The following is a 288,358-nucleotide window of genomic DNA, read 5'->3' on the forward strand; positions in this document are numbered from 1 at the left end:
AATGGAGACTGAATAGTATTTTAAAGTTTTCAGACAATAAGAGCTTTTCCTCATAAAAAATATTTTAAATCTTTTTTGCATCGTTCTGAATCCTGACAAGTAATCCTTTATATGGTTAAAAAAAGATTAAACTCTGAGATACATAGCTATGTCTAGTTTTCATGCTGGATAGTAGTACTTCTGGTGTTGAAGAAATCCTTCTATTAAAAGAACTACAGATTACTTAATAAGAAAGGATCCTTTACTGCTATACAGGTAGAAATTCAGTTGATCTCAAGAAAGTATTAGATATGCAGCAAATCTTAAATGTAATATGTAACAAACCCATTTTCTTCTTCTAAGTTAGTTTAGTGGTAATAATTTCCAAGAAAATAAAACAATCGTATTTGTACAGATGGACAGACTGAAAAACTTCTTGCATGTTTCAGAAGCTCACAATCTAAATACGCTAAATATAGATACATTAGGAAAAAGAAGGCGGTCCTTGAGCATCAGAATATAAGTGTAGGAATAAATTCTACTTTCTTAGTCCTGATGCTTGATAGTTCAAGCCTTCCCCTGCTGTTTGTTTGGAGACGATGGAGCAGGGGCTGAGCTCAAGCTGTATTTACTGATCATCTAGGATGTTTGTGTTTACTGGCTGGTTGCTGCTGTTTCACACAAAAGAGGCTGAATTCCACTCTTCTTTCCCATGGAAGCAATTTGAATATCTCCTTCTCCCTTCCCTTTACCCAGTTTACAATTTCTCAAATGTGTGAATTCTTCTTATCTTTAGGCTCCAACCTCGCCCTCTAACCTTGATTGAATGCTAAGAAGTTATTAGAGGAAGATTTAAAAGACTAAAACAAAACCAAACCAAAACAGACCTCCACCACCCAGGCCCACAGCATGGCAGATAGTTATTCAAAGCACATGGAACAGAGTCCAAGAGTAGCCTCCTTCCGGAGACGCCTAGCACAGGGATAGAGGAGATTATTTCTTGATATGTAGCCTGAAAAATGATGCTAAGTAATCAAAAATATGAGATACAACAGAGCAAGGATACAACAAGTATATTAGCTACTGCAGCCTAAACATACTGAAGAAGAAGCACGCAGGGAGAGGCAGAGGTGGTTGATAGACATACCTGTCAGGATAAATTTAAGAAGATTGTGAAGATATATCTAGATTTTCTCTGCCTGTGTACTTGAGTCTTGGACAGGGAACTTGGGGAAGAAATCCAGGATATAAAACCCTATATGAGTGGAACCAGGGAGACATAGAGCGTCACAAGGGATGTGACCATCATCACTCCTCACTTAAATAAATCAAGACTGAAAGACTGAGAGTGCATGCCAACTACAATAGCCCCCTGAACCTCTTTTCACCACATGATTCATGCTTTACTCACTTCTGAGCCTGCAGGAATTTAAAGGCCAGCTCAGAACATTTACTCTGCTATTTATAGTAAGTACAGAGGTACCTCTGCACTGTGGTCAGAAAAAAACCCCTCAATATAACCTGGATAACAAGTATTTAAAGGAGAAATAAAAAGCATTGAGAAGAGAACTGCAAAACAGACATACAAAGAGAAGCAGAGCTAGCAAAGGCACAAAACCACATGGAAACTGTAAACCAGTCAAGACTTCCAGAAAAGCGAGATCAGTAAAAAAATTGAGTTAAATGATGGAAAAATCTATAAATAAATATTCTGAATAAACAAAAGTTTAAACAATATTCAGGAAGAACATTTTAAGAGGTGAAAACATCCAGAAAGCATACGATGAAGACAATATATATGAAGACTGAATTACATAAGAATTTAATCAAGTTGATGATACATGCAGTAAATAAGATTGTGAGTAAACTAAAAGTAAGAGCTGGAAGCACAGAAGGAACTTTTTGTGCTAATCTCTGCCATCCGTAGAGATACAAACACCCCATGATAGTTGAATGAGGCAGCTTGAAAGACAGACTAGCTATTGGCATCATCACATTTACCCTTTTATTAGCACTTGCAGTTATGCAAGTAGAGAAGAACTGGGCTCTGACAGACTAGCATCAGGCACTCTGCTAGTTAGTATAACAAAAGTGGGAGTAGAAACTGCAATGATATATATTTAATGCAAATAAGGCTTTTAGTTCTTTTGTTAATTAAGTAGGAGAACATTCGAGGTGTGCTGAATTGGACTGGGTTTGTATGGGATGGTGGGGACAGTTTGACAGCTGACCATATGGAGGTTGTTGTAAAACATTTGTGAGGTAGGCTGTTGTAACATAAACGGTTCTCTTGAAAAAAATACTTAAAAAATCAGACCCTACTGGTAATGTTACTCTGGAAGTAATGAAAATACACACAGGAAAAAAAGTAACCAAAATACTATTGTGAGACATTTTACCATCTATTGGCCTCAATAACTGCATCCGTAAGAAACTTTCGGTTATGAAATTTGGGGAGTTTTCCCCTAAGGTGATAACTTTCCACTCGTTTGTCCATTTTCCTTTCCTAAGAAAATTATTGTTGTGTAAAAGGGCTGACAAACCCCTTATAAGGTTTTGCATTTCAGGATTTATTTGAGTCTAGTAATATAGATGTTAATTTTGCTTCTTAATTTCTGCTGAAGCAATTTTATGACTTTTTGCAATGCTGTTAGTGTAAATAGTCAACTGAAATAAAAAAAACAGGGTAGGTCTTCACATAATTGCAGACAATCCGAGGATCACTATTCAGCATTAAAGAGAAAAAAAAACAGTAGTAAAACAAAAAAGAAGGAAAATGGCAGATGTTGACCTAACTGCTGACCTGTTAAAATATCAGCAGGACATGGTTCAAGTAGAAGGAGTGGTGATGGACAACAAACCGCATACCATGGTTTGAAAAGTGTGGTACTGCTTATGTGCCAAACCCTATGCATGAATTGATATCAAATTAAAATTAAAGGCATTGCTGGTTTCTGTGGAGTGCTCCTCAGCACTGTCACCTTTCCCCTGCTCTGGTTCAGGCTGGGTACAGCACTCAGAGCAAACGTGCAAACTCTTATCTTACTCCTTGCCCTGCCCTGGATGGTGTCAGTAAGATCTCTTGGGTATTAACACTGGTCAAAGGCAAAACTCTGCTTTCTTCTAACTCTAGGTGGATTTTGGCAGATGCATTGCTACCTCCATGCAACTCGTGTAGCAGCCAGATGGAGAAGGGGAGAAACTGTGCAGAGTTTCTGCACAGAGATGATTTGAAAAAAAGTTGTTTTGGGTTAAAGTTCCTTTTAGATATATATATATAAATTGATATAAAATTGCTTTGGTTAAACATTTGGTTAAACATTTATATTTATAAATATATAAAAAGATATTGAGTGCAGCCCAAAACTGTAAAAAACCAGTCCTTTTCTGCCAGTGCAACAATGTGACTTCCCTGCTTCCTTATCTTATCTTACAGGATGTCTGTTCTTTGTAAAATGGGTCTTCTTTTAGCTACACATCTACTTTAGCTCAAAGCACATATAAGATACACAAGCTTAGACAATTGCCATTTATCAAATGCACTAGTCCCTGTCATCCGGCTTAATTAAATACAGTCATTTTCTTTCCCATTCTTTCTAATTGCAGCCTTATTAAAATTTCTTATTTAAGTATCCAGGTACAGGCAGGCTAAAAGTTATTATTCAAGTTAATTTTATATTTTGGTTCTAAAAATCACAAAACCTATACATAATATTCAAATATATTATAGGTCAGCAACTTATAACAATGCATTTCTTCTTTCAGTTACAGCACATCAAATAGGAATGGCTGATATGAATGGTTGGACATGGTAATTCAAGAGGTCTTTTCCAACCTAGTGATTCTATGATTCTACGAAACACTGTCAAAAAAAAAGACCATTCAAAAGGGCCCATTCTATCACAGAATCATAGAACAGTTTGGGTTGGAAGAGACCTTAAAGATCATCCAGTTCCAACCCCCCTGCCATGGGCAGTGACACCTGCCACTGGATCAGGCTGCCAAAGGTCCATCCAACCTGGCCTTGAACATCTCCAGCGATGGGGCAGCCACAGCTTCCCCATCTTCACCCAACTCTCTCAGCCTGTCCTCGTATGAAAGGTGCTCCAGCACTCCCATCATCTTTGTAGCCCTCCTCTGGACCCATTCCAACAGCTCCATCTCCAGGGATGGGGCAGCCATAACTTCCCTGGGCAACCTGTGCCAGTGCCTCACCACTCTCATGGTGAAGAAATTCTTCCTTATGTCTGATCTAAATTTTCCTCCCTCCAATTTATAGCCATTGCCCCTAGTCCTATCAGTCTGTGCCTTTGTAAGAAGTCCCTACCCAACTTTATTGTAGCCCCTTCAGGTACTGGAAGGCTGCTATAAATTTTCCTCGGAGCCTTTTCTTCTCCAGGCTGGACAACCCCAACTCTCTCAGCCTGTCCTCATATGGAAGGTGCTCCAGCCCTCTGATCATCCTTGTAGCCCTCCTCTGAACCTGTTCCAACAGTTCCATCTCTTTCTTACATTGAGGATTGCAGAACTGGACACAATACTCCGGATGACGTCTCCCAAGAGAGGAACAGAGGGGCAGAATCCCCTCCCTCGCCCTGCTGGCCACGCTGCTTTGGATGCAGCCCAGGACACGGTTGGCCTTCTCGGCTGTGAACGCACATTGCCGGCTCATGTCGAACTTCTCATCCCCCAGCACCCCAAGTCCTTCTCTGCAGGGGTTATCTCAGTCACATCATCCCTCATCCTGTACTGAAAACGGGGTTGTCCCGACCCAGGTGTAGGATATTGCACTTGGCCTCGTTGAACCTCAAGAGATTCCCACAACCCCACTCCTCCAGCCTGTCTGGGAATCTGAGTAGGGCGGGTCGGGCACCACAGAGCTCTCAGGGGGCTAGAGTGGCCGCCGCACACGCACGTCCGAAGCCTGCGCCGCCATGTTGGCTGTGGGCACCAGCCCCCGCCGGGGTGGGAGCGAGGGGAGGCGGGGCGCAGCGGCGGGAGAGGGGCAGGGCGGAAGTGAGCGTGGCGCGGCGGAAGTGGGTGGGGCGGGCCGAGCGCGGGAAACTGGGGCGCTCTGGCCGTGCGCGGCTGCAGGTGGGGGATCTCCGGGAGGGGAGGGCGATGGGAAGCAAGAGGGAGCGGTTCTTCGGGAATGGGAAGTGATGGGAGCCTGGGGGGGGGCTTCCCTGATAGTTGTGGGGCGATGAGAACGAGAGGGGGTTTCTCTGGGTTGGGGAGGGCTGGATACTGAAAATGCTACCGAATAAACTCTCGTTTAAGACTCCTTTTGGGGTATTAGAAAGCAAGCACTTTTTATTAGGCCTGGGCAACACCAGGCAGTGATCTCTGTCAATCACGGGTAATGAAACAAATGCTGTTACAGAATGTATTTCTCACTTACATGCATATGGATAAATTTTTCCGGAAATCATATGCATATTCTGTTACTTGCCAAGGCTTAGTTTTAATAAACGTAATTCTGAACTTCACAACAGTCAAACCTCTTGCTAATTTGGAGCTTTGGAGCCAGCTCTCTATCTGAGCTCTCCCACTGGATCAGGCTGCCCAAGGCTCCATCCAATCTGGCCTTGAACACCTCCAGGGATGGGGCAGCCACAGCTTCCCTGGGCAACCTGTGCCAGTGCCTCACCACTCTCAAGGCGAAGAAATTCTTCCTGATGTCTAGTATAAATCTGCCCCTCTCCAATTTATGCCCATCATCCCTTGTCCTATCACCACAAGCCTTTGTAAACGTTCCCTCCCCAGCTTTCCTATAGGCCTCCTTCAGGTACTGGAAGGTCGCTGTAAGGTCTCCTGGGAGCCTTCTCTTCTTCATGCATACAGGTGATTACAGAATAAGATACATCTGTTCAGCTCAGATCATACTGGACAAAAAGCATTAGCATTTCCAAAATGATGAACGGTGTCTGGAGAAACACTGTTTGAAAGAAAACACTGGCACAGGTTGCCGAGGAAAGTTGTGGCTGCCCCATCCCTGGAGGTGCCCAAGGCTGGGTTGGATGGGGCCTCAGGCAGCCTGATCTAGTGAGAGGTGTCCCTGCCCGTGGCAGGGGGTTGGAACTAGATGATCTGTAAGGTCCCTTCCAAGCCAAACCATTCTATAATTCTATGAAAACATGCTATCAGTGGGACATTCTGTCTAACTTCCAAAAAAATACAATTACTCAGATGAAACTTAACTCCAGCTTAAGTAAAAGTTATTCCACTTCTTGTGCAGTAACTACTTCTTGTCTCGGTGTGGGGAGGGCTGCTATGGGAGCGAGGGGGATGGATCTCTCTGGGAGGAGAGGGGCTTCATCTGTGGCCACTGCCAGCTTTTCTCCCTCATGCTGCCTGTGTTGTGGCTGAGCACCTGTGTCATCCTCAGGCCCATCACTGGTGGAGATGGAGTTCTCCAGTAGCCGAGCAAGGCTGAAGCATTCCTGGCTGGCGGGAGACCGGCGGCATCAGTATCCTCACAGCCTGCAGTTCTACGTGGACCCCCCCACGGAAAACATCTCACTGGTGGAGTTTGAGAGCTTTGCCATCGACCGCCTGAGGCGTGAGTAGTGTTCTCTGTCCCCCCATCCATGTCCCCTCCTCCCCTCCTTTCCAAGGTTTTGATTCTTCCTGTCATGGATGTGTGTAATTTGGGCAGGCTTTGATGCTCTTCTGTCTGTTATTAAGGTGAACTGTCTGCCTGTTCTTGCTGAAATGAGCCCCCTTTAAAGAAAAGCTTTAGCTATTTGAGAGAGCTGTGAGTGGTGCACAGCAGCCAGGACTGTATAGTTTGGTTTACACTGGTGTTTTTTCTGAGCACGTTTCATTTTCTAGGTGTTGTGACATATTTAATGTCTCTCAGTAAAGCAGTTTGGACCCCTGTGGTGGGAGAAAAGGATCCCTGAACTCCTGAAAAACAGTGAATCCAAGGTTTCTGTCCTTACAGGGGAAATCGGTGTTTGGAGACTGATCCATCAGTTAGCCGTTCCATTTCCCTGTTGACTGTATGGATCCTGGAGCTGGGCAAACTGTTCAGGACTTGTGGGCCACACCTTATCCCCCAGATTTCCTACCTTTTTTCTCCTCAGACCACTAAAAGCAATTCCCTTGGCCATGCCACAGTTTGTACATGTCTCTCAGCACGTTTGTGCTATGTGTGGTCTCTAACACAGACTTATTCTTTTTTTTTTCCCTAGTGCTCAAAGTAGTTGAAAGCCTTGGTGTGACCTATGCAAGAGGGAACGATTCATACAAAGCTAAGCTGGAGGCTGAGCTCCGGAAACTCAAATTTCCCTACAAAGTAAGTAAAAAAGAAAAAAAGAGAAATCTCTTGTGCTTTTATTTTCTTTGCAATTTTCTAGAATTCTGAATAAAAGTAGAGGTGAGGAAATACTATTCCTAAAACTTAAATTCTGTCATTTTGTCAGAGATGTAGTTCTTCTTTGAGAGTATATAAGTCTTTCTCTTTAGGACCATCCCCTTCTTTAGTAGTCTTGCATTTATTGTTTTAAAGATGACTATTGATGCACTGTGGAACAGCAATGATAAATTGAATGTGGATTTTTAATCTGGAAGAGATTATTTCTCTGGAATAATTTTAATAATATGTTCTGCAGGCTTTGGCAGAGGACGATTATGAGGCAAGACGAAAAGACCATATCTCTCATTTCATATTACGCCTTGCTTACTGTCAGACGTAAGTACTTTTTGGATTATGCTCTACTCTTGTTATTAATTTTAAATGTATACAGATACTACATTGCTTTATTATAGACATTACAGCTATTTTAGAGTTGCATGTCTAGTAAGTAGGTAGGCTCAGACAGAGATTTTTTTTGCTAGGAACCTGACTTCAACCTGAACTGTCGGGCATGCTACGTGATTGATAGTTTAACTTAAACTGTTGACTACTTGTCAAGGACCTGACTATGTAAATAGGCTTCGTATTGTTGTCTAAAGAGAGAGCCTTGTTTCTGGCAAACTAAAAATGCCATCTGAGTTTGAGGTTTCCTCTAGCGATTCTGCTTTTCGTCCAAATTCATTGCCTTGGATGGTTCACTGCAATTTTTTTGTCATGTGAAATCTGAAGTACAAAGTTTGTCTTGTCAAAGGTATTCTTTTTGCTTCAGCAGTAGTTTTTGGATAAAATTATAGAGGTTGTCAGTGCTTTGTTATTCATCAGTGTGAACTCCTGACTCTTTGCCATTGCAGTCTTTTTTTAGAATTAAAACTGGCAAATATGAAGTGTGTTCTGATTTGAATTGTTAATTAACTTGCCCTTTAAGTTGAAGTTTTGTTTGCTTAAGTGAGGTGAGTGTGGTAGAGTACATATTATGATACTGTGATACCTGACATGACTGAAGTGCTGCTGTGGATGGGTGGGTACAGATTCATAAGCAAGAACAAACTGGGAAAGTGAATGGGAGGGATTGTGCTCTAGGCAAAGATAGGCAGCTGGAAGGGATGGGGCTTTTCCTTGGAACAGGTCAGGAGGCTGCTGAGAGTTTAGGGCAAGTGTTGGAGAAGAGACCAAAGTGTGGCTAACAACATGGTAAGTGCCTACTACTGACCATCTGATAAGATAGGAAGTAGCAGAGGCCTCAAGGTCTCCACGTGGAGGAAATCTCACTGTGACAGGCTCTGGGTGACTTAAACCACTCTGATATCTTCTGGATTATTCCCATCTGATCATGTTGCCCTTACAAAAGACATCTGGGCTGTAATGAAGACAGTTTGTTGATGTATGTAATCGATGAGCCAGCTGGATCTGTGATGTATGTACAATGAGGAACAGGTTGTGGGTGTCGAGGTCAATAGCAGCCTTCACTGCAGTGACTCTGATAGTATAGTTTAGAGCCCTAAAAGAAGGGAGTGAGTTGAACAACAGAATGACAATTGAAATCCCTGCTGCCCTTCTCTATTCTACGTGTACTATTTGTGACTATGAATAACAAACGTAATATTCAGTTCTTTCTAAAGCTTATGTTGTATATGTTGTTGTAAACTCCGTTAGTCATACTGGTCCTGCTGATTTTTACAAGAAAACATCTTGCATTACCTGTATTACTAGTTTCTACCAGAATGCCCTAAAATGCAGTACCCTTAAATATCCTGGTACTAAAAAGCCCCTGAAAACTTAGTGTTTCTTATTATGCAGCTAGTGGCATTTTGAATAGTCAGTTTGGTTTCCCTTGCTGTTTGCATGAGGGCGTATTTGACTGCAGTGCTTGCTTAGGAAATAAATGAGAGATATGTCTCAAACCCTGTGTTTCAGGGCAATATCATAAGAGTTAGGCTGTAGGCAAGGCAGAGGTGGGCAGCTTGTTGAAGGTGAGCCACTGTGCAGAAATTAATACAATCTGTTCCAGGCCACAGAATCAGCAATAAAGAGCCTGTCTTTGTTAGGGGCAAAGACCCCTTAATAGGGAGGAAGGTCCTTGGATAGAGCTCCAGGGCACTCTTTAAACTACTTACAAATGTATTTTTGTGTTCCCATTTATATACAGACAGTTTGATGCAGCATGTCAACCAAGCAGCTTGATAATCAGTTTCCACTTAAACTAGCTTTTGTGTTTCTTTGAAAAGATGGACTTAATGCTTACTCGTAAAATGGAAAATAGCATTTTAAGCACTGTCCCCAGCATTTTTCATTCTATCTTGAAAAGAAGCTATTTCAGGGATGAGATATTTCTGTGCTCTAAAACAGGCACCTTCCTCAAAACACCACCTTCTTACATTTTCAGTTGACCAACAGTGCCACCCAGGGGTACAAGTTTACATCAGCTTTTTTGTGTAGTCTACATCTGTCCTCACTTATAGATTGGATTGTTTTGCTTTGGTTTTTGCATGCTCTGAAATGCCCAGCTCCACCATGCTTGTCAGTTAAATTTGTAAAGTAATCTCATCTCTTGGCTGTCCTTCTGCCTTCTGAAATCCAAGACTTTAAAGCTTATTCCCATCTACTGTTCTAAGATATGGCATGTACAGTCTTGAGGGAACAGTCTCATCCATACTCTTCTTTCAGACCTCTTGTCGGAACCAGGAAATAGTATAATCTTGTTTAATTCACTTTCATGGCAAACACAGCTTTAAAGAGAATTTTACTTGCCTGTTGGCCACGACAATGCATTTCTACTTCTCTTTTGCATCTCTCTTCACGTTTTCAGATTAGCCATGAAGAATCTTGGAAGTCACAGGAGCATAATCTTCACTTTTCTTATAGATAAGATAGAAGAAGATAATTCTTGCCTCTCCTCTGAATGTGAAACTCCCCGTTCTGTTCAGGAAACTTTGAAACATACTTTTGTGCCCTTTTTTTGTTTGTCATCTGTGTCGCGAAACAGAGACCCACATTCTTTATCAAACTTAGCAAGGCCTTTTCTCTACTTCTGCAGGTTATTTTATGTGATAAATTAGATTTGTGTGCTGAAATTGCTGCCTCTTACATTGCCTGGCGTTTACTCCTGTGTGCTTTCTGTAGTCATGTTCTCCATGCTGGCTACCTATAAACTCTGAGGAATTAACGTAATCTCTAAGGAATCTTCTCATGTTGGTTGTCAAGTAAAAGAGAGCTCTGGCCCACACTCAGGCTTTTCGCAAGTTAATGTTAAGTTGTTGGTAACTGAACTTTAATTGTCTTATATTCCAGAGTGAGGAGCCTTTTCACGTCTTTTTAAAGTACTTCTGTCTTGATGCGTCATAAGAAATATGCTGGTTCAGTTTAGAAATGATGTAAAATTTTCTGAAGCCATAAGGAAAAAGTGAACATAAATAATGCCGTAATGGTGACGTTCCTAGGGAAGTCAGTTTTAAAGTATGTGCTGGACACATACGGTAACATAAGCCAGTTTATCAGCTGGTTTGTCAGCTGGAGGAAGAATCCAGGTAGGTATGTGTATTTTATGAGAGATAACAGAAATACTTTCTGTTTTGGTAAGCTAAACGTGAAGACGAGATTACAGTCGTAGATCCTGAAGGAACCAAAGAACAAGAGGCTGGCTGGCCGCCAAAGTAACTATTTTTTTTTTGGCTTAGGAAACAAATGCAGTGTAAAGCTGGTGAATTAGGAAAAGAGTAAAATTGTCACATTCTAGGATTTTGTTACTATCCAAGACAATCACAGAACTGCAGAAGATCAATTGTAAAGGCATTAACTTCCCTTTAAAGTTCCACAGATTATTAATACATCCCAAGCACCGAAACTGTCTGCAGGGTTATACTTGACAAAGCACCTTAACAGAGCCCTTCCGTCTGGAATTATAATTGGAATAATAATTACTTTTCTCCAAGCCGTATTTCAAGCAGAGGTTTTGTCAACAAAATCACTAAAACTCTGTTTTAATTTGCTGGTCTCCTATGGGAGAACATGTTTAAATATTGCAGGAAGAACACGTAAGACTGCAGTATTTCTGTGCTCTGTGAATTGTCATGGCAGTAGCCCAGAGTGTAGCTTTTGGAACAGTTTGAAAGAATGCTCAGTGATAGCGAGATACGGTGTCATCTGCATTCTGTGCTTGTAGGTACAGGGTGGCTTTTGTTACTAGTATTTAGCTACCTACTTGTTATAGCTTTGAGTAATGTACTGATGCCTGGAAATCTAAGTGTTGAGGAAAAAGTGATATGAGTACTTAGAGACTGGCTTCAGTGTTGTTTTTCTTTTGTGCTGTCTATTGACTCCTGTCCCTGTGTTCTTATTTATTCTCCTACTTGCTCACCTGCAGTTGCTAAACCCCTTTTGCGCTTTTGTCTAAGTGCTAAATGTTCTATTTGTGTTCCTCACTCAAGTTCATTTTCTCTTATATTCCTTTTGCCTGCTTCCAGGCTATTTGCTGCCTAGCATAGAGCGCTGTTGTTATAGTATCTGAGATGTACATGTGTTCCTTCAGCTGGAAATGGCCCAAAAGTGAGAATTAGAAGAAGCAGGCTTCATTATGTATTTGCCTCATCAGATTAATTGTGACTTTACTTGCTCAGTGAAGAAATATTGTGCCATGCTGCAGACAAAATGCTGTCCTTTAAAAGGTAAATGTTATCTGGACTTGGTTATTTTTATCTAAGCCAAGTAAGAAATGGTGAGTACTGTTTAAAAGATGCCAACAGTTTTCATACCCACAGCACAATTTTTAATGTTGAGATTTACCTCTGTTCTTTCAGAACACCTCCAGTCATGCCTTTTTGTGTATTGCCTCTTCCTAAGTCTTTTCTGATTGAGTGCTCCTTCCTGAAGGTTTCCTAACTTCTCTTCCAAGCTCCTCAGTTTGTGGGTCGCACACCAAATGGTGTTACGTTAAATGCTGTATTCACTAGGTTCGACATCTAGTTTATTGAAAAAGAGAGAATGCATAATTAGAAAACGTGGGGTTTTTTTTTTTTTTTTGATTATTTCTTTGCAGCGAGGATCTCAGGCGTTGGTTTCTTCAACAAGAAATGGATCTCTTGCGATATCGCTTCAATCAACTAACTGACTCTTTAAGACAGAAATTTCTGGAACATGTTAACTTATCCTTTGAAGCTGTAAGTATGTGACTTTCTGTATTTGTGCTATGTTGCATGTGCCTATTTTTTTAACAGCCTCATTGAGATAGTTTTAGTAATTCTGTTTAAAAAATAAAAATGCAGTTCTGAACTTTGGGAATAGTGTCCACGCCACAGTAATGAGGATTAAGTGATGTAATTTTGTGCTGCAACAAGAGAAGCTCAGTCTGCTTCAGTTAACCAACACTTAACTGAAAAAAGGTGTGATTACAAAGGTAAGTTAACGGTTTATGGAATCTGATAGGAGGTGTTTTTTAATCAAGATTCTGGATGGGTTAGATCTAGTCTATGTTTGTCAGATACAGCATTTCTATGTCTCATTGGTTCATCAGGGCAAGTAACACTCAGGTCAGAATTGCCTTGTGTTCTTTTACATGTAAGTGATGAATTATGTGATAAATCACCTTAAAGGTTTCAGTGTTAAGAAAGCAATGGCTGTGTTTGATTCTAACATGAAGTGCGCGTGCAATCCATTCACACCAGATGACTGGAAAATAGTTCTGGCCAACATATGTCTTTATTTGTGCACTTTGCTCTAAAACCTTTGCAATCTACTAACTGCTTTTAAGATCCTGGCTTCTTGCTAGAGTAGAATCATAGAATAATTTGGGTTGGAAGGGAGACACTGATGAGGAATATTTGATATTTTGCTGTTGATACTTAGGAGTTTGAAAAATCTCAATGGGCTTAGCTTCTGAGAGGATGTATTCAACATCTCTGACAATAATCTGCTTCAGCTTTTAATTTTTGCCCAGAATTTGACACAGCAGTGAAACTATTTTCTTTCAGTTAAATCATTCTGTGTAGTGTAATGAGTGTTGGGCTCTTAATTGGAACACCAAACCTCAACTTTTTTTGGGGGGGCAGTCGGAAGGAAAGGTGAGTTAATGAAGTTCTGTTTTGCCTGGAAATAGTACAAAAATAATACAACCTGGTGTGCTTTATATTATCTGAGACCAGTAGTCTTGACTACTTAATTTCTATAATTTATTTTCTGATTTATTTTCTGAACTTCTTTAAAGCTGTTGGTATGGCATTAGAAAAGAAATGATTTAAAATTTGTGATGTTCAGACACTTAAATATTTTAGATATCTTTTTAAAAATTAAAATACATTCAATTTTGAAGGTGATTTCTATCTTAACAGTCATTCATATACATTTCAGGAATAACGTCCCCCTCAAAATTACTATATTGTAAACTTAAACAATTCAGAGTTTAGCCTGTGTTTTCTCTGAAAGAAGTTGAGGTTGAGCCATGGTGTCAAAGGTGACACTTACAATACGGCCTCCTTTCCAGTGCATAGAAAGGCATTGAAGAAAGTGAACTTTTTGTGTTTTCCTGGGAGTGGTGAGGCTTGCCCTGGGAGGTGTTAGGCTTGGCTGTGAGCAGCGTTTGTTATGTGATGCTTCTACAGTAATAACTACTAGGAAATAATATTTTGACAGAATATTATTGTAGGTTTTTACTAGCTCATTTAAAACATAATTTTCTTAGAGCAGTGTCGTCTAATTGCTGGCAAGTTGTGGGGCATTTCTCTTGCTGTTACCTGTTCCCTGGGAAAATGGCAATTTGAATAGCGTTTGCTTCATGTTGCTGTAGTTAAAATCCTGCTGTCTTGCAAAAAAACCCATGTAGTTGTTCAGTTTAGTGCATTGAACTTAAGGGAACATTTCTGTTCTGTAATTCTGTAGTTCTCTTGTTCAGTAGACTTTATTTTTATCTATATTTGACACTTCAATTTCTGGACTTCATTCTGTAATCTTTATGTAATGTTTTATGTTATATTTTTATGTGATGCTTCATAGGTGGCTTCCTGTATGTATCCACCAAATTTGGGGGAACTACTTCAGGGAGAAGAGGCTGAAAGATTGGTTAATAGTCTTCCCTCAAAACTAAGGTTGCTCTTTTTTTAAAGAAGAAAACCACCACACGGGGATCCATGACTCACTTCTTTTTCACCTGGTCGTATATGTTTATGTTAATTTAGCCTTCTGTTTTTTTGTCAGCCTTTGAATACGTTCAGATGTGAGTTTCCTGCTTTGATGTTTCCTTGTCCTGGAAGGAGAGAAGTGCTACATTGCCTTTCTTGACACTTTAGCATCCACACGTGTGATGGAGATTTTGCTGTATAATTGTTTCTCCTTTATCACGGAACAAGAAATACTAATCTGCTCCCTGTTTTGATAGCTTACTTATTATTAATCTATACTTTAAGAGTATTTTCCCATTATATGTTGAATGGTTTTCTATCACAGTGAATCATGGAATGGTTCTGAAGTTACTTCAGAATGTTATTAGTCTATTCTATACTTTATATACTTAAAAAATTAAAAGGAAAGAAAAAAGGTTTTTAAGGGGCAATGCTGTCATCATCCAGAGAAATACTGAAGCTTTTTATGGATGGCATGTAATTTTCAGCTCTCAAGGCACATTAAGTAGTCTGTGTGCAATGTCAGTCACATAGAGAGCACAGGAAGTCCTTAAGCAGCACTTGAGAGAAGTAAATGCTGACATTTAAGGTGACAGAGCCCATCAAAGAGAATATGCAAACACAGGTGTGCAGTTGAGATTTACATTAATTTAGCAGATTAAAGCATTAAAATCTTGCTATAAATGAGTAATTACAGCAATGATGCCTGACAGTTTCTGGCAGTAAAAGCCACTAATATAGATTTTAAAGATATTTAAAGGGAAATACAGTGAATATTTTAAATATTATAGTCATTGAAGAAAATATTTTAATCTCAAATTAGGTTCTTCAGTATAGTAAGGAATTATATAAAGTAAATGGTTTTACAGTTAAGTGACACTTGGGTTTTAATGAGAGAGTCATTTTTCTTGCCACAAGCTGTGGGCATCTGGAATTTTCCTTTACTTAAGTTGGGAGTGCCTGAGTTTACTTCTGCTGGATTGCAATAACAAGACCTGTTTCGAGTCAGTTGACAGTATGCCCAAGCCCCTACTTGTCATATATCGGTGAGGCTGGTTGTCTATGGTTTTCCACATGCCCTGCTACCTATGCACTCCTCATTTGTCCCTGTTCCTACTCCAAGCTTTTAACTTGTCCTTCTCCCTTTTTTCTTGTAGCTGGTTATGCGTGCCCGTATCAGAAGCCCTTAAGAAACGACCGTACTTACGTTTTTTTGTTTTAATCGTACTTTTAGACCTTCATAGTGTGAGATAAATCCTCGTTTATCGATTAGACACTCTGATAACCTTTTTGATGTAAACAGAATATTTATGCTACCTACCACAAGGTGTTACTGAAAAGCTTTGAATGCATCCATGGGTTTGAGGAAAACTGCAAGGCATCTGGGTCATTACCATTCCTAGAAATTCCTGAATTAAAGTGTTGAGCTTCTATTGTTCATGTATTTGGTCTTATAGGACCTAACACTGGGGAAGTAAGCTGATAATCTGAAGCCATAAAAATTGAATAAATTTATTCTTTGCTCTGCATGCTGCTTATCTTTTCCTTGTCCTTCATGGCTGTGTCTGTACGTGTCATATGGCACAGTAAATCCTAGATCTTAGGTTGGATTTTTGCATGCTTCCGAGATATAAATTGGCACATCTCATATATTCTGCTTCTTTTAGCAGTTGTTTTAAAATATTTTGGAAAAGTGATGAGAGCATTCTCTTTAGAGCTTTATTTACACATTTTTTCCTCCTAATAGCTGCCAACTTGTGCCTTGTAGCATTAAAGGAAAAATTAGGTCAAAAGTTACCTCGTCATACTGGTATCTTAGCTTTGCTCAGTAGTTAGAAGTGAAGTCCCCTGGATTGGCAACTGACATGCCAGTTACTGTTAATTAGTATTTGGAGTAATTAAAAGGAAACTCTACTAGGTGAAGTCTAAATTATCTTTCTTTTCATTCCTTGCGATTAACTCAATTGTTAATTTCTCTAATTATTAACACATTTCTTTCCATGAATTTGACTTTTTCCCTACCTTTTTCTGAATCTTCTGTTCCCTTAAATGACAGTGAACAGAACTTGCCTCTTCACTGTCTTTTCATAAAACTTTTCATCTAGGAACTGTCACTTATCTAATTAATTTCTGGGCAAATGCCACATATTCTGAGGCCTTTAGCTTCTAGTTCCTGGAATAGGTCTGCCGTATTCTATCAGATGAGGAGAAGGCTGAGGTACTTAACAACTTTTTTGCCTCATTCTTCACCGATAACAGCTCTCCTCACCCCTCCTGGGTCATGGGACAGCAAGATGGTGACCAGGGGGGTAAACCCCCTCCCACCAGAGAGGAGGATCAGGTTCGTGACCACCTGAGGAACCTGAACATATGTAAGTCTATGGGACCTGATGAGATGCATCTCAGAGTACTGAGGGAATTGGCAGATGTGGTTGCCAAGCCACTCTCCATGATATTTGAAAAGTCATGGCAGCCAGAAGAAGTCGCTGGTGACTGGAAGAAGAGTAACGTTGTGTCCATTTTTAAAAAGGGTAGAAAAGACGATCCTGAGAACTACCAACCTGTCAGCCTCACCTCTTGTGCCTGGGAAGATCACGGAACAGATCATCCTAGAAGCTATTGCAAAGCACCTGGAGGATAGGGAAGTGATTAATTGTTGGGGTTGTTCAGCCCGGAGAAGAGATGTCGCAGAGGAGATCTTATAGCGACCTTTCAGTACATGAAGAGGGCCTACAGGAAAGCTGGAGAGTGGCTATTCATAAAAGCTTGTGGGGACAGAACGAATTGGAATGCGTATAAATTGGAGAGGGGCAGATTTAGACTGGACATTAGGAAGAATTTCTTCACCATGAGAGTGGTGAGACACTGGCACAGGTTGCCCAGGGAAGTTGTGGCTGCCCCATCTCTGGAGGTGTTCAAGGCCAGGTTGGATGGGGCCTTGGGCAGCCTGGTCTAGTGGGATGTCCCTTTCCATGGCAGGGGGGTTGGAACTGGATGATCTTTAAGGTCCCTTCCAACCCTAGCTATTCTATGATTCTACGATACTCATTTTGCTATTGTCTCTGGTTTCTCAAATCAGTCTAGCCCTCCTTCTCCCATCATAAAGTAACCCTCTGACTTATTCATCTCAGCATCTTGGTTCCTGCTTCCTGTGTACAAATCTCAGCAGAAACAATGTCCGATTTTGCTTTTAAATTCTGTGAGATTCTTCCATGCTGTAGTCTGCTTCAGTGAAATTGATAATGCGCTTAAGCTGTTCATAATCTTTCCACGGGATTTAAATTTTGAAGAAATTTTAACAACTCACTCTCTGTCTTGAAGTAATGAGCTCTCCTGCCAATATTGTGTTCAGTCTTCATCATTAAATTAACTCTACATACCAGTTAAAATGCTTACTTTTCCTTTGTCCTGACTTCAGCTCCAGGTCCTTCTGGTGTTTCTCAGATACAGCTTTTTCTTCCTCTACTGAAACTACTTTCTAGTCTACTCAGTTATGCTTCTCTTTTCTTGTGGCTGTGGATGATTTGATTATTTTCTTTTAACTTAGCTGTTCTCTTTCTGTGATGAGGGCAATAGGATTCGGTTCTTCAAATTTTGTTCTTTTTGTGTGTGTGTGGTGTCACTGCACCTGTGGTCTCAACCCTTACCTGATAGTTAAAAATACTTTTTTGCTACTAGCTCTTTGTTTTCAATGTTTTGCCTTTCCCACTTTCTCTTTTAGATGTTCTCCTGGTAGCAAAGATGTACTTTTCCTTAGAACACCATTTACTCCTTGACACTGTCAGAAGTATTGTATCTCTTTTGAAGTCTTCAGTCTGAGTTTGTCTTTTGTTTGCTTTACCTTGCCTGATTTTAACTGTCCAAGACCCAGCACTTGTTCTTAGACAACATGTGAAAGATCGGGCCTTTCATCAGGTGCAGCTGAAGGTCTCTGTAGGTCAATGATAACATTTTGTGTTGATTTGGAAGAGACAGTGAACTTCCAGTTCCTTTCCACTTAGTCCTTGTGAAAGCTTGCCACAAAACTTGGTCATCTTAGCCAGTCAGACTTTGTCTCTCTCTGAGGGCTGTTTTAAGGGTCTCTGTTCTATTCCTGTGGACCAGGATGTTCTGTGATTGCTTTCAAAGTGCAATGTATTTCTTTTTTTGCCTTTGACTCTTTCAGTAGCACTTTGGAGATGACAGTTGTCTTATTTGCCTTGTGCATAGAAACTTTGCAGCTTTGCTTGCGCAATCCCCAGCACCTGTACATTCATGTCGCACAGTGGCAGTCATCATTCTGCTGCTTTTCTTTCCTTTTAACACTTTTTTCTGCAATGTCAAACGTAATTATGCCTTCCAGGAACGTGAGTCTGTTTCTTCTTGTTCTATCCACTAATTGAGAAAGCTGTGGGGTTTTTGTTTTCTTTTTCTATTTGCCTTCTACATATAAGATTAGTCCAATTTTGCTTTCTTATTTTTAGCCTTTCTTTGCATGTGGTGGTTTGTCATTTCTGTGTGTGTGTTTTACCATTTTTTTAATGGGGCAACATCTGTTTTTTAAGTGCAGTGTCAGCTAGTGAAAATATTCCAGCTGAACCATTACCAGTTCTAAGATGACATGCATATTAAATTCATGTATTCTTGCATTTCCCCTGCTGCCCCCAGGGGCACAATGTAGTGACTCTCAGAATGGAGATGAGGAGGTCTCACAACTGCTTTTATCAGTGCTGTTAGTCAGCTCTTCCTCTGTTGGCTCACAGGTAGAACCTTGCAGTGTCTCTGCTGAAATACAGCTTCAGTTTTAGATCCGATGCTCTTCTCTGATCCCTTTCTCTGGAGCCCTGGCAGTCTTCTCAGCCTTATGGTGTTTTAAACATGGAATCTGTTCCTGTTTTAATGGATGAGCTACTAATCAAGTTATACTATTTTAGTTTAAAATTAAATTATTGTGGGACTTGGCTTAATAAATCCTTCTGGTTTTAAGTTAAATTCTTCCATGCATGACTTTTCCAATTGTTCTTGCACCTCGGTAATAGGAGGTTCAGTGGAACTGTTTGGTCATTTGCTTGTGAAAGCGCCTTATGAGAGTGACTTTAAGGGCTTTTGGCACAATATGACACCTGCCTTTTTTCCCCATCCCTGAGGTCTGTTGCGCTGTCATAAAGGCAGGGAGATCGGATTAGTGTAGTTTGGTCTTTGACAGATCCAGATGGGCTGTTACTGGTCTCTTGTGTTTTTTCCAAAGTGCTATCAGATTCTTGGATATGTTGCTATACCTTCCAGGAATTTAACTCTGTATGCGGGTATGTGGAGTGGAATAGAATGGAAAGTTTTGTCCTAAATTTATTTTTCAGTGATGTTTGGTCATATTCTCAACTGTTCTGATTTCCTGTGATCCTTCCTTCATCTTACCTTCAGACTGTTCATTCCTTAAGGTAGACATATTTCCTCTTTGCTACTTCCACAACAAATGAAAATTAGTAGTTATTATCATATCTTTATCTGTGGTATAAGGATGATGTATAATTTAATTTAGATTCCCTGCAATGCCTCTGATCTGTGTTATCTTTCTGCACTGTGCAGAAGAAATAAACTTCAAAGTGTATTATATTTCTTGAATACATTTTTCAGTGTTGCTATTTCCTCTCCGCAGAGCATAAAAGATCCTGTTTAAATTATCTTAGAACTTCTTCACCTCTAAGAAGCCTCTTGGAATTTAAAAGACATGATGACTTTTATGACTTCTAGGTTAGATGCCTTATTTTTAGGTAACTGCCAATTGTTGCAAAATTAAACACCTTAATTTCTTTTTAATGCTGTTATAAAGAACATTATTGCAATAAAATGTTTTGGATCATAAATAAGGAAGGAACAGCAGATGGAAAAAGCCAGTTGGGGGAGCTAACGCTCTGTAGTGCGTCTGCCAGCATTTGAGAGGAAAGAATAAGAACTGCAAAATAAAAGGAAAAGGCAAAATACGTTAGTGGAGTTATTTTTTTTTTTCAATTGTACCTCTTTGATGTTGCGGTTGAAGTACTTTTTTAGCAGCTTTAAGCAATAGAAATTAAACTTCTTTTATTTCCATTTTTATGATCAGAGCACTCCTATGAGAGACTTTCTGATATCACTATTATGCTTTCTTCAAAAGCATTTATCTTGGTAGTGGGGCAGTTGTATAAATATTTGTAGGTTAGCTTCTTGAAAACTTGTTTTATGACTGCCTTTATTAGGTACAGAAGATCTAAAAGTCAGATTTGGATTAATGAGAATGGGACTAGTTTTTGTCCTTAATAAAGACAGTTACAGGTGAAAGAATATACTCAACATAGTGTCTGTCTATTAAAAGGCCATGACTATAATTATCCATTTTGATACCAGTTGTGTAAATAAATAAGTTCTTCTAACTGAGTTTGTGGCACTTCAGGAGCATGAAATATTTCTTCCTTTCCCAAGCAGGATGGGGAGAAATGCTTAGAGGTAGAAACTGTGTAGACCGTAATTTTACTGTGTGGAAACTTACGCCAAGCTAAACCCATAACTATGTCCAAGAAAGGTACAGTTTGCACTTGTGAAGGAGATGGTTCTTAATTTTATCTTAGTTTCCTGCTGCTTGAATCTTACATTCGTCCCTTTGCTTGGAAACCAATGATGCTTATCTTATAGGTGCCAGCAAAGGTCAGAAGTGATGCATATCTAAGTGGGAAGTAATATGTATTCTGCCACTTAGTTGCATGCTTGAAATCGTAATAAAAACAAAATTGCATGTGGAAAGGCTTAGGAGTAAATTTTTTGAAAATGCTACAGTCTGTTAAATAAGATGGTGAAACAGGTATATAATAAATAGCAGGTTACTCTTAACATAAAGTACTTAATCTCAAAGGAAGAAATTAATTTCTCAGTTTAATCATTTAAGTTTCAGAAGATGGGTTTAAGTGAAACCAAGTGGCAGCTTTGTCACAGAATTTGCCTGATCCTTTTTTAAAATTGTTTTCTGTTCTAGGTGAAGAAAAAACCAAACCGGTTGATGCCTGGGTTTATGGTTATCTCTTGTAAGAAAATCTTAGGGAGACCTCTTTCCTTAGAAGCATTAGCAGCACAGGAATCCAGTTCAACCACTACGTAGTACTCTTGAGGCCATGGTACTGCAGCCTGAGGATTTGGTAGTCCAGCTGGTAGGTCAGTTTGCAAACTAGTGTCTTTTGCACAGCAGTCTTACTAATTGGCTGCAATCCAAATTAATGGGGTTGTTTGCAAAGCAGCTTGAGTATTCTAGTGAACTAATATTGTGAAGCATCATAGAATGGTTTGAGCTGGAAGGGACTCTAAATATCATGTAGTTCCAACCCCCCTGCCATGGGCAGGGACACCTCCCACCAGACCAGGCTGCTGAAGGCCCCATCCAAAATGGCCTTGAACACCTCCAGGGATGGGGCAGCCATAACTTCCCTGGGCAACCTGTGCCAGAGCCTCACCACTCTCATGGTGAAGAAATTCCTCCTTGTGTCTAGTCTAAATCTTCCTCCCTCCAATTTATAGCCATTGCCCCTAGTCCTATCAGTCTGTGCCTTTGTAAGAAGTCCCTACCCAACTTTATTGTAGCCCCTTCAGGCTGCTATAAATTCTCCTCGGAGCCTTTTCTTCTCCAGGCTGGACAACCCCAACTCTCTCAGCCTGTCCTCATATGGAAGGTGCTCCAGCCCTCTGATCATCCTTGTAGCCCTCCTCTGAACCTGTTCCAACAGTTCCATCTCTTTCTTACATTGAGGATTCCAGAACTGGACACGGTACTCCAGATGAGGTCTCCCAAGAGAGGAATAGAGGGGCAGGATCCCTTCCCTCGCCCTGCTGGCCACGCTTCTTTGATGCAACCCAGGATACGGTTGGCGTTATGGGCTGCGAGCACACATTGCCGGCTCATGTTGAGCTTCTCATCAATGAGCACCCCCAAGTCCTTCTCTGCACGGCTGCTCTCAATCACATCATACCCCATCCCCTATTGAAACTCGCAGTTCGCATCTGCAGAGTGGCAAATTTCCTTGCAGGAGGGAGATGGGTAGATGGAGTGAGGTATGATTAATACATTTAGGATTTAATGTTTAAGGCTAGAAGCTATGCACGTGGAGGACAGATCGGTGATTAATGGCAGCCAGCATGGCTTCACCAGGGGCAAGTCCTGTCTGACCAACTTGGTGGCTTTCTATGATGGGGTAACTGCAGCAGTGGACAAGGGTAAACCAACAGATGTGATCTATCAGTGATTCTGCCCCTCTCTTCCTCTCTTGTGAGACCTCATCTGGAATACTGTGTCCAGTTCTGGAATCCTCAACGTAAGAAGGATATGGAGCTGTTGCAACAGGTCCAGAGGAGGGCTACAAAGATGATCAGAGGGCTGGAGCACCTTTCATACGAGGACAGGCTAAGAGAGTTGGGGTTGTTCAGCCTGGAGAAGAGAAGTCTCAGAGGAGACCTTATAGTGACCTTCCAGCACCTGAAGGGGCTACAGGAAAGCTGGAGAGGGGCTATTCATTAAGGCTTGTGGGGATAGGCCAGAGGGAATGGGTATAAACTGGAGAGGGGTAGATTTAGATTGGACATTAGGAGGAATTTCTTCACCATGACAGTGATGAGACACTAGCACATGTTGCCAAGGGAAGTTGTGGCTGCCCCATCCCTGGAGGTGTTCAAGGCCAGGTTGGATGGGGCCTTGGGCAGCCTGATCCAGTGGAATGTCCCTGCCCATGTCAGGGGGTTGGAACTGGATGATCTTTAAGGTCCCTTCCAACCCTAACTATTCTATGATTCGAAAATGAATTGTAGTATTCTCTTAAAGACTTTTAAATTAAGCTTGATTCACAGGAGAATAGACATGTATGTTAGAGGGAGAAGTGTTGGCTGGAAGGAAGGAGAACATGCACTTACCATTTTTCTATGCACTGGCAGGATGGATGCAAAGGGGTCTTTATTTGCCCTTCTCTGATGGTTTCTTGAACTATAAGCATGACTTTGCTATTAGTCGTGGTGAAAACTAGCATTTTGCTGCAGTAATTCTAGTTGCATGTATTTATTTGCACATATGGTGTTGGTGATGTTCTATAAAATTGTGGAATTAAGTAATAAAAGTGATCAAGAATATATAACTACTGGGGATGTCCCTTTTCACCTTCATAAACTTAATGAACAACAGTTTGTAAATGTTGTAAATGATGCAAAATGCTAATTAGAAGTCTTAATTTGGTAATCATCTCAGTTTGATTAGAAACAGATGCTGATTATCTGCAGAAATCTAAATTGACCCTTAGAAGATCGCTTGTATTTCTTAAAATCGACTTGTGTAACTGAAGTCAAACTAAACTACAAGCTGTACAGGTATTTATGTCCCCTTTAGTGCACTAGAGCGCTATGTTTATTACTAAACAGCTTTGTGTGGTTCACTGTTTGAGTTAACTAAGACCTTTTGAGTCCATGGTAAGGTTGAATCCTTCTTTACTGGGTACTATACTTGCTCTTTCTGGTTTCAAGTGCGCTGTCTTCCGGTTTTGAAAAAGTTATGTGATTTTAAATAGATATTGCAAAAAGCGCTGCAGTAAAAATGAGACAAAGAGTAAAAACATTCTTCCCCCTAATCTAGCTGAAACCAACCAGACACCATTTGGAATACAGCCTGAATCCTGAGGCAGATGTTCTGCTCTAACGATGGATTTCTAAAGTAATATGAAATGGCAGCTGTACCAGAAACGCAGCGGAGAATAGGTATCTTCTGCACCACGTTCTTCCCTTAATGACAGAAGAGGTGGGAAGGGTACCGACACTGCTTGTGTGATAATGTACTCTAGTGCTCAGTCGCCGACCAGATCACACTTGACTGCTGCTTATCTAATGGCTTGGAAATGATGAAAGAGTAGCGAGTTCTAACCTGATCCTTGTAGATCTTCAGTTCTTAGCAATCGGTAATTTTGGGTTCCTGGAAGATACTTAGTATAAACAAGGAGAATGTCATCATTAAGTGTCCTGTCTTCTTCTATAAATATTTTAAACATTCTTTTGGGGCGTAAAGGAAGAGGAAAATCGGGAAATCAGTAGTGTATTTTCAAAAATGATATCCATGTTTTATTAAAGAAGGAAATAAATTCTTGGATAATAAAGGTGTTAAGTTGTTTTGTAGTGGGTGAGGTTAAGGATGTTTCCAAAATGAATTAATCCTCATATAACAGTGAATACAGGAACTTTGAAAATGTTTATATTGTTTGTTAGTGCAGCAGCAGAAGGGCTGATAGGATGGGCAGGATGTAATTACACTGCAAATAGAATTTACTAATTGCTGGTTTGGATGTAAGCTTCATAAAATGGTGTGCAAACATTGAAATACTCTTCCCTACTCATCCTGTGACTGAATCTAGAAAAATGTTTGTTAACGAGTTTCTGTAAAATATTCTGAAATGAGCACCCTGATTTGTAAATGGAAGAAAACTTGTTGCCATATTTCTCGAGGATCTTCTTTTGGCTCCGTCATGTGTGGCAATTGAGAAGATTGACTACGAAATGATTGTTATGTCTGTTTTGTACTCTAAAATTGCAGTATAGCACGGTATTGAGAGACTGACACCATCTCTTTTGAGGAGTGTGTTGTGCTCTTTGGGTTCACTTTCTAAGTACATTAGTGACACATGCTCGTAAGTATCTGAAACTGAGTCTTGGAAAAGGAAAGGCCTTATGCGTTGAGTTCTTGTTCCTTGCTGGGACGCTTAGAAATAGCAAAATTCAGTAATTGTACCTGTATAGTACTATAATGTGTGCATGCATCTTTATTTCTTCATTAAAACAGAATAAGAATATAAAATTTATTTTGAAGTTTTTGGACTGCCTCACTGCCAGTGTTTGTTTAACCAAGACTTACATATTAAATTATTCATATTTTAATCTAAATTTATGTGTCTTTGTGTTTCCAGGACAATTCTGTGATTAAAAATCAATGAATAAACTGCACGTAGAAAGCAAGAAAACTAGAAATAACTCAACTTGTCCCAAACCCTTGCTTCCTTCCTTTCCTCTCATGCCTTCCCTTTATATGTCTTGATTTTTCGATTTTTTCTAAGTCTCAAAAACTTACGATGAAGTGTTGTATTGTTTCAAACTATAATATGTGACTCGCTGTCACTGAAAAGGGAAGATCCTTTTCCCGTTGTTATTATTCTTTGCTTGTGCAAAGCAAAGACCGGTGTGGTGCTAAGCAATTCCTGTTTATTAAATGGGCAACGAACTAAGGAGGCAAAACTAGTGAATTGTCTTTTGTGGGAAAAGCTGAATCAGTTCAGTGTGGAGGCCCAGATGAGAACCAGATGACGCCCCTAGAAGAGTTTTCTTGGTTAGTTAGCTTTTTTTCCTTTAAATCTTTTGAACCTCACAGTATTTTATCTAGTGAACATCATTGAACTCTGTCAAAAGTTGAAGAGGCTGTTTATCTTTCCCATCTTGATTAGAATCCTAAAAGCTCTACTTAATTGTGTGTAATTTTTAAATGATTACCGGAATATTTTCTTGTGGGTGTTCTTCTTTCTTCTCATTTTAGAGATGAAATTATTAAATGTACGAACTGTAAACAACTTACTAAAATAAAAAAAGAAAAGCAAAACCAAGAAAGCTTTTACAGCTTCCATGACCAAAGAAAAAGGAGGATGCATGTTTCATGATCCTTGGTATGCAGAGGTACAGGCATGACCTAACTGGAAGCCTCAGTCTAAGTTTAGATTACAAGTTTATTTTCATTGCATTGTGTCCTCAGTCAATTTTACACAATTTTATATGCAAATGGTGAAATCCTTAATGCCATTACAAGGAAATTTTTAATGTTTGGGGAAGGAAGTTTTACATGTGTTCTGGAGTCATCTCCCAGCTTTAATTAGGGTTGAAGGTTATCCTTCTTGCCTCTTTCTCTCTCCTTTAGCTGAAATGTGAAGATAATGGGAGTTTGGTGAAAAGGCGAGGAGCAAATTGTTTGTAGGACTGCTGAAGGTTTGCCTAACCTCTAAGATACTTGAGGCTCTAAGAAGTAAATTATTTAACAGATTTATAAGTATTATTTATTTAGATATTATATTTATTTATAAGTATTAATAACATTTGTGTTTGTTTAAAAATACATTTTCTGATGAAACTGCATTTATGGTAACACTGTCCACAATTTCATCCAAATATTTAGTCCTGTCCCATTAACCTATTGTTCTGGAGGTTTCACCAGGATCACTTTTACTGCAACAGCATTAATTTTTTTGCTATTGAGATACAAGAAGATCTAAAATCACGGTGACTTTACATCCTTACAGGATTGATATGGTCAAATTACTAATAAAGAAGGAACTACACAGCTTGTGAAGTTTGGAGTCAGTCTAATTATTTTATGTGTATATTAAAAGATAAAAACCCCTTGAAATTAAACATTATACTGAATAAAATGTTTTTGTTGATGAAAGAAGTGAGGAATCCTTGCCTTTCCCTCTTCTCGCTCTCCCCTCCTAATAATCCAAGCCTCTCTGTAAAACAGTCACTGGACTGTTTCATTGGCTCTTTGTAAAAAAAACCCTGTCCTTGGTTTGGTTTCACCTTTTTTTAGTGAGATATCCTAGAAGAAATAATGCAATTGTAACCACTATAGCTCTACAGTGTGTTGTCCTGTTTTTATTCCAAGGCTGTTTCACCGCGGGCTTGGAATGACATGATAGGCTGGGCTCTCTTAAGCAGTTTTGACTAAGAAAGCATAAAATTGTTACATTTGAAAAATGGAAGTCACTATTCTGGAATTAAAATTAAAACTTTGGTTTCTACTCGGTGATAGGCGAGCTTGCAGGCTGATGTGGTGACTTAGATTTATGGTTCTTTAAATAGTAAATCCATCACCTGGAAGGAGGAGCAGGGGTTGGTACCATGGTGTGGAATTTGTCTGTAGTTCCAGGTTGTCATGTTTGAAAAGTGAGGATCTTTCAAAAACTAACAAGAATAAGATTGTTAATGAGAGTATTTTATAGAAAGCGTTTTCTCATATAATTTACCCAAACACATCTAATTGTTTCGATACAGCTACTTTGTTAGTTTTCCATATAGGCTGTTTGTCCCTCAGCATTAGATTTTCACATATAGAAATATAATGCTACCGTGTATTTCCTCTGTCTTTAAAGTTACATTCTTCTGCCTGTCTGGCAGCTTTATTATTATTGTTTAAAGCTGTTTTTCCTGAGAGAGCGCTACAGATTACATCAAGATGCAGACAGGGTGACCATAAGCCTTCTTTGCTGCCTCGGCCATTTCGTATGCATCTGTCAAATCCCTTTCATAAAGGGGATTTGCTGAGCTACTCCTCAAAGTTTGAAATTAAAAGGTCCTTCCTATGACTTCCAAGGAAGGTTTGTTTTGTTTCGTTTTCTCCGTTTCTCAACAGAAGAAGGAAAACAGTTTTGTTTAAATGCCCATTTAACTGCACAGAGGTGTTAGTCAACCGAGAAGAAACTGAATTGCTTACGGGCATCCCTCTTCATGGAGAGGAAGGGTGAAGGGACATTGAATGCCTCCTGTCTTACATTTGGAGTCTGGGTATCAGTTGCGTGTGATAGCCTCAGCTTGAGGCCTGAAAAGTCCTGAAAAGTCTCTAAAAGCTACCTTGACTTCAGCCTCACGTCACCTCCTCAGAGGTACTGCTGGAAATCACCTCCTGTTTATGTAGAGCAGCGTCACACAATGTGTTATACCTGGGTAACATCAGTGTCCATCTATGTTTTGGGAAGATATTCCCTGTTCCTTAACATTTAATCCCTTCCAGTCAGGGACTACTTTTGTTATACTTTATCAAGAACATGTTGTGCAAATATTTAAGACTGTTGTTGCATGTAGTTAAGTTACTAGGTATAATTGCTGGATTATCAGAAACTATGATGTGTTATATCGGAGTGAATTATTTATGATTTTTTTTTTATTTATTAATTTTTTTCAGGTTTCAAAGCCCAAGCTTAACCATGATTTAAAACAGAACAATTTGATTTCAAATTTTGTTTTTAATTGTTCCCTGTTGAAAAAAAAAAAAGCCCATAATTATTTATTGAGTAGTAAAATAATTAAAATGCGTAACTTTAAGCCTGGCTTTCCTGCTGTATTTGGTGCGTTATTAAATAGTAAAAAAGTGTAATGTATATATTTATGTGTATGCAGTACTTAAGTTTTTATATTAGGAATTGTGCTGTTGTCCATGATTTTTTCAAGCTACAAATTTTGGCTTAAATACTATTAAGTTGTTAAATTAGAGCATTGCTACTTAACTTACCTGTTGCACGAACTGGAAAAGCAATAAAATTTACAGAATGGGAAGTATGCCATTTTTCTCCCTCCTCAAAGAAAAAGAGAGAGAAAAATCCATGAAATATAAGAATAAGTCTTTTGTTTTTTTTTTTTCTTCAAGAAAAGAAGTCTGGATCTAAAACTGAAGCTTTTGTTAAAAATTTAACGAAGTTGTTTTAAGTCCTTACCAGTTGCCACTGAGTAATCATGCTTTGTTTTAATGCATACAGGAAATCTAAATATGAGCAGGGCTTGTCACATACTTTATTTTGAAAATTGTTATATTTAAAAAGCAAGGTTTATAGTTCTTCTGTTAACAATTATATTTTAAATTCTGCACTACTGCTTTGGAAGGAAGATTATTCAACAGTATTGACCAATAGTGTTTTCCTGTTTCTGCCCAATTAGGTCACTTGCTGAATATGTAATTCCTTTTCCTTTGTCAACTAAAGTGATGATATAGTTATAGATTAAGTAATCTTTTAGCTCATGTTAATTTTTAAAAAGCACCTTATTCTAAAGTATTTAAGCATTTTTAAAACAAGCTTTTAATTTTAGGTTAGTGAAGACCTGAAAAATGAGTTGGCGCATGAGCTGCTTACATCAACCCCTGGACTCAGTATGATTAAAGTAAAAGAACAAATGTTCTATAAGGTAAGCAGAAATTAGTTAAAGTTCCACAGATCTGCATTCCTTCTATTTCAGTTATAAGATAATAATTTTAAGTTTACATCATACTATTGCTAACGGTTAATCAAAGTATCTAAATTAACTGTGTCTGATGAGGATTCCTCTTCTGCGTGTCAGTATTAAGGGCAGAGGGAGGTACTGGCAGAATGAAGGGAGTTTTAAACCACCGTTAATGTCTTCTGTCCTCTTCTGCCAACCCTTGTCTTTCGCCAGAAAAACAGTCTGAAGTTTTAACGTTCTCAGACAAATGACTTGTCTGTCTGACAGACCGTTCAGGATGGAGATGTTCTCAGACATCTGTTGCTGAAACTAAGTTTGGTCTGATTGTGTTAGTCTGAAATTCTTCTTGCAAGAGAGCAAAGGGAGAAGGAAGAAGTATCTAATGGAGCCCACTGAGTCTTTGGTGTAAAGTTCCAGATCTGTTTCCAAGATCTTTTATATGTGGCTTATGTGAATCAAATATTGCAAGATTTCTGAAATGGGGCCAACAAAAATTTGTTTTCAAATGTCCAATCAGTAAGAGATGCAAAGCTACATAATTGGGCTAATAATCATAGATAAAAACTTCACAGTAGCTCATTTTGCTCAGTTGTACATCTTTTTTTAAGTAAACAATATTTTTTCATCAAAATAATGGTAAGCTATTCCAAAGTCAACATTTACCTTGAAAATCTTTGCGTTTTGCCTGGATAGAGCTTTGTTAAAAGACAGAGAATGACTTAAAGTTTTGCTGGTCTAGATTGCATCCTGGGGTTGTAAACGTTAACTGTATTATTTTGCTGTTTCACAGTGTGGGTTTTTCTTCTTTCTCAGGTCGGACTTGTAGATGCTGTGGATCTGTTTAGAGCCAGAAAAGTGTTTATTAAAGATGGCTTTGCATATGTGCCACTTAAGGACATTGATGCAATTGTTTTGAATAACTATAGAACAAAGTTATCGAAAGCACTCGCGGTAAGAAAGTCTGATTTTTACAACTTCTGTTGCATTGTTTAGTGGCTACTCCTGGATTTTTAGATTTATCTGCTTTCATCTGGGCAATACCAGAAACAATTTAGAATTTTTTTGTTTAGAAATGTTAACACTCTAATGAGCTTGGAAAACTATCATTTATAGAATTGCTGTCTTTTAAGTTATTGCAGTATTTCAGGTTTGCCTTACGTTTTAGTTTAAATGTATACCTCTTGTTTACTGAAGTTCACTATATTTTCAGAGTAAGGAATAACAGAAGGTTAGTGATTTCTGTCCTATTCTGAAGCTCCTGATTGAAGTCGTAGGGTTTTGGTTACTAGTTTGATTTGCAAAACCACATTTATTAAGTTGTTTCAGCTAATTTTAGCCAGCGCAGTGCAGTAATGAGAGATGCTAGGAATATAATTAATTTGAGGCTTTTGGAAATAAAGGCCAAAAATCCAGCACGTTCTGCAGAGGTCGGTTATTCTGTCACAGCCAACAGAGGTGTAACGGAAGTGTGACACTTGGTAGCTGGATAATTCGTGTAATTTTTGCTGTGACAAAACTATAATCATCAATTTAATTTCAGTGAAACTCTAAGAATACATTTTTAAATAAAGGATTGTACATAAGGAATCTTTTTAAAATCTAGAGATAGTAATGGTTGCTGTTCCACAACCTACAAATTAGCAGGATAATCCTTAGTGATTTTCCACGGCCTTAACTGGAGCAAAGAATCTCATTTCAGAAGAAGCTATGTCACAGTAGCACACTTCCAGTATTGTTTGTGAAAAGTAATTGCTGAAATAGTATTTGATCTAGGTCTAAGTTCTGCAAGTGCATTTGGTTTAGTAGTGCTTGATAATGCTTTTGTAGCACAGGGGTGTTCGTATGTGTCTGCCTCAAAGGAGAAATCAATTGAGAAATGTGCTGAATTTCAGGCACTGTGGCAGCATAGAGGTCTTCATGACTTTGCACAGAAGTTGTGCATTGTGGCCAGACTTAATTAAGAAGTAATAGAGCCTTAAACAGCATCACTGATTTGTTGTTTAATTTGTCTCTTAATGAATGTATTTGATAACATTAGTACTTCAGTAAGAATTACTTGGGTGTGCTTTTGGGAGTATGTTTTAGTGGTTTTTTTCAGCAACTGGCCTGGCTATTTATGCTTTATTTTCAGCACTTTGTAATAGACAGTCTTTGTTTTATTAGAATTTGAGTCTTAATGGTGTGATAATGCAAATTAGGCTTGGATGCTACTTCTAAAAAAAGCAGTTTGTACCTTCACATGGTCACAAAATTAGGCTAAATACATGTATCTTGTATGGAGTAGTTTGCCTTTGGCCAGTACTTCTGATTTTGACAGTCTGTCAGAAGCTTCTAACGGACAAAATACCCTGAATGTAGACAGTGGAAAGATGATCTTTCAGTTGTGTGGTTATGAGGAATCTTTCTTATGACTCTTGTTAGTGGTTTAATTCTTTAAAGTTAAAGCAGCATAAATTTGCAAGCATGGGTTGTCAGTGTGGTGTCATTGATTATCTATAATGTGATACATGTTTTACCTCTCCAAGGTTGTTTGGTAATACTCCAAGCAGTCGCATGCACAGGTTTTTGGAAGGAGCTACCCCTACACAGGAATGATTTCATGGTGAAGTCCTGCCCTGTCTTTCTCAGGGTGTTCCGAAGCTGTTACATTTTATGGGAGAGCGCTTTCCTCTCTCTGCTCTTTCTAGGAGTCCAAAGCATTGAACTGTTTGGGTGGTCGCCTGGCCTTGTTGCATTGTTCACTACATTGCCGGCTCGTGTTGCCACCATCCTTCATGCTACAGGGTGATTCTAGCCGGGATTGTAAAGGAGGAATAGAAGGAGAGTGAATTGATGTGTTGATACTGAGCTTTGAGAGAACAGTAAATTATTCATAGCACCGACTTTAAAAAAAGTTTTGTGTTGACACTGGCGCAAATTCAGTTTAGTCAGAGTTGTGATTTAATCACTTGCTAGTCAAGCCCTTGGAGCAGTTGTGTTTTGTTTCATCCTTGAAAAATAAATTTGACATATTGACTGTTAGGTTGGACATCTCGACTGTGTGGCTATTTCTTGAGGCTCAATAATAGGGGGAGTTAGTATTTTTCAAGCCTTCTTGACAACTGCAAATGAAACTGAAGAAGTTAATTTTATATGCAAAATCAGGGCTGCAAGGATCTTCTTTCTGTATTCTCTGACCCACTGGACAGCAAATAATTTCCTTTGTGCTATTAATGAAAGTTAAACTATAGAAAGCCTAAACATTTTCTGTAGTTCATTTAAATTATAATATTAGCTCTACAATTGTTATATAACTTAAAGCAAGCTTTTATTAATTCAAATTGCATTATATTTTATTCATGAGGGTTTACGCTAATACACAAACATGCAATGGGAGAAGGGGTGGACGATGTCTCCCAGCTGCTGAAAGTGTTGCAGTGTTCCCTGTGAGCTTCCCCCTAATGCCTGATCCCCAGAAATTATGTAATTTCTGTACACGTTTGGGTTTTCTTGAACTGCTTTTCTCTAAGTAGTACTTGGTGTCCGATACCAATGCAGTATCAGTCACAAAATCTTTATATAGAGATTATGGTTTTAGGTCGAGTACATAAAATGCTCTTTTTAGTATTAAAAACAACACTCATAGTCTTGACCAAACCTGTGCGTACAGGATGCGGGTGCCCAGTGCTGGCAGCAGGGTGACGTCTGTTAGGAGAGGCTGAGGCTGCCCCGTGCCGGACACTGCCAGCTCCTGCAGCTTGAACCAACCCCAGGGCATGGCTGAGCATCTTGGAGAAAGTGTATTTAAGAAAGGGCAAAACACTCAACAGTGACAGGAGGTGGGGACCAAAAGCAGTGAGAGTTGCAGGGGGAGCAACAAGACCAGAGGAGCAGCTCCATGATGCTGGAGCGCATCCATGGCACTCATGAAGACCCCGTGTTGGAGCAGGTGGAGAGTTCCTAAAGGAACCGTAGCCTGTGGGGAGCCCACACTGAAGCAATTTGTCTTTTTTTCCCTGAAGGATTGCAGCCCATGGGTGAGAGATCATGCCAGAGCAGAGGAAATACGTGAGCAGGCAAGAGCTGCAGAGAGACGCTGTTAAGGACTGACCATACCTGGCTCTGCCCTCAGCCCCTGTGCTGCTAGGGGTTGGGAGGTGGAAAAGTCTAGTGTGAAGGAGTAACCTCAGCTTGGGAGAGAGCGGAGGAAAGGCAATGTTTGTACTTGTTTCTTACTATCTGAGTCTATTTTAATTGACGGGTAATTACATTATTTTTCATGGAATCATAGAATAGTTTGGGTTGGGAGTGACCTTAAAGCCCATCCAGTTCCAGCCCCCCTGATATGGGCAGGGACAACTTCCAATGGAATGGGTTGCTCAAAGCCCCATCCAACCTGGCCTTGAACACCTCCTCGACCACTTGAAGTTTCCTCAAGTCGAGTCTGTTTTGCCTGTAGTGGGAATTAGTAAGCAATGTCCCTGTCTTTATCACAACCTGTGAGCTTTCTCATCCTGTTCCCCCACTGAGGAGGGGGAGCAAGCGAGCAGCTGGGTGAGAGTTTGGCCCTCGGATTGTGGTGGGTTGGTTGACCTTGGCTGTTCTTTTAATTTCAGTCCAGGCTTGTAGATATGCTGAGGTTTGATACTGGAGAAAAGGAGGCTCAGCACTGGTTCCAGATCACGCAGTCATGTTAGCTTCTGTGTTTCCTGCGCTCCTCCTCTGAAACAACTCTTGGATAAATTCCAGAGATGGGAATAATAGATACTGAAAAACCTGACTCTGACTGAGATGCCTCTGTGAGTCTCAGGTGTTTGCATCAACTAGATTGAATCATGATGTCATTCTTATCTTAATGAACATTACAGTTCAGAAAAGGTTCTGTCTTAAAAGTTTTAGAGCTTGTTGAAGATTACATTTTAAAGCTATAAAAAGCTTGAGAATGTGTGAACATTCCTGTTTAGTGTGAGTGCTTTTACTGTGGGTTGAAGAGTTTGTTTTACAAAGACTTGTAATTGTCAGTGATAGCATAACTGACCTTTCCATTCATAGTATGATGGTGTTTTTTCAGTAGATTTGTCATACTTGTTTTTAAATCCAGCCCCATTTTCCCCCATCTTGACTCTAGCCGGTGAAGAAATAATTTGGCTAGGCCTTGTATAATGCTACTGCAGAAAGTTGCTTTTCTGAAAATACTTTATCAGAGCATTAGATAGGATCTAACTGTCTGCAAATTAAAATATTAACTGAAAATAACAGACTGATACAATAAGAAATCAAGATTCCAATGTTAATATGCAAAGTCTTGATAGCACGTTTCTCCTGAGTTTAATGCCTACCTTTTTTTACTTTGCAATATGATCTTGTGTAACCTGATAAAATGTCTACAAGTCAAATTGTGGGGGTTTGAGGACTTAGTATGAAAGAAAGACTGGTGTTTCCCATTTTTATGTGTTTTTTTTTTTCGTTTATTCCTTTCCAGATTTGGGATGTAATCTTCAGGATTATTAGAAGTGTGGATCAAGTAGTCTAGCTTGTAATGATTTGCCCTTTAAAATTAGATATTAGTCAAATATGCTATTTCTGCTGTTTTATGCTGTATGTTCAAAGAACCTGCTAATTTGGGAGAAGTATCAGTGTACATGGCACCACCTGCAGAGCATTTTCTTCCTGAAACGCCTATGTTTTCAAGCAGTGAAGCAGAAGGCTTTATGTAGTGGCATTAATGTTGAGAAATGATGATTGATGATGGTCTTGTCACTTGAAATTCATTTCAGGTGTTGCGTTCCCAGTGTTAACTTGAAGTAATTCACTGTAACATAAATGGATGATTTTTATAATATGCACATACAAGGTTAGTAAGGTAATAACTTTGGCAGTGCAGGGTAAAACGTGATTACAGCGACTATGTCCTCTGAGTTTCTCAGATGAAAGTTTTCTGTGAGAGCTTTGCAGAGAAGAAGCCGGTCTTCATTTCTGAGCTGTATTATTATATAATACAGTCATTGTCTAAGGCATGGCTCTACTGAGTAAAACAGTGATAATTTGAGTGGGAGAAGCAAAATCAAGGAAAGTGACTTCGGGGGGTGTGTGTGTGTGTGTGTGTCAGGAGAGAACCCATGCCTGTATGCGGAAAGGTTACCTACAAGACAGGGAAATTCATTGGACTTTTCTTTGTGGACCTTCCTTTAGCCATGGCCCTTTAATTTTCCCATTGGTTATTTTCATAAATCCATCTGTCAGTGATTTATCTCCTCTACTAATTGAAGTACATGTGCTTCTTTTAGAGACTACATAGGCTGCTGGCATAATTATAAATAATTATAAATAATTTTAGGAGGCTGAAGGAAATTTGACTTTATTCAGTATTTTGTCCTTCTGTTTCTTCTGTTTGCCTCTTGCATCTACGACAAAGTATAAGATATTGTTAAACACTGTATAAGCAGCATATACAATTGCTGTGGTCTCCGCATGGTCCTTTTTGTTTTGTTTTATGTGGAAATACTTTCATCTTCAAGTCAGCATAGGTGTTTCACAATAGTAAAACTAACAAAGCAAGATGTTGAGGATTCGAAGCATGTGGAAGACTTACTTAGCTGTTGTACATTCCCCAAATTTCAGAAAAACTATTGGAATAGAATATATTAGCAGGAAGTACAATTTTATTTCTATGTTATGTGATAGACACCATAACTTAGAAATGCATTAGTTAATATTATAGTACCTGTTTAATGTCATTTGAAAACGTTTTATTAACATGCTGGTAACAATAATTTGAGAATGATGGAATTGTTCAGTTTGGAAAATACATTTAAGATCATTGATTCCAACTGTAAACATAACATTGCCAAGATCACCACTAACCCATGTCCCGTAAGCACCACATTAACACATCTTTTAAACAGTCCCAGGACTGGTGGTGACTCAGCCACTTCCCAGGGCAGACTGTTACAATTCTTCACAACCCTTTCGGTGAAGAAATTTTTCCTAATATTCAGTATAAACCTCTGGTGCACCTTGAAGCCATTTCCTCTCGTCCTATCACTTGTCACTTGGGAGAAGAGACCAACAAAGATGCACAATAGAATGATACGATGCACCATAGTCAGTAAGAAAGAACTGTAATGGCTTGTGTGGTTGATAAGTAAAGAGCAGTCTGTATTTCAGGATGACACTGTATTAGAAATTTGAGTTTTCTCCTGATATTTTTTCTTATGGCCTTCAGCAACCCATAGGCAATTGCTCTGGGATAGCTGTAGTAGTAGCTATCTGGAGATAAAGACAAATGATTTCATCTGTTGTGTTCTGCTTTTTTCTTGGAGAAAGCCAGTTACGTTTCTGAAAGTTAACTGGTGAGTGATTTAGCTGATATTTACTGTGGACCACCGATGGAGAAGGATGTGAGTGACACAGGGAGCCGTCCAAACTGCCAGTGAAGATGTACGTGGTGTGTTTCTCAGCCTTCTAGTGTAATGAGACCGATTTGTGTGTGCAGTTGTTTTCTGGGGAAACTTGATTCTTATAACTGAGTAATACTGGCTGAATGCCTTCTTGGGGACTTGGACTTCTCACCCGTCTGTACGTTTATAGAGGTTTGTTATTGAGCTCCAAGTTTCAGCCACTTACTAGTTTTATGTGTGCTTCAAGAGACACAATTTACCAGCCACTGCCATGTACAGTAAATCATAAACTTCCCTTGCATTGAATATATTGAATCTCGCCTACAACATTACAGGATTCTGTAAAGGAGCATAAATCTCAGATGTGCTTTGTCTAAAGCAATTCTTCCAAGTGATGTAGTTGCTTTTAGAACACAACAGTTATTCACTGGGCTTCGCAAATGGATTCTTAAATTCATGATTGTTGAAAAGCGACATTGCTGCCTCACTGACACTTTTGAACAAGTGTAACTGGCAGAGTTTGACCATATTTTTATAATATTTCTAAAGAGCAAGTCACTTTAGTCTTCACTTTCAAATTGTTTCTGACTTAAACTTTGTAAGTATTTATGCTAAATTTGCAGTTTCTGTAGAATATAAATAGTATGCTTATTCTTGCTTGACTCTGGCTAATCGCTCTGGTATCTCATTTCATCGTTTCTGTTAAACAAATAAAAATTTCTTCTATTTGAAAGCTCTGTGAAGTCCATGCCCTTGCCAGCTCTTAAAACCGGACTTTTTCTTGTTCTGACTCATCCTTTCTGCTAATCTCAAGCCTTTTATGTTGAAGGGACCTGAGGGGCTGCTTCCCCCATTTCTTCATTACACTTTGTAATGAATGCCCACCTTGTATTTGCTTTTCGAAGTGGTTCTTTTTTTGCTCTTCCCTCCTTGTTCAAAGCTGGTTTGGAAATTAAGGAGAGAGGAATTTTTTGAAAACTTTGGAATGTAAATCAAAAAATTCTATATAACGGAAAAATAACAAACGATGGAAGAGTAAATGCACCTGCATTCCCCATGGGTGATTTTTAATTTTCTTCTTTATCTGTAACCCTTGCTTCTTGTGATTCTGGTTAGATGTTAGAGTCTGTCCAGCATATTGCACATGCTTATAAACCTACTCTACAGATATCCAAAAAGCTGCACCTTGTTTATGCATAATACATGTTTTATAGCATACCAAATACAGATGCTCATAGGACTTGCTGTTGTGAGTAATCATAGAATCACCAGGTTGGAAAGGACCCACCGGATTGTTGAGTCCAACCATTCCTAACACTCCCTAAACCATGCCCCTAAGCACTTCATCCACCCATTCCTTAAACACCTCCAGGGAAGGTGACTTGACCACCACCCTGGGCAGCCTGTTCCAGTGTCCGGTGAGTCTTTCCGTGAAAAAATTTTTTCTGATATCCATCCTGAACCTCCTCTGGTGGAGCTTCAGGCCATTTCCCCTTGTCCTGTCCCCTGTCACTTGGGAGAAGAGGCCAGCTCCCTCCTCTCCACACCTCCTCTCAAGTAGTTGTAGAGAGTAATAAGGTCTCCCCTCAGTCTCCTCTTCTCCAGGCTATAGAATGTCCTAAGTTGGAAAGGACCCACAAGGATCATTGAATCCAACTCCTGCCCCTGCATAGGACAACCCCAACATTCACACCATGTCTCTGAGGGCATTGTCCAAAGGCTTCTTGAATATTTTCGGGCTTGGTGCCGTGACTGCTTCCCTGGGGAGCTGTTCCAGTCCTCCACCACCCTCTGAGTGAAGAACCTTTTCCTAACATCCAACCTAAGCCTCCGATGGTGCATCTTCCTGCCATTCTCTCCGGTCCTATCATTGGCTGCCAGATTGCGGAGTTAAATCGCTAAAAATTGACAAAGTATTTGATCTGGTTTAATAATAAACCAGTTACAATGAATTCTGTAGATCTTCTAGCTGTTGAAAGCAATGTGTACAGTGGTTGAGTGTCGGATTAAGCATTCAAGAAAGAACTGGCATCATGCAGGTTATTGAGACTTAAGTTGAGCTGTAGTGTCTTCAGTTATGATTACAGTTTGAATTAATAAATTGGATTAATGGCAAAAGGACTGAGACAAATATGGGATGTGGAAAGATAAAACGCTTAATGCCAGTTTATTGAACAGGCAAAGAGAAATAGGTTGAATCACTAAGACTTGTGATGACAGCCTTTCCATTTACATGATTTTTCGTTTTCATACATTTCTCTATAAAATATAGAGGGTGGCTGTTCTCCTGAATAAAGTTTTACAATTTCCTAAGCCAGTGAATGTACACTGCATACGTGATGTTCATATTTTTTGCTATTCCTATGAGTGATAAAGGTCAACTGACTATTGGGGAAAGACTGAATTTTAAATCCTTTTTTTTAATCAGAAGGAAAAATGGGAAATGACTATTTGTAGCTCAAAGTCAGATGTGAACTAATTGCACAACCAATAGTGGTATCAGAAGACACTTGGTTAATTAATTAACATATAGAATCTTTCTAGAGGTTGGAGCACTTCTTTAAGCAGCAAGTATATAAAGTATGCACAAGTCTCATCTCTGAAAAGCGTTTGCCAAGACACATTTAAAAGAAATTCTGCTGTAAAACTGATTTTTAAAAAACTCTAATTTTACTGATGACTTAAGTGTTTTGCACTCTAAAAAACCTGCAGGAGTATGCTTTTTGAACTTAGTGAAAATGTATTTTTAAACTGTTTTAAATACTCATGAAATGAGTATTTTTAGAAATGCTGGTTGCTGTCACTGTTGCTGCAGCTGATTTCTGGATGGTTTCATTGTATGATGTTTCATTTTACTGCAACTTCCTAAAGTGAATTTCATCTGGTAATGTATTATTTCTTCTGCCATTAATTGCTAAACGGCATATTTAGGCTAGCAAGGAAGTGGACATTCTTGTGAATGAAGATTATTGGTCAGGATATTTTTCCTGGTTATAGTAAAGCAGGGTACATTCCAGAGGCAGGATAATCGAGCAGATTTTTTTACACTAACTACACATTCTGGTGTCTTGCAGACAGTCTGTACAGACTGTCACTGAAATCATGGAGGGCTGTCTTCCTGAAATGTTGGAAACATGATTTAATTAGGCTGCAAACATAGAGCTAGGGTAGTTAAACTTGGCTGTAGTACTACTGTTAGTATACCCTGCCTGGCCCACGTGTTCCCAGCTGAGACTTCACTTTGCAGCTCTGACTTGTGAAGAAGCAGATCCTCATTAGAACAACTACTCCAGGAGAGCATCAGGTGCCTCTGTCTTGCCTGTACTCTGCTGCCAGGCTCCTACTGGATCATCACTTGCTTTCCTGTCACTGGGCAGAAACTTATGTGCCTGAGGAGGGCACTACTTTATTCCTCAATATCTTGATTGCAGGGGTACATTTTAAAATTGGGTAATCACTGTATTGTGTCAAACTGATTTTTTTCCCTGGCCTCTGCTGTTAGGTTTCTCTGGGGTACCTGACATGGATTGTCAAAGGCTTTTTTTGGTTGTTCGGTTGCCTTGGGGTTTCTTTTGGTTATATCTGCTGCTAGATTATCTCTGGTTATTTTATAGTTCACTCTTAATAGTTTTGGGCTGAATTCCCATATAGGTGACCTACAGAGAAATACTGACCCACTGATGCAAGCTACTTCTCACTAGGGAGCTTATTTTCTAGTTGATTTTTCTGTTCCTTATTGAGGAGTGTAGCCTTGCATTTCCATGAGATTTATACTATATGTTATATATGTTATGTATTATATATTGTGTATTATATATTATATATTGTGTATTATATATTATATATCATATATCATACTATACTATATCCAGTTGTATCATGTGAGCTGTTCAGCCTGAAGAAAGGTATGAATCGAAAGTTGGGTGTGCAAACATTACTGAGTTAGCCTTCCCTAAGAGAGGCCTTGCGCTGCTGTATTCCACCTTTACAGGTCTACCTTAATCTGTGAAGTGTTTCAAGCCTACCTGGACTTCTGAGCACTGGAGTCTTGAAAGATGACAATAGCTTCATGTGGAGCACTTTGACATTGTTATGAACTGAAATTTCTTTGTCTGAAGTGGCTTTCTTTCCTCTACAGGTATGTGAGGAGAAGGTAGTCTAATAGTGATAACGTCTACGCTAGTAGGCAGGTCTGTATGACCTTACCTGGGCTGGTGTTTGTTATTATTTGGGTCTTCTGTTATGGTACTGTGAAATAGAAGACCAGGAGAGGTTTCTATCATCTCACCTGCACAATGTTACCTCGTCTGTCAGAGGGAGGAGGCATGAAAGTAGAATCATAGAATCACTAGGTTGGAGAAGTCTTTGAGATCATGAAGCCCAACCGTACCTGTCCACTACTAAACCCTATCCCCAAGCACTTCATTTACTCATCTTTTAAATACCTCCAGGGATGGTGACTCCATCACCTCCCTGGGCAGCCTCTGCCAGTGCTTGATAATCCTTTCAGTGAAGAAGTTTCTCCGAATGTCCAATCTGAACTTCCCCTCCAGAAGCTTTAGGTCATTCCCTCTTGTCCTGTCACCTATCACTTGGGCAAAAAGACCAACACCAACCTCGCTACAACCTCCTTTCAGGCAATTGTAGACAGTCATAAGGTCTCCCCTCAGCCTCTTCTTCTTTAGGATTAAACAACCCCCGTTCCCTCAGCCACTCCTTGTAAGACTTGTTCTCATCAGTTCTATAATATAAGTATAAATATAAATATAAGTACTATAATGTAGATCTTTTGTAGTAAAAATGGATTTTGAAAGGCGATGATGGATTTCTTCAACACCCAGGGTCACAGGAGAGTGTCCAGCTATAAGTGAAATTTTGTAAAAGCTTAGCTGTCTGTGCTCTGTAGATTTTGAAAGGACACTGGATTAGCTGTTCACTCTCTGAGTGGTGGAAAGGCAGAAAATAAGATGAAGTAGCAGGGAAAAACAGACCGATGAAGATATACAGTTTCAATTTACACATAGCTTGTGAAAGATCTTTTTAGCTATAAATTTTTTAATGTATTTATGTAAACAATTTCATTTTTTTGTAAATAGTAGTATTTTTCTGTTTGCAAGGATTGATATTTAATTCAAATAATCTGTAGTCTTGAACAAATATCAGAAAGCAAAGTTTTTTTTATTACCATCTGTCAGGAGTTAAGCAAAATGACATGGTTTATTAATGACTACAGTCTTTGTTTATGTAGGTACGTAGCAAAGAAATGGATTAAATTGGGATGTAGTGCTTAGCGCTCCTTAAGTAATAGAAAACCCCATGAGTTTTCCCTGTTGTTTTCCTAGTTATGCTGCCAAAGTATGTGAAGGTTGTTCCATTACCAGCTTTGTTAATTCTTTGTATTTCTTTTTACTCTGTGCTTTTGATATATGAACAGTAAAAATAAATTTAAAAAAATGTAGAAATCCCAACACCTCCCCCCTTTAAAATTGAGCTGCAAATCAGAAGAATCCTCTTTAAAGTACACGATAATGTTGAAATACTTCTTTGAGAAAGTGTGAAGAATCCCACCAGTTGTCCAAGTAAGTGAATAAAGCTGTTAGTTGGTTCTTATACCAAATGACAACCTTTAAAGTAATTTTTGGAAGAGTTGAGGACTCGTATAGAACACTAGCCTTGTAATACCCTTTGGTGACAGAAAGCAAATACCCGTTTCTCAATAAAAGTTGATGATGTCCCATATTGCATGAACAAATGGGTAAAAGAAATGTAACAGAGGATGTACATTAGCCAGTTAAGATTATCCTGCAGCCAAGGGATGTGTTGTGTGGCACAACACAGGCCAGAAGACCACGTTCCACATGCATTATACACAGCCCAGGCCTGTGCCTGCTCAGGTTTGCTGTTAAGGGAGTCTCTTAATTCCTTGATGTACAATGATCTTCCGGTTATGACGACTCCAGTGATCCAAACAGATTTTCACCCATCCAGTAGTCGGCTAATCTGGACTGTAAAGTGGCAGCTCAGATACAGAAGAGCTATAGAATGCTATGTCAGGTCTTGTTAAAGCCAAGGCAGATGACATCCAGTGCTCTTCACTCACGGATCTCCTCATTTTGTTCCAGAAGGTAGACAGATTAATTAAAAATAAATTAATAAAAGTAAGAATTATTATTAGTAAAGCCATGCTGGCTATTCCTTCTCCATTGTTTACCCAGAACTGCCTTGTAAGAGAAGGCTTGCTCTGTGACTCTACCAGGGCCTGACGTGAGGCTGGATGGGCTGTTTTTCCCCAGTCATGCTTGTTGCTCTGTCAGAAGATGGGTGCAGGAGCCTGTCTTGATTGCATTGGCCTTTCAGCAGCGATGGAGAGCAGGTTCGTAACATTGGCTCTCTCAGCAGCCTCAGGTACATAGAATCATAGAATAGTTTGGGTTGGAAGAAACCTTAAAGACCATCTAGTTCCAACCCCCCTGCCATGGGCAGGGACATCTCCCACTGGCTCAGGCTGCCCAAGGCCCCATCCAAACTGGCCTTGAACACCTCCAGGGATGGGGCAGCCACAACCTCCCTGGGCAACCCGTGCCAGTGTCTCGCCACTCTCATGGTGAAGAAATTCTTCCTTATGTCTAGTCTAAATCTGCCCCTCTCCAGTTTATACCCATTGTCCCTCATCCTATGCCCACAAGCCTTTATGAATCGCCCCTTTCCAGCTTTCCTGTAGCCCGTTCAGGTATTGGAAGGTCACTATAAGATCTCCTCTGAGCCTTCTCTTTTCCAGGCTGACTCCAACTCTCTCAGCCTGTCCTCACAGGGAAGGTGCTCCAGCCCTCTAATAATCTTTGTTGCCCTCCTCTGAACCCGTTCCAACAGTTCCATATCCTTCTTATGTTGAGGATTCCAGAACTGGACACAGTATTCCAGATGAGGTCTCAAAGAGAGACATCCTTTGAAGTTCTAAGAAACTGCATGAGAGGAGATTTCTTGGTAGTTTCCTTAATCATTTTTGACTACTTGGTAATTCATTGCTTCCTTGAATGATCTTTGTAAGGCATAAATGCTCGGAAACTTTGTCTGTAAGCATGAGCGGAAGATGTCAGCGGTAGAATTGCTCTCTTGACTTGCATTTGTCTGTAATTTGTAGCAGTACTCTTTGAAGCTAAAACACTTAAGATCTAATTTATTTTTGTTTACTTTTGGAAATCTGAAAAGGCAATATGTAATATTCTTTTTTGCTTACTGTGTCTTGTCATTTAGCAAACATAATTAAACTGTGCACTTTTAGTATTACTTGGAAATGGTACAGCAATTATACTTCGTTGACTGCATAATTGGTCTCAAACAGAAGTTTTCTGTATTTGCAAGATTCAAAATGCAAAGTGTGGGAATGGAAAAAAAAATCTTGGGTAATTCTGTCAGTTTTTAAGTTAGCTTGTACATTTTGCTAGGCTTTTTTTTTGGTCTGAAGCCTTTATTTAACTTAAAGTGAGCTCTGTGAAAGCATCATTTTCCGTGTTGGACTTGAATTCACTTTCAGAAAAGCAAACCCTGACAAAATACTAAAAATTATATGCTATGTATGAACCTTCTCTTCAGGTCGCTGCACCTCCACATGTTGTGTCATGCGGTCTAAGTGAACATTTTGCCTGCTGAGTGTGACTTTTGGAGCAATTTTGTCAGTTCCCTGGTTTATAAGCTGACTCTCTTTGTAAGCTATTGTAGTAGTTTTAGTTCTGGTCAGCGCAGAGTTAATGGGGTGAGGATTGGAAGAGGGTTTTGGTTTGCTATTGCATCTGGTCTCGCTTACAATCAAATTGTTAGTACATTTTTCTTCTGGTTCTTGCCTGATGCTTTTGATGTGTGTCCAGGTGCTTCCCTCGCCCCAGAGGTTGTAGCTGCACTTCTGGCCGTGGCCATAAGGGGACACCACAGGAGCGCTGAGTGACACTGGGCAATTCCTCTCTTTGTAGCAGGGGTATTCCTTGAAGGAGATGAAGACATGGGATTGAGTTCTTAATCCTAAAGAAAAATGGGTTGTATTTGGTTTAATGCAGAATATGTGTAACTAAGGTTGATATTCTCTTGGTATACACTAAATGCAAAAGCATTTCACTAAATGTCATTAATTTTTAGTTCTGTGATTCATTTCCCTGTATCTGTCAGTATGAAATGATAAGCAAAAGTTAAGAAATTATCAACATTTAAAAATTCTTATGATGTCTTAAGAGTAGTCTCATGAATTTTCATGCATATGTCATTCACAGACACCAGGCTTTTATGTATTAGTAATCATAGAATCACTAGGTTGGAAAAGACCTCTTAGATCATTGAGTCCAACCATAATGTGTGTCTCATTCTGGTTTTTAATCTGATATAGTAGATATCACCTGGTGCATTTGAAGTTTTCAGTGTCTGAGATAATATCATGTTTTGTCCACTGTTATGTCTATGTACATTATAGATGCACAAAGATGTATTTATATATTTGAGTCATTAGACTTCATTCTGTAAGGTTTAGCATCAACTAAACTGAATATCTGACCATAAATGAGCAGCTACGTTTTTCTCTTAATTAGTGTTGAGGCTACTTAGCATTGACAGTTCCTGTTCTCGTTTGCTCTCCTTTGTGTCTTAGTTAACTTTGTTCCTAGTGTCATTGTATTCTTATTAAATGTGCACTTGTTGTTCCTTTTTCTTAATAATATATGTTAAAAGCTTGTCTCATCTTTATAAAATCAGCGATTCTTTCTCTCTGAATATTTTTTTTACCAACTAATGCTGGTCTTGTCCAAATAGCATCATTTTCCTAATCCATAAAACAGAAAACTATTATTAATTAACTAGCTACTCATCCATTTTAAATACCCTACTTCTATTTTCCTGTCTTATTGGCCAAGATTATTACTTTGGCATTTTCTTTCAGCATCTTTTCATGTTCCCTGAAGTCCTCTATAACCTGAAATACAGACTGTAAGTGCTTCATCATCAGTGGACATCTGGAGTCATCCTGTGTTTAGAGCTTTGTTCTTGGCTTTGATATGGTTATATTCATTGCACATAACCTTAATCTGACTAGTCCTCTAGACATTCTTCTAAGGGTTTAAGATCTGTGTTTTTTCGTGTTTGATTTTCCTGCAAATGTAGCTTACTGAGTCTCTGCAGATACCATTTTGCCAGCTGGATAGTTAGAGGGATTTCCTGCATTTGGCATTGTATGAAACATACAGACTGTTCCCGATGCTCTGGAGTCACGCTGGTACTGTTTCCAGTCCCAGATCTTTATTCTTGTCTGCATAGTTATGAAATTGCAGGTCAAGTTTCTTGTAGAAAAGAAAGACGCATTTCAGGTTTTAGCTAATGTCACAAAGTTATGTCTGAAAATTTTCAGGGAGATGATGTGACATTCATACGCCTAGTTCTGAGCTGTTCAGTTTTTTTCCACTGACCAGACCTCCACAGGGCCTTGTCTTCAGCCTGTCATGGGGGAAGGACCTTGTTTGCAGAAGGTCTTTAATTTTAACTCTGTGTGTTGTGCTGGCAGTGGTTTTATTAGAGCTTAGGATAGCCTCAAATTCTGTGTTTTCACTGAAGGGAGGAAGAAGTTTACACATTTTGCTTCTTACCTAGATCTGTTAAGACCAGATAGTCTCCAGAGGTGTATTAGTTTCTCATACTAATTTTGGGTTTGGTATTTTGATGGAGCAGGAACCCTTGTTGTGTAATGCAAATCGATTCTTGTCTTACAGAACCAGCAACTGGGAGGTGTTTATGCATCCTTCTCATTCCCATCAGCTTCATGTTTTCCTATATAAGTTTGCTAAGGGTTTTTGTGCAGTCTCATCTTTTAACGTAGAACAGAGCAAACGTAAGAAACTCAACAGTAACGGGTCGGTTCAAGTCATAGTTGTGGCCATGCCAGTGGCGGTTGGCTTCTATTGAGCCTTGTCACTTGAATAAGTATTTTAAACGTCACTTGAATAAGTATTTTAAACGTACTTATCCATTTCAGGTGCCCTTAATGCCCTGAATGATCCTCAGCTTAATTTCTTTAGCTTATTTTTAAAGTTTAAGTATTAAAGCTGATCTGTTTATGTATTTCAGTACTCTGTACGGATTTACATACTATATGTAACCGTATGTTACAGTATTCAAAATGATTGCTTACTGATCATAGAATCGCTTAATTGGAAAAGACCTTTGAGACCATCAGCTCCAACCGCACCTGTCCACTACTAAACCATATCCCTCAGCACTTCATCTACTGTCTTTTGAACACCTACAGGGATGGTGACTCTTTTCACCTCCCTGGGCAGCCATTCTAGGGCTTGGTAGCCCTTTCTGTGAAGAAATTTTTCCTAACGTCCAGTCTAAACTTCCCCTGATGCAGCTTGAGGCCATTCCCTCTTGTCCTATCACCTATCACTTGGGAGAAGAGACCTCACTACAAACCTCCTTTCAGGCAGTTGTAGACAGTGATAAGGTCTCCCCCCAGCCGCCTTTTCTTTGGGCTAAACAATCCAAATCATGTGTCACCGTTCCTTGCTCCAATACCTAAACACACATGCAAGAATATGGCATAACTGTCTCTACATAGTACATTTTAGTTAAATTAACTTAATTTTAATTTATTTGGCTTTTCTATTAACCTTCTCCTGTTCAATCACTTCATGTAGCTTCCACTTCTAAAGCAGCAGGCACAAGAGAAAAGCCAAGGTGGTGGGTTAGGTGTTGCAGTGGCTTTCCTTGGTTTTGCAAGTCATTGCTGCAGTCAATTTGATGTCCTGCATCTTTAACTAAGCAGTCTATTGTTCTGAAAACTCTTATCACCTTCTCTAGATTTATTAGTGAAACCAGATCTTTTTCATTTCATTGGGCTGATAGTAAAGACTTAGAATCGACTTACCCAAGGCAGTTTACAAATAAAGTGTCAATAGTAGAATCTTATTTCCCCACAGGCTTGTGTCTTATTTGGATTCTTTTCATTGTCAGATCAGTCCTATATGGGATGTTGTGTGTTGCTTGCCTGGCAACATTTACAATTCTGCAGCAAACTTAAAAAAACAAACCACAACGCTAGTACGGAGGTCTAGGATATAAATAAATAAATTAAAAACCTACATTGCATCCTTTTTGTAGAGCCACAGCCTTAGGAAAAAGAAAAGTTTATGTTTAGGTCGTAAGTGCAGCTTACTGTAGAGATAACAGAATTGGCTACCTGAAGGTAGCTGAATGCAGCTGAAGGTAATAGAGCCACATCTGTGTTATGTCATGCTGTGGCTGGTGACTCGGAGAGATGGATGAATATAGTGACAGATGCAATTCCATGCGAACATAATGACTTTATCCTTAGGATTTGTGGTGGTATCTCTAGTGAAGGCTGTGTGTGTCTAGTGTGCACAGAAACAAGTACCTTCTGAACGTGATTCTACATATTATGGCTTTACTGGATGTGAACTTGAATATAGTGTGAACATTGTTCAGATTTGCTTCTAATTCAGCTCAAGTCTACCTGATTTAAATGACAATATACATTTAATTTGTCTTGGGCATCAGGAGTGGGCTGAAATCCTGTTACTGTTGATGTTCTAGTTGCTAAATCCATGAAGAAGTAGACACTTGAGCAACAAAATTCATCAATTTGGAATGTGTTTATTCGCTTCTTCAGTTGTCTGCCCTTGTGGCAAGATAAAGCAATAAAATAGCCTTGAAAAATATTAAACACATATTCTGACATAATTTTTCTGTAAGCCACATTTCTTATATAGCTCAGTTTTGCTGTTTTCCTCCTGTAACTAAGTTTCCTCCTGCAGTTTGCAACTCTTTTTCAAAGTAATAAAAGTAGTAAGGGAAGTAGTACTTCCTCAGCAGTAGAGATCTGACTTCATAAATCCTAAACGTAAGGTCATACCATACCTAAACGTTAAGTCATATCTTAGTGATAGGAGTTGCCTGTCCAATGTTTCCCTATTAACTACTTGCATTTATAAACCTTGTTAGTGAAGTCTAAATAGAAAAAGCAGTGTGCAGTGTACTTGTGTACTACATTGAGTTGAAAATATAGTTTAAACAACTTTATTATGATCCAGTTACGCAGCATTAGGTTAGAAGCCCCACATGGGTTCTAAAAAAACCAGATACTTCAATGTACTTTGAGCACTTGGAAGGATTTTTTCATTCCTCTCGCTGACCGTAGACCCATGAAACTGCAAGTCTGTATTGAAGAAGGGCAGTGTCAGGTATGCTTACTTAATTGTTAATTATTTACTTAATTGTTTGTTAAGATAAATTTATCTACAAAATGAAGTGAAATGTCTTTGGCATACCAAGTGACTCTAAACCAACCCTAGAACTGTTATGTATGAGTTTAAGCAATTTGGCAAGGTAGTCCTAATAAAATAATTTTTTTGCATACAAAATCTTAATAGCTATTTTTCGACGTAGTTTACAATGCATGTAAATGCTTGTAATCACCAACTAGAGTGATTACAACTATAAATTATATATATTTTCAACTATATATTTCAACTATATATATAATTATATATATATTCAACTATAAATTATATATATTTTAAATGTGTATGTTCAAGCTCTATTTATTACCTAAAAGTTGAATCAAAAGAATATCTTAATTTAGGAAAATGAAGCAGACCTGTCAGTGTAGTCACTGAATTTACTATTAATTTAATTAAAGTTGAGGATGCGTATCAGTGCTGTGGTCAGACAGTCAGTATGGAGGAGGCAGATTCATTTATTGCTTAAACGATGAAGTTCTGAATGTGTCATTCCTAAAACAAGATTTGCTGGCTGAAGTACAAGGTGCATGGGCGAGAACGGTTTAAATCTGTTCGTTTATTGTTTTGTTTATGTTGTGTCCTCTCATCCTAACCAGGGTTATTATTTTTTTGCTTCTTTATTGTCTTCCAATTTAGCATAAGTTGTCACTGGCCTGGTCGTGATGTTGTCTCTTCGATCTTCTCCATATCTTAAGCCCACTTTGCTGTTGTTACCTGAAGTGCTATCGGCTTTTGGTTTTCTGACCCAAGTGTGTTGTAAGAATGTAAAGCTGTTCTGAGTTCATCCATGCTCCTTTGTTTTTGTCCTGTGCACGCCTAAACCATTACAGCATGGCAGATGTAGTCGTTTGGGCGAGCTTACCCCCATAAGAGTTGTCTCTACTTTTGTTATTTTCCCAGTGTGCACTAGAATCATCTGAATTTGATAAATCTAGTCAAAGTCTTATTTTCTGAGTGATAATTCCAAGCCGGATTGGACAATAGACAGTTGTTTTTGTCTGTCTCTTATTAAAGGCAATAGGTGCAGAAAGTTGAAATAAAAAAAGTTACTGTTTTGTTGCATGTGCCCTTCCGTTTTGACTTATTGAGTTGACCTTAAAGAGCAGAGATAATCTTTTAGACAAATAATTTCCCATTAATCCTTCCTTCCTAAAACAAGGCCACATATAGGCTGTGGGGTGACTGTGATTGCTTTGGCATTTTATCAAAGCCGTTTGCTGTTTTCTCTTAATCTTTTCTGTTGTCTTTTGTGTGTATTTGAAAAAAAAATTATTTTCCCAACCTTGGTAACCTTATTGTCCTTGTCTCATACAATATTCTGTACAGGTTTAGTTCTTGAGGAGGTCACAGGTTAGTGTGAAAAGAAACTGATTTTCTTACATAAAATGAAGAGTGGTGTTTCACATGATGTTCAGTAGCCATTAGAGAATCATCGAATGGTTTGGATTGGAAGGGACCTTAAAGATCACCCAGTTCCAACCTCCCTGCCATGGGCAGGGACACCTCCCCCTGGTTCAGGTTGCTCAGAGCTCCTTCCTACCTGGTGTTGGAACACCTCCAGGGATGGAGCAGCCACAAATTCACTGTGCAACCTGTGCCAGTGCCTCACCACCCTCACAGTAAAGAGCTCCTTCTAATATCTAATCTAAATCTCCCCTCTTTCAGCTTAAACCCGTTACCCCTGCTCCTATCCCTGCACTCCCCAATAAAGAGGCCCTCTTCAGCTTTCCTGTAGGCCCCCCTGCAGTACTAGGAGGTCCCTATAAGGTCTCCTTGGAGCCTTCTCTTCTCCAGGCTGACTAACCCCAACTCTCTCAGCCTGTTCTTGTATGAGAGGTGCACCAGCCCTTGGATCACCTCCGTGGCCTCCTCTGGACTTGCTCCAACAGATCCATCTGTCCTGTGCTGAGAACTTGATAACTGAATGCTGTGCTCCAGGGGAGGTCTCACAAATGCAGAAAATGTTGTAAAAAGTATAATGAAAGTTAAGAGCTGTGCAGATCTGGAGTCTGCATTTTTGTGGTCATAAGGATTCTGGAATAGATTGAGTGCGATAGGAGGTGTGCTTAGCAGGAATTGTCATCTGTGTGTTGCAGAAAACAACAAAAAATATTTGAAAGGTATTAAAAAAGTGTCACTCAACACATCTGGTCACAATTTAGTGAGAGGTTCACTGTAGTCTTTTTGCTGTCCTAATGTTAGTCCAAAGCAATCTGCAAAAGGATCAGTAAGTTGATTCTCATTGGTAAGTGGTTATTTGTTATTATTTGTTATTGCTTTGTTGATAAACTACCCAGAACAAGAATGATCCATGTTTGGGCCTGGCCACTTCCAACTTTAATTGTACATAGACTTTATTTTTATACTATATTTAACAGTATCTTTGCTGAACTATGTAGAAAGTAGCTTTTAATGTACTTACTGTAGTTCTTCCTCTACGCAGGCTATTTTCTGTCCTGAAAGCATGCTATAAGTCGTTGTGAGCAGCTTAGAGCCTTTAGGGCTTTACAACTGATCCTCTGCCAATAGAAGAATGCTAGACTAATACAAAGAACACAAAGAATATTTACTCACAGGTTTTGTCTTACAATATGTTGGTCTTTCTTGAGAAAATGGATACTGGATCTGTTCAAAGACTAATGCTTGGAGAGTACATCCTTCATAAAACGTTCTATTTTTTAAATGCCCTCTGGACACTAATGTAAAGTAACTTGTCTCCTGAAATACAGTTGTAATGCTTGGTTTGGAACTTCTTTAGGTGGGGTATTCTTTTGCACATTCAGTTGACTTCAAATGGATAATAATAGAATCGCGAGGTTTGAAAAGATCAACTCCAACCATACCTGACCACTACTAAACCATATCCCTAAGTACTTCCTCTACCCATCTTTTAAACACCTGTAGGGATGGAGACTCCACCACCTCCCTGGGCAGCCTTTGCCAGTGCCCGATAACCATTTTGCTGAAGAAATGTTTCCTGATGTACAATCTGAATCTCCCCTGGTGCAACTTGAGGCCATTCCCTCTTTGTCCTGTCACCTATCACTTGGGAGAAGAGACCAACACCCAGCTGTCTACAACCTCCTCTCAGGAAACTGTAGACAATGATAAAGTCTCCCCTCAGCCTCCTCTTCCCTAGGCTAAAAAACCCCAGTTCCCTCAGCCTCGTAAGACTTGTTCTCCAGCCCCTTCCCCAGCTTTGTTGCCTTTCTCTGGACACACCCAGCACCTCAATGTCCTTATAGTGAGGGGCCCAAAACTGAACACAGCATTCGAGGTGCGACCTCACCAATGCCACGTACAGGGGCAGAATCACTTTCCTGATCACCTGATATTTCAGTCCTGTACACTTTTGTGTACTTCACAGTCCTTTTCAACCCTTGTGCTGCAGTCATTATGTACATTTGTTTGTTCAGTGTCTAATTATTTCACTAGTGATCTCGCAGTAAGTCAGATGCATTAGCCAATAGGAGCAGCTTTCAAACCTTCTTCCAAATTACTGCTAGTTAGAAAAAACTACAGACTGGGGAGAGTTGTGGTCCTAACCCTAGTGCCCACTGATATTTTGCTAGCGTCCTGTTCTTGAAAGGTAGTAGCTGTGCCTCAGTTAGTAGTTAATTGTACTACATTTGTCTGCTAATCTGTTCAATTATATTGTTACCTGAGCGAGGAGCTAGTTTCCTGTGCTGGTTTTGTTGGTTGAATACTTGAGGGTTTAACAAACTGAAGACTGAAAATTCTCTTGTAATTGACTTATAACACATTTTACTTGCAGAGTCTCTGCTGTTCTGTACAATTCATGTTCTTGTTTTGCTTTCTTAGAGATAATAGTGTCTCTCACCTAATATTTTCCTGTGAAACTTGTGAGGACTTGGTGTCTTTCAGATTCTTTTCTCTATCAAATGTGGTGAAATTAGCTGAGATGGGCAAAAGTTATTAATTCTAACACTTAAAGAAGAGTGTAAATAGCAGGATCCCTCTAGCCTCATTTTCTCTATGAAAAATGTGCAAAATACTTGTCATGTTACTTACCTTTTGATTTTTTAGCTATATGTTGGCTGAAAACCAGTCTATCTTTGTCAGTGAAGTTGTATTAAGTATTGTTCAGAGGGGGCATGGAGACTGGAAGATAGCATCTTGATGATAGTAGATGTAATGCTTTTCATAGTATTGATGTTTAGGAAAGGCTTGAATTGCCTTTATACCGTAGCTAAGAATGGATTTGCTAGCCCGTATATAAGATTCTGTTAAGGAGGTCATTCTGTACACTTCTCTGGGCAGTTGCTGGTTTTTTTTGAAGAGCTGTTGGCTTTCAAGTCCAGGGTATTTTCTGTTAAATACATATTTGAATCTAGTAGGAGGCTTGCTAAGAAGAGTATATATAGGATGAGGATGTTGTACTGGACAAGTGAAATAGTTGACGTTAATCTTTATCCTTTACAAAAGCTCTATCAAGACGAAATTGAGTGTTAGCAATGTCTCCTTGTGGCAAAGAGTTCTAATGGGGCCACATTGGAAGGAGTGTTGCCGGCATGTCAAGAGAGGTGATCCTTCCCCTCTACCCAGCACTGGTGAAGCCATACCTGGAGTCCCATGTCCATTTCTGAGCTTTCTGGTAGAAGAGAGAGATGGACATAGTGGAGAGAGTCCAACAAAAGGCTGCTAAAATGATGAAGGGATTGGAGCATCTCTCCTGTGAGGAAGGACTGAATGAGTTTAGCCTGGAGGAGGCGTGCTTCAGGGATCTCATCAATGTGTATAACCTGAGGGTGACTGAGCACTGGCACAGATTGCTCAGAGATTGTGGAGTATCCAGACTTGGAGATATTAAAACACCAGCTGGGTGTCATCCTAGGCAATCAGATCTAGGTGGCCCTGCTCAAGCATGGGGATTGGATCAGATGACCTCTGGAGGAGGTCCCTTCAATCACCTCTGGAGATGTCCTTTCCAAACTCAACCGTTCTGTGATTAGGTAGAAGAGTAGAAGAAGGAGATGGCAGAGCCAGTCCATTTGACCAAGAGACTAAATCTGCCATTACTCTTACAGCTGATAATTTAATGGTCATTTTTATTTTCTCAGCTTCTCTGCAATGGCTGTAGTGATTCAGGCAGTCTTTAGCAGGTGTGGATGGAGTACTGTATTTGCCACTTATACAGCATCCTTGTTTGTGTACAAGATCTCTCTTCTATGCTAGATGTATTCAGGAAAGACATCTTGGTGGGACAGCCATTCTTTTGACAAGTCTGCTCCATGTTCTTCATTTCATTACAGTACCAATGTCTTCAGGACTCATTTAAACAAGCCAGGAGAAGTTATTGTCCACAACTTGCGCTTTTCCAACGTTCACATTTTACTGTATACATGCTTTAAGAGCTAAGATCTTGCCATACTGTGTGGTGAAGCAGTCTAACTGTGTCCCAGTGCTTCAAGAGCTGTAATTAAGGTTGTGTATCAACTTGGACTGAGTTGGGCTGTGGTTTCTTTCTGTTGTGTTTTTTCCCTTACTTCATCCGTGAATAGTCATTTTTTACTGGTTCCGTAAAAAGTTATGCTATTCTTCTTGGTTAACATCAAGGGGTAAAACACGTTTAATTGTTAAACATGTTGAATAGTCTTAGAGTCCACGTATCCTTGTGCAAGTGTATCTGGTTAATGGCTGTTCAGCATGAAAAACTGGGACAAAAGACAGGACAAGTAATAGATTAAACACCCAGATACACAAACTCTTGAAGAATGGGAGATAATTAAGAAGATACCAAAGACCAGAACTATCAGACTATTGGTTGATAAGGCAATTGAAGGAGCAGCTCAGAGCCCTAAGGGAAACTAAGATTATCATGTGTCTCACGGTAAAGAGCAAACTTATTATGGGATAGTTGAAGAGGCTTGGGGAATTGTGTGATAGTTATTATGGGTCATCTAGGGAAGAGCCAAAGGCAGTAAAAAGGAGCATAAGAAATCTACTGATAATAAGGCTTGTGCCCGGTGCCTTATCACTGCGGTAATAACTTAATAGGAAAATCAGTCTTATTAAACAGTGTTCCTAATTATTTCCCTGGTTGAGGGTTCTCTCTGTTCTCTGTGTGTGGTGCTAGTGAACATCAATCCTGAGTAGCTGGTGGTGAGCTTCAGAGGTCTGAGAGCCATAGCCCATAGGGCAGGATACTGGAGAGAGCAGAAAGTGTGGAGGTTGGTAGCTGGAAGGACTGATATCTGAGCCATCAGAAAACGAGTCAGGACTTTCAGAGGCAGCTGCCAGGGAGACCACAGTTTGTGGCCAGCTCTGAGAGGCTCATGTGCATGACATCAGTCAACATGTGTGAACAGATCAGCTGCTTTGTATAGTTCCTTTATGCATGTGCTGTTTGTGTATGTGTGGTGCCTGCTCCTTCGTTCATGGTGTTCTTCTGGTGGCCAGTGGTGTCTGTACAGTGTGTGTGTGTGAGGGGTACGCAGTCAGCCTTCCTACTGGCTGGGGTTGAAGTCAAGGGGTGCAGCAGCCTGGGTGCAGTGGGCTGGTCAGGAGAACGTTCCTGGGCTTTGAAGCCCAGCAGCTTCAACTTCACATTAGCAGCTTGCTGTGTGCACTACTGCTTTCACTTAAAAGCACCAAGCCACACGCTTTAGTAGGAGGTGAAATGGAGGTCCCGCGGAAATTCTAAGGCAACAATATTATGTTTTATAATTAGGTAGCTCTTTTGAAGGTTTGGGTTTCTGCTTCATGACCTTGAGTCGTGGGGGAAGTGTTCTTACGTCGGAGTGTATTTTTATTCAGGAGTGAAAATGGAAACATAAGTAATCAACATTTTAAAAAAGGGAATAAAACCTCTGCATGTTGTTGGAGTTTCTATGAGTTTTCCATAATGCAAATGTCCTTTTCTGGTTTGGAAAGAAAATATTTATACATTAATTCTTACTCATATTTGGGAAATGTCGTTGCTGCTACTGGCAATTGAGAGTTGAGATTTAAGTACAATATTTGAAAATGATTATAAGTGGCTCAGATTAATGCTGGGGTTTGGCAGCATGAAATTGGAGGGCCTGTGATGAAGGCGTTCACCTCCAGCACCCTGGAGGTGTCCAAGGCCAGGTTGGATGGGCCTTGGGCAGCCTGATCCAGTGGGATGTCCCTGCCCATGGCAGAGGGGTTGGAACTGGATGGGCTTTAAGGTCCCTTCCAACCCAAACTATTCTATGATTCTATGATTCAATGTTTTCAGCTCTATTCACTAGTGAAGTTAAGAACGTAATCACTGGTACTTCAACATATGGCAAACTGGGGCTTAAATCTCTTTCAAAGGTTGGCAAGATTTGATTATACTTCTTAAAAAAAAAAAAATCACTATTGTAAATATGCATAACTGAGGAAAAGTATTCCAAATGCTTTATTTACTTTCAGAGGATGGATATTTTCTAAGTCCTAGCAACAAAAAAATTATTTCTAAGCAGTGCCACATGTTGAGAAAATAAAACACTGAAATTCAAATGCTTTCTTCTGAGGTTTGAAAGTAGAAGGTTGGCATCACACAGACTGTTGTAATAAAATCTTTTCTATGTTTTTGTTACTAAAGATCAGCTATGGGATTCTTAAGGATTACTAAATTCTACTTGATTCTACTTAAAATTATTTGAAGTTGTATAGTACAACCATTTTCTCAAGGAGAAAAAAGAGAGTATATGAAGATTTGAGAAGCTCATTAAACAGGGAGAATGCTTTGCAATAGGATCCTTTTTCCTTAGATGTTAACGTCTTTACTCTCCTATTTAAAGACTGAATAGGAACATAGCCTCGGGCAGTGTCAACTGTGCTAAATAATCCTGGTTCCTGACAAGTATTTTTAAGATTTTTGTTAATTATTTTTCTCTGAAAGCTATCATCTAAGAGTAAAACAATCTCATCTCTAAAAAATCACTTCATTTCGTGCTTGTAACTCCTGAAAAAGGATTTAACAACCTTCTTAGAATTTGTGTAGAAATGTGTCTAGTTGCTAATCACCCGTGATTTTGAGAACTTCCCTGCATTGCAGATGAAAACGTGGATTTATGAGGAGGGTTAGAAATGGAAGTTCTTGTAAAAAACAGTAGAGATGCTAGTCATTGTTCAGGAATATTTGGTATGGGATGTCTGCATTACGTATTGTTTATTTTGCTTTAAATAACTTTGATTGTTTTTGACAGTCTTTGATACTTAGGCATTTGAGATCAGAAGATTTGGCAGAATTTGCCTATCTCCTGTGGTTTTTCACAGGGTCACTGAATGGCTGAGGCTGGAAGGGGCCTCTGGAGGTCGTCTAATCCAACCCTCCCCACTCAAGCAGGGCCACCTAGAGCTGATTGCCCAGGACTATGCGGGCAGATGTGGAATATCTCCAAGGATGGAGATGCCACAGCCTCCTTGGGCAGCCTGTGCCATTGGTCAGTCACCCTCACAGTAAACAAAGTGTTTCCTGATGTTCTGACGGCAACTCTCATGTTTCAGTTTATGCTGTTTCCTCTGGTCCTGTATCTGGGCAACACTAAGGAGCCTGGCTTTGTTGTCTTTGCGCCCTCCCTTCAGATGTCCACATGCGTTTGTAAGATCCCTCCTGAGCCTTCTGTCCTCCAGGCTGAACAGTCCCAGCCTCTTCAGCCTTTCTTTAGAAGAGAGATGCTGCAGTCCGTTAATCATCTTAGGGCTCCTATGCTGGACTCTCTCAAGTAAGTCCGTCTCTCTCTTCTCCTGAGGAGCCCAGGAATGGATTGAGTAATTGATTCACAGCGGTAAAATCCTGTTGAGAAATTGAAATATGTTCTCTGAAGTTCTATGGTAAAACTGATTTATAACTGATTTTTATACAGTGGCAGACGTGTTTATTTCCTGTAGTGCCTTCTGAATGGCATAGGGCTTTAGTAATAATGTTTGTCAAGATTAATAACTACGTAACAGCCTTTTCACTCAAGTTTTTTATGATGGTCTACGCTGTAGAACAATAGATCCAACCCCACAGTAGTAATGATGGCTAGGGAAAATGAGACCTATTGAGTGGATCGGATGGGTTTATAGACCCATTGTTTCTTCTCTTTTTAACTGCATATTATCTTCAGCATTGGAGAAGTTTTGCTAGTGTAGTTATGGTTGTTCTTAAAGCACTTTTGGAACATCAGTGCTAGACTGATGAAGTTTATGATGGGAAAAACCTACCATGGTTTCCGACAGGGATTTTGAGGTTGCTTAACGAAGCAATAATGAATGTTTCATGCTTTCTAACTGTTTGCTTCTTGTGTGATATTTGGTTCCAGCAAATTACGCAGAGATGTTGGTTTACTTGATTTCCTTCTTATGAATGAAGGGAATGTGGGGGGAAGAACTTCAAATTCATAACACTAAAATGTTGGGGAAATCACTACTGCCTGAGTGACCTTCTCCCCTCAAAAGATGCTCCGTTGATGCAAGTTAATTAAAGCAGCAACACATAGTTGAACTGAAGAACAGATTCTAGGGTTATTTTGGAGTACTAGAATCAATATTTAGTCTGTGAACTTGGGGGAAATACAGCAAACCGGAGAAGCTTCTGTTAAAAAATAATACCAGAAAAAGAAACACAAGATTTGTATGCAGCCAAGGAACTGTAAGCAGTATGGAAGAGATGAACAAGTATTTGCACATATCAGAAGTTGGTAGTGAAGTAAGGTAGATTATTTCATTTTCCACGCCTGCTGTGAAGACCAGCGTATGGTATTTACTTAGTTTTAAAATTACTAGGTATCTGAAACTAGATACAAAAAAGATTGAGGACTAAATTATAAGTTGAGAAAGCTGTAAGTAAAGGGCAAGTCAGTGGTGAAACAGCTGATAAAATCACTGAAGAACCATCACAATTTTGGGAAGCAGTATTATTTAGCAGAAGATTTGGATTTTGCTGACAAGGTAGCTTTCTAGGAGGCTACTTCAATCTACATATAATTAAAGCCTGGAAGGCACTATACGCTGTTGTAAGAAAGATGGAATTATTAATCTGTTTTGGGGAAAAAAGATCTAATGAGCATCTTGGTAACTGTCAACTTTAGATTTATGTTAGAATGCAAAAAAAGTACAAGAGATGAGTTCATTTACATACTTTTACCCTAACATGCAAGTGAAATGAGTATATGCACAAGTAATAATGATGCAAAACCCAGCAACCATTCACTTGCCAATTTAACACTGTTTAATTAAGGGAAAAGTTTGCTTTAAAGACTAAATATTAATCTTCAACCCAGATGTTATTTATACCTCAGTGTGAATATGAAAGCTAGACATTTCCAAATGGAAAAAAAGAAATGAATTACTTTCAGAAGCAAATGCCTCAGGAAAACATTTGTTGTTATTCTGAGTGCATTTGACAAATGCTGAGCTGAAATTAGTGGAGTTTGGTTTCTTCAACATTCTTAAAGTATTAGGTAAATATCTAGGACATGCTAGCAAGGAAGTTTTTCACAACTGTTAATTTGCCATGGAGGATTTGTCCTTTGGCAACTTGAATTAACTGACTAAATACCAAAAGACATTAGATATATATATAAAACTTATAATTTAGAATATATTTTTTATTATATAACCTGTATATGAAGGTTGAAAATTGTTTCATATAGCATTTAAGCAATGTTGATAACTGTTGTGCCCTTCCTGCATCCAAAAATAAGAAAATTGCAGTGCTAGGATATATCTTGAATTCCTGTCCTGAAAACATGAAAGACCACTTCACATTCTCTGTGATTTTTCTCTGGGCTGCTCTGTGTGTTTGCGAAGGGCTTGTTTGTGAGAGAAGAGAGTGGTGGAGAATTTTAGTTAATAAAAAATCCCTCCAAAACATACAAACAAACAAAAGGCCCCAAAACTCCACAAAACCAACTTCAACCTTATATTGACATCTACATCAACCAGTAGAGATTTGTGAGGGAAGTTTTTTCCTGTCCTTTGAAAATGTCAGACTTGTTACATTTGTACTAAGAGGCCAGTAATGCCAGTCTGTATTATTCATTTTTAATTTCTTCCATACGTTTGTTGGTGTAATCCAAATGCTTTCTGTATTAAATTATATTGGCCTATTGCAAGAAGAACTTGGTAACGTTGAAAACATTTTTACTTAAATAGATTTGTTAGTTTTGAAAAATGAAAAATGTTATCTCCTGTCAAGTAATTCACGTGGAATAAATATAATATGAATTGTTTGCTTTAGTTTTCATGGAGCTTATTTCAGTGTAAGTGCCACTGAAATAACTTTTAATAGCTGAAAAAGCCTTGGCAAAAATTGCTTATTAATTTTGTACAACGCTTGAGATATGTAACATGTTGTGAAAGGTTAAAACCCGACTTTTTTTCAGAAGAAAATTGATCAGAGCTAAAATGTCAACTGTCTAGGTACAGCAGCGTACCGGCATGCAAACACTGCTCTCTTATTTCAGGTTCCCCAGCTGCATAGCATTTGCATTGTGACATTTTGTTATAACATTAGCAAGATAGCTGATGTTTCAAAATCAATTGGGTTTTGTTGGTTTGAGGCAGCCTGCAACTTCGTTAGATATTGGAAGTGTTTCTCTGAAATGTAATTAAATTGACTTCTTGGGTTCTGGGAATATCTGCGTCTCATGACTTCTTAGTGGTGGCTGCAAAATCGTACAGTTTTGAAGACAATGTAAGGTTATCATTCTGAAATATCTTAAAAATGGCAAAAGAAAGAAATACTAAGACTTTCTCAGAAGTACAAAACTTTGCTAGACATTGTGTTTTAAATGTAATTTAAGGCACTTATTTTGGTGCCTGGTGCATTAAACCCCATGATAGAAATACAGGCTGCCTTACTGGAGACTTCTTATCCCGTAATACTGCTTTTTGGGGAGCTCCTATCTAAAATTCAGATTTTGTTGAGAACAAAGTTGTTGTAAAGTTTAGAATTCCTAGTCAGAGAAATGTGTTATGAAGCCTTTTGTGAATATTACTTCCCCCGTTTAAGCTGTTTTTTGGCATAAAAGGTATTTTGAAACTGGTGTTTGTCTCTGGGGGCAGTCAGATTGCAGTGCAGTAAAAATTTTAACTTGAGTGATTTATGTTTGAAATAAGATGTCAATATATATAGTAGAGTCTCTCTTCTAAAATAAAAGCATGAGCTTGATTATGTGCATTGAGGAACGCTTGCAGTTGGACTCAGGGTAAGGGGAAACTGAGACTGAAATGCCTATTATTTACTGTAGTTATGCTGGGTATGTGCATGGTTCACGATGATCCTAAACATTATAAATATGTGAAGAGTACTTTAATGCGTGTAGTGTATCTATAATAATATAGGGAATAATTATGACGTGGAAACTCTTGATTTTAACCTGCTCTTTATCTTAAAATAAGGTTGGGGAGAGGAAAGCCTCCCAAATGCTTTTGTATCATCTCTTGGAGATTATTTTTTCTCTAGATCAAGCAGAGGCTCCAGAAGGACAGCTAATCTGGGTAGACTAGGGATAAGGAGAAAAATCCTGAATTAAGGCAAAAAACTTTGAGAGAAAACATCTTACTGCCCTCTCTCATTTTTCAGATATCCCTGGTGAGGAGGGAAAGGTGGGATCTGCATTTCCAGCTCTCAGATGTGTCACGGCTGCTGTGCTGGCAATAACAAAATGTGTGTGTCTGGTTTTGTTTACATGAAAGCTGAGACTCCAAGAATGGTTACATCTGAAAAACAATTTAGAACAAATCAAACTAATCTTTGCAGAAAGCTTTTCTAGTGTTAAGGAGTTACTTAATGTGTAAATGGTAGACACATATCTATAGACGTAGCCTCTGTTTCAAAAATTCAGGAGAAAGTTGTGTGTAGGTGAAGTAGTATTGGATTGCCAAATTTAAAAAATAGTTTCATTTCATTGCACAAAGAATAATTCCTTAATGGCATACAGTTATTTTTGGTGTGTTACTGCTGCAGTTACTACTCCAGCGTTATATTCTACTCATATATTTGTTGCTGTTTATCTTTTACCTTGTCTCCCTCTTGCACTTCACTGTTCTGCAGACTTGTAATCAGTTGGATGACACATTTAACAGGAACAAATAGAGGTGTAAGAAGGAAGACTTTCTGTTTCTAATAATTATGATTTTTAATCGTTATCTAAGAATTGAATAGTTTGAGGAGTAATGCAGTTAATAGCATGTCTGTTTTCTGCCAAAGCTTGTTTTGTTAGATAAATGCATTCTAAGTTCTTGAAAACAGGCTTATTATTTAGTCTTTGGTGAAGATGAATTGTTCATATCAAGACACTTAACAACAGATTTGAAGAATTCCAGGAAAAGCTGCAGTTTGCGTAGGTACCATGTATGAAAGGAGTTTCTCCTTCCTTTGTCTTACTGGTCACCAGTTCAGATCCTGCTTTAGCTCAAATCAAAGCTAAGCTTGTTTCTGACTGGTCACAGTAATATTCCTGCAAATAGTCACTGTTTTATTAAAGCTTTCGGCAGAATGAGCGTTAGCACCTTTGATGGTTAAAATTAGGGTAATCTGAATGTGACCTTGCATGATGGCATAGTGTCACCTTGGGAGAAGTCCAGAGGAATCTATAGCCATAGAACCGTGCCTGTCTGGTTTTGTCTTGTTTGTGTATTCATTTTCTCCTTTCATTTTCTCACTTGTTAACACTGATTAAACTATGGTATAATTGCTTTTGCCTGCACAAAGTTGTCAAGTTTGTGTTAGCATCAAGGTTTCCACTTCATTTTGTTTTGAAGATCTCAGGAGAAATACAGTGGAGGTGTAAGTTATTGGTATATTTAAGCCTGTTGGATAATAGTTGTTTGGTTTAGTTTTAAATGTCCTTTGCAGACTGTTTAGAAATAGACCACAAGTCTAATATCTTTTTCCCTGTCTGCTCTAACCTTAGTCTGAAATCTTTCTTGTATAACGCTGGCAATAAGTGTGTAATACTGAATTTCGTAACTAAACAAAACCAGTTCTAGCAAAGAATGTAAACCTTTATAACTTTGTTTCCAGTTTCGACAACAGAGAAGGTCATTGGAACCCTTTTGTCTAATAACTAATGCTTTTCTGAATGATGGTCTATGTTTTGCATCCTCTTCAGAGCAGACAAGAAAGAATTATCTAAGTAAATGTTTCAGGGAAGTGGGGGGTAAGTTTTGGTTTTAAGGATTTTAAGATGAGCCAACAAAAAGCAGAGGTCACAATTAAGACATTTTAACAAGAAAGGCACATTCTGTGAAGCAGCATATTAGAAAACAAATGAAACAGAAAACGTGTAAGTTAGGGCTTATTGCTTAAGCAACGAGACACAAATAGATTCTGTCTTTTAACTGTTAAACTGACTGTTATAATTTAATAACAGAACTAAGGTTTTTTTCTCCTTTAAATCCATTCAGCGTTTTAGTGATGGAAACACATATTCACTCTGAATATGTCAAATGGCTAACGTGGCATAGACAATGTTTCTTGCCTCTCTTCATAAAAATATTTGTTAAATTGTGTTAAAGGAGTAAAGAACCATCTAAAGTTTTCACCTAGAAGGCTGAAATTGAAGTTGCATTCGTACTGGGTTTGTTTTTCTTTATGCTGTCTCCTTTCATATTGCAGTGACTGGGAAACAGAGATGCAGGAAAGGGTTGGCTGTAATGCTAAAGGCAGTGAAGTGCATCATAGGAGCAAACAGTTGTTTTTGGGAGAACTGAAGAGTACAGAATACAGGAGAAGAATACAGTAATCCATGGTTTATTTGCTTACTAAATAATTCCTCTCTATACTTAACCTTTTACCTACCTAAACCTTCATTTTTCCATTTATCCATCCATACATTTTATGGGAAGATGTAAGAGCCTTCATGGTGTAAATTTAATCCTTATAAAAATTTTGTCTATAAACCGTGGTATAAGATGCAAAACACGAAGGGTTTTATTTCCCTTCTAATACTGTTATTTCTAATTTCTGTGTTCTTATTACTTTCTAAAATTTGCTTGCTAGTTATCTAATTAAATCTAACAAAAGCTTAACAACTTTCATTTTGATGCAGCATAGAATCACTACTGTTAAATTTGCTGTAGGTGCTTTTTCACTAAAACATTAATCATTTGAAAAGACCTCTGAGATCAAGTCCAGCTGTCAACCAAACATCACCATGACTGCTAAACCATGTCCAAAGTGTCCTGAAGGACTGGGGAGAGGTTCAGGGAGGACAAAAATAAGAAAACTCATGGATTGTGGTAAAGACAGTCTATTAGGCAAAGTGGGGAAAAAGCTTAAAAAAGAACCCAACAAGTGATGCTCACCACCAGCTGAGTGATAACCAGAGAGGCCCTGAGCAATGACTACTTTTGAAAAACTGCCCCTCAGTTTTATCGCTGAGCATGATTTTACATGGTCACAGGTGGTGGTAGCCCTCTGCAGATGGAAAAGGGAAATGTTTTTCTTCTGTTCAGTGGTTTCCAGTGTTTTTGTTAAAGTTTTCTCTAGTTTTTATGGCTGCCTTCATCAATCCCTATTTTAACCTTATTTAATCTTTGCATTTGGATTAGAACCGCACCTCGAGTACTGTGTTCAGTTCTGGACCCCTCACCACAAGAAGGATGTTGAAGTTCTGGAGTGTGTCCAGAGAAGAGCAACAAAGCTGGTGAAGGGGCTGGAGAACAAGTCTTATGAGGAGCGGCTGAGAGAGCTGGGGTTGTTTAGCCTGGAAAAGAGGAGGCTGAGGGGAGACCTCATTGCTCTCTACAACTACCTGAAAGGAGGTTGTGGAGAGGAGGGAGCTGGCCTCTTCTCCCAAGTGACAGGGGACAGGACAAGGGGGAATCGCCTGAAGCTCCGTCAGGGGAGGTTCAGGTTGGATATCAGAAAAAAATTCTTCACGGAAAGAGTCATTGGGCACTGGCAGAGGCTGCCCAGGGAGGTGGTCGAGTCACCTTCCCTGGAGGTGTTTAAGGAACGGGTGGATGAAGTGCTTAGGGACATGGTTTAGGGAGTGTTAGGAATGGTTGGACTCAATGATCCAATGGGTCCTTTCCAACCTTGTGGTTCTGTGATTCTGTGTGAACCTTCCTTTTACACCCTCTGTTACTGATGTAGCTATCGTAACGGAAATAAACAGAGCAGGAAACTCTTTCCATCTGTGCCGCAGAAAGCTCCAAACCTATGCCTGGTCTTATCCCAGACCTTGTTACACTGAGAAGTGCAGCACATGTGGAGGTGATGTTTGTTTTGGAATTGCCAGTGGAATTGCTAAATAATTTAGGTAGCCCTTTAGAGAAAGGCCTGTATTTCTGAGAACTGCTGAGTGCCTGATGGGAATCCTGGGCTCACCTTTAAAAGGACCATGTATTTCAGAGAGATGTTTAGCACTTGATAGAGCAATCCTCTGTTCAAAGCCTCTGCGAGCCTCTTTTAATTAAAATTTTGTTATAAAGCTTGGAGTTACAAAAGAATAATTTGTTGTGTAAAAAAAACAAGTTAACTTTTGAGGGACTGAGCATTCTTTGTGATACCCCGTGCTTAGACATACTCACAGTGTCACCCTCCCTTTTAAATGAGACCCATATAATGTAATCCTACCTGTCTGGGTTTTAAAAGAACTAAGGGGTCAAAAGCACAGTGAGCTTGCTTATGCAGTGTTTGTTAAAATAGGAAAGAAATAACATGAGTGCCAGAAGAGGTGGTTCTAGAATATTAAAACAAAAAGTTGGGCTTGACAGATTATGTAGAGACGAATCACAAGCTGTGGACAGCATGCCTTCAGACATTCCTTGTTCTAGGAGTGCTTAGCAGTTGATAAGAAAATATCATTGATAGTAATTTACTTTATCTATTCTCTACTGCACCTTCCTTAAAGGAACAATTTTATTTTTCCTGGTAAATTGTAGAAAGAGCCTGGATTAATTCCGTAGCCTGCCTCAGCTCAAAGTAACCTTTGACACAAACCCCTCCTTTCTGTACTTTCCTCCTGAGCATTCCACGTTGTTTTTCTCAGTGGCATCCAACTTATAGTGATTTTTTTTATTTTTAATGTATTCGTGAAATGGTCTGATAGCATATTAAAATTTTCTTGTGCGATACAGCTAATTAGGACATCTCATTTAGAAAGTAAACCCTTTGTGAAAATAAAAATGCTCTTATCTTTTTGTGTGCAGAAAACCACTTTGAGAGCAAATAGCTCTTGCATGATAACCTCAAAATCAAGTAATTCATGTGCTTCTAAAAAACTGAGACAGGTTAATTGAGCTATGATAATCCTGTTCATAATTGCTGTGTAGAAGAATGTCATTACTTTCCTGATACCATGTAGAGCTGGTACTTAACTTCAGTCTTTGTGTCAAGTTAACTTTTCTCGAGATTTATAGTAAATCTTTGATAACTTGGACTTTCATGTGCTGATCTCATGTTTGGATGGAGAGAATTAAAACAGGACAATTCTTAGACATCAGCCTTTAAGTTGTCATCCTTTTACCTTCATTACTACTTGAAGCACCACTGCCAAATCTTAAATACATCTAATATTCATGTAGTTTTCCAATCATGATGTGCTTTCTGCATTGTCAAATAGTTACCTTCTTCATGCCGTACAAAAATGTCCTGTTTATTTGCCACAAATGTAGGTGGAGATGTCGTTTAAATTTTGTCAAAACTTTAGAAGGCTTGCTAGTGGAAATGGTGGTTACTTCTAGTATGTAAAGGTTCTGGTTTGATTTTTCCTTCCAGTACTTGTGCCTTTTTATTAACTGTTGGCAATCTAAAATGCAGCAAAGACAACTGGTGACTCTGGTACTAAAGCTAGTATGAAGTTGGGCTGAAGCTGTCCTCTTAGCATTCAGTTTATTCATCTCTTTTCCTCACGTTGTTAAGTATTCTTCTTCCTTACTCAATTTTAAATGCTGTGCGATACTGATAATGTGATGCTTGGTCTGACGTAATGATCTACATCACTCACTCCAGCTCTTACGACCTCAGCTCAGATTTGAGGTGTCGTCATGTTCTGTCTGTGGCTCACTCTGCCCTCTCTTCCGATCATCCAGACCTTAGGACTGGAAATACTTTAAGTCTACAGTATTTTATGTTCTTTGTAAATGAAACCGCTTTAGCATAATCGGAGTTTGCAGCTACGCACCTTTCTTGACAACATTTTGTTGTCTTTCCTGCATCTGAGATATGGAATAGCATGCTTTTCCTTTTTTTCTGGTGCAGTGATCTTTTTATTGAGTACCATACAGAGATGAAGGCAAGGCTGTGCTTGCAGGTATTTGTCTAAATTTCATTTCAGAATGATGGCAAAAAACACTGCAGAATCTCGGTTTGGATTCTTTAATTGGGTTTATCATTTCCTTTCAGAAAAGTACTGTTGAAAAAGGACAAAACGTTCTGAGCTGTTTAAAAATGCTGACATTAATTTACTACTACCTTTGTAAAAGCAAATTTTCTTTGTGGTGTGGCTCAGTTAGAAAAATACAGTTGTGAGGCAAGACTTTATACATCAAAATGTTATGTTTTCTTTTTATAATCCAGGAAAGTTAAAGGAAAACGTACTCTTTTAGTTCAATTATTGTGATGGGCTCTCCTTAACTGTATTGAGATCTCCACTGTGTATTTAAGGAAAACTGTCCTTAGCTTTAGATAGAAAAGAACCGTGTCATGAGAATCCCACATATTGCTGAAAATAAAAATCTAAACTAAGCTGACAGAGTATTTGTTGTAAGAGCTGAAAGGTGTATGATCTTATTTTCACAACAGCATATTCTGTAGAGAACTTGATCTTGTCCTTCTAGGTAACAATGGAGGAAAATGGGGATTCATTCTGCTCCTGAAATTTGCAGGTTCTGTAATTGTTGGTGAAACACAAAATAGTAAGAAGTAAAAATGAGGAAAAACACTGTTCATGTGGATTCTCCTATGACTTCAGGGGATTATGTTTTTTTCCCCTTTAATGATGGTTCTCAAAACAGCCAGTATAGGCCACTTCTTCCATATTTTTCCTTTGCAACATCAAAAAAAATCTGGGTTAAATGACAAGATCACTAGTTTTTGGTTCTACCTCAATTCCTACAAGTCTCCCAAATTAGTTATAAACGAATATTTCTGTTCATTGATAATGTTTACATAACATTGTAGTTTACTGTGTATATTTAACTGTCAATAATATCGATACTTTTGCAGGTTTGAATTTTTTCCTCCTTACACCATCGTCCAGTTTTACTTTCATAAACATCACCTGGTCATAAATGAGGAAAGGATTATTTTTCTTCTGATTAAATGTAATATTTAAAGTACTGTATAGAGAAAAATACTATATGCTTGTCTTATGTAAAAATATACTTAAGTATGTGAGTGTGTGCACAAATATTGCTTTCTGGATCAGTTAAGTTATTAATAGCAAGAGAAGCAGATGGTATTTCAGGTAGTTCAGGCTCTGTTCTTATTTTAGCCAAGTGGAATAACTTGGCCGGTATTTAGAGGGCTTCCAGGTTCTCTTCAGAGATAATTTCTGGTTCTCTGATTGTGTTTAAAACAAAATTAGAGGGTTACTTTATAGAGGACATGAATATAGAACAATACATGCACTGGCCTTTCATACTTAGTGGTATGAAAATGAGGTTTTTTTTTGTCAAAAGAAACTTCTGAATAATACAGAGCTTAATGAATTTTTAGCATCTCAGTCTAGCTCCATAAAATAAGGGAAATGCGGGCAATGCTTTAATCGTGAAGATACCGGTCTGTTTTTTAAAGAAGGATGAATGGATTGCTGAGACTGCCTGAGTTACCTTTATTGCAGCGGTCAGATCGGATGAGCACATTTGGGTTACCCAAGACTGAGAAGAGCTGTGTTTTAAAGCAGTGATTGCTTGCAGTCCAGGACTGGCTTAACAGCTGAAATGGCCCGTTCCTCCTTCCCTGCTCTCCTTGTGTTCGGCCGTTTCAAATTTCACTTGACAGACTAGCTGGTTTGAACCTCCTCACCGCTGGTGGTATCGCCAGTTGAGGTGTGAGTTTAAAATTTGGCCCCAGTCTAATTTCTACCTAACAGCGAAGGTGATGAAATGGATGCAGTGATTGGCTGATCTTTCAGGAGAATACGGAACTCCTCCATATTCTCATGGTCTGCCTGTGAGCCGGTGGGCTTTGGAATGGAGTTTCTTACAAATAGAATCATAGAATCATTAAGGTTGGAAAAGACCTCTAGGATTATGAAGTCCAACCGTCAGCGCAACACCACCATGACTACTAAACCATGTCCTGAAGTGCAACGTCTGCACATTTTTGAACACCTTCTGGAGTGGTGACTCCACCACTCCCTTGGGCAGCCTGTTCCAATGCTTCACCGCTCTTTCAGTAAAGAAATTTTTCCTAATATCCAATCTAAGCCTCTCATGGCGCAACCTGAGACCATTTCCTCTCATCCTATTGCTCGTCACTTGAGGGAAGAGACCAACACCCACCTCAGACCTCCTGTACCCAAACACTGGGTGCAGATTTATCTGGAGTATATTTATTTGTATGTTATAAACAGGATTTGCATTCTGCTTGTCAGCCCCACTTAGGGCTTCCCTTTACTTCTGTGTTAGAGCCCGCAAGGTGAAGCTACACTCTTAGAGCTAAAAGGGGGTTTATTAGTCTTTTTCTAATAAGATTTTTAAAGAGTATATAACACTGTATGCACACTATTTTAAATTGCCTGTAAAATACATAAGAACTCGATAGTGATTTACTCTCTGTGAAATACATTGACATTTTAAATTTGTATGAATGTAGTTTTTAAAATACAGCCTAACTCGACAGCAGTAGCATCATGAAATTCATACTATAGTAAATATTTTTTACTAGTTGTATGCCAGAAGTATCAGAACTGCTATGCTTCTAACTTTTATAGGTAGAGGTATACCCCTATATACTGATGTTATGCAGATTTAATTTTTTATTTTTCCAAATATTTTACTTATTACACCAATTACGTAGTGTTCTGTGATAGTGTGACATGTAGTTGTTGATTTATAAACTACTAGGTTTGGGGTTGTTTTGAGAAAAAGTTTAATGTTTTAACTAGCCACGCGGAACAGTTACAAAATTAAGTACGTATTTAGTTTAGCACAGTCAAATTACAGAATATGGTTTATGCCCATTTAGTGCTAAATACTATGAAAATTTTTCTATACAAATGTAAATTGTATATAATATGGCTTAATGGACTATTTTTACATGATCTGACTGCTAGAAAGTAATTTTAAGTAGACCATGACTTCTAGTTCAAATGTATTTGGAAAAAGTATGCCAATTTTGATCGTGCCTTACTTAATTCAAATAAGATTCTAAATTTAGAAAAATTATTTTTCACTGTTTGACTTTGTTACCTTATAAATGTTTCTGCTAACTTCAGATTCTGGAAGGTTATGTTTAGTTATTTTTAATAGGAGAGAGTATCCAATATTGTGTAAGGATCTAGCAACCCAGAGTGATTTGTTAAATTGTTCCTGCACTGTACTAACAATTCTTTTGAAACTAATGGTTTGTTAATAGAACTTTTGTTTTCTTTTAGCTGACTGCACGATCGCTGCCATCTATACAATCTGATGAGAGACTACAACCTCTACTTAATCATCTCAGGTAGCATAAACTGAAACTGCAAGTGTGTTCTTTCACACAGATAGAAATAATTGTGTTAGTAGAATGTCCTGATTTTAGCTACAGCTTTTTTCAGACACCTCATCTGTGCAATTGGCTTTGACTGGAAAAAAACCTCCGAAGTATCCTTTCAACTTCACAGAAGCTTTGTTAATGACATAAAATATAATTTACAGACCTGGTGTTGCTTCTAAGTAACAAGAAAATGTTTGTAGCTTTTATAAAACTTTTATAGTGCGGAGTTAAGCTTCTTTATGAACAAAAGAGATTAGAAATTACACTGCTCAGAGTATAGGCATTCCTTGTTGCAAATATTGTATGCTCTGTGATCGTTTTGGAAGATTTCTTTGTCACTGTCATTGACAAATGGAGCCTTATTTTATTCTTTTAATGGACCTAAGGATGGAGCTGAAAATGTGAACCATTAAGAGTGCTCTACACCACAGCCGGAATAGTCTGCCTCTCTCTTAGTAATGTACAGCAAATAGAAGCTTTCTGCTTTCTTTAGATGTGTTTGGGGACGAAGAGTAAGAAAAAATACTTTCCTGGTGTTCTTCGGGTTAAGCATAGATGTGGTCTTTTTCTTATAGATTTGATTGCTTTTTACCACTTTAAATTGTTTGGGAGAGCTTTCTTACTGTGGTGGTGTGCTGGAAGACAAAGGCCATACAATTAGAAGGAGATCTGGCTTAAAATCATTAATGTAGGTTGGAGTGAACCTCTGGAGATTATATAATCTAGCCCCAGCTCAATGCAGATTTGGTTAGATTAGGTTGCTCAGGCACTTTTTCAGTTGAATTTTTGCTATCTCTGAGGGTAAAAATCTACTTTAATATTGAATATCAGTAATGAAAGCTTTGAAGACGTACAGCTTTGTATTAAGATCACTGGAAGCTGCTCTAAGGTCTCCCTGTAGCCTTTTCTCCTGAAATGGTGTTAGATGAATTGGATATGGAAGTGGTGAAGCTCCACCACGATAGCACTGCACTTGAAATTAGGATGCAGAGCCTTTTAGCTTGTCCTGCCCCTCTCCGGTATAAACCCCCTCATCCTATCAGTACAAGCCTTTGTGAACAGTCCCTCTCCAGCTTTCTTGTAGCCCCTTTCAGGTACTGGAAGGTCACTATAAGACCTCCTTGGAGCTTTCTCTTCTCCAGGCTGAACAACCCCAACTCTCTCAGCCTGTCATCACAAGAGGAAGGTCTCACAAGAGAGGAATAGAGGGGCAGAATCCCCTCCCTCGCCCTGCCAGCCACACTTCTTTGATGCAGCCTTGGACGCTGTTGTCTTCTGGGCTGTGAGCGCACATTGCTGTCTCACGTCGAGCTTCTCATCAACCAGTACCCCCAGCTCCTTCTCTGCAGGGCAGCTCTCAGTCATCCCCCATCCTGTAATGAAATAGGGGATTTTTGCTTCATCTTGCTCATAAGAAAGGGGAATATTAGTTGTAGGCTTTTCTTTACCTTCATTTTGTGAATTCTTACAGCACTATTTTTTTTTTGACTTATGTCAATATAAGCTTTATCAGGGGAACAAAAGCTTGTATAGAGATGTGTGAAAAGAGCATACAATTGAAGGTTACAGAGCATTGTTTGGTTCTTAATGCCCCACACATTTTTTGGCAGCTCTTCACATCTACTTGTGACTTTTAAATTAGCTAGTCCTCAGAAAAGGTCATTTTGCTGTGGATTATGTCTGCATAGCTACTTTAATCCATGCCTATTTTTTTAAATGGACATAACATGCATTTTGTAATTGGACTGTTCTGGACTAAATATTTTATCTGTGACTTAAGTCCTCTTTTTGTCCGATCCTGTTTCATTGGTGTTTTCTAATATTAATTGTACTAGACCAAAAAAGAAAAACATTTTTAGTTAAAATGTTAAAATATTTGATGCAGGATTGTGCTTAGGGATTTTACCTGCTCACAATAGACTACAAGGAGTTCTAAATTGCTAAAAATTTAGCAATTTAATAGAAATGGAAACTTTATGTCTGTATTTATTAGAAGAACACTACTGCAATTCCTGCATTCGGAGGAGTTTATATGGGCTTTATGATGAAATTGCAGAGTTGTAGCACTCCACTGTTTAAAATCTTCAGCAGAAATAATTTCAAAGGTAGACAAAGCCTGTCATATGTAATCCCAAACTGCTGTAGGACTGTGCCTGTACATGAATTAGAAGGAGAAGCTGAGCTGACTTTATTTAGTCTGGTGAAGAGGATGCTTAGGGATGATCAAATAGCAGCCTACAACTGTTTGAAGGACAAATATCACAGCATTGGAATTCTTGGTGCCGGGGGATGTAACATGACAGTGATCACGTACAGCAGCTCAGGAGGTTTAGATCGGATATTAGGAAACATGTCTGTGCTCAAGTGATAGTGCAGCAGCTTGCCCAGAGAGGGGTAGTCTTGGTTTGTGGAGATTTTCAGTATTCAACAAGAAAAAGCCATGGCTCACTTGACTATAGTGTCTCTCTTTAAGTGGGACCCTGCCATTTCTTCTTCTCTTTGTGCATTGCACCTCTGCCCTTGGCCTCAACAGAGTTTTCTGTCCTTGCAGTAAAGTTTTCTACCAAGTCCACACATAATGATAGGCAAGATTCAGAGAGTATGTCCTCCTTTTAGCAGTAACTTCTGAAGTCTTCTTTTGTTCACTTATTGTATAGGAAGACATTTGTGTCTTCTCTACAGATGCTAGGAAGAGGTGGTTTTCGTTAGCTTAGCAATTATTCTCAGTATTGGTATGATTTTAATAAGTCATGTGGAATACAAGCAGATGATCTAAAGCAATTATGGTAGACCAGCCTAAGGAGTTACCAGCATTCATCCTGTGATAACCACTGACTGAGTGGTCGTTTTCCTAATTGGTAAAGTTGCCTAATATTTTTGGGACTGTGTTTTTTGGTTTTTTTTGTAGTTTGCCTAAATAAATTGATGCAGATCTGGTTCTACAAGGAAAATTAGATGCTTCTTTAGTAGAATCAGTCATAACAGACATACACAGCTCAAATACCTTTAATTATTTATTCATTGTTGTGTAATGAAAAAAAAATCTATTAAGTACAGTAAGCTTATCCAATGCTCTAGTGTGTGCCAGAAATAAGACTAAAGAACAAATGGATGCATGTATAATTAAACAAACTATTTAGTATATAAACAAACTCTTACCTATATGCTTTTCATGCTTCATGGTATTGAAATGCCACAAAGTAATCTGTAGGACCTTGTATCATCATTTAGCTAAATTCCTTTTTTATGGAGTTAACCTCTATATACCTTCAAAAGATTGAAGAAGTTGTCTTTGTTAATTGCAAAATCCCTCTCGCACAAAGAACTTTGTTCTCACCCAGACCTTGCAACCTGAATTTTGGACCAATACACTGTATCCCAAGCCTCTGTTTGCTTTATTGCCTGCTGTACTGTCAGCTCTTGAGTTTGCTTGGGTTCTGCTGTAAGAATCTTAGAATGGTTTGGTTTAGAAGGCACCTCAAAGCCCATCCAGTTCCACCCTCCCTGCAAAGGGCAGGGACACCTCCCACTGACCAGGCTGCATCCAGCCTGGCCTTGAACACCTCCAGGGAGAGGACTTCTGCAACTTCCCTGGGCAATCTGTGCCAGTGCCTCATCACCCTCATTGTGAAGGATTTCTTCCTAATGCCTGGTCTAAATCTTCTCCCTTCCAATTTAAAGCCATTCCCCCTTGTCCTATCACTCCAGACCCTTGTAAAATGTCCCTTCCCAGCTTTCCTATAGCCCCTTCAGGTACTGGAAGCTGCTCTAAGGTCTCCCCGTAGCCTTTTCTCCAGGCTGAACAACCCCAACTCTCTCAGCCTGTCCTTGTATGGGAGGTGCTCCAGCCCTCGGATCATCTTTGTGGCCTCCTCTGGACCTGTTCCATCACCTTCTTACATTGAGGATTCCAGAACTGGACACAGGGCTCCAAGTGAGGTCTCACGAGAGTGGAGTAAAGTGGCAGAATCACCTCTCTTGACCTGTATGCGTTTTGCTTGACTTATTCTGCAGCCATGAATGTATTCTCCTTCAAGTAGTCTACGTAGTCTATGTATTTCACATTAAAAGCAGGGCACTCGATGCTTGTATTTGATTTGAAATTACTTTGATGACGTCTACGTGCCTGTCTCTGCTGTAGTATAGGATTACGTGAACTTAGCTCAGTTATCAGAAGTAGATTTATTGCTCCATGAATGAAAGATGAAGCAGCACATGAGAAGTCTTGTGCTATTCTGGCTAGACAACCAGTGTGAGGAGTGAACATGGTTGTATGTCAGCACTGCCTTAAAAGCCATACCCGCTTTTTACTGGTAAACTTGAGTAGTTTTTGAGATTTTACTTTTCCCCCGTGGTAGATATTCATAGTGATTTATCACTTTGTTTTTAAATGCCATGCGAATAGTAAAGTAGAAGAGGTTATTGATAAGAAAGCAAAAGCGAACCCTGCCTTCACGAAGAGCAAGGCAAAGGATCATGGAACTGTAGGCTGCTCAGCCTTTCCTCAGTCTCAGGCATATAAAAGACAAGAAGGCTCAATAGATGGTGGAGAGGAAAGCAGTGGATGTTGTTTATCTTGACTTTAACAAGGTTTTTGACATTGTTTTTTGTAATATCCTCATTGACAGCTGCTGAGGTGTGGGCCAGGTAAGGGGATAGCGAGGTGGACTGAAAACTGACTGAAGTGCTGTCCTCAAAGGTTTGTGATCAGAGACATTAAGACTAGTGGGAGGCCAATCACTAGTGGAGTGCTGCAGGGATCCATACTGGGTTATACGATGTTTAGCTGCTTCTTTAGTGTCCGAGGTGAAGTGGCAGAGTGGGCACTCGGCAAGTCTGAGGTGATACGAAACTGGGAGCACTGTTTTACTCCAGATGAGCGTGCTGCCTTTCAGCTGGAACTTGGGCAGGCTGGAGAAATGGGCTAACAGGAACCCTGTGGAGTTCAACAAAGGGAAATGCCAAGCCCTGCATCTGAGGAGGAATGACCCCACATACCAGTACAGGCTAAGTGCTGAATGGATGTGAAACAGGGAGTTGCAGAAGAAGACCTTGGGGTCCTGGTGGACAACAAGCCACAGGTGTAGCCTTGAAGCAAAGAAAGCTACCAGCCTCCTGGGCAGCATCAGGAAGAGCTCTCCCAGCAGGCTGAGGGAAGTGATCCTTCCTCTCTACTCAGTACTGGGGAGGCCACATCTGGAGAGCTGTGTCCGATCCTGGGTTCCCCAGTATATATGGGGAGAGGCTGAGAGAGCTGAGATTGTTTAACACCAGGGAAGACAAATTTCAGGACAGAGTGTTTGTGTGAATCTTATCGGCGCGTATAAATAGGTGATAAGGGGGAATAATGAAGATAAGAGCACAACTGTTCTTGGTGGTATCCAGTGATATGCCAGGAGGTAATGGGCACAAACTAAGGTACAGGAACTTCCACTTAAACATGAGAAAACACTTTTTTCCTGAGATGGTGGTCAAACATTGGGACAGGTTACTCAGCAGGTTATCGAGTCTGTCCTCAGAGGTGCTCAAGCCCCAGCTTGAGGAGATGGTAAGCAACCTGCTATAGTTAACACTGTTTTGAGCAGGGAGGTTGGACTAAATGATCTTCAGAGGCCTCTCTCAACCTCAACAGCAGTGAGATCCTGTGATCTGAATTCTGAAAGACCTCTCACCACGCCTTTCCAATAAAAGGAAGGAGGATTTCTTTACTGTGTTGACTCACATGTTGGTTTTATAAATCTTAGTTACTTGCATAACGGTCAAATATGATTTTCTTGATTTTGCCAAATATAAAATATTTGCCGACCTTGATTGGTTATTATTTCCTTTCTAGATTTCTAAGCTTATAAAAACTGCTTATATAAAAATTTCTAAACTTATATTAAAAAAAAGTTTCAAATGTTGCTGTACCTGTTTGCTTTGTTTTTCAGCCATTCTTACGTTGGCCCAGATTACAGTGTGCAAAAGAACACTGGAAAAATTTCCCTAGAACAGATCGATGCTGTAAGTCCTCTGTATTGAGTTATAACTTTTTAAATTCCAGAACTTCATCTACAGTCAACATATAAAGCCTTTACCTTTTTGTATTCATATTTGCTTTGTAACTATTGAGAACTACTTGAATGAAATAGTGACAAAGTTTAAAATGGTGAAGAATTAACTGAAAATGCATCTAACCAGGATTTAAACTGGAGCTATAATGAATTGCTTAATTTATAGCTTAATTTTATGTACTTCCACAAATACTTAACATGACGATAAACAGAGTTTAACAAAATTTTCTTATTTAATAATTTTGCAACCTGTGTTTAGTTTATGATTACTGTGTTGCAATATTAGTCTTTTCAATGCTCTTTATTTGACTTTTCACTTACAGAAGTGTTTTTCAAAACAAGGAAATAAATAAAATGGATTGTAAACTCACATCATTGGTGCCGAGAAAATTAAAAACACGTTACAACTCCTTTATCTGAACTTGAGGAATTGTTTGTATTTTCTGTGTCCATTTTAACCATGACAGTGGTCTTTGGTAGTCAGTTCCATGGCATAACTCAGATGTTAAAAATAAGAAGCCCAAGTAAATGTGAATCTTACATTTTTTTTCTCTCTGAGGTCTTGCTTTATAAGAAATAGTAGTCTTCAGGGAAAAAACCTGCAGATTAGTTGCTATGGATTCTACTCCTGCTTGTAGTTTTTTGAAGATGGTTAGAAACCCTTATCCCTTCCCCCAACCCTCCAAAACTCTAACAGAGGTCACTTTGCTGTTCCAGAAGCTAAAATAAGGAAGAAGCGAGAAACATTGTAATGGAACTGTGGATATATTTTTCCTGACAGCAATTAAACCTGTGTTACTGGAGATAGTCTGCTACTGCCACCTGTATTACTCTGTCCTTTGAATTTTGTTCTTGAGATGATTATTGGATTTGATGGCTTACGGACACACTTGTGTTATTATCAGTCCAAAAATGCTCTGCATACGCATATCTTTTCTTCCAGCCATTGACATTTTCAAATAGGGCTAATTAATAGTCACAATAAGTGTATAACCTACAAATTAAATGATCCGTATGCCTTTTTTTCTTGACAGCTTTCTGTGAAGTCATTCCCTATTTGCATGCGGCAGTTGCACAAAGCCCTACGTGATAACCATCATCTCCGTCATGGAGGCCGTATGCAGTATGGGCTGTTCTTAAAAGGCATTGGCTTGACTCTGGAACAGGCACTAGAATTTTGGAAGAAAGAGTTTATCAGAGGAAAAGTGGACGCAGAAAAGGTAATACAACAAGTGAAAAATATTTATATATGTGAATGTGAGGATGTAGTTAATGTGTACGTTGTGCTATATGTTTTGATAGTTGCTTATTAAATATAGTTGAGCGAAAGGCACAGTAGTGCCTTTTAAAGTGGGTTCTTTTCTCTCTTTGCTTATAATTTTATTAATTTTGTGGGTCACTCTTCTGAAGCATGGGGAAAAAAGGCGAGCCACAAAGAGGCTTTTTATATATGTGGGCTGCAAAAATCTTCCTTTGCCACTAAATCACTAGGAAACCAATGTCCTTTATGAAATACAGGTACCATGTCACTTAATTAATTCACTAAGCAGGCAAATGACTACAAGTAGTACTATCTGAAAGGCAAGGTTACCCTTTTTTGTTGGTTAATTAAAAAAATACATTAATTGGACAGCTGTGTGTGGAGTGAGCTTGCCTTAGCAAATTTACAGCCTAAGAATAAAAGAAGAAACTGAAGGTCAATGAAGACAGAAGAATATGTTCAAGGAAATAGTGAGAAAATGCTGTTTAGTGCAATAGGCAGTGTTCTTGATAAATTAATCATTGAGTTGACCCCTGCTAATATTTTGAGACTATTGTGAGGAAAGCGTAACGTATGTTTGCTGTCTCTTTTAAGAGCATGAATACACTCATTTTTGGATGTTTGTGACTTGCTCCTTACCTTGAACAGCCTAAGTAGAATCAAGCAGGCTTCCTCTCTCATCCATCTCTGCCCGACTTGTGGTGTGTGCTAGAGCAGAAGTTTCAGACTGTCGGTTTTGTTTGGACTGTGATACTTCGCATCTAATATCCTGAGATCTCAGCTTTCCAGAGTACTTTGAAGTGTTTTGGTAGACGTTCTTTTGCTGGCTTAAATTCTCTGGGACATGGCTATTTGTACAAAATATGGATGGGGCAAACAGTAGTGCTAGCTACAATGAATTATGGTGTGAATGTCTTTTTTCAAATCCCGGAAGATAGACCAACTGATCTGTGGATTTTTTGGGAAGGGGAAAGAGATTTGAAGGTATAGTTTGAATGAGTACCTAAACTTCTATAAATCTGTCTCCTTAAATGGGATATGATTTAAGGAGAGGTATGTCTTTTGTTAAAAAAGAAAACCAAAATGTCTTCCCTTACAAAGGTTTTAAGAAAGGGTTTGAGTAGAGGCGATAACTTAAATTTTGCAGTTGAATGCCAATTAGTTACTAGCTGAATTCAGGAAAATACAGACTTCTAAGTTGCAATTTCCTGTGCTTGACGGAAGTTGAAAGAATGAAAACAAGCCATCAGCAATAATAACGATGTAAATACATAACTTTATTATTTCTGTTTTAAAAAATATCATGTGAACAGATCTGTTTTCACCAACTTGTGCTCGGGGTATGCACATGTATGAAGACATGCATGCACCTTGGATCCTGTTTTCAGTCAAGGGTTATGACTTTCTACTCTAGCATCTCTCTTGATAGGCCATAGAATTAAACAAAATTTTTATGATGCTGTGTTTAGCTTTGAATATTAGAAAGCATATTGTGAATGAAGCAAGGGGTTGTAGTTACTGCATTTTTCGCAACCAGACTGCTATTTCTCTGTAATTTTCCTTCTTCAAGTTCTAGATAACCAACTTCAGACTAGGGTAAAAAAAATCTGTTCACACCTGTAACTGAAGTCTGTGGCCTGTGGTTCTTCACAGTAAAATGTCAGGTAATGCTTAATGTCCAAAAATGTCAAGATTAATACAGTTCTTATTGGTACTTTCTTCTTTTGGCATTTTTTTTTTCCGGACACTCATGCCACATTCCTTTCCTGTCGAATGTAGGTAATTATACTGTTCTGTCTTACCAGAGCGTTGTGAAGATACGTGCATGATACTTGCTAAAGACTGAGGTTAATTATTCATTACTGACCAGTGTATTGCAAAGAGGGAGCATTCAATTTGCTGCAAATGGTTGTGATTTCAAAACTCTGTGTTCACATTCATCTTCTGTAGCTGGAACATTTACGCCAGTTCTCAATCCCAAGAATTTTTGGCACAAAACTTCAACTTTCAGCAGGAAGGAATTCACTTTGAACACATCAGTGTTGCACTGGAGTGCCTACCTCTAGGCTGAGCTTAGGCACAAGGAAATCTTAAGCTAAAAAGAATTCCTCTTGTGCTCTGAATCACTGGCGTGAACATACCCCAGTGCTCACTGATAGAAACACTGTAGTAAAGTTTGTAAGAAACAATATTTTACCTTTTACCTTTAGAAAGGAGTCTGTAAAGCTTATTGTAAATGAAGCATATGTAAATAAATGCGTTCAATGCAAAAAAAAAATCAAGTAATATCTACAAAGAAAGCACTGAAACTAGTAGAGATGCTCTGTTGGGTGGGGGAATCATCATGACATGTTAACAACAGAGACTGAATACAGAGAGCAAAATAAAGCGTTTTATTCTTTAAGCACTGTAATTAAAATTACTCTGCAAAATGCTAGGCTGGGAGTGGCTAAATGATAAATTATTGATAAGATCAACCATCAGATGGTGGCAGACGTGTTTCTTCTGACTGAATGGTTATGCCAGTTGGCTTCATAACCTCAGCATTAGTTTGTGGCTGGTTTGTTTTTCTGTAAAATGTAGTCTTCCTCTAAACAGATATTAATTCCCATAGATTATTTCGTGTCCTGTTCTGTTGCTTAAAATATAACTCCCCTCCTTCATCCCCAAAAGGAGGGAGGTAACTCCAGTATGGTTTTAAAATACTTGAAACAAGAAAGGGATAAGATGAATCAAGACGAGTTAAATAATAGCAGTACAGTTGTAAAAATGCTCTGATAGTTGAAAGTAAAATCTTCTCATAGTGGAGATTGATACTTTGCTGTTACTGTTTTCAGATCTATTTGTATGATCAATCTGTGAATGTGAAACTGGAGACTAGAAAACTTACTTGGAATTTAGAACAAAGGATAGAATGAAAGCGGGATCAGTTTCCTTACGGCATTATATGGTTACTTCTTTAGATAATAGCCTGGAATCAAGGTCTTGGTATAGGTGGATGACTTTAAGGTAACTCATCACTTTCTGCTTTCCTTTGCTACGTGTGTACAAATTGTGGTGTGTGTTCCTGTTAGCAGTATTTGGTGCACAGAGGCACGAATACTCTCTTCTAGTACGCTGATTATTTAACACTTTTGAAAGTACTTCCTTTGATATTACAATTTGATAGTGCACTTATTTTTATTATTGTTGCATGTGCTACTGAAGTGCATTTGAAAATTGTGCAAGTTTGTTTGTTTTTATAAATAAATCTCCAAAAATTAAGCATTACTATAGTTACAGATTTATATTGATGAAAGAAAAGCTTTCTTGTCCTTATGATTTTTTACTAAGAGCGAGACATGGCTCCGTAGCTCCTGTGTTCAGGTTCTCTTTCCTGGGGAATGTGGTGGCATTCAAGGTAGTGAAGCCTCTTATTCTTCCTGACTTCATTTTCCAGGTCATCTTACTCCATTTTCATATGGCTTGTTGTTTTCTGTAGCAGTTGATCACAAGTGGCAATGAGCAGGTTCTTTTTCTAGTTGTCAGAGGTTCCTGTCTGAGGTATGACTCTTCATCCCTTCCTGCTAGTGAAGGTCCTCAAGACAGGTATTTTCTTGGAAGAAGAAAGAGGAAAGCTTAATCAGACTTACCAATCACATAAGGAAGAAAACTCTTCACAGTGAAGCTTTTGAGCTTCGGTTGATTAGTAATACATTCTAGATGCTTCTTCTACACATGATGATCATGCATGAAACTGAAGACAGGCAACTGCCAGCCATACAGTGTGTCAATATGCGAAGGCATGTGCACTGCTCTGTTAAGAAGTGACGAAGCTTTGGGATGGAGATACATCCCAGTGAGATAGTTCCAGTGATTTAGTTTTCCTGGCTCTTCCATTTATTTTCCAAAATGATCTTAGTAGGTCCTTGAATCTGGATTCAGAGGCTTTACCTTCATTGCAAACAGCTACTGGTGGATGTTTCTACCAGGGCCAACCAGAAATTCCATGAGGGGAAGCTTGGACTAGAGACCTCCTGAGGTCCTTTCCAGCCCGAATTATCCTGTGATTCTGCATACAGGTAGAAGTACATTTTGGTGAGGCCCGACCACTAGAGGGAGACAAGATCTTAAGGAATAAACGAAGATAACCTATAGATGTAAATTAGACGTGTTTATGTTATAATGCTTTGTAGATCTCTACAATTATATTATTAAAAGCACAGAGTATTTAAATGGAAATAAAACCAGACCCTTGATGATCCACAGGATAGTGCTTTTAAGCATGCATAGCTATCCCCAGTGCAATTTATGGACAATATGGTGGTTCTTTAACCACCTCCTTAAATCCCTATGAATATATTCTTTATCAGTCGATTGGCTTCATTTGGTTTTGGTATTTTAATTTCTCATTTGTTTTAGATTTAGGGGTTGATTTGCAGCTAGATTCTTTTTTTACTTACCCCGTTTATATCGGGTCATGATGCCTACTGGTTTGGGAACATAATTTGATGCATAAATTAGAAAAGGACATTTATTCTGTCACATTTTTAATTGTAATTCCATAATTGAATGCTAATTGATACTTTTATTCTTCAAGTATTTAAACGTTACAAATCTGCAGCCCAGAATGACACGTTGAACAGCAAGCCACAATATTTGACATCTAAGAGATAAAAGATATAAGTATAATTGAAATTCCTCTATACAGATTAAAATCTGGGGGTTTTTTAAGTGTACACCAGTAGTACTGTAATGCAAATAGATGGCGAGGCTTGAATTCTTCTCAGCTGTCTAAAGGGTATTATGGAACATTAAGAAAATGTTTACTCTCTCCTAGGAAATGAAAAAATGTAATAAAAGTGCAGCATATATTACCTCTAGAATCTTATGCCCCTGAAATCTGTGGAAGAGGGAGAATACATCATTGCAACAAAGCATCAATATAGTTAACATATTGCCCTTGCTACCACTAGTTATCGAGGGGCTTAGATGGTCAAGTTCTTGATTATAAAATCATTGTAAAATGAAATAGAAATTTTTTCCTTCCAGAAGTGACTGTAAAAATTAGCTTCAGTAGAACCGCTGCCTGTATTTCTCTTTCATTACCTGGAAATTATCGTTTCATACTTTAGTTGCAGTGAGGTAGAACAAGTGAATTTTCAAGATTTTGAGTGCATTATTTGTATTCTGAATTGACAAAGTGTTGTTCTATTCATAACATTATTATATGTTGAATGGCTATGCTTACCTAGTAAAACTGAGCATAAAGAAAGTCACAGTTCTTTTATAATATATTTCTAAATGTTTTTTTGTTATCTACAAACAAAATTAGCTCTTGAAGTTGCTTTAAAAGCAGGCTAAAAGCGATTTGATTGTCATAATAGACATGAAAATGCATTTTCATTTACATGACTCATTTTGATTCCCAAACTTACTATTGAATTTACATTAAACCTTTTCTCTAAATGCAAATTTGAAGGAAAAAAACCTGTAATGTGTAATTGTTATGGACGTTTCAAGACAGCAGGTGCTCTACGTGCATCCTGGATGTGTAGGCTTGAAGTAAAAATTAATATTTAAATTAAATTTCAACCCTAAATGCTAAAGAAAAAGTCTAAAAAGATTTCACTATTCCCAAATTTAAACAATATGCGGAAGAGATGTTTTGAGTGAATTTGTTCTATAGTCATAACTTATAGAATCACCAGGTTGAAAAAGACCTCTTGGATCATCGAGTCCAACCATTCCTATCAACCACTAAACCATGTCCCTGAGTATCTCATCCACCCGTTGTTTAAATACCTCCAGGGATGGTGACTCCACCCCCTCCCTGGGCAGCCTCTGCTGGTGCAATGACCCTTTCTGTGAAAATTTTTTTCCTGATATCCAGTCTGAACCTCCCCTGGCGGAGCTTGAAGCCATTCCCCCTTGTCCTGTCCCCTGTCACTGGGAGAAGAGGCCTGAACCCTCCTCTCCACAACCTCCTTTCAGGTAGTTGTAGAGAGCAATAAGGTCTCCCCTCAGCCTCCTCTTCTCCAGGCTAAACAACCCCTTTTCCCTCAGCCACTCCTCATAAGACTCATTCTCCAGCCCCCTCACCAGCTTCGTTGCTCTTCTCTGGACATGCTCCGGAGCCTTCACATCCTTCTTGGAGCGAGGGGCCAGAACTGAACACAGGATTCGAGGTGCGGTTTCACCATTGCCGAGTACAGGGGCAGAACCACCTCCCTGGACCTGCTGGTCACGTTGTTTCTCATACAAGCCAACTAGGAATGAGAATTAAAAGCATGACAGGAAGCCATAAGAGCATGGACTGCTGTTTTTGTATCTGTGTCAAGCTGAATTAGTACACTTTTCTTGTTAGTTGTAGCTGGGAAAAGTATTTTTTCTTTCCTTTGGCTATGGTAATTTGCTAATAAGAAGCACTGAGGAGTTAGAATCAAAATCATGAGGACTTAGTTCTTCTTCTTCCCCATTTGGTTCCATATGAACAGTTAGAGCTGAGCTTGAAAACTAGGAATTTGTTGCAACACCTCTGTGATCTGGCCGAGACCTTTAGTCCAAAGAATCATAATCTTCTTCAGCAGAATGGAAACAAGCTTCAGTTGCCATTAAAATTGGGTTATTTTTGACATTAAGTGTATCACAGTAAGTATGCTAAATCTAGGCAAGATTTTTGCTATCATCTGTTGGCGTTTTTATTAAAGGTTGTGTCTTACAGATGGGAATTTGTCCTTCATGTCCTGTGCACATTTGTTTATGCTTGCCAGCATTCTGTTCCCATTTCTTGTGGAGTACTTCAGGATTTTGAAACACTGGGATGAGTACTGTTGGCATATTACTGACATACTGATCTGCATGATTTGATTTCTCCAGTTTGTTTTCCATAGCTATTGACCAAAGCAGGAGGAAAGAGACCCATAATGGATTCTGGAAGTGAGAGGACCAAGAAAGCATACTCACAGGGGTCACATTCAGTTGTATTCCAAGAAGTATGATCAAATGTAAATAACTTCTTAGAGAGTCCTGTTAAGTTCTACTAAGTCACAGAAAAGAGCTGGGCTAAGATTCCTCACTGTCTTTCAAATGTCAAGAATATTAGCCTATAAATGTGTAACTCTGGCCTGTGGCTAGAGAGGAGTCGCTGTCAGTGTTGTCAACATTAATTCTGTTTATTATTGTGGACACAGTCATTCTGGAAGAAAATTAGCAGAATAAGAAAATCAGCAGAAAATGAGCCTATCTAATTAGAGCTGGAGATAGCTGTTTACTTCCAGATTAGTTAAGCATCGTGTGATGAAATTAAAACAGTTTAACTTTGTTTGTTTCAATGGTGATTTTTTTTTTTTTTTTTTTGGTAATAAGAATCATAGAATCATGGAATAGTTTGGGTTGGAAGGGACCTTAAAGATCATCTAGTTCCAACCCCCCTGCCATGGGCAGGGACATCCCAGGAAATCAGGCTGCCCAAGGCCCCATCCAACCTGGCCTTGAACACCTCCAGGGATGGGGCAGCCACAACCTCCCTGGGCAACCTTTGCCAGTGCCTCACCACTCTCATGGTGAAGAAATTCTTCCTAATATCTAGTCTAAATCTGCCCCTCTCTGATTGAAACCCATTCCCCCTCGTCCTATCACTACAAGCCTTTACGAATAGCCCTTCCCTGGCTTTCCTGTAGCCCCTTCAGGTACTGGAAGGTCACTATAAGTTCTCCTTCAGCCTTCTCTTCTCCAGGCTGAACAAGCCCAACTCTCTCAGCCTGTCCTTGTATGGGAGGTCCTCCAGCCCTCTATAACATTCACAATGCTCACACGAGTAAACTTGTACTCATTGCTGCGCTGACCTCTTTATTAAACAAAGAATATAGTACGTGTTCGGTGACTGTTTCTCCCATAGTCCATTTTACTTTTTTTTCCAAATTAGACAAGTAGATGAAGCACATAATTGCTCCAGTTGACATATAAGAAATCAGATATGAATATAAGAGTACATGTTCTTTGTGATACGTGGTAGAAATGTGCTACCGCTTACTTCAGCAAAATAAGTTGAAAGTAATCAGGTTTTCACCATTTATGCCAATATGCAATATATGTAATAATCCCTGGGAAGGTATTGTTCGCTTACAACTTTATATAAACATATAAATAAATGAATATACATAAACGTGTATATATATTAAAAAAGAAGTGGAATAAGAATAGTAATGCATGGTAAGTGGTGTATGATGTTGTGCTATTGAATTCAACTTGTTAGCTTGGCTGGTATTTGAATTTACAGGTAGAATATTCGGTGGTAAAGGGATGCTTTGTCCAACAGTAATGCTTTTTAGTATCAATTAATGGAGTTACTGGCATTTCCAAAATTAGCCGTGTTCACTTCCCTGCCTGTCTCCCAGCGGTACGTGCTGCGTCAATTCCCTGTGCTGGGGGAATAATCTGCAGCTTCACTTGGAAGTGTTTTCTTTTAGCATGCGTTAGAATTTTGTTTTGCTTCCCACATCTGGAGTTCTGAACACTAGAAGGAATAAAGCCAACACAGAACCTTACCTTTCTACCCTTTTACTTGTATTTTATTTAAAACAATGTTGCCTGACCTTTTAAACCCAAGGTCCTTACTGGTTTGTCAGTAATCTTAAAGATATGAAACAGAAAGTGTCTTTGGGATGTAATTATGTAGATTTAAGAGAGTGATGTAGTTTTAATTATGCCCTGTAGATAAAGTAGATGCATATTAAACTCAGTTATGTTTCATGCTTCCCTCTGCAACTTTCTTTTCTCAGGCCTAAAATTCCTAATCAGCATATCAGTGTAACTTGCAGTTATCTCAATTTACTGAATATCAGCAAGAACCTTTTTCACTATTGGTGATTTTTTATTTTAGCTTTTCTGTTCCGTAAGACAGTATTTTTGTTACAGAGATTGTTTTTTAAAAACCTTCAAATAAAAAACCGCCTAATTTTTGTGTAATATGTTGGTTTGCAATCTTAAAGCAGTATTTCTTAAGTGAAATGGAGCTGGTATAAAACCACTATTTTTCACCATATTTTTGCTTCATGGGTGTTATTCAAATAGATGACAACTGATGATGATGTATTAGAAAGCATAAAATAATTTTAGACTACAATATACTTGGCGTGGGCGCAAAAATATTCTAGGAATCATGGTAATAAGTGATATGGCAAAAATGTGTGTTTTATTACTCCAAACAGAATCCCTTTTTCAGTTGCCATCAGATTTCTCAGTTCTGTTCTTTTAAAAGTGGAATTCTCCAGTCTTTGTTGTGAAGCCAAAGTTACGGTGGCATTTTCCTATGATTATTCACTTTGAAGTACTTTAATTTGCTCAGCCTTTTTTTAGCCTCTTAAAAATGTATTTTCCCTTACTTTTGATTTTCAATTTCAACATCTGACTTATGTTATATGTAAGGGAAAATTTTGAACGATCTTTCAGACTGTGTTGTGTCTTAGGGACAGAGAAGAGCTCTAGCTGCATAATCTCTCTTCCAGGGCATTAATTGTAGTGCTGGCATAATTTTAGTGATGGTTTTAAACTGCACTACCTACCTTATAAATAAATAGGATCAGTTTTCATAGTTGTTACATGTTAGACACTGAAGTCTGTATTTAGTAAAGTAGAATATGAGCAGGTTAGGGATAAGGTTCTTGCAGTGACAAGAATGAAAGCAATAAATATCTTTCCTATACTGAAACTAATTTTGATCAGCATCTGGTTTCTTATGACTTGTTTTATTCCCAGCAACACACATTTCCTTTCCATACTGTAGTATCTTTTTAGAATCTTATGTATAAAAGTGGATGTGAAGCCAGACCTTTAATTTGCGAAGATTCCTTTTGCAGTCTTGAACTACTTGTCAGACTTGCACTTTATTATCTCTGTAGAAAGCCTGTGTACTTGTCAGAAGAGGTTTCTGTTTTATTAGCCATCACAGCAGCAGCAAGTAAGTCAGTCCGTGACATTTTAAGAAGAATAATAGATGGATTTGTCTGTCCAGTTGCCAGATTTCTAAGTTCAGCAATTGTGAAATATCTGAATGTCACTAAGTGTGGTCTTTAGCAGGCTCTGTTGAATAACTTCTTGACCATGCAACTCTCTCTTTATAGCTGTCTGCTGAAAAATACCTGCTGCACATTGCCGCAAACACCACCAGTAATATATTTAAGCTTTTTGGCTATTTACCCCAAGTTCTGAGCCAAGAGTTAACTGTTTTTGAGATGCAAATATATTCGTCAGTATCTTTTGATTACTTTCCAGGACAAAGTGAACGACGTAGCCGATCTCTTCCAGTTGTGTTTCTGTGCCTTTGTACAAAAAAGTTTGGGTAAAAATAGCTTTATTAATCTAGATATAATTGTTTGAAATAATATTTTAAAATTATTTTACTAAAGGCTCAGATTTCCCGTAATCCTATAAACTGACTTGCAGGACAAAACCTAGGATCCTGTATACTTTGCTTTCTCTTTCAATAATGCCCATGTAGTTGTTGTAACATCATTTAACTGTCATATTCCATCTGTCTGTATTCAGCCTATATTTCATATTCAGTCATCCAGAAAAGCAGCATGTTGAATCAAATGTGCGCTCTCCTGATATACCACATAGGCACGATGTAAATAAAAATGTATTTTTGCTTTCGGAATTGATTTAACATTCTACTGCATGTCTTTGAAATCTATTGAATCTCAGGACAACTCTTTTGTACATTTATGCGCACAATTTATGTTTCAGGAATTTAAAATATCGATTTAGGAAAGTTAGATTACTGTAAATAGGGCTTAAATATTTCAGCGTTATGGAGGTCAGAGGTTCTTGAAAGGTTAGTTCCTGATTTTGTATTGTATTTTGTACAGTGCTGTTTAGCTGTGAAGCTGAATTCTGTGTGATGTGGTATGCTCTAAGCTTCTCCTGTTCCCTATGTCTCCTCTTAAGTCCTCTCACACGAGGAGAAAAACAAACTGTCCCTCAAATACCTTTCCTCCCACATCCCACTGTGTGAGGGAGCAGAAAGTAGTGGTCTTTATGGCAAGTTTCTTTGTTTAAATTCCAATTATTCTTTTTGTTTTCCTCATTCGTCTGTTTAATAGAGGTGGGTTTGGGGCATGACAACTGCGGCATTACCAGGTGAATCCAAGGAATTATTCTTTTTTAAAAAAGAAAGATTGTTTTTGTAGATGGTGAATTACAGTAGTTACTCTCTCATTCTATTTTCTTATCAGAAATATTTCCCTATTTTTAGAGCCTTACAGCAAGCAATGGGATGTATATTACTTTTCCTAAGACAACTCGGAGCAGTCTGGCAGTAGGGTTTCTTTATTTTTCTGTTTGCACTTCCCCTGCAATCAAGTAGTTTTTTAATTAATGATGAATTAATAAATGAAAAAATATATTAAAGATTGGAAAATAGTCTTGCGCATTTTAAAACTAGCTTTCTTCTGTCATTAAATGCAAAAAAACTCTTGCCATACTTGCAGTCTAGAGTTCAAATATGTCATGATTGCAATGCACTTTGTGCATAAGATGGAATATAAAATCATCTTTATATGTAAGCAGTTCTCCTTATGACAGCAAGGTTAATATCTGTTTTTCTGCACTTTTATTTCCTTTGATTATCATCTTAAAATGTCATTTTGTCTTTTATTGTGCTCTTAAAACAAATCACAGTGTTCTTGAGCCAAACTGTGCTATTTGGAAAGCTCCATTATCAAGTTTACTCTGTATTCTAAATGGCTGACAAAAATCAAATCTCCGTGTGTGGTTTTGTGTTTTAATGCTTTGGTTTTGTCATCCTTTTAGGTCTGTATCAGTAAAGTTCAGTCTACATGATCCAAGAGTAGACATAAGGAATACTTATCAGTCTGAGGAAATATTGGCTACTCAGCCTCGTTGCAGTTTTATTCTGAGAATTATTAGATTCTTTCCAATTATCAATTTATTCAGAAAATTCGTTCTATTTTTTTTTGTGTCTATTTATTCTGTGGATTTGCTGATATCTTGAGACATTATGTGACTGGACACTTAAAATCCTTCTGTTTATGACACTGATGCTTGTCCAAGAGGTTTAACCATATCTCTGTAAAAGGCAAGTTTTTTTGCCAGAGTTGCATGACATTTTGATAACTTCGTCACTTGGATTGGTTGGAGGGATATTCTCCAGCCCAAGTCACTGGTTGACTATCAGTGATGCTGCTGCTTCTGCAAATCTGAGGCTTTACGGTAAAATTGAATGTCTTGGACTTTACTATGTCTTATTACAGACTAGATTGGGTCAAACATGGATTCCTAATGAATGAGGACTGCTTGGCTGGTGAACTGTTATAACCTGATGGTGATAGCAGTTTAGCACTCAAATCCCATGATTGACGGAGAAGGCCTGACTTTGTTTTTTTAAGTGACCTTGCTCCTCGTGTGCCTTTTGTCATGTAATGCTGGACTTGGCTTCAGATGCCATTCTGGTCAGCGTGTGGGTTGAGGAATAACTGTAAAGGATTCCTAATAGCATCACTACATACATGGTTTTATGGTTTTAGAATAGAACACTTCTGTGGTTTAAGGAGTCCAAAAGTCACTGCTTCAAAGACTGCATAATTAGGGAATGCTGCACAGTTCAACCAACTCGTAAAAAATGGGCAATTCTGTGAATTTCTGTCTACTTTGCAATCTGTTAACACTCTTACATCTCTGTTGTGATACAAGCCAGCAGGCAGCTAAATACCTCATGGCTGTTTGCACTCGCCCCCTGGTGAGTTGTGGTAGAGAATCAGAAGGACAGAAAGTGAGAAAACCTGTGGGTTGAGATAAAGACAGTATAATAGGTAAAGCAAGAGCTGTGCGTGTAAACAAAGCAAAACAAGGAATTCATTCACTACTTCCCATCAGCAGGCAGGTGCTCAGCCATCTCCAGGAAACCAGGGCTCTGTCATGCATAACAGCTAACGGTGAAGACAAGTGCCATCACTCTGAACGTGTTCCCCACCTTCCTTCTGTCTCCCCAGCTTTATATGCTGAGCATGATGTCAAATTGTATGGAACATCCCTTTGGTCACTTGGGGTCAGCTGTTGTGTCCCCCTCTCATCTTCTCAAGCACCTCCAGCCTGCACACTGGTGGAGTGGGGTGAGAAGCAGAAGAGACCTTAACTCTGTGTAAGCGCTGCTCAGCAGTAACTAAATCATCCCTGTATTATCCACACTGTTTCCAGCACAAAGCCAAAATCAGCTACTAGGAAGAAAATTAACTCTACCCTAGCCAAAACCAGCACAATGTCTTTCAGTGATAATGCTTTTTGTGTTCTCCTTTGCTGCTGAATGTTTTGGGCACTCTCTTTCTGCCACTTCTGATGAAATGAAAACCCTGTTAATTTACTGCTCGTCTTCCACTGAAAGATACTCTTCCAAATCACATCAGTTAACTTCTCTGAATATTAAAATGTGAGAATCAGTGATTGAAAAACATCAGCAGAGAAATCTGAAAGGCATTGGTGTGCTTGCAATTCATAGAGTGTGGTGTGGGTTGTTTTCCTAACTGAATTAGATTCCTTAGTTTAGAAATTGATTATTAGATTTTTTTTTTTCCTGTATCATACTAAACTTTCTAAGTGAATGTGTTATGGACTAAATTCAATATTACTGGGGTATACAAGGAATTTGACTGATCAAGACTTTTCTGATTTCTATGTAGCAGATAGAGCCATCTCCAGGCCAAAGCAGTTCTTGCCTCAGGTGTTTTGGGAAATCTGTAATAGGAGGGAAGAGGTTGTTTTGTACTTGATTTGAATTAGTCTGTAATTTGCTGCACAGCCCATCAGACTTTTCCGTCTCAGTTTTACCCGATGTCTCTCATCTGTACCTGAAAGCACAGAAATACAGGTTGAGACTTTAGGATAAATTGAAACTGTTTGTCATTGGCAGATGGAACAGCACGTATTTATGCTCCTAAATGACAACCATACTTTGGAAAAGATAACCTTAAGTTGAGGTTATTTTAAGAGTGAACTTGAAAGCTTGGAAAAATATATGCCAGCTAAGCAGTGTCAACAGTAATGATTTGAGTGACTGCCTAGGAAATAGGTGAAAAAGTGAAGAAATTATTTCAGAAGACACACAGTTTGTGTGATAAATTTATGAATTTGATGCTGTTATCCATACAGGCTCAACAATTTTAGGCAGGAGATTACCCAATGACTGTTTAAAAAAAGGTTTTAAACCATTACATCTTTGAATTTTGCAGAGTTGGTACTAGTCTGATGGTCATCCAAGAAGCCAGATAGAATTACTGCAGTCATTTTGCCTAGTTATTAGACTTTAAATAAATAAATCTCCCAGTACTGTAAGGAATAGATGCATAAAAGTTACATGAGTATATAAAAGTAGTAAAACCGAAACAAGAAAGTTTTGCACAGATGTGAACCTGAGCATGCAGGGCTTAGAAAACCCGTCAGCAAATTATTTTACATCCTAATACACATGCTGAATATCAGAATTGATTACTACATTTATGGAGGACCTAGTTCTGTTTCCAGATACTAATCTGCAAATATGACAAGTGAAATAAGGACAGTAGCTCTCAGTGATGACATGGTACTTTGCAGTGGCTGGAATGACTTGTGAGTTCTTGTTATTGTTCTCCTTTGAAAGTCTATTCAATTGTATCAAATTGAGAATTATGAGACACACAAGATCCATCCTTCCCTGATTTGTTTGATGAAAAGGAAAGCATATACCTGCCAGATGGTCCATTTGATGTACATCCTCATTCTATATCCAAAGATCTGGTATGCATTTCATAGAATCATAGAATCATTAGGTTGGAAAAGACCTTAGAAATCATCAACTCTAACCGTACCTGTCTACTACTAAATCGTGTTTGACCTTTTCCAGTTTATTTGCTCTAATGACCTGATAGTAGATTGCAGTTAGACTAGTAATTATTATTATTACACTGTAATAGTAAATTTATAGGGTTTTTAAGCTGTTTGTCTGAAATAGTTTAAAACTAAGCCATTTATAACCAGTTGGACTAACCCTGCAAACACCTACATACCTGGTGTGTGCTGCACATAGCTTGTTCATTTTGATCAAGGAACTGTGGAAATCCTACCACCTCAATTTGGGGTGTTAGAATAATTAGGAAGGGACAGTTCCCTACCTCTGCCTTCTTGTTTCTGTGTATTTCAAGCATGTCTAATTATACCTTGATGCTTTTGCTGGCAAAAGGGATTGTTGCTGAGGGGGATTTTTCTTTGTGCAAAATCCTGGAGTAATGTTCTTATGAAAGAGAGAGTCTGATCATTGAGTTCATCCCCCACTGTTCAGAGAGGGCCCTTCTGCAGGATGTGTTTTCAGAAAGGAAATATCACTATTCTTGATTTCTTCCCACTGAGGATGACCATGATGTTAGCAGTGTTCTTCTCTGCCATCTGCCACTGCAAAAACTCTCAGATCCAAACAGTGAGAAAATATCCAACCTTGTCCCAAGACCATGGGGTGTTATTATGTAGCCATTGTTTCTGTGTGCTGCAAGAGCTGTTTCTCAGCATAAAATAATGAGTGAGGTAGTAAAAGTAATTTCTGTGGGCATTAAGGCAAGTGATGTGAATAGTACAGCTCAAAATTTACATATACAGAACTGTTAAAGAGATGTGTTAATTTTTGTGGCAATCTAAGCAATACATCCTGAAGCATTCAAGATTTGCTTCTCCATTACGAAAACCTAATTTAATCTAATTTAACTGCTTGCTCAATTATCCTTTGTTAAGCAAATGAAATATGCTTTCAGTCATCTTTTGCGGAGGAGGAGGAAAAGTTCCAGAGTCTCTGGATGGAAAAATAGGTGCCTATAGGATCACAGACTCCATCTTCAGTTTAACAGGTTCGCTCAGAGGTTGGGAAGTGAAATAGGGACTTCTTTGTATTTGATATTTGCTGTTTTCAGGAGTAAATATACCATTTGCAGCTCCCACTGGAGCAGCAGCAGGAGTCGGGCAGCAGCTGCTGCTTGCCCTGCAAAGGGAAGGGTGTCTGTTCCCCCATCCCTTCTTGAGTACATGCACACACCCATAGCGGATCCTCCTGTAGTCTTACTCTTCTTTCTAATGAAGAGTTGGTAACCCCCAGCTCCGTTTCTAGGAAAAATAATGCTCCTTTTCGATTCAACCAACCAGTTCTTTTCTCTCCTGTGCAAAAGGGTTGACTGGATAGAAATATCCCTGTGTGCTGGATCCTGCATGTGGCTATGTTCCTTGATGTTGTATAGTACCTAATGCGACTTAATGGAATCCATATGTTAAATTATCTCATTCTACTACAGATTTTGCGTCACCTGTTGCCACATATAAAATAACATGAACTCATGTGAGTGAGTGTTCTCCACAGGACTTATCTAAAAGGATGTATTGATAGGGCTGTACTCAGCTGCCAAGAGAAGTGTTTGTGTACATGTGCAGTACTTTAGACAAAAGAAGTTTGCTAAAATCTTTCTCTTTAGTACAAGCGAAACATACTGCATTTTAGAATCGAATGAATTGAACTCCCATGCTGAAACAAAGAATAGGTAAAGCATTATACTTTGGGAGAACAAGGAGTAAAGAAATCTATATTTCTGGGTTTTGCCCTGGTAACATAGTCAATGTATAGACATTTATGAAAGATTTCAAATTACCATGTTTTCTCCGTTTACAAACATCATGGGGTTCAAAATTTTGATCTTTAAATCATCTTATTTTTAAAGCAATTACCACATCAGCTGAAAAGACTTTAAATCAATGCAGTTAAACACTTCTCTTGTGATATGTCTGTAAAACACGTATGTTTTACACACATATGTACAAGTCAATGTAACATAACATCAAGAAACTCAATGTTTATTTTTCTCACTTTGAATATGTTTGGAAGATTTATTTTGTTATCCAATATTTCTGTTTGCACAGCAGATAGACTCACTGACAAAATATGTAAGAATTTATTCTTTTGTTTTTATTTAGTTTGACAAAGGATACGCTTACAGCATTCGCCACAACTATGGGAAAGAAGGAAAGAGAACTGATTATACCCCATACAGCTGCATGAAGATTATCATGTCCAATCCACCAAGTCAAGGGGATTATCATGGTGAGTTCCTTTAAAACTCAGGGCTAGAGAAGTTACTGCCTCCTGTAGTCTCCTAAATTACATGTTTATTAGGAGGGGAGATATCATTGCGCTGATAGGCCCTGTGGGAATGGCAGGAATATGTGCCAGGGGAGGTTTAGGTTGGATATTAGGAAAAAAGTTATTCAGAGGGTGGTGGAGCACTGGAACAGTAGGCATCAAGCCTGACGATATTCAAGAAGCATTTGGACAATGCCCTCAAACACATGCTGTGAATGTTGAGGTTGCCCTGTGCAGGAACAGGAATTGGACTTGATGATCCTTGTGGGTCCCTTCCAACTCAGTTGATTCTGTATTTAGTTTCAAGGCTCCCAGTAGTCTTGCACTGATCTCTTTAGAGTGTGTCTTGATATCTTCTGGTTTTGTATACATTGTGTTGTGCAGCGCAAGGAGACTTTAAATGAACAGATGCTTTAAAAAGTGGCCAGTTAGAGGTGTTTTGAGATATAAATAAAATCATGTGCAGGATAATTTAAAACCTCAGTAAATGAGAATTATGATCAGTTTATGTTGAGATATTTGATATAACTTCTGAGCCTGTGGTGCCTTGGTAACTGTGCAGTGGAGTAATTATTAGAAAGAAAGAAAGAAAGAAAGAAAGAAAGAAAGAAAGAAAGAAAGAAAGAAAGAAAAGAAAGAAAGGAAAGAAAGAAAGGAAAGAAAGAAAGGAAAGAAAGAAAGGAAAGAGAAAGAAAGAAAGAAAGAAAGAAAGAAAGAAAGAGAAAGAAAGAAAGAAAGAAAGAAGAAAGAAAGAAAGAAAGAAAGAAAGAAAGAAAGAAAGAAAGAAAGAAAGAAAGAAAGAAAGAAAGAAAGAAAGAAAGAAAGAAAGAAAGAGTAATTGTATACATGGGCAATTAACTTTCTTATTAATAAACTGTTACACTGTTGGGAACAACTTAGCTCATGTCTTGAGTCTCTACTGTACCAACTCCTGGGTAGGCAGCCTTGTTTGTAAGCTTGCTTGGTTTTTGCTACCAGGGTGCCCATTCCGCCACTGTGATCCTGAACTCTTGAAGCAGAAACTGCAATCATATAAGATCCCTCCCAGTGGAGTAACTCAGGTAAGGCATATTATGTTTGGCACTTGGCACTTTCATTAATAAGGCACTACTTTTCAGTTTTACTTTCTGTTTGTATATCAATGCTATATACAATTTGTCTGTAGGTGTTGTGAAATATCTCCTTTTTTATTAAGGGTTTAAACCAGAATCTTGTCTTTCTGGCTCCAGTGCTTCTGCTGATGTGTTGATTATTGTCATCATCTTTTACTGTTTAATATTCTGAATTTGTTTATTACTATAGTAAATACAATGCAAAATTTGTTTTACTGCACTGGGATAAAAAAAATAAATAAATCTGGCAGTATTTTAGAGTATTTATTTTTATAAATATATTCTTCACTGTGTAGTCAGAAGGCATAAATAAGTGCTTTCTGTAAATAAAAAAAAGCATACATTTTTAATCATCCATTGCGCTAACTTCCCTTAATCAACAAAAGGACATGAAATGCCTGGTGAAATTAAGCAGAGATTTTTAGCAGCTTTTCAAACATTAGTTTGAAAACCTATGTTATACAGCAAGGACAATGCAGACTGTGACTCCTGTTGCCTGCTCTAGCGAGAGGTTAAGGCTATAAAAGGATGCCATCATCTTTGTTGGAGGAAGACATATGGCTTAGGCTTAAGCTGAGACAGTTCAGCAAAAGGTTATGTGTTAAGTGCCTGAAACCTGCTTTAGGTCCATCGGAAAAACTTGCTTTAAGTTTTTGTCTTTAGTTCAGGTGAAGTGTCACCATTGCTTGTTGGGCATCAACGGAGTGTTGAACTAGATAGAAAAGAATGTAAAAGTTCCACTTAAAGTATCTCTCCAGAAGGAATAATTAACATATAAATTAAAATGTAATAGTTTTGCAGTGTTTTATTGTTTGCTCATAGTCATTCTTGACAAATTCTTGAAATACCTAGACTTTTTCTAGGAAAGTTTTCTTTTTCTTCTCTTCTTCTGCTTCATACAAATAAGCATTTGACTGCTTGCTGTATATCTGACAGGCACTAGGGACACATTCCTTTGACTTTTTTCCTTTTTATATGCATCAAAAATTGATGCTTCTCTGAGATTTTTATCCTGCTAATCATTGGAAAGATTGGTGAGGATTTACTGTTTTAGATGCCTCACTGTGTGTGGGTAGGATTTAGTAGAGGTTATTTCTTCAGTGAATTTGAACAATAGGTCAGTATCTTTATATTTAACATAGTTCCTCACTTGATGGAAATTAGGTTTTAGAGGGATTTTCTGTGCATGTGTTTTTGTTCTTTTTTTCCCTTGTAAAGTAGCACAGAGATTCAGTTGGAGTCTTGAAAAAGAGACTATGAAAAATCTTGTCTCCATCAGTGTCTGCTTTGCCTGGACGTGGACACTGTGCTGTCAATGAATTTTTTCTGATGTCCAGCCTGAACCTCCAGTGGTGGAGCTTGAGGCCATTCCCCTTTGTCCTGTCCCCTGTCACTTGAGATAAGAGGCCAGCTCCCTCCTCTCTCCAAGCTCCTTTCAGGTAGTTCCCCGCAGCTCAGCTTGCTTGCTCCACGAAGGTGATGGGAGCTGAGCTGCTGCTTCCTTTCAGCAGCGCTTAAGTTCTGCAGGGCTTGCGACCAGTCGGTCCTCTTAGATCACCTATTGTCACTCCCCACATGGGGCACCATTTGTGGCACTGGCGGCACAGACTCGTTTGGGTGCGGTAGTGAAATCAAATTTATTATGCACAAGCAAAGCTTTATATCCCCATATCTGCCCCGTTAGCCAGCTACCCCGATGATTTTCCACTCTAAGGTCCCACAGTTACAGCCATTCAGCATAACTCTACATGCTACAAATGTTTCTCTTGCCTAGCAAGCAAGAAGTCCAAAGGTTTTTCTCACTAGTTCAGCTCCATGTTTTCTCCTCCTGCTTAACTAGTTGCCCCTTGTTTTTTTGCCCACGAGTGCGATGATATCGGCTGTAGCATCCTGCACGTAGGTGTCAGTGGAATATTCTATCCCCACACAATGACCCACTCCGTGAAATTCCATTCCAAGCAGTGCTTGGTCATATGTATCTTTTAGAACAAATACTATGAAAAGCAGAGTTAAAATGCATATTTTTTTCCAGTTGTTGAAGAGATGAGTGGTGTTAATGCAGTGTGTCCAGTTTAAAGTATTTAAATTCATTAGTTAATCTTAGACATTAGTTCCAGGAGCATTTAATTAGCCCAAATGGGCCCTGCTGGTGTGAAAGGCTCTGTTCATCCTCTCTGTTCATGCTCCCTGTTCATCCGGGCCTGTTGAGTTTCCATTGCTTTCCTTATGCTGGCCTTACGGCTACATGGTAGAATAGATTAAAACCAATGTCCAGTTATAAGTTTACTGGGGAAGATGAGGAACAATAAGGTTCATTTTCAGATGGCAGGAATGGGTGCACAGAATTAGGTTTTCACACTTCAGCCGCTTCAGTTTGTGGTGTATTGAACTACCGATGAGATTTTTATTTAAAAGAGAAAGCAGAGAAAAAGCACACAGAAAAAAGTCAAAGGGATAAACATACACTTGAGGATGAGAAAACAGGAAAACAAGGAACGGACACACGAAATAAAAATGTTTCAGCTCATTGTTCTTGAAAGAGTTGTGTTGCAAACTGAGAATGTACATGAAGCAAATACTTCAATTTTATTTCTTAAATTTTCTTAATTATCATTATTCTGAAGTGCTTCAGATGCTTGCTGTCGTTCTTGATGATAGTCCAGGTTTTGACTCAGCATTTCCATGCAGGAGAGGAATGTGGGTTATCTCTCATATCTGAACCCAGATATAACTGTCGTATCCTGCACGTAAGTAGCAGTGGAATATTCTATCCCCACACAATGACCCATTCCGTGAAAAATTTTCTTCTGATGTCCGGCCTGAACGTCCCCTGGCGCGGCTTGAGGCCATTGCCCCTTGTCCGGTCCCCAGTCACTGGGAGAAGAGGCCAGCTCCCTCCTGGAATCAGCTGGGAGTTGCTGTTCGGGGCTTTGAGCTCGCCCTTAGCTGCGATCCCTGCTCCTTTGTTGCTCGCGCTGGGATCGTCTCCCAGTGGTGTGGGACCTGTGCCGGGATCGGCTCCTTGTTGGCTGCCGTTCCCAGGCAGAAAGCCGCTGTCCCCGTTCACGACGCTCAGTCCTCCTTGAAGAGGCTGGGAAATCTTGTCCAGGCCTTGGAGATTGTCCTTCCTCAGCCCCAGTGACCTGAGCAGTGTCCTGAGCTCTGCTCCGCTGCCGTCTCCGGCTGCTGGAGGGGTTGGACTGCTGGGCGTGCTGAGCCGTGCTGCGGCCACCACGGTGCCTCCTTGGCGACCTGCTTGGGGTCGTGCTTTGGCCACCGTGGTGCCCCTGTGGGGACCTGCTTTGAGCTGTGCTGTGGCCACCACGGTGCCTCCTTGAGGACCTGCGTCGAGCCGTGCTGTGGCCACCGTCGTCCCTCCTTGGTGACCTGCTTCGGATTCTCTCTTGGTTCCCAGCACGGCCACTGCCCTGGTCTCTGCTGGCAGAGGGGCGGTGTTGTTGGCCTGAGGGACGATTCCGTCTCCTTTCCGCAGGGCGACGCTGAGGTCTCCCCGCTTGAGCGTTGGTACGTCTGCGCCTTACTAAGCTCTGCAGGACATAGTCATTGTCTGCCACCTTGCGGTAGAGTTCGTTGAAAGGGCACTTGCAGAGCGGGCACTCATGTATTAAGAGGTACCACTGGAAGATGCAGATAAAACAGAAAGTGTGTCTGCACGAGACCACAGACGCTTCGTCAGTAATGGTTTCCAAGCAGATTGGGCACTGTGGTTCCTTGGACGCATCCTGTGGAGGGGCCTGGGGCTCCTGGCTGGTGCTGGGAGCAGGGGAGGAGATGCTGTTTTCTGCCCGGTTCTCCTCCGATGCCATCTCAGACTGCAAGCAAAGGGGATACAAAGGTTACAATGTGCCCTAGAGACACGACCTGCAGGACGCAGGAAAGCTGTGGAAGTTGAGTTCTCAAGAGTTGCCCACTGTGTCTTGGGGCTGTGTGTGTGCGGGCACAAGCAGCAGGGACGATCCCGGGACTGCCGAGCGATGCCAGAGGCGTCTTTGCGTGTTCCTGCTCTCGGGGCAGGGTGGTGACTGACCTCTGTGAGAGGTGCTGGTAGGAACTGGAAAGGCACGAAAGCCTCGTCGTGGCTCCAAGGCAGGTAAGGGCCAGTGACCCGGACCCTGCCGGAGCTTCTCTCTGGGAGATCCTCTCCGTACCCTGGAAAGGGAGCCTGCGGGATGGGAGTCCTTTGTTCCCCCACCTGCAGAGGTCTGTCCCCGATGGACGAGAACAGCACTGTGGTTCCTGAGGCCTGCCTTGCTCCTTATATAGCCTGATGTCACTGATGTCACAATGGTGGCTGCCTGGTGATGTCACAATGGCTGCCTGGTGAGGTCACAACGGCCGTTCTGGGTGAGGTCACAATGGGACCTCACGCAGAGCACAGGAGCCGCAGACTCGGGAGCAAATATTTCCCATATAGCTCATCTGACAAAACTGCCCCACTGTCCAGCAGAGTCCCATTGCCATATTTTTCCTGTGAATCATTGTCATGCCTCGATCCTCGAGCTACACCCTCGTGTCTGTGCCTTCCTTAGAGTCGCACAGTCGAAGGAGGTGGTTTGATTATCTGTGGCCGGTTCGATGCGGGGTCCGACAGGGTCACTCCCAGGGTGAAATCAAAAAGCAAAATTTATTCTGGCTTCAAACCAAAAGAAACGGAGCAAAACTCTCATGTGCACTGTGAGGTGTGAGGGGGAACTTGCCAAAGTTGTGGAAAACAGATTTCAATGAAGACTTTTAGAGTATGTGGAGAGATTGTATTATGCGTAGAACGCATTTGATCGTACATAAAGTAGCTGTTTGATTAAATTAGAAACTATTAAAGGTTGAACTGAAAAAGATATATCTCTTAAAGTTTGAATTAGACATTCTAACCACCAAAAGGATGTAATTAAAATGGGTGTACGGTCAGGTGCTATTGTTAGAGTTTATTATTGAATCACAGAATAGCAGAGTTTGGAAGACGCCCCTGGAAGTCACGTTGTCCAGCGCCCCCACTCAAGAAGGGTCATCTACAACTTGTTGCCCAGCGCTGTGTCCAGATGGGTTTTGATTATCCTGAAGGGTGGCGATTCCACAACCTCTCTGAGCGACTTGTGGCAGTGCTGGGTCATATGTATCTTTTAGAACAGATACTATGAAAAGCAGAGTTAAAATGCATATTTTTTTCCAGTTGTTGAAGAGATGAGTGGTGTTAATGCAGTGTGTCCAGTTTAAAGTATTTAAATTCATTAGTTAATCTTAGACATTAGTTCCAGGAGCATTTAATTAGCCCAAATGGGCCCTGCTGGTGTGAAAGGCTCTGTTCATCCTCTCTGTTCATGCTCCCTGTTCATCCGGGCCTGTTGAGTTTCCATTGCTTTCCTTATGCTGGCCTTACGGCTACATGGTAGAATAGATTAAAACCAATGTCCAGTTATAAGTTTACTGGGGAAGATGAGGAACAATAAGGTTCATTTTCAGATGGCAGGAATGGGTGCACAGAATTAGGTTTTCACACTTCAGCCGCTTCAGTTTGTGGTGTATTGAACTACCGATGAGATTTTTATTTAAAAGAGAAAGCAGAGAAAAAGCACACAGAAAAAAGTCAAAGGGATAAACATACACTTGAGGATGAGAAAACAGGAAAACAAGGAACGGACACACGAAATAAAAATGTTTCAGCTCATTGTTCTTGAAAGAGTTGTGTTGCAAACTGAGAATGTACATGAAGCAAATACTTCAATTTTATTTCTTAAATTTTCTTAATTATCATTATTCTGAAGTGCTTCAGATGCTTGCTGTCGTTCTTGATGATAGTCCAGGTTTTGACTCAGCATTTCCATGCAGGAGAGGAATGTGGGTTATCTCTCATATCTGAACCCAGATATAACTGTCGTATCCTGCACGTAAGTAGCAGTGGAATATTCTATCCCCACACAATGACCCATTCCGTGAAAAATTTTCTTCTGATGTCCGGCCTGAACGTCCCCTGGCGCGGCTTGAGGCCATTGCCCCTTGTCCGGTCCCCGGTCACTGGGAGAAGAGGCCAGCTCCCTCCTGGAATCAGCTGGGAGTTGCTGTTCGGGGCTTTGAGCTCGCCCTTAGCTGCGATCCCTGCTCCTTTGTTGCTCGCGCTGGGATCGTCTCCCAGTGGTGTGGGACCTGTGCCGGGATCGGCTCCTTGTTGGCTGCCGTTCCCAGGCAGAAAGCCGCTGTCCCCGTTCACGATGCTCAGTCCTCCTTGAAGAGGCTGGGAAATCTTGTCCAGGCCTTGGAGATTGTCCTTCCTCAGCCCCAGTGACCTGAGCAGTGTCCTGAGCTCTGCTCCGCTGCCGTCTCCGGCTGCTGGAGGGGTTGGACTGCTGGGCGTGCTGAGCCGTGCTGCGGCCACCACGGTGCCTCCTTGGCGACCTGCTTGGGGTCGTGCTTTGGCCACCGTGGTGCCCCTGTGGGGACCTGCTTTGAGCTGTGCTGTGGCCACCACGGTGCCTCCTTGAGGACCTGCGTCGAGCCGTGCTGTGGCCACCGTCGTCCCTCCTTGGTGACCTGCTTCGGATTCTCTCTTGGTTCCCAGCACGGCCACTGCCCTGGTCTCTGCTGGCAGAGGGGCGGTGTTGTTGGCCTGAGGGACGATTCCGTCTCCTTTCCGCAGGGCGACGCTGAGGTCTCCCCGCTTGAGCGTTGGTACGTCTGCGCCTTACTAAGCTCTGCAGGACATAGTCATTGTCTGCCACCTTGCGGTAGAGTTCGTTGAAAGGGCACTTGCAGAGCGGGCACTCATGTATTAAGAGGTACCACTGGAAGATGCAGATAAAACAGAAAGTGTGTCTGCACGAGACCACAGACGCTTCGTCAGTAATGGTTTCCAAGCAGATTGGGCACTGTGGTTCCTTGGACGCATCCTGTGGAGGGGCCTGGGGCTCCTGGCTGGTGCTGGGAGCAGGGGAGGAGATGCTGTTTTCTGCCCGGTTCTCCTCCGATGCCATCTCAGACTGCAAGCAAAGGGGATACAAAGGTTACAATGTGCCCTAGAGACACGACCTGCAGGACGCAGGAAAGCTGTGGAAGTTGAGTTCTCAAGAATTGCCCACTGTGTCTTGGGGCTGTGTGTGTGCGGGCACAAGCAGCAGGGACGATCCCGGGACTGCCGAGCGATGCCAGAGGCGTCTTTGCGTGTTCCTGCTCTCGGGGCAGGGTGGTGACTGACCTCTGTGAGAGGTGCTGGTAGGAACTGGAAAGGCACGAAAGCCTCGTCGTGGCTCCAAGGCAGGTAAGGGCCAGTGACCCGGACCCTGCCGGAGCTTCTCTCTGGGAGATCCTCTCCGTACCCTGGAAAGGGAGCCTGCGGGATGGGAGTCCTTTGTTCCCCCACCTGCAGAGGTCTGTCCCCGATGGACGAGAACAGCACTGTGGTTCCTGAGGCCTGCCTTGCTCCTTATATAGCCTGATGTCACTGATGTCACAATGGTGGCTGCCTGGTGATGTCACAATGGCTGCCTGGTGAGGTCACAATGGCCGTTCTGGGTGAGGTCACAATGGGACCTCACGCAGAGCACAGGAGCCGCAGACTCGGGAGCAAATATTTCCCATATAGCTCATCTGACAAAACTGCCCCACTGTCCAGCAGAGTCCCATTGCCATATTTTTCCTGTGAATCATTGTCATGCCTCGATCCTCGAGCTACACCCTCGTGTCTGTGCCTTCCTTAGAGTCGCACAGTCGAAGGAGGTGGTTTGATTATCTGTGGCCGGTTCGATGCGGGGTCCGACAGGGTCACTCCCAGGGTGAAATCAAAAAGCAAAATTTATTCTGGCTTCAAACCAAAAGAAACGGAGCAAAACTCTCATGTGCACTGTGAGGTGTGAGGGGGAACTTGCCAAAGTTGTGGAAAACAGATTTCAATGAAGACTTTTAGAGTATGTGGAGAGATTGTATTATGCGTAGAACGCATTTGATCGTACATAAAGTAGCTGTTTGATTAAATTAGAAACTATTAAAGGTTGAACTGAAAAAGATATATCTCTTAAAGTTTGAATTAGACATTCTAACCACCAAAAGGATGTAATTAAAATGGGTGTACGGTCAGGTGCTATTGTTAGAGTTTATTATTGAATCACAGAATAGCAGAGTTTGGAAGACGCCCCTGGAAGTCACGTTGTCCAGCGCCCCCACTCAAGAAGGGTCATCTACAACTTGTTGCCCAGCGCTGTGTCCAGATGGGTTTTGATTATCCTGAAGGGTGGCGATTCCACAACCTCTCTGAGCGACTTGTGGCAGTGCTGGGTCATATGTATCTTTTAGAACAGATACTATGAAAAGCAGAGTTAAAATGCATATTTTTTTCCAGTTGTTGAAGAGATGAGTGGTGTTAATGCAGTGTGTCCAGTTTAAAGTATTTAAATTCATTAGTTAATCTTAGACATTAGTTCCAGGAGCATTTAATTAGCCCAAATGGGCCCTGCTGGTGTGAAAGGCTCTGTTCATCCTCTCTGTTCATGCTCCCTGTTCATCCGGGCCTGTTGAGTTTCCATTGCTTTCCTTATGCTGGCCTTACGGCTACATGGTAGAATAGATTAAAACCAATGTCCAGTTATAAGTTTACTGGGGAAGATGAGGAACAATAAGGTTCATTTTCAGATGGCAGGAATGGGTGCACAGAATTAGGTTTTCACACTTCAGCCGCTTCAGTTTGTGGTGTATTGAACTACCGATGAGATTTTTATTTAAAAGAGAAAGCAGAGAAAAAGCACACAGAAAAAAGTCAAAGGGATAAACATACACTTGAGGATGAGAAAACAGGAAAACAAGGAACGGACACACGAAATAAAAATGTTTCAGCTCATTGTTCTTGAAAGAGTTGTGTTGCAAACTGAGAATGTACATGAAGCAAATACTTCAATTTTATTTCTTAAATTTTCTTAATTATCATTATTCTGAAGTGCTTCAGATGCTTGCTGTTGTTCTTGATGATAGTCCAGGTTTTGACTCAGCATTTCCTTGCAGGAGAGGAATGTGGGTTATCTATCATATCTAAACCCAGATATAACTGTCGTATCCTGCACGTAAGTGGCAGTGGAATATTCTATCCCCACACAATGACCCATTCCGTGAAAAATTTTCTTCTGATGTCCGGCCTGAACGTCCCCTGGCGCAGCTTGAGGCCATTGCCCCTTGTCCGGTCCCCGGTCACTGGGAGAAGAGGCCAGCTCCCTCCTGGAATCAGCTGGGAGTTGCTGTTCGGGGCTTTGAGCTCGCCCTTAGCTGCGATCCCTGCTCCTTTGTTGCTCGCGCTGGGATCGTCTCCCAGTGGTGCGGGACCTGTGCCGGGATCGGCTCCTTGTTGGCTGCCGTTCCCAGGTAGAAAGCCGCTGTCCCCGTTCACGACGCTCAGTCCTCCTTGAAGAGGCTGGGAAATCTTGTCCAGGCCTTGGAGATTGTCCTTCCTCAGCCCCAGTGACCTGAGCAGTGTCCTGAGCTCTGCTCCGCTGCCGTCTCCGGCTGCTGGAGGGGTTGGACTGCTGGGCGTGCTGAGCCGTGCTGCGGCCACCACGGTGCCTCCTTGGCGACCTGCTTGGGGTCGTGCTTTGGCCACCGTGGTGCCTCTGTGGGGACCTGCTTTGAGCTGTGCTGTGGCCACCACGGTGCCTCCTTGAGGACCTGCGTCGAGCCGTGCTGTGGCCACCGTCGTCCCTCCTTGGTGACCTGCTTCGGATTCTCTCTTGGTTCCCAGCACGGCCACTGCCCTGGTCTCTGCTGGCAGAGGGGCGGTGTTGTTGGCCTGAGGGACGATTCCGTCTCCTTTCCGCAGGGCGACGCTGAGGTCTCCCCGCTTGAGCGTTGGTGCGTCTGCGCCTTACTAAGCTCTGCAGGACATAGTCATTGTCTGCCACCTTGCGGTAGAGTTCGTTGAAAGGGCACTTACAGAGCGGGCACTCATGTATTAAGAGGTACCACTGGAAGATGCAGATAAAACAGAAAGTGTGTCTGCACGAGACCACAGACGCTTCGTCAGTAATGGTTTCCAAGCAGATTGGGCACTGTGGTTCCTTGGACGCATCCTGTGGAGGGGCCTGGGGCTCCTGGCTGGTGCTGGGAGCAGGGGAGGAGATGCTGTTTTCTGCCCGGTTCTCCTCCGATGCCATCTCAGACTGCAAGCAAAGGGGATACAAAGGTTACAATGTACCCTAGAGACACGACCTGCAGGACGCAGGAAAGCTGTGGAAGTCGAGTTCTCAAGAGTGGCCCACTGTGTCTTGGGGCTGTGTGTGTGCAGGCACAAGCAGCAGGGACGATCCCGGGACTGCCGAGCGATGCCAGAGGCGTCTTTGCGTGTTCCTGCTCTCGGGGCAGGGTGGTGACTGACCTCTGTGAGAGGTGCTGGTAGGAACTGGAAAGGCACGAAAGCCTCGTCGTGGCTCCAAGGCAGGTAAGGGCCAGTGACCCGGACCCTGCCGGAGCTTCTCTCTGGGAGATCCTCTCCGTACCCTGGAAAGGGAGCCTGCGGGATGGGAGTCCTTTGTTCCCCCACCTGCAGAGGTCTGTCCCCGATGGACGAGGACAGCACTGTGGTTCCTGAGGCCTGCCTTGCTCCTTATATAGCCTGATGTCACTGATGTCACAATGGCCGCCTGGTGAGGTCACAACGGCCGTTCTGGGTGAGGTCACAATGGGACCTCACGCAGAGCACAGGAGCCGCAGACTCGGGAGCAAATATTTCCCATATAGCTCATCTGACAAAACTGCCCCACTGTCCAGCAGAGTCCCATTGCCATATTTTTCCTGTGAATCGTTGTCATGCCCCGATCCTCGAGCTACACCCTCGTGTCTGTACCTTCCTTAGAGTCGCACAGTCGAAGGAGGTGGTTTGATTATCTGTGGCCGGTTCGATGCGGAGGCCGACAGGGTCACTCTCAGGGTGAAATCAAAAAGCAAAATTAATTCTGGCTTCAAACCAAAAGAAACGGAGCAAAACTCTCATGTGCACAGTGAGGTGTGAGGGGGAACTTGCCAAAGTTGTGGAAAACAGATTTCAATGTGGTCAGATTACAATCTGATCCCTGAACGCAGCCAAGGCCGCTTGGATTTGATCGGATAGTCACCCATACCAGTCAGGTAAACACAGTGTGATGAGAGCTATGTGGAAATATCTTTTTCTTAAGGCTTTCTTAGAGAATAGCACGATTAAATTAAATATTTTGCTTGAGTGATTGACCTTTGGCCAGTGTTCTCTGACACTCTGAGGTGATTCTGCTCCTCTACTCTGTTGTCGTGACACCCTCCCTGGAGTACTGTTTCCAGTTCTGGAATCCCCAGCATAAGGATATGAAGCTTTTGGAACGGGTCCATAAGATGACGTGAAGATGATTCCTTGCTCCCAGAAGGATGTTGAGGCTCTGGAGTGTGTTCAGAGAAGAGCAACGAAGCTGGTGAGGGGGCCGAAGAACAAGACTTCCAAGGAGCGGCTGAGGTTGTTTAGCCTGGAGAAGAGGAGGCTGAGGGAAGACCTCACTGCTTTCTACAACTATGTGAAAGGAGGTTGTGGAGAGGAAGGAGCTGGCGTCTTCTCCCAGCGACAGGGGACAGGACAAGGGGGAGTGTCCTGAAGCTGCTCCAGGGGAGGTTCAGGCTGGACATCAGCAAAAAAGATTTCACAGAAAGGGTCATTGGGCACTGGCAGAGGCTGCCCAGGGAGGGAGTGGAGTCACCATCCTTGGAGGTATTTAAATACTTCAGTTTTATTTCTTAAATTTTCTCAATTATCATTATTCTGAAGTGCTTCAGATGCTTGCTGTCGTTCTTGATAACAGTCCAGGTTTTGACTCGGCATTTCCTTGCAGGAGAGGAATGTGGGTTATCTATCATATCTAAACCCAGACATGACCTTCGTTTAAAATAAGTTGCTGTATACTCATGCATCATTTGTCAGTTACATGAAAATCTGTACCAGAAAAATAGTCAAAAAATGTTTTAATTGTAAAATTGTACATTTTTATATTGCCATTTTAACAATACGTGAAATTGCAGGAGTACTCAGGTGCTTTAACCCTTCTTGCCTCTGACGTTCACACCACTGACTTTCAGCTGTAGTCTGTATAAACTTTTGAAAAGTAGCCCACAACCAAGGAAACAAAACCAACTAGCTTTGGAGATGCTTCCTGTTAAAATTATTAACGCCATCTATATGAATATCTATCTTCATTTAATAAGCTGCCCAGGGGTTGCGGCAGCAAATATGGGCACATATTGACATATTCTTTTCATTCAGACGTTTATTTGCTCTTTTGTTAAGTACTGATGATTTCCGTAGTGATTCACAATAAATAAGAACTTCAGGCTAGAAAACAAATACCTTAAAAACAGAGGGGAAAAATTAGGTCTTTTTAAGAGATATTAATAAAATATCTTTTCATGGATCATGACTGCCTCTTCTTTTTACCTTTATGACTTGTGCTATAATACCAGTGTGCTTTGTTGTTTAACAGTTGTGATGCAAATTGCTGGAGAGAAATAGATCTCTTATGGCGCCCTGAATATTACCATGTGCGATGATGGACACTGTGCCATCAATGACAAAAGGAGTCAAAGAGTGTAGAAGGAAGAGGAGCTCTGGGAACTCTGTAACAATGATTTTCTAGGCTGTAAGTGAGTCCTTGAGGGAAAACAGCTTAAATCTGAGAGAATTGTAGTGTACATGTATACGTTATAAACATGAAACCTTGAAAACCTATAAACATGAAACCTTGTCGCTTTTTCGGCGACATCCAGCGGGGGGACGGTGACTACTGCGGTGGGGTGGCCATCTGAGGCGGTGGGGCACTTCCCTGAGACGGGAAAAGCCTACGGAAACCTAAGCGGGAGCGGGGCGGGCGGCGCTCGGCTCCTGACACCCGGCAGCGGACGGTCCCGCGCGGGGCCTGACAGGAGGGGGCGGTCCCGGCGGGTACCGCGGGGGATTTAAACGGTCTCTTGGGAGTACGGCGACTGGGAGCGAGGCAAAGGGGAGCGAGGCAAAGGGGAGCGAGGCAAAGAGGAGCGGGGCAAAGAGGAGCGGGGCAAAGAGGAGCGAGACAAAGAGGAGCGGGGCACGTTATTACAAAGGGGCAGTTTGAGCGGCAGTTCGAGCGGTCAGGGCGAGCAGGAAGGGCTCAGGGAGAGGCTGGTGGCAGATCAGACGGGGCAGCGGACCATGGTGGCTACCAGGCAGAAGATTAAAACTGCTCCGGGTGCTGCAGCGAACAGGATGGGTGTTGCCACCCAGACAGAGCCTCAGTGGGTCCGTGCAGCTCCGCAGAGCCTGGGCTGTAGGCAGTGCCCCCCTCCCACACCAGCCTGTGCCTCTGGTACCGCTACACTTGTGGGAGCTGTGCGTGAGTCGAAGAACTCCTTCACATGGTGGCAGAGCTGAGGGAGGAGGTGAACAGATTAAGGACCATCAGGGAATGTGAGAGGGACATAGATCTTTGGAGCAGTGCCCTCGCACAAACCCAGCAGGCTGCTGGAGCCAGTGCAGCGGAGCAGCTCGATCCTACAATCTGTGAGGCAGGAGGAACAAGAGATGGGGGATGGCAGCAAGTTCCTGTCCGGCGCAGGAAACCTGCTCCCCCCACCTGGACAACTAACCCCCAGATAGCCCTCAAAAATCAATATGAAGCGCTGCAGGAGGAACCTATCCCCCAGGAAGAAGAAGATGGTCCCCACAGCCTAGAAACATTCCCTAGGCTCCAGCATCCTCAGAGGGCCCTAAAAACATTCTCTGTCAATAAAAAGAGGAGAGTGATCGTCTTAGGGGATTCCCTTCTAAAAGGAGTGGAGGGACCCATCTGCAGACCGGACCCGCTCCACAGGGAGGTCTGCTGCTTGCCGGGGGCATCAGTGAGGGATATCAATAGAAAACTCCCTTCCTTGGTGAAGGAAACGGATTACTATCCCCTGCTAGTATTTCAAATAGGCAATGATGACTTACAGCACAGAAGGCTGAAAGCCATCAAAAGAGGCTTTAGGGAGGATGATGGAGGGCTCTGGAGCACAAGTGGTGTTTAGTTCTATCCCAGTACTAAGGAATATGGAACAGGAGGTCAGGGACAAACAGCTGATTAATGCCTGGCTCCGAGCCTGGTGTGAGGAGAGAGGCTTTGGCTTCTTTGATCATGGGGTGACCCACCCACCCCAGGTTTTCTTACTAGGGATGGGACACGCTTGTCTCCAAGGGGGACTAAAGTAATCTCTAAAAATCTAGTTAGGCTCTTAAATAAAGCTTTAAACTAGATGTGAAGGGGGAAGGGGAGGAGACCAGGCTAGTTGGGAATGAGCCTGGAAGTGGGACACCGGCGACTGAGAAATGGTGTGCTGGAGAGGACCACCAGTACACCACCACAGGGCAAGTGAGGGCGAGTACAAGTGGGGACAGTAAGGATGAAACTGGGTCTGTGGAATTAGTTATTCCAAGGACTAGTCAATCGAGAATGAACTCTCTTCCCTTTATGAGGGCTGAAGGTTCATCAGCCCAGCTGAAGTGCATATACACCAATGCACACAGCATGGGCAATAAGAAGGAGGAGCTGGAAGCTGTTGTAGGGCAAGGTGACTACTATGTCATTGCCATCACAGAAACGTGGTGGGATGACTCACGTAACTGGAGTACAGCTATGTTGGGATATAAACTCTTCAGGCGGGACAGGAAGGGTAGGAAAGGAGGCGGGGTAGCCCTCTATGTTAAAGAGTGCTTTGATACTCTTGAACTGGATTACGGTGAGGATGGGACCGAGTGCCTATGGGTTAAAATCAGAGGAGCCCACAAGAAGGCGGACTTTGTGATAGGAGTCTGTTACAGACCACCCAGCCAAGAAGAAACAGCTGATGAGCTCTTCTATAAACAGCTGGGGATAGTCTCTAAATCTCTGCCTCTTGTCCTTGTGGGTGACTTTAATTTTCCGGATGTCTGCTGGGAGTACAGTACAGCAGAAAGGAAACAGTCTAGGAGGTTCCTGGAGTGCATGGAAGACAACTTCCTCGCACAACTGGTTAGTGAACCAACAAGGGAGGGTGCCTTCCTAGACCTGCTGTTTGCGAATAGAGAAGGTCTTGTTGGGGATTTGACGGTTGGAGGACGCCTGGGACAAAGTGATCATGAGATGATAGGGTTTTCAGTTCTAGGTGGGATAAAGAAGGGGGTTAGCAAAACTATCACATTAAACTTCCAGAGGGCAGACTTTGGCCTGTTCAGAAGGTTGGTTAGCAAAGTCCCATGGGAAACAGTCCTTCAGGGCAAGGGAGCCCACGAGGGTTGGGCGCTCTTGAAAAATGAAATCCTAGCAGCTCAAGAGCAAGCCATCCCTGTGTTCCGGAAAAGGAGCCGGCGGGGGCAAAAGCCAGCTTGGTGGAGCAGGGAGATCTCAAGATGTGTCAATAATAAGAAAAAGCTCTATGGGCTTTGGAGGAAAGGACAGGCGTCTTGGGTGGACTACAGGGAGGAAGTGAGATCGTGCAGGGAAAAAATCAGGAGGGCCAAGGCCCAGCTAGAAATCAAATTGGCTAAGTCTGTGAAAGACAACAAAAAATCTTTCTACAAATACATTAACAGGAAAAGGAGGATGAGGGAGAATATCCAGTCCCTATTGGATGCAGAAGGAATAACAGTGACAGGGGATAAGGACAAGGCTGAGGTACTTAATGCCTTCTTCGCCTCAGTCTTTAATAGCAAAGAAAGTTGTTCCTTCTGTTTACAAATCCAAGAGTTAGAGGAGCAGAATGAGGCTCCCATGATCCAAGAGGAGGCGGTTAGAGACTTGCTTGCCCAGCTAGACTCCCACAAGTCTATGGGGCCGGATGGGATCCACCCAAGAGTATTGAAGGAGCTGGCGGATGTCCTTTCCAAACCCCTATCCATCATCTTCCAGCGGTCCTGGCTGACTGGGGAAGTTCCACTAGACTGGAGGCTGGCTAATGTTGTGCCCATCTACAAGAAGGGTTGCAGGGAGGATGCGGGGAACTACAGGCCTGTCAGTCTCACCTCAGTGCCGGGGAAAGTCATGGAACAGGTAATCTTGAGTGCTATCATGAAGCACATGCAAGAGAACCGGGTGATCAGGCCCAGTCAACATGGGTTTACAAAAGGCAGATCTTGCCAAACTAACCTGATCTCCTTCTATGACAAAATCACTCGACTACTGGATGGGGGAAAGGCTGTGGATGTAGTCTTCTTGGACTTCAGTAAAGCCTTTGACACAGTTTCTCACAGCATTCTGCTGCAGAAACTGTCAGCCTCTGGCCTGGACAGGCGCACACTCTCCTGGGTTGAAAACTGGTTGGATGGCCGGGCCCAGAGAGTGGTGGTCAATGGAGTTAACTCCAGCTGGAGGCCAGTCACAAGTGGGGTTCCTCAGGGCTCGGTACTGGGTCCAGCCCTGTTCAATGTCTTTATCAATGACCTGGATGAAGGCATTGAGTGCACCCTCAGCAAGTTTGCAGATGACACTAAGCTGGGAGGAAGTGTCGATCTGCTGGAGGGTAGGGAGGCTCTGCAAAGGGATCTGAACAGGCTGGACCGCTGGGCCGAGACCAATGGCATGAGGTTTAACAAGGCCAAATGCCGGGTCCTGCACTTGGGGCACAACAACCCTATGCAGTGCTACAGACTGGGGGAAGAGTGGCTGGAGAGCTGCACGGAAGAGAAGGACCTGGGGGTGTTGGTTGACAGCCGACTGAACATGAGCCAGCAGTGTGCCCAGGTGGCCAAGAAGGCCAACGGCATCTTGGCTTGTATCAGAGATGGGGTCACCAGCAGGTCCAGGGAGGTTATTCTCCCTCTGTACTCGGCACTGGTGAGACCGCACCTCGAATACTGTGTTCAGTTCTGGGCCCCTCACCACAAGAAGGATGTTGAGACTCTGGAGCGTGTCCAGAGAAGAGCAACGAAGCTGGTGAAGGGTCTGGAGAACAAGTCTTATGAGGAGCGGCTGAGAGAGCTGGGGTTGTTTAGCCTGGAGGAGGCTGAGGGGAGACCTTATTACTCTCTACAAGTACTTAAAAGGAGGTTGTGGAGAGGAGGGAGCTGGGCTCTTCTCCCAAGTGACAGGGGACGGGACAAGAGGGAATGGCCTGAAGCTCTGCCAGGGGAGGTTCAGGTTGGATATCAGAAAAAAATTCTTCACGGAAAGAGTCATTGGGCACTGGAATGGGCTGCCCAGGGAGGTGGTCGAGTCGCCTTCCCTGGAGGTGTTTAAGGAACGGGTGGATGAAGTGCTTAGGGACATGGTTTAGGGAGTGTTAGGAATGGTTGGACTTAATGATCCAGTGGGTCTTTTCCAACCTGGTGATTCTGTGATTCTGTGAAAATCGGTTTAAAATAAAAAGGGACTGTCCAGAAGCAACAAAAAGCACAGATGCCTTTACTGATCAAGAAACAAAGGGCTTTAAGGAATCCTGGCGCAGGACTCAATGCTGAGGTGGAGACAAACTGACTTGAAATGGGAGGAAGCTGGAATGTGTTCAGATATATTCCAGCAGTTGCACCCAGTGACATCTTCAGTCACCCTTGAAATAAAAAGTTAGAAATGAGTCATACTTCAGTGAATCTGTAGTAGAAAAATGTTCGTTTTGAAAATATAAGGTAATCCTGCAGCTTTGAAACAAAACAAACTCACTTTGAATAAGTGAAAATAACAGTGGATAATTACAGACCCCAGACTATCCCGCTATGCAGAGTCTTAGCTTTGAATGCTGAGGATCTATAAAGCAGGTGGCTGCGTCCAGGCGCCAAACATCATCTTAACCTCATGAGTAGTCAGTAAAGCAACATCAGAAAAGCAAGTTGCAGATGGCAGTGGAAGGAAAGGCACATAAGAACTAACAAAAAGAGTCCCCGAGTATGTACCTTTCCTTGCAAATAAAGCAGTTTAATGTAAATGTCTTAATATATGTAGAGGCAGAAGATTGCTGCTGTGAATTAAGGTAGTTTTGAGTGGAGGTTTGTTTCTGGGTAACACAAGTGAAAACCAGCAGCAAGCTCGCTTTCATTATGCGCAAAAATATAGTACGAAAAATAATATAAAGATATAAAGATAATGTAATGAATTATAATTCTGTTTTATTTAAATAGAGGATTGTTAGTTTCTCTCACACAGAGAACTTCTTTCTGGATGATCTCCGTCCTATTGCTAGTTTGGCTGTCCTCTGGCTGCCTCTCAGAATGGGTAGAAACTGATTTATAACTGCTTCTCCCTGAATGAGCCACAAAAACTGTTCTGGCTTTGCTACCCAACTACAACTCAACAAGCCATTCAGTCCAACCGTTAGCCCGCCACCACCACCGTGCCTACTAAACCATGTCCTAAAGTGGTACATCTACACGTGGTGTTAACACCTCCAGGGATGGAGACTCCACCACTCCCCTGGGCAGCCTGTTTCAATGCTTCTCCACTCTTTCAGTAAAGAAATTTTTCCTGATACCTAATCTAAACCTCCCCTGGCACAACTTGAGGGCATTTCCTCTTTTTCTGTGCATGTGTTTTTGTTCTTTTTTTCCCTTGTAAAGTAGCTGTAGAGATTCAGTTGGAGTCTTGAAAAAGAGACTATGAAAAATCTTGTCTCCATCAGTGTCTGCTTTGCCTGGACGTGGACACCGTGCTATCAATGAATTTTTGCTGATGTCCAGCCTGAACCTCCAGTGGTGGAGCTTGAGGCCATTCCCCTTTGTCCTGTCCCCTGTCACTTGAGATAAGAGGCCAGCTCCCTCCTCTCTCCAAGATCCTTTCAGGTAGTTCCCCGCAGCTCAACTTGCTTGCTCCGCGAAGGTGATGGGAGCTGAGCTACAGCTTCCTTTCAGCAGCGCTTAAGTTCTGCAGGGCTTGCGACCAGTCGAATCCTCTTAGATCACCTATTGTCACTCCTCACATGGGGCACCATTTGTGGCACTGGCGGCAAAGACTCAGTTCGTGTGCGGTAGTGAAATCAAATTTATTATGCACAAGCAAAGCTTTATATCCCCATATCTGCCCCGTTAGCCAGCTACCCCGATGATTTTCCACTCTAAGGTCCCACAGTTACAGCCATTCAGCATAACTCTACATGCTACAAATGTTTCTCTTGCCTAGCAAGCAAGAAGTCCAAAGGTTTTTCTCACTAGTTCAGCTCCATGTTTTCTCCTCCTGCTTAACTAGTTGCCCCTTGTTTTTTTGCCCACGAGTGCGACGATATCGGCTGTAGCATCCTGCACGTAGGTGTCAGTGGAATATTCTATCCCCACACAATGACCCACTCCGTGAAATTCCATTCCAAGCAGTGCTTGGTCATATGTATCTTTTAGAACAAATACTATGAAAAGCAGAGTTAAAATGCATATTTTTTTCCAGTTGTTGAAGAGATGAGTGGTGTTAATGCAGTGTGTCCAGTTTAAAGTATTTAAATTCATTAGTTAATCTTAGACATTAGTTCCAGGAGCATTTAATTAGCCCAAATGGGCCCTGCTGGTGTGAAAGGCTCTGTTCATCCTCTCTGTTCATGCTCCCTGTTCATCCGGGCCTGTTGAGTTTCCATTGCTTTCCTTATGCTGGCCTTACGGCTACATGGTAGAATAGATTAAAACCAATGTCCAGTTATAAGTTTACTGGGGAAGACGAGGAACAATAAGGTTCATTTTCAGATGGCAGGAATGGGTGCACAGAATTAGGTTTTCACACTTCAGCCGCTTCATTTTGTGGTGTATTGAACTACCGATGAGATTTTAATTTAAAAGAGAAAGCAGAGAAAAAGCACACAGAAAAAAGTCAAAGGGTTAAACATACACTTGAGGATGAGAAAACAGGAAAACAAGGAACGAACATACGAAATAAAAATGTTTCAGCTCATTGTTCTTGAAAGAGTTGTGTTGCAAACTGAGAATGTACATGAAGCAAATACTTCAATTTTATTTCTTAAATTTTCTTAATTATCATTATTCTGAAGTGCTTCAGATGCTTGCTGTCGTTCTTGATGATAGTCCAGGTTTTGACTCAGCATTTCCATGCAGGAGAGGAATGTGGGTTATCTATCATATCTAAACCCAGAAATGACTGTCATATCCTGCACGTCGGTGGCAGTGGAATATTCTATCCCCACACAATGACCCATTCGATGAAAAATTTTCTTCTGATGTCCGGCCTGAACGTCCCCTGGCGCAGCTTGAGGCCATTGCCCCTTGTCCGGTCCCCAGTCACTGGGAGAAGAGGCCAGCTCCCTCCTGGAATCAGCTGGGAGTTGCTGTTCGGGGCTTTGAGCTCGCCCTTAGCTGCGATCCCTGCTCCTTTGTTGCTCGCGCTGGGATCGTCTCCCAGTGGTGTGGGACCTGTGCCGGGATCGGCTCCTTGTTGGCTGCCGTTCCCAGGTAGAAAGCCGCTGTCCCCGTTCACGACGCTCAGTCCTCCTTGAAGAGGCTGGGAAATCTCGTCCAGGCCTTGGAGATTGTCCTTCCTCAGCCCCAGTGACCTGAGCAGTGTCCTGAGCTCTGCTCCGCTGCCGTCTCCGGCTACTGGAGGGGTTGGACTGCTGGGCGTGCTGAGCCGTGCTGCGGCCACCACGGTGCCTCCTTGGCGACCTGCTTGGGGTCGTGCTTTGGCCACCGTGGTGCCTCTGTGGGGACCTGCTTTGAGCTGTGCTGTGGCCACCACGGTGCCTCCTTGAGGACCTGCGTCGAGCCGTGCTGTGGCCACCGTCGTCCCTCCTTGGTGACCTGCTTCGGATTCTCTCTTGGTTCCCAGCACGGCCACTGCCCTGGTCTCTGCTGGCAGAGGGGCGGTGTTGTTGGCCTGAGGGACGATTCCGTCTCCTTTCCGCAGGGCGACGCTGAGGTCTCCCCGCTTGAGCGTTGTTGCGTCTGCGCCTTACTAAGCTCTGCAGGACATAGTCATTGTCTGCCACCTTGCGGTAGAGTTCGTTGAAAGGGCACTTACAGAGCGGGCACTCATGTATTAAGAGGTACCACTGGAAGATGCAGATAAAACAGAAAGTGTGTCTGCACGAGACCACAGACGCTTCGTCAGTAATGGTTTCCAAGCAGATTGGGCACTGTGGTTCCTTGGACGCATCCTGTGGAGGGGCCTGGGGCTCCTGGCTGGTGCTGGGAGCAGGGGAGGAGATGCTGTTTTCTGCCCGGTTCTCCTCCGATGCCATCTCAGACTGCAAGCAAAGGGGATACAAAGGTTACAATGTGCCCTAGAGACACGACCTGCAGGACGCAGGAAAGCTGTGGAAGTTGAGTTCTCAAGAGTTGCCCACTGTGCCTTGGGGCTGTGTGTGTGCGGGCACAAGCAGCAGGGACGATCCCGGGACTGCCGAGCGATGCCAGAGGCGTCTTTGCGTGTTCCTGCTCTCGGGGCAGGGTGGTGACTGACCTCTGTGAGAGGTGCTGGTAGGAACTGGAAAGGCACGAAAGCCTCGTCGTGGCTCCAAGGCAGGTAAGGGCCAGTGACCCGGACCCTGCCGGAGCTTCTCTCTGGGAGATCCTCTCCGTACCCTGGAAAGGGAGCCTGCGGGATGGGAGTCCTTTGTTCCCCCACCTGCAGAGGTCTGTCCCCGATGGACGAGAACAGCACTGTGGTTCCTGAGGCCTGCCTTGCTCCTTATATAGCCTGATGTCACTGATGTCACAATGGCCGCCTGGTGATGTCACAATGGCTGCCTGGTGAGGTCACAACGGCCGTTCTGGGTGAGGTCACAATGGGACCTCACGCAGAGCACAGGAGCCGCAGACTCGGGAGCAAATATTTCCCATATAGCTCATCTGACAAAACTGCCCCACTGTCCAGCAGAGTCCCATTGCCATATTTTTCCTGTGAATCATTGTCATGCCTCGATCCTCGAGCTACACCCTCGTGTCTGTGCCTTCCTTAGAGTCGCACAGTCGAAGGAGGTGGTTTGATTATCTGTGGCCGGTTCGATGCGGGGTCCGACAGGGTCACTCCCAGGGTGAAATCAAAAAGCAAAATTTATTCTGGCTTCAAACCAAAAGAAACGGAGCAAAACTCTCATGTGCACTGTGAGGTGTGAGGGGGAACTTGCCAAAGTTGTGGAAAACAGATTTCAATGAAGACTTTTAGAGTATGTGGAGAGATTGTATTATGCGTAGAACACATTTGATCGTACATAAAGTAGCTGTTTGATTAAATTAGAAACTATTAAAGGTTGAACTGAAAAAGATATATCTCTTAAAGTTTGAATTAGACATTCTAACCACCAAAAGGATGTAATTAAAATGGGTGTACGGTCAGGTGCTATTGTTAGAGTTTATTATTGAATCACAGAATAGCAGAGTTTGGAAGACGCCCCTGGAAGTCACGTTGTCCAGCGCCCCCACTCAAGAAGGGTCATCTACAACTTGTTGCCCAGCGCTGTGTCCAGATGGGTTTTGATTATCCTGAAGGGTGGCGATTCCACAACCTCTCTGAGCGACTTGTAGCAGTGCTTGGTCATATGTATCTTTTAGAACAGATACTATGAAAAGCAGAGTTAAAATGCATATTTTTTTCCAGTTGTTGAAGAGATGAGTGGTGTTAATGCAGTGTGTCCAGTTTAAAGTATTTAAATTCATTAGTTAATCTTAGACATTAGTTCCAGGAGCATTTAATTAGCCCAAATGGGCCCTGCTGGTGTGAAAGGCTCTGTTCATCCTCTCTGTTCATGCTCCCTGTTCATCCGGGCCTGTTGAGTTTCCATTGCTTTCCTTATGCTGGCCTTACGGCTACATGGTAGAATAGATTAAAACCAATGTCCAGTTATAAGTTTACTGGGGAAGATGAGGAACAATAAGGTTCATTTTCAGATGGCAGGAATGGGTGCACAGAATTAGGTTTTCACACTTCAGCCGCTTCAGTTTGTGGTGTATTGAACTACCGATGAGATTTTTATTTAAAAGAGAAAGCAGAGAAAAAGCACACAGAAAAAAGTCAAAGGGATAAACATACACTTGAGGATGAGAAAACAGGAAAACAAGGAACGGACACACGAAATAAAAATGTTTCAGCTCATTGTTCTTGAAAGAGTTGTGTTGCAAACTGAGAATGTACATGAAGCAAATACTTCAATTTTATTTCTTAAATTTTCTTAATTATCATTATTCTGAAGTGCTTCAGATGCTTGCTGTCGTTCTTGATGATAGTCCAGGTTTTGACTCAGCATTTCCTTGCAGGAGAGGAATGTGGGTTATCTCTCATATCTGAACCCAGATATAACTGTCGTATCCTGCACGTAAGTAGCAGTGGAATATTCTATCCCCACACAATGACCCATTCCGTGAAAAATTTTCTTCTGATGTCCAGCCTGAACGTCCCCTTGCGCAGCTTGAGGCCATTGCCCCTTGTCCGGTCCCCGGTCACTGGGAGAAGAGGCCAGCTCCCTCCTGGAATCAGCTGGGAGTTGCTGTTTGGGGCTTTGAGCTCGCCCTTAGCTGCGATCCCTGCTCCTTTGTTGCTCGCGCTGGGATCGTCTCCCAGTGGTGTGGGACCTGTGCCGGGATCGGCTCCTTGTTGGCTGCCGTTCCCAGGCAGAAAGCCGCTGTCCCCGTTCACGACGCTCAGTCCTCCTTGAAGAGGCTGGGAAATCTCGTCCAGGCCTTGGAGATTGTCCTTCCTCAGCCCCAGTGACCTGAGCAGTGTCCTGAGCTCTGCTCCGCTGCCGTCTCCGGCTACTGGAGGGGTTGGACTGCTGGGCGTGCTGAGCCGTGCTGCGGCCACCACGGTGCCTCCTTGGCGACCTGCTTGGGGTCGTGCTTTGGCCACCGTGGTGCCCCTGTGGGGACCTGCTTTGAGCTGTGCTGTGGCCACCACGGTGCCTCCTTGAGGACCTGCGTCGAGCCGTGCTGTGGCCACCGTCGTCCCTCCTTGGTGACCTGCTTCGGATTCTCTCTTGGTTCCCAGCACGGCCACTGCCCTGGTCTCTGCTGGCAGAGGGGCGGTGTTGTTGGCCTGAGGGACGATTCCGTCTCCTTTCCGCAGGGCAACGCTGAGGTCTCCCCGCTTGAGCGTTGTTGCGTCTGCGCCTTACTAAGCTCTGCAGGGCATAGTCATTGTCTGCCACCTTGCGGTAGAGTTCGTTGAAAGGGCACTTACAGAGCGGGCACTCATGTATTAAGAGGTACCACTGGAAGATGCAGATAAAACAGAAAGTGTGTCTGCACGAGACCACAGACGCTTCGTCAGTAATGGTTTCCAAGCAGATTGGGCACTGTGGTTCCTTGGACGCATCCTGTGGAGGGGCCTGGGGCTCCTGGCTGGTGCTGGGAGCAGGGGAGGAGATGCTGTTTTCTGCCCGGTTCTCCTCCGATGCCATCTCAGACTGCAAGCAAAGGGGATACAAAGGTTACAATGTGCCCTAGAGACACGACCTGCAGGACGCAGGAAAGCTGTGGAAGTTGAGTTCTCAAGAGTTGCCCACTGTGCCTTGGGGCTGTGTGTGTGCCGGCACAAGCAGCAGGGACGATCCCGGGACTGCCGAGCGATGCCAGAGGCGTCTTTGCGTGTTCCTGCTCTCGGGGCAGGGTGGTGACTGACCTCTGTGAGAGGTGCTGGTAGGAACTGGAAAGGCACGAAAGCCTCGTCGTGGCTCCAAGGCAGGTAAGGGCCAGTGACCCGGACCCTGCCGGAGCTTCTCTCTGGGAGATCCTCTCCGTACCCTGGAAAGGGAGCCTGCGGGATGGGAGTCCTTTGTTCCCCCACCTGCAGAGGTCTGTCCCCGATGGACGAGAACAGCACTGTGGTTCCTGAGGCCTGCCTTGCTCCTTATATAGCCTGATGTCACTGATGTCACAATGGCCGCCTGGTGATGTCACAATGGCTGCCTGGTGAGGTCACAACGGCCGTTCTGGGTGAGGTCACAATGGGACCTCACGCAGAGCACAGGAGCCGCAGACTCGGGAGCAAATATTTCCCATATAGCTCATCTGACAAAACTGCCCCACTGTCCAGCAGAGTCCCATTGCCATATTTTTCCTGTGAATCATTGTCATGCCTCGATCCTCGAGCTACACCCTCGTGTCTGTGCCTTCCTTAGAGTCGCACAGTCGAAGGAGGTGGTTTGATTATCTGTGGCCGGTTCGATGCGGGGTCCGACAGGGTCACTCCCAGGGTGAAATCAAAAAGCAAAATTTATTCTGGCTTCAAACCAAAAGAAACGGAGCAAAACTCTCATGTGCACTGTGAGGTGTGAGGGGGAACTTGCCAAAGTTGTGGAAAACAGATTTCAATGAAGACTTTTAGAGTATGTGGAGAGATTGTATTATGCGTAGAACACATTTGATCGTACATAAAGTAGCTGTTTGATTAAATTAGAAACTATTAAAAGTTGAACTGAAAAAGATATATCTCTTAAAGTTTGAATTAGACATTCTAACCACCAAAAGGATGTAATTAAAATGGGTGTACGGTCAGGTGCTATTGTTAGAGTTTATTATTGAATCACAGAATAGCAGAGTTTGGAAGACGCCCCTGGAAGTCACGTTGTCCAGCGCCCCCACTCAAGAAGGGTCATCTACAACTTGTTGCCCAGCGCTGTGTCCAGATGGGTTTTGATTATCCTGAAGGGTGGCGATTCCACAACCTCTCTGAGCGACTTGTAGCAGTGCTCGGTCATATGTATCTTTTAGAACAGATACTATGAAAAGCAGAGTTAAAATGCATATTTTTTTCCAGTTGTTGAAGAGATGAGTGGTGTTAATGCAGTGTGTCCAGTTTAAAGTATTTAAATTCATTAGTTAATCTTAGACATTAGTTCCAGGAGCATTTAATTAGCCCAAATGGGCCCTGCTGGTGTGAAAGGCTCTGTTCATCCTCTCTGTTCATGCTCCCTGTTCATCCGGGCCTGTTGAGTTTCCATTGCTTTCCTTATGCTGGCCTTACGGCTACATGGTAGAATAGATTAAAACCAATGTCCAGTTATAAGTTTACTGGGGAAGATGAGGAACAATAAGGTTCATTTTCAGATGGCAGGAATGGGTGCACAGAATTAGGTTTTCACACTTCAGCCGCTTCAGTTTGTGGTGTATTGAACTACCGATGAGATTTTTATTTAAAAGAGAAAGCAGAGAAAAAGCACACAGAAAAAAGTCAAAGGGATAAACATACACTTGAGGATGAGAAAACAGGAAAACAAGGAACGGACACACGAAATAAAAATGTTTCAGCTCATTGTTCTTGAAAGAGTTGTGTTGCAAACTGAGAATGTACATGAAGCAAATACTTCAATTTTATTTCTTAAATTTTCTTAATTATCATTATTCTGAAGTGCTTCAGATGCTTGCTGTCGTTCTTGATGATAGTCCAGGTTTTGACTCAGCATTTCCTTGCAGGAGAGGAATGTGGGTTATCTCTCATATCTGAACCCAGATATAACTGTCGTATCCTGCACGTAAGTAGCAGTGGAATATTCTATCCCCACACAATGACCCATTCCGTGAAAAATTTTCTTCTGATGTCCAGCCTGAACGTCCCCTTGCGCAGCTTGAGGCCATTGCCCCTTGTCCGGTCCCCGGTCACTGGGAGAAGAGGCCAGCTCCCTCCTGGAATCAGCTGGGAGTTGCTGTTCGGGGCTTTGAGCTCGCCCTTAGCTGCGATCCCTGCTCCTTTGTTGCTCGCGCTGGGATCGTCTCCCAGTGGTGTGGGACCTGTGCCGGGATCGGCTCCTTGTTGGCTGCCGTTCCCAGGCAGAAAGCCGCTGTCCCCGTTCACGACGCTCAGTCCTCCTTGAAGAGGCTGGGAAATCTCGTCCAGGCCTTGGAGATTGTCCTTCCTCAGCCCCAGTGACCTGAGCAGTGTCCTGAGCTCTGCTCCGCTGCCGTCTCCGGCTACTGGAGGGGTTGGACTGCTGGGCGTGCTGAGCCGTGCTGCGGCCACCACGGTGCCTCCTTGGCGACCTGCTTGGGGTCGTGCTTTGGCCACCGTGGTGCCCCTGTGGGGACCTGCTTTGAGCTGTGCTGTGGCCACCACGGTGCCTCCTTGAGGACCTGCGTCGAGCCGTGCTGTGGCCACCGTCGTCCCTCCTTGGTGACCTGCTTCGGATTCTCTCTTGGTTCCCAGCACGGCCACTGCCCTGGTCTCTGCTGGCAGAGGGGCGGTGTTGTTGGCCTGAGGGACGATTCCGTCTCCTTTCCGCAGGGCAACGCTGAGGTCTCCCCACTTGAGCGTTGTTGCGTCTGCGCCTTACTAAGCTCTGCAGGACATAGTCATTGTCTGCCACCTTGCGGTAGAGTTCGTTGAAAGGGCACTTACAGAGCGGGCACTCATGTATTAAGAGGTACCACTGGAAGATGCAGATAAAACAGAAAGTGTGTCTGCACGAGACCACAGACGCTTCGTCAGTAATGGTTTCCAAGCAGATTGGGCACTGTGGTTCCTTGGACGCATCCTGTGGAGGGGCCTGGGGCTCCTGGCTGGTGCTGGGAGCAGGGGAGGAGATGCTGTTTTCTGCCCGGTTCTCCTCCGATGCCATCTCAGACTGCAAGCAAAGGGGATACAAAGGTTACAATGTGCCCTAGAGACACGACCTGCAGGACGCAGGAAAGCTGTGGAAGTTGAGTTCTCAAGAGTTGCCCACTGTGCCTTGGGGCTGTGTGTGTGCGGGCACAAGCAGCAGGGACGATCCCGGGACTGCCGAGCGATGCCAGAGGCGTCTTTGCGTGTTCCTGCTCTCGGGGCAGGGTGGTGACTGACCTCTGTGAGAGGTGCTGGTAGGAACTGGAAAGGCACGAAAGCCTCGTCGTGGCTCCAAGGCAGGTAAGGGCCAGTGACCCGGACCCTGCCGGAGCTTCTCTCTGGGAGATCCTCTCCGTACCCTGGAAAGGGAGCCTGCGGGATGGGAGTCCTTTGTTCCCCCACCTGCAGAGGTCTGTCCCCGATGGACGAGAACAGCACTGTGGTTCCTGAGGCCTGCCTTGCTCCTTATATAGCCTGATGTCACTGATGTCACAATGGTGGCTGCCTGGTGATGTCACAATGGCTGCCTGGTGAGGTCACAACGGCCGTTCTGGGTGAGGTCACAATGGGACCTCACGCAGAGCACAGGAGCTGCAGACTCGGGAGCAAATATTTCCCATATAGCTCATCTGACAAAACTGCCCCACTGTCCAGCAGAGTCCCATTGCCATATTTTTCCTGTGAATCATTGTCATGCCTCGATCCTCGAGCTACACCCTCGTGTCTGTGCCTTCCTTAGAGTCGCACAGTCGAAGGAGGTGGTTTGATTATCTGTGGCCGGTTCGATGCGGGGTCCGACAGGGTCACTCCCAGGGTGAAATCAAAAAGCAAAATTTATTCTGGCTTCAAACCAAAAGAAACGGAGCAAAACTCTCATGTGCACTGTGAGGTGTGAGGGGGAACTTGCCAAAGTTGTGGAAAACAGATTTCAATGAAGACTTTTAGAGTATGTGGAGAGATTGTATTATGCGTAGAACACATTTGATCGTACATAAAGTAGCTGTTTGATTAAATTAGAAACTATTAAAAGTTGAACTGAAAAAGATATATCTCTTAAAGTTTGAATTAGACATTCTAACCACCAAAAGGATGTAATTAAAATGGGTGTACGGTCAGGTGCTATTGTTAGAGTTTATTATTGAATCACAGAATAGCAGAGTTTGGAAGACGCCCCTGGAAGTCACGTTGTCCAGCGCCCCCACTCAAGAAGGGTCATCTACAACTTGTTGCCCAGCGCTGTGTCCAGATGGGTTTTGATTATCCTGAAGGGTGGCGATTCCACAACCTCTCTGAGCGACTTGTAGCAGTGCTTGGTCATATGTATCTTTTAGAACAGATACTATGAAAAGCAGAGTTAAAATGCATATTTTTTTCCAGTTGTTGAAGAGATGAGTGGTGTTAATGCAGTGTGTCCAGTTTAAAGTATTTAAATTCATTAGTTAATCTTAGACATTAGTTCCAGGAGCATTTAATTAGCCCAAATGGGCCCTGCTGGTGTGAAAGGCTCTGTTCATCCTCTCTGTTCATGCTCCCTGTTCATCCGGGCCTGTTGAGTTTCCATTGCTTTCCTTATGCTGGCCTTACGGCTACATGGTAGAATAGATTAAAACCAATGTCCAGTTATAAGTTTACTGGGGAAGATGAGGAACAATAAGGTTCATTTTCAGATGGCAGGAATGGGTGCACAGAATTAGGTTTTCACACTTCAGCCGCTTCAGTTTGTGGTGTATTGAACTACCGATGAGATTTTTATTTAAAAGAGAAAGCAGAGAAAAAGCACACAGAAAAAAGTCAAAGGGATAAACATACACTTGAGGATGAGAAAACAGGAAAACAAGGAACGGACACACGAAATAAAAATGTTTCAGCTCATTGTTCTTGAAAGAGTTGTGTTGCAAACTGAGAATGTACATGAAGCAAATACTTCAATTTTATTTCTTAAATTTTCTTAATTATCATTATTCTGAAGTGCTTCAGATGCTTGCTGTCGTTCTTGATGATAGTCCAGGTTTTGACTCAGCATTTCCTTGCAGGAGAGGAATGTGGGTTATCTCTCATATCTGAACCCAGATATAACTGTCGTATCCTGCACGTAAGTAGCAGTGGAATATTCTATCCCCACACAATGACCCATTCCGTGAAAAATTTTCTTCTGATGTCCAGCCTGAACGTCCCCTTGCGCAGCTTGAGGCCATTGCCCCTTGTCCGGTCCCCGGTCACTGGGAGAAGAGGCCAGCTCCCTCCTGGAATCAGCTGGGAGTTGCTGTTCGGGGCTTTGAGCTCGCCCTTAGCTGCGATCCCTGCTCCTTTGTTGCTCGCGCTGGGATCGTCTCCCAGTGGTGTGGGACCTGTGCCGGGATCGGCTCCTTGTTGGCTGCCGTTCCCAGGCAGAAAGCCGCTGTCCCCGTTCACGACGCTCAGTCCTCCTTGAAGAGGCTGGGAAATCTCGTCCAGGCCTTGGAGATTGTCCTTCCTCAGCCCCAGTGACCTGAGCAGTGTCCTGAGCTCTGCTCCGCTGCCGTCTCCGGCTACTGGAGGGGTTGGACTGCTGGGCGTGCTGAGCCGTGCTGCGGCCACCACGGTGCCTCCTTGGCGACCTGCTTGGGGTCGTGCTTTGGCCACCGTGGTGCCCCTGTGGGGACCTGCTTTGAGCTGTGCTGTGGCCACCACGGTGCCTCCTTGAGGACCTGCGTCGAGCCGTGCTGTGGCCACCGTCGTCCCTCCTTGGTGACCTGCTTCGGATTCTCTCTTGGTTCCCAGCACGGCCACTGCCCTGGTCTCTGCTGGCAGAGGGGCGGTGTTGTTGGCCTGAGGGACGATTCCGTCTCCTTTCCGCAGGGCGACGCTGTGGTCTCCCCGCTTGAGCGTTGTTGCGTCTGCGCCTTACTAAGCTCTGCAGGACATAGTCATTGTCTGCCACCTTGCGGTAGAGTTCGTTGAAAGGGCACTTACAGAGCGGGCACTCATGTATTAAGAGGTACCACTGGAAGATGCAGATAAAACAGAAAGTGTGTCTGCACGAGACCACAGACGCTTCGTCAGTAATGGTTTCCAAGCAGATTGGGCACTGTGGTTCCTTGGACGCATCCTGTGGAGGGGCCTGGGGCTCCTGGCTGGTGCTGGGAGCAGGGGAGGAGATGCTGTTTTCTGCCCGGTTCTCCTCCGATGCCATCTCAGACTGCAAGCAAAGGGGATACAAAGGTTACAATGTGCCCTAGAGACACGACCTGCAGGACGCAGGAAAGCTGTGGAAGTTGAGTTCTCAAGAGTTGCCCACTGTGCCTTGGGGCTGTGTGTGTGCGGGCACAAGCAGCAGGGACGATCCCGGGACTGCCGAGCGATGCCAGAGGCGTCTTTGCGTGTTCCTGCTCTCGGGGCAGGGTGGTGACTGACCTCTGTGAGAGGTGCTGGTAGGAACTGGAAAGGCACGAAAGCCTCGTCGTGGCTCCAAGGCAGGTAAGGGCCAGTGACCCGGACCCTGCCGGAGCTTCTCTCTGGGAGATCCTCTCCGTACCCTGGAAAGGGAGCCTGCGGGATGGGAGTCCTTTGTTCCCCCACCTGCAGAGGTCTGTCCCCGATGGACGAGAACAGCACTGTGGTTCCTGAGGCCTGCCTTGCTCCTTATATAGCCTGATGTCACTGATGTCACAATGGCTGCCTGGTGATGTCACAATGGCTGCCTGGTGAGGTCACAACGGCCGTTCTGGGTGAGGTCACAATGGGACCTCACGCAGAGCACAGGAGCCGCAGACTCGGGAGCAAATATTTCCCATATAGCTCATCTGACAAAACTGCCCCACTGTCCAGCAGAGTCCCATTGCCATATTTTTCCTGTGAATCATTGTCATGCCTCGATCCTCGAGCTACACCCTCGTGTCTGTGCCTTCCTTAGAGTCGCACAGTCGAAGGAGGTGGTTTGATTATCTGTGGCCGGTTCGATGCGGGGTCCGACAGGGTCACTCCCAGGGTGAAATCAAAAAGCAAAATTTATTCTGGCTTCAAACCAAAAGAAACGGAGCAAAACTCTCATGTGCACTGTGAGGTGTGAGGGGGAACTTGCCAAAGTTGTGGAAAACAGATTTCAATGTGGTCAGATTACAATCTGATCCCTGAACGCAGCCAAAGCCGCTTGGATTTGATCGGATAGTCACCCATACCAGTCAGGTAAACACAGTGTGATGAGAGCTATGTTGAAATATCTTTTTCTTAAGGGTTTCTTAGAGAAATAGCCTTTTCCGCTATAGAAAAAGATAGATAACCCACATTCCTCTCCTGCTATCGCAATAACAAAAGCAAAAGTTGGCAGAAATTTCTGGTTCTACAGTCAGGAGAAATGACTATCTAAACTCATCCTTTATGCTTTTTTTCCAATTAGTGTTTTTTTCTTTTAGGGAACAATGCTCATGTAAATGAATAGTACAGATCATCAGAAAAGCAAGTTGCAGATGGCAGTGGAAGGAAAGGCACATAAGAACTAACAAAAAGAGTCCCCGAGTATGTACCTCTCCTTGCAAATAAAGCAGTTTAATGTAAATGTCTTAATATATGTAGAGGCAGAAGATTGCTGCTGTGAATTGAGGTAGTTTTGAGTGGAGGTTAGTTTCTGGGTAATACAAGTGAAAAACAGCAGCAAGCTCGCTTTCATTATGCGCAAAAATAATATAAAGATAATGCAATGAATTATAATTCTGTTTTATTTAAATAGGGGATTGTTAGTTTCTCTCACACAGAGAACTTCTTTCTAGATGGACTGCATTCTATTGCAGTTTTAACCTTTTTCTGTCTCTTCTCTTAGCAACTTTTTCCCTGTTAAAGCCAGTCAATCTACTAAACCCGCTCTTGTATGGATATGTATAATGTGGCACGTATTGCTCATCCCTATCATTTGTGCAGAAGGTGATTCTGGTCCCCTGTGATGTGTCCAATTCAAAATTAGATATATGCTAGTTTGGCTGTCCTCTGGCTGCCTCTCAGAATGGGTAGAAACTGATTTATAACTGCTTCTCCCTGAATGAGCCACAAAAATTGTTCTGGCTTTACTACCCAACTACAACTCAACAAGCCATTCAGTCCAATTGTTAGCCCACCACCACCACCGTGCCTACTAAACCATGTTCTAAAGTGGTACATCTACACATGGTGTTAACACCTCCAGGGATGGAGACTCCACCACTCCCCTGGGCAGCCTGTTTCAATGCTTCTCCACTCTTTCAGTAAAGAAATTTTTCCTGATACCTAATCTAAACCTCCCCTGGCACAACTTGAGGGCATTTCCTTTCATCCTATAACTTGTTACCTGGGAGAAGAGACCAATACTCATCTCGCCACAATCTTTTAAGTAGCTGTAGAGAGCAGTAACATATCTTCTCAACCTTCTTGTCTCCAGACTGAACAATCTGAGCCCCTTCAACCACTCCTTATAAGACTTGTTCTCTAGCCCCTTTACCAGCTTTGTTGCTCTTCTCTGGACATGCTCCAGAGCCTCAGTTTCTCTCTTGTATTGAGCTGCCCAAAACTGAACACAGCATTAAAGGTGCGGCCTCACCAGTGCTGAGTACAAGGAGAGGATGACTTCTCTGGTCTTGCTGGCCACACCATTTCTAATACAAGCCAGGATACTGTTCATCTTCTTGGCCACCTGGGCCACTGCTGGCTTATGTTCAGCCACTGTCAACCAGCACCCCCAGGTCCTACTCCGCTGGGTAGCTTTCCAGCCACTCTTCCCCAAGCCTGTAGCACTGCACAGGGTTGTTGTGACCAAAGTGCAGGACCTGGTACCTGGCCTTGTTGAATCTCATACAGCTGGCCTCAGTCCATCGATCCAGCCTGTCCAGATCCCTCTGCAGAGCCTTCCTGGCCTTTAGCAGATCAACACTCCTGCCCAATTTGGTGTCATCTGCTAACTTACTGAGGGAGAACTCAATCCCCTCATGTAGATCATTGATAAAGATATTCAACAAGACTGGTCCCAATACTAAGTCACAAGTCATGACCTCTCTTGCTGTGCTTTCCCCGCTGCGGTTTTCCTCTGGTTTTGCCCCTTTAAGAAGACTTCCCTGGCATGATTCCTCTGCTTCAGAGCCCTTCGCCTTGGTGGCTTCACTGAAATGATGGTTCACTGGATTTTGAACTGCTACTGTCACTCATGTTCCTGCCCATGCCGAGTCAGAACTGCTTCTCGTTCGTGGAACAGAAATAGATGAGTTTTCTTCAGTCCTTAACTACTTAATGTGTTGTTATTTTTTCAGTTCATTTCAAAGGAATTAGGAGGTAAGAAAAGAAAAAACATCTACGTTCATAGATAGTGCTAGAATTCAGAGTTCATTGCCGAGTTGGCCTTGGCCTTCATCTTTTACAGAAGATTTAACGGGAGGTGGCACGAGGGATAGAAATGCAATCAGTTGGGGTAATGCAGAGAAACAATGCCACTAAGTACTTTCTTGGCAGTGCATTGCTGGTGTTATCCATTCGACAAATGTAATTTATTTATACATCTGTCAATAAATACAAGGCGGCATCTAATAATGAGTACAGCAGGGATTTGAGCTGGAGTGTATTGCTGTGTTTGACACAAAGATCAGCCTTGGGAAAGGGGCTTGAAATTAACATTTCTTGAAAACTGTTTTTCCTTCCACTAAGGCTATCTCTTAATTCCAGCAATTTTCTCTGTTTGATAAGCAGCAAGAACATACATTGTGATTATATAAAGCAAGGAGGAAGTGATGAAACTTTAAAAAATTTCAACTGGCATTGCATTCTGGTGATAAGAATGGGACTTTATGCAGCGCAGAAGAGATTACCTGAAGTAGAATTGGGAAGCAAATTGTATTTACAAAAGATGGCATGATTTTCTTAATAGATGTTCAAAACAGGCTATTCACTCACATATTCTGCTGAGCATGACTAGAAATAACTTCATTTCAAAAGGGACAAATCTGATTGAAGGTAAAAGCATTCCCCTCTCACAGATACTTGTCTAAAGGATTTGCATTAAATTTTCTTGATGGGAGCACAGTAGTATTTTATTCTGCATCTGCATGAACTGGTAATGTGGAAAATAAAAATACAAATCGTATCCTTGATTGCTTCATGCTTCAACCACTTGAATTACTAGATTTATGTCTGCAATTATGGAAGAGATGTTGCAATATGATAGTCTTGACAGTAACTGTCACAGTTATGTTACCGAATTATAGATTCTGCTTATTCTTCAACTTAAGAGTATTGAAATTACTTTTTAAGGACCAGGTGTGTCTTCCTGTGGTTTTATCTTGTTTTTAATGTAGTCAGGGTATTTTGGGAAATTTATAGTATATCTAACTGTTGTCAATTATCAGTAGGGTGCATACATGTTAAAGATGTCATGTGCTGTGAATTTCCATGAGCTATTATACAAGCTGTTGTGAAATACCCTGTCATGGTAAGTGTCAACAGGATGTGCATCTGCTACTTCTGGATCTTGGCCTTATGTTTTTGTCCCTCTGTTTAGATCCTGGAATTGGTGAAAGGGATGCATTACCAGCTGGCCTGTCAGAAGTACTTCGAGTTGACGCATGATGTAAGTAACTATTCATTTTTGTTAAAACTACAATTACTGTCTTTTTCTTGAGGAAGGTCTTGGAAATCATGCATGAAGCCCAGGGGCTATTTGCAGTTTTCACATCCATCCATTAGCTGTCTTGCCTTGTTGGCTTTCATTTCAGCAATTCAATGCATTTTCTGCATTTATGTATTGATGTTATTAATACCCTGAATATCTCAAGATATAGTAAAAGGTTATGCTTTTTTTTCCTGAAAATATCAATATTGTTGAACTCTGTTTATTTCAAGCCATTTAACTTTTTCAATATCCCATTTTAAAACAAATTGTGTTTTTTAACCCATTATGCAATTCACTTATTTTGACATATATCTTTAAAAAATAAACAAAATGGTTCCAACAAGTTGTCATTGTTTAGCCCTGAATCAGCGAGCAGAAAATTAAGTTACTCTAAAGTTACAACACTGATTCTACTTTAACACAAACCGGAACACAAGTTCAGCTCAAACTGTAGTCTTCCAACACTTAGAGATAATATTTGTAATTTTCTGTAGTTATTTTTTTATGTCTTTGGTCATGTGGGATTAGTTTTTAAGTCAAGATGAACAATTCCCATTTGTTTAATTGTAAGCTTCTGTAACGTGTTAAAGTAAGATCCTCCACAAAATTGTAGGACAGTGAATGGCTGCAAACCATCTCCTGTGTGGTTTCTTGATTCAAAGAACCAGTTTCCACACTGGCTCTAGATTCTTTGTTAAGAAAAAATGGTGGATTGTCACCCATCTTATACCTTTATTCTCTCCACATCTCAAAAAAATAGAAATATCCCTTTCAGATATCAGAATATAGAATAGTCTTACTACAGATAAGGATTAGATGACCCATCCAGGGCCTTTTACCATTGACATTTTTGTTCTCAGTGTTTTTCACATTTGTACATGTCTCCCCAAATTTCCAGCAATCATATGTGTGAATATATATTAAAGGTGTACTCTGAACCCGTATCCAGTATTGTTTTGGCAGCTGTAATTTGAGAGGAACACTTTGTCTTACAGTCTTAGAAAATGATAAAAAAGGAAATTAAAAATCATATATAATTTGAAATTTAGATAACACATGGCCTGTGTAAGGATAAGTCAGTAGAAATAATATTTTCCCAAGATGACTACAGACCCTAAGGTCAACGTTCACGAAAGGATAAATCAGCACAGTGCTGAAGATCTGCTGTGTTTTAGGAAAGTTGTGTTTCCATTCTTTTGTGGCAAGTTCTAGAATAGCATTATTTTTTTCAGTCTTTTTGTAATACAAATATCTGTCTTTGCTCCTTGCACTGAGTCATGGTCCTGTTCTGCTGTTGATAAGTCTGTTACTGTGGTGAAAGGAAGTAGAATGCACAACAAGGCACTTTCTGTAGTTTGAGTGAACCCTGCTTATGAGGGCAATTTTTTCAGAGAATTTAGCTGCTATAGTTGTTAGCAGGCTGCTCAAAATGATTTTTCTTTCTTATAACTGAATGCTTTAGTAATATTTTTTTTTCATGTAATGCTTCTCTGAAGCTGGTGATACCTAATCAAACCCTTTCTTTCCTGTATATCACTACCAGATCTTCTAGTGAAGGACATTTCTGAAGCATCAATGAGCATAACATTGTTATTTTTTCTTTAAATTTAAGTAAGATTTTCCTAGAAATAATAGATGGGCTTACATGGAGAATTTCATCTTCAGTTATGTAAAAATTTTATGAGGAAAGCGTTTGATATATGTTGTGCAGAGCTGTTAGAGTTACCTGTAATTCTTGAAAGTTACAGTGCATGTGGTGGTTAGATCTAATAGAAATGACTTTGTAGTGGAGACTTCTTTAAGATTATGATTTTTTCTTAGGCTCACGGGGTCAGGTGCACACTATGTCTACTTTTGGACTCTCTTTGCAATTCCTCCCCATCACCCTCTCTCAGGGTTCTGCCACATCTTATGCTGGCAGCAGATTTGCTGTTGGCTTCAGTAGTCTTGGCACTAAGAATGCTAATCCATCTGGAATAGAGTGAGAATGTTTAGATCTTTTTTGGCGGGGGGGAGGGGCTTGGGGTTCATAGAATCATAGAACCATAGAATACTTTGGGGTGGAAGGGACCTTAAAGCCTATCCAGTTCCAATCCCCCTGCCATGCGCAGGGACACCTCCCACTGGATCAGGCTGCCCAAGGCCCCATCCAACCTGGCCTTGAACACCTCCAGGGATGGGGCAGCCACAGCTTCCCTGGGCAACCTGTGCCAGTGTCTCACCACTTTCATGGTAAAGAAATTCTTCCTTATGTCTAGTCTAAATCTCTGAGTTGCCATCTAATTCTACCAACTAACATAAAATAAAATCTTGCCATTATTGTGACCATGAAAGGAATTCCTCATTACTTTAGTATTTTGGTATTATTTGGTAGAATGCTTACTCTAGTTACCATAGAAACATAGTTTATTCCTGTTTGTTATTAAAATCGGATAATGTTTCAATATATTTACCCCCCACACCATTCAGTTATACTTTTATCAAGTCCAAAGTCCTTCCTTTCTTCACATGTATAGGACAGTTTGTCTTGACCAAGTTATGGTGTTATTATTTAGAAAATAATGTTCCCAAGAAGGATTATGCCCTGATATCCCAGAACTTGAAAAATACGGTAAAACCATTCATGCACTACATGTAGCGCTTTCCTTTCCCACACTTATTGAAAGTCTTAAAAAATTGCACGAGCATACGTTTTCTTAACGCATTAATTCCTGCCCAAAGACAGTATGCTGGACCTCACAAATGATGGTTGCTTTTGTTCTGCGGTTGTGAAGTAGTGAAAGTTCAGGAGAGATGTAGTGTTATAGTTAGCAAGGCCACTTTACACAGAATATGCAGAGAAGCAGTTTTTAGGTAACCTGTGCTTTTTGAACCAACAACACTGAGGTGCAAAGAAACAGACTTGCGAGCTCAGACTGTTGGGGTTGTTCAGCCTGGAGAAGAGAAAGCTCCAGGGAGACCTTAGAGCACCCTTCCAATGCCTGAAAGGGGCTGCAAGAAAGTTGGGGAGGGGCTGTTCACAAACGCTTGTGGTGCTAGGGTGAGGTGGAATGGGTATAAACTGGAGAGGAGAAGCTTTAGACTAGACATAAGGAGGAATTTCTTCACTATGAGAGTGCTGAGACACTGGCACAGGTTGCCCAGGGAAGCTGTGGCTGCCCCATCCCTGGAGGTGTTCAAGGCCAGGTTGGATGGGGCCTTGGGCAGCCTGATCCAGTGGGAGGTGTCCCTGCGCATGGCAGGGGGATTGGAACTGGATGGGCTTTAAGGTCCCTTCCATCCCAAAGTATTCTATGGTTCTATGATTCTAAGTTTCAACCAGTAAAGCTTTATTTTATTTGCATTCAGGTTTGAAAAGGAAAAATGCTACATGGAATCATATTACAATATTAACTAACAACCTGTAAATAGCTTTTAGCCAAATACCACCAATCACCTCTGAAAACATAGTTGTCTCCATTCATACCATGAGCTGCATCTACAGCTTATTCTGATTTATTGGGGAGAGAGGAGTTTATAGCAAACTTAAGAGTTACAAAGTGAATATTACATTTGTCTGAAGAAAATTGAGATTTTAAGGTTAAAACCCCAGAAGTAATTAAGAGCTGCTTCTCGGAAACCCAGCTTTTCACTGTATCACTTCTTTTTAAGCCATTTTGTTGTAAAGAAGTAGCTTAGTGTCCACCTGACTTGTCTCAGTCCCTTTTTTTGGGTAGGGAAATACTGTTTTAAGGTGTAGAGGTTCAGTTTCTTCCATCTGTAAAGGTATGCCATTTTACTTATATTATTTTATATGTTTCAGGGTGTTATTCTTCATTACAACAGCAAAGACCATGTAAAATACTATTTGAATATGCCAACGTGGTCGTTTTATTTCTAACACGAATGAAGAAATTTTGTGTTGAAAGTATATCTGTGTCATACTAATATTTACTAGGATAATATTTACCAGCTGATGCCTTTTTCTCCAACAAAATCAGAACTCATTACATCACTAATTAATTTGTTCTTGAGTGTTAAAAAAATGACTTCCCAAAATAAATATTATAACTCAGTGTTCCTTTCCTTTTATGTACAGGTTGATGATGTTGGGTTTTCTTTGAATCATCCTAACCAGTATTTTATGGAGAGTCAAAAGCTACTGAGTGGTGGTAGAGAACTGAAGAAGGAACTAAGTAACCCAGGAAACACTCAGCAAAAAACTAATAGTCAGGAAAGCATGAACTCAAATTCTGGTCCCACCTCTTCAAATACAACAGCTGATGCAGAGCTGGAAGGACTGGAGGCATACTTCACTGAAGACTAAGCAGCTGTGTTATTTGGGTGTTTCGTTTTGGTTTTTTTTTTTTCTTTCTTTCATTCTTTCCCCTCTGTAGCTGGATTTGTCCCAATATTAAAGAACATGCACTTCACTATGAGGAAGGCACAGGCATTTGACACTTTGAATAGCTTGAAGAAAAGAAAGGCAGATGCTGCAGCTTTAATTGCATCCAGTACTTATTCTTGCTGCTTTAGGACACTGTTTTATATGGCATGTTGAAGGATGGGGAATGAAAGTTCCTTCCCAGTTATTAGGTGATTTTAATCTGACTTACCTGTTTTGTTTTCCTTCAAAATGTTTAAATATTTCAGTCCCATTTTTGTGGTCACGTTTATATGTTTCTTCTTAATAAACAAATTGCAAAGCAAAAGTTTGTGGTATTTTCTGTTTAGCTGTATTTTGATGGTAACTGAGTAGGAGTTCTTATGATCAAAATTCCCTCTGGGGGAGTCTGGCTGTCTCTTTTCTACATAAGGAAATGAGTGAAATCAGCTTCCTATTTTGTGTACCTTGACACTAAATATAGAGAGCTGTTTTCGTGCTTGAAATAGAATATATGCAGAGTTCAGACACCTGTATGTAAGATAATCCTTAAATGCTGATGCCCTCCCAACTAACTCATCTTGAAGACTCTAAAATTTATTAGCTTATGTTACTTCTAAAGTTTCAGCAGTGTCTGCGCGTGGCTGAAGCCTCCTTTGTCCTCCTTTGCTAAACAGCCATCTAAATGGAGCCTTAGGTCACCTAAATTCTGCCCATTCCCCCAAAGCCCGAGTCACTTAACACACGAATGGCATTCAGTCGAGCAGTGACCACTGTGCAGTGGGTGGAAGCTCTAAGTAGTGCTGGTATTTCATATCACTCTGTTAGAATATTCTGCCCAGGATGTGAAAAGCCTGAATTGTATTTTACTGATGCTTCAGGAGTCTCAAGACAACATTACGCCTTCCCTGAAGAGTGACCTAGCTACTGCTACAGCCTTCTAACCACATAAACAGAGTGTTGTCATTGCTAATAACTTCTGTTACCTCTGCAAGGCCTTAGCGTGAAGGCTCACTGAGCTTGATTTATCTGGGCTTATCTTGCCCTACCTGAAGCTTTGTTTTAGCTATGACAGCAATTGTCAAACAACAGCCTAACTTTGCACAATTGTGTGGTGCGCTGCCTGTTTTTATAGCGATTTTGAAGTGTTGAAAAATCCAAAATGAGAATCCTCCTTTTGAGCAGCTGGATACTGAGGAATTGTTTGTCTTCTAGAGCTTTGGTGTCTTTCTGCTTTTTAGTTTCAATAAATATCACTTGTTGCTTCATTAGGAAGCTGTGTGAGATTGTAAAGGCAAGATCACTAAGGAGTTCTAAATAATTAATTTTGAAACATTTCCTACTTTTAAAAATATATATTTAGTCAGAAAATAAGGACTGTGGAAAGATATGGCTATGCAGTAGTCAAAAATAACAGCAAAACCAAACAAAAAAAAACCCGCAAATTCCAAACCTTACTCTTACAAGTTGAAAAGAAAATGTAAAGCAAGCGTCAGCTCTCCTCCTAAGTGGCTTTTTGAAGTAACTTTTGTTATATTTTGCAAGTTCTATAAGACCAGGAGACACAAACATCTGAAGTTTGAAACTGCTCTGGACAAGACTCTTATGTATTCAGGGTCGGTGAATGAGATATTAAGATGATATTTGGTTGCATTCCTGAGGGGATGCGCCCAACTGTGCCTGTTACCAAATAATAGCCCCGCACAGCCATGGAGTTCATGTAGGAAGTGCTCTTTCCAACATCTGATCTTAAACGTACCACGGGTAAATTTAGAGGAAGATGTTTAGAAAGGAATGCCAGTCCATAGATTGTAATCTTTTGAAGTGCTAGTATGAGGGATAATAAAAAGACTCTGACTTCAAAATGTTTCTGGACCTAACGGAGAACTTTACTATTGGGTGTTCTGGAGGAGGAAGGGTAAGGAGCTCAGAAGTTATGTGTGACTTATGAAGTGCTCTGCTGAGATGTGGTGTGCTGCCCCTGCAAGGGCTATGATAAGAGCAGCCAGTACCGTGGCACAATAAGAATGGATCTGTGGAGCAAAACCAGTTGATGCTGAGCATGTGGCGTTTCTTCTGTGCATGTTTGGGGAGTTTTACTTCCAGCTAGTTTTAGTCTTCAATCATAGATCATAGAATAGTTTGGGTTAGAAGGGACCTTAAAGATCATCCAGTTCCAACCCCTCTGCCATGGGCAGGGACATCCCACTGGATCAGGCTGCCCAAGGCCCCATCCTTGGCAATTAGGCTGCAAAAAGCAGATGTATGAACTCTCCATATCTCTTAAAACAAAAATGATAATCACAATGAAAACGTCACAATATTCTGTGTTTCTAGCTGAAACGCAAGTTATCAGCCAAGTTGAAGATGCTTTATCATATAAACATAAACCTTAATTAAGATTGAACACAAATTAATGAAAAGGACATTAGTATGGCAGAAGCAGGTACGGCATAAGCCTAGTATTCATTTTTAAGAAGAATATTACATTCTACTCAGGATCAGAGTTGTATCATGGGAGGTGTGCAAACAGAAAGTCCCTGCCGTGCTTAATGGCAGCACTTACAAAGTGAATTTCAGTAAAAATCAAGTTAGACCAGAAGTGTCTTTGCTCAACCTGAACTAGTCAAATAGATGCATCATGAACTACTTGATGAAATGTAACGGTCTGTGTTGTGCTCTTCAAAGTAGCTGATCTGACTGGACTTTGGCCATTAAATTCTATGACTTTTAGGATTTATTTTTACATTTGATAAGAATCCAATCCTCCAAGCTCTGGAGCGTCCTTGGTTCAGACTGCTGCTGTAGTGCTTTTGGGTAGAATATAGAGGCAATCTAAGTAGATAGACCTAAGAGTTAGAAGTGTGTGACTCAGGTATGCAATCATAGAATCAGTAGGTTGGAAAAGACCTCTTAGATCATCGAGTCCAACCATAAACGTTCAGGTCCTTGGACTGTCAGTGGTTTGGCCACCTCCAGTTTTCTGAGAAGTGGTTGGCTGTAGAAAAATGCCAGGAAACCTGCTGAATGACATTAGTTCTATTCTGATCTCCTGTGTTAGAGCATAATTAAGATTAGTTAAAGTTCTAACATGCTAAAGAACAGTTATAATTGCTGTTCCTGTATGATTTTGAATGGAAAAAGGGAGAATCCTTGACACTAGGACTTAGAAAAGAGTTTAGACGTTTCTTAGACTGTCTCTCTGTTAAATCAGGAGGCACTGCTGAAAGGTAAGTTTTACCTACAACTGATGACATTTTTGTCTTTAGCTTATTATGCCCTAAGGGATGATTGTAAAACTGCACTTTTCAGGATCTAATATTAATAGAAATATAATTTCTGATAGTTGAGGGAAGTTTTCACTTGGATTTAGATATTCACCTAAGGTCTTACAGCATATCAAGAATAAAAGGTACAAATATCTAAGTCAATGTACAAATACGAAAAATAAATTGTGTTATTTGAGTATAGTTTCAAATCAGCTGTAGCTGAATATGTTGGTAGCACAGCTATAGTAATTTGATAGTAATTTGCTGAGCGCAAACATATATAAAAGAAGCGCAGTCCTTCTCTCCCTGCTTATTTTTACTTTGTATTTTTAGAAATGATCCTTGAAAAAATAGTTCTCACATTTTAAGAGTTCATTTAAAGAATATTAGAAATTTTTATTGTAAATATTTCAAATGTGTTATGCTATGGAAAAATATATTTTAATGTCCTTCCTAATTGAATCACTGATTTTTGTTGACTTTCTGTCTGTTGCCTCTATATTTTGGCTTATTTTTATGAGAGGCCTTACCTTGAAAACTCGGGATTTTGCAGCTTTGGATTAAAGAATGCTACTTCATTTTCTCTTCAAGCATCAGTTAGAAAAAAATTCCTACACAATGAAAATTTTAAAGGCCTTCATCGACCACATGAAATTAACTCCTCCCTTTGCCCTTCGAAAGTTCCCAACAAATGAAATGAGTGCATATAATAATAAAAATCTATGTAAAATTTCTTCTAAACGCATTAGTCCAACTTTCTGCTGAAGTTCCCCTATATACTTGGGAGGCCTCGTGACAATAAATTTATGCCAGTTCTAGATGTTTTTCTCTTGATCTTCAGATTATTTTGGGGATGTGTAAATGGGACTTCGCTTTCGAGGGAAAAACCAAACTAACCTTGCTATCCTTATCAGGAACAAAGCCAGCAGATTATTCAGTCTGCTTAATTGCTTCCAAACTGAAGGCTAAAGCTAATCTGAAGCACAGCCATCGAGCTGGCGTATCCCAAGCGGTTATCGAGCAGATTTATGGGATATTCATTCTTTTTAACCATGATATAGCTCCCAGTGCATATCAAGTTAGATGTCAGAGGAGATCGGAGCCGCTTGTTTCCTCTTTTAAAACAATTCACCTGTGTGACACTTAAGCTGCTTAAGTACAGATCTGAGGTGGGGGAATCATATCTCTACCGTACAGGTGGTTCTGTTAAAGACCTTTGGATAAATGGTTTTTCTGACTGAAAAAAATAACGGCTGTAGTGGTAGCAGACCACTCTAATCGACACAGTAATCCCAGCTGCCGACACTCGCAGTTCAGATCTAGTTTCTCAAAAGGCTGGTTAGTAGGCAGTCTTATCTTTGAATAGGTAGAAAACCACAGGTTCTTATTAGTATTTAGTGCCATGTTGAAAAATGTTACCTTTCGGCTGTAGTGAGCTGGTGTTTCTAGGTAGGTTAAGAAAGGAGGTTTTTAACAAAGCTTTTAATCACATTTAAGCTGTTTGGAGAACTGTTACATTTCTTAATTGCAGTTTCTTATTAAAGTTTCTTACAGTCTGTTGCAGCTTGTTGCTAGTGGTGTTTGTTCTCAAGAAGTTCCCTTTTTTCCCTCCATGTTAGTAGACTTAAAGCTGCCCAAGTCACTATTCTTCCTCGTTGGTTATGGCTGTAAGAATAATTATCTGTAATATTATCTATAATATATCTATAAATATGACCTGAGGAGTGTTTCTGTAGCCTGCAAGAACAGCATCTTAAAACAAAAAAATAGATAATATTACACCTATACAGAGTGTTACTTGTTCAGTTGTCACCTTCTTAATCATCTTAACTGTAAAGAATATTTAATTAGTAAGACCTGGTGTTGTCCATAAACCTGGAAGAAATGTCTAAGTCAACGCATCCAAAGCTTTAGTAAAGACTATTTTTTAAGAAATATCATTAAACTGACATTATAAAGAACTGAATAGACCCTTTCTGCTTTACTGAGCAATTGATATTAACTGATGCCTTAACAGAACTGTGATTCACAGCAGTGGACACAAGTGTTTGTTGTCCATAACTGTTTTCAGCTGAGGATTATGAACCTACCAGGCAGATGGACTGTGCAGCACACCTTGACCAGCTGCTCAGAAAACTCATGATGTTGAATGCTCAATAAATATAGCTATACAAGCTAAATATAGCTAAAAATAGCTATACAAGGAGATAATGAAGTTGATTATGACTAATGCTTTTAATTGTGTTAACTAAAATTAAATGGTACAAATATACCAGAAGTATCTTATTTCCTCTTCCTACCAGCCTAAGTTGAAGGTTGTTGGCATTCCTTTCAATTCCAGATGTCTAAATATTTTAATTAAAACCAAGCAAACATCTCCACCACATGTCATTCCTGGGTGGTTTTGAAGAGTTTTAATTTTCAGCTGTCACTGAATGATTATTTTGGGAATGAGAAGTTGGCTCTAAACAAAGAAATGCGCTCAGTGTTAGTGTCTTTGTGGTTCACCATGGTGAGAGTCTTGCATGAAAAAACCTTGACTGATCCAGAAGTGTTTTTTTTTTATTTGTGTGGATAATTTGCAGTGCTTCACTGAGCGGAATCTACAGTGTGAATTAACTATTACTGGATTGTGCCTGAGGAGGAAAACTAATGAAAGCCACAGGTTAGTCTGCATCTGTAAATTCTGCCAGGAGGAAGATTGAAGTCTAATAAACGCATACTTCTAAACTAGTCTTAGTGGGGCATTTGTAAGTGACTGGTAAAATCTTAACTTCCTAGGGGTGAAGAAAGGAGAGTGAGTTTTCTGTTGTCAATCCCTCTTGCATTTGCATGTGATTCAGAGCAGTTGCTAGCGCTGAAAGGAATCCAGCCTGCTCCTGAGGTCACGGGGAGGCTTTGGAACAGGGCAGGGAGGGATAGAAGCATCAATACGTTTATTTTCTGCTGGGATGAACTGTTGTGGAGCAGTGAGCTAAGAGGGATGTGGGCTGTCGGCTGCGTGCATCAAAAAGCCATCAGATCCCTAGAGAAACAGGAGGTCTGACGAGTGACATTTGAGGAATTGTTTATATCTCAATGTTATAGAAGACCAATATCTGAAAAAAAAGTTCCTGTATAGACTTTCATCTCTATTTATGCACAGAATCACATTGTCAAAAGAATTGTGACACTAAACCTGGTAATTTAACCTAAAACAAATAATAAACCTACCCTTGCCCATGAGCAATATAGTATGAAGTGATCATTTCTGGGCATAGAGTTCATGATTACAGTCTGCTGTTACTATTCACAGCTACTAATGGATGAGTGATTCAGCCCCAAGAGATCTTTTCTTTTGGCAGGCAGAAGGCCTTTCTGTTTGTTCATGCTCTCTCTAAGCAAGTTTTTGATGGAAAACACTCCCTGGATGGGTTTTTAATGTCTGATTTGCTCTTCAAAAGAGCTTTGGCTTTGTGGAAACATTCAGATGGACTTCTTCTTGCCATTGTCTTGTTTTGTGTGTTCTGTGTTCAGGGGACTGGAAAGAGGGAAAATATGCTCTAGGAACACGTGGAGACCTGCTGCATCCTTCACTGGTCTGTGGAAAGCAGAAGGTTGTTTAAATGATAGCTGCTCACCAGAGCTGCAGCATTTTGGTCAATAGATGTTGTACAAAAGGTTGTTTTTCCCAAAGAAGAACACGATTTCCATTTCTAATCTCCAGTGCAAAGCTGAAAGGCCATGTACTGAGGATTGCTGCCCTGTGACTTTGGAGCATCGACAGACTGGAGTGTGACAAAAACAAGGCGCTTTTCCCTGGAGGACAAAACCTGTCCAGATTCATTTAATCTGTTGCTGCTACAACACACTTTTCTCTATGGAAGATGCGCGTTTTGTGGAGCACACAGCGCAAAGTGCACAGAGGTGCAGCAGTTGGCCTCTTGTTCGTGTTTGAATGCAAATACTTCTTAAAAAATACAGGGAAAATCTAGGCACTTCAAAATGATAAGGAAATGATTGGGTGGTTATAATAATATTATTATGTGTATTAGTTTCCAGAGGAGCTGTTGTGGCAGAGTAGCATTGTTCATGGTCTCATCGCACAAGAATGAAGCAAGACAGAATATTTTTTGTCCTCAGCAACTTACAATTTAAATTGAGAGATGTTGTGATGGGTGAATGTAACAAATATTAAGGGCAGATGATAAAAAAAAGGAAAGGACTGCGACCAGAAGGTGTTTTTACATAGATGCATTGTTGTATAAATTGAAGGTTTGAGGTGGGCCGTTAAAATAGACATGTTAATTATGTCCATAGTCTCTGCTGGCCACTTGCCTGTCCAATATGAGCTGACAATTTACCAAAGCTATTGTGGCAGAAATGGGTACGGAGGAAGGATTTTAAATCAATGAATACAAAGCAGAAAACACATGAAATCAAATTACATGCTAAATAACCCTGGGCTCAAGTCTGTCCCTTATTGTCTGAGTTCTCTTGCTGCCCATAGACTTTTCAGCAGAAGGTCTTTTTTGAATACAGGCCCTCGCTTTCTGGCTCTTCACTTGGCGTTATTGATGTGACATTGCAGCGATAACAAAAGGCACAGGAATCCTCGCCTTTCATTGAAACCAGCTGGATGCTTCTGAATTTTGGGCAGGTGTGTGGGCTGAATCGCAAACTGCACATTTCCAGCTGGTGATAGCAACCTTAAGGACATTCATTTCGAGGTTTCATCAGTGCACATAGATGAAAATACATCCAACAGCTTGGGTCTGTCTTGCATGGCATCATTTCATAGACTTGATTTCAGCTCGCAGTGTGCAGGCAATGGTGAAAGAAGAGTAACTGTTGTCCTCGTTGCTGGTCTGGTCGCTCGTTGTGTTGAATGGAGAAGCCTATGAGTGACAGCAACTCAAAAAACAGTCCCCGAGAAAGGTGTATGAATGTTTCTGCATCTGCAATAACAATACACATCCAGTGCTTGAGGAAAGGAGTTTAAGATGGTTACCTGAGAAGGAGATGCAGAGAGCAGCAAATATTGGCAACTAATGGAACAAAAGGTAGAACTAGGTGAGAATTCTATTTTTTTCCTTTCCTCCCAAGGATCATTTCCGTACCTACTACTTCACATACTGCATTTCTGTTTCACACATATCTACATGAGAAGGATGCTTTGGTTTATGACAAGACTTCCATTCATGATGTTGCTGTTCTCAGAATCCAAAAAGCTCTACCTGTTCCCTTGGGATTTCTGGAGAGAGAATGGCCCAGTTATTAGTTTTATTGCTGTCCAAATATACTTCACTCACTTTTGTAACCTTTTTTGTTGGCGTATAAAAGACTTTTAAAATAGCCTTTATGTTTTTTTTCCAAGGACACATTTCCATTGTGTTAGGGTTTTAACACACAGCAGACCTGCTCCCATGTCCAACATTAATGGCACATGCCAATGGTTTATGGATTACTCCAAAAGAAGTGTTATACAGTCAGGTTTGTTTTTGCAGAGCTTTTGTCTCTACTTTATTCAAAGGAAATAATCCACAGTAGCTGGCAATTCTAACTGATATGAGCAAAAATACAGTGTCTTTGAGTGACACAGGGCTAACGCACACCGTTAGATGACATTTCTAATTTGTCATTTCAGCTCTGCTAGCTCCTAGGTGTCAGTTTGTAATTATTTATAAAGATTATTCTAATGTGTTGGGATTTGGTGCAATAAATTGCATTTATGAGTGATCACAAGGGCATCTACACTCTGGATTTCTTTGCTTGTTTCAGTCCAAATAAAAATAAGTATTAGGCACACAAAGTAGTCATAATTTCTTCTGTTTCAAAAGACTTGTTTGAAAGAAGCTTTGTAATTCAGGTGAAAATACCAGAGTTGCTTGCAATCTCTCGATCGCAGGTCTAATTCTTACAGCATAGAATGGCAATAACAAGCTTGATATATATTTATCGCCTATTCAATATATTATTTATTCTGATGGGCAAATCTTATATTTTCATTGTTATTGCTGCTGCTTTGAACTCTTTGAGCATTTTGAATCGAGATGAGTGCTTTCTACCTAATGAAGCTAAGTGAGTGAGTCCTATCACTTCCTAGTCCATATCTCATCCCTGGCAGCTGTAACTGGCTGGATGCTCAGGAAAAGGAAGAGGACAAGTGGGTAGTGATCCTTCTCTGAAGCAGTTCGTGATTTTATAGAAGAGTTTTTAGAGCAATTTATTTTTTTTACCTTTGCATGCTTTTGTAAGAATTGTTCCCAGGATATGATTACGTATTATGGAGACAAAAATGCTACCTTTTCCTGACTTTAAGCTTGGTGCCTGATTGTGTCATTATGTTGTATGACAAGAAACAGTGACTAACTGCTCTTTTCACCTTCTCAATGAAACAGCCCCTAGCTGTCCTTCCTCAGTTATATTGCTTTCCTAAACTGAAGAGTCCTGTGTTTAACATCTCTGCCCATGGATGTTATTCTATGCCTCCGATATTCCTTCTTCCTATGTCTTTTTTTTGTGTGTTGTTTCTCTCTATCGCTGCCTTCAAGCTGGGTTTTTAGTCCTGGTGCTCCAGAGGCTTCCTCAGTCACTGTTGTACTGTGAATAACGAGTCTCTCTTCACATCCAGAGGCCGGAGTTCACGTCTCGCGTTGGACTTTCACGAAGGCTGCTGCCAGCTAACCAAGCTGTAACACGGTATGTGGTTATTTTGGCTTGGGGTAATGAAAGGTGTCTGGACATGATGCAGAGAAAATGATTCTCTTGTGTTTTCTTGTCTCCAAAAGCTGAGGTGCCTTGAACACATCTGCCCGATAAGGATCTGCGCTTGAGACCGATCTGTTAGGGTATAAGTGAATTATCATAGAATCATAGAATAGTTTGGGTTGGAAGGGACCTTCAAGATCATCCATTTCCAATCCCCTGCCATGGGCAGGGACATCCCACTGGCTCAGGCTGCCCAAGGCTCCATCCAATCTGGCCTTGAACCCCTCCAGGGATGGGGCAGCCACAGCTTCCCTGGGCGACCTGTGCCAGTGTCTCACCACTCTCATGGTGAAGAAATTCTTCCTAATTATTTAGGCAATGCGGAGGAAGCATGTAATTCTGTAACTAGGAGCTTGCAACAGCACATATTTTTTCTAATTTAATCTCTCATATTGTTCTAATATTAACCAACAAAGAAAACAAACATTTCTAGTAACTAAAATATATATGTAGAAGGAGGTAGTAAATTAGACAGTCATAATAAAAAGGATTGTTCATAATATTGTTTTTCATAATAAATCTAAGGGATTTTAAACTTTGTCATACTTCATGATGAATGTTGAGCTTAATATAATAACTTAATTTATATGAAGTGTAATCTAGGCCACTCCATGGAGCCCAGAGTGCTGTTTCAAACACTTCAAACATCATCCGCCTCAAGCAAAAGCTTCAACTGTAAGAAAACTACCACTAAAAAAAAAAGGACTCTATTAAAAAAGATGCTTACTTAAAAAAACGGGGGAAGGGGTGGATTCTGCCTTCACTCTGGTTCTCAAAGAAAGGATAAATATAAGGCGTCTGAGATTGTGTAAATTGTTACATCTTTTGTTTTCAGAAAATTGGTTATAGATCTGACAAACACAGTTTATTGTCCCTTTGGACTGAGTACAGATATTTGATTGATTTCAATGTTGCGAAAGCCAAAGCAAGCCCGATGCTTTATAACTATAGTCCTCTATAAGAGATGTTGAAGATGAGATGAAATACCCCAATTTTGACCATTTTTATATTTACTGATCGACAAAAAAATGAGATTGTGTATACTTTGTAAACACTTCGTCTTTTTCTGAGCATCACAGATCTCACAATCTCTAAACACAGGTATTTGAGGTTCATAAACCTCTTTGTCTTTGAACATTGTGTTTTGTATTTTAGTCTTGTGATTGTACAGCCCGAGTGAAACTCTCGCTTCAGCAAATGTGATACTCTCGCTTGTGTGCTGTGGCAAATGATTTTGGATTGATGCCATAAAACTGCTCTGTTTCATATTTAGTTGTTATTTTAGAATCATAAGTAGCTATTCACAATTTGTAATGTGCAAATTAATGCACAGCCAAACAAAGCAACAAAAATATCTATCTCTTGGCAGATTTGCTTGACTAACGAATAAGAAAACTTCTGCTCCTATAAGCAGTTTAAATGGAATATAATAATCTATAAGAAATAGTTTTTGGATACTTGAAGATCCAAAATGGATACATGGATGTTTGATTAATTTGTGACATGATGACTGAACTATCTTCTCCCATCTAGATGTGTTCCCCTAATATGTTAGAGTTAAAGATACATGCCTGGATCTAAGAAAGAAGCATGTTCTGCCTCCAGTGCAGCTCTTAGTAGCCACAGAATTTTTTTATTTTACAGAGCTGTCAGTCTAAAATGTTCAATATATTTCATAAGCACTGAAAAAGTGCTCAAAACAGAACTCCGGTCACTTTATTAATCTATTTCTGCATTCCAAAAATTGCTTTAAATGAGGGAATTTTATTTTTTAACAATACTTTCAGGAACAGAAACTTGCAAGAGAAATGGAGTTGCATGGGGCAATTTATTATGCTTGAGCATGCTCCGAGTTGTTTGGCCTTTACCTTTTCTTTCTGATTTGTTATAGGTGATCGAGGTGCTCCTTTGTGTTTCTCCACAGGTAGTTCAGCAAGCAAATGCATTTGTTCCTGACAAAAGACTGGAGAAGAAAAAAATATTCAGTTTCCTGTAGTTTATTTTTGAGCTTTCAGTTCCAAGGATACAGCATCAAAAAGGCTAAACAATACCAAACGAGTAAAAAAAAGGCAAAATATGTTTTTTTCACCTTTCTCTCTTCAATAATGCCCGAAGGCTACACTGGAGGGAAGGCATTTCCCTTACCCAGAACGGTATTCCAGGCTGGGGATCTACCCTGCCTTTGATTGGGGACGCTCTTGTATGCAGAGTCAGTTACGTGCTTTTCCTATTCAGAGTATGCATATATTCTTATAGTCTCTCCTGATTTGGAAGAATTAAATTTTCTATTGCCAGAACATGTTTAATTTGCTCTTCACTGCTGTATAACATATAAAATACACCGTTCTATGTCAGATATTCTATCTTTTGTTCATGCCTTCAATTTTGGTTGTAGGGAGAGATGCACATTTGGGAGCTTTTCCATAGTAATTTCTTTTTCTTAAGTGGTAGGGTAAGAAGCTGTTCTAACAAGGACTGTTCAGGAGGTCATACCACCAGTGATAGTTGTCAGGTTGCACGATGAGCCACAAAAGGTGCCTAAACACAGTCAGAAATCAATGCTTTGTTGTAACAGACTGTGGGCAAAGCTTGCTACTTCTGTCCTGACACATATTTCTCATTAATGCACCACAAAATGGCCTGTCTTATGTACAAGTACTGCTAAAAGCAGTCCCTAAACACCACTTTATATTTGCTTTACTTGGTGTTTAAGAAATGAAAATACGCTTGGGCTGGGAGGGGGAAAAACGGTTTCAACTACCTCCAGTACAGAAGGATACAGAATGGTTTGCAAAGACAATAATGAAAATCTGTGGAATAACATCTTCAGGCTGTGTAAGCAGGTACGGTATTCACGATTAATCATGGGGACTGGGTGGATAATCCTCCCAAGTAAAGGATCAGAAAGATGTGGAATAGGGTTTTGCATTTGTGAACTGGGAGATGATGATAAGACCATTAAAATGTGACGAGAAATACATTGTCTTACCTGTTTACTAGAAACTGCCAGAATTAATACCAGACGTGAGCCTAAAGCCAAATATTTCCAGGATTTTGACATGATTACAAACCTGTCTACCCATTTGCAGCGAGGATTTGGAAGGCCTGAGCTGATATCTAGACTTCTCTGATCATACTTCTGAGACAGCATGTTCTCCCTAGGAAGTTGTGGAGGAAGGTGCAGATGCAGTTTGCTGTCTAAAAGCTCTGAAACGGTGCAGGTGCAGTAACAGATTTCACCGCTGACACTGACTTTTCCTTCTCCATTAATCTCTTCATCTATCCATGATGCCTTGGGAAAAGGCACAGCACTCCTCCTGATGAGTTTGACCCAGGAGGGAGGTGGATGCGTGGATGCTGGGCTGAACAATGGCCTATGTCGTGCTGGTGGTGGGCAGGGGACAGTTTCTGATGGAGCAGCCATCTTTCACAAGTTTTTTGCTCCCAAAAAAATATCATGAATTGCATGATATTTTCTACATAACAGGAGCAAGCAAAAAATGAAAACCTCTGCTTGCCGGAGCCTGGGGTGAAGCCGAACAGCTCGTGGCTTTGGTTGTACATGTAAAGCTGCCAATTTCACAATGATTTGCATATGCCTTTTTCATCTGAAGTGGCAGATTTTAGGAAGAGTTTTTCATTATTACAAATAAAGAAGAGTTTCTTGCAAGGGTGTTAGAATGGAGAGAAAAATTCCTCCATACCAGGTGCGGAATAGGAAGTGAGTAATGGAGCCGTGAGCTGCAGTGGGCAGTGAAGCCCTACCATGGGGACACGCTGGAAATGTTGGGACAAGAGTGAATGAAATGTGTTAATTTTCCCTTGTTAAAATAAACGCACCAGATTTATGCTGGCTTAGCAGGCACAAACCCTTTTCTGCTGTTAGTGCTGGCTCACTGAACATCACCTTTCTTTCCAATCAAAGACCATGCTGCAGAGCTCTGGTGGGTTCATGTTCAGTTTGAGATGGGGCTGTGGATTTCCTTGGTGATCAGCTGGAGTCTTCAAGCCTGCCTGCAATGACAATGAGCAAAGATACACGTTCTCTCTCCGGGTACTTGATGTGTACTGATATATTTTATGTTAGCAGTAACTTCGGATTATAATAGAAACAAATATTCCAAGTGACCTCCTCTAGCATCCTAATACTGAAAGTTCTGGATATTTGAAGCACTCTTAGTCGCTAATTCTATCATGTTTTGGATTTCTCATTGGTCCAGGGATGCTGCATTTCCATATGCAGTTTGATTTACTTTCCAGTAAAGGTAAGGGCTGTGTACAGTCTGTGTGTTAGGGCTGCAACGTGATGTAGATAAGGTAGGAAGTGAAAACTTCCTTCTGACTGCATCGGTGGTGCAGTCTGGTCTTGCCTTGAGTCCACTCTCCCACTCAGTTGTTCACTTTAATAGTCAGTTCAGGCACAGCCATGAAAAATCTGTCATGAACAGCTCCATCCTTTCCTTCAGAGTGTGAAAAACCCTATTTAAGTAATTTGCAGTGTTGTGGGCATCTAATTATTTTGAATGTTCTGTTTATCTGTGTGTTCCCTCCCGGTGCAGCCTGCATGACCAAATCCGAAGCTTAGGGAAGAGGATCTCAGCTGGATGTAATCCTGCATTTTACCTACTTTGTTAGGAAACATTGAGACTGGTTGCATCCCACACGCTGTGCGATGTACCCAAACTCATCTTTGGTCAGTCTTGCTTTCCCCCGCTCCCTGATTACTCCATACATTTTGCAGGTTTAATTTTGTTTGCATTTCTCTTTGATGGCTCCTTAGCACTGTAGATATGGCATCAATTTATCCCTTTTGTCCTGTTCTGTTGGGCACCTGCTCTGCTCAGTGGGACAACAAGAGGTTTAAAATGGATTAAAATTGGATAAAGTTCCAAGGTGCTAATAAGAAATACAGGGAAGAACAACGCTTTCAGATATTACTCAAGAGGAGGTTGGGTGGCAAGGAAGGAAACGCAGCTGTATTTTTTGATGGAAATCCTGACAGGTCTATTAGTCAAGATGAAATCTCACATTACACAGTGTTTGTAGTCTAGAAATTCTTCTAATTGCTTTGCTGAAATACTTACAAATTGATTTGCAGATTACATTGAAATCATTTTTCTCTCTACTGAAATGCCATTTTTGCTAATAATGGACATTTTGAAACAGGAAATGAATAATGTGCAATCCATTTGAAATTTTAAAGGTGAGTTCATGGAGGTAGAATGTAATCTGCCAAGCAGAAGAGAGGTCGTTACCTGCACTCCTCTGATAAATGTCACGGGGTGTTTAGTAACCGTAGGATGGTAGGTCTTTGCAGTGAACTCATCCTTGTGGTTTCAAATCGATTTTGAAGTATTTGTACCAGATTTTGTCATATTAAGGGTTGAAATTCATTGCCTTACAGTCTTTGGGCAGGCTTTCCTCTTCCCTGTCAGGTTTACTAACATCAAGCTAATTGCTTTCTTACTGCTGGAACAGAAAAAAAATAATGATGGTTTTGGGTTCTTTTTTTGTTTGTTTTTTTATTTTTTTTTTTAACACGTCTTCCTGGAACAAGACGAACAGTGCAGGGTCAGGAGGGACCCACTGCTCTCTGATCTCCATCAACAGCTCTTCAGAGAAGTCCTATGGGAAGCAAACACAGTCAGTTATGATTTTATGAGATCCAAACATACATTTTTTTTTTTATACAGCACATGTACTAGCCTATAAACACTTATTCAAACTGTGCTAGTTTATAAAATACATTTCAAGACACCAAATTTTTTTTCACAATTCCCAGTAAATAATACGAAAACTGTGTAAGTCACTTAACTAGGTCACAAAAAGTCAAATTTAATGAAATGGAGGTGTAAAAGCCTCAGATATAGCTTACATTAAAGACGGGGGCTGTTGAGCTTTTCAATAATGGCATTTACAAGATCAAAATATAAATAATTAGTTGAAGTTGCAGACACTTGGCAGAACTGCAAATTTAATATAATTTCATTGATTCACCCCATAGCTAATACATATTTATATCTATTTGAACAGAGAAGGGGGAGAGCAGGTTTGTGAAGCCCTTACCTTAAAGTAAATCAGATTGATTTTTACTTAACTTTCTCAAGGAATGCTGAATAGTTTAACGGGAATTGTACCCTAGTGATTACAATGAGAAAATAATTGCACTATTTAAAATAATCACTGCTTGGGATTTACATCTGAGTATTTGCCTTATGTGTGCATATAAAATGGTCTGAACAATAGAAACCGACATGTAATTATAGGTATTTAAGCACTATTATAACGAAACAATTGCCTAAATGTGAAATCAGACTTCACAATGTTTAAAAAGAATATATATTTATTCTCATAATAATTTATGATCATTCTGTTAGCTTGTAATCTCTGGCCACACTAAGGCTTTTTTTTTCAATTTTCCAGTTGAATTGTTGATTCTAAGCTTACAAAACCCAAGGAATGAAATGTTTTGTGCAAACTGTGTATGTCTGGGTTTACTACAGGTGAACAGAAAGCTTTCTGCCTAGAAAAAAAATCTCATCTGTTGGCATTAAAAATGTTGGGTAAACATTTCAAGGAGATGTCTGTTACAAAGGTTCGTGAGGTTCTGGCTTGGTGGGTACAGCAAAAGAGTTCAGGGAGCTCTTCTGGCACACTGGTTTTATGAGGCTGCAGGTCAGGCCTCACAATTTTGGTGGTTACCGTCTCCAGTAGCCAGTTTAAAAGTTTATTTAATAGAGAATTGCAATTTCTAGCAATTTGTGGAAGCCAGGGAACTCCTCACCCAAACACATGTGAGAACTTGCTTTTGTAATCCCCTGTTTGGGACAACTTAAAATCACCCCATGTCCTCCTTAGGGGTCTAGAGGCTGCCAATGGGAAGCCAGTCATTTCATTTATGTGTAGTAGGTGAATATTGATCACACAGTATCTCGTCTGGGGAACCGTTAGGAAATCAGGCATTTCAAGGAATGGTGATTTAACACTGGATATCTGCAGCAATTGTTTCACCACTGTGTTTTTCTCCTGTCCATTCCCAAAGCCGTGCACCATTTTTCCAGCTCATCCTTATACCAGGCAAAACTCAGCGCTGAAATATGAACCTTTTGTTAAGGAGAGTTTCTCTTTTCTCTCCAGCCCATTAGAAGTGTGAGATGGTACATATGATGTGCTCCGTAACAGGCAATTGCTCATGAACATATGTGTTTGCTTTCATGTCATTGCAGCTGGGCGATTAACATAGCTTGTTTTCTGGGTGACACCAAGGTCGCGGTTCTAGCCTAAGGGATGTTATTACTGCCTGAGTTTTTTCATTTTTACTGAAAAGGATAGCGACTGGAGCCCAAAATGACAGATGAAATTGTTTTTTACATATAAAATTGGTCACATTACTATCTGGAAATTAGCATAATAGCTATGAAACTCCTGCTTGAATTCAAAAGACAGCTTTCTTTTCCAGCGCCCTATGCATCACGTTTGGTGTTGTTAAGTCATTAGGAGGCAGCAGGGAAATGGTAATTCTGCTTTACTTCAACCTGACTATTCCTCTGTGCAGCCTCTTTTCTATTGGCATTGCCACTTATATTCATGTAGATAGCTAACACGATCTCTAAATAAACCTACTGGTTGTAGAAGAAAAAATGAGAATCTCCGTAAAGCTGTTAAATCTGCAATTATAAAATTATCTCCCTGGACTTAATTATCACTATCCTGCCGGATGCTCTGATCCTGCACTTGGTAGTCCCTTGACTTCATTGTCTTGTTTGAAAATACAACTTTCCATAAGCTACGTAAGCCTTGCAGTATATTTCACTCACTTGCTGACATTTTACTGTTGTTGGTATTCATCACCAGGTATCCCAAAAATGCCTGTCGATTAATCAGTCATCAATCTGCTGAGTGTTATTAGAGCCAGGAACTAAGCGCCTGGCTTTCAAATGAGGCAGCGCTACTCAATTTATGTGACTTCACTATGAAAAACAGGAATCGTACTGCATTATTGACAGCAGCTTTTAGGATGGTTAGAGTACAAGGCATATATGTTGGACCAAATCCTACTGGACCTTTCGGAGATATCTTTCAACTTCCATGGGTTTTGGCTCTTTTTAGCCTTCTCTGTTGTGATTCACCAATTATTCTGTCTCATGATTAAAAGAAGTCTGGAATTCAGTGTAGCATTTAAATGCTGTCCTGAATATATTATAATTTCCAGGACTTTCAAGAACATGAGCTGGCTGAAGCAACTGCAGAAATATTTTATGTTAACTTTTCTTCAGACTTTGGAAGACATTAATAACTGAAAACCACGTTTTAGTATTCTTACCCCAACTTTTTCATGTTTTCCATCTGTTTTAATCATTGGAGTTATATTTCTTTTAATGGGAGCAGCCTATTGCTGCAAGAATTTCAGGTTTCTGAAAACCAACAGCAGTGATGACTGCAAATCGAGTGTGAGCTGCAGGACACGGTGCAGTACCCGGGGCAGGGTCCTCCTCCTGCTGATTCCTCTCAACGGACTTAGCTGTGTTAAAGGAAAAACAGAAAGCATTTCTCTCTGCTGTGAAAAATATTGGTAGCTTCTGCTTAAAAGAGAGCGGCTTCCCAGACTGCGGTTACTTTCCAGTCTTTATCCACTCATCCACTTGCTACCAAAGGCTCAGGCTCAGCAGTACTTGAGAAATGACTGGCTGTAACTGAACAAGGCTGTCCATGTGTAGTAGATAGGCTTTTGTCAGTCATCTGAAAATTGCTGTTCTCTGCCGGTGTTCGTGAGCACTGCCATAATTAGTGCTAATATATTTGATTCACCAAAATGCATTGCCAAGGAGTTTTATGACTCCTGATCCAAACGTAGGGTAGAATTTAAGGGCTCATAGGAGTTACAGAGGCCCTCAGATTTACAAATCCAGGGGAGACTGTGAAGATTTTGTTAGAAGCCTATAAAAATGTGTAGTGATGTGTGCAAATACTCTGCAGATGTTTCCCCGTTGCTTTTCAGTGTATGCAGAGCCTGCGTAAGTGCTGATAACCTTACAAGTAGGAGAAATATGTCATGTTTATTTTTAATTACTGTTTCATTGAAACTCCTTGGGAGATTCGAGCTCTACCTGGCCACTTCAGATGACTGAGACATCATAACCCCAGGGCTGGCTCAGAGCTTCTCCACACCTGAAGTGGAGCTGAGTGTTGTCATTGTGGGGAGGAGCAGCCAGATTCTGACTCCAGGAAAGGCGCGGGTAGCGTGGAAGGGTAGGTTGAGGCTGGAGAAAACCTTAGAGCTTCATTCTTATGCTGCTGTTTAGGGACAGGAATGGGCAGGTTTTAGGACACCCTCCTTCACACAGGCTTGAGCACAGACAGGTGATGAAATGGTGAGCTCTGCCAGTACTCAGGGCTGGCTCCGCTTTCAATAACAGATAATTTTGAAGATACATGTTTCTAACCTAAATGTGAGTTGCTATCATTCCCCTCCTTGTCTAATTATCCAGAGCAGAATTTTTATGTCAGAGTTAAGTTAAAGAGGCTGTTGAATTTTTTTTTTAAGTTATTTATAGGATGCTTTTCTCGGCGGGAATGGGTTTTTGAAGGGAAGCTCGTGGTCTGAAAGAGGCAGAGAGGGAATTTATTTCCCCTCTTTCTCATTTGGGATACATGTTCTGATTGGTATAGCAGTTAGTTTTGAGAAATATATAACGCCTAGTTATTTTTTTTAAATCCTTTCTTCATCAGGATGCAAGGGGTAAAAAAAAAGCCAATAAAGACAATTGAAAAATGTTTGCAAAACTTGTAAGTTGTCCCATCCAGACTCACACGGCTTTTCTCCAGTATCCCTCAAAGGTCTTTCAGCAACATAACGTTTCATGGAGCATTTTTCAGCCCTTGTTTTTGACAACATGAAAGAGTTACTTTCTATGGTATTCGATAAATAATGACATCCGATGAGAACTTGAACACTGGCTGCTATAGAGACGGGAGCTCAGTACAGAAATCAGGAGTAAACAAGTGCCAGTTGTGAAGCTGTCAGAGTGAGGAAAACTAGATGTGTAATTAGCAGAGATGTAATTCCAGTGTAATCTTCAGTGCTGAAGTGTCAGATTTTTATGTGCATAATAACTTTTAATCTGTTTTGTACTTTTATCGATCTGGTTTTAGGCAGGGATGAAGTGCAGAGGGAGGGGAGGTGGCAGCGAGCAGTGAAGTGTCTGTCAGGAGCCGCTCGGGACCAGAAGCAAAGGCCACGTTCAGGGCTGGAACTGGGACTTGAGGGTCAGGATATGCACATACAGACATACTTTGCCTATACATAAAGATGTGTCCACACGCACGTGCATACAGCTCGTGTCAGGGGTGATTTATTCGGGGAGCAGAGCTGCTGCAGCAGCTGTGTGGGCAGTATGTGTCTGCTGAGCCCTGCAGTAAAGATGCAGATATAGATGCTGCTTTTGTTATGCTATTTCTTCAGACAACCTAACTGAGCTGATAAGAGCCTATCTGTGCCTACTCTAGGGGTTCCTCTGACAGAGCTAAGCTGACTTGGAGGTATTTATTTATTTGTTTAACATTTGTAACTGACATGACTGTTCCAGCAAAGCCTTAAAGGGTAACCTTAACCTTGATATAAAGACCACTGTACAGCTAACCTTTGCACAGTGTCATATTTTAGGCAGGACTCGCTCTGTTTTTAATGGGATGTTCAATGGAACATAGTACTGCAGTCTGTCAGTCAATAAAAACGCTATTTCCTCCTCTGCCTAGACGTGTGCTCACCTGCTACGGTGATATTGAAACAACGCCAGTTGCGTCGTGTTTGTAAACAGTGCCAGATTGGGACTGCATGCTGCATTCTGTAGTCTCGTATCTCTTGAGAGATATGGGCATCACTCAATTAACCAGCTCCCTTTGCTTTCCTTGGATTCCTCCTTGGCATTTGCTCCAGGGGAGGCAGATCCTGCAGGCAGCTTTATTTGCGCCTCAGGAAAAAGACACAGTGTAATACACTCATGCTGTATTTATCATCTTCTTGCCTGCCTTGAGAAGGAAGCTGCAGACGTTGTGATGGATGGAGGACAACTCGACTAGTTTTGTGGTGGCTTCTGTAAGCAGCGTTCATCTTTGGACAGAGAGACATGATGTAATTTCTCATGACTGCGCCACACAGCAGAGCTCTGATCTCTTGCTCTTTACTCTTTCTGCAGATGATCGTTGCCTTTTAAAAGAGTTTTGGCTGATCAAGGACTGAACCTGCTCTACTGGGGTGTTTGGCAATGGTTCAGAAGAGGGCCTGTGCCTCACCTCTCCCACCCCTGGTTCTCTGGGGGGGTAAAAGTACTGCAGCACCAGGTTGGTGTTGAGTATAGCATAACCCCTCCAAATAATTTAGTTGCAAATTAGATGTATGCATTCAGGGAAGTGGATACTAATGCATTCACATTAATAGAGAGCTTTGTCATTTAAACTGAGCTCTGGTAACAGCTACCCCTTATTTATATTAATATGATTTTGAATTGTTTCCTGTGTATTATCGCTAAGGGGACATATTGTTAGATAAAGATATTAACGTGCTCCCTGAAGAACAGAGTTCAGTGTTGTCTTCTTATTTGTTATCCCAGTTTACTTCTCGTGGCAGATTTATTCTGTTTCCATCTGCCTCACAGTCCTTTTAAACAAAGCTCCGAATAAATGACTCCAGGTAGATGTTATTTTCCTCTGGCTTGTCTGCTGTGACGTTTCCTCAGTGCCTGTGGTGAGGAGGACTTTCTTTGCCCCTTGCTGCCTCCTGGCTCTGCAGGAGCAGTGCTTGCTGCGGATTTGGGGGACCTGACAGCGTCTGGGGCTGATCCTGGCTGCTTCTCCTTTGAAGGTGGGGTACTGCGGAGGCTGGGTGTGCAGCAGTGCCGTGCCACACATTTCCGTGCTTGAAGGGCTGTGCGGAATTGATGGAAGGCAGTTATGGGCCTGATGACTCAGACCATGGCAGTTTGGCTAATCCCCTGCTGAATGGGTATCACTAGGAAGTGACTTTTTCTCCTTAATCAGGTGAATGAACACAAAATGTGACTGTTTCCAACTTGCTACCTTGTATTAAGTGCTGAAAAATACCCACAGATTAAATAACAGCTCCAGAAATCAATCTCCCTAGCTACTTATTGGGATTTTCCTTCCCTTCTGACATGCAGTGCAGACATAAAAGCCTAAAATGGCAGTAGAAAAAGTCAGAAGATAAATATTCGGCTTTCAGACACTGACCTTCAGTACTTTTTCAGAAGAAGGAAATTTCTGTATGTAATTTAGAGAACTGTGTGTTCGAAAATGACAATGAAGTAACTTTGGCAGCAGAAAAATAACTGGTATGTGTTTTCTTTGTTCTCTACTATTCTTTGTTAGGGAATGAATCTTCTCTTTGCACTATGAAGCTCAGCCATAGGTTTTAACAGAAATGATTTGGGATCAGCTCAGAAGCAGCAATGTCTGCTTGCAGAAAAGAAATATCTCCTAATCAAGAGAGAACCACGTAGGAAATCCTGATCTTTCTCAGCTAGCAGCTTTAGAAAACTTGCCTTTCAACAGGTTTGACAAAATAGGTAAGTCTATGGAAAAGCACAGCTCCAGGCTGACCTGTATGCAGTATGCCACACAGTAGACTGACATCCTTTGAGGAACATTGCTAGTATTTACACAGTTCTCTTAGATCAGTATGCCATAACTATCGATTTTACTCTTTTCTTCACTCCTCTTTTTTGTGTATTTTTTTTTGGTTGCCTTATTTTGATCTTTTAAATCCTTAAATAGCTTTCTTTCTCTGCTACTTTCCTAACACAGCTCAGGTTACAGTTAGTAGCTTAAGTAGTGTTTCCTGCATAGCTTCAGAGATGTTGTTTTGCCACTGAGCAGAGCCACTATATTTCTGTCTGTGGATTACTTGTCTTCATCCCAGCGTGACTTGTTGGCATGGGTGCCATGTGGGCAGGGAGGATGAATGCATTCCAGTGTGCTTGGTCCAAAGCTGCTGGAGCAGAACCCATGGAGGAAATGTTAGGAATGAAAAAGTAGCAAATATTTTCCTTCCCATCCATCTCTCTCTCCCTCCTCCCCATCTTCCCCATGTCCTGGGAGGAAGAGTGAAGGAACCTCTCAAATGACAGAGGTATGAGCTAAAAAGAAAATTACAGATTTTGGGTTAGAATAGCCTCCAAGATTGGTCTGACCTGCATCAGAACTGAGCAAAGCCTCTTTCTTCCTCTAAATGGTCTGCACAGCCAGGCTGTTGTGCATCTTTGTGCCGCAATGTGCCATGCAGATCAATCAGATCTGATGGAGAAAATCGAAGACAAACTTTCGCCTATCACTTTTGAAAGTTAATCCCCTACCTCCAATCCTAAGTGTGGTGCAGATCTGACTGGTAGTTGCTAGTAAGAAGTTATTTTTACTTACCACCCCCTAAAAAAAAAAAATCAAACCCCCTTTTTCTAAAGAAAAGCAGAAAAAAAAGTCAGTCTTATTGTGCGGAGTAACATTGGAGAGATGCACTGCTTGGTCGATTCGTCCCACTGTGTACAATCAGGCTTGTGGCTACGTGCAGATGCTGGATTCATCCAGACACATATCCATTGGGTCCGTCTGTTTCATGTTGACATAAACTCAAGTGCTCTCAACAGGGGCTTGTTGTGCTGAGACTGTCACCTTGAGTAATGGCTGCTCATGTGATAACTCAATGTAACTATAGGATAGCGAATGACTTACCGAGGCTTTTTTGTCGAACTCCTGTACAGCACAAATTCAAGTTTATATAAATGGGGACTGGAGCCTGTTACCATAAATCAGAGCATTTGTTGCTCCCTGTACTTCCAACACATTTAAATAATGCCCGTAATCAGAGGAACCGGTTGTGATTACAGACTTATTTTTGCTGTTGAAGGTGGCAGTGGTGAAATGCACTTCTAATGATCTTGCTTTCCAAACACTCCCAAATTTTTCTCAGTTGCCCAGCACGATGCAGGGCATGGACCCAGCCCCACTGCTCTCATTAGAGGCATACGGACCAGTGTGGAACAACTGCCATATTATTATCACAGTTAAGGAATGGATCTCGCGAGCTTGCATGGGTAAGTCTTTTGTACTTTACAAAGCAATCGGTTGCGCCGCTGCTTTTGGTGCTCCATCTCTGAATGACGCCCCTGGGAACCCAAAGAGCAATGAAGAGGGACTTGCAGTGAAGAAAGGTGAGAAATGGAGCAGGTTAATGGTCACAGAGGGATGGAGCGAGTTTGAGGAGTGACGAGACTGAGGACCCCCAAAAATTCTGTGCCTTATTTTCTGAGGAAGGATTATTGCTCTGGTACAGTCAGCAGTGTTAAACAAAAATTTTGTAGCACAGCTTTTTATTTTTGGGATGTAATACATTACCTTTTTCTCATTTTACTAATGTAGGCTGGATACATTTCTTTAATAGCAGTCAGGATATATCAGTTTCCTTTCTCCCCTCGTCGACGGTCTTTTTACAACATTCTCTAATCCAGTCTGAAGGGAATTTGCAGAGGGCATTGCACAAGGCATTCACACTGTGCAGGCATCTTGTGGTTGTGGCTCGCAAATCTGACTTGCACAGAGAGGGATAAAATAACTCTGGTGTCTCAGTTACACTGGTGATTGTGGGACCCCCCAAAATGAGTAAGAAAATAGACGCTGACTACCTCTTTTTCTTCTAGAGTGGACCAGCATGTAGGCTGATTTTTGCACAGACTGTGCTAACAGCAAATCACAGTGTCTCCCATGTTTCTAGGCTAGGGGAATACTGCAGCTGGGAATGCTGGGAGCAACCTCTCTCTTGTAATGCTGCGTTTAGGGAGTATTTAGCCAGTAGTGACCTGGGGAAAACAGGCTTGGGTGGCCTGATGTGCAGGGTGGCCGCAGACTGACAGAATCATATTTTTGCCCCATGTGCTTGCCCTGACTCCATAGAAATGATCCTGCACACTGGCATCCAAGTGAGTTAGACAGAAGAGGGAATGAACATCTGATCTTTGAAATCATTCTATGTTTAACTCTAAAGGCTTCTGAAGAGCATTTTTTCTATCCAGGCTTCTTGTCTTGCTTTCCTTCTGTTGTGGTGAAGGAAAAAGACTGATTTTTGCCTTTTCTGATTTACAATGGGAAATAACTTGGTTATAGTTTAGTGTTACTTCTCTCATATCACATTGCTCAGCAGAACGCTTACTGCACAGTATCCAGACCCCAGATCTGACCTTTTTTTGGTACATAGTACAACATATGAAGTCTGCATGTAAAGTTTGTTGACATTTCTGAGCCTTGTTGATATCTGCCTGTTTCACAGTCATTTGTTTGACACAGGTAGTGTGGCATGAATGACAGCACAAAAGACTGTAAACCAGCTTCCACATTTTAATATGGGTTTTCAACAAGGGGAGGGAGATTGTTTCCTGGCATTCCTCCACAGCTCAGCACTCCTAAAATTAAACTGCTACAGTGCAGCCCTAAGAGATTTTAATTTACATTTCAATAGTTCAAAGTAGCAGTAAATCTTGATGGAGTAAGCTTCAAATTCTGGGTAATAACTAAAGTTTTTGATGCTGTGGAGAACTAGGTTTTGAACTTTGAGGGTTGAGGTATAATTTCCTTTGCTGTAGAAGGATATGAACACAGAAACTCCTCCCTTCTGTCAGTAGGGTTTAGAAGATATCAACTCACATCTTTTAATTACTGACAGCTCCACTGAGAAGTGATGCAGGAGGAACAGCCTTGTGTAAACCAATCATGCTCAGCCTATGTACAGTGGAGCACCTCCTCCCCTCCAGCCCCTTTCCCACCTCGTATGATTTATTAACTCACTAGGGCCTAAAAAGTGGGGCCAAAATGTTCGAGAAGTGTAGTTTCATGCATACACACAGGAGGCAGGTGCCCAGCAAAGCAACAATACAACCACTACCTTGCTGCCAAGCTCTGCCCATGCAAAGCTCTGGAGAGATGCTGCAGCAGCTCTTGGGCTGTGCGTGAGAGGTGCAGCTTTGGTCGATCCTTCCTTGTCATGTGACTCGCTTGTCCTCCATCCATCTGCTGAGGGCATGTCAATCCTCCATCCCATCACCTGTTCTTTTCCACCTTCCTGCCCTGTCCCTGGTTAGTCCTCTATCCTACAGGACCAGTTTGCCTGCGTGGCTGAGAGGCAGTAAGACAACTCCTTATGCAATAGGCTTTGGATGGCTTGGACAGCCTTGAACAGCATGTTTTATTCTGAGGCTTCTTCAAGAGAAGATGTAGCAGTTGGCAGACAGTACCGAGGCGTGTTTGCAGCATGGGCAGCAGAAGGCATCCTGTCCTGCCCGGTGCCTGGGCAACTGCAAGAGGCAGTGCTGCGGCAAGGGAATGGGTCTGTCCGACAGAGTAGAAGAACAAATTACTGTAACAGGGAAGGAAATCTGTTGCTGGCCTATTGATGCTTAGAAGAAGCTGGACTGTTGGTTTCTGCAGCTCTTTTCATCTTCTTCCCTTTCACAAATGGAATTTTTCCCTTGCTATCCAGACCTTCCCAGCATGAGGAATATGCTGTGGGCAGTTATATTCTGATCTGGTTGTGACTTTTCCAACCTGTGTCTGTAGTGACGGTGACAAGGGAGGAGGAAACATGTAGGTGGCCCTGACAACAGGTGATGAGAGAACACTGGGCCGTATGACAATGCTCTGGTGTATGAGAATATTGCAACTTCATCTTTACAAGTGTTCTTGTACCGTGGCACATCTGAGACTTGCTCCTTCAGACAGTAGGTGCAATGGATGCCTGCCTGTTACAATGCCAGTATGTACAGATGGACTAAAAAGCCTTGAAAAGAAGGGGGAGGATATTACAGTACAAAAATCCTTTTAATATGAACTTTAGTCTGAAGAATCCCATTGCACAGGCCTTCTGAGGAGTTACTGTCTTTCTGTCTTTGGTACATTTATTTTCCTAAACTACCCAATAAAGTAATGCTTAGCAACTCTCATCTGGCATCAAAAGGAAATGTTAAAAGTTGTAATTTCATAAACTAAAAGTGCCTGTTGGATATGAACCTGGTTTAACTGTAAGCATGCTGTGGGATGGATTTCCAGGGTGTTCCCCTCTTCCTCCCTCCTTTGCTTCCCTTCATACTTTCTCTCTTCCGCTCGTTTATTCTTCTTTAAGATGTCTTCTGTGCCTTTTTTTGAAAATAAAAGCTCCAGTTCATTTCCTAGACCTCCATGTGCATCCATTGTTCCGTGAATCCCACAAGGTGTTTCTATGTACATTGGAAACACCAGCTGGGCGGCCAAATACAGCTACAGAATGTTTATCTTAAATATAAACCCCAAAGCCCCCAAACCAAAAAAGCTGTTCCCTCATTGGAAAGATTATTCCTTGAAGGCCACCTCCCAGATTACCCTGGGAGCAGAAATAGATGTTGACAGATGCCATAAGTGCTATATGAAATTGCAAGTAATGGAGCCAGGTACCATGTGCAGGTTACTGTAAAGAAGTGCCTTGGATGCTTAAAAAAATAATTTTATAGCAAATTAATGTGTGAGGCAGTCAGTGACCTCTGATAGTGTGGATCTGATTCAGTGAATGCTTAACAAATGGTTTAAGCTCAGTAGCTGACTTTGGAGGAATGGAGTATATGCTCAGCCCAAGTGTAAGCATTTTCTCCAGAATAACACAGAACTTAATGTGCTACAATAAAAGCAGCTGCTTTATTTAATGGCCCATTTCATCATATAATTCCTGTCTTTAGCTATGAAATGCCAGCAGTTTTCAAGAAGTCTGGGAGTGTCCCAGAAATGATATGCCTGTTATTTTATTTATGAGGGAAGGAAAGAAGCAAGTGAGAGCTATAGATCACTTCCAGTGATACTGCACAATGTCCTCTTCCAACCCAGCCTGGCATAGTGCCCCTCAGGTCATCTGTCTCATACCATGAGGAAACCTCTTTCTTACCCCTTTCCCTGCTCCCTACTGCTCAAAAACTTACTGTGTTTACATTACAGGTGAAATGCAAAAACTGTTTAGAAGGGATCTGGTGTTGGACTGCAGACTCCGCAGGGTGGTGCTGGAATTTCTCTAGTGCCACAAAGCGAGGAAGGGTCACTCAGCAACGCTGTTTTAACACTTCCCACCCTTCTTTCCTTCATCCTCTGCCACCGAGGAAGAAATATCAGGAGCTTTGCTCTTACCACCCATTAACTAATCAGGTAAATAGCAAATGGTGATCATAAATTACATTTCTTTATGAAGTACACTGGAGCAGGTGTGGTCATTTACCTACAATCACACATGATCTTTATTTCTCTGGCAGGATAATAAAAGAATGAGATACAATAAAACTCAGCAAGTCTTACTAACTGGAAGATAATGCAATGCAGTTGTATCTTTTGTATTTAAAAATGAAAGCAGTTCTGTTGGTTCTAATTCAAAGTCATCCGTGAAGTGTTAGGAAAGCTTTTAGAGTTGCAAAGCAAACATGCTTCCAGGAATGTTTCTAATTTGCATATAAAGTTATTTTTTCCAGTCATGGGATGATCAGCATTTCATATAATTCTCTAGCTTGTCCTTCATAGAAGATTTATTCAGATGCTACTTTATGGTCCTGTCTGGTATGGGCTCACTTCAATACAGCCATAGCAGAATTCCCAGTAGATTCAGAAAAAAAAGTGCAAAACCACATAAAAAGCATAAAATCTACAAAGATAGTTTTCAAACTGTAACATGCCTAAACAGTCATTAGGACTCCAGTTAATGGGGGGGAAAAATTAATATATTTAACAGAAAACTGGAAGTAAATGTCACGGCCTGTCAGGTAGTTTATCTGGGAGGGATTTTTTTGTCTGGACCACTTTGTTAGTTTGTTCCCCAGCACAGTTCCATGAGCAGCTGTGCTGCACAGTAGAGGGGCAGGAGCGATAGAGAGAGGGGATGGCCTTCACCCAAAGGTCACCAGAGGTGTGCTAAGTGACCTGGGCGTCAGAGGCTCTACAGCTGATGGGAACTCCCATGGGAAGTGTTCTGCAGATGATTCTTGGAGTCATTATAAGTTGTCAAAACCATACTTTCCCGGGGAGACTGTACTCATAAATCTGTGTGATAATATGTGAGATAAGATGAAAGTTGGCAAAAATGTATAGCAATCTATAACTCAGTTAAATATCCAACTTTATTTTCTGATATACTTTTTACAGTTTAACGTTTGCTCTGGCAGTTTTCATGATGTCTTGTTGCTACATTCTGAGGAATTGAATTTTTTTCTCCGTTAACACATCCCTATCTAACAGGCAAATATTCTTTTTCTTCTGTATGCTTTTCTCCCATGTAATGTTCGCTTTTTTTCCTTTGTCTTCCAGCATGTTGCAGTCCCCATGAATGTCTATCGTGACCGTTGCATTGCATCAAAGTTCTGAGTTGCTTTCTTTCCACCAGAGGCTCCCCTTAGCGCTTTATTCATAATGCTCTCATGTATACATGTAGTAGATAAGAGCTCTTTTTCTTGAGTTACTTCTTATCTGTTTCCCAGTTTACCAGAGCCTGGTAATAAAATTTTATTAGATTACTCTTCTTCTGTAAGTAGCAACATGTTTTTTATTTGTGGTGACTTGTAGTAGAATAGCCTTGGGATAAAAGAAAACAGAAATACAAAACCTATTACAGTGACATCACCTTGAAGGACATCCCCTTTATCACAAACTCTCTCTGCTCCTTGTGCATAGGTAGGTCTGCTAGGGAAAGTAGAAGCAATATGTTTATTTTCTGAGTTTTTCCTCTTAGTGCCTAAGGTGAGTAGTTGGAATGTCATTCTCTCATTCAAGTTCTCTCTTTGCTTATCCATGATGCCCTCAATTCACGTCTTAAAGGGAATCTTATCTCTGGACAGCTACTATACAAAAGTGGTACATTCTATTGAGCAATTTCCTTTCCTGTGTGCCTACAGATTTGGATGTATTTTCGCCCATTGCGGATGAATTTTCTGAATTTTATTCCACTTATTTTTATTCTTGCTTTTAGCCCTGCAAATGCACCTGGAAAGGACTGAAATTGACTTTCTTCTGACTTTTCCAACATAACTTATTTTAACTTTCCAGTAAGTATGTTCTGGTTTGCAGTGCCAGACTGAACACCCACTACATCTATGGGAGGACATTAAAGGCACAGAGAAAGAACACAACCTGGGAAAACTTCAGTGATGGTATGAGTCAGGAGTAACACACAAGAAGCTCTGGGTTACCTGAAGTCAGAAATACCCATCTCCTTATTTGCAAAATGAACAACTCTCATATGAAGTCATGAAGACGTGATGCTCTTTGATGTGATTTGTGGAGAATTGCTTTGTGAAGTTGAGGTTTTTTTGAAACAAGGTTTGGGTAGAGACATACCACTGAGACCCCACCTTGAAGATGAATAAAACTTTCAGGTGCATGGAAGGCACTACATGGTATATACATACCCCTGAGGAATGCCAGCCATCACTGGTCTGCACTTGAACATTGAGCCATGGACCACAAGCCTTTAAGTGCAACCATCCACCCAATTCCTTATCCACCAAGTAGTCCATCCATCAAATCTATGTCTTTCCAACTCAGAGAAAAGAATGTCATGTAGAACAGTGTCAAATCCTTTTTACAAGTCCAGGTAGATGGTGTGATTTCCTCTTCCTTTATCCACTAATGCTGTAGCCCCGTCATAGAAGGCCACCAGATTTGTCAGGCACGATTTACCCTTAGTGATGCCATATTGGCTGTCACCAGTCACTTCCGTATTTCCCACATGCCTCAGCAGAGTTTCCAGGATGATCTCCTTCATCGTCTTGCTGGGCACAGAGTTTAGGCTGTCCGGCCTGTAGTATCCCAGGTCTTCCTTTTTTTGTTTTTGAAAAATGTGAATTGTGTTTCCCCTTTTCCAGACAGTGGGAACTTCACCGGACTGCCATGAGTTCTCAAATACGATGGAGAGCAGCTTAGCAAGATCCCTCAGGACCTGCAGATGCATCTCATCAGATATGACAATTTCCTCTGCAGCATGCAATGTTTCATTGTAGAAGATAGAGTCAGTTTTAAGTATTATTTTAACTGTGTTGTGAATAGAATCCATCAGTAAGAGGGAATACAAGGGGCAGCACATTTCCCTCGGAGTCCAGCTATTATGGTAACATAGCTTCGTGGTGCACAGTTTCTGGTTAAGAGTGTGAAGACAAAAATTCTTTACATACACCAAATAACCTCTTCTTCTATTGATAAGGTTTAATATCATCTTTATCAGATGATAATGCCAACTATTCCAGTAGGAAAAGATGAACCTACATTGCTCTACTTTCACTCCTACAGGAATGAAACAGTAAAGCAGTGCTATCACCATAAAGTAGATCTTCAGTCTTCACACAGAATTTGGTGATTTTCAGGGATAGTTATAGGAAAGTTATATATTTGGCAAGGTTAGTGAGAAAGGAAATGAAGTCTGTGTAAGCCTCTGGAATTTTGATTTATTTCAGGTTTATGAACAGCACAGATTTACTAGGAAGTACTGTGAATGCGTAATCCCCTCAGCAAGCGACCACATTGTGCCACAGCATCACAAATCAAGCATGTAAAATACCAACAAATGTGGATTTTGTTAGCCAGGAAAGTATATGTTCAGGCACGTTTAATGGTACCCTAAAAAATATAAAACACTTTTAAGGTTACTTATAAAATCTTATCCAGTCACATGAGACAAGAAATTTGTGTGGTTTTGTTTGACAGAGAAATTTACTTATGAAACTTACTTACGAAAAATGTTGATATTAGAAAACGGAAATATTTATAGCAATCTCCTGTGGCTGGGGCAGATGCTGGCTTCTCAGGGATGCATGTCATTTTATCAATAAGCATCCTCTACCCAGTGAGGATGGGCTCTTCGCTTCAGCTGGGCACAGTGGAGGCTCAGGTGCAGTTTTGCTCAGCTGCCAGCTGCAGCTCAGCAGAGCTGCTTGTCCCTGGTGCCACTCCAATCCACCCCAGACAGGCTGCAGAGCAGGGAGAACAAATCATGGAATACTGCAAGATGAATTTATAGTAAAAATGAACCTTTAGTAGCAGAAAGTGTGGTGGAAACAAGAGAGGAGCAAAGGTGGGAGAGGAATCTGTGCATCCCTTATCCATCAATCTGTGCCTGAGCTGCAGGGCTTTGGGGCTGACCTGTCTGACCACGGGTACCCTCTCCTCCTCCAAGGGGCAAGGGGTGGTTTTGGCTGTGTACTCAACAGTTGTATTTCTGGCAGGACATGTTGAAGTTCTTATAACGATTTCTCAGGAACACTGGAACAGGTTGCCCGGAGAGGTGGTAGAAGCCTCATGCCTGGAAACATTCAAGGTCACGTTGGATGGGGCTCCAAGCAACCTGATCAAGTTGGAGATGTCCCTGCTTACTGCAGAGGTGTTGGACTAAATGACCTTTAAGAGTCCCTTCCGCCCCAAACCGTTCTATCATTCTGTGATTCTATGAACAGAAAAATCAGCCCATGGAATTATTTTTCTCTTCTTGCCCATTCCAAGTTAAACCTGGCAAACCTGTTAGCAAAACACTGCAGCCTTATGGACATTTTCAGGCACAAGATTTGGGAAGTAAACATAAAGACCCCCCTGAAAATACAATCCTAAATCCATCTTTCTTGAGCATACATCTCCTTTAATAACGATTATCCTGTCATCAATTTTTATCTATGGAGAACTGAAATAGATACATCTATATTTTCTGGATTAACTTCAATTTGGCTACAAGGTGAGGTTGCTACTATAACTTCATTAGAAAAAAATTTATTTTTTTTAAAATATGATGGACACTACCTTGTTGAAAAGAAGTGGTAGACACTGTTCTTGTTATTCTTGTCCATGTGGATATTGTACCACTGCAATATCTGGTAACACAGCTATAGATAAGGTTTTCTTGACATTTCCTTTCTCATTTGTATTCAGGTACGTTGCACAGAGTTAATGACGGCTGACACTTTCCTGCTTCAAAAACAAAATGAGAAGCTAAAAATCTAAAATTTGCCGTGTCTATTTCCAGTGACTTAAATGGCAAGGACAAAAATCTCCCACATGCTGTGGATGGTGTTTGCATGAAATAATTAACAGAATGTTTTCTGCATAGTTTATTGGATCATCTGAAAATGCTTGTTAGTTATACTGGCACAATAACGATGAATATGACAGATGAAACCCCGTCATATAATTAAGTATGTATTTCTCAGACAACACTGCAGTGTTAAAGGACAATTCTGAGTTTGGGTTTCTGTTCCAGATTTTATTGCAAAGCATGCCGAGGCATTCTGTCAAACACTAGGTTGTGGAGGGTTTTGAAACCATCAGCTAAGGAATAAAGAAAAAAAATAATGTATTTTTTTAGTTCAAATGTTGTATATTCTCTGTGAAGCAGCTGATCATGATATAACATAACTCACTAAATGTTGAAAGACAGAGATATGTGCTGAATGTGTATTGTGCCTGCACCATATTTAGGGGATAATTTGCATTCAGTAAAGGTGGGTGTATATGTTCATATATTCATAATGACTTGTACAAAGGTATTATTAGGTGTGGGGATTTTAAGTCTACCTATCACTGCTTTTCCTAACAGCATATTCCAGCAGAAAGCCTTTGCCTGCCCAGAGAGGAACCCATCTCCATGAGCCAAACACATTTTCAAACAACAGAGGAGTTTCAATACATTACAGTCTCCTGCATACTGGCTGTCTGCTTCTTAAGTTAAAGATTTATAATATATTTAATATGGATGAAGGCTAGAACCATGAGTTGTGAACAATTAATGGAAGAGCAGTAGACTTTAGCAATCAAGTAAGGTCACTTGCTATGCACCAGTGTGAAAGCATAGATTTGCTATCATTCAGATCAATGCGCTTCGGTACATTCTCTTAAAACATCCAAATTTCCAGTCAGCCTGTAAACTCTAGCCATTTCCTGAAGCAATTAACAAAGTATAATGCAAAAGCAAAGTAGAGATGAAAATAAAAATGAAATATCTACTGTAAAACACGGGATAAACTTCACGTCATTTATTGCTCAGTCGTAGCTGAGAGCTGTTAATCATCTCTTTGTAGCATTGTCAGGTGAATGTCTGAGATTTCAGGTGATTTATATGCCTGTTGTTCACTTTGCAATGCAAATGACTGGAAGTGCAGGTGGTCTGTTGCCAAATGTTGTCTGGGAAGAACTAACCTGCAGCTTTTTGCACTGTGGGAGTATCTTGAGTTCCTCTTGAGTCATTCCCATAGGATATGTAACTTTTTTCTAATTTGATCATAAGCACCTGGTTGTCTAAGTATTGCTGTACTATCAGAACACCTCATCTTTTCAAATCCTGTAGCATAACTCTTTCTACTGTAAATATTCACAATAACCAGACCAAGCTCTGTGGTCATGCATCTGGTGGTACTGTTCCTGGCAGCTGCGGATCGAGGGCTGAACACAAGCATTTCGTTCAGCTCTGTTCAATTGTCTTTTTATTTTGGAAGGAATAGATTTAGAAGAAGAAGGAAAAGTAGATCATGACTTTTCTGTGAACAGACAGGATAATAGAGAATACTCTTGAAAAGGGAAAGACAATTTGGGTCCTTTCATTTTTTCTTGTACGGGCCAAATTATTCCATCTGTGACTCTTCCAAGTGCTGCAAGTATCCTAAATATCACCTCTCTGTTTCAGAATTATCTGTAGCAAAGCTTAAAGTAATGCCTGTGTTGAAATGCTGATGTTTTATATATGATTATAAACTGCGTTAGACATAAATTCAGACTTCATGATTGTAAAAGGAGCTTGGCCTTCACCCTGCCGTGGGGTAGGAAATCCCTGAAGCTGCTGGGCCCAAGATTTACACTGCAACCATCCGATGTCACAGAAATGACTTAAAAGAGATTTTTTCTTCAAGAAGGTATGAACATGTGTGAATTAAAAAAAAAAAAAAAGCAAAACCTTTAAGCTGCAGTTATTCTTTAGGTGTTTTCTCTTGTAGTTACCTTTTATATCTTAGGTACTTTCTCTCTTCCTCCGGTGATTTGCTGGATTTGTGTAAAACTCCAGTCCCCTCTCAGTATATTTAACGCGGATTTGGCTATTTCTGAGTACCTAAAGACAAAATCTGTGAATCACAATAATGTCAAGAAATATCTTGTTTCTCACCATTTTTTTTCCCTAGTACTGTGTTTTCTTTAAGCTGAGAATAATCTAGCTCTGCCTTAGGGAAGAGACAATGGTGTATGAAACTTTCTGCAGAAGGGAAATCTGTATGCAGCTCAGTTGTCTGGTTCAGTTTGGCACTTCACAATATGTTGTTTTTTAAGAGAACAATACATTTTGGTGGTTATTTTAATGGGGGAACTCTGTCAGATGGAGCTATGTATTTTCTGTTCTCTCAGAGCTGTGCTGTCCTGCTGTTGCTATTTATTTTGAGTTGCATTAGGTTATTTGTTAAAGGCGCTAAACTCTCTGACTGGGGTGGGTAGGACTAACTGGCTTTGTCTGTAAACAGGTGTGGTGCTATGAAATCTGAAATCCATTGCTGTCTGGAACTGTAACGGTCCCCAGAAGACGAGGTGTGCTCTACATAGCATCTTTTTACAGTTCAAGTAGAAAAGATACTATCATTTAATTTTGGAAGAATGCGTATTAATCTCCACTCATTCAGTCTGCAAGCATGTGCTTTTATGAAGATTCTTGACAAATTTCAGTTTATCTTTTTAGGTTTTCAATTTTTTGAGCAACCAGCGTGTACACACTTCCAAGTCTCTTCTACTGAGAGTGTCAATAACTTGAGAAGTGTAACTTCCTGGATGCCCGCAGAGTCTTTTATATCTTTTCAAATATTCTTCCCCTTTCCTGAAGCTTTGTTAAATCTATTTTTTGTTAATCTGTAGTAGTTTTCTATGCTCTTAAATGTTTTATAAGGCTATTTAATCAATCCATTATACAGCAGTATAAAAGTCACTTGAATGATATATTTTCCAATATTCATAACTTGGCTTAACACCAACAAGTTAAACAGCTTCATAGATCTTTTTACATCACCATCTATTTATTGTTTTCTCCGATTTGACTCATGGGATAGACTTTATTTCTTTATATCTGAGTAGCGATGCCATGTATGCGATTAACAAGTCTGTGTAACTGCAGACTCTTCAGTCATGCTTTGATTATGTTTATCTTCAAGCTTTCCACTTTTTACTTTATTTTATCATACTCATTAAAGGTGAATCTAGAGTCCACTGTAGCGACTCTGAGGCTTTCTACCGACTTTAGTGAGCCTATTTCTGTCTCCATGGGAACACCAAACTTATGTATGACAAAGACAATCTGGAAATATCTTTGTTCACTGTTAAGTAAATTAATAATTAACATTTATTTTTTAAAGTAAAAGTATGTTGTCCTGGCATCTGGTGAATACTGTGTCCTAACAATATACCTTTTATTAAGCTGACTCTTGCCATTCAGAGATGTTGTCTTAAACTTTTAAATTGGTTCTAATTCTCCACAGTGCTGCCTGAATTGTAGTAATGTATTTTATGAGAGTCTGTTTTCTTCACCGTTGACTGCTGGGATTCAGTGCAGTTACATTAACACATCATTACACATTTCAAAAGCTGACAAATTCATGTACCATTTGAAAGGAGACTTTTCCCAGTTCATATATATAGCTGGAGTTCATATTTGTTCTGCAAGTCATTTCTTACTTCTGAAATTCATTCCCTGCTATGTGCAAAGGTTGTGTTAGGTTTCTGGGTGTGCTTTCAGATTTATGGCTGCAGTGGTATTGATAATCACAGGCGATAAATCTGAGATGGGAAAAGGAGTTAGGAATAGTTGGCAGTTCCCTGAGAAGTTATATTAAATGTTCAAGTATGAATCATTTCAATGAGGAGGAAGAATAGGAAGTACTGCAAGAAAAAGGTTAGCCAAAAGCAAATTCTAAGTTTAAAAAAAGCAGATGTGGAGATTTGGTCAAGTGACTAAGGATGGATTGTAAAGACTAAAACAGGAATGAGAGAAAAAATATTAGAAAAAACAAGGCATACAAAGATAAGCAAACCAAGAACATGCAGTGTAAAAGACGTCATTATATAAGTACGGCAGCAGGTAGGAAAACCTTTGACTCAGTAGAGATGGAAAGTTATGGAGAGGTGAAGCCTAAAATACAGAAATACCTAAAGCTTTCTTAGCTTCATTGCATAGATCCTCACTTGGCCAACCACTATTTAGACTGGCAATAAGTGGACAAACTCTCAGGTTAGACCACTGGAAAAACAGGTGGGAGAACACTTAAAGCACTTGAACAGATCATCTGGATTATGACATTAGTGCCAGGACATTGGAGAAACTGGTTGAATCAATTAAGAGTCATTCTAAAATCTTTACGAATTTGTGGAGGGTAAATGAAATACTGAGGGAACTAAAACTTGGTATCTATCTTCTTAGGGGGAGGTTTTAATTCTTATTCTGAGTAAGAGAAATCCAGTCCCTCCAAACAATAATTTTTGTTCTCTCTGGATTGGACAAAAAGGAATAGACTTGCAGTGGAGCAAGGCAAGTTTGGATGAGACAGTAGGACATAAAAAATCCCCAAAACCTTTTTAATGTTAAAGAAGTACTTATTAATGGAAACAGGCTGCTTAGAGAGGTTTTGAGAGCTCCGTCATTCTGCATTGTTAAGATCAGGTTAGACAAGTATCCACCAGGAATAGTGTAGGTATGTTCGATCTTGCTTAAAGGTAAGAAATGAATTATGTTGTCTCTCAATGTTCCTTTCAAGTTAGCTGCCTATGTTTCGTAACATCATTAATAAAAATCTGTATTTTTGGTTTCTCTGTATCTACTGTTATTACCAACATACAGAAATTCTTACCACTGAATACTGTTGTATTTTCACATTTGATATTGTTGCTTTGAAAACCAGAACTCTTTAAAATGATCACTTGGGTTTTTTCCCACTCTTTATTGTATGAAAACTTACCAAAACATCACAGGAATGCCTCCTTTGAATGATTAAAAATAAGCAACATTAAAAAACCCAGTGAAGATCTTTCCAAAACATACAGGGGACCTCCTCCATAGAAAAGTATTACTAGGCAAGAGAACCTTATAAAACAGGTAGAAACGAGAATGACCAGTAATGAAAGCAGGCCAACAATCTGAGGCATGTTTCAAACAAACATGTAGCTAGATCTTTTACCTAGTAGAGTGTCTCTGCCTGAGTCTGTAAAATTAACACGGACAATATGAATGCACAGCATGTCAGGAAGGATGAGTCGATAACACCTGGACTTGCTCTGCTTAACAACTTTCCAAGGGGTGCATTTCTTAAAAGAAAGTCAACCAAATATAACAGGTTGGCACAACCATATCTTCTTTCCCCAGCTTTCTTAAGCCATCAAAGTACATCAGTACATCAACTTAAGCCATCAAAGCACATTTCTTAAGTACATCAAAGTGCAGGTCAAAATACCCACTCTGTCAGGAAAACTGCCCTCAGTGTATGTTCAATTAGACAAAAAGTGTCACGTATCCAGTTATAGACATGCAACAAAAATACAGGATTATGCAAATTATGAAGATCCGATCTGATTCAACCTGGGTGCTGCCCCCTGCGAGGACATTCCTCTGCTACCCACAGGGAGAACGTGGCAGAAGGCAGCGTCCTGGCACAAAGCTCATAGGACCTCCCCCACTGCTCAGGTTCCTACCAAGGCAGAGACACGCACTGTCCATAAAGATGCAGTCTCTCTTTCCCTTTTGCTGATTAATGCAAAATGATACAAAACTGGTTGCTTAGTTGTTTCATATTTTTTTTCTACCCAATATACTAATGCTTCAGCACTTTCCAGGAGAGCTATGGTTTCCTTTGTAGTCTATTAACTATAACAGAATGCAGGTTTTAGTTACTTTTTGTGGACCTAGAAATATGAATTTCCTCTGAGCCTGTAGGCTATAGGAGGAAAATTACTACATTGACCACTCAGTGCAAATGATGACCGTGGAGGGTTGTACAGTTTCAGTGGTTATTAATAGCCTTTGTGTTGTAGAAGACCTGAATCAGAAATCATAGTTCTGCTCTCCTAACTGCAAAATTTCCAAACCTTCATGTAAAAGATGGTCCTTTTTCTGAAGGGTAGATAATCAATATTTTAAACCAATGGAAGGGCTTGACAAGCAGGTGGTGGGCAGTATTAACGCAACTGATTATGTGCAATTAACCTGACAGTAGCAGTCACAAATCATCTTCTGCCCTCTCAGCTTCTGCTTAACCGTGGACTACGGCTGCTTTTAACAACAGGTCTCAGATTTTTTTGATCCCTCAGGCCTTCTCTTTCTTCAGAGGTATCTTCAGAGACTTTAATTTCCTCTCTGGACTTTTCCATTTCTTCCTAAATCTTCTTCACGCATCCCTGTGGCCTTTTTACTATTTTTCTTCAGACGTTCATATCCTTCTTAGTTTTGATTTGCCAAAGTAAAATACATTACATTTCAAACAGCAGTTATAGGAAATAATCACTGTTAACCTTTCGTGTGCCTCTCTTTTTAATTCGTAACATGCTTATTTTCCTTGGTTTTATGTTATCTCTTTAACATTATGATTCAACATCTAAAGGATTCATGCCATGCAGTTCCGGCAACATATTTTGGCTAAGTCAAAGGTGTATGAATTTCGAATAATAGATATTTGAGGACTTCTTTTTCCCCTTTGGTCTAACTTCCATCTCTGCAATGCCTAATTAAAACAAAAAATTACATCTTAGAAACATCATTATATGCCTGGAAACACCACTGCAGTTGCACTGTTATTACCATCCAAAGATGAAACCTTTCATGACATAAAATAATCTGTAAGGGCCTTTGTACAAATTTTGGTAGCGTCATTCTCTTTTATTTAGTGTCTGGTCACGCCTCCCTTTCCCTCTCTCTCTCTCCCTCCCTTCGTTCATTCATTTGTTCATTCATTTGTTCCTTCCTTCCTTTTTAAAAAACTTATGGTTAAATTAGTTTATTATCCAAATATTTCTCAGTGTGAGCACATTAAGTACAACATGGGGATGATAAAGCAGCTGAAGTTTAGATACTGCATTTCCTTGCCAACAATTTATAGCAAAGCAGATGTGCATGCAAATCACACCTATCTTAATTCCAGAGATCACTATCTCAGTCAATTACTTTAAAATAACCTATATCTTTGAAACATAAAATGTCATAAAGAAGCTTTAATCTCGGATAAGGAGGGTGTCAGTAATTACCCAACCAAGGGCAAGACTGAAACATATGGTCACATTTTCCAGGCTTCCATTGACCTCATGGGAGCTCTCAGTCACAAATCAATGACAAGATCCCCTACACTTAAGAGTAAGAATTGTGTGCATGTGTGTCAGAGGTAATAAGATATGTCTTGTATTACAGATGGTTTGCTTTTTGAGCAGATACATTCTAAAGAGCATGAAAACCAGTGTTTTGTCTACCTGAAGAAAAGCAGTGACATTTTAACTGAAAATGCATCAAAAGAAAAAAACCTACATGATCTTACATAGAAAAGCACAGAGACTGAAGCATCAAAGTCCATAATACTTTGTACAATTGATTTTCCTCCTTTCCTTTGCTCACTTACATCAATTTTATTGCAGTGCTCTCTCCGTAGAAACCCCTTGTATTCATGTGCTCACTCTTCTGCCTTCTTCAAAACTTGGTGTGACCTCCATTACTCTCAATAGACAATCGCTTCTAAAGAGACCTGTCAGAAAAGGTACTCAGCAATTCTGACAAATAACAGTCAAGACTTTGATTTCACGGAATGGAATAATTTGTAGGCTTAGCCTTTCATTCAGCAAGTCCTGTTGCCGGAGCCCTTCTGTCCGCAGTTGTCAAGCATATGTGTTTAACCCATGATTCCTCATGTGGCAAGTGTGAGTGAAAGTAGGCTAAGCACGAGCTACTTTCAGAGATCCCATAAATGGCTGCAGTCTTTTAATAGCATTTTTGTCTTCTTCTTGAAAGACGGAGAAGTTCTTCTGCAATTAGTACCACTGACTAAGAAGGGGTGCTAGACTATCCCAGCAAAATGAACATTTTCAAATACTGGGCAGGAAAAACTCAGTAAAAGCAGAACGATTTCCCTGTGGTAACAGTTATGGTTTTGTAACAGCAAGCCTCCTCGCATGGGCTTTTACACTAAGTACTCATGCTGTTGGTGTAGCTTAGATGAAACATAAGCCTAACAGAATCCCTTTCTTGTTTCTAAATTATTTTTTAAGTGTCTAGCTTCTATGCCCTTTAAATTTGATACCTCTTTCCCCTGTCCTTTCCCTTACTTTGTTTTCATAATCACAGCTGGTTCAACAACAAATTTTTTAACATCTTTCCCTTCTGCTGGACATCGAAAGTACCGATTTAATACATGCCTTCTATGTGTATCTTTTCTTGTTCCAGGGTTTACTGGAAAGCAGATTGGTAGTTAAGACACATGATTTCTTTGTTCTCTGTATGTAAGAACCTGATAGGACACACAAGCAATTCCTGCTCTGTTTCTGCTAAAAAATAAAAAACCCTTTCCAAGTCGTATTCCAATTATATCTCTACTGCTGAGCGCAATAACCTTCCTCAAGCATTTCTATTTGTTGGCAATGTGCTCGGAGTAGGAAGCATCCCCTCCCTTCCTCCAATTTCTTCATATCTTCTCTTTTCATTTCCTGTTTTTTATTTGCAAGCAGTTTGACAGTATGTTCTCCCCAGACCTGGAATATCCTGCTTACACTGCTGCTTTTAAAAACACCAGGTTCTGATGAAAAAGAAATACATTTAGAAGCTCAGTCAGCTGTCCATAGTGGATCTTTCCACTGATAAGTCATCAGTCACTGGTTCAACAATGGGCAAAAAGGCTCCTTGGAAATGGTTTTTGAGTAGGAAAAATCTTGTGCATATATCTAATAGAAAACATTTCTGAATAGTGAAAATACTGTGCCTGGTGATTTACACATGACTTATCTCCCTTGAAGCGTGTATGAACAGAATTATTCCTCTATAGCATTAAGAAAACCAATAAAAAAAAGCAGTTTCAGTTTGCTATGGTATATATACACATCTTTCTAGTGTATCTCCACTGTTTATCTTTGATTTTTTTTCTCATTCTATTGTTCTTTGGTGAATTTCTGCATGCACTCGTGCATTGCCATAATGGCTTTGTTTTGCCCACTCAGTTGCATTCTCACATCTCGTATGTTTGAAAGGAGTTAAATAAAAAATGCAAGAGAAAACCTCTGTGGTAGATTTTCCTTTACATTATCTCAAAAGAGAGCAGCTCATTGTTATGCTAATGGAGAGCACGTGGCGCAGGGTAATTGTTGCAAAATATTCCTTGCAGACATCTGTCATCTTTTATTGTTGAAGACTAAATATTCTGCTCACAGTAAGGACATAATTCACTCTGGGCAATAAGACACCAAGTTTCATGCTACTCTAACTGCAACCATCCTCTGCAGTGTTGAGCCATAGCGGAACATGGACAGAGTCCACTCTCAAGGAAACACCCTACTGCAGGGTGGGTGTTGTCAACAGCATGCGCTCACCTGAGGAAGGTCAGCTGTGAAACGAATTTGTGAGAGATTGACAGGTCACCAAATCTCCGCTTTAATTCTTATGGGACTGATTTACTTAGACTGTGTGTATGGCATATTTTTATAGAGTGTATAAGGTGTGTAATAAGGGTACAGACATAATACTGCTCTACAGAACCGAAAAATTTCCATTTTCCAAGTAGAAAGAACAGTCTTGTCTTATCCATGAGGTCAGACTAGATGATCACGGTCATTCTTCATGGCCTTAAAAGTTATGAGTAAAAACGGAATGGCCCACAAAACTTACTAACAATTTAGGTAGGCAGATCTGGTTTTCCTTGCACATATTTAGATGAAGTAGTAATGGTTGTTATTAAAAAAAAATAAATTATAAAAATACCTTTTGAAGTTCCTTTGTAAAATGAGGGATAATAATAATAATAATTTTGAACTACCCAGGGGTGTTTTGTGGCTTATTTAGTGCTTTCACTGCATGTTCGAGATTATCTTACAAAAGGCGTTGTTATATGCAAGTGCTGAGTATTACTATTATTAATAAAGGACCATAATAGTTCTAAATTTAGAGTTATGGTTCAATATAGAGTTTAAGCTCTTTGCCTGAGTTACAGCCACGAGGGTCTGCAGGTAAGCAATCCCTGTCAATTACCGACAATGACATATGTAAGATAGTGCCTTCTTGTGTCTCATTATTTTGATTTGAAGACACCGTATCAGGAACATTCAGAATGCTAAAACTCCAAGAGAAGATGAACGTGCTGATAACAAGAATATAAAGCTGTCAGAGGCAGAAAACCTTGAATATGTCTCCAAGCAGAGCTTTCGCCAAACCACAAGCTGCACATACCCTTTGAACACCGTAACATATATTGTACTCCTCATCTTAAACACACACGTGCTAGCAAACAGAACACCTCACCCTATAAAAATGCCTTCTGTTGTGGTTTTGTATGCTGTATGTTTAGAAAAGCCATTGTTTGAAGAAATATAAAGGTTGGCTTAATTATGTCAGCATTTAAGTCTGTCCAGAAATGTAGGGGCAGCATTAGGAGATTTGTTATCTTGTAATAGCCCGTTAAGTCTTTATGAAGTCATATGTGATCATTGCTTGTTCGGTCTTAACTCCACCGTCCACAGCCACTGGTACTGGTTTGGAGCATGGAAGTCCCTTAGGATGTGGAGAGATGAGAGGGTCCTTGAGAAACAGCACCGGCAGGCAAGTAGTGTTAGCACAGTGATCAGGGTGGAACAAGAACAGCAGGAGGGGTACAGCTGCCACCACTGCGTCCAGAGTGGTGGTCTCACTGCTTTCCTTGGAGAGAAGAAGGATTTCTTCAGGAAAAGTCTGCCTCATAGGTATAATTCTGTGCAGCAATTTCCGCCCTGCAGGGGCAATAGTCAGAGGACCTCCCATTTAGTACAAGCTGAGGGACATCTCAGGATATCTTCCAGCTGTATTTTCTGAGTAGCTCATACGGATTTGGAAGGCTAATCAGAGAAATCATGAAAATATGATTAGTGCTGATGGGTTGTCACCAGTGTTTTTCCACCTAGTACTTTTGAGTCAGTCTACTCAAGGAACAATTAAAACAACACTTCCATGTGTTTATGAGGACTGTTTTGACAGGTGCTAACATGCACCAGGTGGAAAATAAGCTGCAAGTACAACTTCTCCTGGGAAAAGAGCCGGAGTCCAGGTGTAGTGGTTAATTCTTTTTGTGTTGCACCAAGCTCTTGTGAAGGATGAAATACCTGCCCCTCAATCACCTGATTTATTAGAGGAAAAGAAAAGAAAAAACTATTTGAATAACACAGATACCCTTCCTTAGTAAAGGTTAGACATGTTTTTAACTCACTCAGGTCCTCAAAAGTAAGTACATGTATTTGACAACCACTATTTTTCCCCATAAAAGAAACATTTGTGCTTTTATTTTTGGAACTCACACTTTGAGTCATTCAATAAAATATAAATAGGCACTAGTGTAGCACACACTCGCAGCAGGAACAAAACGCTGTCCCAAAAGTGATCTACCACACAGGAGCCTGCTGTTACCTTTCTTTAACTCCGCAGGCTCATGCTGCTGAGAAAAAAAAGTGAGTCAAGCCTAACTGCAATTAGAAGATAAGATGAATTCTTTAACATACGAGAGACCAAAGCGAAATGAATCCAAAAGGCCAGCAAGTAAGATCAATTACAGTGCTGAGGTTTGTCAAGAGTTTCTAGTCTCCAGGGACATTTGTAAATCCCATATCTACAAAAGTAATGTACTTCTTATATAGGTCAGGCTGCCAAATGAAATAAATATTTATATATCTTGCATTCCGGGCTAAGCTTCCTGTCAAAAACACCATCAGGAAAGATGAACAAACACATGGCGGTAGTACCCATTAGCTTTGTGATTACATTAAGTTTCCCTCTTAAGGCAGTTCATTTTCCATGTCTAGGTAAGCCCACCTGCATACCTCATTTTCAGGCACGTTACTGGTTCTGCTGAGGTGCGCGGCTGAACTCATCTTCAGTCTGAAGACACTGGGGTTTTGATAAAAGACTTTTTGAAGCCAGGCAAGTCTCATTTTCTGTGTGCTTCCTGCACTCCACGATTTCTTTCACACCCAGACATCACAAATACAGCCTTTGCAAGAGCTCCTGCCTGCAGGGTGGCTGAAGGCAGGGTATTTCAGCAGGGAATTTCAGGGTGCTAATGGAATGAAGTTTATCTTTGTACTGGGTTTGTGTGGCAAAGTTTTGGTAGTAGAAGGGGTGGCTTCTGCGAGAAGCTGCTAGAAGTGTCCTCTGTGTCCAACAGAGCCAATGCCAGCTGGCTTCAAGATGGACCTGCTGCTGGCTGAGCGATGGTGGTGGCACTTCTGGAATAACACATTTAAGTAGAAGAGAAAACTTGTGCAAGAGCAGCAGGGACAGAAGTGTGAATATGTGAGAAAACAGCTCTGCAGACATCAAAGTCATTCAAGAACAAGAGGCAGGTGTGCCAGGCCCTGGAGAAGAGTTTCCCTTGCAGGCTGTGGTGAAGACCACAGTAAGGCAGGATGTCTCCCTGCAGCCCATGGAGGATAGTGGTGGAGCAGATATCCACCTGCAGCCCATGAAGGATGGTGGTGAAGCAGATATCCACCTGCAGCCCATGAAGGATGGTGGTGAAGCAGATATCCACCTGCAGCCCGCGGAGGATGGTGGTGAAGCAGATATCCACCTGCAGCCCATGAAGGATGGTGGTGAAGCAGATATCCACCTGCAGCCCGCGGAGGATGGTGGTGAAGCAGATATCCACCTGCAGCCCATGAAGGATGGTGGTGGAACAGATATCCACCTGCAGCCCATGGAGGACCCATGCCAGAGCAAGTGGATGACTGAAGGGGGCTGTGATTCTGAGGAGAAAGGAACATCATCAGCAATGTATCATGAACTGACCGCATTCCCCCTTCTCTGTCACCCTGCGCTGCTTGCAGGGAGGAGACAGAGAAATCATGAGTGAAGCTAAGCCAGGCAGGAAGGAAGGAAGGGGTGGGAGGAAGGTGTTATAAGAATTCCTTTTATTTCTCATTACCCTACTCTGATTTTTTTTTGGTTAAGAATTTAATTTCTCCAAATCGAGTCTGCTTTGTCTGTGATGGTAACTGGTGAGTGATCTCCCTGTCTTTGTCTTGACCCACATGCCTTTTGCTATATTTTGTTTCCCTTGTCCAGCAAAGGAAGGGAAATGATAGAGTGGCTTTGTTAGGCACCTGTCATCTGGCCAGGTTCAACCCACCATGAAATTACATCAAATTTAAGGTCCATAAAGGGGGGAAAATTTTTTGTTTTGATGGGGGACCAGGCCGGCGACAGAAACAGATAGTCCTGCCAAGAGCTGGACTGCCTTATTCCTTAAGGAAAATAAGCATGTGATTTTCTGTAGATCTTGATCCCTCTCTTGACTCTCTTGTCTGTCTCCCTGTTCTCTCGGGCTATAATTTGATCAGTTCTCCAGCCTAGTTTAATTCCATTGGAATTAAGATGGTAAACACCTTTGAAATTACCATAAAACCTCTGCTGTTTAGGCAGAACAAATAAGCTTTGGCCATTTGGTGAGCCTCCAGTGGTCAACTGCAGCAGTCCTAAAGCAATCAGGAGTGCCTTTGCATGTAATAACAGTGAAGTAGCCTTTACCTTCCACTCTTGTGCCTTTGTTACGCGTATACATGGCCTACATGCTAAAGGACATCGACTTGCAAAATCACCTAAAAGTAGGAAATGCCCAAAAGGAAGCAGACAGAACTGTAAATCAGGGAAAAATACTCACATTCTTAGATGAGGGAATACTATTGCCCTGGAGGGAGGACAGTCTTTCCTGGCCTTTGCTACAAAACTCCTGGCCATTCCTTAGAACCATAGAATCACTAGGTTGGAAAGGATCATGGAGTCCAACCATTCCTAACAATCCCTAAACCATGCCACTCAGCACCTCATCCACTTGTCCTTTAAACACCTCCAGGAAAGGTGACTCCACCCCCTCCCTGGGCAGCCTCTGCCAGTGCCCAATGACACTTTCTGTGATAACTTTTTTCCTGATGTCCAGCCCGAACCTCCCCTGGTGCAGCTTGAGGCCATTCCCTCTTGTCCTGTCCCCTGTCACTTGGGAGAAGAGCCCAGCTCCCTCATCTCTACAACCTCCTTTCAGGTAGTTGTAGAGAGCAATAACGTCTCCCCTCAGCCTCCTCTTCTCCAGGCTAAGCAACCCCAGCTCTCTCAGCCGCTCCTCGTAAGACTTGTTCTCCAGCCCCCTCACCAGCTTCGTTGCTCTTCTCTGGACACGCTCCAGAGCCTCAACATCCTTCTTGTGGTGAGGGGCCCAGAACTGAACACAGTACTCAAGGTGTGGTCTCACCAGTGCCGAGTACAGAGGGAGAATCACCTCCCTGGACCTGCTGGTCACACCGTTTCTGATACAAGCCAAGATGCCATTGGCCTTCTTGGCCACCTGGGCACACTGCTGGCTCATGTTCAGTCGGCTGTCAACCAACACCCCCAGGTCCTTCTCCTCCGTGCAGCTCTCCAGCCACTCTTCCCCCAGTCTGTAGCACTGCACAGGGTTGTTGTGCCCCAAGTGCAGGACCCGGCATTTGGCCTTGTTGAACCTCATGCCATTGGCCTCAGCCCAGCGGTCCAGCCTGTTCAGATCCCTTTGCAGAGTCTCCCTACCCACCATCAGATCCACTTTTGCCCTCTAACTTTCCTCACATGGTTATACTTTGGAAAGGTCTCATCTTTTAGTACCTGACTGGATACATCTAAGTCCAGTGCTCAAAAGTGCTGAGCACTCAACAACTGCTACTGGAATTTTTAAAAGCTGTGCTAAAGATATGCATATTGACTCTGGAAAAAAATGTAAGGCTGTAAATATGGGATTTATCCAACTAGGTGTTGATGTTTGCACCTTGTCCTCCTTTGAAGGTGAGAAGCAGGCACCAGTAGGACATGATTTATCTTATCATAAAGCAGATCTTTCAACCGGATCTCAATAACTGCTTCTTAAAAATGTTCATATCTTTACTGATTTATAGAGAAGGTAGGTGGCCAGCTCAGGAATGGATGTTTACACTGAGGGAACTGAGACTTAGATAACACACAGGTCCTTGGTGTTTGTTAGTAATCAGTATTAGAGTATGCAAGGCCTGCAGCATCACAATGAATAATGAAACAAAAACATGTTCATTTTGTTAGGTACTGTTTATTTTATACACTAAATGATGTTGGAGAGCCTATAAAGAACATGATGTCATACGACCCTGTAGTTATGAACTGTATCATATAGAATTTGCACAAAGTGATGCTGTCTGTAAAACCTTAATTCTACCATTTGTTAAGTTTTAAATATCTGACTTTGCAACCTTACTAACTCTTCAGAAGAAATGTCTTTTATTCTTGGGTTTTTATAAATCAGACTGAAAACGCAGAATTTTTCTCATGCGAAATTGTCTGTTGACTGAACAGGAGACTTCTATCGCACAGATCTTTGTCACTTCAGCAGCAGAATAATTGATAACATTATCAGATTGTCATAGCTTGTGTTTACCAGCAGTCAAGGAGAAGGAAAAGTGCCCTTTCCAAGGTGCTTTATGGTATCCATGGCTGATATCAGGGGAGTGGTGAGGTTTAGTTGGAGATCTGCCCTGCATTTTGAAGAAGTTCCTTAAGTGGTTAGAGATCCTCTTGACTACATCTATCGTGGTCTCTTCCTCAGCTTTCTGAAGTCTGCCTTCTTTCTCAGCTAATCTCAGTGTTACCAGTTTCTCTTGGATCTTTAGCCACTACTTTTCCTAACCCTGTCCTTCCATCTTTTCCTCCTTGTCTTTTGTTTCTGCATCAGATGGCAGTCTTCTCCTTGCTGCCCAGGTGACAGAGCTAAGAGCGTTTGAGACTGCCAGAGGCCATGTCCTGAGTTTTTGTTCCTGTGAAAAAAATTCAGTGAGGTTTTATAAGAAAAGCAAGACTCTCTGCTATCTTTGTAAGTGTCTCACAGCTTTGTAATGCTACCATGGAAGCAGTCTTTGCCCCTTTCCATTGAGCTGTCTCTGTCTGTGTGGTCTCTGTAAGGATGGTAGCAAAAATCTGTGAGAAAAGATATCACACTTGGGGGATCATGTCTTAAATGTGTTCAAATATCAAGCTGTTCAAAAGCTAATAAATAGAGTATATAAATAAAAAGCTAATAAATAGAGTATATAAATAAAAGAGCCCTGCCACTGGCTTTCTTGAGCACCCTAAACTGCTGCAGCAATGTGGGAGGAAGGCCAATGCAGTGAAGGGAAGTGCTCACAGTCCTGTTTCAAAATAAAGCACCAGAAACCTTAGATTGTGCTAGACCACCCCAAATGAGTAATCCCTGAAAACCTGGCTTTAAATGTTTCTTTTGTTGTGCTGCAAAGAGCCGCTGCCAAACCATTGGCAAGCTTGGTGTTGAACAGTGAACTTAAGTTGGGAAAGGGCAGATAATTTAATAATGGCACCACATAATTTGTTGTTACTAAAGTCCGTATTTATCCTATTAAAGAGTTTAGCATTAACATTTTGTGTAAATGAGGATATTTTTTTTAAATGGAAGAAAAAGAAACCATGGAAAACAGATTGCTTCAGAGAGCAAAGAAATATATGACTGCAAACATACATAATGAATGCCATTTATAAAGCACTTTTAATTAGAAGTATCTAACTTGAATTATTTCATTTGGTTGCAAAACATGAGCACATTTTAGTAAGCCAAACTTCTCAGTTGATCTTTAGTGCCCCTTTAAGAGAAAATAACTGCTATGTTTATATCTGTATGGCACTAAGAAATTTACCAAAATGGTGTAATTACAGCATTTGGGGGCAGTGTTTCTGTTCATCAGTGTTTCCGCTTAATTAATTTCCAGCTACCTAGGCCTTTAATAATGATAATTATTCTTCTTTATAGGACTGACGAGTAATACCAATACTTGTGTCCTGCTTTTTATAACAGACTTGATTAACTATTCCCTGGCTTGGGAACATGAATGCTTACTGTCCCACTCTTCAAACATGTGCTATACATTATCATATATTTAAATGAACACATACTAAAAGTGCATCTGCTATAATGAGGTGCTTGGTGCTTTCAGATGGTTGTTTGCTTTGAGCTTATTAGGGAAAATGATTGTCTCGCTTCTGTTCCACAAAACCTCTGGCTCTGCACAAGAGCTTGTTGCACAGACCAAGGCAATACTGCATCCCCAGCTTTTGAAAGCAATGACCAATTGGAGAGGACGTTGGGTACAAGTGGGAAAGACAAGTGTTTTCCAAATTATGGTCTTTCATGCTACCAATAAATCACATCCACCTGTAATGGAGCCATGGATGACTCTGGGAATGATTTATCCCCTCTTCCTTCGCTTTAAGGTTCAGTATCAAAAACTCAGGAAAATTTGGAGCTTAAAATAGGGCTTGAATGTCAAGTCAGGAAATCAAGCTTTAAGGGAAGATAAAAAATACTGTACTTAAGCAGAGACTGACCTACTTATCTGGCTTTTTTTCCATGTACATGTGTTGTGTAGCCTTCTGCTGTGGTTCTTCTCGACCAGTAAAACAAACGTGTTCAGTTGATCCTTGGATAAACATGGTATATGTGGTATTTAGCATGCTTGGGAAGTGGTAGATGAGGCGTAGAATTCATGAAACATCTCTCAATTACTAATATTCCCTCCTCCTGATTTCAAGCAGATTTAGATATTAATTTATTCCCTGATTAGCTTAACTTTTGGAGGAGGATCTGTAAGATTTAACTTCCAACCAAAGAAAAATGTTGCTCTCTCAGGTTTAATGGAACATAATGTGTTTGCCTATCTCAGCACCACACTGAGACTCGCCCAAGGGAGTCTGCAAATACTGAAGAGCAGAGGGACTGAGTTTGGAGTGTTATTCTATACTCCCACAGAAGACAAGTTCATTTATGACATTTTTTTTTAGTGAATGAGCAGAAATTATCTTAAAATAATCTTTAAAAATGACCAATAAGTTAAGTCATTGTACAATGTGCATTGTACACAGACCTTGCGTCTGTGTCAGGAAAAAAATATGTGGTATAAAACAGGAAAAGAAGAGGGCTCTTGAGAAAATTTTCATTGAAATTTGGTGTGAAAAAGTTAATTTTCCAGCTTGCAATTTAAAAACTCTTTGTACATATCCTGCTAGTTCATTATTCACCTTTTCATGTATCTTCTTTCCAAAACGTTGAAGTCAGGATTTCTCCCACATTCCTTTTTTTATTGAACTCTGCTTTAGGACCTTAATCTTTCCCATAGACATAAACAGATTTCACTTTCCCAGCTGGCCTCCTTCTGGTTACCACTAGTTCTGTTTGAGTAATCCTACAGCTTGAAAACCTGGTATAAGTGTAGTATAATTTCATTTGGTGTTACAAGAGTTTACTTCCTTTTTTTTCCGAATACAAGTTTTGAGAGTCAAAGAGCATTTTATGCTCAGTGATTTCCCTCCTACATCATCATTTCGCACTGTCAAGTGTGCAAAGAAAGATCTAGGAAACTGTCTGGGTTCTTTTCATGGTGCTGGTAATCAACATGCTGCCCTTTGCGAAGCGTCATGTTAAAGCACAGGGTCCAACACCTTCTGCAGGAAACTGCCAGCACTTATCTCTGAATTGCTTTTTCTCTGCTCCAGACAAATGTTGACATTGCTTTTCTGGCTTTTGTGAAAAGACTGCAATCTTAGCTACACTTATCTGAGGAGCTGGCAAAGTATGGATGCTTAAACACATTTGAAAACCTCTCTCCGTCCATCACCCTAAAGTTTCAGAGTGCTTTGATTTTCCGCAGTCAACATGTGATGTGAGGAATGCTTTTGGCTTTACATCACCCTGGTACTTATGTGTCAAGGGTCTGTGTCTTGGAGTGTTTGTATCTCCTTCTGCTCGCTGTCACAGTGCCCTGCATTCATTTAAAGCATTGCTTACCTTTTAAACCATCACTCCCAAATAGCAGGGACATATCCTGGTGCCAAAAGACTATTATAGGAATTGGAAATGTTATCAGTGGTGCATGGACAGCACGGTTTTGCTGTTTTTTTCCCATGCAGGGATCAGATTTGTTCCTCTCCTGCTGTTCTTTATTTCATAAACCTCTGGGTTTAGGCAGCTGCCAGGAGGTGGTGCTGATGTTCTCCTCTTGTTCAGGAGCTGTGCGATGAGCACTCTGAAGGAAGACAGTTTGATTTTGACAGGCCTGCATAAGCTAACAGCATTTGGTTACATTTTTAAAGCAGTTAAATTTCATGTCACCGAAGCTACCTGCAAATATTGTGGTGCGGTATTGACTGTGCTGTCAGGAAGAGCTGGACTTTAGCCTCTCTTCTGCTTCTAAAACACAATGCGCAGCCTTCTAGGTACCAGTTTCCTTGGCTGTGGGATGGCAGTACGATATCGAGAAACCCCCTAAGAAAAGCATTAGATGTTAGGAACAAATATTCAAATCAGATGATAAAGATAGGAAGTTTTAACTACTCATCTTCTAAAATGCAAATGGTTTGAGAGAGGTGTTGACAGTGATGTACATCTGTTTGAATTGCATTGCCTGGGAAAGGTGATGATATTTCCTTTGTATCTCCCTGCACTGGTGTTTTCCCATGGGACGTGGAAGCTTTGTGGAGCCCATTTCATCTGGTCAAGCTGATAGGGTTTCAAGTCCATGTAGTGAGAACCAGCACTCACATTCAAGAGTCCAAACGTATCCCTGTTACCTACTTGCCCTGGAAGAGTTGAAGCCTATTTTCTCCATGATCATCTCATAGCTTCTTGGCCCTCATCAGGCTACTGCTCCTGGCCCAGCTAGTCTAGCAAACTCTTTAGTTTGCTGATGTGGATTCAGACAATATCTGCCTCACTTTGGACTTGTGAGTGATGATCAAGCTTTTGAAGCTCTTCCTGTGCATGTTCTGCACACTTAGTGTGGACAAGAGCAGCAGGCTCCTACCCTTGCAGCTTCTGCAAGCTGCTGCCTAACCTACCACCCTGAACATCTTTCCTGTTGCTCAGCTGCTGCTCTCTTCTTTTCTGCCCTTGTCTTTCTTTGATATCTGATGCATATTCATGAACCTCTAACTACTTGTAGAGCTTGTTCTACAGAAATATGGCCAGCAACCTACAGGCACACCAGCAGGTGCAAGCTGGGAAGAACTGATGCTGAGGAGCCAGATATTGACTGATGTATCAGCTCTTCAGGTTCTCCTCAGATAATCTCGGAGTAGACCCACCTTGCATTTCTTGGTGTACAGTTAAATCATTGATGTACAGTTAAGTCATTGCTGATTGTCCTCATGGTTTTCCTTCTGTCTGCTGTTTAATGGCTGAGATACAGCAAATTCTTCATCTAAGTATGTTTTCTTGTACATTTTTTTCTATAGGCAGGGCTTATCTTCTGGCTGAAGGGCTGCTTCACAATCATGCTCTGAGGTTTGTTGCCTGCCTTCAAAATGGCATAAGCTGTAACAAATGTGCCATGTAAGTAAGTTAAAAATACATTGATCTTCATTCCTGCTCTGTGTGTGTGAATGCTTGGTAGGGGTGTCATAAAACTTGTGAACATAAAAACTAAACCCGTGCTGTCAAGCCACTAGTATAAAAGCTTTGACCCCATAAGGACAGATAAATCTGGGTATCACATAAATATTTTCTGTGGACACGAGTGCTCAGATTCACTGCTTCCAAGTACTTCAGAATATCACATATGTATTTTTTTCTTTCACATAATGGTCTGTCTCAGCATGACATTGTGGCATTTGCTCCTTCCCTCTGTTGCAAGTCTATACTAAAGTAAACTGTAAATTCACTCTTATAACTAAGTTTAACTTGCAGAGGAATGCATACTCTTCAAGAAAGTTTATGGCATTTACTGAGGTTTAGCTCTCTTTCAAATGGCCTCATTTAAGCTACTGGGCTATAAGGCAGTCTTGAGCAGTGAAACTCATAACCTTTCATGTTTCTGCACAGATGGAAAGAAGCTGATGCTCTGATTGGCTTCCTACACAATTCTCTAGAGAGATAAACACAGCAAGGGAAATAGCAAATACCTTATTGTACAATAATCTCTAGCACTAAAGTCTGCTCTATGAGAAGGATTAAGGAACTGTGACCAGGATCAAGCAAAATGTGATTGCTAGATAGGAGAGGAGTAAAATCACTAGGACTGGTATTCTGTTGAAAGCTGGAAGAATTCACAATATCCTCTGGGCTTCTGTTGCAGTGACCTAACAAATACCTTTTGAGATTTTTGTTTTTAACTCTATTAACTAGCTTAACCTGGTGGTTAGCCTCCTGGCCCTTCTCCAGATGCCTTTCCTCTGTAGCTTTCAATTTTTTTTATAAAGGTAGTTTTTCATGAGATTTGGTTGAATAAGTGCAAATAGCTTCCTTCATCCCTTTTAAATCTGACTTAATGATGAACTCGAATATTTCCACTCAGATTTGCTTTCTCTTGTCACACATCACCACCAGGCCAAGTTTTCCAAATCATCTTCTTAGGCTGTCTCTGACCTTACCATGTAGGACTGTTGCAAATTACTTACTTGTATCTAAGCATCACCCTATATTCTTTCTAGCATCACCTTTCCAATAGTCTTTCTCAATAAGAAGCAACAAACCTTTTGATTCTTGCCTTCTTTCTGGATTATGACAGTCCTATTTGAAAAATGTAAGTCTCAAATTGCTTAGGGTCAAGCTTTAGTTTGGAGTGGTATGAAAAGGGATCTCTCTGGAACAAGTAATTTAAGCCATGTTTTACTTTCTGTTGAGAGACCAGAATAAATTAGTCTGATTTTCCTCAGGAGAAGATTTAGTTCAGGTATGAGAAAACTCTTTCTCTCCAGGGTGAGTGCAATGTGCACAGTTATAGAGTGTCTTGAGTGAAGTTTGTGCAAGCAAGTTGGATACATGGGTGTCTGGAGACAGGGACTAGGTCTTGGTATAAGGAGGGGTAGGGTAGACAAGGTATATTCAGCCTGATGTTGATCTCTGTCTCTCTGTCTTGCTAAAAAGGGTTCATGAGGGTGCTTGGTTGATTTATTCCGGTGTAGCAGTGGTCTGCTCTGGGCCAAAGTCTTCCTCAACTTGCCTTTACCATGTGGGTCCAGGGCTGCTGTAAAGGCAGAAGGAGAACACTGGGTAGATGCATCTCATCCCATCGTTTTACAAACTGGGCTTTCTGCACCCATAGCCTCAGTCTTCAGCCACCAGAAGTGTGGTGGGGTGCCATACTCCCCCATCCTCTGAGGAGGGAGTTAAACACCTCACTGAAGGCTTTCTTATCTGACCCCTTAAGCACCTTCTAGTTCTGCATTTCAATGATTCCATTACACAATAAACCAGGAAAAAATAAAACTCCATAAATACATCACCTATGACCCTGGAAATGGTAGTCTTGCAGAACTACTTTCCTGTGTTTTTCATTCAAGGCGCATTGTGCTGTTCATTACAGTATGTCAGTGTGACAGTAGCATTATTCTCTTATTTACAGTTCTTCCTTTCTCTTCAGCAGTGAAAATGAAAAGGAAATCAATGCCATTAAAGAGAATAATGACAAACTCACCTCCTGCAAGGTCTGTGCTCATGCATTTACTTTTTTCTGAATTCTCATCTTTGAATGTACTTGTAGAGATGTGATGGAAGAATGGAGGAAAACTCCAGGAAAGCAGCACTGCAAAAGAGAAATACTGTGGTAGGCCACTGCATTTCCGAAAGGCTGAGAACAATCCTGGCTCCTGCATCCTCCTCCATCCCCCTGGCCTTCAAGAAAAAAACCTGCTGTATGATTAGAAATGTCAGAGAAGAGGCTCAAAAAGATCATATTAAATGACACAGGAGGCAAGGGGAGCTAGTATAATTCTGTACCAATCATACAATGCTCAAACTTCACTAACATCATTGTGTCTTTTAGTCAATCTGTGCATCACACTGTGAAGCCTCAGGCCAAAGATCTGTTAAAAACCCACTAAGAAAGTTCTCCATCAGGCAAGTGCAATGGTTTCTTGCAGTTTGCTAAGTCAGTGCAGCACCTAACACTGAACTGCACCAGCAGGGCAGTATTTCGTTGCCTTTTCTGCACAATACTGAAGTGAAACCTTTTTATGGTTTTCCAGATTGTGAGCGGAGTGTACAAGGAAAGGCACAACATTTGGAAACCACTTCAGCTTTCAAAAGTGAGAAGGCTGCACTGTGACTCTATACTGTCTGCAAAAGCCTTGTTCCTTTGTGCTGCATCGCTCAGGGAACTCCATGGGCTGCACGGTTCTTCCAGAATGTGAATTTTACCAAGGAAAAAAACAACAGAAACAGAGGGCAGTGTATATATCCAGCACGATGTCTTTGCTATGATTAGTGGGGCAGTACACAGCATTTAGGGTTGCTGACTATAAAGGATGAAACAAATCCCATTTGCATACTACTCTTGGGGAAGGTTTTTCATTAGTGAGGTTTACCTTCTTGGTACTGTACCAGTCACTACCTTTGAAACAACCCTGCTGGGCTGATGGGAAGCAATTTAAATGGGCTCAAAAATGATTCAGTAAGATGAAAATTTTCAGTGGATAATTATCAGGCCAATACTTCATAGGTCTGACTTCTTGCTAATTAACATACCTTGACTGGATCTGCCTGCAGCCAGAGCAGAGCCCATTAAAGAGTGAGCTACCAAATTATGTAGTAAATACTCTGAGGTAACTTCGTCCAAAGACGGGCTGCCTGTGAGTGCTATGGCTTGGAGGTGCTATATTGTGGCTGAATGAAAGGAAAGCTACGCTAAGCTGAAATGGAGAAGAGTGCAGCAGGCGGCTGTGGGCATGATCTGGGAGGTAAACATTGATCACGGAGAAGAACAACATCAGGGCAGCAGTGATGGGTATGGGCTGTAATCTGAGGTTAAACACGGAGAAGAGTGCCTACAGCAAATGGTGGTACTGGCACAGGAGCAGAAAGAGATAAGTTTTTGGCATAGTTGACAACCATTATAGTAACAAAGTTGTACAGCAAGGTCCTAGCCAGATGCATGCAGAGTCAGGACATCTATGGTCCCCAGAGGAAAGAAGAGCACATAAAGGGCTGTTGTATGCAATGTGTGTCTGTGTTTCTCTGAGAGAGAGAGAAAGAGAGGCTTAGTTAGTCTCTCTTGCTGAGAAAGAAAATTGCTGTTGTCCTCCTTGTTGAAAGCACAGTGTCTGCAATTGTTGGTGCGATAATTTCATTACAGTAACTGGTAGTGATCCTCCCGATGTACAGAGGTTGAACACCTTGCGAAGGAATTTGTTGAGACTTTCCTAATAAGCACTGCATCCTGTATCCTCAGCACATTTTATACATCATGGCTGGTTTCCCCTGCAAACAAATATTTCTGTTTCAGCTGCATTACCCAAGAAATACACCTGCTCCTTTATGCAATCAGCACATCTCTCCAGAAGAGTAAATAGCTACACATTTGCCTGACATGGCAGATGTTAAATACCCTTGTAAAATGGTAAGTAAAAACTGAGAATTAGCTTTGCAAAATCCTCCATAAATTTTATTAATAAATAAAAAAGGTAAAAGACACAGCTTTGTGCCATTTCCTCCATTTGCTTGCATTTGTTCTTCTCATGAGTAGAAGCGTCCTAGATAATTTGTGCACGGGTAGGAGCGCATGTATTTTTACATGGTTTAAATTACTTGTCCTAAATGTCTGTAGAACCACTCTATGTTGGGCTTGTATGTACACACGCATTAGAGAAATACATTCATAAATATAATAATATTTATATTATTATATATAATATAATAATATAATTTCCGAAAGGCTGATAATTTGCATGCATTTGTGTGCTATGTAAGGTTGTCAAAAAAGAGGAGAGAAAATAGATGCATTGCCACTTTACTGCTGCTTTTGAAACATTTTCATTGCTACCTTCAAAATCCTCCCAGTTCTTCAGTTTGATGGAAGACTTTGCTGAGGAGTGTGATGAGAATCACCAGCAGCTTGGTGGTGTCCTGTCTCTATGAGAGGGCACGTCTCCTGGCTTGTGGTGTCTGAGCTTAGCAGTTGCTGGCAGCTGGAGGCAGAAGTATATTCTTGCCTTCTTCACAGCCTTGCAAACTTCTCTCTTGCATGAAAGTGTGAGATCTTACCACAGTCTTATTTTTTTTCCCTCTCTACTTCCAACAGTTTTCATGTGAGCAGAGGAGAGCTGTGCTGAAGTACCTTAGCTGTAACATCCCTGGAAAAAAACCTGTTATGTTCTCTCCTCAGAGGATAACTAAATTTTATTAAAAAGAATGTTTATGTATGTATACTATATATGATTCTATATGTACAGTATGTATACATATGTGATCGTTTGGATATATGCACATGGGTTCACATTTGCATCTATTCGTAGGGACTACTCATAAAGGCTTGTGGTGATAGGATGAGGGGGAGCGGGTATAAACTGGAGAGGGGCAGATTTAGACTGAGTATTAGGAAGTATTTCTTCACCATGAGAATGGTGAGACACTGACACGGGTTGCCCAGGGAACCTGTGGCTGCCCCATCCCTGGAGGTGTTCAAGGGGCCTTGGGCAGCCTGATCCAGTGGGAGGTGTCCCTGCCCATGGCAAGGGGGTTGGAACTAGGTGATCTTTAAGGTCCCTTCCAACTCAAACTATTCTATAATTCTATGATTCTATGATTCTATACCAGTGTAACTTTCTGGATATGTCCATAGACTGGACATATGTCCAAAGACTGGACATATAATTTTAAAATTAAACAAAAATAAATATATTGTATTTAAATAATACAAAACTATTTCTGTTTCATAGTACATAATATTGATATGGATGATTCCATAGGACTTCACGCATATGTGTGTTAGGATACCTTGTCTAAGCATGCTTACCTTTTACAAGGCATGATTGCATTGTTGTACGTGTGTATAACATAGTTCTGTAATCCGAAGTACATAGATATGTACATTTATATTAACTCCACCAGGCATCAGGCTAAGTTGTTCTCAGCAGCTGGATGCCAGTTTGAAAGCTGAGACGCTGCCTGCGCTGTTTATGCAACACAGCTACTATAGGAGAGCGAGCTGACGCTTAAAATCTGTAAAAAGATGCTTCAGCAGCTGCACTATCAGCCAGTGAGCGTGGCATTCCCTTGCCGCTCCCTTCAGCCACAGAAGACCATAATTCAATAGCATGTGAATCTTTTGCTGCCTGGAGCAGTCAGGCAGCTGGCCCAGAGGTCCTTTCAAATCAGGGTTTTTACAGTCCTTCTTAAGCCACAGGAGATGTTGGTGCTCTTATGCTTTGCAAAGACAAGCAAAATTGCAGCAACACAAAACTGTGGGAGGAACAGCTCAGTATAGCAGAGAAATCCTGCCTGTTTCATTACTATGTAGTAAGTAATAGTAAGTATAAGTAATGTGACAGTCATGAAGACCCTCACCCTTTCTTTATCATAGAGGGGTTAGTCGTCATCCTCACAAATGATCCTACCTCAGCCCTTTCAGAAGAAAGGGGGTTAATACCCTTTCCTGCCATAGAATCATAGAATCACCAGGTTGGAAAGGACCCACTGGATCATCGAGTTCAACCATTTCCAACTCTCCCTTGAACCATGTCCCCAAGCACTTCATCCACCCGTTCCTTAAACATCTCCAGGGAAGGTGACTCGACCACCACCCTGGGCAGCCTCTGCCAGTGCCCAATGACTCTTTCTGAGAAGAATTTTTTTCTGATATCCAGCCTGAACCTCCCCTGACGGAGCTTCAGGCCATTCCCCCTTGTCCTGTCCCCTGTCACTTGGGAGAAGAGCCCAGCTCCCTCCTCTCCACAACCTCCTTTCAGGTAGTTGTAGAGAGCAATAAGGTTAGGAAGCTAACCTGTTAGGAAGTTAGAAGTAGCTTTATATTGCTTGTACGTTGAAAGTTGTGTGTGCTCCTAAATGATCTATCTGGATAGGTGCTTCACTGGTGTCATTGGAAACTGAATGAAGAACACTGATTTTGTTTGGCTGCATTGCCTTTCGTATATATGCAAAAGACTGCAGGATGCCAAGCAATGAGAAGTCAGAACCACACTACTCTGTTTTTCAAAGCCTTTTATGTGTTTGAACTCTAAGCTAGGTTGCTCTTGCACTTACGCACAATCTGCAGAGAGTCAGGTCTCGTGAGTCATATTTGTGTTTCAACAGGATTTAAAATTTCTTCTCTACCAACCAGTTGAATAACCAGTACCATCCATTAGCTGAACTCAACTATGGGATGATCAATATAAGATGAAATTCTGCAAGTGTCTGCTTTCAAAGGGTGTAAGGACACAGCAAAGGAAGCACCTCTGATAAAAGACTGTGTTCTTATGAGACTTCTAAGATTTCTTCTCCTGGTGGCTGCAGGGTGCAGGGCTCTTATGCCTTTATGGTTGTTTCCTTTTTGGTTTTGTCATCACTTCTTGCAATGCACTGAGATAGACACATACAGGTCTCCTCACCCACAGCACCATTACAAAAGAGAGAGGGGGCTGAGCTGGACCAAGCATGGAGTGATCCATCCATCATCCACCATCACAGCACAAAGCAGCCCAGAGGGTCTCTTTCTGCAGCGCTCAGGGGCTCAGCCACACTGCTGTTGGACAGATAACAATAAATCAGGCACAGAGAGAAACATTTTCTAGGGTCTTCCATGCTCTCCCAATGCTCATTGTAATGCTGGCAGAAAAAAACTACTCTTCCCTGTTTCTCTGGGGAGGTTTTCTTGGGTCTGAAAGTGCTGTAACTGCTTCTTGTACACGAGGGGTTGGAACTAGATGATCTTTCAGGTCCCTTCCAACCCAAACTATTCTATGATAATAGATTTAGATATGCAACGAACTTTGTACCACTGCAGTGTTCTCCAATCCTTTACTTTGCAGGAAAATGTTAAAGGTGTGTCTCAACTCATTTACTCCGCTGGATGATGATAGACTTAAGAATACAAAATGGATTTTTGAATGTTGATGCTTTGCACTGTCAGATATTGTCTGAATAGATATTACCTGTTTCTTCTCCTTTGTGATAGGATTTCTTTGTTGCTTTAACATTTGGATTGTGTATTCTTTTGAGTTTGGACTTCCACGACTCTTAAACAGCAAAACCCAAAAGACCTAGTGGCTCTTCTGCCTGATTAAAGATCCACCATGAATATAATTCTAACTATTCAGTTAAAAATGTGAAATGAAACTATTCATGAGTCTGCATTTTCCCTCATGCGCCAGTGTATTTTCTAGGTTAGTCCAGAAATACTGGATGCCAGATCTCTGTTTGGATACTGACTTTGTAGACAATTTCTCAGACTCACAATGGTGCCAGTGTTCACCATTATCTTACTCTGATAGTTTGTGATTTCTTTGAATAGAGAACAAACAGCCTTTTGGTGTTCTGGGAAGGAGCTCCAGCATGCCATCTGCAGGGATGTATCCTGCCCCTCAACTCACCTTTGCAGCACAAGAGTTTGGCAGCTGCTCTGTAGCAGGAGTGAAATGTCAGATCCAGAAGAGATTCCCGCTCCTCCCCACTCACTGTTAACTGTGGGTACTGCCTGCTGTGTTGCAACAGTGCTGAGAGGTACATCATGATAAAATTACAGACTGCTATGGATAGTAGAGCTAAAAATAAGGCAGACACAATTTTCTTCAGCTCTCATCAGAGCATGCAAGCACCAGGCATTGGCCACTTGGTATTTCCAGCCTTTCTGAGGTGGAGAGTTTCCAATGACTCCGCTCAGTGTTAGTAGATCTGCTCCTGGTGAGTAAGAGTGCCTTCAGTTTTTAGGCAAGCCTTCAGTTTAATCTGAAAGGCCCAACAAGCCTTTGCAATGTAATTTCTTCAAATGTCACACCCAGCCATGCTTCCAGTTTCTACTGGAATACAAACACTTCCTCTCTTTTCTAGGGAAAAAGAAAGAACATCTATTTTAGTTTTTTTTTATTTTATTTTATTTTTTTTTGTCTTGAACAAACTGACTGTGAGATAAACCTAAAAAATGAGCGTAGCTTTGAGAAGTCTTATTTCACCATTCTCAATTTGTGTTTGGGATATTGCACAGGCCCATCAGTAAACAATTTCTTTGAATTTCAATTTCTATTTTATTCAACTGCGTGTTTTATGGAAGTCACATAAAGCTACATGTTCAACAAGATGCCTCCCTGACAGAAAATATGAAGAATCAGAAAGATTAATGTTATGGTAAAGTATAATACAGTGCTAAAAATAACAGTTCTTTGAATGTACGTTTAACAGATGAGTTGCTCATTCTACAGTAGTTGACTTTATAAGGCTATTTATGCATAAATCACTTAGTTCAGCCTGAGTTCTGCATTGATGGGACATAATTGATCTTTAAAAGTTTTATGAAAGAATCACAGACTGTGAAATTAAAGGAGGTTCTCTTGTTTAACTTTGCCTTTCTATCAACTGCCAGAAATATCACAACAGTAGAAAAATCCCTGTTTTCCCCTGAGAAAGAACATTTTATAGATGGCATTAAATCACTAATTATATTAATTTATGATTGCAAATTATTTAAGAGAATATGTTTTAATTTGTATTTGGAATTTTGGGAATAAAAGCCATCAACATTGTAATAAATTGATTCACTTTCCGGAAGAATGATGGTAATATTTCATCAGCATCACACTTGAGTTTCAAGGCTCTTCTTTCAGAATGGCATTAGACAACTCAGGCGTTGGAGAGATCTGGGTCTTGTGCCTATGGGCTGCCTGCCGTTCAGGCTTCATATGGTGTTATTCAGGAAAATGGATCTGTACAGATTGAGATGAATGGGAAAACATTTTGCCTATTTCCAGCATTTGGGAACAAAAGGGCAAGGTGAAAGGAATAAGTAGAATCAGACCGCTCTTCCATTGGCCCATGTGGGTGCGATGATTTAGCACAAATAGATTCCAGCAGTGAATCCCTTTCCTTTGGGGTCTAGAAAGGAACAATGGTTTCCTAAACCACAGCATCTATCTCAGAGTATTGATGCAGGTAGAAGAACACCTCGCTATTAACTCTATTCTTGTGGAAAAAAGAAGGAATTTTTTGTTACTGTACTACAGCTCGTGATTAAGGCCATGACAATAGCTTGGTACTACTGGTATTTTTAATGAATAAGCCAAGTTCCTTACCTTATTTTGCATCTTAGTTTTGAAATAATTACTCAACAGCTTAAAGTTTTTTGTTTCCTGGGATTCAGCACACCACTCCTTTATTCCTCCAGCTGTTTAATTTTGAATATGTGTCAAACGCTTCTTCTACACATCTTTCCAAGATGGTTAGTACTTCGAAACTGGACAAGCAAAGAGCTGTAAGCCAGCCTAGAAATGGCTTTAGTTGTGTATTACATACTTTAACATGTATCAGGGCTGAATAGAAGTGGAGAGGGAGATGGAAAGTACTCCCAAGGCAAATGTACTCTCATGGACATGAAAAATAAATTGCTTAGCCTTTTAGAAGAGCATTTGTGTGCTGCAGTGGCTTACCTCAGACCCCAGCTGCAGTTTGAGCCCGCTGGGTTTGCAACGGCTGCACACGAAGGCCTACAAAGATTCAGTTTTACCACCCTCTTTGATACCTCGGATCCCTTTGGGGCCTCCTCTTGGCTGATATCCTAGTGACCTGCTGGTTCATCCTTAGCCCTCTGTGTAGGGATGGGAAAGTTAGGGTTGAGGGGTCTGAGGAGGCTTTGCTGTGTAGCTGAAAGGGAGCAATCTGGGGATGCATGTCCTGCAAATGGCTTTTGAAGGCACTGCATACCATTACTATAAATTATTGACACAGAAGAAGAAAAAACATGCTTAATGCATCAGATGAAACAGGATGAAAATAGCTGTCTCCTTGGCTCACGCTTTATCTTTTATTTCTGTCACAATCTAACATGGACTTCCCATTGCAGACAAAATTACAGCAGGACTATTTAACCGAGAGAGGGGTTTGTGTATGCAGACATTGCAGTGGATGTTGCAGGGCAATCCATTGTAACAGAGGGAGTTCTGTGTCTGGTTCAACCTTTATTCTGTCAGATTTTATTTCCCTATTTTGCACAGTAATTGTCTTCTAATGTTGTCAGGCAGCTGCAATGCTCAGTCTGATAGTTGTGTGATTTGGGACACTTGCTACACTGTTCTCTGCTGCAAGAAAATGATTTTAATTTGATAGGATTCTGGCAAAGGCTTATTCTGTGCAATGATCTAGCCAGGCATGTAAGGAGCATGCACTTCAGCTTGCTCTCCCAATGAATCAACGTTAGTTGAAAACAGAATCAGAAGGTTTTCTGTAGATCTCCAGAGAATGTCACAACAGACCTCTTGAAATGCATGAGACAGGTACAGAGCAGATGACAGTAAGAGAGTCCAAAGAAACCAAAAACGTCACTGTATTGGGACTGATGACTCAGCCGTGGGAGAAAAGAAGATGATTACTCAGTGGATAGATGGGATCAATTATACTAAAGGCAGGAACATGGGCTGTAGAGATATTGGCAGATTAATGGGTGCAATAATCTTAATTCTATGGGAATCAGTTGAGTATGACAGTATCTGTCAGGTAAGTGCAGAAGATAATTCCTAAGCCTTTGATAGGTATCCAAGTAGCCTGTAAAGAAGTGACCAAAAAGGAGTAAAACAGTTCAAATCAAAGCAAAGTTTCAGTACAATTACACTCAGTTAAGTGCACAGTTACGTGTAAAACATTTTTCTGAAAATCTTCCTTCCTCCCTTTATTAAATCCTGTGGTTGAGTAAATTGTGAGGGGCTGTTTGGAATAATTCACCACAATACATTTCCACATTCCATCCAACAACCAGACGAAAAGTAAGTGACCTGTTAGTTTTTAATGTTATAAGATCAGGCCAGAAAAGACAGGACAATGGCCAAAAGAAGTGTCAATGCTCAGGACGCACACATTGCTTTTAGCTCTGTGATGATTGTAGGTATCTTCCTAATAAGAGAGGAGCATAACACACTGATGGTGCTGTTTCAGAATGATTTTTCAACATGGACAGATGGCGTTTAAGGAAGCTAATGAGAGGATTGATTTGGCAGAGAATGGCAGAGTCAGAAGACATACCACAGGTGTCCTGCCAGATAGGGATGGAGAATGGGACAGAGATGTTCAATCACTGCCCAATATCGCAGCTGCAGGAATACCTTCTTACCAGTCACATGCTTCAAGCAATGACCACGTACCCCCTTCATCTGCTTGAGTGGATGTTTTAGCATGGCGAAGGCTCAGTTTTATCTTGTAAATGCATCTTCCTTCAGCTGCTGGCATTGGCACATTTTGTTTTTTACTGTGGTTGAAACTCAGTTGAAACATGACAGGCTTTGAAAGATCACCTCAAATATTTTTTTTTTTTCTTGATATTGTCTATTGTATTTTGCAGTACTCTGTAAAAAATGAAGGCCGCTTGCTGGTAATAAGAACCAGTCAGAAGGGAAACATGACATATGCAGAAAATAGATATTGTTTATGAATTTGATAATGCTGGCTCAAATGCCTGTGTGTAAAGTTTCCTTTTGACTTTTGCCAGAACTATAGCCACGTCATATGGCTTTTAAGTTCCAACGCAGGTGAAATATTCACCTCATGGACTCTGCCAAAAATTTACATAAGGGTAGAAAAAGCAGAGTTTATAATCCACCTGAGGAGGCTCAGTAAGTCCCAAAGGAACCAGTGCCTCTTTGAATGCAATGCTTTTTCAGCCTCTGTTTTCCAGGCTCTGCTTTCTATTTTCTAATTTGGTAATTTCCTCTACACGCTTCTGTTTTTGCTCCACTGAGCCTGCACCGTGGGAGTAAACTGGCTTTGCTTTCTGTGCCGGCAGGTTAGTTTCCTTGGAAAGCATGGCTGAGAGGCACTGACATCACTGCAGCCTGTGGTCACAGCATCCCTGCAAAGCGTATATACTGTTCTCACTTTACAGATGGGGAAATGAAAGCAGGGGCGTGAAGGGATTCGCCTAAGGCCACATAGTCAATCAGTTGCTTGTGTTGGATTAGCTCCAGCTCAGCATTTCTCTCCTGCCAGCCCTGCACTTGCTCCAGCGTAATGCACTCTTTCCAGTGCCACGGGGAGACACAGGACTGTTTTTGCCCTTATAGTTTAGAGGGCATGCAGGTGGTCTTGCTTAAAACCAAAAATAATCCTGCTGGCAATTGTTTTAAGAGATCTTACTCACCTCACACGAGGTGGAGCAAATAGCATCTGCTTGCATGGTTCTTGACACCATGAGCTTTGTCATTGCACAGAGGTTTTAATGATGTTTCTCTGATAATATTGTATGAGTTGACAAAAACGTGCTAGGTTAAGCCAAGGAAGTCTGGATATCTTTCCATATTCTTTATTCGGACATAAAAAGTGGAAGTATATGTGTCTTGACACACAAACAAAAAGCTGGGGTAAAAGTAGACCTGTCCAACATAAGATAGTACATCATATAATGTCATTTTACTGAAGAGTACTGACACAGAGCAGGGCAATCATCCTACAAATTCTTCCTCCTGGACACATGCCTGCTTTGGATCATAGAATCATAGAGTAGTTTAGGCTGGAAGGTGCCTTTAAAGGTCATCTAGTCCAACCCCTCTGCAATGATCAGGGTCTTCCAGGTCTTTGTTGGGCTGACAAAGAACAGTAAATAGTACAGCCAGCAGTGAGTGTTTGGAACACCATGCTTCAAAGCTTTTCTGTCTCCACTAGGGCAGCTGTGTGTTTGCTCTAGCAGCTGTTTGCAGAAAAGGGGGTATTTAGGCACTTGAACACAAGAGAGCTGTTGTGCTTAGGCAAAAGCAACAGAAAATGTGAGCTGTGGATCTTTTGACAAGAAAACCAATAGGTAGAGTGTGAGCAGACCTTCCTATGAGACACACTGGAACACATACCTAAATGGTTCAGGAGTAAGGGGAGTAGCAGGCAAACCCATAGAAGCAGCAAAGAATATCTGAAAGGCAGAGATGTATGGCAAGTAAAGGAAGAAAAGGATTTGCTTCTGCAAAGTGCTGAGTACCGTTAATGCTCACTGAGTTCAATGGAAGAAGGAAAAATCCTGCAGTTAGATCTACGTCAAGTTTGAAGTTTCTTAAATGTTCCTGAAATTTCCATCTTATAGTTACTGCCATTTCACTGTGAGCAACCTGATGTGAGTGGATCCACTGCACTTTTTTTTTATCTGATCTTTGCAATGTTAAATTTTTATATCTTTCTGATCATGTCTTCTGACAAAGCTCATCCAGAAAATGTACAGCAAAAAAGGTGACTTTGCTGCTGTCACTTTTATTACTTAAGTGAATAATACAATAGAGAATTATCCATCCTGGAACCCTGTTTCTGGCTGGCCCATGTAGTAATGTCATCTCTATAATGTTTTACTCCCTAAGAATGGCATTAAAACATTCAGCAGTTTAAGTAAGATTCTCTCCATAGTCAGGATGTGCTGACAAAAGAGCTTTCTTTAAAAGTGCTCATCTTTAGGTCCATACAAATAGTTACTATTGTTTATGCACTTGAAGAACACAACTATTCAGACTGCATGATAATATAAAAGATGAAGTGCTCACGTATGTCCATAAAGAGTGAAACCTTTTTCCCTTCAAGCTCTTCCTCACCTGTTTCAGTCAGTGGGATGTGAGCAAGAAGGGTGAGATCAAGCCCTAGAACAGCCAAGGGGGTGGCACTGCCACATGCAGAAATTTCATTTACGTTGATCCCAGCTGGAATGACACGTATTCCTCTGTGTCTGCAGACGAGTGGTCACCCTGAAATTGCCTTGCCGCATGTGACTTTTTTCATAGCAGTGGGATAAGGCAGAGCTCTGCATGAAAAGCAGCTCTCCATCACACCTGTATGGACTTGTGACAATGTCAGGATGTTTTTTGTTTTTCAAGCAGTCAGTGTAATGCATGAAGGCAAAGATATGTCATTCTTGGCAGATGCAATCTTTCTCTCCCCTCCTATTTTATGCAGAAACAAAAAATGTCTTCATTTCCACTATGGCACTGCTATGAAATGTGAAAAAAACCCATGAACCGAGCAACCAGATGAAAACTGAAGTGCACAGTGTTTATAAAGTGAATATGGCAGATGTTTTCCTTTTGCAGGACAGTGTATGCTTACCTGCACAATAATGTAAGTTATTTATTCAAACGAGGATTGAAGAGCTGTTTCTTGTAGCCTCCTTTGATGTGCCCAGGGTTCTGATGTTTCACAGCTGGACTGCAGCCTATTGGTGGCTGCCACTGCTCTGATACATCGCAAGTTGTTAATCACTGTTGCATTCATGGGACAAGTTCTCAGCTTGTAGTCTGGAGACATGACTTCTTCAGCAGAAGCCCTGCTGCCATTAAATGTATGGGATTAACTGACACAAATTTGAGTGAAATGTCTTTTATTGTATAGATCTGCAGCACATCATACATAAGTCCAAGTGCATATGTACGTATTTGTATGTATGTATATGCAGCTATGAAATGCACTGCTAGTAAATAGGGTAACTATTATGCCATTATGTTAAAAGTCATGTAATGCTTTGAACTTTACTGTAAAAATGTTGTAATGACTTCAAAATTGCAACAATTAGCTGTTTTCCATTATATATTATTATCTGCATGGCATAGGAGACATTTTTACAAATAGGTACTAATCTGTTTGGATCAATTCAGTTTATACATGAAGCACCATTTCAGCACAATGCCTGCTTCAGATAGTGGTATTTATTCTTTGGTAGGAATTTCTAGGATTCCCACTGTGTGATTTTATGCTTTTTAAAAAATAAATGTCCTTCACTATTCCTTTGTTTTTTGGTAAGAGTGTGAAATCAAAATTTGGTAAAGTCTACCTTCTAGTCCCAAGTGACCGTGGCTTTCTAAAATACAGTGCTACGAATTGCTCTCCTTGCCAAGTCTCATCATGAAGTTCGCGTTGAGGGATGAACATAGCGCGACTTCTATCCATGCTCTGAGCTGCTGACATGTGTAGAGTAGTTACTTTTGTTTTTTCTAGGGTGGAGCATGTTCTTTCACTTACTTCCAGAAAATGCTGTGTTTGGCCTTGGTAGCTCACTTCTGGGCTACTGTTAACAGCATGGCGAAAAACAGCTGAACAGATAAGTTTGTCTTACAGCCTACAGAGCCCCTTTCATTCACAGGAACATCACACATCTCTCTGCTGCTGCTGTTGTTGTTGTTGTTATTATTATTATTATTATTATTATTATCAGCAGACTCACAGAAATCTGAGGTACATACCAATGCACTCACTGCTGTACTTCAGAGACACTGATAATATTTTCAGACACTTCAGACACTTTTCTGTCTATATAATTGTCTTCATGGTGATGAACAAGCTGCAGATAATCAGTCTTGAATACCAGACACACTGAAATAATGAAGGAGAAGAAGAATAATTTTTGCAGGTGGAATGAAGAACACGTCTTAAAATTTCACAGACTAAAATAGTAGAGTAGAATAGAATAGAATAGAATAGAATAGAATAGAATAGAATAGATGAATTACCATCATCCATGTTTTAATACTATCTTCACCCAAGGAACATGCAGACAAGTACCTATACTCTTTCTTTTAAAAAAAATATTCTTAAAATAATATTGTTTCTGTGTTGATGGTAATCTGGAGGTATAAATAGCCTGAGCTCTCACTGGTCTGTGGCAGAGAATTCTGGTTGGCCTTCTGGGATCTGAGCACACATTGCTGGCTCATGTTGAACTTCTCATCAACCCCCAAGTCCTTCCTTGCAGGGCTGCTCTCAATCTCATCATCCCCCATTGTGTACCGAAAACAGGGATTGCCCCACCCAGGTGCAGGACCTTACGCATGGCATTGTTGAACCTCATGAGGTACTCAGAGGCCCACTTCTCCAGTCTGTCCAGGTCCCTCTGGATGACATCCCGTCCTTCCGGTGTGGCAACTACACCACTCAGCTTGGTGTCATCCGCAGACTTGCTGAGGGTGCACTCAATCTCACTGTCAATATCATTGATAAAAATATTGAGCAGCACCAATCCCAGTATGGACCCCTGAGGGACACTCCTCGTCACAGATCTCCATCTGGACTTTGAGCCATTGACCAGTACTCTCCAAATAACAACCATCCAACCTGTTTTTTATCCACCTTACAGTCCACCCATCAAATCCATATCTCTCCAATTTAGAGAGAAGAATGTCGTGGAGGACTTCGTCAAAGGCTTCACAGAAGTCTAGATAGATGATATCCATCAGTTTACCCGTGTCCACTGCTGTGCTTACCGCATCATAGAAAGCCACCAAGTTGGCCAGACAGGATTTGCCCCTGGTGAAGCCATGCTGGCTGCCATTAATCACCTCCCTGCCCTCCATGTGCTTTAGCACAGCTTCTAGGAGGATCTGTTCCATGATCTTCCCAGGCACAGAGGTGAGGCTGACAGGTTGGTAGTTCTCAGGGTTGTCTTTTTTATCCCTTTTAAAAATGGGCAAAACGTTACCCTTCTTCCAGTCACCAGCGACTTCTCCTGGCTGCCATGACTTTTCAAATATCATGGAGAGTGGCTTGGCAACCACATCCGCCAATTCCCTCAGGACTCTGGGATGCATCTCATCAGGTCCCATAGACTTATAAATGTTCAAGTTCCTCAGGTGGTCACGAACCTGATCCTCCTCTACCGTGGGAGGAGGTTTACCCCCCTGCTCACCAGTTTTGTTACTCTAACTCAGTTGCTCTAACTTCATTCTCTGAAAGCTAACTGCATGTTTTTGAGACAGTGTTCCTCTCTAGAAGTGTTAACACAGGGCATTGGTATGCAAAATGGCCAATGCTTATACTTATTCCTATAGCAACCAAGGCCATCCTTGATCTGGTGGGAAGAGGGTCACACCTGCAAAGAGGGGCAAAAAGGACAGGTAATCCTAAACTGACTAACAGAGTATTCCATCCCATATATGTCATATTCGGTATAAAATGAGAGAACACAAGAGTCTTGAGCCTCTTCTGTTATGGCCAATGCCCAATGAGGATTTTGTCTGGTTGCTCCTGATACTGGATCTGTGCATTCCTAAATCCAGTTCCTGAGCTCAACTCACTCCTAGCTATGGACCCATTCCCTCGTGTGTGCTCTACAGTATTTGTGGTGACATATAGTCATCAAGGGGTGGGAGAGCATTATAATTATTATAATAATAATAATAATAATTATTATTATTATTATTACTACTACTGCTACAAGTATTATTGTAACTATTATTATTATTATTTCATTAAAGCTGTAGTTTTAGTTTTCAACCCACAAGACTTTTTCCACTCATTTCCCTCTTCCCTTACCCTGCAGGTGGAGGGGAAGGGATTTTGGAGGCTCAACGCATGATTTTAGCTGCGGAAATTAGCCAGGTTGGGGCTAAACTGTGACAAAAAGGCAGTCACAAAAATCAAGATGGAATAGGCTTAAATTCGTTTTACAAGGGTCTCCACAGTTCTCTGGGAAGTTTTTAAAGCTTCACAGGTTGAAAATATCTGACTTAAAATGATGCTGGAGAAACCAGACAATTTGTCTAATTTTACCCTTGCATTTCTAAAAGGAGTCTAAAGGAATCTGGTAGATCTGCACACTCATTTTGTGATGACAGGAGATTTTATTTCTTAGTGGTGTGCCAAGAAGGATTGAAGTAGAATCAGAGTAAAAAAAAACTGCAAAGATTCCTATAAACATTGTTCTGGATTGTCTGGATATATAACTTAAAAATAATGTATCTTTGATTTGATTTATTTTCAGTTACTGATAGGTTATACCTAGAACCATGGGAAGGACTGAATAATTAGCAAAAATATTAAAATATTGTTTTTCATATCTCCTGTAGATATTGTTAAGCTGAAAAGGAAGACGCCGGTCTTTCACTTCAGCCAAAGCAATCTGATAATTTGGGGGTTTGTTTCTCTTCTACTTAATCTTACTCACTCTGCAACTACAGCAAAAAATGCAGGAACATTCTATTTTACCACTCTGTGCATTGGTTTAATTCTTTATTATGAAGAAAAGCTTTTATCTAAAATTATGGACAGGTATATTGCTGCTCTGTTCTGTCTACTGGACAGATCCATGTTTAAGTGAACCTAGGTGTCCTCTCAGTAGTTAGAAGAGTCAGAAACTTCTGTTCCTGTGCTGCCTTTTAAATCTGCCAACCATATCCTGGGCTGCATAAAAAAAAAACTGGGCCAGCAGGTCAAAAGAGGTGATTCTGCCCCTCTACTCTGCTCTAGTGAGACCACACCTGGAATACTTCGTCCAGCTCTGCAGCCGTTAACACAGGAAGGACATGGACCTGTTGGAACGGGTTCAGAGTAAGGTCACAAAAGCGATCAAAGACCTGGAACACTTTTGTTATGAAGAGAGGCTGAGAGACAGTTGGGGTTATTCAGTTTGGAGAAGAGAAGACTCCGAGGGGAACTTATTGCTGTATTTCAATACTTAAAGGGGTCTTGTAAAAAAGAGGGGGAAAAGCTTTTTAGCAGGGCGTGTAGCAACAGAACAAAGGGTAATGGTTTTGAACTAAAAGAGGAAAGGCTTGGACTAGATATGAGGAAGAAATTTTTCATGCTGTGGGTGATGAAACTTTAGAACGGGTTGCCCTGAGGGGTGGTAGATGCCCTGTCCCTGGAAACATTCAAAATCAGGTTGAATGGGGCTCTGAGCAACCTCATTTGGTTGAAGATGCTCCTGCTTACTACAGGGAGGTTGAACTAGATGACCTGTAAAGGTCCCTTCCAACCCAAACCATTCTATGATTCAATGAAATGAGATGTATTCAAAATTGTTGCCTAGCACTAGACCAACTGACTTGAAACGACCTCCTAATAATTCACTATTAAAAATTCTTCCTTCAGTACTCAGTGTGGTCAGTGAGCATCATTTTTGGCCTGTGCTAATTCCTGGTTAAGCCCAGAAATTGTCTGGGAGCAAAGGCTGGGTTTGTGACACTTCCAACTATTCACCGCTGAGGTAACCGAGTGCCTGGCTATTTCTGGGACCCTTTGGTTTACTAGCATAAATATAGTGGAAAGGGTTACACAGCCTTCCTTCACAGTGTCTCTTTTACAGGGGAACAGTCAAACTGTGCACTCACCACCATAAGAAAAGCCCCAAATTTGAGTCTAGGACTCAAACCCCGTCCGTAGCATTGACTTTAGTTTGAGAGCATTGCTTGCTGTGGTCCTAGACTGCTTGTTTGTACCGTGTTCATAGTTCACAAAAAGTTAGTCTGCTCTGGCTGGAGTTTAGCTGGGAATATGTATGAAGATGTTTTTCTGTCATCCACACAGGTTTCCTTGCCATGCACAAATTATTTTCTTTTATGTGATGGTGCAAGTCTTAGATCTAAAAATATTATATTCTTTTCACATTAAATGTCTTTCTAGTACTGTAGTTTACTTTCATCGGTCTCTTGTGATGTTGGGGATCAGATGCAACTACTATCAAAGCTCTCATTTTTTCTTTTTTTCTGATATCTTTGTCAGAATTCAATAATGCTTTCATTGTGTCAGTTTTGACATTAAAAAGGTAAAGGAATGAGGGAATTAATCATTCTTTAAAGCCAAATAGCATTGTAAATCTCATAACTAGTGAAACAACTATTCTTCTCATGCGTATGATGTTTTTTACTTTTGAAGTGTTTGAGGTATGCATGCATCATGCTGTTCCAGTGGGTCATTTTTGTATTTGGACGTAAGGCCTCATCTAATACATGTTTTCCTGGGATGTCATGTTATGGAAACCACCAAGCATGGATGGTTTCAGAAGCCAGTTTCTTGTAGGCAGGAGCTCCCGCCTGATCAGGATTAACAGCCTGCAGTGGGGAAAGACATCTTCTGGGTTTGACTCCTGGCTATCTGTTGTTGTGCACTGCTGCAGTCAGCACACAGATGTCAGGTTTTGTGTGAAGTAGACACCCGTGGACTGCGTGTGCTATCTTGAATCCTGCTGTTGACCTTATCTGCAGCCCTGCTCCTTAAGCCCTTCTCCAGCTTCAAAACTCACTCTACTTTGGCTGTGATTCCTGACCCACCTAGAAACACTTGCTCTTTCCTGTTCACCATTTGCAGGGTGTCTTGGTTTAACGAAAACAAACTCTGATTTCTTGAGTTGTGGCCAGGCCTTCAATGACTCTCTTGCCTTGACCTGCTACGTCTGAACATGAGCCAGCAGCGTGCCCAGGTGGCCAAGAAGGCCAATGGCATCTTGGCTTGTATCAGAAACGGTGTGACCAGCAGGTCCAGGGAGGTGATTCTCCCTCTGTACTCAGCACTGGTGAGACCTCACCTTGAGTACTGCTTTCAGTTCTGGACCCCTCACTACAAGAAGGGGTCCCCAAGTGACAGGGGACAGGACAAGAGGGAATGGCCTGAAGCTCCGTCAGGGGAGGTTCAGGTTGGATATCAGAAAAAAATTCTTCACAGTAAGAGTCATTGGGTACTGGAACAGGCTGCCCAGGGAGGTGGTCGAGTCGCCTTCCCTGGAGGTGTTTAAGGAACGGGTGGATGAAGTACTTAGGGACATGGTTTAGGGAGTGTTAGGAACGGTTGGACTCGATGATCCAATGGGTCCTTTCCAACCTTGTGTGATTCTGTGATTCTGATTCTGTGATTCTGTGAAAGAAGGAGGAACAACACTTTTAAATTCTGAGCATCCTCTCCACCCCTCCAGAAGACCTGAGAGCCTAGAAGGACAGCTCTGTTATTTCTGTGGAGAATTGTTTTCCATTTGATCAGGCTAAGATCAGTCAGGGTGAGCAAAAGGTGTTTGAGAAGTAAAACAAAAGTTAAACCATACTTTTATGTGAGCTTTATTTTTTTCCTTGAGGATTTATTTTCTTTCATATTATGAAGCACCAATAGTGCTGTCAACTATAAAAGATTAGATCTTGTGGTGCAATGTGCTGGGGTTTATAGGATCAGGCAGGGCATGGTGAGGGCTTTTCTGGTCACATTTTATCTTCATAAATTCATAGCAGTGGTTTTCTGTGCTTGGTTTGAGCAATGAGGGCTCACAGCTTCCACTGTATTCTCTCTAGAAGAAGAAGAGCCCATCCTTTCAATATCCTTCTGTTCCTCACCTCACATTTTCAGGTGAAAGACAAGTTCCTGAAACGGTTAATGACCCTGGTTGTCTTTTCCTTACTGAAATTCAACCCCAAGGATTTGTCAGCTTTGGTTTTGCTCAGTTATGAAAAAAACAAAATTAATTCCAGGTTAGATGTGATAACATTTCTCTGCTTGGAAGTAATACAGCTTTGATCAATACCATGTTAAAGGAGCTTGCCCAGACACAGTGGGCTGGCTTCTACTAGTTTTATACTGGAGATTTGAAAACCAGAATAGGTCAAACATGATATATTTGGGATTCTGGGCACAGCAATTTCAACAGAGTGTCTGTAGATTGGAGGCAGCATACTATGTGTCGTGGCATTATGATATTCATAATCTCAGATCTGTCCATCTCTTTTCTAAAGATAGCACAAATTTAACAGTTATGGAAGAAGGAAGAATGAGAAGGCATCAGATGATGTGGGGAGGAAAGATTGGAATGGTTTGATATTTTCCATTGTGGATGACTCTTGATGTGCTGGCTAGGGAGGAACACATTCCTCTTTTTTGTGTGGGGAAGGTGCTGGAGCTTACTGGATCTGGTCAGCTTCATGATAGGGGATTCTTGTTTCCTGGTTGACTGCAGCCATAACTGGTGGCTGTGGGGACTGAGGGGATCTCTCTGGCCCAATCCAGCAGAGCCAGACTTCTGCTATTCCCGTTTGTAAACTTAACCAGTAGTGATTCTGGGAGTGTTTCCCCAGAGGCACCCACGTGCACAGACTGTGTGACCCACATTGATTGGTCGCACAAATCAACACAGATGCCATCGCTTTTACCAACGTGAAAACAAAGGGCACTCATATGGCCATAAAAGTGCACAGAAAACCCAAACCTGTTCCTCATTTGCTTACTGAGGTCGAACTTTGCTCTATCTAGAAACTGCCCCCCAGGTGCTGGGCTCCTCCAGGTGCTGACCAAGACTCCTAAATCCTCAGGCTTATGATCCCACCCTGCTGGCTTTTAGACTGCTCAGGGTCCAGCTTGATTTAGAGGTAAGTAGGACTCACCCACACAGGCTCAAAACAGAGTGCACCCACACAGAAGATAGTTAGACAAGTGGATTTAGTAAGAACAGAGGAGAGATTGCAGTGATTGTGCACAGGGCTCAGTCAGACAAATACATTGACCAGTAACTTTTTTTTGTGTGATGGGGTTCTTTCATCCCCATTACTCTTTAGTCCCCTGTGGCTCTTTCTCTGTGGTTTGCTTAAGTTCCTGGAGGAAAGGAAGAAACACCTGATGCTTGAGTGATGGCCGTGAACTGAGAAAACTACAAAGCTCTTATATTTTCAGTCAGGAAACTTATTCTCCTTCCAAACTCTTGGTTTTTTTATGCCTGGTCAAGCAGGCTAGGAACTAAAAGGACACAGCGCTGTCATGGTGAACGCTGCCATTTCTGTACTGTGTGTTAGCTGGGATAGCCTTAGTCTGGTGTCCATTATGATTTCACACAGCTGTCCAGCAATCGTCAGTGGCAGTCATGCCAACGTGACCTTCAGGCTGACCAAACTGGCAATGTTCTCCTGGGACCAAGCAGTTGCCTTGCTTTGCTGAGGGTATCACAATTCTTCCTTCTTCCTGCCTCCTCACCCTATTGGTCCTCAAAATGTTTTGCAGAAATGAACTTATGGACCTTCTAGATGCTTCCTTATATAGCTAGCATCTTCCACAATGAGGCTTCTTTGAGTAAAGGGAGCAGAATGAGGTTAAAATTATATTTTGTCAATCTGTAATAGTAATGACAAAAGAATTGGTGTATCCATGTATGGTGATAAAATTCTATGAAGAAGAGAAGCCAATGCTGTCCTTGCTGATCATGTAGCCTCCTTTCCTTGAAATGTAAATATTCAGTTTATATGGATCTACAAGGTTAGGAAATGGCCTAATAGTGCTGTAAACTAGAAGGCATCCATGCCTGTAAAATAATGATCTTTTTCTCAGAAATTTACAAACACTTACTAGTAACAGCTGATGATGACCCTTTGAGACGCTCTTACCTGTGTTTCACAGAATGGGAAACAATTAAGAGAACAGGAAAGAAAGGAGAAAGGGATAGAGAGGGAAATTTGTGAAATCCTGAACATTCCTGTATTTTTCTGAGATGAAGACCTTCCCCATGTCCTTCAAAGCAAGACACAGTCGTTTTACTTGTATCTTTGATGTTTCATTCAACATAGTGTAAGACCATGAATTATGACATTTACACTATAAAGGGTGGGTAGATATTGATTTATGCAAGGTATGTCTTATTTATTAATCTGTAAATACTATGCAAATATATGTATGACAAGAAATTAAATCAATGCCTGTCACTTATTCCTGCAGTCTGCATGCTTTGATGAGTACAAATTTGACATTAATACCAGTTTACTGGAATGTTCTTGCTGAGAAAGCAATGATTTACACTGACGTGCAAGTCACTCATATGGTCTCAAAGAAAGCTTTTGAAAACAGTGTGTGTAACCTGGACCTGCTAATCCTTGAGTGCTTTCCATAGATGATCCTGGATCCATTTGTTATACAGATTAAGTATTAAATTATGATTACTCGCTTTTAAGTTTTTAAATTGTGTGATTTTGAGGCCTGGGACTGGAGTACAAAACTGAGGGTGAGAAATACCATAGAAATGAGGCAAGCAGCTTACAACTTCTCAGATGAACTATCATTAAAGTCCAACTGTTCTTTCAGCCCATTGAGAGGTAAACAGTGTTAGCTTCAGGTAGTTGTCTGAATCCTAAACTAAAATGCATAACAATGCAGTTATCACGTAACATTTTCAAATGGAACAACTCCAGCAATATTCTCTTTACACGATGAATTTACTTTTCCCAGGTGGGAAGAAGGTACTTGAGTAAACCTAAGAACTACTTAGATAGTTTAGCGGTACGTGTAGCAACGGAGAGGAGTATATTGTCCTCCTTTGGCCAATAGTGAAAGGCAAAGGGCCTTTAGAAAAATGTAATGAGACATACATAAACTCTAAGCAGAGCTTTATAGGCAAAAGGCAGTAGGGCCAGAAGTGCAAAGGTTGAAGGACGTTGCATAGTAGCAGAAGATGGAGACAGGCTCCTCACAGTGCCATGTGGCTGGAAGATAGGAGAAAGCAGTCATAAACTATAATAAGAGAGCTAGACTAGGAATAAAATAAATACATAAATAGAATGTTAAAAATAAAATAAGAATCATAAATAAATAAATGTAAATAAAAGGAAGAGTTTTTTTCCATGAGACAGCTAAGCAGTAGACAAAGTTGCTCAGAAAGGTGGTGCAGTCTGTCCTTGAAGGTTTTGAAGACCCAACTGAATAAAGCTCTTAGGAACCCTATAAGTGATCCTGCTTTGATTAGGTGGGTGGATTAGAGACCTTCCAAGGTCCCTCCACACCTTAATTATCTTAGGATACTCCTATCTGGATGTCCTAACAGGCTACCAACAGCAGCCCAAAGCATTCAAAGCACCTTCTTGTATTAAATACTGGCCGTATTTTATATGCTGAGAAGAGAATCTCTTGCCATCCAGATCTTGTGATGACAATAATTACAACAAGAACAAACATAATGAAGGAAAGGGGAAATTGGCCTAATTTTTAAGATCTTAAGGGCAATCTCTAGCAGGAAAGGGGGAAGAGCTAGAGGGTTCGGGCACAGCAGGGTTGCACAGCAGGTGTGCTTCTATTAACTCATGCTAGACAGGAAGCCTTCCAGATATAACTGTAGATCCCAAAAGTATTCCCACACAGTTTGAGAAGTACTGCCTGTTGTTGTTGGGAGGTAAATATCTATAAGGAATTCTAAGTGGAAATATTTGTGGTGTTCTTCCTTGCCCTTTTCTGGATAGCATTTCACTGTTTTCAGAATGCCTGATGATTTCTGGTACAGGTGACACACTGAGAATTAGTAGACAATGTCTGAGTAATAACTTTATGATTTTGATGACAGTAATTATAGCATTTTGATTACTCAAATGCTATGAAAACAGACATTTTCCATACCTGAATGTGTCTGGGTTCAAGCAAGGTCTGACACATATCATGTGAGAAAACTAATGTGTTTTCTAGATCGTTGCATGCCATGGAACATCTGCTAAAAGAAGGCATAGAGTCATCATGTGGTAGAAACAACATGAGAGAATTTAAGATATTTGTTCTTAAGAAATGTATTGTTTTTTCTTTCATTTTAAAATAATGTTTTTGCCTTAGCAGTCTTTACAAATCCTGAAAAAAGCAAGATGAAAAAATTTTGACTTGAGATTATGCTCTGGGAATTTTTTGCATTACTATGAAGTGGAAGCATCATAAAAAAAAATCCCTGTTCTCATGAAATACATATTTTAAAGCACAGCTATGAAGACTCTGGAGGTTCAGATAAGCATCCAGCATGAACATCTGCAGGCTTGAATCTCTGACTTCCCTAATGTGATGACCCCATTTCACTAGAAATTGGTCTCTGTACTCAGCTGATTGTGAGTTAGTTAAAATCAGCCTCTCTCTGCTAAGAGTCCTGCTTCAAAAATTCCTTCAGAAGTTTTCACACTGAGTACATTTGCACCTGTCAGTTCACAGGAGCATATCACTGTCTTGCAGGAACAAAAAAATATCAGAACTAACAGTTGATGGGGGTTTTATGACTCATTGAAGCCCAGAGGTATGTGAAACTGCCTTTAATTTCTAAAAATCAATAATACTTTTAAGCACTGTGTGCCTCTGATAGTTGTCTTATCCTAGTGGAGAACTAAATGTACTCAATATAAAAGGTGAAAATAGATTTTCATTCAATTTTAGGCTGAGGTAGTGTTTCTGAATATAGCTCTGATAACAAAACTCAGTCGTTGAGTTTAAGGGAAACAGTTGTGTAACACATTGCAGGCATCTGAGTCTGCTGCAATGGAAAAGAAAGATTAATCTGACCACGGTTTGGCAGAGAGGAATTATGATTTAAAAATAAAAATGAAGGCTTTCTGGAGTTAAATTACTTCCTAATGGTCTGATAATGCCATGAAATCTGTTTGTTTTAAATATTGCCATTCTCTTTTTCCTGGTAATAGATGGAGTCCATTGGGTGTGACAGTTATTTGAAGGCATGTGAGTCACAGCAGCTTCCTTCCACAGCAAGTCTTTTGTGTCAGTCAGAGAAAAGGAACAACAGTTTATCCCTGGTTTTGTATTGTCCTGTTTGCACCATTTTGGAAATCTACAAAATGTCCTGGTGAATACCGATTGGAAGAAAAATTTTCATACCTTTTTCAGGTACTGAAAGCTTTTAACACAAATGCAGTTTAAAAAAAAGTAATAAAACATAGTGATTGTTCCACCGTGCTTGCAATGAAAAATACAGCAAGCAACGTATATACATATAAATGGCATATTTCAAACGTCTACGTTTGCACTATACTTTCCTCAGCTAAAGACACGCAGCACATTCTCGGTGTGCTTTGTTTTCTGGATTCTCACAACTGTCAGAATTAACAGCCCTGTGGGCTGCACTCCCAGGGTGGCTTTGTCCTTGTCTGTCTCCATGGTAGCTTTCAGCCCTGTGTTACACCTTCATCAAACCATCCTTCTTGCTTCGATGCCGAAACGAGGTTCTCAATTTGCCACACTATCAGTATTTACTTGTTAGCCTGCCGATAGCTTTAATACTTTATAATTGATTTACCACTGATTCTTCGTTACCAGAGGACTGATAAAAGATCACAGGAGTACACTGTACAAGTGAGTTGTGTCTCCTGTAGTATCACCTCTGGACACTGCAGAGGATATCAGTATGTCTGAATCATGTACATTTGGTATTTAGAACAAGAATGATTCTAAAAATATAATCTAGTGTTACAACCTGAAAGGAACGCTTTTCCAAGGTATTACAATTTTTTTAGGACATTTCATATCTTCAAACTAGTTGACATCAAGCAATTAAAGAAACAATGGGAAAACAATGAAGCTATGCATGGTATGATTTTTTTAAATGATATTTGACTTTGTGTAATCTCCAGATGTCACAACAAGGACCGTACTGCTATATAAGAGAGAGCTACAGGAAAGAAAATAAACAGTTTTGACCAGAGTCATAGAAATTCATGACCTCCTGAAAGAGTCAGAAGATAAAACTGGTTTGGTGCACATTTAATATCATTACTCCATTAATCTTATTTCTGAGCGTGTTTAACAGAAGCAGATTTGTTTGAATGACTTTGAATTCGGCAGAAAGGTAATTCTAATTTTACTGAGCGCTTGTACTGAGTAGTAGGTGTTTTGCAGATGAAAGCATATGGTGTTGGAATTCTCCCTGTCTGTTGTCAGGACTGATGATGCCAGCCCACTCCAAGCCTTCAGATGCAATGACACTTTGTAGAGTTTTTGCCTATAAATAATACACTTTCTTACAGAAGAACTCACTAAAAGAAACCAGCCACTGTGAAAAAAATTGTACTGGATCACGAGGAGACTGACTACTCTCCGCAATACTCCTCAGCCTCTAATAGAATCATAGAATCATAGAACCATAGAATCACAGAATAGTGTGGGTTGGAAGGGACCTTAAAGATCACCTAGTTCCAACCCCCTGCCATGGACAGGAACATCCCACTGGATCAGGCTGCCCAAGGCCCATCCAACCTGGCCTTGAACACCTTCAGGGATGGGGCAGCCACAACTTCCCTGGGCAACCTGTGCCAGTGCCTCACCACTCTCAGGGTGAAGAAATTCTTCCTAATGTCCAGTCTAAATCTGCCCCTCTCCAGTTTATACCCATTCCACCTCATCCTATTCCCACAAGCCTTTGTAAACAGTCCCTTTCCAGCTTTCCTGTAGCCCCTTCAGGTACTGGAAGGTCGCTATAAGATCTCCTCGGAGCCTTTTCTTCTCCAGGCTGAACAACCCAAACTCTCTCAGCCTGTCCTCATAGGGAAGGTGCTCCAGCCCTCTGATCATCCTTATAGCCTCCTCTGGACCTGTTCCAGCAGCTCCATATCCTTCTAATAGCCACTAATACTTACAAGCCTTGAATAAGACCAACCACTGTCTCGGGGGCCTTTAAAGGCACCCATTCAAGAGCTGTATGTAATTTTGTGCAGACAAAATATCAAAGACACTTCTTTTAAGATGGTAGGATCCGTCTTGCAAAATAACAACTAGAAAATAGAGCTGAGTCTCTTCAAAAGCTCAACTTCATGATATTCAAAGCCTATGAAGGGTTTCTGTATCACTTCCCCATCCACTGCGAGAAGGAACTATTTTAATCATCAAAATACTTCATGGAACCTCCAGATCTGATCATTCAGTGCCATATTTCACCTACTGGTTCAATCATATTTTTAGCAGCAGTTAAAACAAAAAAAAATAAATTCTTCACAATCACGTCCTTGCCATAATATCAAACTTTTCTGTTTCTATTAAAGTGGGAAGATGTACGTAGGTAAGCACTGCAGGTATTGTAGCTTTCCAGATACAGAGTTGCAAAGCAATTTTTTTTCTTGCTTGTATTCTCTGTAAAAGCTGCCAAGGTGTGATGTGCTGGGTAGCTTGTTCTACAGTTCTGTACACTCTATTTTAATCTCTTCAGGACTAAATGATATAGTGGCAAGTTTCTGTTATTCAGGTCCTTCAAATAAAAGCAGAGTACTGAGATGCATTAAGTGCATCTGAATTAATCAGCAGAGCATGTTTTATGGATATGCTTAGTGCTTCATTTATCAATGAAGCATTCCAGATGCTGTAATATCTGTAGTGCATCCAATTTGAACTTGTTCTTAAAAAGGATAATTTGTTTACTTCTTATATGGGTATTTAATCAAGGTAAGCTGATTAAGGGATTCTTCTCTGTCTTTTCCAGTTAGCTAAATCTTACCATTACCACTACCTCTCAGAACTGCAACAAAACAGACCCTACCATTCATAAGGAGAATTGATTTCACCTGTTTCTCTAATTTTTAAAATCAATATGTGTTCTTTATTATCTGTTTTATCATATGCCAGTGAAAATTTTAATACTTTTTGTAGTAGTGCTGCAATAAGACAAATCACTGAGACTAAGATTTAACTGGAAACACTACAGGTGTACCTAGTATCCTGTTGAAAAAACAACAACTATGTCTTTCTCTTAATTCTTATGGAACCTACATGTGTCTACAACTGAGTCTGGTGGATGTTATATTGCAATTCCTATTAGCTGTTTCAGTTCCTGTTATCAGAATGACTGACAAAATTATCTGGAAGAACAGAACTATTCAGTTCATGAACTAAACTAAGAGTGTTTAAGCATACACTAAGTTTCAACAAAATCTATTAATTCACCAGTATGCTTCTGAACTAGAATTAAATATCAAAGAATATCAAAGTGCTATTTTACAAAGTTTAACCTTTCTTATTTTTAAAATTACAGCTCTCATATATTTTGTCTTGAAAACAAGCAAATGCCAAACAAACCCAAAATGCCAATATTTTTTCATAAAGTTAAATAACTTTTTATATAAAATTAAAGAATTTAACTATCCTATTTGCTCCTTGCTCCTGACCACATTGAAAAGTCATCTTCCTGGAAGAGAACAATTTTTTCTTCAACTTGAGTCTAATTTGTGGTCTCACTTTTTGTGCTTGTTGAAACCAACGTCTGAGTAACAAAGACATCATACATGGCTTTTCAATCACTATTTTTCCTGATAAAACATAGAAGATTATTTTATTACCATTTACCTACATACTTCTGTCTTTAGTGATTTTACTACATTTTCACTCAAGTGAGACCTCTGACAGAGGAAATCTCTGTCAGAAGGCGCTGACATAGTTAAAGGGGAGCCATGACAATCGCTTCTTGTTGTTAGTAAAGCAGTTTGTACAGTGTTCGTTAGAGCATGCGGCAGCGAGGCAGGAGGTGGTTACAGTGGGTGCTAACCCTTCAGGTATGTATTTTATTAAGGCAGGCTGGTGATACTTGGTTAACTGGGATGTCAAAACGTGAAGAGTACAAAATTGCACGTCACATTTCACCACCTAGAAAGATATATTGCTGTCATAGTTGCGGTTTGGCACAAATGCGTACACACTTGGTGAGTACCAAGTAAGCGTTTCACTACACAATAACAAAGAAAAGATAAAGCAACCTCTTTGGCAAAAACTCCTGGATATTTTTCTCTGCTGGTTCAGCTTTCCTAGGAATTCAAGAGATGTTTCATTTTAGTGAATCTGGTAGCAAATTTTCCCCAGTCAGCACTAAGTACAACTCCCTATGAATTTTCTCTCTTTGTCTCCCCTTGCACTCCATTTTTACCTGATCAGAACCTACCATTTGATTAAGAAATACTATAGTATCTTAGATACCATTATACGGCTGCTGATAGTAGAAGCTGCTTCTTTAAACATCACTGTAAACTCATTTTTTGCTTTGCTGGTCATTCATTGAAATTTATGGTAAAGTCTTTGTTTATCAAGGAAACACTGTGGAAAAGGAAAAAAAAAATTATAACGCAAATATTGGCTTTAATTGAAAAGAGTTAAAGCTGTCTTTTAATTTTTTGTGACAAAACTAATAGAATAGGAGCATTTATGTAGTTATTGTTTCACTCTGTATTTCCACACTGAATAAAGTAGCCATGTTACATTTCCTCCTTTGTGTAAAATAGATGACATTAAGTAAAATGGATTGTTTGTCTCCTACACTGATTTCAGTGGCACTGTTTTTAAAAGACATTGCTAATCAGCGTGAGAAAGGATGACAGAATCAAGTAAAAACCTAAAGCACCCATGAAATCATTAAGTCTTTTTGCATATTGAAGAGAGACACTGCATTCAAGTGAGATTGAATTTTAAATTCTCTCTGTTATTTATAGTGATTCTTTCCACAGTATGTTGGGTTTGAAAGGAACTGTTTATTTAAAAAAAATATAATGGAGAGTCAGTACATAATCTGCCATAAGTAACTCCCAATTAAAATAAATGGAACCCTTTGAGTAGGAGGAGAAGATATTAAAAGAGGAGCAACCTAAAAATGAAATGAAATGCCACTTTTAAGTAGTATGATACTGATGCATTGAAAATTACTAACCTGAAATTAACATTCTGCTAAGGGAAATAAAGTAATTTAAGAGACCAGATAATTTTTGGTCATATTAATAATGTCACATGGTTGTGAATGATTCCCTCATCTAATAAAATAACCCTCTTCCAATATGGCACACATTTGCCTTTTTAATTACTTAGCTGTTAAAAAAAAATTCATTTTTATTCCCAGCGGATGGTTAACAAATTGTGATTTATGCTTTCCTCCATTAAAATTGGGTAAACGTGACCTTGACATACTTCTTACAGCTTCCTCAAATGCCCTCATGGTGGAAGAAAGAGTTAATGATTGTGACTTGCTGAATGAATTCTCCGGTGTCCCCTAGAAGTTTGCAATGGGCAGATAAGTTTTTTTGCCTTGTCTCTGCCTGTTACTGATGGTTTTTGACTTTCATACTTCTGCTTTTTATGGGAAAATTCCAGCTTGGGCACATTAAAGGAAAACTTATTATGAAAAGAAGCTAAGTATGTTTTCAAAATTCAAGACATATCTACCTTGTGACTCAAAAACCCGAACACAGCATTCTTCTGAAATTCCTGCCTGAAGGTAGTTCTTAATGGTGCAAATTGACAAAATAAAACCCCAAAAGGCTTAGGATTATTATGGTTTCCACAGTTTGCATAACCATTTCCTATCACAAACTGAGTAACAGAAAACATTAAAAGAATGTCATGCCCACATATTCTAGAATTATACATACGCAGGAAAAATCCAGTTCATGCAATTATCTCCTCAAAAATGCTGCTTAGGAATGAGGCTTTTAATGCTGCATAAACCAAGGCAGTGAGATCTGTGAGATCATCCCAACAAAATGTGATTGCTAGTGATTGCATGTGAATGTGCATGCCATAGGCTTTTCAGATTAGTAAAAGAGCCTCTGTACAGCAACATTCATTCAGGTGATTCTTGGATAGGGCTAGAAAAGATCACCTTTGACTTACGACAAACAGTTGTATCTACCACCGCTACCTCTCTCAAGCTCTCCTGTTGATGCCAGCAAGGAGCATATGGGAGCAATGAGGTAACAGTCCAGCCCTGTTCACCTCACATTGACAGTAATGGCATATACTGAATTTGGGATGTGTCATGGGTTTGTTAGATCTGTTATTATCAAGTTATTTCTCCCAGGAGTACCCCAGCGTGTTATCTGGTGCTGACAGTGTTGCAGTCTGCCTGTGGATTTTTCTTTTTTCTTGGCTTCGTTATAAACAATTACATTTTTTAAATAGAGTTTTTTGATATTTCTGTCTTCAGATGTTTTGTAGGGGGTATGCATCCTGCTTAAGTGCTTTGTTTGATACTGGAAAGTTTTAACAAAGACACAATTCACATCTGGGCACATAATACAAGATTTGTGAGCTGATCCCTCTTTAAAGACTGTGTTCCTGAAGGGCAACCATCTTTTGCCATAGTGAGTTAAGATAAAATAAAATAAGCAACTGTTTTAGTTTAACAAAAAAAAAAAAAAGGTATTATATCTTGATAATAATTTCAGGACCCAATTGGAGTAGCATCTGGCAAGGAGAAAGTAAGGCCCTTAATTGAGTTTGACAGCTAGCTATAGGTGACTGCCTGTGTCACAGACATGCGATTCAATCACCTCTTTATCCCATCCACTCGACCCAAAACAAATCCAACTTCTGTAACTTCTGCAGCAGAGTTTCAAACTGTCAGCAGCTCTAATTTTGTATGCCACCAACTCCTTGTGGTCTCCTGCCCAAACGAAGCTCCTCTATACACAGCTTTTATTTTTTCCCTCATTACGGGGGATTGGCGTGTCTTCACCATGTTGTTTTAGTGGTCTGTACCACACTCTGTTCTTAGACTCTCTTGACCTTTATTGTTATGTAGATCAATAAACAGACTTGTGCAGAGCCTGCTGTTTAGAGTCCTCATTTACTCCATGAGAAATGGTTTCTCTTCCACGTGGCACACTATACCACCAACTCACCTCTGTTTTTCCAGACGTAGCTCAGTGCTTTTAACATTCCAATCATATTAATTATTCTCATTGGATTTAGTTTTGCCAATAAGATCACATTTCCTCTTAACTACAGGGTTTTCCACTTCACCCTTCTTGTTACCTTGTCATTTGATATCTGAGAGATCGGACAATTTCTGTCTTTGAGTTTGTTGTCTTTATAGTCCCGTTGGTTGGTAACAAATTGATTGTGACTTTATGTCCCTTTGCAGCAGACCTCTCTCCACATGCTAGTCGCCTCCCAGCTAGCCTCCAGCTAGGAACTATACTGATGACATATATGATGAAAGCCGTGCAGTTCGTACAGACCTACCATGTGTTCTTTCTTTCCTTCTCTGAAAGGAAAATAAAATTCAGAGAATGCAGGTCACAGCAGCTGTTTCCCAGTGGCAATTTATACTGACTAGTTTAGAGCTATTCTTACAGACAAAAGACCAAAATATCTTCTATAAATAACTTCTGTATCTCTCTTGATGTCCCATTAACCTGTATGAGGGACCTTCTGTGTATTCCTCACCATTACCATTCATTAACAAACAGTGAATCTGATTCTCCAGATTATTTTCTAGTAAGTTAAAAAAAAAATAAATCCCCCCCTCCCTCAAAGCAGCAGTAATACTAATACTAATACTAATACTAATACCGAAATATTACTACTACTACTAATTTTCATTAAGTTTGGGGAGGTCTAAAATGTTTGGGTGTTCTGATGTTTCATGTTCAAACTATCTGTTCCAAGAGAAAGAGCTAGAAATTTGGATTTTATATAATGCAAATTGAGACTCTCATTTCAGGAGCTGGAACTTGAAGAAAAGTATTATTATGAGAAAAAGTAGCAACAATGAGGGAGCTGGTGACAATGTAATCTTGTGTGCATCTCAGGAGTTTTGGCAATCACATCATAACTTATTGTTCAGAAAATTTGACTAGTAGACCAGAACAGACCTTCAACCTTGATGTAGGACCTGGGGGCTTGGTGAAATGCGTTCAACTTGGTAGGTTCCTTGCTGCCATGGTCTGTAACCATGCATGTACCCCAAATAAAAGTATTAAGTCCTGACATTTTTAACCTCTGAACTGCAGTTCTTAGTTATGGATCTGGATGTCAGACATAAGTCATATGTCCAAACTGGTTCAAGTCATAGTCCTAGGTATAAACAGTTCTAAATCTACGGGGAAAAGAGAGACATATTTGAAATACAAATGCAAATACATTCTAACTCCCCTTCATGCAAATTCAGCCCCTGCAGTAAAAACCCACAGTTTCAGTGCTGGTGAAGACAATTTCTTCATGAGACATTTGCAACTATTCCCTTACAAGTATGTTGGTTCAGTGGCAAGACAAGGTGACTGCCTAGTTTTTCCTGAACTCCTTTTCATGATAGCACAACTTTGTCTACTCTTAGCTCTTTCCTTGCCCACTTTAGTTTTTGATAGTTCTTTGCTGTGACCAAGAAAAATCTGTTTCTACTGCTGAATGACTGATTCCAATCTTAACAAAGAGGCATGCAGATTACTTGCAGAAATATGAGAGTTGACTTATTGGGAAATAAAGAAAAGCAGATTCTCTCTGCTCTGTGGCAGTGCAGGTGACAGAAATCAACAGAGAGAACACAGGTTGTCTTCCTTTTTTTTATTGTGCTGGGTACCTGTAGCTATGATTTTGACAGCCAAGGGTGCTCAGCTGTTCTGAAAATGAGCCCCAAAGCTTCTGCCCTCAGCAAGCTTTTATTGCTTTAGCTCTGATTGATGGGTTCAGGGAACTGGAGCCTAAAGATAAGTCCTTAATGGATCACTAAATTGTGACTGCCAAGCAAATTATTGTGTATGGGCTCTACAAATAGTGCTGCCTAGAAGACAGTACATTTCAGGAGTGAAATTTTACACTGGAGGGAAAACAAAACAGTATTTTCAGTAGCGGTTTTAATGGTCAGTTTTGTTCAGAACGCTTACTTGCTGCTGTCTTCTTTCTTTGTTCAGTGTTCACTTAAGTGACTCTCCCTTCTGCCATACACATGCTGAAGTTGGTAAGAAGGCCATTTTATTCTTCTTCTTATATCAGTTTGTAATTCTTAGATTTTGTTTCTGAAGTTACCAACACTAAAAAGGGTACAGATAAATTCCTTGATAGAAAGGAATATTCACATGTGTTGTATAAGCAAGTTATTCTCCAATTATCCTATTTTCACTCCTTTTAGATAACACAGAGATACCTTGGGCACTTAAATTATGGCCTTTTGTTTTGTCACAGTCATGTTCATAAACATTTGCTCTGCAATATTTAATGGCTTAATATAGCTTTTCTATACTGGGGTAACACATTAAAACAGTTTTTGCAGCATATTTGTAAGTCATTTGTATGTACATAGATCCTAATTTTATAATAATATTGGTATCCAGCACTCAATTTTGTATTGAGCATGTGTTGAATTGCCTTTGATAAGGACTGGAAGCAATTTAATCTAACAGCTGCAATATCATTTCAGGTATTGCTTGTCTGTGAATTGTTGCTATTGCTATTAATAACCACCCTGGAATAATACACATCCAAAAATCTCCCAATCACGAACTGCTGTGCTACCAGGTCTGTTTAAAAGTTCAGAGGGAAGTTTGTTATCTTTTCACCAAGTCAATTTTTTAGAGTTAGGTTACTTCTTTGTTATTGTTTTGATGAACTAATTAGAGTATCAAAGTTTTATTCAACTTTGTGTGATTCATTCCTGATATAGACTTCAAATCATAAAAAAACCCAATGTTTCAGGGTTGAGAAATGTATACTAATGTCCATGGATTGTAATGCATAGCAGGCAACATTTTTTAATGTTAAAATAAAAAGAAAATTGTAAAAGAAACAATTAAAGATGTGGATAGAATACCCATTTATGGAAGGATGTGAATGAGAAAACATTGGTAAAAATATTAAAATGCAAGAGACAACTTTACCTTAAAAAGCACTAGGAAATCAGAACTCAACATATGGTAAACAAAACAAACATTAAAAATTTTATACTAACTCTCATTTTGAGATGAAATACAAACAGCAGCTCTATGTAATGAAACACATGACAAATTTTTATCTACGAAACATCTTATGACAGGTTTGGGCTTAAAAATGGACATTAAGCTGATTTTGAATGCCTAGAAAAAGGAATGTTTTGCTTCTGGACCTGAAAATATGTCTCTTTTGTGTTTCTATTGGTAATGTGAACTTGGATGAAAGCAAAATAAAAGAGGAAAAAGGGTTACACATTCACATTTCATTAAGCCAATAATACTGAGAAGAATAACACACATTTTCCAAGAGTAGTATAGTAGACTTCTGGGTACCTTAGATGAATTTTAGTTTTATTTTGCTTGTGTAAGGATTTTGTGATCACTGCATAGCCCCCACAGAAATGAAAAGTGCAGAGTGAAATGAGAGCCTGAAATGAAAATCATTAGTTTGCCTGGGATGTCTCCAAGGGAACACAGAGATACTGAGGTTTGCAAATATGTTATCCTCCAAATTATAACATTTTTGCATAACACACGAGTAATAAGTCCCATTTATAGCCAGGAAATTGAATCAAACCTTATTGAATGAAGAGTGATGGACAAATACATCCAATATAGGGGTCATTTTACTTTCGTATGTTGTGCTTTTGTTGTTAAAAGAGCAAGGTCATGTTTTGTCTTCTCTGTGTCAAACTTCCACAATTACAAGCTGCAGTTTCAACTGAGGTAAGGACTTTAAGAGAGAAATATTTAGCTTAACTTTGCTGACAGCATTAGATAATACCAGACTTCAAAGTCTTCACAAGTCTTCTTTCAAATAACATTTCCCTGCTTACTGTCTTCTGAGGTTGAATAAAACACATTTTTTGTGCCAGGATTTCAGAATACCAACCCATGTTCAATAAGGGCTCTTGAAACATGGATAAAGAAAGAAACTCACTTCTTAGGAAGCCTTAGAGAGGTGAAAATGTTAGTTGTCTTCAATCCACAGATGCATCTGGCTAGCTTGGTGGAAGGAAGTAAGCTTCATATACAGTGTGTGCAGACAGGTGGAAGAATATAATTCTATTAGAGTCAGTACTGAAGAGTAAAAACTGGGGGAATTTTTTTGTGAAATTTTCCTCCTTGTTTTTTCCTCAAACTGTTTTAATGATGTAGTTGTCATTACTGCTTTAATGCCGTCAATACAAACAGTCTTATTCCTGTAATGGGCAGACAAAATCTGACAGAGAGAGTCAGCAGATTATTTGTAGGCCTTCTGAGAACACACAAACCTGAAACATGATATATATCAGGTGCTCACTTGTCTTCTCTAAACAACATTGTGAAAGCAAAAAGTCTAATAATGCTTATCTAGAAAAATGTAAAGGAACACTGAATGCAAATAACTTAGATCAAGCACTCATCTGAAAGAAGTATCTTGAAACCTGCTCCACATCCTTTGTCCTACAAGAAAGTTTGGAATTATTTGAAAGCTACTAACAAAGACTTAAGAGAAAGAGAGAAGTAGAATTGAAATCTTATAAAATGCAAAAGGAGGATGATATGATAGTAACCGCAAACGTCTTTTCAAATATAGCTAACATACATTTTGTTGGAAGAAGGAAAAGTATGTCAAGGGAGTCAGGATCAAAGATTGACAGAAGCAGAGAGAACTGCACTGGGATGGAGATCAAGCTTAACACAAGGTGAAACATCTGACAAATCAGTGTTTGCATATGTTATGGTAATGTGTAATAAAAAAAAAAGGAAGTGGGAAAGCTGGACTTGCATCTTAGGGGAGGAGATATCATTTAGATGATAGATAGTAAGCGAGTAGGTTGACAGTAGATAGACCAAAGTCCCTGAGTAGATGCAGGTGGCATATTCTTCCAACTTTTACCGTGACCTGAATATGTCCAAGAGACGCGATTTTAATCCATTCACTCCTCTACTACTTTCCATTTATCATCACAAGAACAGAAGAAGTCGTCCAATATAAGATGTATGAGAAATCTGAAATCCTGATAAGACTGAAATTTGGTACCCATGATAGCTATACATTACAAGCACAGGAGATTAAAGTAACGTAACACAATGTTAAAACAAACCTTGAACCAAGTGCCGCTACAAGTCTAAAACTGAACTCAGCAAGGTGTGTGCTGTGAGAAATCTTGTCATGCTAGTTAGGACATGTGATTGATAAATGTGATAGGAGAAACATAATAAGACAAAACACACAGATGAAATGCCACTCTTTATTAGGATATCAGAATTTCTGTGAATTGTTAATAAGTTAATATTGTGTAGCAAATTCAGACCTGTTTCCTCAGAAGGAAGTTCTTTATGAACTACATAAAACAGAATTTGTGTCCACCTGGTATAAGTTGCACAAGTATGCCTTTGAGGATTTAAAGAAACAGATTGATCACATCTTTAGTAGTGGCATTTTATCCTGTTTTCCAGTTCCCCAGGGGAAACATCCTTCCTGTTGCACTGAGATGGCAGGGAGCTCAGAGCAGGGAGTTTCAGGTAGCCTGCAGATATTGATAACCAACATATCAATTCTGATGATGCATTCCTTGTTAATATATAGACTTCCAAGTTTTCAGTGAAGCTTTGGAGCATGTTATTAAAAATATCTTAATTACAGTTGAGAAATGTTATAAGAAAAAAATCCAACAGGCTATGCTTAGAATGTCAAGAGCTTCCTTAAGAATTCAAGTCTATACCTGGAAACCTACTAGTTGGCTGGAATCATTTCTGGCAACTCCTTGTCTGTGCGTGCCTCAAAATACAAATTTGAACTGTGTGGGGAAGCACAATCTTGTTTATTACATGAACAGTATTGTGTCTGGGTAAATATTCTACACAAAACGATCCTATTGTTTTCACAGCAACTCCAGGACTGGGCAGACCTATGTGTTTTCAAAGCTGCTCAGTACCTTAGACCAATCTCACACCAGCAGATGGACACTGGGATGGTAGACTGTTTGGGAAATGCCCAGTACTTTTGGCTTGCACCATTTTGATGAACTGCCCCTGGAATACTCGTAGCAAGGTTTCATTCAATTGGTAACACCTTCACTAAGTGGCATTGACTATGCAGTAGACAGGAGCACGTTTCCAGTATGAGCTCAGTGTTGAAACTGTGCGCTTTGCCATCCTGGTAGTACCTCAGTGGCACTGTCCACTCCCTTTTCCCTGAGAGACTCAGTTCTGAAAAGGAGAATACTTAGATCCTGTTAGAGAATGGATGTACTAATATGCACTGATCATACAATCATAGAATAGTTTGGGTTGGAAAGGACCTTAAAGATCATCCAGTTCCAAGCCCCCTGCCATGGAAAGGGATCTCCCACTGGATCAGGCTGCCGAAGGCCCCAATCCAACCTGGCCTTAAACACCTTCAGGGATGGGGCAGCCACAACTTCCCTGGCCAACGTGCTAGTGTCTCACCACGCTCATGGTGAAGAAATTCTTCCTAATGTCCAGTCTAAATCTGCCCCCTCCAGTTTACACCCATTCCCCCTGGTCCTATTACCATAAGGCTTTGTGAACAGTCCCTCTCCAGCTTTCCTGTAGCCCCTTCAGGTACTGGAAGGTCACTATAATATCTCCTTGGAGCCTTTTCTTCTCCAGGCTGAATAACCCCAACTCTCTCTGCCTGTCCTCATAGGGAAGGTTCTCCAGCCCTCTGATCATCTTTGTAGTCTCCTCTGGACCCGTTCCAACAGCTTCATGTCCTCCTTATCTTGGGGATTCCAGAAATGGACACAGTATTCCAGATGAGGTCTCACAGGAGAGGAATAGAGGGGCACTCTGCTGGCCACGCTGCTTTGATGCAGCCCAGGACACGGTTGGCCTTCTGGGCTGTGAGCGCACATTGCTGGCTCATGTCAAGCTTCTCATCCAGCAGTACCCCCAAGCCTTTCTCTGCAGTGCTGCTCTCAAGCATGTCATCCCCCATCGTGTACTGAAAGTGGGGATTGCACCAACCCAGGTGTAGGACCTTGCACTTGGACTTGTTGAACCTCATGAGTTTCTCACAGCCCCACTTCTCCAGCTGATGTACATATGCTGAGATGCCTCTAGACATCAGGCTGGCAAAGTAATAGAAGAACTGGGGGAGCAAAAGGGATAAGAGTGTACAGCACTGAAAATCTCCAAAGAGAAACCCAAATTGCTTTGAACTGTATTTATGTCAAAGGCTTATAGTTAGGTTATTCAGTGCCTGCCCAGAAACTTGCTATTTCTGGGCAGGGCAGGGCAGCATCTTATGCCTCAGAAGTGGGCCAGCAGTGCGACCTGCATTAAGAGAAATGGTTTAGTCTGGAAGAACAAATCTTGCATGACCTATTAAATGACTATCAGGGTCCGTTCAGCTGAGGGAATATTCTGTATCCCAGTAAATACCTCTGCTGATTGACTTCTGTGTGTCTGCGTACAGGTGGCAAGCAATTAAAAATTGTTGCTGTTACTCTGCTTTGCCTTTGACTAATTGAGAATCTGGTCTCGAGCATCAAGAGGGGCTTTTTTAGTAGAACACAAACAGGCATTGTGTTTGTGCGAGTCGTTGTTCACCTCTGCCCACAGTGAGCTGCTTTGGTTTCCATGTGGCACACACAGGTACATGGATGGTCTGAGTACCAAATAACCTTGAAAGATGATTAGTCACTTGGCTTTGAAGATGTTGGCTTTAGTTCAGTCAGTTTAAGTCTTTCTCCATCCTCATAGCACACAGACTTTCCAATGATGTAGATACACAGTAACAAGCTTTTTGTGTACTGAGCTATTTTTTTAATGACATTTGGTAAGCTAAAACCTCATTATACTTTGCTGAGAGTTTAGTAACTTTCAGGATTGAAAGGGCTTATGTACTCTGATGAGTAACTGTAGCAGTGGGAAGAAACAAGCCCTTCTTTTTAAGAGGGAAAAAGAACAGGAAAGGAGCTTACTATTGCATGTTCTATTCCCCTGGTCTCAATAAAATCAAATCGCAAAGGAGAATATGCAAACAAAACTGCTTTATGTTCTTATGGAAAGACTTTTGCAAGAGAGCCTAACACCTGTAGGCCAACTGTTCTTTTCATCAGAGAAAACAATTACATAAATCCATATATATATAAACAGAGTGTGCACCAGTGAAAATGACAGTGATAATGCGTTTCAACACAAGATCATACTGGATTTTATAAAATAATTATTTAGATACTGTGTTGCTTAATAGAAAAGATCAAACTTGGTGTTACTGGAAAGTATAGACAAAGGAACCGGCAGGTGAATCTAAACACTGAGGAATGTGACATGATTTTTGGGAGAGGAGGTGTAATTGGAAACATTGAATCCCAAGACCCTCACACAAGTTACGAACGTGATTTTTCTTTCATGTGAAGTTCACTGAAAATTTTCTGCATTTAAGGCTGAAGGTTTAAAAATCTACAAATGGAAAAAATGCCCCCCAAAATCCTTGTATAGTTGGCAGTTTCAAATGTCAAATCTTTGTGAGTCCATCACATTTTGAAGTGGGAATCTCTTGATCGGCTCTCTTGTTTAAACAGTGAATGGTTTAATTTTGGGAGTCTGAAAATAAATGAAAGCTGTCTTTAGATAAGATTGACTAGATGTCATCTTTGCACTTAGTAGAACCACCTCCTGCTGCTAAACAGGTTGTCTGCCTTGGCTATGCAATGGACTTTTATCCTGTTCTCTCTTCATTAACAGTTCACTCGATCTTTTTCTTTCAGTGCAATTAGCATGGTACTTGGTTTTGGGTATGAATAAGGATAACACAGCTGAAAAAAGGTCAGACAACACATATCTTGGTGTTCTTTTCCAGGGGGTTATTATTTCATTAGAAGAGGCTGCAGTACATGCTGGTCAAATGAAAGCAGAAATTATGATCTCATCTCAACACTTGGAAATTCTCCTTTGATGTCCAGTTGCTAATTTCTATCAGAGTTGCCACTGTGAACTATGTTTGTGCCTCCTGGATGGGAGGCTTGCCTTGCTAATTCTTATGTTAACTGTCAGTAGACAGAAGTCTTAAAACTAATTCCTTTTGGAGTAAATCCACCCTGTTTGGGCAAAATAACTTTACTTGTCCTGTGGGTGGAGTGAAGCTCACTTTTGTGCAGCTCTTTCAGCTGGATGAAACTGAAGTGTTACTGCTTAGAATCCTAATGTTTTCCACTGCCTGAACTCTTCATGGCTCTGCTGTTGATTTGTTATACTGGATTTAGGTGATGTTAGGAAGACCACTTGAAAATCTCTGGGAATCCTTCATATCAGTATAGCAGCAACTTTCTCTTGGTAGCGAGCTATAAGAGCATCAAGCTACAGCTGACTGCCTAGTTCCTGATCTTTTTATTCTTCTTTAAATGTTTGTTCTAAAAGAAGTAGTTCTTGTGTTTTCTTCCCTTTTTTCTTTTTTTTTCCCCATAAATAATAATCTGATCATAATTTAGAAAAGGTGATGGGTATATTAAAAATACAAATTATTCCTCTGTTTTGCCATTGTTAAGACACCTTAGTTTTCTTTTGAAAGCATCGGATGTCCTGGCTACTTATAGCCCTTAAAAGACTGTAGATTGTTTCTGAGAATAAGGATTCTAGATGAATTTCATGGACTACAAGGAAGAGTTTAGACAGCAAGAGTGCCTATAGACACTGATATCAGGTATCTATCATTAAGGTCAAACAGAATCCTGGCCATTCTGTCTTTTACAAGGTCTGAATCTGGACCATAGTTACTAATACAGTGAAACTTCGAAGAAAACTTGACCTTGGATTCACATTCATATTTTGGAAAATCTGATCCCTTGGGAGAAAAGAGATAACAGTCTTAAAAGCGTATCTTTATCCTTCTAATGAAATATGTTTCTGCATTCTGGAGTTCTCAGATGCTGGTTCCTAAAAATTCTTTTGGAAAGGATATACTAATTTTATGCCTCTGGTTTGTTTTCCTCTATAAGTCAGGCTGTGTGGGTAGCATAATTATGAAAGGTGTTCTACACAGCGGAAAAATACAGCTTGGGAAAAAATAATGCTGTTTTCTTTGTTTTCTTTTCTGCCTAAAACATTTTTCAGGCACTTAACTTGGAAGCTGAAGCATTAGGCAGGAGCTCCACTGAGCTTCAAGCTCTCTTTCAGGCAGAAAAATTATTTAGCAAATTTCAATACATGCAAAGAAAGACTAGAGAGAAAAAGAATACACTACATCACAGTCAAAGTGAGACTTTTTCTTTTTTTTTTTTAAGGAATCACCAATTGTAATTAAGGGGACTGTCAACAGACAATGGAAAAGGATAAGACTAGAGCTTTAACATGGAAACAAAAGTCTTGATTCAATGTACAGTTATCAGAGATTTCATTCAATACTCTATCATATGTCATCACAGTTTGATCTCAAGTTTTATTATTTATAATGCAGTTTTATTTCCTTGCAGTTTTAAGTCCTCACTGAAAACAAACCATTGGCTCTCCTCTGTAAATCTTTAGAAGAAATACATTACTTGCGTATGGAGAAATTATCAGTAATCTCTTTCTCAGCAGCATTATGTATTTTGGGTCAAAATCTCGTGCAAAGTACTCTTTATATCTCTAGAAATTCTCTTTTTGTAGTGAGCCCTTTGCAGATTTACTACATATATTCACTCTCAAACACAATCACATTGAAATATTTTGTTCTTGTGAAGAACCATGCCCTGTCTGTTCTTACAGTTGTTAGCTATTACATTTGCTGAACAAAGCTAACTATAGTTTCCATAGTCAATTGTTACAGAACATTTTATTCTATGCACTGTATTACTTTGCCAAATTAAACTGCTGTGAAGTTAATTACTGTGCAGGGTTTTTTTTAAAGTTGAAAATGAGAGAAATTGCTTTTGCAGCAAAATTCGCCTACAGAATATGTTGTGTCATTACAGGATACTGCGAACAACATACTCCAGTGAGTAAGCAAAGCAGTTTGCAGCCTTGTCCTATTGTTAAGGGTGACTGATTAAGTACTTGTAGAGCTGAATCCTGGCAAGGCAAAAATTTGCAGCTTTGTAATTCAGGCTGCATTCAGTGGCACTGGTAGACTTCCATGTTCTTTGAAATATCCAGCTTTTTTATGTTTATATTTTGATCTACTCAAGTTGTAAAGCTCATTTAAAAATATATGTTTTCCACACATCTAGTCACTCCAGGCTACAGTGAATTTCTGCTGGTTAAATTCAATGGGAAAGGCTTTTTTTTTGTTGTTCTCTGCAGCACTCCAGGGATTACTGATGTTGCCAGCTGCTAGTTTTTTTTTTAATCTTCAATCTGCTCATGATGCTTTCAAATGTCTTTTTGCTGAAAGCAATTGGAGTCCAATTTAAAGAGTGTATTTCTGCCATTACAATTGACACAGGTTTTAATTTCAGACTGAAAGAACATCGATTTATCATTTGGCTTTTCATGCTGCTTTTATTTTCTGCTTGTTGTTTTAGGAGGGGGAGATCTTGCAAGCTGTTTGTAGAAAGTGATATGTGTCTCTGGTACTGAACTAGGACCTACAGACACCTGCTAAGAACCTCTTTGCCAGAAGACCTCCGCTCTGCATAGCCAGAACATGGGTTTGGCTGCATCTGGACAGAGTCAGAAGGAAGGAAAGATCTTCTAGCCAATGGATGGCTCCTTGAGAATTTGTTTCAAAGTCTCTTTTTTCTGTTTCAATTCACTTAGCTTGAAGAAGACATTACAGCTGCGAAGTTCCACACTAGGAAGCCTCTCCTTTAGCTGGCTACGCAGAAGTGAAAGATTTCTGACAGCACAGGTAAACCTTTTTTCATTTTTTAAAAAATGTAGAAGCTTAAATATATTTTAAATAATAGTCCTTGGTGATATCTCCGTCTCTTTTTCTGTTAAATGATGAACAATATTGGGTAATCTCCATTCACAGAATCATGGAATTGTTTGGGTTGGAAGGGAACATAAGGATCATCTAGATACAATCCTCTGGCCATGGGCAGGGTCACCTCCCACTAGATTAAGTCGCTCAAAGCCTCATCCAACCTTGCTTTGAACACCTCTATGGACGGAGTATGCATGACTTCTCTGGGCAACCACCAACCTCAAGTGCCTCACCAACGTCGCAGTAAAAAATTTCTTCCAAATATGTAATCTAAGTCTCTCCTTTTTCAGCATTACACCCTGCACCCCCATCCTATCATTATGCTTCCTGATAGGGACTCCCTCCCCAGCTTTCCTGAAGGCCCCCTTGAAGTACTAGAAGGCCATTATAAGGTCTCCTCGGAGTCTTCTCCAGGCTGAACAAACCCAAGTCTCTCAGCCTATCCTCGTATGGGATACTCTCACACATACAGAGTCACATTGGTTACTCTCCTCTGGAATCAGTCTAACAGATTCATGTCCTTCCTGTGCTTTGGACTACAGAATTGAACAGAGTACTCCAGATGAGGTCTGGTGAGAGCAGAGTAGAAGGGAAGAATCACTTGCCTCATGCTGCTTGTCCCAATTATTTTAATGCAGCCCGGGATATGATTGGCTTTTGGGGCTGCAAGTGCACGTTGTTAGCTCATGTTGAGTTTCTCAAGCACCAGCACCCCCAAGTCCTTCTCCTTAGGGGTACTCTCAATCCGTTCTCCACCCAGCTGTGTTTGTGCTTGGGATTGCCCTGACCCAGATGCAGGACCTTGCACTTGTCTTTGTCAAACTTCATGAAGTCTGCACAGGTCCACCTCTCAAGCTTGTCAAGGTCCCTCTGGACAACATCCCTTCCATCCAATGTGTCAACTGTGCCACATAGCTTGGTATCATTGGAAAACTTGCTGAGGGTGCCTTCAAATCCCACTGTCCATATATCCCTTACTCTTTGATATCCAAGAAAAAGACTAGATTTTTGTGTTTAGAGATAGATAGACTCTGTTAATGGCATCTCAAATGTTATCTCTGCCTTCCTCTTACATTAAAGCTTCTTCAGTGATGACAAAAGGCCACTTTTTAATCTTAAAAGGTGATTTCTTATGAAGCAGCTGTGTTTAGTCTGATGATTTCAATTGGCAAATGAATTACAATAATATTGTCCTTCATCAGGTAGTAGACCTTTCTAACAGCATAACAGGAACACATGAAGTGGATATGGCAACTAAGGAAGTCTATGTTTGAGTGGAAAAAGGCAGTGCAATGATTTTACAATCTAGACAATACTTCTGTGAAATAAATGTGAGGATGTAGTTGAAGTCTTTCTGCTAACAACGCCCAACAGAAAATTTGAAAACCCATGCAGATCTAGGTCCAAATTTCTTGCTGAAATTTCTCTATTTCATGTTAGATTATGAAAAAGAATGGAAAAAAAATGGTCCCAGGCCCTCCAGTCATCTTGTTGTCTTCCCTTCAGAAGAGGAAATCAAGTCTGAATTATTCAAAAGGTGGACTATGTCAAGATATAATGACAGATTTTGAATGTACTTAGTCAACATGCCTCTTGATCATGCAGCATGAATCGCCATTGGTTTGAAGTCAGAAAACTTAACTTGTTAAAAAAAAATTTATGCAAGCCTAATCAACTCTTCAGTCTAGACTTTGAACAGCCAACAGACCAGCTTCCAGTGATTTCAGACAATTGCTTGTCTCATATTGGGACAGAATCACCAATAAATGTACCCAATTGTACACTTCATTACAACTTTTCAATGCATCTTTAACTTCTTGGAGCTAGAATTCACTGTGTGCTTTTGATTGCAGCTCAGCACCTGGTGCTGATAAATCCTCTTTCTTGGTGTAAAGACACTCAGTATAATTAGAGACTATTCACAGCAGCGAGAAACGCAAATCCTTTTCCAGATGTTTGAACTTTAACAGTATTGCTTGTAATTTTTTAAGGCAATTTGTTGTATCTCTCAAAAACTCAGAGGCAGTTGTTTTATTGCTGAACCTATGCTCAATTTCAGCAGTCTTTGCCTTATCACAGTAAACTTCTAAAAGTCTCTTGATTAAATTCTTACATGGCAAATAATTAGGACAGGAGAGGTGGAGAAAATTCAGCTACAAACATTTGCTGATAGCTTTGTGCACCTCATAGCTGTATTCTAATAGAAAGTGTGTGGGGCAGAGACAGTACTGATGCATTAAGCAGGGAGAAATTATATTTTTCAAATATTATTAAAAACTTAGCAAAACTTTCTCCAGTTTAAAATATTAATTCTTTCAGCAATTAGTCCCTATACCCTGCCAGGTCTATCACGATCCATTTTTGTGTTTATAGAAGACAGGTTCCACACCAGACTGAGGCATGAGCAGCCTTAGATACTTCACTTAAGAACTCCCCATTTGTGTGGTGGGTAATTGGGATGATAAAAGCAAGATCACCATCCCAGAAATTGATAAAGAGCAGTTTTGGCTTCAGCAGGCCCAGGATTTAAAGTTTCTTGAATTCATTCCAGGCATTTCTGCTTGGCTGCAGGCAGCAGCCTCTAACTGTGTGCTGTGTGTGTCAGTGAGAAGGGTCTTTCTGCACAGAGAAATCATTAAGGTAGGGTAAGAATTTAAAACACCATGACTATTCTGTAGTAACAGTTGTCTAGATGCATGTTCTGCACAGTGGGGTGGAAGGCGATGTGGACGGGAGAGATGGTCTAGGGAGAGATAGGTCTATATTAAAATAATTGCTTCAAGGAAGATAGAATAAAAAGAGCAATATAGATAATGAATAAATCTCACATTCTTTCAGGTGCTGGGAACCCCGATTTCATGCAGCATCACACAGATGGACTTTCCCACAGCATGCTGTGCAGATCCCAGACATGAAAATTATCCTGGCATTTGAAGAGACATAAGATTTACTCTTTTATCTATAGTCTTCTTTTTTATTTTCTTTGCTTAAAGCAGCTATTTTAATATTCCGTTTGTTGTTGAGCCTTTCTTACTGACATGCTGAAAAAGCCCTGCATCCTCCTTCTCTCTCTCCTGCTACACTCTGCCCAGTGCAGAACAATGTATTTATTTTGGAAAACAGCATTGTCCCTGTGGTGTACTCTCTTGATATTCCAGAACAGCTGCCCTGCAGCTTTCCCATTATACACCTTGAGTAACAGCTCTCGGGCTCCAAAAAATTATGACCCTGAATTGCCTGTACCTTAAACAGACAGAGAAAAACCACTAATATTGTATACAATAGTTATGATCATATTTTAAGCACACATTATTAGATACAGAACTGAGCAATATTTTTCACGAAGACTCAGTGCTCTGCTGTTCTTACGGATATGTCAGAACATGATTGCAACCTGACATTGTACACATTGGTGTGTCAGCACGTACCCTTAAATTCACTCCTCTTTAATCTTCTTTCATTTGCAGTTTTGTAGCTTTTGTAGTGGTTTCATATTGTGAATACACATATCACATGGATTTTCTAGAAGTTAAAAAGGGCACCTTGACTTCCTTCTGAATATTTGGTGGTGTTGGGCACTTGGAAGTCCAAGAAGTGTCACCCAGCCATCTTTCAGAATGACCCAACAGCTCCAAAAGCTGACTGGGCACCCTGGTAGCTGCTGGCTGACGGAACCTGCAGCTTGCACCACGGTAACAAACGTGAAGTCTGATGGCACAATAAGAATGTAACACAAAAGGTTACAGCAAATTGAGAACAGAATCAGAATGAATTCTATAGTGTGATGTAGACAGGAGAACCTCAGCACCAACTACTTCCAGAACAACATGTCAAGTAAGAAAACAATATGTGCCATTAGAAAGAAAATCTCTTGTATTTGCCCAGATGTACTAACAACTTCTGAGATTTCTACACCAAACCAGATCGCAAATGATTTTGTACTCATCTCATCAGTGGTACAACTTGACTTTGGTTTGTACTCCAGGATGTAGCAGGTCCAATATGATACATAATCCTCTTACGGGTGTTCTCAGGGAAGATGCTCATATGGGAGGGATAATATTATAGAGTCTATCGTCTGGGACAGGTGACACAGAGTTTGTTGAAAACAAGCTGCCTTTGTTTCTCTGCAGGCGCCAGGAGCTATCTGAAATCTGGTCAGTACAACAAGCTGTTCAAACATACTTTCTGTTGATGAGGCTCTGCCAGGAGTGTTGGTCTTTGAACTAAGTCAGTTCAATTTGCTGCCTGTTTGGATGCCAGTCAACAATTTGCTCTGCAAGGGGGCCTGCTGTTGAAGGGATGTCATTTAATCATTCCTGTGGGCATGCAGGGTGAAATTTCCTATGGGTTTTATGACAGACAAGAGGTTACTACTAAGTGTTGGGCTTCGGCTTGCCAGGCGCTCCTCTGGTGGCAGTAATGTGGGCTGATCACATCCCTGAGAGCTTAACTCTTGAACTAAAGCAAAGATGGTGCTGTGGAGCAAATAAAACATATTTCTCGGAGACCTGTGGAGTGTGCCAGAAACCTCATCAGCCTGGCTCAGTGGACTGCTCACATGTTGGCTAACCGTGAGGGAGAGTTGTTCTCCAAGATCATGTGTCTCCAAGTTAGCATATGAACTGCTACAGAGAAGGCATGACTTAGTACTCCATGCAGAGCAATTACTAAGACTTAGGTTACTAACAATTACAGTACTGCTTCTCTCCTAGCATGAACCGAACCACTTGCAGCTTATTGGTAAAACTTCATCAGAACACCATATTTTTTAGACTGTGTTAACTGGCTTTTTAAGTAAGGGAAAAGTATAACAGTTGGGAGCATTAACTCATAGGTTTCTAATTTTCTGTGGGAAATACTAAAGCGAGGATTTTTTTGGTGGGATTTGCACACAGCACAACAGTTCATGCTGGTTGTGTACACAATGAATGCAGACAGATTCTAAAGCTCTGTGAGTGACTTTTCTTTAAGCCAGGAAAACAGTGGCCTTTGCAGCCCTGCTCTTCGCAGTGTATTTATAACCCCTGCCCTTGCCCTGTGCTCTGACCGTCTCAGTTCTCAAATAGTTTTTGTGGGTGATTGAACACCTTATTTCTACCACAGATGTTTTCACCGAAGGTCCTTTACAACATCAGAAATTCCTAGGGAATCTCCTTCGTAGTTGCCGTGGCTTCTTCCTGGAAGTGTGCCCATCTTTTAGTGGTGGTACGATGATGCACGTGCCAAGATATTGACAACTTGTATAAAAGTCCTGGGACTTCTCTGAAGGGCTTGTTTCCCTTCCTCTTACTCAACGTGGCCCAGTCTAGTGGAATAAGGTATTGTGATTTTGTCTCAAGAATAAAGAAATCCTCAGCTCAGCCAGGGGCATGAGCTGATGTACTAAACACACCGACACACTTATTAGCAACCTTAACGAGGTGTCAGGAGAAGAAGAATGTCGTCTGTGTCCTCTTTGACTGTCTTAAAATAAAAGTGCTGCCTTGCCAACCTATGCGAACCAGTCTGAACTAAGTGTGGTGCTGTGCACGTATACTCACTGCAGTAGCACATCCCCAATGAATAAACCAAATCATCTTTTGGCTGCAAGACACCAATAAAAGGCTGACGTGATTCCTTCCTCAGCTCTGAACAGTATGGATGGATTCTCTTGCTGCCATATACTCTGCAGTAAGGGACTGGCATACATGGGAAAGGATTGTTTAACCACAGAATGAGTGCCAGATAAAGTGGGAATTTCTGCCTATATGTAAGAAAACAACATATGATAATATGTTAGTGTTTTAACTCTTTATGTATCTGAGTAGACAGAAGGATGTAGAGAGACTGTCTCTCTGAAAAATGCAATATTAAATTATTCCCTAAAGCAATCATTTCTGTTCTTGATTTTTAAAAATTCATACACGCTTTGAAATGAGAGGATAAAACCCAAATGCAGAATAAAACTGAAGCTATAAATCTGCTGAAGTTACCAAAGTTATTCTGAAGCTAATTATGACTGTATGCAAAGTAAATGAAGTGAGAACTGAATTAATGAAGACTAGCTACCTCCCAAAGCTAATGAGGCATGCTTTACACCAATAGGTCTTCAAATTGAAAAATTAACTATACTGTAGCAAAAAAGGAAGAAAGAAAAAAAAATAAACAAAGAAAGAAAGATTAAAAAATAGTTGAAAAAGTGTGTTAAGAATAGTATAGAAGACAAGAAAAGCAGTAAGATACATGGTCCCTAGCTTTTTAATGGTCTTCCTTGATGTGCTTTTCTAAGAATTTTGTTACCTTTCTCTTTTTCTTCTCTGCTTTGATAGGAACTTTTAGTGCCATTGGGCTATACAGAACAAGAAAGCCCTGTTGATTTGGGGCAGTTTTTTTCAATCTTCCTTGGACATTTCCCATGGTATTTTATTTTAAGAATATGTGCCCAGTACTGCACAGTAAGAGAGGCAGTCGGGTTGGCTGAAGTTGATTCTCTACCCCCAGTACAACAAGTAAGGGTTATTTTCAGCTAGTGTTCTGTGGTACATGTCATCTACTCCCCATTAAGCTTTTATTTCTTCCCTTTTGTAATCTTCTATTTCATTTTATCTGTCTGTTGTACTCTTTTGCTTTCATAAATCAAAATCCCTATCTTCAACTTATTTCTTTTCCCTGTTGTTGTGCATCTGCAGCCATATTTTTGTCTGATGAAACTGGGCATCTTTGCCACTCAATAGGAGAAATAATAATAACAAAGTGTTTGAATCAATATCTCATCTGTTCAGAAGAAGTGTAAATCTATTCCTTAACAGGGTTACATGCCATCTGCTTAATTGAACAGCGTATTTATCTGCTAGATATTATTTTCGTGGAGATATTTATTTTAAAAAACAATTAAAGTGTTACATAATCTTATCTGGTAAGGCCAGAACCCAAATTTGGAATATTCCCCGGAAATATATACTACTTTTAAAAGGCTCCTGTATCATTGGCAACCAATTGTTGTGTTGCAGCTTCTGTTAAATAGAACTAAAAAATTAAACAAAAATGAAAAAACACATAGGTAAAAAAAAATTAAAGGAGGTATATAGCAGCAGCAAGGAGGTGAACAAAATGCTCTTGACTACAAGCTACCACAATTCCCTTACTTTATCTAGATATCTATGGTAGAGTCTAATAGTTAGTAAAACCATCTTTGCAACAGAAATCCATTTTACCTCTCAGCAGCACTTGTTAACAAATTTTAACAATTATAAGATGCTAAAGAATATTTTTTCTCATCCTATCTTTAAATAATTGCTAAAAAATGAAGAAAAACTCTTTCTGGAATGAATTTCATGTAAGAAACAGGGTTGAAAGGAAAGACACTATTCCTTCTCACACACTGTAACTGAACTAATTCTTTTTAAACAATACCTGACAGACCTATGTTTTAATTGTTCCTGAAAATACAGAACCAAAAAACCCACCACTCCTTCCAATTTCTATTAAAATGTCCCTAATGAAATGATAAATTATACCACTGTTTGATTATTCTTACTTTTAGAAAGTTTTCTCAAGGTTTGATCTGTTAGTACTGGATTTGGTAAAACAGGAATAGATCTTTTTGCACCACATCTTCTTACAAAGTATTAATAAAATCTGAATAAATTATGAAATCTCTAATCCTGGTGTAGTTTAGTTTTAGACTTTAAGAAACCACTTAGTGCATTACAGAATCAAGATCGGCTTGAAACTTCCATGTGAAACTAGAACTGATTGGTTAAAAGGTGTGAAAATTGCAATATTGTTTCCAGATGTTTGTGAGAGCTGTATTCTTGTAATTGAATCAGGTCTGTGCATGGTACTCTATCACATCGCTTCTAAATCCATGCACAGTGGCATTAATTTCAGTATAACACATGACTTACACCTGTTTGTTTAGTCTTTTTTATCTCCTTGGTCATACTTTTTACAAGGCTTTTGTGACATATTAAAGAAAATGTTAATTCGTCTTTCTGTTGAGCTGTTTTGAACAGCAAATTTACTTGTGTTGGCTCTGACATATGTATATCAGCAGAGATGAACAAGAGTGAACAGGAGTTCTCTTCTTTCACATTTAAGTTGATTCTAGCTGTCAGGTTGAATGATATCTACATTGCTAAACTTAGCTTAGGGGAAAGCCTTGGCTGCATCTATAGAGCTGGTGTATAAACCCATCAATTTTATAGGAAGATAATTTTACTGCAGGAAAAAGGCATGGCTACACTCAAATTACTTTAATTAAGCAATAGCATTAGTTCTCCTCCATTGTAAGGATAGTTCTAGATGCCCATTTTTTAAATGGAACCGAAAAAGTGTAATCACGTACACTAATTTTCAAAATTAGTCGGAAACATTAATATAGATTTTTCAGATGTGTGTTTCCTCAAAGAGAGAAGCAAAACATTTAGTATTTAATAGTTCAGGGAACAACTTTTAAATAATATCCAGAGAATGAAGGCAGTTGTTTACCTTTTGTGACTACTGGTTTCAAAGATATTGTAGATGGGTCTTTTTATACATATGTGCACATTCTATAACTAGACAAAAAGGACTACAGTCCATTGCACTTTCTTCCTGAACTTTTCCTTTACACGAAAACTAGTGAGAAAATAATTCAATCACTTATATATCAATTCTAATATAACATATTTGATAAGCTGTTGGCTCAATTTTTTTTTAATTTGCTTTAAATGCGCTTTATCTCAAAACCAGGAGATACCAGGATTTAGACAATGTGACTCTTTGTGAAAACTGTGTATTGACATGAGTTACACCTCTAAAAAAATATGTTTCTTCTGATTCATTATCTGATTCAGACAGCTGTCCCTCCAGTATTAGGAAGGAAAATATATTTTTTAAGGTGATCATGGATCAGTCAGGCTTGGAGTTATCCAACTTAGTTTTTGCCAATTAAAATTTAGAAACGTAGGTATTGGGAAGAACTCCTGGCTTTGAAGAGAGACAAGACCTGTGCAAAGCATTTCCTACTCTTCCTATCACATCCTTCTCCATAAATTGGAGAGACATGGATTTGACAGATGGACCACTTGGTGGATGAGGAATTGGCTGGAGTCACTCTCAAAGAATTGCAGTCAATGGCTTGATCTCCAAGTGGACACCAGTGATGAGTGGTGTTCCTCAGGGGTCAGTACTGGGACTGGCACTGTTGGTGACTTCGATGGTGGGATCAAGTCCATTAGCAAGTCTACTGATGACATCAACATGGGTGGTGTGGTTGTCAAGCTGGATAAAAGGGATGTCATCCAGAGGGACCTTGACAAGCTTGAGAGGTTTGCTTGTGCAAACCTCATGAAGTTCAAAGCCAAGTGCAAGGTCCCGCACCTAGGTCAGGGCAATCCCAAGCACAAATACAGGCTGGGTGGAGAATGGATTGAGAGTAGCCCTGAGGAGAGGGACTTGGGGGTGTTGATGGATGAGAAACTCAACATGAGCTGACAATGTGCACTTGCAGCCCCCAAAGCCAATCATATCCTGGCCTGCATCAAAAGAATTGTGACCAGCAGTATGAGGGAGGTGATTCTCTCCCTCTACTCTGCTCTTGTGAGACTCCACCTGGAGTACTGTGTTCGGTTCTGGAGTCCTAAGCACAGGAATGGCATGGGTCTGTTACAGTGAGTCCAGAGGAGTAACGAAGATGATCAGAGAAATGGAGCAGCTTCCATACAAGGACAGGCTGAGAGAGTCGGGGTTGTTCAACCTGGAGAAAAGGAGACTCTGGGGAGACCTTACAGCAGTCTTCCAGTACCTGAAGAGGCTTACAAGACAGCTCTAGAGGGACTTATTACAAGGACAGGTAGGACAAGAGGTAATCGTTTTAAACTGAGAGAAGGTAGATTTAGATCAGATACAAGGAAGAATTTCTTCACTATGAGAGTGTTGAGGCACTGGCACAAGTTGCCGAGAGAATTTGTAGCTGCCTCATCCCTGGAGGTGTTCAACACCAGGTTGGATGGGGCTTTGAGCAACATGATCTAATGGGAGGTGTCCCTGACCATGGTGGGGATTTGGAACTAGGATCTTTAAGGTTCCTTCTAATCCGAAGTATTCTATGGTTATATGAAGATAGGTTCTTCCCCGTTGATTCATTCGTGTTAAGACTTGTAGGATGAATCATGCTTTGAACACACATCTCTCTGAGTACAGAGAGAATTTAAACTGGTAGTTTACACATGATGCCTAGTGTTTAGAAGACTAATGGCAGGTGAGAGCAATTCAACCCTTGAGAAGCATGGTTGGGATCAGCTACGCTTAGTGCATCCTTTAAAAATTATCATCATTATTTGTGATGATCCACAACACGAGTAATTGCAAATGATACCCAGACCCTGTAAAAAAAACCCTGTTCACTGCACTTCACTTAGCTTATTTTCTAGGCAGTCCTCTGCTTAGCTATGATTCAAGTCATGTTGGGTAACTAGGCCTGTACGGATGTTTAACATTTGTAAATGGCACTTGTTTCTGGTTTATAGTCCTGGCAGCCTTGTTTTCTCCTCAAACAGCTATAAAGACAACATTGACCACAATATTTAATGAGGAATAGCTGTAAAAGCATCTCCAAAAAGACAACAATGGTCATTGTTGAGACAATAAATTCTTAAAAATGAAAGTTTTAGAAATAAGAATTGAGTCTTACATTTCTCTGCCCTGGAAACTTCAGTTTGGTTGATGTTGGTGGAATGAATGTGTCCATAAAAGTGAAGAAAAAGGACACAAACCAAACATACTAAAGACCGCTCATACCTTCTGATTTCAGTCTAGTTCTAGATAAATCCTCCAATATTTATTTGTAAAAAAGCTTGGCGCACAAATGCCTCTTTAAGCTTCACCTTTCGTGCTGGTAAACTTAGATGGAAAGAATCAGCAGGACCAGGGAAGTGATTCTTCCCCTGTACTCAGCACTGGTGAGGCCGCACCTCAAATACTGTGTTCAGTCTTGGGTCTCTTACTATAAGAAAGACATTGCTGTTCTGGAGTGTCCAGAGAAGGACTGGTGAAGGAGCTGGGGAACAAGTCAACATCCCTGGAGGTGTTTAAAAGGTGGGTAAATGAGGTCCTAGGAGATATGATTTATTAGTGGACAGGTGTGGTTGGAGTTGATGATCTCAAAGGTCTTTTTCAACATAATAATTCTATGATTCTATGATTTTGTGTGTCTCTTTTGGTCTTGGTTTTGCTGAGCTATGGTTTTCTATCTTGACCATCTCTTCAAAGGCGTCCCTGGAGAGGATTGCTTCTCCAAATACATATTTGAAAAAGGATTTAGTACAGTTGTGTATACCTTTTGATATGCTGTATCTAAACTATTTTTTTTGCTTGTTTTCTACTTTTTCCTCTTTCTTTTTTTCTTTTAATACAATTTCATTTTTTTAAAATGTGTCTTCTTATTTTAAATAGTCTCCATTATTATGTTGTTTAGCCATGCTGGTTTCCTTCTTTGTGATGCTTGCAAACAGCATTTTGGCAAATAGTGTGTGCCTGTGTTGAATTGATAATGTGTTTTCAGCCAACATTTTGCAGTTTTAGTTTTCTCTCTTCATTTATCTCCAGAAATTGTTTTAATTTTTAATGTAATTCTCTTGAAATTAAACACTGCTACAATGGCTGTATTGTTTTTTGTACTCCTGAAAAGATAATTGATTATTTATTCATCATCAAGGTTCTTTAAAAGCAAATTTTAAGCCAAGTCTGCAAAGCTGTCATTCATTTTGCCTGAAAAGCTGTCTTGGTTTGACACCTGGAAAGTAATTTCTATCCAGTCTGTATAACAGTAGGTGGAATCTCATAATTACATTTTTCTCCTTAGCTTCTAATCACCCTCAGCCTCTCACAGTCACTGTCCTAGCTAAACAACCTTGATACTATACTTTTGCTATTTGGGCTTTGAACTTTCATGCCTACAAAAATTATATATCGCTTGTTATTGACCCTTTTACCTTATTTGACCAAATGCACGAGTAAAACTATCCCAAACCAGGATAAAGTATTTCAAAAATAAAACAGGCAGCGTGTGCTGTTTTTAGGTGAGGTAGATTTAATTTTCTTCCTAGTAGCTAGTATGGGGCTATGTTTTAGATTTGTGCTGGAAACAGTGTGGATAATACAGGGATGATTTAGTTACTGCTGAGCAGTGCTTACACAGAGTTAGGGAGTTTTCTGCTCTCACCCCACTCCACCAGAGTGCAGGCTGGAGGTGCACGAGAAGATGAGAGGGGACACAGCTGGGACAGCTGACCCCAAGTGACCAAAGGGATGTTCCATATCATATGACATCATTCTCAGCATATAAAGCTGGAGGAAGAAGAAGGAAGGAAGGGACAGTCAAAGTGATGAAATTTGCCTTTTCGAGGAGCTATTACACGTGACGGTGCCCTGCTTTCTTGGAGATGGCTGAAACACCTTTCTGCTGATGGGAAAGAATGAATTAATTCCTTGTTTTGCTTTGCTTGCGTGCACAGCTTTTGTTTTACCTATTAAACAGCCTTTTACTCAACCCACAAGTTTTCTCACTTTTACTCTTTAGATTCTCTCCCCCATCCCACCGGGGGTGAGTGAACGAGCAGCCATGTGGTGTTTAGTTACCATCTGGGTTTAAACCATGATACAGAGGAAAAGAAATTGGTTAACCATCTCCAAGCTCCTCCATTTTTTTACAAAAAGTACCTCTAGTAAAAGCTAGCAGCCTCTAATGAGGGTGATCTTAGAGTCTAATTGCTTATAGGAGCTGTAGCTTTATACATCAGTACCATATACAGATGTCTGTTAGTGTATGATGTAATCCTGTATATTGTTATTTACTGCAATCATATCTCTGGGTTATGAGTTCCCTCAGTGTTTCTCCAATAGAAAATAACCTAAATATTGTTAAAGATACCTCTGCTATTATGAGGTTCCAGGCAAAGCGCATTACAAATATATAAGCGAGTAAACTGCAGCAGTAGTCAAGAAATCGAATCAATAATGTAGGAGACATAATAAGAATATAAAACTAGTGAGAAATACCTTTCCTGTGCCACAGTTCTCTTTAGTCCAGAAGGAAAATATGAACAAGACCTTGCATCCTGTTGCTGTACAAAATGGAAGCACCATTTTTCCTAGTCTGTCAAAAAATCCCCAGAAATAAAGAAATTAAATAAAACAAATTAGAGAAAAAAGGAGAAACTCAAACCTAACTCAGAAGAAGGGCAGGCCAGGAAAAGTTCAGTCCACCTCTGGTATACTTGGAGAGTTTTACAAGCAAAGGTATGCTTGAAATCCAGGGAGATAAGAAGAATACTGAAAGGCTGAGAATACTTTGAGCTTTCTCCAACAGATAACAGCAATATTGCCTGCTGTTCTCAGCAAGTGAAATTGAATTGCTTTCTTCCTTTTAAATTTAGCAGTATTAGTGTATTACTCTCAATAAATTGAAGTCTGGATGATAAATCCCAGTGTAAAAGCTACTTTCAATTCCCTGTTTGTTGGAAAGGAAAAAGCTTTTGTGTAAGACATCTCTATTAGAGTTCTCCGATTTGTCATACAGCTCTTAATGGAAGATGTTTAACTCACCTTTAAGTTCTGCTGCTATCTTGCTCTAACAAAACAGATAGATAGAAAGAGAAATAGAGAGAAAGAAGCAATCTGGAAAATATGGCTTTTTGTTGATGTTTGCAAGACTTGAAAGGACTAACCTTTCTGTCAGCAACCCAGACTCTGGATTGACAGTCAGCCAAAACAGTTACTCTGGATGCAGACTGTATTTATGCATCTGGTATCATCTCATTAGTCTCATCTTCAATCCTTTTTTCTCTTCAGGTGAGTTCAACAAGGCAACAACAGTCTCATTTGTTGCATTGGTTCCCTCTGGGATCCTCAGTGGTTCAGTGATGATGGTAACATGCTTGCAGGGATTCTCGTAGTCACAAGGCTTGCTAGAAAAGTGTACCCTTTTCAACTCCTCTTACAGTGCTGTGTAATTGCCATTTTAATGAATGGTTGCAGGTGACTAGAAGATGTTACAAACTTTTACCTGCTTATCTGTATTTGCCCTCACAGTCAAGATACACCTGCTAAACCTGACTTAATACAGAAACTGTGCATTAGGAAAATCTGCCAGTCCTTATCGGAACCAAAGGCTGAAGTGATCCTCATGAAGCATTAGACTGGTCTGAAATGCCCATTGCACGAGTGTTGAGTTTGCTAAAGGATATTACAAAAAATACAGTAATTCATAAAGATGTTTTAGGCTTTTCTGCCCCAATACTTGGCTGTAGAAAATACAGATATATGCCAGTATCCAAGCAATAGTTTCATATTTCTTTTACAAATGAGCTATGGACTAAGTGTTTATAATGAAACCCAGCTTTCACTAAAACAGTCAATTATCATGAATAAGTTTAACTTTACCCATTCCAGTCCAGAAACACCAGCTTTACCAGCCCCTTTAATTATAAGGGTGAGAAATGATCCCCTGAAGCAAAGAGGAGTTACTGCATGACATTTCATGATATACCATACAATGACTCAGAGGAGATTGTATGTCATTGTAATTCAGTGCTGCACATTTTTTGGTGCCTATGCATTGTGAAGTGATGAAAATTCATTCTTCACTTTATCAGCAGAGGTAAAAATACTTTTGTAAAGTTAGAAGAAAGAAAACATCAATAATTTAAGATCTATCTTCTCAATACTGGTTTAATTTTAATGCAATTTAAAGATAAGCATGTTTTAATTAAAATTATAAACTCTTCCAGCCTTCTTTGTTAGTCAAAATTGGCCATGTTAAATTAGTATCACAATTATATTATAACTTTTTGTATGTATATTCTACATATTTATTAGTAGAGGTAAAGAAAGGTTCCTCAATAAGCTCAGAGAGATAAAATATAAATAATTAAATATCTGTTATTCTAAAACAGGATTAGCTATTATGACATCTAGAGACAGACCTACTTGCTGAAACAATAAACTTTATTCATAGTATAACACGCTTTTATGCTGCTTTGTCAATTAAAATTCAACTTACTCAATAAGCTTCAAAAGCAAATGCATTGTTACTTGGTTTCTGCTTGTATCAACTGAAAAATCTCATGTTGGTACTCAGATACAAAAAGACCTAAACTAAAGAAAGATATTTGTCTCTAAATCATATTTTCCAGGTTGTCAGAGATCTTCTGTTGACCTTTGGCTTTCCAAAGCAAGATTGGGTAACAACGTATTTCTTATGGAGACATCTTAATAGGGCAAAAGGCTGAGGTAAGCACCAGAATTTCATCAGTCTTAAAAGAAGTGATATTATAAAGTCACACCTTTAAGTCACTAAAATGAAACACAGGAAAAAGAACAGACTGAGAACAGTGCTTCTACTTTGCTGTTACTCAGGTGTTGCACAACAGGAACTGCAGCCACTGGAGTGGTTATAGCAGTACAAAGAAAATACAGGCTACAGCTACACAGGCTTGGTTTACCTCTGAAATCTAAGAAACTGTGAACTGTGCATTAAACAGGATTGTGTTTTTCTTCTGTAGTGTAGATAACAAGTTAGGAAGGTATCCATAACACTTGTTTAAATACAATTTCAGGATAGCTGAAATCTTCTCTTGACATTCAGAGTCTATTTCATACCAGTGGAGACAATCCATAGCGTTCCCTCGCAGTCTTCTGGAGGTTTGTTATAACTGTATAGCTTTTGTTTTGAGATATCCACAATCCAGAAATGAAGCAGTGAATGTTTCTGTGTAATAGATTCTAACTGAATAAAAACTACAGCCACTTTTCTGCATTTAACACCTCTTTCCCCTGAATGCTAAGATGCAAAGGTATCAGAAATAAAAACAGATCTAATAATTAAAAAAAACAAAAATGTTTGGCTTATTTCATTATCTAAACCAGCCCCTGCACTAGCTAGTAGGAAAATTAATTTATGCTTTGAAAAGTACTGTTTCTAAATACAATTAATATGTCCAAAAATCTGTCAGAATGAGAAGAGTTACTATGCTTTTCTTAATTTATAGGAATTTTAGAGGTGAGTGTTACAGCTGTAACAATACAGCGCAGTGCCTAGCTTAGTTAGTCCCAGTGGCAGCATCTATAACACTAAGCTAGGAAGAGTTAGGGAATACAACTAAGCACATGTACCCAATTTTGCAATACGCAGTGCCTGTTGTGGTTCTGTCCTTCGGCCAGTTAACACTCTTCCAGATAAACCCCAAAGTGTATCTGAGTTTTGCATGGGTGACAGAGCATTCTCAACAGGGAGACAGGACAAGCTACCATGTTCTGGTGGATAATAGAATCTAGCTGTATGGGTGTGATTTGTGGTGTACTGTTCGGCTCAAAAGCAAGAGGCTGGCTCTGGGCTGTTTCCATTCTCAGTACAGACATAGGTTGTGAGTCCCTTCGAGAGCTCTACTGCTTTTGGAGCCCAAACACAAAAATGTTTCTTTCCCATACTGTGTGGTTCTACTTCGCCAGGTATTTTTCTGAAGTCCCACTGCGCTGTGTAGACCCAGACTGAGATGTCTAAATTCTTGTGTGTGTCAAGCTATGCCTCTCTCTCTCACTGTCTCAGTTTTTTATCCACAACTTGTATACTATGTGAGTTTATCGAGATGAAAATTAATATTAAATTTGTTGTGTCCTCACTGCTTCAAGAGGAAGACTGACATGGAACTTCTCTTTTTGGCCATTAAAACACTCCAATGCAAGGCCAGAATTTCACTTAGTTATTTGCTCATACGCTTATGATGCCTGTCAGCTCATACAGTTCCCTGATCCCCACTTGGTATTTACTGCCAGATGTAGTTTTAAACCCCATCTCCACAGGCTCTAATATTTTATTGCCTAAACAGACTAAACTGTACATTCACCTGGGCCCTGTGTGAACAAAGGAGAGCAAGAATTTCCTTAGTTATTGATTGCTTTTATTATTTCCTAATTTAGATTTATTCATCACCAGTTTACCCCTCTTTGAATTTGCACAGGGTTTGCCTTTCAACTTACTTTACTTCCTGCATGACTTATGTCCTCGGTGTATGTATACATGGTGTGGAAGTACCTGAAGGCGCAAGATGCATCACACAAGAAGTTGCACAGTGCTTATGGTGAAAGAGATCATAGTATTAACAAAAATTACCTCTTGTCAACTGATGTCCTGAATAATAAAATTCAGATCACTACTGGCTTGAAATTCTAGAGAGGAATTGGTGCATTATTCAGAAGCAGAAGTCATACCTGGTCTGCAAGATAAAAAATGACATTGATAACCCTTAAACTAATTTACTGGTAGTTGTTTACTTTTATTACAGCATTTTTCAGGCTTTAGGCAATTGAATTGCCTCATCTGATTTTAATTTCTAAATTGTAGCTAAATTTCCCACAAACAGATTTCCTTTTCTGTACTAATGCATGGCAGAACTAGTTGAGTACTTGCCTTTGTTCCCCAACAAATTTTAGAATAGTGCCAAGACATCTGAAGTTTTTTTCAGACATAAAATGACCTTACATTTCGGGTTTATTAAAGGTTCCATTATTTTTTCATAGGAAAATTGCAAGGGGTCTCATAATCCTTCTTTTGGAAATACAGTGTACTGAATGCAAAATATAGACAGAACATTTTCTTGTTTGCTATTTGCTACTCTGCAAACAAATTCAGAAACATCGATTTTCCTAATGTAGTTCTCATTAGCAATGACACTTCCATAACACTTAGTGAAGGCCTTGTGCTCCATAACTGGAGGCTAAGCAGAATGCTGCAGCTTGATCTCATGTTGTGTATTGCTACATATACTCTGCAGAGCAGTAGGAATTTCATAGAATCATAGAATAGTTTGGATTGGAACAGACCTGAAAGATCATTCAGTTCCAACCCTCCTGCCATGGAAAGGGACATCCCAGTAGACCAGGCTGCCCAAGGCCTTCCAAACTGGCCTTGAACACTTCCAGGGATGGGGCAGCCACAACCTCCCTGGGCAACCTGTGCCAGTGTCTCACCACTCTCATGGTGAAGGAAGTCTTCCTAATGTCAAGCCTAAATCTGCTCCTCTCCATTTTATACCCATTCCTCCTCATCCTCTCACCACAAGCCTTTATGAATAGCCCCTCCCCAGCTTTCTTGTAGCCCCTTCAGTTACTGAAAGGTCACTATAAGAGCTCCTCTGAGCCTTCTCTTCTCCAGGATGAACAACCCCAACACTCTCAGCCTGTCCTCATAGGGAAGGTTCTCCAGCCTTCTGATCATCTTTGTGGCCTCCTCTGGACCCATTCCAACAGCTCCATACCCTTCTTAAGTTGAGGATTCCAGAACTGGACACAATACTCCAGATGAGATCTCACGACAGAGGAACAGAGGAGCAGAATCCCCTCCCTCGCCCTGCTGGCCACGCTGCTTTGGATGCAGCCCAGGACATGGTTGGCCTTCTGGGCTCTGAGCGCACATTGCCGGCTCGTGTCAAGCTTCTCATCCACCAGCACCCCCAAGCCCTTCTCTGCAGGGCTGCTCTCAATCACATCATCCCCCATCGTGTACTGAAAGTGGGGATTGCCCCAACTCAGGTGTAGGACCTTGCACTTGGCCTTGTTGAACCTCATGAGTTTCTCACAGCCCCACTTCTCCAGTCAGTCCAGGTCCCTCTGGATGACAATTTAGAAATGTTTTCTTTCTTTAGGGTAAGAGAACTAAGAATGACTTGCCAAAATCTCGCATAGCAGAAAGAATTGCTGGAAAACTATGTTCTGGTTAGTCAGCTACTGACCATTTAGTTTCTAGTTGGTGCTGCTAATATCTGAAGAATAGTGGATGACAGTCATTCTTCCTGTCTCATATGTTCTGTCTTGCAAATTGGGAAGTCAACTCTTTGACCTCTCATGGTAGTTTTAAAAAAAAAATTGTGTTTAGGGTATACCAACAAGGATTATTTTGTACAACCATCACAAACTTGCTTTGATCATTTGCCAGAACAACAGGATACTAACCTGCTTCAATCAAGTGTAATTTAACTAGAAATTAGTGCCATAAAAAGATAATACACCTGCATTTGGCTTTGCATTACAGTGTCTATGTACATTTTGTTGCTTGACGTGTAGGCAGAGCGTGCTTGTGACACTATACAGACTCTCCTTTCTCCATCTGGTCCAATTCTGGCCAGCTTGTACTATTAAGTGACATAGCTTTCATGGGATATTGTTGGAAGAATATTACAGGCAGTTAACCAAAAAGAAGCTGCTGTTAAAAGATGAATAAGTTTACAAAAAATTCTCTTTGTATAAGTTTATATATAGAAAGAAGTTCTACAGAAACAACATCAAAATACAATTAGATGTTTAAACTGTCCATTTCAGAACATGGCTCAGGAAATTCCCCAGAATATTGCCCTAAAAGAAAGAGTAACTTTTAATGATGAAGATGGAAACAATTTCTGAACATTTAGTAAATCTGGAATTTAAACTTTTTTTTGATCTGAGAAACAGATGGAAGTAAATGGCAGCTATCCCTAAGTGTATAAAGAAATAGGTGATAATATCTATCTACCTAGTATCATACGGTACTTTTCATCTGTAGATCTCAAAGAGTTTGCCAAAGGAAGTCATGACAACTTCAAAGGTGTTCAGTTTATTCCAGTGTGACAGGACTGAAGATTTGTAACTTTTATATTCTACAAAGCAGTTTCTCAAGTGTTGTAGACAACCACACACCTGAGGCTTGCCACTGAAAATATTATAGCAGACAAAACTCACAAAAAACAGTGGAAATAATCCTTTTAATATTGATTTTCCCAGCATTTTTTGAGGCTAATTTGTTTTTAGATTTAGCAGACTTGTTTATACATCTCTGTCTGCTAACTGAGATTTAATTTCTTTTTAATAGAATTGAAAATAAATATTCCTTTCAAATCAAGGTTAGATGCTGAACAGTATGGAATATACATTTATTTGATCGTTGTATTCTGAAAAAATCATACCTGCTGAAAGACTTAAATGTCATATAGTCCAGATTGTAGCAAAGTAAATATGAAACATTGCTCATAGTTCAACCGTGAGATTTATGAGGACAGATACAGAAACAGGATGAGTACTTGTTGGAGGTGGAATATTTGGTCCATAGGTAGTTGCTATCAGCAGTCTTATATTTTGCCATCTCAGGAAAATCCTCCTAGTGTAAATACATCGGAGATATTTTTAATAATAACATCTACAGAATGACTGTTACAGAATCCTTTTCATCCATGCATAAATATTTTCTGTAGTCTTTCTGAAATTAATTTATTTTAAAAACCAAACTGATGATGGCTCTGTAGTGGAGAGCAGGTAGATGTCTACTTGAATGAATGGACTAAGCAAAATCGTTGGGGTTTTGTGCTCAGTCTTTGAATGTATCAATGGATCCGCATTATCCAATGCTAATTATTTCAATCAACAAAGGCGTGAAAAATGAGAACAACAAAAGATATATATATGTTTGCTGGAAGGCACCTCTGTATGTGAAGTAGTTCAGCCTCCCTCATGAGGCAGCTCTATCAACAAAATCAGGCCAGCTTTGGCTTTGGTTAGCCAAGTAATGAACTTAACAGTTTCACTAAGTGGTTTCACCCACTCTGGGTGACATGTTTTAATGTTGTACTACCTTCAATGTGAAAATTTGCTTTCCTGTGTCCAAACTGTACCTTACAAGCCACAAATTGATGTCCAGATCACTGTAGAGTACCGAGCAAAGGTTGACTTTCATGTTTTGTACTGCTTTTCAAATACTTGCAGGCAGGTATCAGATTGCCCCTTGATTTTCTCTTCACAAGGCTAAATAAGCTGATTTCTCTTCACATCTCTTCAAAGGCCATATGGTCTAGGTCCCTGAATATCTCTGTAGTACGTCTTAGAAAACTATGTGTTCTCTGAAGTCTGAATGGATGGAAATGGCTGACTTCTCTCAGAAGAGCACTGGTCAGTTAAGAGAAGACATGGCAAGCTAACTGTATATGATGGAACTGACATCAAAAGAAAAGAAAAACTTTGTCCATAGTTGCATTCGCTGTGGGTGGCAAGTTTTTGCTGCTGGGGGACTGTAGAGGTGATGCTTGTGAGAAGAGACCAGGGCCCGTCCCATGCCAGTCACAACCAGTCCCAGACAGCTTCAGTGGACCACTGCAGAGCCCAGGTGAGCCCAGCAGCTGAGATGCATGATGATGGTGGTAGCTGTGTGATAACCTATCTAAGAACAATTAGAAAATGCCTCACAGGCATAGGAGGAGGGGAGAAAACACCACTGAAAAACAGTAGTGTGAACAACAGGGTCAGAGAAGGAGGGAGAAGGTTTTGTTTTAATATGTGTCTTTGTTTCACACTACTCTAATCTGTCTTATTTGGCAATAAATTACTTTTCCACAAGTGAAATCTATTTTGGCCATGATAAACTGATAAACAATCTCCCTGTCTTTATTTTGACCCATGAACTTTTCCATCCTCTTCTCTCTCTCTGTGTCCTGTTGAAAGAGGAGGGAGTGAGTGAGCAGCTGTGTGGACAGCTGACTGCTGGCCAAGGGTAACCCACCCCAACAAGAATGGGCAAGAATTGCATTTGCAGGTTGGAGAGGATTCGTGCACTAACCTTGCATTAAATGAAGAAGCAGCAAATGAATAAAATTCTGTATCTCAGGTACTGACAACCAACCAATTCTAGTGCAGTCAGTGAGCCACTGACTGCCACTGGCTGGTGATCTGGTTTTGTTTTGGTTCCTGAGCCTCTCTATCTTAATCACTATGAAAATTTATCCTTGGAAACCTCTATCATGAAAACATATATTAATTTGTTAAACCCTATCACACTGCTTTGATGGACAGAGATAGTAAGAGAGGCAGAAGAGAGGTACCAGAGAGCTTTTTTTTCCCTTAGTGCTTGATGATGGCATTGGAAGTTCATTATGGTTTAAGCTAAAATAGAATTAGTTTTCCAAATTCCGCTAAGTCTCATCTAAGTAACTTCATTTCTGAAAGTTAACTGTATGTTTTTCAGACAGTGTTTGCCTCTAGAAGTCATAACATGGACACTGATATGCAGAAAGGCCATTTCCTACTCTTATTCCCATGGTAACTAAGGCCATCCTCGAGCTGGTGGATGCTGTAAGTCGAAGAGGCAAAAAAGGGTTGCACCTATAGGGAGGAGCAAACAGGACAGGTGACCCCAAACTGACTGACAGAGTATTCCACCCCATATACGTCATACTCAGTATAAATCTGAGGGTTCACGAGGGTCGAGTCTCTCTTCTTTGATGGCCAGCATCCTGTGAGGACCTCATCTGTCCGTTTGTCCCTGATCCTGGATCTATGCATTCTTGAATCCAGTTCCTGAGTCTAGCTCCCCCTTGCCCGTGACTCTTCCCCCAGGCTCTAGAGCATCTGTATAGTCACTGAGGGTTGGTTGCTTTTATTTCTCTATTTACTAGATAGACTAGTTTAGGCTCATGTGCATTTATTAATAAATTAATGCAAGCAAGATTCCTCCTTTACCTTTTTTTTTTTTTTTTCAGTCTGGGCAACTTGTCTTGGCCAAAAGGATTTGGCACATTCTCTGCTCCTGAGCCGTTCCAGCTTCTGCACCTGCAACAGTCACATACTCAAATCCTACCAGATTAATGATGTTAGGGCTGGGGATCATGTACTACACCGAGCAGACCATGTGTGCCTCAGTGGTGGGTTTGATAAATTGCATCAGGTCTATGAAACCTGGAGAAATTTGGATGAAATCCAGACCACACTTTCTTAGACTCCTTCCTTAGACTTGATATGGATTTGCTGAGCTAAGAGTGTTTCACTCGAAGCAGTTATTACAGTTTTAATGAAAGACATACACACATACAAAAAGGCAGTAAAAGAGCTTCACATCCGCTGAAGTTTGAAGGTATCTCCCAGACTTCCAGACTTCTTGTCATTTTTGCCTTACAGTGTACAGCTGCAGCTGCCAAGAAGTATCTTCCCTTTTCAACAGAAGTCAGTGCAGAATTTCAGGGCCTCAGAATGTTACGAAAATTATTGACAGTAATGAGGATGCAGGAGTAAATAGAACTGTTAACATTGGAAAAATTTACTTGGTACATACCTCAGCTTTCTACTCAGCAACTTCTCCTTGTCATTTGCAAATGTGCTTGACAGCCAGTTAAATGTGAGTTTACTACAGTAAAAATTCATACTACAAACACCAAACTGGTTCAGGGACCAGGGTGGGTACTTTTGAGTCATAGTTGTTATGCAAGTTATACTCTACCCTCTTACTCTGATGATGGATGAAATAAGATCTGTAAATCTGTAAACATTCTGTTTCAGAACAGCATGCAAAAACCCCTGCATTTTTATAAGAGACTAAAGGTTAATTCAAACCTGCCGTCTGAGGGATGCTGTCAGTTTGTATTTAACACAGGGATTTCTGGAATCTTTTCTCATTTTTTATGCTTGTCAAATTCCTTCACATGCAAAACCTTCCAGCAGACACATACCCTGACTAAGAAGGGCAAAATCTTCCCCTTCCTTCCTTCCTTCCTTCCTTCCTTCCTTCCTTCCTTCCTTCCTTCCTTCCTTCAGACACTATTTTCCTGGTAGTTAAATTACCACTCATGCACCTTGTAGGAGTAAAACAAACAGCCGAAGTCATTTCAGATGAGGTTGTACTTCCATTCGCCTTGGTCAGCTCAAATAAGTCCCCTTATCGTGTGCAGTAAGATCTCCCCTGATTCAAAACAGGTCTCCTTGTTTTGATTGTCTGTGAAATCTCAATAAGGTTTTACTTATCTTTTTAGCTGGCATTAGTCATCATGTTGTCTGCTTTCATGGAAAAATACTTCGTTGTCATTCTGTTGTTTGCCATCTCTCAGACTCGGATTGAAATATCTGTACAAAGATTAACAGTGAGATGCAGTGCTGTTAAAAATATTTCTTAATTTCCAAAGGAGACCTGCAGTCAGACGTTGCTCTGACTACCATTAAAGATAACTCCCTCCCCACTGAATACACAGAGAACTTAGGAATTTAATGTGAATAGAGGCTGGCTCACAAAACACCTACAAGTTAGGGAAAGTGGATCTTGCCCTTAATGCTGAGGTATCTTTAAGGTCATGTCTTTAGTATCTCAGTCTCTCATTCTAACACAGCAGTCTGTCTGCTGTTGATTTGGATACGGCTGAAGTTGTAGATCTTCAAATAAAGGGCACATTTTTTTCTTGCATCTTACACTGGACAAGGATTCAAATATATTCTGAAACTTAATGCAGCGACTCCTAGGTTTGTGAGCTCAGGAGACTTTTGGAAAACAACTCATACCTTCAATACCCAGAAGTTCTTTGTTTCAGGATCCTTAGGGTATCATGTCTTATTATACTTAAACTGAGATTTATTGCACTTTATTGTTTAGAAAATCATATTATTTAGTCTAAAATACATACTCAGTAGCACTAAAACAGTGTTCAAGTTACAAGTAAGGAAAATCTTGGGATGTTGTTCTATCTAACATACAGTTTCATAGCACAGGACCCTGTGCCCATAGAGAAGTTGCCATTGAAAAAATACAGATGATTGAAAACTTTACACACTAGTCAGTTTGCTATACAATAATATTGTTTATATTGGTGGATATTTTAGATTAAATACTTGATGTAAAAAATTGAGCAATGGGGGAAAAGACCAGAAAAGATAATTTTTATTCACATGGTTTATAATTGGGCTGATTCAAACCCATTGAATTAACAGAGGACTTTACAATGGTCTTGTTAATCTTTGGTAACAGTCATCAGCTCAGAGCGTGCCCAGAGTATGTACACAATTGTGGACAAAATCCAGAATTTTTTGCGCCAAACCTTTTGCATACATTTAAGCTTGTGCTTATCTGCTTTCGTAAGCAGAGGTCTAAATGATAGAGATTTTTCTCTGTTGAGTCTTAAGACCTTTTGGTATTGTTGTCTGTCTTTTGATAATTTTAATGTTTAGGAGCTGATGTAAAATCTCATTTTTACTGTTTCTTATTAACTGGCAAATTTTACAGTCAGGATGGGATGAACCTGCTGCTGTCTTCTGACTTCTTAGACAAAGTTAAGCTTTAAATGCTTTACCTAATTCAGATTTCTAACTCAGGTGAAATCTCCAGGGGTCAAGCAGAGAAAAAATGCAAAATAATTAACTCTTTCTGTACAAAGATAGTTTTTATGAGTTCCTTATGAACATGGAAAAATGAAAAGTCACTCTCTTATAAAACCATGCAGAATATTTGAGTTTTCATGTGAATCTGCATTCTTAAATTTTATATATTGCCTGTTACCCTTCATATCTAACACTTAGTGCCCTGACATAGATTTGCAAGCAACTGCAATCTGTTTTAGATTGTTTCCCTGTAGAAACCTTTGGGACTTTTTTTTTCACAACTTCTGGTGCATTAACATGTATCCCAAACATTACTGCACTTGCCAAGACTTTATTTTTCACATCTGTCATAATAAGCTTTTAGGTCCTCTTCAACAGTTTCTCCCAATAATCTTTTGACTAAGAAGAGTCTTTTCCTAATTTTGCCTATCTTGAACTTCTAAATGTTAAGTTTCTGCTTTATTTTCTGGTCTCCAGCTCCCCACAACCCTACCCTGCCCAGCCATGGGCCCTGATGAGCGAGGTGTCTCATGCCCAGGACTGGGGCTGCCCCATTGCTCCTGGCTGCCCTACTCCTGACTGAGGTGGTGGGACTGCCTCTGGCTGCCAGACCCAGCCCTGGTGGACTCCTCCATGGGCAACTTCATTGCTGCTGGCACCTGACCCAAGGGAGATGATGGCTCCCATTGTGTCTTTAGAGCATACTCTTGTTTCTGCAAAGCAACCTAGTTCTTTGCCAAGGCTGTAACCAAACCCCCATCGTTCTCTTAGTATCTTACAAAAAAAGAAGCCTACAATTTTTTTTAGAATCTGAATTTTAAATCTAATCATTAGCTCCCAACACCTTCAAAGAGGAAAATAAATGACACAAGTGTTTGGTATAGTCGTGAGTGGATTTCATGCTTATCCACACTTATAATAGTATTTGAAACATTCTGACATTTCATTTTTTAATGAATCATATCAGTAGTTTGGTTTAAAATATCTTGAAGGACTAGGAAAAATTTTCTGCCTAAAAATTCAGATTTCAGACTGGCTAGCCTGTCTGGTAGACAATACTCAGCAAATTTTTCACCAGTTTTTACCACCATGCTGTGTGTCAATTCGCTGATTTTATTTATTGATCATTTGTAACTTTGAGAAAGCTAGTATTTGTATATCATCTCTGTACTTTAGTTATCTGTCTGGAATTGGTACTAAATCTCTCATATCACATTTCTTAGTTCATTCCCAGCTAATAAAAACCCCAAATGGCAGCCATCCGGTGATGGATGTTCATTGTTTTGTGATATGAAACATCATTCTGTGTGAGTTTCTGAGATAAAAATGGAGAACTGACTCAATCTGTAGAGCTTGCAGAGGTTAGAAGCTGCTAGACATCCACACCAACAGAAAGATTAAAGATACGGAGATCAGAAAGGAAGAAAAAATTACTAGAAGAAATCTTTGGTGCAAGACTTACATACCCTGTTCTCAACTTTCATGTAGTGTTCTTATAAGAAGCAATATGGGGTAGGACATGTGTCTCCTGGAGAGGGATGGCTGCACTACCATTCAGCAGCTGCAACTGTGGGTTTTTTTCTAAATGTTCACTTTTATCGTATCCCAGTATTTGCTAACATAAATACAACTTTTGTTTATGTGACTGAAACTTACTCTTTGTGCTTCTGCACAGCTTCAGACCCCTGAATTGATGCATGGTAACTTCAGCCTAAGCTTATGGGTGGCAATGTCGAACTGAATTCCACACCATCTTACAACATCAACCAAAAGGATGTCTAACTTCATAATTTCTATAATTCCTTAACATTGCTGAGTAAAGTGGAAGGATTGCCTCGCTTGATCTGCTGGCAATATTCTTCCTCATGAAGCCCAGGAAGCTGTTGGCCTTCGTACACTGATAGTTCATGATCAACTTTTGTCCATTAGGACCCCAAGGTCCTCCTCAGCAAGTCAGAAGTGTCATAAAAACCATCTGTTCTTGCCTTGTCCATTAAGGTAGTCATTTCACTGCAGAAATGAAAGGATTGTCAGACACTTTCCTTTCATAAATCCATGCTGACTACTCCCAATTATCAGTTTTCCTGTTCAGTTCCAGCTTAATCCTGAAGGCACCCTAGGTCTGTAGTCACTTTCATTTTTCACCATGAAATTCCACAGCTGACTATTTCTTTGCTTTGGAATTACTTCTGGCTCATTAGGAATTAGTCAGCTTTTACATACTTGCCCTGTACGTATAATAAAAAGCACTAGAATCTTTTTAATCAGCATTCCTTCGAGAGCTATAATTAAGCTAAGTGTTTAATTCACCAGCCCAGGATGAAAAATATCTTGTTCTCTTCTCTTTTCTTCCCAGGTAGATGGAAACCCACATTTGCTAAGTCATGGGAGAATATGCCAACAAACTGGCTGTAGCCTTTGCTGAGGGAATACTCTATGTACCGTTCATTTCTCAAGACAACAGTGAAACCACTAAAATTGTACTTTCAAGTTCTATTGCCTTCACAGACCTAGAGAAACAGAGCTGGTTTATGTGAGCTTTATGTCCTCAGATACATTGACTCATAAAGAGATTAAACACTAGGATTTATATACACTGGAGACTAGGAGGGAATTTATGTAATTCCTTTTGTTAAAGAACATAGGTAAAAAGAGGTATATATCAGACTAGAGGAAACTATGAAAAAATAAGTGAGCTTAATCATATTTATCAAGTAAACAAGTTCCTTAGTTGAGAATTTTCATCTGCTGCCAGCAGGCAAAGGTAATCTGGGAGGTGTGAAAAGTACTCTAAGAGAGGATCAGATACCAGATACTTATGTGTTTTTTATTTTAATCCTTGTGTACTAGATTTCCCATAAATGAAGACATAACATGTGGCCAACAGGCTAGCATAACTCTTAGATCCTCAGTGCCCCCTGGCTGAACAAATACACTCGCAAATATTCAATATCTGGTTGATTAAATAACCATTGTACTAATGATTAAATAACATTGTACTAGGAGGGGTGAGGAGAGTGTTGTCAGTGAAGACTGAGGCAAAAAAGTTTTGGAGTACTTCAGCCTTCTCCTTGTCTGTCAAGACCAGGTCACCATTTTTGTGCATTAGAAGGGATACATTTTCTTTAACCCTCCTTTTCTAGTTGACATACCTATAGAAGCCTTTCCTGTTATTCTTTGCTTCCCTTGCCAACTTCAGTTCCAGCTGTGCCTTAGCCTTCCTGACCCCATCGTACACAACTGGGCAGTGTCCCTGTGTTCTTTCCAGGCTCCCTTTCCTGCTTGCTCTGCCTGTGCAGTTCCCTCTTACTCTTGTCTTCACTCAGCCATGCTGGTCTCTTCCCTTTCCTGCCTGATTTCCTACATCTGGGCACTGAGTGCTCTTGTGCTCTATGGAAAGCATCCTTAAATATTTGCCAGCCCTGTTCTACTCCCTTGTCCCTGAGGACCTTTTCCCGGGTGGTCCTACTGACTAACTCCTTGAAGAACTAGAGTTTTGCTTTCCTAAATGTTAGCGTCCCGACTATACTCCTCTCCTGTCCCATATCCCTCAGGACCTGGATCTCCACCAGTGCATGATCACTGCACCCCAGGCTGCCTCCTATCCTAATGTCACAGATGAGCTCACCTGCACTGGTGACCATGTCTAGAACCTCATTCTAGCTCAAACAGGCCATAGGCACAATTAATTTCCTACAAATATCAAATTTGTCAATAGATTAGAATCTTGAATCTTTTGGAAAGTTCTGTTTCCTATATACATTCATATTTCCTAGCAATTTCATATTTATTTCACACATTTATTCTAATTATATAAGTAATAAAAAAAGGCTTCTATGTGTTTTTTAGATGTGAAGAAAATTGAAAAATACTAATTTGTTTATAATGGATTTTTTTAAGATTAGCTAATGAAGTGCTTGCAATTATTTTATAATGTACTCTTGAATCTGATTTTAATTGCTATTGTAAGGTCTTATTTTAAATGGAAATAAAAACAAGGGCCTAATATCCACAACTGAGTCTACCATGCTGTAGAAACTAACTCTTCTGTCTCACTGCAGAAATAAGAATAACACCAATCTTGCATTAACATAACCTAATATACAACACATTCCTCTGCATATTCAAATAAATTGGCCTGGAATAGCCTGGACTTCTATGGTGAAAATGGCTATGCTAATGTTTTACTGGTTAGTGTACATTTTTTCAAAGGTTATGTTCTTTAGAAATGTTTTGAACTGAGAAGAAGGGGTAGAATTAAGTAATTAATTTAGATTTGATATATTTTTTTTGTCTGCAGAGCGAGCATCTTGTTTTTATTTTCAGTTTACCATATAAAATATCGTTTTATGTGAATTCAGTACATCTTTGTAGGCTATTGCAACTTTAAATTAGGTCTTAAAGACTTAATAGCACTGATTACTTTAAATAAACCTAATAAGATCAGGCTATTTCAGTGTAATTTTATTTTAAGTGTATTAGTTGGTTATCTACAGCTGACAAGGACAAATGAGCTCTGCTCAAGGCACTCTTTCATCTTCATTGATCCATGCTAAAAAAACTAATCTAAGTTCTACTGGAATATGTTGTGGGCCTAAAACCAAGAGGTAAATATAAGATAAGGAAGTTAGCTAAGAACTGAAACCACTGCTATTGTTTAGGCATAATTTTCTTTTTAAAATCTGAGTACTGGAAACAAACAAATACTAAAATGGCTTGAGGCTTATGTCATAAAATAGTTATCCTTTCGTACACTAAAAGATTTTGCATCATGTAGTTCAACATCTTGAAATGTCACTAACCAGTTCAGATGGAGAGATAACAAGCAAAACTCATAAATTAATTTTGTTTCCTTAAGTCTAGCAGGAACAAGGAGAAACATTAGGAATAATTGATAGTGTCAGGATAAGAGAGATAAAAAGAGATGGACTGGGAAATATTTAATGACTCTTTGTGGTATTACATCTGTCACACTTTCTGTGCTACATTAAAGTTTCATTATTTTCATATTTCTTGTGTTCATATTTTCCCATCCCCTTCTTTCTGCTAAATTTACCAAGCAATACAATGTAGATAATAGAGAGCTATTGCTGCAAATGTCATTGAATCTGTTAGTGGACTGAATAAAGTATCTCAGCCATGCATTCCTTTTCATAATACATTTTCAATTAGTGGCTTTGGAATTCTATACACTCACTCTCTGTTTCTCGGATAATCACGTAGAATGCAGTAAGCTCTAAAAAGAAATAGGGAGACTTTTGTTATGAAACTATTAATAACCTGTACCAATTTCATTTGGCTGAAGAAAATTATCTCACAAGTCTGTTTACTGAAGAAGTTCATTCCTCTAAGGGCTTGTCTTCTACAGACTCTTGAAACAAACGGATTAACTTTGCTCAACTGAAAGATAACAGATATAATCTGAGGGATTCATGTTTCCCTTGTTTCAATCTTCTTTATTCCATCTCTTTTCTCTCACTTTTACAGCCTACATATGTAGCTCAGTGCTTTACTCATTTGGAAAAAATTAATGTCCGTCCCAAGAAGCTTTAAAACTTATGTATTGTTCAGCGACTCGTGAAGGCTCACCGTCTCTCATTGTTCAGTCGGTCTGGAGAGCTCAGGCAAGGTGTCCCTCTTCAGCAGCAACACCAAAAGCTCATTTATGTCCCCAGAGAACTTTGTGGTCTCCAGCCCTCTCGTAATCTAATCCTAATTGGACCTCTTCTAGGATTCACGTGCTCCCACCAGTTACTATTAAGCCTAATTGATGCCTGCAGCCTCGTTAGCTGGGTCATGCCTCCAGCCACTCCAGTGGTGGTGGTAGGCTTTTCTTGTTTGACATGAGAGTAACAGGGTGCACGGGGCACTGGTGTCTGTGAGGGCTTGGTGCTTGATGAGATTGGTTATGCTGGGTCCCCGTACGCTAAAAGTTCAATAAACATCTTGCCCCGTTCCTCCTCCTGGCCAGAGGTGGGGCACTCTCATTGCAGGAGCTGATTTCACACAACTTATTTATAGGAGTCCCTTGAATTTGGAGTAGCCTCGTAGCTTGCTTTGGTGACTGATTCTGCTTTCAACCGTTCCTTTATCTGTCACTTATCTCCTTGACTTAAACTGTTAGCTTGACAGTTGGGCTTTTGTGCCCCTTCTCCATTTCTTGCCCAGGATCTTGGAGCCACAGCTAAAATTTCTTTCAGATGGGGTCAGTTTTCAAGTATGTTGTTTCTTTTTCTGTTTAATGAGTTTTTGCTGCAATATGTTCTGATATTCCTCCTTTCCCTTCTCCCCCTTCCCCTTTGCCATCGGGTATGGCTTTCCTAACATTGCTGTCAACCAAGCTCAACCCATGCCAACTGCAGTGCCTGGGCAGCGAGCAGAACTTTCACAACTCCCAAGATCATGTAGTCCAACCTCCCTCCCATAGGCAGAAATGTCTTTCACTTGATCAGGTTGCTTAAATGCCCACACAACCTGACCTTGAACACTTCCAATGATAAGGCATCCACAGCTTCTCTGAGAAATGTCTTCCAATGTCTCACGAACCTCATGATAACAAAAATGTCTTCCTCATGTCCAGTCTAAATTGATCCTCTATCAGTTTAAAACCATTGCCCTTTTTTCTGCTCCTATAGTCCTTGATAAAAATCTCTCTCTGCCTTTCTTGTAAGCCCCTTTTGTATATTGAAAGACCGCAACAATATCTCCCTGGAGATGTTGTTATGGTTGCAAGTGCAAGCTAAGAAGCTGAGCTGGAAGGCAAAGTCTAGCTTTGACTGGCCCTACTACCTCTGCTGTTGCATGAGCACTAGTTTCCCTCAGGTGAGTGTCATGTACTTGGTCCTCAAAGGTACTTGCATCTCCAATCCTTAGGTGATCCTCCAAAGGTGTGCCACCCAAAACACAGTCTTTGCTCTCATCACCAGTATAACTATTATACTTTCAGGAATTCTTTGATGGAATTTATTTTCTTGTGCAAATTCAAGACCTGATGCTGGATGTGCCATTTCTTATACGGTTCTATAGCAACTATGACTACCCATTGTGCTCAAATGGACCTCCAAAACCTTTTGTCAGAGTTTAACTGATGTAGTAGCCTTGAGTCTTGCTTTTAATTCTGCAGCTTAGATCAAGACTGACTTTGTTGACCTTCAAGGATTATTATAAAACTTATTCAGGTTTTTGACTGAAAATGTCATTATGAAGGATTTATACTGCTTGTTCTATGGAGTACCTCTGTACTCATTAGCATGTCTCAATATGTAAATTAATTGTTATCTATGGTACACATGTGCTTGGAGGCTGAACAATAGAGTCATTCATAAAACTCACATTGAAAGAAAAATTAAGACAGTATTTGCCAGGATTTGTGGAATCTTGATTTTGCCGGCAATATTTTCTTCCTAGATTCTAGTTGTTTTCCTAAAATTTTAAAAATTTTGAAGAAAATATCTATAATTTCTAACAGTGTTTCTTTTAACAGCTTCTGGTTATAGAGACTCTAATGGCCTTCTCTTTGGTACTGAAGATATTGGTTATATTTTAACCTAGGAAATCAGTAATTTGATTTATTAAATAAATAATACTATGATAAGATTATGACTCCATCAGGATTTGTTGTGAAGCTGGAATGCATATTAAGTACTTGCAGCTAATAAATGGAACAGTGCATTTCACTGCCAAAAGCACATAAAATGTCTTGGAACTCTTCACTCAGCTAAGATAAGTAGAAGGTTGACTGAAACAATAGCAGTGGGGGCAGAAATCTAGGCTGATGCTCTCATGATAATGCTTTTCTTGCTTTTTCTACAACCAAAATAAAAAGAAAAAAAGGCTCTTTTTTTTTTTGTTGATAGTTATGAAGCATGACTCTTTCAATGAAAGGTTGCAGACAGTTTGCTATTATCTCAAATATTTAATCTGGAGATGTTCTGAAATATTAAAAAAACCAAACCCCAACATAAAAGTGCCTTTTGGAACAGAGAATAGAAAGTAGCACCCAGAATTTATAAGAGCTGTGCTTGTCATATTCAGCCATAGAAGCTGCATAGTTACTGACACACGTTTCTTTATTTTTATATTATAGCTTTCTCCTCACTCCATTGTCCATGGAATAGATCATCTCACTTTTATGTCTGCTTTAATCATTATATCCCAAATTATTCCTCTATAAATACGGTAGTGTCATTCACTAAGAAAATCATTGACAGTACTCTGTATTTTTAAATCATCTTGACCTGCACTCATGCAACCATGAATAACAAAGACAGAGCTGTTTTAAGGACTGCAAGATTACATGTGCTGACGAAGTTGCAAGCTCTCTAAATTACAGTCAGAAGGAAATGAGGAAAAAAAAATCCTTCTACACAATAGAATTTTAGATTGCAATTTATGAAGCACATTCAATCAATTAAAAGATTTCTTGAAAATCAGAGACCACTGCTTTTGTACTTGTTTTTATAGATAAAACACAGCAGTGTTTCTGCAGTATTGTTTACAGACGTATTATCTTGAAATGCTGTACTGGCATATTCTTCTTTGGGAACTGTGTTTTTAAAATGATGTTTTCTTGAAAAAAAGAAAAAAGCAAGCTAACGTGGCATTTGCAATTTACAGGGGCCTGTGTATAGAAACCCTTCAATTCAGCAGATCTGTATATCAAACCTTTATCTTTTTTCCTTGACATTTGATTTTTCTCCTATTTCACTTTTCTTTCCAACTGCATTCTGTTGCCCTGTGTGACAAACATTGAGGATGCTGGCTCCAAAGAGATGATTTTGTAGGAAGTGTATTCTATAGGCTGCATATGGAGCTGTGGATGGAAACACTAGTTCCTTTCAATCACATACAAACATCATGTATAAGGATTTTCACACTGAAATTATTTTTTAGCTGTCAAAATTAATCTTTTTTATTTCTCTTACTCATATCTCCATGGTTCATTCCAGGTCAGACTGAAGATTAAAATCTCCTCTCCACAAGCCTAATAGTTCTCCTGATTTTCAGTGATTATAATTTCATTTCTCTCAGTAACAATTTTTCAGTTGTTCAGCCTATTTTTAACAACTACAGATGGAAATAAAATGGATCTGAAGAAGAGACATTCATTAGCGAGTAAGTATTCAGGGATTAGAAAAGTCTGTCTGATTCACAAAGCAGAAATGGCATTTAGTATCCAAGTCCCCTTCTAGATAAAATTAGCAAAGGCTGCAGTGAAGTTAAAGCCTGCTGGCTGCAAAATTGGAAATTGGTTTCCTGGGGCTCTCTGTAAACTCTTCATTACTTTATTCAATCATGGTTCATTAGCAAGTTAACAGACAGAAGACCAGCACACATTGAGATGTGTTCAGAGCCCGCACTTCCATCTCCTTGAACATCACTTAAAACTTGAATGTCACAGCAAATTAGATATTCTGTCAAACTGCATCTTCTTGTCAGCTGCGGTATGGACAACGTGCAGATCATGGCCACTTAACCTCTTGAAACCGTCAGGTGCTTCTTATCACGCATTTCAAGGAGTACCACATGGATTTTAATTCAAAGTAGCTCTGATGGAACAAACAGAAGATCTCCAAAGGCACCCAAGAAAGAAACAAGTTAAAAAAACCTAGTTAACAGTTTCATGTAAAATGGATTTAATGTCTCGTGTTAACTGAAAACTAATTTGCTGGAAGAAAACAACCACAGGTGACATTATTGCAGTTAAACGGAAAGCTAAAAATAGGTATTAGGTATCTGGGAAATGTCCACATTTTAGCTACAATATAATTTTGTATTACAGCTGTGTGCCAATTATCTAGAACCTTACCTGAGCGCTTGGGTCTCTATTTCCTACTAACTCCCGTTGTGTTTCTCTATAGTGTTGCTTGATTTTCCAGAAAAATATTTGCTCTAACTTTTTCAAGTCATTGAAATGAACCATACAAAAATTATTAAAGAATTAAAATGCTTCTGTTGCAACTGCTATTTGGATAATCTTTGCATGCTATAATTTTCATGAGCTTTCATGAATTTTGAAAAGAAAAGGTAAGCTGAGTATTAATTGAAGCAAATTGCTGAAAATTACTGGTGGATTTTAGAGTCCCTTAGTACAATCCATTCACAGTTTGCAGGGTTCATGGGAATAAATAGTGACATTCTCAGTTTTGTCTCATTGCAACAGGTGCAGAAAACTGCAATGTCCTGCATCTCAGCCACCATGATGCTTAATTTATGATTTGGACCATTTGTTAACCAGCCAGAGGTGTCAGACTCTTTTTCTCCCTACACAGTTAAGGAAAGAAATCATGATGTCCCAAATGGGAAGAATAATTACTAGAAGTGCCTAAGTGGATCACTGTGACTAGTTCTCTGCGTTGACTGCATAGGGAGCCAGGTTACAGGTCTAAAGGTATGATTGCGCGCTTGAACGCCAAGGCTGCTGCAGACTTAGTACCTAACTTAGACACCGATATTAAGTCATATCGATATGGCTACAAAGGTGTGTGAGCTGAATTTTTAGTTGTGTCTTAGACAACAGTGATGCCAAATGGTTGTCAGGCTCCAGGCAGGGGCCGGTTACTTCTGAAGTGCCTTTATGAGTGGCTTCAGCTTTTGGTTTTTTTTCTGGGGCTACTCAATGGAGTTACTCTATTTGATTTCAAGTACTAGGTCTGTTCAGTGGTTCCCTGAGAGTGATGGTTGGCTTTGTTGGGTCTTTCTGTTTAATACTAAACAGGGATCGTTGGGGCTCTGAGGATCAGACTACAACTACACACAGTCTGGATGAGTGCCATAGTACACCCTAAAGAAATGTTCTTTCATTTGTTTGAGCAGAGTCCTGGCCAGGACATACCACAGGTTCTTTCCAACCTGATACTTGGATCTCCTTTGTGTGACAATCAAGCAGAGAATTGGTGTATGCTTGGAACTCTCTCCGGGAATACATGAAGGGACTTGAAGTTTGAAAGCTGATTTCTTCAGCTGGTCCTGGGCTTGCCTCTGCCTTGCTTTGGCAGATACTGTTATTATCACAGCGAATGAACATACTGTTCTTCCATTGCCAGCAGTGTGCCACTTTTAGATGACTGTTATTTATTATCACAAATACAGTAAAATACAGCAAACTGCAATTCAGAAAATATGTTTCGTACATGGTGCCTAAGGGAACAACAAAATATTCTCATGCCATCATCCATATGATTTTCACATAATGAATTTGTCAGTGTACACATATGCTCTGATCTTTATTGGGTTCTGACATCTGTTTGATGGATTATAACCTAATTTACACTAAAGACAAGTGACCTGCTGAGGGTTGGCCTTTTGTTACATATGTTAACAAAACAATTAATCACTCTCCAACTTCTTGCCAAGATTTCAGTTGTTCACTGGTCTGACAAAAAGAAGTTGCAACTATTGTAATACATAGCAACTAGAAAAATGGCACAAAGTAAAACCTTATCACAGCATTAAGGAGGTATGAGGTGGCTGGTGATGCAATTGAAAACTTGAAAATCCGAGGTCTGATAACTATTACCATCCTTTCATAAATATATACTTCAGTTAGTATGCTTAATCAGATAATCTATACAAACTCAGGATAAGAGATAAGAGAGTGAGAGACGAGACAGATATTGTGACAGACAGATCCTGCTGTGGCCAGTCATGCTGTTGAGAGATCCCTGGCTGAGCAGCAGCTGCCGATGAAGATATTAGACTCAAGGAAACTAATTGGAGACATAATAAAAAGGATGGGATGCATTTCCTTTTGTAACATATGCGATAAGGCTGAATTAAAAAGTTCTTTATACAGCTAATCTATGCATACTGTGCCTGAAAATTTCTTCTTATATAATGTTCAATGATGAATTCTTCAATACAGGTCTATGTTATATTTAATACTATTGTACTTAAAGTAATTATTGAACAATATTTTGGAAAGTACTTAATTTGAGGATTATGAATTTTCAGACATAAACAAGAATTTAAATATGCAGTTCTGAATACCACAGCTCTCCTTTTTTTTCTCCCTTGAAATGTGATTTCCCTGTTGCAATGATTTTACTGATTCAGTAGTACTATATTATAAACAAGCCACTTTCTCTTAATTATGAATTAACCTTAATTAGAATGAAAACTCAGATGCCAAGTCTACTTAAGAGTTCATTTCTGTATTGCATTTGGTATAGAAATACCATATTTTTTCCTAAAATAATGTGTTAACACTTATTAAGTCTTTATCAATGATTGTAAAGAAAATTATTTTGCAATTATATTTAGATATTTGGATAGGAACCCAGGAACTGATTCATTCTCTGGACTATGAGTTATAATAGCCGAAAAAGACTGTAGGCATCATCATTAAGACCTGAGAACATGACTTCTTTGACTGGCAACATAACACGTCTGTTCTCATAGAGTTCCATAACCCTCTTCATAAGGCAAAGGGTATATCTATATTAATAAGCAATTTGGCAGAGGAGGAGCAGATCATGGACTGAATCCATTGGTGCTGAGGCCCCTACATCAGCCCTATTCAGAGACTTTATTTTGGATTTAATTCAGTCTAGCCACATTGACTGGATGTCCTTACCATGGATATGGTTTAAAATTGCCCTAAGGACAGACACTGGTTTTGATCACTGTGTTTTCCACTCCCAGGAAAATGGTGATAAAGTACTTTTATTGCGTACCTAGAGCTGAAGCGTTCAAAGCAAATCTTGTCTGTGAGCACCACATCTGCAAATTGAACCATTTGATGTGTTAAGTATAGATGGTGAGTGATAAATGAATGATTCAAGTCAAATCCTGCAATCGCTCTAAAGCAGATGCTATAGGATCTGCAGCCTGTGTGGTACAGTAAAGTGATTGCCATGGATAACTATTTTCTGTAGCAGTTTCAGTGTTTTGCAAACTCCATATCATAAATACTTGCCAGAACTTTTCCTGATAATCCACAGAGGTTTCTACCTAATCTTTTCCCAGGATTAAGAGTACTGGGAGCTCCAATAGTTCCCGCTTTTGAAAAACAGTATAATAAATCAAAGTTTCACTGCCAGCATGCCAACAATTAGTCTAACACTGAGGAGCAATTACAGTTGACTTAAATGTACAGCCTTTTGGGTTAGAATTAAAGTGAAGCTAAATTTGCAAAAATTGTTAGAGATCCTGTGGCCCTTAAAAAATATCCCTGATGCTCTGACTTGTTGTCCTCCTGGCCAAGGTTCTTTAATTTAACTAATGGTAGCACAGATTAATCTGTATTACTAAAAGTGTTGTTGGATGCAGAGAAGATATTTAGCTGATGAGTGATGGTTATCACTGCGCTGTGGGTACGGTGTGTAATTTATTCCTGTGGGAAGCACTCTTGCAATAAAACCTAAAATTATTAAAGTTTTCCTTGAGTAGGTGTTACCCTTGCCTGGAGAGCAATGATTCTTTAGGCTGGTCACATTTTACATTTTACTCATCAAAGCAGCAGCCTAGGCTTGGTAATAGTCGAACTGTTTACTGAACCTGAAAGAACCTATTTACATTATGAAGCCTTAGAATTTGAGTCCAGGTTTTAGAATTCAGGATCAGTGTTATGGTCAATCATTTTTGAGGTTTTTATTTCGCAATTCACTAGCTTATGTCTTGAACAAATGAACAATTAAAGTCCTAATGGAAAATCCCATTTCTGTCCCTGTATTACTTAGAGCAATCAGTTACTCTGCACCTCGTTGCTTTTGCAAATTAGGGTACTGAACATGAAAATAGGTGGCAAGATAAATCTTTTGCTGTATTAGAGAAAATAGGGTAAATTTGTAGCTAAACTTGATGCGTGAAGTGTGAAAGGCAGCATAGTCCAATACAGGATGAACACTTGTATAGTGCTGCTCATAAGATTATATTCTGAGTGATGTAATTTTCTTTTCTGTTGGAGATCACCTTACAAGGACACCAAAAATACAGAGAACTTTAAAAAGAAAAAAGAGAAAATGTCTTCTTAAACATGTTCTATATCTTAGTAGAAATTATGCCAACCTACGTCCTCAAAATTACACTTTACAATTATAGCTTCTCTCCTGATACCTGCTAAATATTTACATCTGCAGAAGTATTTACAGCCATAAGTATCACCAAAACTTCATACTGGAGAACTCTTAGGTGATCATTAGATAACTCAGTCTGGGTAAATTCACTTTATAACAGGACCTTGACAGCTGTTACGGCAGGATTAATCAAGAAGCCTTTGCCAAAAAATTTCTCAGAATACCATAACAGACTAGAGATGTCCCTGTTCTAGTGGAGATACTCGGCACTACACGGGTGTTCCTGACAACCGTATTTGCCAACATCACTGTTTAAGGTGTGTGCTTGGGTTGCTCTTCTGTATCCAATCATCTCACAAATGCTCGTGAAGGACCAAACTCAAGTAAGCCCAGGAGAAGTGATATCTCATTAAGTGATGCTGATAGCACCACCACCGTGTCTATCAACTGCCTTTAAACAGGCTGAGAAAATGCTCTTTGGATGCTATTTATCTGTGTTCACATAGCTGATGCCTCTCTCTTACAGAGAAGTAATAAAAAAAGTGTTTTTCATGTAGTCCCTGCTGTCTCCCAGTTATTTTTCTTGTGTATTGTGTTGCTTATTCTGAAAGGTGCTGGGCATGCTGATGGACAAGCTACCTGCTGCTGAAAGGGGACAATCCTTCTCTGCTCTTGCAATTGGGTATATGCACCCATCTCTTTTCTAGTGTTAGCTCTGTTGTTTGTAGTGTCTTAGAGTGAGGTGGTTCAGAAAACCATTCACTTTTTAGTTGTGTTAGTTAACTGCAGAGACAGATGATTTCCAGTACTGGGCCAAGAAATCAGCAGGAGCGTGGCTAGAGGTAAGCAGAAAGGTGGGCTCGGAAGAAAGCTTCTGCAGCGAGAAACCTCTCCTTAAAGCATGAATTTTCCTTCAGTCCAATGTTCTGGTTTTCAGCTCATTTGTGAAGGAGAGCAACCTGTGCTCAAAATTTAAAATGTATTGATTTTAAATTTATGTGATTTGAAATCTCTGTGTCTTTGAAAGCAGAAACTGGGAAAAACTTATATCCATGCGTGGACTGTATGTTAATCAGGAATCTGATCCCCTGCCCTGGAGTTAATTCATATCACATAGAATTGTCTTTACAGGTGGTTTAGTTGCCATGGTAAATTTTATTAAAAATTGGTTACTTGCTACATGCAATAAATTTACTTATAATGTATCCTGTGACACTGATGAAAAATAAATATTCATAGCAACATTACTTGCTTTTCATTGTCGAAATAGTCTTTCCATATCATTTGCTCTGGCTGAAATATTAGAGTATAATAGCTGATATGTGAGTTACCATATAAAAGACCTCCTAAATCCTCAAAAAATGACTAATGCATCTTAAGTAAGATAGTATTATTTTAAATACGTAATAAACAATTTTGCCTTTTGAGGATTAACTGAAAATTCATTTGCTGAAAAATGTTATCTTAGCAAGGATACAAACCCTTGCTATTCAATTTTTAAGAGATGGTATTTAATTTTCTGTTTCCTTACTAGTGTGAATGACTGCTCAAATCAGGTTTTGAAGTAACTACAGAAAAGTTTTGTTGTCACATTGAAGGAACTATGGTATTAGATTAAAGGAAATATGGCATAAATATAAAGAAAAGAAACTGAACGTAAAAAAAAACCCAAACCTTTGCTTGAAAGAATTTTATATGTTAAAAAAGCACACAGCCAAGTTTTGAAGCGTATTATGCAATTGGAAGTAATGCGTTATGAATGTTACTTCATGAAATTTAAGTATATAGCTACCACAGTAAAGGTTGCTTGTGTTGCTGTGTGATGTTCTGTTTCCTGAGAGAATCTGAAAGTCAAATTAGCTCTAAAGAGATCTTGAACCAGCAGCACCATTTGCATAATTTTCTCCTGAAGCTCTCTGCACTGCAGACTGCTTCTCAGAGTCTTGTTTCTGAATGAACACAGGGGTTAGTTGACAGCACACCATTTTTGTTAATATTTGAAGGGTAGGAATAAATCACAGTCCCTCTTGAGGCACGTGTCCTGTATAACTAGACTTTGAATTTTTATTTGCTGCATAATAATGTTATGTGAAACACTCATGAGAAAATATGAAAACACTTGGAAATGAGCAGATTCCAGCTATCGAAGCAAGTCTGCCCAGAAAAGTAAAGAGATTCTTCCTGTGCATAATTTTTTTTCCTGAATTCAGGCAAAACATGACATATGTTAATCAGGCTTGAGCAGGTTGGATGACAAACCTCAAAGAAAAATATACCAAATGCTATTCCATGCAAAAGTAAAATCAATGACATAGACCGTGGGATCAAGTCTGCAGATGATGCCAAGGTGAGTGGTACAATTGACATCCCTGAGGAATAGGATGCAGTCCAGAGGGACCTGGACAAGCTGGAGAATTGAATATATGTAAACCTTATGAGGTTCAGCAAGTTCAAATACTAGGTCCTGCACCTGGATAAATGCAATCCCCAGTACCAGTCCAGGCTAGGGGATGAGGGGATTCAGAGTGGCACTGAGAAGGACCTGGATGTACTGGTGGGTGAAAAGCTAGATGTGAGCCCACAATGTGAGCTTGCAGCCCAGAACATCAGTAGTATCCTGGACTGTATCAAAAGTAGCATGGCCAGGAGATCAAGGAAGGTGATTGTTCCCCTCTACTCTGCTCTGGGAGACCCCACCTGGAATACTGCTTTAAGCTCTGAAGCCCTCTGCACATGGACCTGTTGGAATGAGTCCAGAGGAGGGCCACAAAAATTGTCAGAGGGATGGAACACCTCTCCTATGAAGAAAAGTTGAGAGTTGGAGTTGTTCAGACTGGAGAAGAGAGGTCTTTGGGAAGACCTTATTGCAGCCTTTCACTACTTAAGGTAGTGAACTACTACTAAGACAAAGATGGGGCAAACTTCTTAGCAGAGCCTGTAGCAATAGGGCAAGGAGTAATGGTTTTAAACTAGGAGAGAGTAGATTTAGACTAGATATAAGGAAGAAAATTTTTTACAAGGAGGGTGGTGAAACATTCGAACATGTCGCCCAGCAAGGCAGTAGACGACTCATCCTTGGAAAGATCCAAAGTCAGGTTGGACTGGGCTCTGAGCAACTTGATCTAGTTGAAGATGTCTCTGTTTTCTTCAGTGGGTGGACTAGATGATGTTTAACAGTTCCTTTCAAACCAAAGCTTTCTAGGATTCTATGAAAAAATCCTCATTTTCATTGTGCCCTTGTACATTTTGATTTTCTAAATGTCTGTGTAGAGTTTTTATGCAGTAAAAGCGTGGTTATACAGTCAAGTAATCAAATAATTTAAATTTTGATTTAAAAATATATTGTCCTTTATGTAAAAACACATAAACAGATTTGTAAGAAGATATTTTTATAAAATTTAAGGTAGGATCTTGACTTAAATATTTTCTTTGGTAATGCTTATAGCTACCTTATAGACTGATGTGTGAAAATAATGCATGTAAATACACATATTTACATTACAGACAGAAATTAACATTGTAGGGAAATTGTGATTGGTCTACTCTTCACTGTAAGTGCTGTGATACAGTGAGACAAGTAGTGCTTAGTCATGACCAACTTCAAGTAATAAAAATATCAAAGATATAGGAACAAAAACGCTCATGAATGAACTATCTGAGATAGGAATCTGGAGAAGGAATTTAAGAGCTATTGTAAATATGCCTATCTGGCAAGTGAGTAGCTTGGTGGCTCAGCATGTTTTACAAGAGAACAGCAGATGAAAATTGATAATGTGCGGCTTGTACCAGTCCTGAGAAATTGTTTCCATATCACTGCTGGTGCAAATCTTGTCTTCTTTGGAGTTACATCACAGACTGATGCGACCTCTTAAGCATAAACTCAAAAAGGTTGAGCTATAGACTCACAATTATTGGACTCAGATTCCTGGAAAGATATTCTTGTGGAAGTGTGAAAGGACCTGAATGTGTCTGGGTGAGAATGGAGACACAGAAATTTATTCTGTCTGTTTCCCTTAGGACAGAGCACTTTTGATAAAGTTGTGAAAGGAGTGCTATGTTTATAAAATCTTTGTCATTGCTTTTTCTTCATTCTCAGTCTGCCTTTGCCCAAAGTGACAGCAAAAGTTAAGAGGATAGGGTTAATAAAATATGACTGAATATTTGTATCCCGAGCTTGTGAGTAGTGAAAGATGAAATAACCTTCCCTGGGGCTTTTCTTTGTTTACCAAAAGGACAAAAGGTACAGAAAAATATCAAAGCACTGTGCTTTTGAAACTACTCAAGACAGTCTTTAAGTTCTGAGATGTACAAAGGCACAAAAATAGTATAAATTGCTGGAGTTTCTTAAAATGTGTTCTGAAATCTACAAAGATTCTGTTGAATAGTATAGAAGATCTTACTGTGCTTTCACCTGGGAAGTGTCAGCTTTATTATTTTATAGCCTACAGGGTATTTATTTGCAGGTTGCTGTGGTTTTGAGCCCCCCGGCTAGCAACAAAGAGACACATGACTGTTAGCCCCAGCAGGCAATAAAGAGCCACGTAGTGACTCTCTCTCTCTTTCCCCTTTTGAGGAAGAGAGTGGAAAGAAAAAAAGGGAAAACTTGAGGGCTGATATAAGGACAAGAAGAGATCGTTAACCAGTTACCGACACAAGCAAAACAGATTTGACTTGGGGAAAAAGAAAATGGATCTCATTTATTGCCAATCATTCTAGAGCAAGATACTGAGAAACAAACCAAATCCCCAAAGAAACACCTTTCCTCCACCCCTCTGTTCTTCCCAGGCTCAACTTCACTCTCCATTTCTCTCCTTCCTCCCAGCTAGTGGTGCAGAGGGATAGAGAATGGGGGTTGTGGTCAGTTCATCGCACACGGTTTCTGATGTTCCTTTCCCCTCAGAGGAAAGACTTCTCACACTATTCTCCTGCTCCAATGTTGAGTCCCTCTCACAGGAGACAGTCTTCCAAGATCTCCTCTAATGCTAGTCCTTCCCATGGGCTGCAGTTCTCCATGACCTGCTCCAGCATGTGTTTCCATGGGCTCACAGCCTCCTTTGGGTGCCTCCACCTGCACCAGCACAAGGTCCTCCATGGGCTGCAGGTGTATATCCACTGGGACTCCTCATGGGCTGCAGGGGGACAGCCTGCTTGACAATAGCCTCCTCCATGGGCAGCAGGGCAATCCCAAGTGAGGCATCTGGATCCCCTCCTTCTTCACTGACAGCGTTCTCTGCAGTGCTATTTTCCTCTCATCTCACATCTGCATAGTTGTTCCTTTCACATCTGGTATTTGCATAGGTGTTTCTCTTGCACCTTGTGTCTGCAGGGCTGTTTTTTTTGCTTCTCTCTCTCTCCACAGTTGTGTTGAGCTGGACTGGGAGACCAGCTGCGGGCCCGTGCCTTCCCCTGTGACTCCCCTATCTCTCCCCTGCTGCTGTCTTCCTCATTGTTTCCCCCATTACTCTGAAATATGTTATCATAGAGTCACTACCACCATTGCTGGTTGGCTTGGCCATGGCTGGAGGTTGGTCTGTTCTGGAGCCAGTTGGCCCTGGTTTCCAGCAGAAGCCACTCCTGTAGCCCCCCTGCTGCTAAAGGACTTGCCACACAAACCCAACACACTGATGCATCAAAAGTTAGAGAGACTGTGTTTAGGATATTTTTAAAGTGACACTTAAGACATATTAGAGATTAAATTTGATATTGCTATGAATTTGTGTTGAAGCCACATAAAACATTTACTAAAAATTGTTTTCAAAATGAAACTGCATTTTATATCTTGAAACAAAAAAAAAAAATGATTGGAAGAATTAAAATGAATACCCATTTTTTCCTTTAGATTGTTTTCATAGTGCACAATAATTCATTCCTTCTTAATGACATTGTTTGTTCATAGTTTGCAGCATAAAAGATGCATTTGAATATACCAGGAAGTGCATACCATCTTCTTCACATCACAGAGAATAATAATTGCAGAGATAATCTCTATTTTGATTTATTTGCTGTTGAACAATGTGCGCAGATGTAAGAATAAGCATTACAGTGGATGAAGGACTCTTAAATAACGTGAATATCCTGTTCAGACTTGAGGTAATTGGAAAAAAGCAGATCTGCAGAAGTGACAAACATATTCATAAAAGAGTAACAAGGAATAAGTCCAGAACAATTTCGTAACTATGACTGGAAGCACTCCAGCTCACTGCCAAGAAGTCAGAGATGCTTGCTAAAAATCTTCATGCTGGATAACTTTGTATGAGCTCTTTTTCTTCCATGCTGGACATGTAGAAGCTCTTAATTTGCTGCATTTGCGTCAAAACTCATTGAAGCCAAGAGCTCAGTTGAGAGCTTTGCCATTAAATTCAATGAAGTTTGGACTCAGTCTATAATGTTTAAGTATTTCAGTATTAATGTCTCAACTTTTAGTCTGTTTATGTCTTTATACTTCCCAAGCAGCCACGGCTACATTTTGTATTGAATGAAGTAATGTTTTCTTCTTTTCTGTGGGACACGGGGAATTAACAATTTTGCCCATCCCACCCTGCGGAACCTTGTACTCTGTAATATTCCCGTGTTTATGATCTTTAGAAGTATTACTAAACTGTACTTTGAAACTGAGGCACAGAGTAGGTGGAAATTCTACGTAGGCAGGGCTGTATGATAAGAGTACTGGTGATGGGAGGACAAAGGAGGACCAGCTAACAGATATCTAAGACAAATTTAAGTACACAGAAAGGGACAGAAACTACTGACTCTGAGAAGAAAACTTTGGCAGTCTTGGAGATGAAAAAGCATATGAAAAACTTCCCCATGAACATTGGTCAGTGCAGTGTGGTGGTACTGAAGTTGTTAAATAGAGATTGAAAGTGGTTGTTTTAAAGAAGAACACTTTCTAGCACTAACAAGTCTCTCAGCTCTCCCTGAAGTAGGTCTTGTATGCTGACTTCAAAGTGAAAAAAAATATTTCCATTGATGTCAGTGATAAAATCAATTAGGGTGTAGTAGCATTACTTCCTTAGGAGAAAGCTCTTTACCAAACAATACTTTTAACTGTAGTGGAGTTCCAAGCACCAGACTTCTGTCGATTACTGAATTACAGCATCTGAGCTAAAATGAACCGATTTTCAAATTTGGATCACCGTTCAGATATATGTCAGGAGCAAAGGAATAGAAAAGGGGAAGTGTTTCAAATCTCATCTCTAGAAAGTATCATGTATTAAATGAAATCCTTTTACTGTGTCTCAGTCATCAAGTAACAAAGGAGACTATAAATAAGAAGTGAGAAGCAAGGAGTGCAGACTCAATTATTATTCTGCCAGAAAAAAAGCTATTTCTATTAGAAAAGTCTGCTCCAGAGTATGAAATATCTCCAATCATGGTCACCACGGTCAGTTATTCTTTATGTGAGTCACAATGTAAGTTAGGCCTGCCCTGACTCTTCAGTATTTTTAGTCACATGAATACTATTTTTGCTGAGATCTAAAATTAAAATCCAAACAACAGAACAAAAGCCATAAAAATTTGTGGGTTTTTTGGTTTGTGTTTTAAAAAAATCAACATGCAGTCCTGCACTCTGAACTTGAAATTCAAGTGTCAAAGCAAAAATTAACCCCTACGTTTGGTATTGTTAGCTATGGAGAGGAGTAGACGGAGTAGAACCACCTGCTGATCAAGTTTCAGCAGCTAATAGAAATAGTTGCTCTGGCTATTATCATTAGTACCTGAAAGAAAATGGCTTGACAACCAACTAGAGAAAATTAAATTGGAGTTGGAGCCATTTTAAATGACAGTTTCTTCACAATTGTAAGTGATAGTGATGGCCTCTAACTAGACAGATGGTGGAAATAAGGTCTCAAATTCCATTCTAAGTAGAGTTAGGAAGACAGTGAAATCCTGAGCTATAAACAAAGAAAGAAGTTACAGTGGATGGCACTTAGAAGTAGGTGGATCATCGTTGCTGATGGAATAAAGACTGACACTTCACCAGCGAATGACAACAATAAAACTGTTCCTCCATCCTACCTGGTCAGTCTCAGACAGGGCGTAGACTTCCCTCTTTTGCTGGGGAAAACTATACAGCAAAGACTCAGATTATATTAATACTTGAGCCGTGGCATGCAAAATGAACATCAGTGGGCATGGCCAAGCTATGCTGAAACCAGCACTGGTGGGCTGATATATCCCAGGAAACAATTAGGAGAGTGGAGGAACTGAGAGAAATTATATGTATCTGGTCCTGTAGATCACTGTGATATGTATATTCAGATATAGATATATATCTAGATATAATTTCTTGATAATCTTATTTAAAATGTAGAATGTAATATAAAGAGGTTTCTATGCAGTTTTGTAGGAATGTTTCATCTTTGGTAAGAGTGATTCAAGACACTTCATTAGTGGCTCAGGATCCTCATTTGTTCAGACCAGCATCTTGCAGATGAAACTTTGATTAAAACTTTTGCCTGGAAGGACCAGTATGTTGCTCCCGTTTTACCCATACAAAAATCACAGGGTAACTATTGCCCAGTGGAAGCTATGTTAGAAACTTTCTGTTGCTCAGAAAGAGGAAAATGCCAAAAAGGTGAAAGAAGGGTGAGAACAATCCTTCTTTACTTCAGTCCAAGAATTTAAGATTTTTGGAGGACAAATTTGCAGTAAGGGAGACAAATTCCCTTGTTTAGAAAAACAAGCTTAACTTTTAACTAACCAAATTCCAGATTCTCAACAGACCTCACAGATAGGCCCTGTTTTTCATAGATTAGTGTATGTTCATTCCTTCAAAGACTGGGACTGGTTTAAATTTCTCATAAATATTTTAGGTGTAAGGCTCCCAGTACCATCTACCAGAGAAATAGATCCTCTAATATAACACTAATAAAGAGAAGTATGTGCCTGTAAAGACTATCAAAGGGAAATCCATTCTTCTCAACATCAGTTCTTCCTTGACATGGAAAACAGACTCAGGGGTTCATTTCCTTTAAGACAGCCTCCATTGAGAATACCTGGAAGTGTTAGCACAGCCATGTGGTAGAAGAGACAGCACTGTGTATGTTTGGCAGGCAAAAAGAAAATGGGCAAAAGAGTAGTAGAACAGGGAAAATTTAAAGGAAAAAGAAGCAAACACGGCAGATTATGCAGGGGAAGAGGAAAAAGATGAACCAAGTTATGTGCCAATTATAAGCAAAAGTTATATGAGAGATATGCCTAGGGAAAGAATAGAGCTGAGGTTTCAGGAACAGGAAGCAAATTAATTTGAGGGAGAGTGAAGAATCAATGCTTGAATATAAATGGGAAATAAAACCAATAACTTATTACAGTTGTGGTTACACAGGCTGTATGCTGTCTGATTCACAATGGATAGCTACAAGATAGACATTATAAGAAACATGGTATTTATAAATAGGAAAACTTGAAATTGCTGAGATGTTTCCAGTAAATGGTCCCAGATTTGTGGTATGAGAAGCAAAGGATTTTCTGAGTCAGCATCCATGGAGGTATTTAAAAGATGTTAATGTGGAGCTTAAATACACTGTTTAGGGGTAGGCTTGGCAGTGTTGGGTTTCTGGTTGAACTTTATGATCTTAAAATTCTTTTCCAATCTAAACTATTCTGTGATTCTGTGACTATTTTCCATTCAGTTATGGTCAGGTGATTAACTTTTATACAGTAAAAGTACAGCTAGACAAAAGAAGAAGCTGTCAATTCCCCAAATTTACTCTGAATATTTCTCTTGCACTGTGAAGTATGCCAGAATACGCACTTTTCTGCTTTCCCAGAATAGTAATCTTGTGTATTGAAAAAGTTCCTTCTAACATGGGATGGTATATTTCTGAAGTGTTGCGAAGCAGAGCTGTTCTGGAAAGCTATTGTGGTTTAACCCCAGACAGCAACTAAGTACCATGCAGCCACTCACTCACTCTCCTCCAGTGGGATGGAGGAGAGAATCATAAAGACAAAAGTGAGTAAATTCAGTGGCTGAGATACAATTTAATAGGTAAAGCAAAAGCTACGTGCACAAGCAAAGCAAAACAAGGAATTCATTCACTACTTCCCATCAGCAGGCAGGTGTTCATCCATCTCCAGAACAGCAGGGACCCATCATGCATTAAAGTTATTTGGGAAGGCAAACACCGTAACTTTGAATGTCCTTCCTTCTTCTTCCCTCGGCTTCATATGCTGAGCATGACGTCATATGGTATGGGATATCCCTTTGGTCAGTGGGGATCAGCTGTTCTGACTCTGTCCCCTCCCAGCTTCTCGTGCACCCCCAGCCCACTCACTGGTGGGGTGGGGTGAGAAGCCACCAAGGCCTTGACTCTGAGTAAGCACTGCTCAGGAATGAGGAAAATATCCCTGTATTATCCACACTGTTTCCAGCACAAATCCAAAACATATTACCATGCTAGCTACTATGAAGAAAATTAACTCTGTCCCAGCCAAAAGCAGCACAGAAGCTAAAATACAAGAAACATTATAAACATGATCGTATTATTTAGGCAGCAGTGTCTGATTTTCAACACAATGTCTTGCAGGTCCTTGTCCACAACTAGCACAATAAGTGAGATTAGAAATCCCTATTCTTTCAATACTAGGTCAAATTATAAATCTTGCTACTGGTGAACTCGATCATATTTTAAATATCAGCCAATATAGTTGGTTTGTCCCCTATTTGCAATTCTGGATCCTACTTCTCACAAACACAGTGAAATAAACTCATTTTGAATTTGCACAATTTTGCATAGAAAAATGTAAGGTGAATACTAGTAAGTAAGCAATAAACTTGAAGTGGAAACTTGATTTGAGTAGTATATTGTATATTAGAGAGGTTTTATACACTATCAGCTCACCAGCCTATACATTCTTTGTCTCCCTGTAAAATGGATTTTACACCACTAAATTGGATTATGGCAACATATGATTGGTAAGAAGGACATAGCTTGTTTAGTTATAAACTGTCTTCTTACATCATCTCAGGCAGAAAGCACAGAAATAATGTATACTCAGCAGGCCCATTTTATGATCTTTTTCAGCAAACGGTGTACGAGCTGATAACCTCTCACAACTCTTTTTTCCCTCTCTACAAGTAATTTTAGAGAATCTGTAATAGGTTAAGACTAAGCAACAGTAAAAGACAAAAAGAAGACTTTTGAATTAAATGGATATTACCACACTTCATTCAGACTAAAGTATCAGGATTTCTTCTGTTCAGATTGCAGGCATTAATACTCCCACACTGATATGAATTTTGCTTCAACTATCTAGGAAGCTGTTTTAATAGAAGTAATGTCTACAATAAGAATGTTTCCCCTGTTGACTCTTTTTCATGTTAAACTACAGGTGGGGTTAACATGATACTTTTCACTGGCATAGTGTTGCAAAATTTAACTAGTTTTACAGACATAATTAATAAAACTCTCACTTTTGTTTCATTTCTCCCATGGACAAGCTGAATTTATGTAGTTTCCACAAAAATGGGATGTTAATGTTAATAATATGTAGGCTATTTTAGTTTGCTACTCATTTTATAATCATATTGGGGTTTGCCCTTAAAAATTCTTTCTCATTCCTTTCCTGAGCCTTTCTGTTTTCTTTTTCCTCTTTCTTCCTTATTTTCTCCTTCCTGTTTTAGTGATCACCTCTCTCCTTTCTCTAGTTTTCACTTCATTTTATTCCCCTGTTTTGGTTTATTCCAGAGTTTTCCTTTTATTTATTTTTCAGGGTTTTTAATTTATTTTTCTCTCTCTCTATTTCTCACCTAGTTTTGATTATGATTACTTAAAGTTTAGTGAAAATTTTTAAAGACAGATGGCAGACAGAAAGAGGAAAGACATTAAGTTGAGGCTAGATGACAGCTATTGCTAGGGACGCTCGTATAGCTCTACCACAATGGCAGTGGTAGACTGTCAAAATCAGTGAGACTGACTGTGGTGGAACGGTCAGTAAAGATGCTGCAAGCTGATTTTTTTTGGAGATTAACATATCATAGAATCATAGAATAGTTTGATTGGAAAAGACCTCTGAGATCACCAAGTACCATCATAACTGTCCACTTCTAAACCACATCCCTGATCACCTCATCTTAAATACCTCCAGAGATGGTGACTCAGTCACTTCCCTGGTGACTCTGGACATCAGGAAAAAAATTTTTCACAGAAAGGGTCATTGGGCACTGGCAGAGGCTGCCCAGGGAGGTGGTTGAGTCACCTTCCCTGGAGGTGTTTAAGGGGCAGGTGGATGAAGTGCTTAGGGACATGGTTTAGGGATTGTTAGGAATGGTTGGACTCAATGATCCAGTGGGTCCTTTCCAACCTGGTGATTCTATGATTATATGATTCTATTATTCTATGATTCTATGATTTCCTGGGCAGTCTGTTCCAGTGCCTGATAATCCTTTCAGTGGAAAAATCTTTCCTGAACCTCCCCCGGTGCAATTTGAGACCATTTCCTTTAGTCTTATTACTTGTGAGGAGACCAACATCCACCTTGGTACAACATCGTTTCAGGTGGTTGTAGACAGTGATAAGGTCTCCAGGAAGCCTCCTTTTCTCTAGGCTAAACAATCCCATCTCCCTCAGCCGCTCCTCAGAAGACTTGTGCTGCAGCCCTTTCCTCAGCTTTGTTGCTCTTCTCTGGATGCGCTTCAGCACCTCAATGTCCTTCTCATAGCGAGGGGCCCAAAACTGAACACAGTAATCACGGTGCAGTTTCACCAATGCTGAGTACAGTGGGCATTCATTGTGACTAATCCACCCAGCTGCTGTATTTCAGCTAAGTGTGCTTCCATCGATGGATACAAAAACGTGTCTGTCCATCAATTCATTTCACCCATTACAGACAGCCACTCTAACTTGCCAGCATACTAACACCTCATTTTCAGACTAAGATGGGATGAATCTGCCCTCTTAATATCTGGATGACAATTAAGGCACAACATCAGAGCCCAATCACACTCCATGTTGCCTATAGATATGCATATATATATATGTTCTTCCTATAGAAAGAAGCATTTAACACAAAAATGTTGTCAGTTTTTTCTTGTAGTCTGAATTCAGTGGAAAAGCATATTTTTTTTTCCCAGACAATACTTAAATAAAGACTTCTATAAATGTAACTGGAAAATATCTGATGTTATCTAATGTTATCTAATGTTTCGACTATAACATCTGATTTTCAGCTACCTGTTTCTTTCCTGAATTTTAGCTATGTAGACTGAATTTTGTCATGTTGACATCACAAGTAAGACCTTTCCCCTGCCAAAATAACTGACTGGATCATAAGCAGTTATTTGAATCAACATGTTTTATTTTGCTTAGAGGAAGAGTAGGTTCACACATTTTATGGGGTAATAACTTCTTGCTGGGGAGAAATTCAGTTATTAAACTATAGCATGCTGAATTTCTAGTCTACCTGCATTATGGAACAACTGCCTTAACTGGGTGCATTCTCAGCAAAGGACCTTGAAATAGGTGAATGGGACAGTTCTGAAATTATCAATGAACTGTTCTCCCTCTCCTAGAAATACTGAAGGCAACAGGTGAAAATTGTGTTGATCTTCACTTCCATTTACTTATTCTTGTCATCAATATAAACCTTGCTGTGAAGACAGTTCCAAGAATATTTGTCATGGACGAAATCCTAAAAGATGTTTTAGAAGACACCAATTTCAGCAGTAGTAGAGAATTTCATCACAAGACAAAATTGAGCTGCACTAGAAAGGTTGACTTTTGCTGCAGCAGTGTAGATTTCCCCTTACTAAGGAAAATAATATAGCTAAAGAGGGATTTTTTAAAGGAGTAGTTAAGGTAAAACATTGCAAAGCTCTTATAGGCAATTGAAATGTAATGTTTTTTTACTTCAAACTGAAGTAGAAATTATTTTACAGCCAGGTAACACAATACCAGATTTCTGCAGATTTGATTAGTATAAGTATTTGACAACACCCAAATATATCTATGTAGTAGCTGTCTTGATATTGTGTATTAAGGAGCCAATTGATCTGTAACATGCAAAATCAGATTCAATTAGCAGAGCCACTATATAGACCGAAGACCCAGGAATAAGGAAGGATGGGGATCCCTTGCCATGTTTTGATTTGAAAGTAAGATGCAAGAACAGTTAGCAGGCTGACATTTGCAGGGTTCCTGACCTTTTATCTTCTTCTTCTTCTCCTACTGGCACAAAGTACAGGCCTGCCTTTAATGCCAGTGGTGCCTGGTCCCGGCAAAAAGAAGTGGCCTCTCAGCTTCTGAATCTGTGCACTTTAAATTTACCCCAGAGTTCCTCCAGGTAAAGCTAAAATTACTCCATGGAAGCTGAAATTACTTGAAGTTCACCTAACTTCTGAGAT

At 40.3% G+C, this 288,358-nt stretch overlaps 1 protein-coding gene across 1 annotated transcript; it reads left to right on the forward strand.

Moving 5' to 3' along the window:
• Positions 1-5,016: 5,016 nt before the first annotated feature.
• Positions 5,017-136,001, forward strand: PRIM2 (DNA primase subunit 2). The gene is made up of 14 exons (XM_054063146.1): positions 5,017-5,073; positions 6,368-6,541; positions 7,176-7,279; positions 7,596-7,675; positions 12,372-12,492; positions 29,305-29,400; positions 30,250-30,387; positions 70,624-70,691; positions 76,655-76,727; positions 77,812-77,997; positions 95,016-95,142; positions 96,160-96,242; positions 131,214-131,282; positions 135,403-136,001. The coding sequence occupies exons 2-14, from the start codon at positions 6,385-6,387 to the stop codon at positions 135,628-135,630; spliced, it is 1,530 nt and encodes a 509-aa protein (XP_053919121.1). The 5' UTR covers positions 5,017-5,073; positions 6,368-6,384; the 3' UTR covers positions 135,631-136,001.
• The last annotated feature ends 152,357 nt before the right edge of the window (positions 136,002-288,358 follow it).

The sequence above is a fragment of the Cuculus canorus genome, chromosome 3, assembly GCF_017976375.1.
Source record: "Cuculus canorus isolate bCucCan1 chromosome 3, bCucCan1.pri, whole genome shotgun sequence".
NCBI classification, from domain to species: domain Eukaryota; kingdom Metazoa; phylum Chordata; class Aves; order Cuculiformes; family Cuculidae; genus Cuculus; species Cuculus canorus.

Excerpts from the sequence above, each read along its gene's own strand:
- PRIM2 (XM_054063146.1), top strand. The coding sequence starts at position 6,385 with ATGGAGTTCTCCAGTAGCCGAGCAAGGCTGAAGCATTCCTGGCTGGCG. Across the intron at positions 7,676-12,371 it reads CGCCTTGCTTACTGTCAGAC|CGAGGATCTCAGGCGTTGGT; the intron begins GTAAGTACTTTT and ends ATTTCTTTGCAG. Across the intron at positions 77,998-95,015 it reads GAAAAGTGGACGCAGAAAAG|TTTGACAAAGGATACGCTTA; the intron begins GTAATACAACAA and ends GTTTTTATTTAG.